Source organism: Anopheles merus, chromosome 2L, assembly GCF_017562075.2.
Source record: "Anopheles merus strain MAF chromosome 2L, AmerM5.1, whole genome shotgun sequence".
In the NCBI taxonomy this organism is placed as follows: domain Eukaryota; kingdom Metazoa; phylum Arthropoda; class Insecta; order Diptera; family Culicidae; genus Anopheles; species Anopheles merus.
The window spans coordinates 33,577,217-33,825,489 of NC_054083.1; the positions used below are offsets into that span (position 1 = coordinate 33,577,217).

A 248,273-nucleotide genomic window follows, 5' to 3' on the forward strand; every position below is an offset into this window, starting at 1 on the left:
GCCTGCTAGGGTGTGGAGTTTGCATTCGATCCTTCACCCTTATTATTATCCTTCCGCTACTGCCTTTTGTGTGTGTGTGTGTGTCTGTGTGTTTGTTTGTGTGAATGTGCTCACGTAGAAAGGTGTGATTTCTTTTTGGGCGAAACACGAGAGCGAGCAAATTTGTGTCGGTTCGAGTGGGTGCTTGGTGTTTTCTTTTCGCCATTGAAAACTGCTGTAGCATGCTATTGTGAACAGCATCGTTCTCCGGCAAACACCGTTAACTCCCGAATGACACTCAATTGAACGGTGCGGATGGGGTGAAATGCATCTTAAGAGATGATGAAAGAGCAGACGGGGGGGGGGGGGAGATAATTTACCTTAGATCATCTTCAAAAGGGTATAGATGTTTTGTGCGTTGCAGGAGAGTAATATGATATTGGTTTTTCTTGTTTTTTTCACTTTTGGAACGTTTTTGGTTTTTTGTAACAAGTTTTAATGTCTCAAAAGTAGGTTTAAAAAAAGTGTACCCACACTTTTGCAGTAAAGCATGTTCTGATTGGTTAGCAATTGTGAACAATGGTTGTTAGCTGTGTAAGTTACGTACATAAGCGCTATGGAACATAACACATGTGTAAGAAAGTTGTACATATCTATTATTGAGAAAAGAAAGGATTATAACCTTTTACATCCATGTTTTTTTTGCTACGAATAATTTAAGACCTGAGAAACTATCTGGAATAAGTTTGACATTATTTTTCTTATTTGACGCCACACCCATTATCAAGCCATGATTGACTTAGCCTCGTCTTAGCTGAGCAGGTTAGATCCAACCAGCAGACGCGACTATAACGATTACTCATTGGCTCTTTAATAGTATCTAATGTGCGTGATAACGCTGATAAACGTAATAATCGAATAAATAAATAAATAATGCTGGTAATCATTGTTCTGATCATCTGATCATCTGATCATCATCGAAGTATCGAGCAAGCTTCGTTTTATTTACGACCTTTTCGCCTAACGGTCTTAAATGATACCAATTGAAGAGGTAAGAGAAACCTTTTACCGGTGTTGGTCACTGCATGATACGAAACAGAGCCAAATTTAAAGAAAGTGCAATCCAAATACCTCTAAAGTGCAGCCAGTATGACTATCAAACCATTCAACTAAATTTTTCTACCATTTAAAAAGACGAAAACGACTTCACATAATTTCACTAAAAATCCAACGAAAACACTATAAACAAATTTTATGCGGGTTTTCCTTCGGTAGTAACACGGTACCTTTAATCGCTGGGAAACGAAGAGCTTTCGCGCCAAAGCGCCCAGTAACCCAGGATCAAAAGTACTCCGCACAGAGACACCTTCAGCCGTTTTCTTCGAAATCTCTTTCCCTTTCTCCCTCTATCTCTCTCTCTCTACCTCTGGTGTCTCTTCTCTTAGCCCCTACACACCCACACACGTCCTACGAAATGTTCCACCACACTGCAAGGTGGAATTCGCCCCCGTTTTTAGAGGGAAAGTTTCCATCGGAACAAAAATATGTCTACTATGTCGAGATCGCCCGATGCTTCTCGGCGCGTTTCTACTTCGCTGGTGGCCGTAACGTGCCGCATTACACTGGCGCGCTGGTACTGGCCCCGCGCCGTACGGTGCGGTACGCTCTATCCGGCCGGAAATGCGGGACATTGCACGGCTTTCAGGGGAAGAACGGTTCGGCATTTTGGCGGATCGGCCGAGACGGTGCGGGCAGGCATTATGTAAGTAAGTGGAGTACAAAGATTTGAAGTTTTTTGGACGGGGGAGAGCCGAGACTGGTTAAAATTGAAGGTCATTAAGGTGCGTTGCATAATGCGAAAGGGGCGTGAGATGATGCATGTATTAGATTTGAAGCTGACGCTGAAGATTTTGTAAGTGTATTTTTTCTTATAAAACTATAGAAATAATAGTGAGTTTAAAAAAGTCTTTGTTTTTAAATATTACCATAAATTTATCATTATTTTCCAACTCTAAACAAATTACTAATAGGAATTGCTTCATTTTCAATTACTAACAGGAAAAACTGTATGAAGTACCAGGCGTCCGCTTTGCTTCTTTCTCCACGTGTTTTAGCGCGTAAGACCCTTTGCTTGGCTTTGTAAAAACAAGCTCATTAAAGCACACCGAAAAACACGACCGTTCAATGGCAAATTATGATCAAAAGCTACTCCTCCATCGGTACACCACTCCAACCCAGCCACGGGTACCGTTTGTGCGAGCCGAACGCATTGCGCAGTGTACGCGCGTACGAGATTGAGCAAGCATCTGGACAGTAACGGGCAACAACAAAAAATGCAATGACATTTAAAAAACAAAAAAACGAACACACAACCCATCAGCCGCACCCGTCGAATAACCTACATAGCAGCGCAGTATTAGGTAGCAGATGATCGAGCCGCGGAAAGAGGATCTCCCACGGTGGCCGATTTTTCCCTAGTATCCGATTTCAGTTATTACATCGTTATAAAAGAAGACCCAAAACCGAGGAGAGCGTTCGCTTCGGTTGTTCCGGTCTCTTTCAACAGCTCGGAGAGTATCGGAAATAGATACACAAAGAGAGTGGAGAGTGAGAGAGAGTGAAGAGCGAAGACAGTTCGGGAAATTGGGACGTGTTTTTAGGGTTGCACATCAACGGGATGGAGTTTGAATGAAAATAAAAAAAAATGCTAGTGATAATAGAAAACCCATCAATGCAATGGGGATGCGTGAGCGAAGTGTTGCTCTCAGCGAGAAAGAAGTACTCTCTCTCCTCGCTCTCTCTATCTCTGCTTCGCGGCATCGCGTTGTCTGTTCGTTTGCGTCCAAAGACCGAAGGAGGGAAGTTTTGGGGACCGAATCGAGCCGCGATTACGCCAAGCAGTCATCGTCCGCTCGGTCGGTGTCGGTTTGCGAGCGTCAAACTAAATAAATAAAACTATTTATACTCTCACCGTGGACGCGGACGCACCCAAAAATCGGCCGCAGTCAGCCAGAGTACAGCCGGACCACTACGACAGGCAGGCAGGGCAGTGGCAATCAGCAGCTCGACGCTGACGCACAGTGGTGGTGACACTTCGGTGGTGTGTACTTCCCATTCTCATTACAACAGTGTCTTTTTGGTTTTTGTTGTTGTTGTTGCTGCAGTGTGAGGGTTGGGCGGGTATTCCGTGGGACCCAATGTAGGCGTGCGTGTGCGTGTGGACCTGTGTGTCAATCCGTGTCAAAACAGAAGGGCTTAAAGTAGGCGGTGTACTCCGCTCATCTGTCACGCCGTTGTTGCGCATCGAGTATCCTGCACGGAGTGGTGTCAACGTGTGTGTGTGTGTTTTGATTTTGTGCGTGAAATACGCATCGAGCTAGCATTAGGAACCGATTCGTTTGGTGCTGTAATTGTTTGGCAATTGGTATTCGACAGAGATTTGGGCCCTGGTGAGCGTGAGCGCAGAGATGCGCCTTCCGCTGTACTTCCGGTGTACGGTGACCCGCCCAAATCTGTGAAGTTGTGGCGCAGTGTGTAAGGACCGTTTGGTAGCGTAACAGAGTTTTTGACACAAAAAAGATGAGATTATTTCGACTCGATTGCACCCAAAGAGTTGGTTTGATGAAGCGGTCAACTCCAGCTGTTGACAACTGAGACGTCATTAGAACCGTGGCCTCATCCTAGTGGGCGGTGGCTATTGTGTCAGTTTTTAGAGAGGTCTTTTTGTTGCTTGTATGATATTTTTGTTTGTAAAGGATCCATTTTAATTTGAATATTACACAGCTCTAGGGAACTATAAGGAAAATGCTTTTGAAAATCAACGTTTAAAGTGTTTAAAGTGTTCTAGGATCTAAAAGGAACTCTCGAACACTTTTTTATTCATTGATATCCAAAAAGAATTAGATCACCTAGTCTCACTTCAATTGATTCTATATTACAGTAGCGAAGTAAACTTGCGATTTTCCGGTAAATTGTGACCCAAAACCCAAGACCTTTTTTTGCTATTGGACAATTTCCAACCGTATTCCAACGGGGCGTGCGACCCTTTGGCGTTCACACGGAAGCTGTACGGTGCTGATGGACCAGACCCGCACACAGGCACACTAAGCGAAGCGGTGTTTCGGTTGTTTTTGTACCGCCCAGGTTGCCCAGGTGCAAAACGCCAAACGGAGAGGAAAACATGCGAACGCCCTGCCACGCCAAAACGTACGGTACGGTACGGTTACGTACGTGCGTGAGAGAGCGGCTGTATGCGTGTACTGGTGGGGTAAGACCAGGGCACCGAGATCAGCGCGAAATGCGTTTGACACGATTTTCGGTGATGGCGGTAGCTGGCGGGCTAAAGGTACTGGCGTGCGTGGACTCGCTTTGGGGACGACCAGCGCGACCAGCCACACAGCACAGCATCACGACCGCTGATGACGACACGGGGAGGAACATTCGCATGCTCACCATCGAGAAGGGAAACAGTCTGTGCGCGTTTGTGTGTGTGTCTGTGGGTGAGAGAAAGGGAGAGCGCGAAAGTACGAGAGTCAGAGAGCCCGAGCGCGCGTGTGTGGGAGCGGCGCTGGAGAATTATGGAGGAAATAGGGAGTGAGCAAAGGAGAAGGAGGCGTCAAGGGGAGTGAAGATGAAGCGGAAGGTTTGGTGGTTTTGGGAGGAGATGAGAAAATTACATAATATTTTCGTCCTAATTGACAATTGTAATAAATTATACAGTGGCACACTGTTTTATTGCACTGAGCCTGCGGAAATCGACCACCGGCACAGCCGGCTTAGGGAGTGCTTTTACAAAACTTGCGGAGTGGAGTTGATGACGCGAAGATTGGTGAACGAGGCAACAGAGTAGGAGGGCAGAGGTGTATGCAAACAGGTGGGGCAACGGCATATTTTGGCAGTGCCAAAAAAAACAAAGCTCACCGTTGCGATAGCGTTTGACGGGCGTCAAGCGAACAGCCATTGGGTGCATCAAAGTACACACTGACTGTTACAGCACAAGCCACAGGGATACGCGATACAGTGCAGTGTGAGTGTGTGTGGTTTCCAGTTCTTTGGTGGTTTAAAAGTTTAAAACTAATTATTTTACTATTATTTTCCATCCGATTTAAACATTTCCAACCAGGCAGCAATTCGTGTCGCTGTGGATAAGCGTGTGAATATGTAGAGTGTTTGTGATTCTGTGTGTATGAATGTGTGCGTATGTGTGTGTGCGTATGTGTGTGTGTAAATCGTAGTTAAAACGAATCAAATCACGGCTTGCAAATCGTTGGAAGCTGCCCAGTGTATTAGCGAAGGTAAAAATCAACAATTCTGCTCGGTACTACGGTGCCAGTTGTGTCCAGTGCGAAGAACACGCAAACCGAGCAGAGAAGGAAATCAAACGCTGCAAACGCACCGGTCAAGCAAAAGGCCCCCGCAAAAAGCCTTTTCCCTGTCCTTTTGTGTGTCCGTGTGCATGAGCGTGTGTGTGTGTGACAGTGTGTATCTATTACTGAGGTTGATAGTATCATCGGCTATTCGCCCCGGGGAAGGGCATTTGACATCGGGCAATAAGGCAATCGGCCAATAATCCAATTAACATACCCCGGTCGCTAATATCGAATATTGCTCCGAGTCCGAGGCAGACGGAGAGGCCGAAAGAAAAAAAAATCCCTCTTCGCGAAACAACCACCGCACGTCGTCGTGTGTCACACCGGTCCCATCCGGTACGATCAACTCGGATTCGATTTACACTCGGTAACGGACGGGAACCGTAGAGGTAGGTGGCGTCATCCGGTCTCGGTTGCTACGTACGTGGCATGATACACCTCATGTTCTAGCCGAAGCCTTTTTCTGTTTTTAGTGTTTTTTTTTGTTGTGGTTTTTGTCCTTTTCCTCTCATTCCGTGCTGGATGGTTATTTGTTACTTTGCAGCGGAATGTGGGTTTTATGGGAATGGGCCAACGATTAGGACTGCATTAGGATTCGATACGTCGGCCCACAACCGCTAGCCACTGGGCTGGGGGCCCCGGGGAGCGACAGGTCAACATCCTGCCCGAAGGTGACGTCATGTGGCAGTGAGCAGACGGGAAGAGTAGCAGAGCTTTCTCTCTCACTCGTTCTCTCTCTCTCTCTTTCTCTTTCTCTTTATCGTTTGTGTGCCACTCCTTGTGTACTGTCCGACATCGTGTAATAAGATGAAGTAGGCGAGAAATCGTAACGCATTAGCATTCAGGATGTCGTTCGAGTTCTAGCACCGAGTGACACTGCCACCCCGCGCCTCCCCTGCTGGCCGCTGGATCCGTGTGTACATTAAACTTTATTGCCCATTTCGGTCCATTCGGTAGGGGTGTGATGCGGGTTGTTGCGACTGCATAATCAAGCAGAGGCAAGGGGACAGAAAACCCTCCGAAAGTCCGGAAGCGGCAAGCGACTATTCAGCTGAGGTGGAGGGTTCGGTTTGCCTAAGAGGAAGGGAAAGCTGTAGCTGTGTTCCTTCCGAAAGCGAATCGAATTTGGAAATCAAAGATTCTCGTTTGGCAAATCAATGGAAACGGTGAAAGGGAGGGCAGAATGGAGCATGTTTATTGTGAAATGGTGGTGTGCAACGTTTGTCTTTTAAGCGGAATTGCATCTATAATGCATTGCAAGTGCAAAAAAACAGCATTGCATTAGGTTTGGCAGCAGATTACGTAAGCTGCCCTTTATACCTAGTATAAAAGTATTAAAATGCATGAGCTTAACGTGAACATTAAGCTGTTCTGGGCTACTATGACGTCTATGCATGATGGATTAACACGCCTTTGTTGACTGATTGTCGTGCTAGGAGTCAATTAAGACCTCTGTTGTGGGTAGAGCGACTATATAGGTCGGTATCGAAAATCTTCTTGAGGTGAGAATGAAAAAAGGCCTTAATCTTTACGTTCCACCTGCTACATAGTTCATTATTACGGGGAAACTTATTTTGCAAACAAATGACAGCAGCATATGAATATTAGGCCGTTGTTTGTTAGTGTACAGTGCATCTTCAATGCTTTTGAACCTATTAAGCAGAAATACATTAACACTTATAACTTGTTGATATCAATGAATTAAAAACATACTTCAATATCTTTTTGTTTTGCTATAAAAATAATAGATTATTCGAGAGGATATTTTGTTTTGAAGCAATTCTCTTTGGAAGCATTCATATCCATGGAAATATGAAGTTCCTGGAGCTGCCACATCATCGATACAATCGTCATTTATGATCCATATTTTTGTGTCCATACAAATGAAAATAACACGCGTATGCGACACAAACATAATAAGGACCGAAAAGGGTCGGAAAATACGCCAAAAAAGCCCATTTTTTGCTCAAATTACTCTAATGGTTTGCAGCCAAAATATCACTTATATTCGTGTGATTTTGCTTCACGTGATAGGTTTTAGCTAATAAATTAAATATTTGATATTATTCCGACTGTATATTACAATTTTGAACCTTCTTGAATCAGTACAATTTGTTCAAAGAATTGTCAAAATTAGAAAACCGCGTAGTTCCGAATCCACGTATAAGAGGTACCGTGTACCTCGGGTACTACCTGTATTTAAATTATACAGATTAGTTGGTGTTGTTTTTATATTAAACATGGGTTGCACATATAAATAACCCACACAACAACATGCAATGCGGAGAGATGACGACTGACCACCTCTCGGTGCGTCCTCAGGATGAGGCAGCGGTCTGTACATAACACATCCATATGATCAATTCCACACTGAGAGTTACTATGCTAAGATCATTTAACTGCATTCCTAAGCTACTGCATTCTGAAACCAGAGGTAGCTAAAATCATTCATTTATAATATGTCAAATGGCTAACGCTGTGTACGAGGTCACTGAGTCCCTTGAGATTTAATTACTAGAAAAGGTGTTTTCCTCGCCCGTGATGTTAACGAGTGTATCACACAGCTAAACAAAGACGCCTTAGCCTTGGGCTTAGGAACATTTTCATGATTATCTGGACTACTTACAAAAAGTGTAGCTCTCCAGGATCAATAAGTATACAGGATAAAGGAAGGTTATTGGTCAAGAAGCTATCTTTCATGTGTTGAACGCACACAACGTACATATTTGAATGTCTGGTTCCACTCCATGAGCTTCACGTTAGTAAATTAAAACCATATCCATCATATGATTGAAATAATTGTTGTATACATAACGAAACATAAGATCTCACTTTGTCTCATTCAAACCATTTCTGATTAAAAGATTCATATTCAGGATTGCCAGTATAGAGATTCCAGTTCAAATTATCTTTGATCTTTAATGAATGAAAGTCCTACCAAAAAGAACCCCTTAAGCAACAACGGCAAAATCACAATAGAACATAATATTCGTTGAATGTACACATTTGGAATGGATTGGATTGGAAACAGAGAGTCCTCATATTACAAAAAAGAAGGCTCCTCATCAACCTCATGTCTAGGCAACTCCATGATGCTCAATCATTAGTTTCAGAGTTTTTCAAAGAATATTTTTCCAATCAGCACTACTAATGCAACCTGATGCTGAAAATCCACAAAGGGTAATTTCACTTTTCTCCCCCATCCTTCGCTCTCTCGTATACTCAAAAACACAGCTTATCAACTACAATGGTCTCCGGTTGGCCGAGGATGCAACGAGCCCTCACTCATCATAAACGCAGCGAGTCCATCAAATGGACAGATACGCACTCGGGCCACGCGGGCCCAGTCGACCTACTGAGTTTGTCAAACGCTGGTGTGTTGTGATGTCTCCGATGATACGGCATTCCAGTTTTTGTGCTCATGCGAGCGCTGGTTCAGCTAATTAGAATGCTCGTGCTGCCGCCGTGCAAGTGTATCGCCACCGAGCTGCAACGTTGCTCATGGCAGCAGCACAATGAACTGCGAACTCCCCCGATGGCTCCGGGCGGGCGGGCAAACCTATTTCCCATTCCCGGGCCATAGTGGTTGTACCGAAACGCGTCCAACCCCGGATGCATTCATTTGTCAGCGCCAACCGTGCACATGTCACCGTACTGTCCCTGTGTTGCACAGTGCCCGGTGAAGCTGGTATGAGAGAAAGAGAGAGAGAGAGAGAGAGAGAGAGAGAAAGAGAGGGAAAAGAGAGAGAGATAGGGTGGGCGTCGGTGTTTGAAACATTAAAGCGCTCCAGCCTAGAGCGCTCAGTTCCGTGTGACTTCTTCCGTGACTGTATGGGGCGCGGTTCATAGCACTTTGGAACACGCAACCCTCTCTCCCTTTCCTTTTTATCTCTCTCTCTCTCTTGCGCTCTTATTTTCGTGTTTCTCTCTCTTTCTCTCATACAAACACACATTCGACTGTAGATATAAGAGGGAGAGAGGAGTGAGTGTGTGTCTGAGTGTGTACAGCGGAAATAAAAACAGCAGAAAAAGGACATCGTGATGGACGCCACACCCTACCTGCTCCATCGTCCTCCCTGTTGTTCCCATCAACGTGTGGAGGGGGTGGTAGATTGATTCGCGAACCGGTTTCTTATCCCTTTCGCGTTTCCGTACGACCGAGACGACAATGAGGACGACGACGACAAGTCAATTGTGTCGAGAGGTTAATGGGAAGCTCGTGTTGTAGCGCCGTTGCCGATGTTGCATGTTTCAAACTGCACTGTGTGCGCTTTTTTTTGTCACAGATCACCCCACCCGGCTTGCTGCCGTTCCTGCGCTTTCAAAATTGGATCCTTCATTGGAATTATGTTCAATGGGCCGTACCACCACCACCACCACCACCACCAACACCAACAACAGCAGCCGTACAAAGCGGTGAAGCAAATGAAGGGAAGAAACTCGTCACTCGCGCCCTCGCAGACGTTTTGAATCCTGAGCAAACGGGCCCCATCACGTCACGTCATGCCGGTGTTTCATCGTGGTGGCTTCGATTCGCACCAAAAAGAAAAAAAAATGGAAAACCTCCCCCACCCGGATGTGCCGGCATCTGCAGCGTGTGCTGAGCGCGGGTGGATGTCATCAGCCTATTTCAATTATACTCAAGGTCGGGACGGGACCTGGTAAGGTCGGAACGATGCACATCCTCATACACACACATACACACACACATACACAGATCTAGGTCGTGGTGGGATGGTGTCGGGAGCCGGGAACGCATCGCTTATGCAATAATGTGCATGTGCATGCTAAAGTGGCCCGAGTGAAGTGGATTTTGTGGCAGCACGATCTGGAGGACGATTGCACAAATCATGCCGCCTCCGCTACCCGGGCTCTGCCGGGTGGGTGGGGATGGTGGTAGTAGTGTGCGCGCACGGTACGCTCGTTAGCAGCAGTAATCGCATCTTCCCTGTACGCCGCCCCACCCGGGATGGCGGTGCAATAAAAAAAAATGAAAAAAAAATCAGGAGGAGCAGCAGGACACGAGACCCGCCTCGGTACTCTACCGCCAGCATGCAGTTGCGACGGATTTTATCTCGTTTTCTCACTGAAATGGGCAGATAAGGCAGCGTTTGATCTCGTTTACGCTACATTAGGCTCACTTGTACGGGCAAAGGAGAGGAATGAAAAAAGTGGATGTCAGAAGAAGGAGAGTGGGCAGTGAGCGATATCGGAGAGCGGATCCCTCACACGGGAAGGGGGAGCAACGGGATTGTTTATGGGGTGAAGGAAAAGGGGTAACATTTTATCGTTTATTTATTCGATTAGGCTTGGGATGGAGCCCCCGCAATCGCATACTGTTACGTAGCTGCTACGGAATTGGAATGTTGCTTAGTCGCTAATCGTGTGTTTATGTTGTTTCTTTTTTCTCTTCTTCTTCTTCTTCTTCTTCTTCTTCTTCTTTTCCAACCATTTCAGTACCACCCGCCAATTCATGAGATGCTGTTGCAGTAATAGATCGTCATGCTCTATTTTGTTCAACTCCTGTATACACCTTGAACCAGTAAGTCAAAGCGTCCATCGTCCAGCGCATCTAGAGGCGTAATAATCAAGCAGCGAGTTTTTGTGCCAACATCTTTTTGCTAAGCTCTCGTGTTGCTGTTGCAGTTGCTTATGTGTATACTAATTAAATGTGTATCATTGTTGCTTATTTGTTAGTTTGATTTATTCAAAATCATCAATTTTTAAAGCCCGTTGCGCAAGCCGTTTTGGCAAAGAGCGAATTTGTTGAGGTTTTGTTGTGACGTCTTTATATGTTTCTATATACAAACATTGCATTTCCTGTTGCATTCGATGTTGAATGTCCCGTTGATCTGTTTTTTTCTTCTTTTCTCCATTCTTTTCTTTCCTGTTTGTCTCATTTTTTTCTGCTGCTGATACTACTACTTCCAATTGTACTACTACTTCTACTACTACTACTACTACTACTACTACTGCTACTGCGATGGTTATCATCATCATCATCACCATCACCATCATCACAACTTGCGTACTACTACTGCTGCTGGCTCTTCACTTATGTGCCACATAATGTCACATTGGCCACTGCTGCCACTATTGATTGCTGTGCGTTGTGCTGCTCGGCTGTGTGTATGTGTTTTTTGGTTGTTGCTGTATGCGTGTGACTGTGCGTGTGACCAACATCGACATCCCATCAACTCATCAACCATATCCTGCCTTCATGAATCGTACCATCATTAACCTTTCATCGCCGGCGGTTGACCGCTCGCCACCCCACGCACACGCATGCACGCTAGAAACGCCTTCACTCGACTGCATCGACAACCAAAGTAGCGCCCATCGTCGTCTGTTAGTGAATGTACATGTTTTAAACGTTCGTTCTTCACCGTCTTTCGTTTCTCTCGCTCTTTTGCTGGACGTTTTGTCGACAGGTGTGTGAGTGTGTGTGTGCGTTTGCAATTGTGTGTGACTTTAGTGCGTCAGAGAGTTTGCTACCAGCTAATCATGATTTAATCAGGAGAGGATAATTTTTGCTTGGGAAAAGAATCAGAACTGTAATTATCATTTCAAAGGTCTGCCAAAAGAAACAGAAGAAGTTTATGTTTTGCTAAATTATTGTCTGTATGTGAGTATCTGGAAGTTGTGTTTGTTTTATGCAGATTCTATTTCATCTGTCGACTCTGGTGAAACTTGCTTCCAGCGTCTGGTCCATGTTGTTTTAAAACAGCGTTTGCATTCATTTAACGATTTTTTCTATGGCCTCGAGAGAAAGCCACAGTTTTTGTTAAATTACAGAGTCATTTGATGCTTACTTACATACTAATTCTATGGATACTTTAATGATTGAGATTTACACTTGACTCCTTTTCATTGATCTGATTCATTACATGATTTAATTTTGCTAGACAAATTTGCAGCAGAGCTGTTTTTTTCAATGTAGTTTTGACATTCAGCAGTGGTAATAATAATATATTTTTTGTTTAAATTAACATAAAAAGACTTCAATCAAAATAAACGTTAACGTTGAAATATGAAATTAAACATTAAATAACACTCGTTCTTGAGGCAAGCGTTGAAATTTGATTTGAGGATGATCAAATTTGTTTGGCAAAAAAACATCTTCAGTTTTATTTTGAATGAACTCCATCCCAAGCCCACCACCATCATCTGCAAGTACATCATCACCATCATCATACTACTACTACTTACTGCATCTGTATCTAGCCGCATCAGTACCATCCATGTTGTATGTCGTGAGAATGTGTTCCGAGTAAACGTAGCGTAATGAAAGTGCATAGTGTTCGTGCGTTTGTGTACAAAGTTGTTTGTTGAGTTTGATTGGACGTGAATGATATTTTATTTTTTCAGAAGCGTAACGATTGGATTTCCGACGCATTTGGTAGAGTGTGTTAGTTAGTGCCAAAATTAATCACACAAAAAAGATGAAGCAGACAATGTGCTGTTCAATTCAGAGTTGTAGCGTTTTGAATGGCACGTACGGTGCATACTGAAAATGGAACTGAATAAGGGAAAAATAATGCTAAAATGAAAATGGATTTGAATACAGCCAACAATAGGTCACACACACACACACACACACACACACACACACACACACACACACACACACACACACACACACACACACACACACACCACATTCTATTTCTAAAACTCGGTTTGGAAAATATGTCTTTAAAGAACGCCATAGGAAAGCTCTCACATCATATCGTACACAACGCTGCTCGAATAGAGATATTTGTAAGCATAGTTCAATTCATCGGCGTAGTTTTCCATTCAAGCTCGCACCGTGTTACTCCTCCAAGCAATAGGCTCTTGAGCAGGGACTGCAGCCTAAAGCTCGCAGCCCCGAGCACCCTCAGCTTTGAAGAAGGCGCTCAAGCGGAAGGACAGCCTTGCCTGGCCGAAGTAGCCTCGTCAGCTCGAGGCAAACTGAAGAAGCACGGCGTCATCGCGTTTGAAGAGCGGCAGAAGAGATTTGGTCAAGATCGCCGACCAACAATGCGTTTCAGCAAAGCTTGCCCATCCCGCGAAACATAATATTAATAATCAAACCGGATAAGGCCGTGCGAAACATAACCACTAAGCTTTTGCGCACCGCACCCACCATAAAATCGTGCCGTCCGGACAAGCACACGTGATTAACTGTGACGTTTTGACGTTACAGTGCCACTTTGGTCGCTGAAGATTGGTCTAGCATTTAGTTTTTTGCCGATTAAACACTGCTCAAATCAAGACAGAGAAGCTAAAAGTAATCCCGCTAATCTAAACACGTCAGGGAACCTTCCCATGTCGGCTCCACAATCCGGTCGTGCACTCGCGCCTCGGATGGGTGATGTTGTTTTGTTTTAGTGTTGTTTAATGTACTTACATTTACACAACCACCCGATCGCCGCCACACCACGGCGCTACTTACGATGCAATAAAAGCGACGTAAAACGCCCCAAAAGTCGGGAGTCACTGTAATAGAGTTGTTTTTGATTTACCGCCCTTCATCAGCCCGCGGTCGCAAGGGGGTAGAGGATGGCTACCTCGTGGTGGAAATATTTTCGTTCGGTCTGGTCGGTGATGGGCCACGCAACGAGGACGCACCGGGGACAAATGATTTTATCGCTTTATGGTGCGGTGGCATCGCTGGCAGTACTGGCTCGCCACACGCAACGCACAATGTTGAGGGACGATGTATTGCGATGTAAATGAAAATGAATTCGTTCGTTAGTGATAGGTGTAGCAGGCACGATATATGAAGCATCATAAAAATAAAGGACAGATCAAGGCAGTCGGGTTGGCAGTAATGCAAGGACAACAGTGACAACAGTGACGCGGGGTGCTAAATTGGATTTAGATTCACAAACACCCGCAGAAAAGTCACACACCACACGAGTAAAGTTTGTATTCTTGGAGAAGCATTGTTCAGCTAAAGAAAGCATAATTACTTCTGTGTAGTTTGGAGATGCTGGGATAGTTTCTTCTAGGATCTAGTCGGTATCACCACAACCAGACCACAGACACATTGTGAAGCTTAAAAACTTTGTTCAGAAAGTAAGCTAGAGATGCTAATTGTTAATACCTCAGTCAAACTAGGTCATAGAGCATGGTGCTAATAAAAGTTACTCATAGTCGGAATTGCTCTTATAAGTCAATGATGTATAAGATTGCTTTTTCTGGGTTCAATTTCCATTATTTGGGCCCTTTCCGTTTTAAGTTGGAAGGCTGAAATTTCAGCCTGTCAGCTGTTTGCATTGTGTAGCAGTTTTCGAGCAGCTATCTAAGTGAGTATAATATACAGGTGGGCTTATCCCAAGGTGTATGAATTTAGAAGGCTGATTTTTATCGTTTCTGCTTGTGAATGAAGATTTTAAGAGTGTTTTGAGTATTCGTCAAGCCTCCAGAAAGCTCGTTGGAGCAAAAGTTTTCCCACATCCTGCCAAAAAGTGATGTTCCAATTTGGTTATTAAAATCATGCTATGAGACCACCTGGACTACATACACTTTGATTCTATATTCCATCACCTGATCTCTTTAAGCACCTTGGGATAAATGTAAACACTACCTTGTTTTTCGAGCAGGTACTCGAATCTTGGCTTTCTGTAGTCGGTTGCTTCATGGGACTGGGTGACTGGCCCCGCACCCACGTGACCGTTTTGTTTAGCGTCGGGTTGCCCCCCCGACGTTCAGGCAACCGGTTTCCCGGGATACCCACCCCCCTCCTGGTTCGCCATATGCCACCATCCGCCCAAGGGGTTGGGTCAAGCCCGTGTACCCAAGCTTGGATATGTGGTGACACATGTTACCACTCTACCACTCGAATCTAATTCTAGCTTTGAGGCTTGAATAATCTAGACTGAAAATTGCAGGCTAGTTGTATGTGTGGTTTTGTATGGCGTGTTTACATGATTTCAGCCTCCAACTGTCAAACTCCATACAAAATGCTGACTAGAATAGTGAAGGGCCCCATTGTTGATACAAAAACAGTTGTTTTATAGCTTAAACTAACTCAATTCTTGAATAATGCTGTTTTCCTTCTTCATAAGCCTATTTTGTGATAGAAACACTCCCAAGAAGTGTTAAATGGCAAACCATTTCTATGAAAGCTATACAATTGAGACAACCTTTCGGGGAAGAAGAAATTATATATTAATCTGAGATTACTTCTTATTTGAAGCAGTATGCAACAAATTCAACATCATGAAACATATAAAACATAATATCTTTATTGAATTGCAACACAGGATTGCTGCAAAACAAAGCAACCCCAACAATGAAGCAGCTTCAGCAAATTGAAGTGTACGCGCAAACAGCAAACAACCAATCAGACTAGATCAAACATTCAAACGTTAGCTTCCGCCAGCGACAGCCATGTGGTACGTTGCGCGACTGGTATGTGGTTCCGTCGCAGCATAAAGCAGCTCGTTTCATCCATCCATCCATCCGTCCATCGGAATCGTCATCGGTGGGGCGAATTCGTGAATGAAATTTTTGTTTACTGCAGGATACAAAATAGATGAGAAACCGTTGCTGCTGCTGCTGCAAGAACGCGATAGAACGATAGTGACTGATAGTAACGCTGGACCAATTTTGCTGCGAGAGAGCATCAACGAGAAAAAGGGAGATATGCTGAAAATTGAGGAAAAAAAAAGCTAGAGCGAGATAGATACAACGGGAAATGTAGCAGAATTTCGGTTCTGACCGTCCACTTCTCGAAAGCTCGCGAAGTTGCCAAACGAAAGGATCGAATGCAATGTGCTAGAAGGAATGCATAGCTTGACAGTCCTTCTCATTTCCTCCCACCTCTCAGTCGGAGAGCATCCTCACGGCACCATAGCAACCCTTGGCCTGCGCGGTACGTGCTCTTTCGGCAAGGGTGGTGTCAGCACACTCTCTTAGACACATCTCTTGCTCTCGTAGCTCTCTCTCTCTCTCCCGTCGCCACGTGTGCGTGTGTGCGTAAGCGTGTGCAGTCGCCGAGCGCAGCATCCGGACGGGATTTTCCACCAGTGGTTTTGTGTCGGTGTTGGGAAATCTCTGCTCCTGCGAGCAACATTTTCCTCTGTCGCGCTCTCCCGAGCGATGGGCGAACCTGTGCGCGTGTACGTGTGGTGAGCGTCTGTTGGTAGTGGTAAGGCACTGTGCCACCGAGGTAGGGACAAAAAAGTAGGGCTTTCCCCCGAAAGACTCGCAGCAGCTCGCAGGAAACGGAGGAGTTTTTTTCGTCGGACAGAGCGCCCTGCACGGTGAAGCATTGGTCTCGACCGTCGTCCGGGTGGAAAATAGTTTATCAAGACACGGTACTTAGCGTTTGAGTACACATACACAGTGTAGGATCAGTGTAGTGTTGTAGCCCATCGATATAAAATTTGGTTTTGCAGCAGCAGAAACTGAGATTGCGTGGGGTAAGTGAGTGGACCGTTATGTTCGTTTCGACGCTGACGGAAATTAGGTTATGACAGTTTGGTGCTGTCTTCCCTCCCTGCGTTTTTGGGAGCAGCAGTGAGCAGTCGGAGTCAGTCGCTCGTGAGTCGTTTATTGGGACACGCACGTCTCGCTGGGTTTCGGAAGCTGGTACGGCCACAGTCACAGCCATCCCGTGCCGTGAACAAGCGCACGCTTTAGGCGGTATTGTGCAGTGCAGGTTCGTGGCGTGTAGCTTGTCGAGAGGGAAATAATTCTTCTAGCGAAACTACAGATCAAAGCAGAAGCGACAACAGGATCCGCGTTCCGACACCGTTTCGTCACAGCATCCCTTCGTGAGTGGCTTCGGTGAGCGGTGAGCTGTCTCCAGTGCCTTCTCACGATGAACTATAGGGGTGGCTAGCGTGAGATGAACAACCTGCTTGGTGAGCGTACGGTGTGTCGGTGACCGTGTCAGTGAAAGGGATGCTGGCTCGCTTCTCATCCGCTCACCGGATCGATTGAAGGGTGGTCGAGCGAGAGCTGCCAAATGCGTGCGCGTGTGTTTGTGTGCTTCGGCGTACGGTTGTGCTCGTATGTAGTGTCCGTGGTTTTCTTTTTTGGCTGTGCAAGCTCTGTAAAGCAGGATCAGGCAAACGTGTGTGTGTGTGTGTATGTATGTATATGTGTGGGGCTATTGTCGACCGTTTTCACATGCGGTTTTCATCGTGCAAAGCGTGTGCGTGAAAAGTTGCCCGATTTTCGTGTGGTCGGCGGATGCGGATGCCTTATCCGTTCGGTGACGTATTTGGGGTGTTGGTTTGTTCTCGACTCACCGTAACAGGGGGTGAAATTTCTTCCTTTTTTGTTGCCAATTCTGAGGTAAATCGTGTGGGCCGGAGCGAGGGAGTGGGTGACAGTGGTCGAGCAAGGGAAAGCGAAGTGGATTTAAAACTCTGCCACTAACGAAACAGTAAGAAACGGTGGGAAAGTGTAGTTTTGCTTCAATAGCAGATACTGTTGGCGTTTGGCAAAAAAAGAATTTGTTGACAGGGCTTGCCTCGTCCCTCCCGTAGCATGTGCAGCTCCTTGCCCATGGGTGCATTTTGCACAATTTATAGTTTTCTTTAAGATGGGTGTGTTTGACGCATCGCTTTCTTCCTCTTAATTTTTCGTTTGTTTTCCTTTGCCTAATTGACAACACAGTTCCCTGACACAGTTGAGATAGAGCGAGCGAGAGCGATCGAAAATAGTGTACGTGTGTCTGTGTGTGTGTGTGCGAGTGTGTATGTGTACGTTCGAATTCGAAGGAAGCTGCCCGAACGAGACACAAACAGCCAGGAGAGCAGGAATGAAACACAAGTGAGCGAGAGCAAGAGAGAACGAATGGAGAGAAAAGTGTGATTGAAAAGTGCTAAAATTTTACTACATCTATAAGCGAAACCCAAAAAAAAAATAACACCTCGTATTTCATACCCGCCACCTGCTGTACATACAAAAAAAAAAAACACCGAAAATAGTGAACATTTTTATAGCTCAACAACAACCCCAAAGTTGATGTCATTTGCTAGAAAGCAAGCAATCGAACCCAAACGACAACAATTTTCCTTCTCCTCATTCAAACGTTAGCGTAATATAATACAGTGAAAATCTCCCCTCCCCTAACAGTCAGTCAAAAAAAGGCATCCCATTTTGAGAACACAAAACACGAAAGCTTCGAAAGAACGTTGAAAGACGTTTTGTGGTAAAACTAAAAGGGTTGGCAGAAAGTAAAACGGGGGCCAAAACGGTGCCAGCAGGCAAAAACCCCGGCTAGAGAGCGGCCACGGTGCGAAAAAGACACACTCACGCGTAAGACAAAATGGGAGCTAAGGGTAGCGTAGAGGCTGCCAAGATGAACGCCGATGGCTGGGGCCACTTCGAGGTATGTTTTTCCACCACGGATCCACCTTTTCTTTTTCTTTTATGCTTTTGTTTTGTTTTTCGTTCGGTTTTACTTTATCCAAGACCGCACACACGTAGCATTTTTTTAAAAATAATAAGCCTTTCGTTTCTCTTTATTTTCCTTCTCCTTATTCTGATTTTTGTTTGCTCTTAAAACACTTCTTTCTACTTTCCTTACCACTTTTAACTTACCACACACTCCCGTTTACGTTCTCTGTTCTGTGAAGTCTAAAATAAATACAAAATTATAAAACCTAAACGCTAAAATTGGTACTACGCGTGTGTTAGACCTGCATATGCTGTAGGGGCCCGGACAACATACGCCAGTGTGTAAACGCTTGCTTAAGGGGCTAGTTTGTAAAAAGTGGGAAATAAAAAAAAAAGAGTAAACAATTTATTTAAATACACAAACATCGATCCCGCTAAACGGTAACTACGACCATCTACTGGCAAAAACGTGAAAAAACGTGCGAACAGCAATAACGAACAAAACAAAGAAAAAGAACTACGCTACAATTTATGAGAATGATGCGAACCAATCACTGTGTGCGAATGAGCTTTGGTAAATAGTGTGCAGCCTGCAAACACAAGCGCTAGCCCGTATTGCGACAGGTTCTTGCAGCTTTTTTGTCTCCCCTTAAAAAATTGTCTTGAGATTTCGTTCCACTTCGCGTTTTCGTTTCACCGCTCCCGCATTCTCGTTTTTCTGACCTTAGTGTACAAACGTTGAAAAGCCGCTGTTTGTGTGTGTTTGTTTGGTTTTTGTTTTTCTTTTCATTTTGTCTTCTTTTTATGTTTGCGTAGGAGCTGCTGCTGCTGCTGCTACTGTGCTGTAGCTGTAGAAGAATTTTTCATTTTTTAAATTAAATATTGGCATTACATAGTATTTTTAAAACAGATTATGCTAACACTATTAGCGTAATCTTACTTTATTGTGTGTGCTACTATTAGCTACTATTATTCTTGATTTTAACAAATATGCATCGCAAAAGATTAACATTTCCTAATTTTGCTGTATCCAAACGCGATTTTAAATTCTCTTTTCGTAATCAAGTTGTGTAATATTTATATCTATGTGTGTGTTTTCAATCCAGACAGTAGTATACAGCGTACGATGTGCGTTTTTCTCGTGCTGGTTTACAATTGGTTTTGAAGCATTCGAAGCGTATTATTTTTGGTAGTTTGGCTAGCGCGTTCATATCATATCGTTCTCCGATGTGTAAATAGCTCGAAAACGATATCGATCAGTATAGAGGTAATGGAGTATCGTTCATGAAGACACATAAATCATTGCTTTCAATAATCAAAAAACAAAAACCATCATTCTCATACTTGATTGTACAGCATTTGTACTATTGTTCATCGTAGTTTTGTAAAGTCTGCGTAGCCAACAGTATAGCCTCATTTACTCTAACACTAGCTCATGATAAACAAACAAGTTCGTGTTAAAAAAAAAAAAACAAATTCTTCGTTACATAAATAAAAATTGATCATCCGTCCCTTAAATCTAATCCTTTACTTTGAGCCTTAGTCCTAAGCATGCACTTCATTAGATTTCGAAAGGATCAAAAACCTCAATTATTATTCCGAACCACCACCAAATGCCAATCTCCATATCCTAAGCTCCTACCACCCATCTCAAAAAAAAGGAGAGAACGCCCCGTTCTTCACGTTCAATTCGTGCGCCAAAGTACTTGAGCACTCAATGTCAATTACGAAACATCCGGCATGCATAGTGAGACTGCACCAGCGCTCAGTGAGCGAGGGTGAGCAGCAAAGGCGCCGCCACCGCCACCGCTGTCGGCAGCGAGCCGACTTCGTTCTAATCTCATCGCCGTGATTCTGCTTCCTGTCGATGACTGCTCAATGCCAGTGTGGCGGGGGAGTTGTATTAAATATAAATTTAGGTCAACTCGGAACTCGCCCCCGGACTGTCCCTGGACGGATCGCAGTAGAGAGAAAAAGAGAGAACGAGAGCGTGCCAGGGAGTAGTGAGTGCAGGCCCTTTTCTCGCAAGCAAACCCATCTCGAGATTGCACTTTGCAAAGCTGCACCAAACGCAATTCCCATTGTAAGCAGTCCACGTGTGTGTGTGTGTGTGGGTATGGGCGGTTATAGAGTTTTAAACTTTTAAACCCATACACAATGCCCCCGATGAAGAATGTATTTGCTAGTGCCATGAATTGAACGTACGAACGCGGTGCTACTACCCCTGCCTCATTCGGTACGGTGCGCCGAACACGCCCTTAAGGTGCCAACTCACCCGCCCGCAATAATGCACCGACCGTGGATCCCAGAACTTCTGTGCACACATCCTTTCACTCGATGCCGAAAGCCGTCGAATGCCCGCGCCCTGCTAGCCGTACTAATACACTTCGTTGCGTTTCTCTTCCCCCTCCCCCGACACTGGCGTCTTGTAGCGTGGCAGCCGTCACTACAGCCACAGACATAATCAGCGGTCCCAGTCGTTGAACCGAGGCCAAGCTCTTTCACGAGCCGATGTCAGTGGGATGTGGTGACAGCAAGGAACCTCAGGTAACAAAACGATCCCCAAACCATCCCGCCCCCCCGAACCAGTTGGCGCAGATGGCGCTGCGAAGGCGAAAGGGCAAAGCCCGTATTCCCAGCGGTCCACTGCGTCTTCGTAATCCTTCGCAGCGCCACTAAATTCCAACGCTCACGTAACCCTCGGGTCCCCCCTTATGCCCGATGCCGCGAACTCGCTCACAATCTCTACAATGTCTCTTTCGCACATCTGCTTTCCGGAAAACGACAGGAGGACAGGCTGGGTGCCCAAGTTGCGCTATGGGTAATAAACTAAGCTGCTCGTGTGCGCCGCTTATGCGGAAGGCATATCGTTATGAAGATTCTCCTTGGCAAGCATCCCGTAGGCGGGACGGCCATCTCCTGAGGTAAGGTTTACGTTTGTGTTTGTGTGTTAGTCATTGGAGGTGGTGCCATAGTAGTTCCACTGTTGTTTTTTTTTTCGTGTGTGAGATTAGAAGGATTTCGAGAAAGCCGAAAAAACGATTTTCCGCTCAATATTCCTTCCCCGTTCTTCGGGAGAATACGACGGAAATGGGCTCGTAGAGTGGGGCGCCGTTCTTTCTATCATTGGAAAAGGCCGTTAATCTAGCTGATCCGGGTTTTTTTGTTACTTGTGCGAACCATCATTACAGGTTGTGGGCAGAAGTGTTCCACGTATCGGCTAGCGGTGCCGGCACCGTAAAATGGCAGCAGGTGTCGGAGGATTTGGTACCGGTGAACATCACCTGCATTCAGGACTCGCCCGAGTGCGTATTCCACATCACCGCATACAACAGCCAGGTCGATAAGATCCTTGACGTACGACTAGTGCAACCGGGTAAGAACGAAACAATCGCTCCGACCAGCGTGCGTCCAGTCAAACTGACACCCAGTTGCTTCTCGTTTTAGGCACACGCATTGGGCAGGCCTCAGAATGCTTCATCTACTGGAAGGACCCGATGACGAACGATACCTGGGGCCTGAACTTTACATCCCCGATCGATGCGAAACAGTTCCGTGAATGTTGTGTAAGTATAGCTAACGATCTTTCATCCAGTGTGGTACTGCTACTTCTACTGCTGTTTTGCTACTACTGCTACTACTGCTACTACTACTACTACTACTACTACTACTACTACTTCTACTACTTCTTCTACTACTGCTACTTCAACCGATCTGTGTTTCTATGAGTGTATGCCAAGTGTGTACGCGTGAGGTAACCCTCACGAAACTCTCTCTAAGCTCTCTTGCTGTCTGGCTATCTCTCTGCCCACCATTCTACACTGCCTGATTGTTTACGTGTGTGTATGTGTGTGTGTCTGTATGTCTGTATCCGTATGTATGTGTGTATGAGTATATCGTGAGTCTGAGTCAACACTGATTGAGCCGCACGATCGCACGATCCGATCGTTTCGCACCCACAAACAACACAAACGTCTTCACTCAACAGACGCACACACACACTCACGAACCACCTACCGCATCCAAGCGGCTGCTCTGCGGCTGTAGCTGTGTTTTTACCTTTCACTCCATTCTACTTATCGCTATCACACCTGTTCTATCTCTAAACTATGCCGCTAATAAAATGTTGCACTATTATTTGTGAGTAAATGAGCATCCTCCAACTCCAACCACCCCCGGGCGACACCGTCCAACTAAACTCCAAACTCAACAACTCCTGCGCCACTCGCGTTCGAATCTGAATCCAAGAAAGTACGAGTGCGGAAACGCACCCAGATGGCGCCTGCGATCAAGCGCAAGCGATAAACTAGAACCCGCCGGGTACCTTTCACAATCACTCCCCCATTCCAACTCCTGTCATGCAGCTCCCGCCCCCACCTCCACCTTTCAAACACACACCTTCACCACCAGTGTTCCAGTCCAGTTGCGCGCCGTCTTCCCTGCCATAGCCATTCATCACCCTAATAATAGTGCGACGTTTTACAGTCGCCTTCTTTCAAATTTTCACGAAAGGCCTCCTCAAGCTATTCACTAAAACTTGATCCACCTGGGAAGGGCAAGGTTAAGACGAAGAGGAAACCGCTCAGCACGCCGGCGAGCCCGTCGCGCGCCCGGGAACCCCAGTGCACCTGCATGACCGCCGAACAGTATGCTAGGATTCGGGCCCAGGATCCACGGTATCGTGGTAAGTTTTGCGCCGAATTTAACATCGAGATGAGCGTCTTGTTATTTCACTAATACATGATGGCACACCTTTGTAGGATCATCCACCCTTCCGAGGGCTACCAACCGGGCTACGGAGACGGAGACGCTGCGTAGTGAAAAGATTGCGACGGCCACCTCCAGCACCTCACTGTACGACAATGTTGGAGCAAACAATACTCAGGGAAATACGATCAACAGTCAAGGTATGGGCATGGTAGAAAAGAGTGTCATTAACGTTTTGTGAATGCAAGAAGAATGCAAATATTAGTTTCTTTTGAGTTTTTGCGAACTAAAATTAGTCTTTTTTGGACAATTCAACCAAGAGATGTTAAGATCTTCAGAGTAGTCAATGCGTTAACATCTTTCTTGTTGCTGTATGTTCTATCGTAGAAGCTGGCCACAGACAGACAAAGTCCCAAGAAACAAGTACAATGACTAACGTTGGAACCGTCACCGGAACAGCCGTCACGCAGAATCATGTCGGGTCGCAGATTGGGCAGGATGAATCAGGTTCCGCCATGGGTAATCAACGTCCCGAGGAAACATCCAAATCAGAGGGCACCCAGGCCGGCGGTACATTGCAGCAGCCGGAACGCTCAACCAAGACCACGTCCACCGGTACCGGCACCAGAACGAAGGACTTCAATGAAGAGATGGTAGATGTTGCTACACTGTTCGCTTTGTCAGGCTCTTCTAACCCGCTCGTCTTCTGCTCTGCTTCTTTTAGCCCCGCGATCAACACGACATGCATCACAACATCATCAACAACAACACGGCTAGACGTAACAAGTCCAAGAGCACAGAGGATATGAATGTTGGTTAGTGTTTCCAGCTGCTGGAAGTTACTTGCAAACGGTCGATGTAGAACGCTGCCTAATTAACAATCTTGCATTACTTCGCCCCCAGATTCATCTACCATGAAGCGCATGCTGAAGCCAATGCCAAGTGCCGAAAGTCCCGTGACATCGCCGGAGATGGGCAGACGCCGTTACAATTACTATAACTCTGCAACCAACACTCCTCATACGCATCAGCACACTATTCACAATGCACATATGTTAAACAATAACGGCACCATTTCACGTAACGCTAGTCAGAGCTCCCGTTTCTCTGGCTCAAGGTGTGTATCCTTCTTCATCATTAAGAAAATCAACTACAGGTTAATGTTAATGTCACTACCATCCTTTATCAACAGATCATCGCACGAAATAGGCAGAGGCCATCAACACGGTGGACGCGGGCTGTATCTGGAGCTCGAGCGTGAGCGAAGCTGCGTGGAGGGCTCACCACCATCGGATAACGTGATGTTCGACAATCAGTGCTACGCCACCACGCCCAGCTCAAGCAACGGCAACTCGGATCAGGATCAGCCGCCGTACGGACGGCAGAGTGGACGACATTCGCATCACCATCAGGTAGGATTGGCGGGACCGATTGCACCTCAATGGTGGCGTGGTGTACCTAATCCGAATAACCAAATATGCTTATACTCCTCTCTTTTAGAACCCTCCCAACGTTACTCCTACGCCGGGTTCACCAACGTCGCGGTTGCTGCTGGAGTACGAGATGCATCTGCGCAACACGCTGGCGAAGGGCATGGACGCAGAGTCGTACAGTTTGCATACGTTTGAGGCGCTGCTGTCGCAGAGTATGGAAAACTTGGAGTTGGCTGAAAGCTTGCCCGGCTCCAACCAACGCAGTCCGTATCCAATTAGAAGAAGTAAGTATATGGGAATAGTTAAACGAGTGGTAGTACATTCGGAATTTAAAATTATACAGCATTGAAGTCACAAGGATTTATCAAAAGTTTTTGAAAGATATCCTTGCCAAGGTAGTAGGACCTTTATGATGTGTTACATCGAACAAAGTATTTTGCGATTGAAACAAAATTATCCGGATCATCATGAATCTTTGTATTCATCATAACCAGAATATTATTATTATCGATAATTAAATCTTGAATCAATAAGAAAGGTGCAAAATCTAATCCATAATTCAAATATTCCAAAACAAGCAACAACTAATGTAATAAGCACCAAGTATTCATGAAACCACGAAAAAAACATGGAATCCTTTGGCAAATATTTTTGTGAACTGCCACCCAAAAATTCAACTGAGAGAATTTCGGCTGCCAAATCGCGTATGTAGGTAGGAGAATATACGCCTTAGGGAGATATTCATCTTGAAGAGACATAAAATGAATGGAATATGACGGGATCGTCTAAATATTCATCTTAAAAAAATAATTTCTCCTGAAGAGACTTCAACTTAGAGAGATTCCACTGTAGCTTCTTGTTTGATTGTTGTTATATGAATTTTCCTACCTCCTTTCTTGGTCTAAACACCTTGGATTTTCAATGAGAGACTTTTTGAATAAAAATGTTCGATCAGATTGGGACGTAGATAATCAATACACTAGGAGAATGTGCTGCATATCTCTATTGCTTATACACGCACCTAACAGTAAATTGACAGAATTGTGCAAGGTGGTATAATATAGGTGGTAGCGTTTTGGAGTGCAGCTGGGATTATCAACACATATCCTTTGAGATAAAGTGACTTTTCGGAACACCGCGATGGCCATTTCGTAATATGTTGATTATTACAGTTTTTATATTTCTATCTCTCTTTACTTTTCTTTTCTAACCGAATGTAATTTGAAGATAGCGAACAAAAAGTAATTGATTTTTAAAGCTACTTCCCATCCCGATAGGGGAATCTTATCAACAGTTTGAATAATATCACTACTTTTTGTAAGCTATGTATCCTAGCATCAAATGTTAATGTACCTTTTCAAATTGTATGAAACGTTGAATTATGCGGCATCTCTAGAGATGATTAAAGCCAGTTAGTCTAAAGACTCTATAAAATCAATGAAACGCCACACCTCCACATCGACTGCCACCTCGGCATCGACTCTATTGTAAATTGTAGCAGTATCGATTACCTCAAAGAGTAATAAAGTAATAAATAACGATATAATAATTTACAATAATTGTTATATCATCCCTTGAAATAGCTGATAGACATAAAATTTAAGGTTTTTGCAGTTCATTGCGTCTATGCTCTATACATCCCAGTGTAATCCCAGAAAGCAACCTGCAGACTCTAGTCTCGTAATCATGAATTCATAGAAAACCTGTCAACTTTTGTGTGTCTGTTATACGTATCTGTCTATTAAACCGTATGACAAATCAACATTCTCGTGTATTACTTTAGAGTACTAGTAAATATTGAAAAAAAAAAAACATTTATATGAGCACAGGTGATTCCCCACAGTTCTGCTCCTGATAAAAGCATAACGATCAGGCACGATGGCAAGAAAACTAACTGTACGTTACATGCCCTAGTTTCTGCAAGCGAAATTTACATCTGACAATAATACTGTAGTTTATCCTCGTACGCATGTGTACATGTTTTAAAGTTTTTATTATCTTTCTATTACATATAGAAGAGTTATACAATTAGATGCATTCGCATCACGATGGGAAAAAACTTCTATTTTCGCGATACAGTTTATCCTCGCAATCATAATATGTCTTATTCTGTTAATCAAAGAGATAGTTGTGTATTTTAGTCATATGAGCTAAGTTACTGTAAATAGTCTTTCCATAACTTTCAACTATCTACCATATAATATGCAAATGTTCATTGCTGGTGGGATACTTTCACGGCCAATCAAGTGTGTAAAATGTTACATGCAACTTTTCTTGGGAAAGTTTTTGCCAAAAATAAGTTGTTGCAAAGCTCGTTTTTTCATATTACATCTTTTTCAAGCCATCATCGTCATTGGTGGAACCATCGATAAACTGATTAAAAATTAACCCTTTCGGTCACCTTTTTGATCCGCTTTTGGGTTCTCGAAGAAAATGGAATTTGTATGCGGCAGGTACAAAAATGGCACCAAAGTAAGCACACAGCCTTGTTTACTGTTCTGATGTGCAAACCCCTGGAAATAGAATTTCGTGTGAGGCACGAGCGTTTAATTACGGACCATCAAAGGATTAGCGGTCCTCTAACGGCGACAGAGCCTAGAACGACACAATTTAATAACATCAACAGCAACACCAACAACACACATACATTCCTTTTCCTATCGCACGTGCAGCGCTCGGAACCCTTCGAAAAGGGCACCTGTTACCCGTCAGCCGTCGCACGCCTCCGCTCCAATTTGTAGCAAATGGAGTTGAAAATTTTGAATAATTGATTAAATTTGATTTGAACGGAACGTCAGACAAGGACGCTCTCTTCGGTTCGTGGTTGACATTTTGTTGCCAGCAATGTGAGGTGCATAGAAGGTGGGACGTATGAGGAGAGCATTCTGCTGTCGAAAGGTAATTTGCCAGATGCCTTTCATCCATCGGCATCCCAGCACAGAAAGCGAAGGATTAGTTCGTGGAATTTTCCCTATCGTTTTTGGGAACAAATCCCTTTCGGATCTTTCTTGGGGAAATTAATTTTGACAAAGCAGAAGCACCAATTGGTGTTTTTGGGTGTTTGTACCACATACACAGTTAGCCAACATGATAAGATTTCAGCCATTCATTTCTCATGTTTTTCTTTCATTACCATTACAGGCAGTGCTAAATCGTCAACACTTCCGTTACCACACCGTCTCGGTGGCAACGAGCGGCCGGTGACGGTACGGGAGCGTGATCGAGACCGCGACGGATACTACAGCGATCGCAATGAATTGATACGTGAGCGTGAGCGTGACCGTGACCGGGACCGAGGTTATCTCAGTGACCATAACTCCAAGTAAGTGTAGCTCTACATGGTCACCTTTTTCTCTATTGCATTTCAATACTAATTTTCGATTCTTCTCGTCGCAGCAGCTACTCGACGACGACTCGCTGTGCCTCGTGCATTGGAGAGTCGGCCCGGGCACAGTGGTTCCGCCACTCGGACGGTTGGCGCTCGGGCAGCTCCACCTTTGGGTCCGGCTCCGGACCTGGTTTGGTTTCGTCACAGAGCAACGCCGGGGGTGGCCACAAACGGTCCCCATGGGACTCATTGCCCTCGCTACGCCAAGACTCGAGCCTGAACGACTCCGGCTACAAGAGCAATCGAGCGGACTCATTCGAGCAACGGTAAGATTTATTACACATATTATTAGATGAAGAACAAACAACAATGAATTCATTTTGTGTATACTGAGCTTTAATTTATGCAGCTTCTCAACTTAATTTGGTGTAAAACAAGTTTACCAAATGTTGAGTAAATTTAATTTGAAAAAAAGAAAGCAAAAAGTGTATTAAATAATCGATCGATTTCACCCATGTTTTTTACATACCAATCTATCTTCATGTTTCGTCTCAAGGGTGTAATCCGACTCTAAGAATTGTTGAACTTGCTTGATTACTGCTGATTGCTTTTTGTTGTCTAGCATAGACGATTTATTATTTGATGTGCCAATTCTTGCTACAGAAGGGTAGATAGATACAGATGTCTCATGAGGGCTATTCTTACCAATATATAATTATGGACAGCATTTTGGTCCTGGTTTGAAACCAGTGGGCTTAGGTCATAACCGTAAACATAAATCGAAACAAGGGTAGATGAAAGTTGTCAATGGAATAAGATATATTTTGCTCCTTTCACTTGGTTTGAGCAACTTTTGCGCTATAAGGCTTGGCTGATGAGTGTTGATGAGTGTGATTCTAATGAGTAAAATGTAGCATTGATAAACATATCCTTAATCCAGAGAGAGTAGTTTATTGAATCCATTTATTTTAGGGCACAGCTATGAGATGACAAAGTGATATCATTTCGTAATCTTCCTCACTTCCTGTGATATTTTAAGTAAGCTTCGGTTAAAGTTGTAAGATATTAAGTAATCATTTTGACCTTCCAAGATAGTCCTGCATCGAGGAAATCTAGCAAGGTTCCTAATGCACTTCGCACTAATGACTTCAGAATATATTTCATTAAATCAAATAAAAAACAGCAAATAGATATACTGCTAACATACATCTTCTTCCTTCTTGCAGAGGCGTCTTCGACAGACAAGACAGCTTGCGCTCGGACTACATGAGCGACCGGGAGCCACGCTACGGAATTGTGCAGCAAGCATCGATCGACAGCACCGACTCGCGCCTGTGCTACCTGACATCATCCGAGGTAAGTGGTACACATTCTTCAGCTCTCTCTCATTACATTCCAAAATTAAACTTGCTGTTCGAAACCATCCGAAAAGTGTCCTACGTCGTCCGACGGTGTGATTTGACCTTCACATGCTTTACCACAAAACATTTTACCGTATTACACACACAATTGTTTCCTGCAAACAAAGTTATGAAACGCTCCCGTGCGCTAAATCAAAGCCCTATTCTGTCAAAACACAAATGAATTTCGCATCTGGCAATGTAGGTTTAAATTACCCATCGCCGAGCTGATACATTCCAGTGAACCATTTCCACTTCACCACACTGGAACAGAGCAATGCAATTTCGTCCCCTATTGAAAGCCAGTTTTACTTCTCCCAGCTAAACCCACCTCCCTCCCGTTCACGGATCGAATCAAGTTTGCATTCATTCTCGAGCGTACCTTTCCAGCACCTTCGCTCCACTTAATCTCGTTCGCCTTGCATCGATATATCGGGAGCGTTGTGCCTGTTCCCCTTCCAGAAATATCCCCCCAGAGAACATCGATGGCCCGATTGCACCTTTCACAACTTTCCCGGGCCCTTTGAAAAGGAGGAGAAGGAGCTTCGCTTCTGCATTCGGTGGAAAGTTACATCCACAAAATGGCGAGGAATTTGTTGCAAGCCGTTTCGCGCACCGGTCCCATACCCGGGGTGTGCCTTGTATGATTAACTTGGAAACATTCGAAGCAAACGGCACAAGAATCCGTACACATTCCGATGGTGATAAAGGCGCTGGCCCGATTCGCTATTCGTCCGACCGATGGGTACCCGCCGTGCACGTGCAAAGCCCGTGCCCTCGTACCCCCGCACTCACCAGCCAGCCCGGCTTAGCGACTGAATAGCTGTTCGTTAAACTATTTTGCAACAGCCACCCGGCCACCGGAGCATCGGGATGGCTTCGATTGGGTCGACAAAATGCGCTCGCTGTTGATTGCTCTGGTGATTTTCCGCCCCAGATCCCACCTCCTGAGGGATGCCTTTGCGGGGCCGTGCGGGTACAGGATTGCCAACCGTAATGTTGCTCGCCCTAGACCGCCGGGCTCACTAGCCCTCCGGTGTCTTGAGTGGTGTAAGCCGAAAGGGTGGTGCTATTGATCAGAGGATTTGCGATTAATAATCCTATCAGGAGATTAGTAAGGGGATTCAAAAGGGGAACTCTTCATACCTTTGCAAACCACCGGTGTGTGCTTTGAAGCAACATTCACAGGAAGAGAGGAGGCGGGGTCGATGAATAGAACCGACCATACCAGCAAACTATATTTTGTGCTAAAATGTTACAAAATTTGCCCCAACAACAAACTTGCTGCTCGACGCCGCAAACCCATTTGAACGGTAGCTTTTGATGAGCTCCAAATACCAGCTCGCAAGCTCGATGCTATCGAGCTTTTTTGCACATTAATCAAATTTGGATCGAGGGGTGAAACGTTACAAGTTAGCAATAACCGCAAAGCGCTTCCCACCGCCCCGCCATCGCCGTACCGTGGCGTATTTATTAAAACTATAAAGCTTCATTACGTGACGCATATTGATGTAATTTAGCGCCCGTTGCACGATTGAGTGATTATGTTTCACTTTGCCCGGTAGTTTCGGGGTAGTTTTCGGTCGGCAAATAGTTTCACCGAAAAACTTTACCCACGGGACACGGTCGACGTCTGCAATGGGTGACGGAAAAGTTGGCTGCTCCTAACACTCGGCTTCACCGTTCCCCGGATCTGGCACCCTTCGCCTGGGGTGGTTGGATTTATGCGAAACGCTTCACCCGAATGGGAGGCACTGAGCAGCCCCACCGGTTTGTAAAGAGTAATCTAATTACAATAATTTCCATGAAATGTAACATAATTAATGAGCAAAAAAACAAGAAAAAGAAAACTTTCACCTTGTACCGCATTCGAGCACCCGATTGCAGCACTGCGAGACAATTTGGTGCGAAGCAGCAGTAGGGACGAAAAAGGACGAACCATAAAGCTAGTTGCGAATGTGAGACGGGTGAGGGAGCAAGCTGGGTGCAGAAAACTTTGTGCCGCAATGTGTCGAATGCCGCCGTAGTAATGTAACACACGGACTGAAGTGTTGCGTAAAAAAGGGGCACAAAAATGCTACTCCAGCTCGAGTGTTGAATGTATAGAGTTGAGTTGTATTGCCTCTTTATGTCACACTGCTCACACCAAATGGAGGTTCCGTGTACAGCGTATTGCATAACCCGGGTAAGGAAAGTTCCAATTAAAGTGTTGCTAGTTTATGTGTGTTTGTTAGTGATGATGATTAAAGATAAAGACATTAAAGAGCTAATAGATCTGTATCGTATCCATCCTGTTAAAGAAGAATGAAAAAATCCAATGACACAATGACAATGCACGAATTGATGGTACAGTTACATTAGTTTTGAGATACATTAGCATAGTGAGATTACTCGAACGGTCCATAAAGTATTACTTATATGTCTTGTCTTTTGAAATATCATTATGTTTGGAATTCCTTTTGTTAGTTGAAATAAAGATAAATATGATGTATCCCAAACATTTTTTGAACTTAAAGTTGACCATTGGTATGATTCCGGAAGAAAGTAAGATAATGAAGAGTTTAACACATTATATGCTTAAACTTAAAATTGGATTTATGAATTTGTATTAAATTCTAAATCTTCATGTTCGTCGATCTGTCATCACGTTGCTACTAACCATTTCATTATCTTCAATCACGGATCATTCATCATGTTCGAAGAAATGATGCCTCAAATAGCATCAACACTTTAGTCTCGCTTGGGAACTGTTAAAAAAAAAAGCAAATTGGTTGAATGTACCATAAATTTTGTAACATATACACATGTTAAGCATTTCGTTAAGTCTATTCTTTACCACTTTTAACTATTTAAATGCAATATATCCATGCTGAACGGAAAAAAATAGGAGCAGCAGCTACATTCCTTAGAACGTCGATTGAAACGATTTGAGAGACAATGTGCGCTATACTTCCGAGGCCACAACAAAAGACTGTGTCGCGACCACTAAGTATTTCAGAATTTCCACAAAAGTCTACATGACTGCAAAGTGTAGCCACCAACCAGAGGCAACGTTGTAACAGCAGGCACAGACCGCACGCACGGTACATCGCCTCCGAGCCAAAGTTGAGTGAAGCCTTGTCACATCAATGCCTTACCGATCAATCCTGCTGCCTCCGCTAGCCAATGTAGTGCACAAAGCACCAGCTGCTGCTGGGGAACTCCTACATCTAACAAAAGGGGATACGGTTGGCAAGAAAAAGAAAAGAACGACCGAAAAGCCACAGAGAGCCGGCCGGTCGCGCCGGATGAAGCTACAAATCTATGACAACTTGGAGATTTTGGATTTTCTACTCCTTTTATCTTGCGTCTCGCTGTTATCCTTCATTTTTTGTTGCCTCACGAGGATGCTTCTTCTTCGGTTGTGGTACACTCGAGCCTGCCTGAGTCCTGCGGTTGGGCGTTGAAAAGTTTTGAATGATTTTCCTCCGCTCGTCACCGGGTGTGTCTACCCGTGGCCACAAAAACAAGGAACGCCGATCCGGTACGGCGGATTGGATCGGGCAAAGCAAGCCGACCCGTTGCTGTCATGCCACATCCGCTGGTGTCCCGCATATGTCGTCCCGGATGGGTTTGTTCTTTGTTTGAAGATACACACACGTGAGTGTGCTTGTGATCGTGTGTATACGTGTGTGTATATATGTGCGTGTGTGTGTGTGTGTGTGTGTGTGTGTGTGTGTGTGTGTGTGTGTTTAAACCATCGAGGGACCAAAGCAAAACCACATCCAATGGCGACGGTTGCATTGAAACACAGCACAGGAAAAAGCCCGTTCTATTGACGTACCTTGTAAAGCTGACTTTATTCCTTCAACAACTTCCCCTATTGCTTCAGCCAGCAAGAAACCGGAAAGAATAAGAACTCATGTGTGTGAGTGTGCAAAGGGTTTAGAATTGGAAGAAATTCCCTCAGCATCCGTTCGCTCCTACGAGAGAATAGTCAAGTATAATAGTATCTTCAGTTTTTTTTCCCTGTTCAAGTGATTTCGGAACGATGTAAGAAAGAGCCAGAAAGCCAGAAAGAGAAACATAAATAGAGAGAGAGAGAAAGAGAGAGCGTGAGGATGCTGCCAGTGCCGGCCGAAATGAAAAGGTGTACCAAAATGTAAGTGGCAGCTGCCATCGGATGGAGCTGCCATTGAGCGAATTTGTCGTGCGACGGCTTGAAAATGCGAACCACCGGAACACTCCAGAGTGTTCGAAAAGGGTGTCGAACCGATGGCATTCGAACGGTGCTGAACCGAACGCACGCGTGCTTTAGTCGCTCAAAGTGCAGGCAAATAACGCTGGAGTTGTTGGGAAAGGTTAAAAGTCAAAATCTTGTACCCTTCCAGAAAGTCTAAAAATAACGCACTTGAGAGTGTTGATATAGGAATGGTACTGGAGCTCGTTGATCCCTAGCTGTGCTGAAGCGCGAATGGATAGCAAAGTGACAGTCTACCGCTATTGAAGTTATTTTTATTATTCTATCCACTAAATTTGAAGTCACTCTATGACATGATTTAGAGATCACAATACAAAGCGTCAATATCATCCAAGACATCGATTTCACCGACGGGTTCTTATGAGCTTTTTTTGATTTTTAATTGCGCTTCAGATCAACCTGGGAACCTTCTTAGTAACAGTCAGTACCAGATTTTCGGGAAGATAGATAGCACCACAAACAGACTGAAGGGTGGTTTATTTCGAATCTCATTTTTAAGTGGACAAACTCGCATTGGACAACTTCATTCAATGGAGCACACACAAAAAACCCTTTCAGATGGTAAAGCTCTTACCCAACAAACGATCCATCTTGAAACACGTCTGCAAAAGCCTGTGTGGAACACTTTCTCCACAACTTCTCGAACATGTCAAACCCATTCCGGAAGAAGCCGAATTGGTTGCAGATCCAGATCCAGCCAATGCCAAATGCCACCCTCCTGGCCCGACAGCCCGTTTGCAGCTGCGGTAGCCGGATGCCAATTGTCCGAAGAGGAAAACTTTCACCCATTCTTGCCATTACTTTGCCCTGTCGTATATTGTTTCACCACCACACAAATCGGTGGCCAAGCTCAAAGTTTAGTGCACCATCGTGCCAACCACGCGCTGGATCCCTATTTACTTTCCCATCTTGGGAAATGGACGATTCATTTCTAATTTCTTCGCGCTGATTGATGGTCTGGGGTCCGGTTCATGGGGGCCACTCGGAAATACACTGCCGAGAGCAGTTGTCGAGCACACACAACTCGAGAGTTCGTGTTCCAGCTCGAGGCGCTTGCAGTGCAGCTGGCAGAATGGCTGGCAGTGGGATTGATTCGGGCCTCGGGAATAGGTGGCATGGCAATATCACCACCACTAGCGTGGATAAAAGTATCGAGAAGTGTCATGAGAAACACCGACCCGCGAGAGCGAGCGAGGGAGCAAAAAGGAGAGCGCCAAGGCCAAAGTGCAGCCGCGTAATTGAGTTTGGACTTTTTGATGTGTTTACAACTGCCAGTGTTAAAGTTATAATTGCTTCCCATCCAATCCATCATCGATGTTTTTTTTTGTTCCTCCTTCTTTCTCTAATGTGAACACTCTGTGGCAGTGCCACGATACGCTTTTATGAAAGGAGCCAAAACAAGCGAAACAAAAGCGGCACCAGCACATCCGATTGTCTTTCGCTAAATGCGAACTGGCAGACTTATTGCTCCGGTTCGATATTTAGTTCCCGGTAGCGTCCTGGCCGCAGTGGGTTGGGTACGCGATTTTACCAGGCCAACACCCTCAGATGGAGCATTATATCGTTCCGACCAATGAAAAAAAAAAAACAACAAAATCCTATCTTTAGGTGGACATCAAATGAAAAGCCGTCAAAGCTTTTCTTTTCTCTCTTCTGTTTTCTGGAAAGTGTGCGTTACAAAAACCAGAAAAAGAACAAACCACTATAAGTGGTGCGTTAGAGGAAGTCTCAAACGATTTCGTAATACAGCCGTCGTACAATAAAACAAAACGATCTTGCCCCGATGCGTGAAGCTTGAAAAATGGCCACAGACGATGGTAGACCAAACCCCCTGTGGGACTAATGGTGTAGTGTTTAAATGGGAATTGCTTCGTTGCTTTCGTTCATTTTCTTTTGCTTCCCGCTTTTCTCAGCGGTTTTTAAGGGGGTGGCTGCTTTTGGTACCAACGAAACAACAACGGCAACAACAGGGAGATGTTCCTTTCCGCACAATCGTTGCGTAATAATTTGTCGCGTAACGGTGCCACGATAATTTGTCCTTTTTTCGACCGGCGCTTGCTGGTTTGCGATGTGTCTTCATTTTATACCGTTCATCCGGGCGGTCCAAGTACCAGAAAAAGAAGAAAAAAGTATACCAAAGGTAAATAATACAGTACGAATGGAAAACAAGCACCACACACAACGCCCACGGTTCGATTCACGCGTGACAAATGTGATCGAGTGGAAGGGAAAATAATAATAACAAAAATGCAAAAAAAAAGAACAGTGAGCGATACCAGTAGCAGAAAAATTGTAAAAGACAAAAATGAACTGAAACACACTTTCACTTGGATGCAAATTAGTGTGGCGAAAGTTTGTGGCTGTTTTAATTATTTTATAGCCCCAAAGCTCGGTTGATTAATGAGGCTGCTTGTGCACGGTGTACTGGGGCCACTGGTGCCACCGACTGTACACCCAAACACCGGAAGCTTGCCCTGCGTATTGTGGGGCGGAAATTGTGTTAAAATAATTTATGATTATGGTTGGCACAAGGACCGCGCCGGGGACAATTCCTTCCTGCACGGTTACGATGGGACGGCAATGTTGACGCGAAAAAAAATGCATTAAAATAACATGCATCGTAAATTGCAAAACCGGCCCGTGATATGTGTGTGCGTCGTGTGCCGTGCGCTTTCCTTCGTTCGTTAACTGTTTGCGATAAATAAAATTGACCAGATAAAACATAATTAATGTTATTGTGCGTGAAATAATGTGTCCTTGATGAAGTGCGACCGCATTGGCATCGCATCGAGCGGGCAGAACAACTGGCACCATTGTACAGAATGGAACGCAGAAAAGCATTAAATTGCACTGCTGCTTGATAACGAGTGAGATAGTTCACAGAAAAGCATTATGCTTTTCTTTATTAACAATTTTTTTTCTATTCAATGTAATCTAGCTCAAAGTTGCTCGGGGTACTCAATTGAACATTTCGGTGAAACTGTTGATTGCAGCACCAGTAAAATATGAACTCCCCGAGGTTTGGATGATTTTTGGGATTGTGGAACTAAATTTGCCTCACAATTCATATCTGGGACTAGAACCTCTTACATACAGCCCTTATGTATTATTCTCATGAAACGAGACGCTCAAATATTTTATTACTTATCCTATAATTTTATTTTGCTTCAGTGGCGTGAATCTTTTGAGGGCTTATTAAATAGATTGTTTAGAAAAAAAATAGCTCTCTTCAATATTATTGCTTGCTGGAACACATTTTAATTTAATCACATTTGCAATTCAGTAACTTTTATTGGCTTTCTTGCTGAATTGAATTAAATATTCTTTCCTTTGGTGTGCGATAAGCCAAATTCTGATAAAAAAATAATTGAAATATAGCAGAAAACCCCAAGATTTAATTCCAGTTTCTCTGGGCTCTAAAGGCCACTTAAGATTGAAGCGGTCACAATTCGTGAGTGCGAGAAATTTTAAATTAAACAAATTAAAAATAAAAATAAAACCTTATGATTCTTTTTTTGCCCACTGTACGTGGTTAATGTTTCCATAGCCAGAATGTATTTCATCCTATTTAAGCTGAGAGGAAAAACTGATGCTGTGGGAAGGAAAACCAACCATCGTTAAAAAAAACACCCAGCCATACATTCGTAGAAAGCTACCGAAACAGCTACCCGAACGAGCATCAAACAAGCAACAAGACGCGGTCCAATCTCAATGCGGCCATACCATTAATCAACGTGCTCGCAACCTTTAGCCCGAATGAAGATAGATATTCCGCTGATTGAATATCAATGAAAATGAGCATTCTCGGGGCTTGCGTGCTGAACCATAAATTGCTCATCCCAAGCGGGACGCTTTCGCCCGTTTTCCATTACTTTCTGCTGCTGCTTTCCGCGAGCGATACAACAACCACAGCTTCCGCTACATCCAAGTGGTGTGGGAGACTCGGTCCGCAGGGTGGGGCGGCGGAGGAAGCGGACTTTTTACACGGACATTGGTTTTAATTTATTGCTAATTTTGAAATTTAATTTGAAAAAAGGGCAGCCGGCTGATCGCGGACGCTCCCAAAATCAATCGATGTCGGGCGGGGAGGGACGTAGCATCGAGTCCAGCTACCTTTCCGCTCCCCGCTTTGTGCGATTTTTAATCTAGTTTTCATTAAGAAAAAAGGTGGAAACGCAAATCATTTTCCCTTCGGGCGCGTTGCGTTCGGATCACGCTTTCCGTGGTTTTCACCATTTTTCCGTGGACGCGCATTCGCGTGTATCGACTGTGTTGTAGTAAGCACAGCAAATAAGCATTACCGGTGTCGGGGCAACACTCAAACTGTGCACACAGCGCGCTGCTATAACTTAATCATCGAGAAGAGCGGGGGCGAGATGAAATTCAAAATAAATTCTCAGCACTGTCGGCGTCGTCTCGTGGCCCAGACACCGAAATGGCATTTATGTCGTTTTCCTCGAGCTCGAGGTTGCGGATGATGCTGTAACGTTCTACCGCACCCGGGCGGCAGATAATTACAGCGTGTGCTCTTGAGAGCTTTATAAAAATATGACGTAATGCTTATCCAGCTGTCACCGATACGGACGAGAGCCGCAAAGGGCACGGAAAAGAAGCACCGCATACCTTTGCGCTTCAATGCCGCCCCATTGTTCGGGAGGTGGGAACGGTACGTCAAAGGAAGAGGGGGGGGAAGTGTACGAAATGACGTACGACCAGATGGAAAAGTGCTTCAACTGTTGGATGAATTGAAAAAAAAATCGCATCCCTTCCTCCCGTCCCTCTGAAGTGCTTTTCCTCCTCAGCGTGCTGCGCAAAGTGGAAGTGACTGCGTCGGTGATGGTCTCGTGTTTTCCTTTTCCTTTGCACTCGTTGCTCCCAAGCGTTGGATAATTAAAATTGACTTGTTGTGTTAGCGCGCACGCCGGGTCGGGCACGGCACCAGGCGCAGCGCTCGGCTCCTGTTGCTTTGGCGCCCCGCGAATCTCGGAGAGAGGGGGTAAATATCTATTACGGATAACAACACCCCATGTGCGGCTCCAGTGTGCGAAGCGCGACCGTAGATTACGATTTATAAAGCGCGCACAAACACACACACACACACCGCGCTGTGTGGAGTGGATTCGTCGTTCTGTTTTTTAATGCTTTTATTATGCAATTTGGTCACTCACTTCTGACTTCCCAATTACGAGAGTGGTCGGGACGTTGTGCTGTGCCGGTTCCATCAACATCATCGCTCAGCTCAGTCGTCTGATATTTCAATTTTCAGCCAGCGGCTTTAGACAAAGCGGCCTGGAAACTGTGGGGGAAATGCGTTCCGGCCAGGGACTGAGTGAGTGAGAGAGAGAGAGAAAGAGAGAGAGAGAGAGAGAGGGAGAGAGAGAGACAGAGAGATTAAAGTTAGTGACATTTTCGTCACTAATGAAGATTTCTTTCTTTTGCTCGCCCGTGCCTGTGATGAAGTGGGTGTGTAATTGTTAGCGAATAAAAGCAGGAAACGGCGGAGAGTGATAACAAAGAGCATGAAAGGAGAAGTTTAAAACGGTTTCCTAATTTGAACGCGCTAAGGGTTTGGTTGTTTTTTTTTTTTTTCTTCGGTACATGGTGTCAAAGGAAAAGGATGTTAAATATCCCAAAGCAAATATACTGCAGAAGTTGTTTTGTACGTGGTTTTTGTTGTTGTTTTCAAATAAATATAATTATTCCAACAACTTTACCTAGCATTTCAAAATTATTTACACAATCTAGATAAAGCACTTTATGGTTCTATCCTAAATTCTTATTTGATTTTAATAAGCTTTGTAATTCTCTGTTATCAAATCATAATGGGATGCACCGTCATAGCGATCCAGAAACAATTTGGTTTTTTTTATATAAGACTGACAGAACTGGCTTCAAAGTTCCATTTACTTCGATCAAACTTACAAAATCTAATGTTTATGCACATGGTGGAGGTGGTTTTCAAAGATTAAATTAAAAGGTTTGAAAATTATCGTATGAAGAGGAAGTACTTTCTGAATCCTGTGTGGCATTAAGGCCGGGCTACATTGATCGTACTCCGTAGTGTAATTTTTATTTTCACCAGCGCATCTGCCGACGACCAGCGCAAGCTAGATGTCGGTATAATTTAAGTGCCAAAATTATTCATACTTGGTGTCTCATCAAGTTTCGAGCAGGCTACTTCTATGCCGTATGAAATGTTTATAAACGTCCATAAATTGCAACAAAATAGGCCGTTAATTGTTGTTGGTGGATAAATCGTCATTCATACAAAGCGCTAGGCAACATTTTTCCCCATCTTTCAACATTTTTCCCCATCTTCCAACATTTTTCCATCATTGGGTAAAATTATAGCCTCCTCGACCCAAAACAGTTTTTGACAGATAAATTATACCAGCCTCTAGCTTCGACCCGCCACCGCTAGATGGCGTACGCGTTCACAAAAATTACACTCAGGAGTACGATCAATGTAGCCCGGCCTTTAGGTAACACGTTCATGCCTTGATAGTGATAGTGTTTAGTGAACCAACATATTATCACAAGGAATCAAACGATTCAAAGGTCAAATAGTGTTTCATACTCTGAAAAAAAGGAATACTCTGTTTATTTCAAAACTGAAATTAGATTCAATCATCGAACCGGTTGTTTCTTCCAAGCCTGTTATGACAGTTATGACATACCGCCATATTGGGTATCGACAAACATAGTTGCAAAAGTAAAGCAATGTTTTAATCGAGTATGAACCTTTTCATAAAATACTTGTGCTGCATTCGGTAAGAAACATATAATCCTGATAAAAACTGATGAAACTTGTTTTATTTTATCAACTTTTGTATATCCTTAGTCCATGTACACCGATAACAATTGCAATGTATTCGTTCCCACGACATTTACTGAAAAACAATTTCACAACGAATCGTGCCACATTTGCCGCACTCGCCCACTGTAATAATAGCAAATGGCTCACGGAAAGATAAATTGAATTGCTGATGAGACTTGTTCCAGCAACCAGCGGGAAGGCAAACCGGTACAAAATGCCTAAAATGTAGGCCGCAAACCGCACACGCGCCTCATTGGCATAGAGCGGATCAACAGCAAGGTGACGCGTTCGCGCACAGCCAGACAGACGGCTGGGTTCGGATTGAGGAGTAGCGCACGGCGAGAGAAGAGACAAACATTCCCACACAAAAATGATTTTTTTTTTGATTACACGGCATGTCGGTCTAATGGAGCTGTAATGAAGGTGGTGGAGCAAGTCTGGCAGGTGCTAAAAAGTGGGTGCTTTTTACGGGTTTCGTTAACGCATCGGGACGGAAGCCCACTGGCACCAAGCGCTAGATCGATGCTTAGCCAAAATAACGAACGCAACGCAGTAACGAGGACATCCGTCCGTTTCAATTCGTTAACCCCCGAACTTGTCTCTGTACTTGGGTGGGGTAAAGTAAAATAATACGTACAAAAACACCTTCTTCTTCCCCATTTCCATGGAAAGGAAAATTTTAGTTCATCGTACCCACACGCACACACAAACGACGGTTACCCGGTACAGAGGTGGCTGAAGAACAGAAGGAAGAGGATAACCATTTACGATTTCAATTGGTATCACCGAGCGCGAGACGATGAGAGAGAGAGAGAGAGAGAGGGAGCTTGGACGGAGCGTGGGAAAGATGGCAGATTTAGGGGCACAGTAAAAAGACGAAATCCCAATACCAACACACACAAAAAAAGCTGGGAAAAAGGGGGAACTAAAACACATAGCACCAACCGTCCTTTTATGGGGCACAGTTCAACTTGGGGTTATCGAGTGAAAATATTTACTTTGCCACCTGACCTGCGGAGCTCATCCGTTTGCTATTGAGGGGTGGGACGAGAATTGTCCGTAAAATGGGGGATGATGATTCCACACGATACCAAAGCTTCTCCACGCCCCACACCAGAAGATGTGGAGATCAAATTAAGTTTTATAACTAAACTTACGTCATCTAGTGTGGAGCGAAGCACAAGGGTGTGCGTGCGAGCGCGTGTCTATTTGCTTAAGCATGTTTTGTTCCCAAAACCTTATTTTTCCAACCGGATGAGCTTTGGGCGGCTGCCGGATAGAGCGCGTACATTCGTTTTTCCGATCACGCCCCTTCACGGGTGGGGAAGAAGAAGCGAAGAGAAGCGAGGGAGCTAAGAGAGCTAGTCAGTTATCCCAGAACGTGTTTTTTTGTTGTTGCTTTTGCTCGGAACCATAGCACACCCCGGGCCAAAGATGAGCGGGAAATATTTATCCTTTTTATTTGTTTCCCTCTAACCATTCCCTTCGTTTGCCACTGCCCTCCCATGGCTACAGCGCTCCATACGGCAGGCTCCAAACTCTTCTCTCGTGAGCGCCTTTTTTTTGTCCTCGCCTGTACAGGACCCGGGCAAAGCGGGTCAAAGTTCGGGGAAAAAGTTTGGTCGATTTTATCGCCCGTTGCCGGATCGTGTATTTCGATCTTCCGGCATCGGACGTTGAATCCTAATTGATTTAATGAACTACACAGCACAGTGTCCGAGGGTCGCCTGGTCGCTTCCCGCCGAACGGCTCTCTTCATTTTCACTTCCGTTATTGTAGTCGTCCTTTTTTTTGTGTGGATGGGAGCGGTGGCATTTGGGATCACAAAGAGTGTCCTTTGGATGTACGCATGTATATGTGGCCTATTTTTTGCCCCGTTAACACACACTTACACACTCAAAATGGATGGCATTTGGTGGAAGGATTTATTAGTGAAGGTTTTTTTCTGAATTCTTATACCCTATTGTTCTGTATATTTTTTTTATAAAAGGAGAGAAAGTTTGTAGGTTTAAGGGTAGGCCAGTTCTGCTTTTGGAAGGATTACATCAGACATAAATGAGAGATAAAGCCAGTCTACTGACACCCCGCTACAAGAGCGACAAAAATATCCGACAAATTGATCGAATGGAGAGCATTTTGACGCTACAGAAGAGCTTGAAGCAATGCAGAAACATCATAGTTTCATTATGAAAAAAAGAACTAATTAATTTTTGAAACGAAAAAAAGAACTAAGAATAATGAAAAAAAAACTAATAATGGAATCTGCTTGGCTATTATTTAAAGAATAAATGTTTAAAACTGGAGCATCACAAAATAATGAAGTGGTAATGAAGTGGTAATGAATATTTTACAAGCCACACAACACTTTCTAACGCCACCAGCATTTTAACGACTTCTAAACTATGCGTTCTAGAGTTCTAGTTCTCCCTTTAAAAACTTTCTCAATATTGTTAGCACATCATCGTCAGCTTCGTCTGATCTATCTTCTAGGATCCATGTGGTCATTGGTCATAGCTTGAACTTTTCACTTACCAAATGGCCTAGCCCGAGGGTTTGCAACAGTTTGCATTTGTTTAGAAAAAATCCTTCTGTAGGAACTGCACAACAACGATGAAAGAATGAGTAATGGTTTTATTCATTAATGGTTGGTAGTTTATTTATTTTAACTCATGTGACTAACAGGCTATAACTTTTTGTACAGTAAAAATGGAATTCAATCTTTTGCCTGCCAGTGACGAGTTGTTGTTAGTGATAATTAAAGGTAACATGAATAGAAGCAAAATGCTTAAAGCATGTAGACATTCGTAATTCTATGGATGTGCTGGATTTTTGTTACTTTTGACATCACTAATTTTGTTGAACACATTTCCCTGGCAAGCGCCACAATAAGAATTGTGTACAAACGTCTTTTTGAAATACAGTATTCCTTGAATAACTATCACTGAACGAACCAGAGATAATCTGTTCGTTAATAAAATGAAGTTAGCCCCACTCAAACCACAAGTTTTCAGGTTTAAAAACTTTCCCGATTGCAAGTGTGATGCGTGGAAATAATGCAAAATTTGTATGCACATTATCAATAAACATTCTTCTTCTACTTTTCTTCACTGCCTCTCATGAGCAGCACTAGCTATCGTTATAAAAATCGCCATATTACCCAATTCGTTTACATGCCTTCTTCCACCAAACGTTTATTAACATTCGCCCGCGTAATGGCAGCTAATGGCACGCAAAATCGCTTCCACCGATGTAAACGGCCACTTTTTTCTTTCACTACCCCCTCTCATCCTTTCGAGCATCATCGATCCGTTCGCCCTTTCCCCAACGGCTACCACCACACGCCACAGTAAAAGCAGTAATGCACGGAAATCAGGACAGCAAAGTTTCACCTTCCACCTATCCGTACCGTATGGAGATAGTGGGCGGATGGAAGCAAGAATAAACAGCAATAACCGAACAAGAAACAACACACACATCCACAAACACATACTAAATGAAACGTTCGCGGTTGGGCCGGGACGGGGCCCGGAACCGTGCACGAGCCGTGAATACAGGGAAACGCAAAACTTGGTGCAACTAACGAACTGGAATGCAGAAAACAATCATTTCCTTTTGTGTCAAAATTTTCTTCAACCATTTATGGCGCTCCTTCTGGGTGGGTGGGTACGGCTTTTCCTGAATCTTTTTTTTACCTTTTTTTTTTACTTTCGTGTGTTTTGTTTCGGTGCGAGGGCGTGTGCTTCATTGGGTGATTTGCGTGTTTTTCTTCTACCAAACTCGCCTTCCCACCCCGATTACTCTGCTATTTACGGTGTGTGTGTGTGTGTGTGTGTGTGTGTGTGTGTGTGTGTGTGTGTGTGTGTGTGTGTGTGTGTGTGTGTGTGTGTGTGTGTGTGTGTGTGTTTGTGTGTGTGTGTGTGTGTGTGTGTGTGTGTGTGTGTGTGTGTGTGTGTGTGTGTGTGTGTGTGTGTGTGTGTGTGTGTATGTGTGTGTGTGTGTGTGTGTTTGCGTATTTTTCTGATTGCTCGATACCCGTGGCAAGTCACGTGCTTGTCGTGATCTTGGTGTATTTTTCTGACGTGGATTTCCATTTTTCGTTCCTTTCTTTTTGTTTTTTGCTTACTGCCAAACTCTTAGTTTTACTTTGGGCTTGGTCGTGGCTTCCGGTTGGTTGGTGGCATTGCTATTTTTAGGTGTGCTTTTAGGCTATCCTGAAGGTATGACGGCATAAAACCGTGACAGTGCCAACGTGGAGCGACCCAAGAACAACATTAATCATGTTTGCAATAACAGACTTTGTCCAAAACTCCCAGCCAGAAAAAAATCCCTAATTCAAGGGACATGTATTTTGAATCAATCGAAAAAAAAGAAAACAAAATCCACACACACTTTCCAGCAGACCTAATCATTTGACTCGCACTGTGTTTCCGCGGAATCGCTGTCTCTCCATCCGCTTTAATCGTTCGGAGCACACAAACGCTGCTACTTAGTAGTAGCTTTTAGTCGGGCACGATTGCCCCCGAAACGAATGCGGCAACAAATTAGGCCTGCAAGTAGCTTTTTGTTTGAGTACGTGGTGCCGTGGTTTTGCCGTGGGAAGAAGGAGAGGATGCCAATGAGCATCAGTGACACGAAGCGCGTGCGGAGCGGCTGGTCGCGAGGGGCAGAAGATTGATGCGAAACCGAATCTTGACGGCCCAGCAACTTGACTAAGTACCGGGAATGTGCACATCCGCTTATGAGGCATTAAGTGTATGAAGTGGCGGTAGACGGGGCAGAGACGCATTGAGCTAGCAAAAGTAACGATGTTTAAGTAAGAGGCGTAGAATAAGAGTGTACGTGTGTGCCTGTGTGTGGAAATCAGAGAAGTGAAAGCCTCCAAGTGTATGTTTTGGAGGGGTTTTAGTTTCGAAAGCACTCGACGAAAATTGAGGGCCAATCACTAGAAGTAGCTTTTTTTTGCCGAGCGTACCAATGATACACAAAATGAAGAACAAACGAAGAGTGTGCGGGAAACCAAACGCATGCACCGTTGCGGCAGGATAGCTTGCAGTACTAAATGCTTCCCATTCCCCCCACCAAAAGGGCAGCGCGAAGCTAATAAAGATAAAGTAATTCTTGAGCCTGCGGAATAACTTCTGAAAGCATGCTCGCACTCTCTGACTCTGTTTGATAATATTGACTTTGTAAAATGCAATTTGGTTGCACGCGAGAGCTCCATTAAAATAAGCTCAGCCACCTTGTGACCTTTTATCTTCCCTCAAATGCTATTTTGGTTCTTTTTTATTTGGCCAAAAAGTCCGAAGAATACCCCAGAATTTCTACCAAAAGCAAACTCAACTTCCGCCTCCCCAACAATGGAAGGATAATTCTGAACCATCAATCTGCATGTCGAACATCGGATTCGAGGCGTAGTAATGTTTATTTATCCGGCCGATGCTGATCGTTCCGCAGCCGCTGTGCCGAAGCCTCCGCGTGCAGTGGAAACTCCCAAGTACATTAATATTCTTCCGTGCTTGTTTCCGATGCTGCTCCGTTCACCATCCCCCGCCCGGGAGTCCCAGGAGCAGGAAACAGTCGTTCTCCAAAATAAAGCCCGAAAAAAAGACATAACACCCTCGACACGACCCCCTCTCGGAGCCTCACCGAGAGCGACACCAGTCAACGTCAAGCCGAGCGTATCATCGAACTTGTACCGCACCGAACTTCCGACCGCGCGGAGATGAAATCCACTTTGACAAATGTCAACACTACTCCCCCTGTCCCTTGTACCCGCGGAAATCGTTTTCCCACCGCTGCTCGGGTGCAGCATCGCGATCGAGAGCTTCCTCCCCGAATATCTCGGGTGTGTTCAGCAGCAGCAGCAGCAGCCGCCAAATCGGGCTTTACTGCGGCTTACTCACTCACACCCATGAACAAATTCGCCCTGCTATATAAATCTACATCTATTTATTGTTCGGGCCTCTAAGGTAAGGGTAAGCATTTGGTGGCAAAATTGGGTGACGGACAAATAATAGTTCGCGGAGGCAGGCGCGATCGTGAGCGGGATAACGCTACCGCTGCTGCTGTTGTGACTTTTTCGAGCGCAAAATAAATATGTACATAAATCAGCCCTCGACAACAACATCGGTGCTGCAGCGGGAGGTAGCGAGGCAGTAGAAACGTAGGGAGCTGAAATCGACATGCTATGGCGATGGCGATATTTCTTTTGTAACACACCTCTTTTTTCCGGTCGCTTGTTAGTGCACCGGTGAGCCGCTAAAATGGAAAAGTTGCAAACAATGCACGATCATAAATATTAGACGGGGCCGAACGTAGTGCTTAATGATTTTCATACATTTGGAAAACCACTAAGCAAACTTGAGATACTTTGGTGAAATACTTTGGTACGAACATAAGTGCTATGCGTGGTTTGTGAATATGGTGCTGGTTTAGAGGATCTGTTGTAGGCTTGGGTTTTGGATAATCCAAGCCATTTGGACCCTTATGAGGTCACTGAAACTGGGGCCCTTTCCGTTTTAAGTTCGTAGGCTGAAATTTCAGCCTGTCAGCTGTTTGCTTTGTATAGCAGTTTCTGAGCAGCTATCTAAGTGGATATAATATACAGGTGGGTTTATCCCAAGGTGCATTAATTTAGAAGGCTGATTTTTATCGCTTCCGTTTCTGAATGAATATTTTAAGAGTGTTTCGTGTATTCGTCAAGCCTCCAGAAAGTATGTTTGAGCAAAAGTGTTTACCCTTCCTGTCAAAAAATGATGTTCAAAATTCGTCATGAAAAAGGCTATGAGACCACCTGGACTACATACACTTTGATTCTAGATTCCAAGAACAGATATCTTTAAGCACCTTAGGATAAATGTGAACATCACCTTTTTGCCATTTTTCGAGCAGGTACTCGAATCTAATTCTAGGTTTGAAGCTTGAATAATCTAGATTGAAAATTGCAGGCTAGTTTTGTGTGTGGTTTTGTATGAAGTATTTACATGATTTCAGCCTCCAACTGTCAAACTCCATACAAAAAGCTGACTAGAATCGTGAAGGGCCCCACTATCGGATGAAGAATTTTAATCAAACGAATGCTTTATGAACTCATTTGAAACATTGAAAGTGAATGATGTAATCCAAATAGGAAGCATTTTAAATTAGCTAAACAATATGATTGGGCCGGTCTGGTGGTACAGTCGTCAACTCGTACGACGTAACAACATGCCCGTCATGGGTTCAAGTCCCGAATAGACCGTGCCCCCATACGTAGGACTGACTATCCTACTATGGTAACAATAAGTCACTGAAAACCAAGCTCTCTTCACTAGTGGGTACTTGGCAGGCCTTGACCGACAGGCCTTGTTGTGCCAAAGAAGAAGAAGAAGAAACAATATGATTATATTCACTATAGAAATACTCAAGCCCAAGATCAGAAACCATTAACTTGATTTTTATTTTTTCTGAATACATAAGTATCATCTTGATTTTATTTCATTAAAATGGTTAAAAGATTGGTTTGATTGTGTAAAAAATACAGATTTTTTTCTCCCAACAATCATTAATGATGTGCTGTCAGTAGTATTGGACAAACATACCTTCTAACACCAATTCCCGCTCAAAAAAGGCTGGCAAAATGTAGCAAACTACCACTACCACCGCTTTGTTTAACCTAAAAAAATTATCAGACTAAAACTGTTACTATTCAATCCAACATGACATTCATGCATAAATGGTAAACTATCGCTTTTTTACATAGTTTATATCTTAAGGTCAACAAAACAATACGAAGAGCCCTAAAAAACTCATTATGTCATACAATATTGCTTTGCCAGGTATTTCTCCAGATTTAACAAACTTCATTCAATTTGAAACATGGCATACATTAAAGCTTTTAGTAAGTATAACAGTTCAAGAAAGTAATGAATTGTAAAACATTAATTCTGTTGTTTTATTATCGTTTTTTACATATTGAAGTAGTTCTTGATAAATGTGATACCCTGTAAAGTGCAATTTCTATACAAAAACAAAAGCAACTGGCCTCAATTTGTGTGCCTTTACTGCGAACAGGTAGTAAACGATTTAATCGTTACTCTGCATTCACCCAAACTCTTGAATCGAGCAATCATTTTTCATCCTCCTCCTCCTCCCCATACCAACCCAAACTCGCACAGCCACCCCAGCTGGTTACGTTTCCGGCTACAATATCCGTCCCAACGGGTGACAACGTTTCGCAAACGCGGGGCAGGGCAACGGAACCGCCCCGGCACCGCATTGTCCCGGCCCGGTTGTAGATAGAGTTATCGATTCGGCTCTCGCCCGATCGGGGATTGCGTAATCGCGGCACACAAAACAACCACTGACGGTTTGCTCCAGCCCCAAGCAGGCAGTGTCACAGGCGGGTTCCCCAAAAATGATGCCTCGCAGAATGGCGCTCGGAAGCTGGTTGGTTCAATGGGGGAAAACAAGGAAAAGCTAGTAAAACCAAGTGATGGGGCATCGAACGGATCGACGGAAGTGAAACCGGGGCAACCCGGGGAGGAGGGTGTACAAGTTGGTGGTTCGCGCGGTTGCTTGAATGTTGATTTTAAGATAATTAATTTATAATCCTTTCCGGAGGGGAAGAGAGGGTTGATGGCTTTCTCTATTTTCGCTCCGGCCCGAGGTGAGAGGACGACGGGTAAGCTGGTTAAGTTTTCGCCAAACCAAAGCCCCCAAAACAGCGCGTCGTGCAGGTGGAGCGTGGTGGTGGCTGCCAAACAACAACACATAATTGACCGCAGTTTCAAATTGCTTTCGACATAAACCTCCAACCCTCCAGGGTGGTGGGATGAAATTGGCTGTGGCAGTGAGTGGAATGAAACAAAAAACCGGGATGGGGAGTAAAATCCTGCGTTGATTGTCTGTGAGTGCGTACCTTTAAGCAAGAAGACCACTCTGCTGCATTGAAACCGATGCTGCACTCGACATTGGTCCGCTCGCATACATATTGGGTCAAATTTATTTTATAACCACTCCACAATACTCCGTTGCGTTCGGTTGCATTGTTGCACCCCTATTGCAATCTTCAATATTTGCCCACTTTCACCATTCAAATGCATTCCACACACTCGCCAACATAGATGCATAGTGCCAATCAACAGAGTGGTAGTTTCAGTTTCAGTCCACCCCCAGCAATCATTCCGCAACCGTTGGCTCTTATTCCACATTCGATAGAGTGCATTGGATTAACTATTCCATGATAATATTTTCAAAAAAATCAACACTGCACAGAATTTTTAACCACTTCAAATCAAAGTGCTGCCTAAAAGTTCGCATCAGCCACTGTGGCGGCACGAGGTGTGCGAGAAATTAGAAACGCACAGCAAAGCAATTGCACCCCAGCAAAGGCCAATCACAGCCGACAACAGCATGCAATAATAAAAATTCGGCCCGCAAACGCATAGGCACACACGCTGCACCCGACAGCGGTGCACTTTTATTGATGGTAATATTTCACCGAGCTAAAATAGGTCCGCCATTTTTTACTGCTCTCTGTGGGGCGCTTTGTTTTTTGTTTTTATTTTTGTTTGGCGCTTTGGTGGTGAACGAACGCGCTGCAATATTGTTCCATTGTTATTGCACAATCATGTTTGTTTTGAAATTGGTTTCACTTGTTTGCGTTTTTTTTCTGCTTGTGTGTGTGTTTGCTATCTCTACGCACTTTGCACTCGACAATTGCAATCGCCCTGCGAGCTTGTGTAGTAAAAGTTGATTTAAAAGCTGCAACCAGCAGCTGGCCGATAGCCCCCTATGAAAGCTGTGCATAAATCCGCATGTGGTTTTGTTTGCCTGCTGTAACCGAATGTTTTTATATTGTCATTGTACGTGTGTGATTGGTTTTGTGACTCTTGGGTGATATAAATGGCACCACACCGGTTTGATGAACTGGTGTGGGCACGATGCGTGACAGCTTTGTTTGGATGTTGGGGGTATTGCTTTGCTTGCGTGGGACAAAAGCGGCGCCTCCCATGCCGCAGGGCAGTCAATTGGGACTGAATTTTGCAACGCTGAACACCATGCCAGGATAATAATCAATCATTCGCATTGTGCTGGTTAGAAGCTTCCAGCTGAAATTGATGACCGCCGCTTACTGCACGCTTTACTGGTTTAAGGCGAAACAATACTATGCTTGTCAATCGTATCGTATTAACCCTTCAGCCATAAGCTCAATCAACTCAAATGTACTTGGGTGCGAAGTTTAGCCTTAATTTTAGTGACATGAGCTAAGTGACACAGGGTTCATTTTGTTTTTTGACACAGCAAAAAAGTTTTGGAAAATTGTGGCAATAAACTCTAGCTCGATTGCAGTGGCAATAGGTTTGTTTTTTAAACTCATTCACTAGGTTTTGTTTAATAAAGTGTAATGAAAATCGGTCTGAGCATATAACTGGCTACGAGAGTTTCCTTAAATTTGGACCAACGCCATCTCACTGACATATGTATACAATAAAGGTACGATACAGTGCAAGCCTCGTTTGTAACGATATATTCTTTGAAGTGATTTGCTTCCTCAGGCTACATAATGATCGATTGACGGGCCACAGTATCCTTGCGTGCTATTTATCTTCGAAGCTGCTGTCAATGTTGACCTTTGACCAGAGATAGGTGGCATTTTATGTGACTCATAGCTCTTGAAAAGTCGCCTCTAGTTAGCCCTAGATATATTAGCACGGCCGACTGCCGGTTCCATCAGTCAGTTTAATTTTTGTATCGTTTATCTTCAATCCGTACCTCTCTGCAGCCTGATCGATCCATCGGTATGCTTCAGCTGCATAGAAGAGTTAACCAATGATATTTATATCATCAGCGTTTGCCAGGATCCAGGGTTGACTTGTAGAAGATGATTCCAGAAGTCTTCACTAGGTTGTTGGATTAGAAAACAGTTACAGGGTTTTGCAGAAGTTCTCATAGCTGTGGGACACTTTATTGATTCTTTCTTACGTGAAATGAACGTAATGTAATGGGAATCGGACTCTATAGCATCCTTGCTGGACAAATCCAATAGGAATTTACAAGCAACATATACAAAAAGGGTGCCATGGAATCCAGCTTCCATCATATGAAATTCACTTCCCATTATAAAGAGTCAAGGAAGTGTTGCACAACTATAAGAACCTTGGAAAACCCTGTATTCCGATCCAGTTGGCGCCCATTTGACCATTTGATGAATAGATGCTATGTCTGAATTCAAGCAAGTGTTATGTCTGAATTCCGATATCTTCTCTAATAAGCTGTAAGGAATTAATCCTGAAGGATCTCATAGCTAAGCATCAATGCAATGCATTTAGTTTCGCAGTAATACACCTTTCAATACAGTAACTGTACCATAATTACTTTTGCTATGAGTTCAACGGATGGTTTAGTGGTATGGATAGAATCAAGGAGCTACTACAATGATAAGCAATCATGATTTATTCCCGAACTAAAACCTGGGCGCGACGGTGTGATGCAATGACCACATTAAACTTCACGTTCCCATTTGCGCTCCATTCAAAATCAATTGCTTACTTTGCACAGCACGCAAATCATTTACAGTGAATAATTCTTCACCACAAAAACGTCCCCCTGTGTCCCCCTTCTCTTGTGCATAACCGACCAAGCAAGGGCTGATTATTACTTTCACCCTGCACACTGAAGCCATTCGAAAGCAATCAATCATCTGATTGCTAACCCCCCGTCCCAGCTCGAAGGTCCCGGGTAAAATCTGCAAAACACGTGAACGATAGCCCGGCCCGATCCATCATGCTGAGCGCTTCCTTCCCATACCGCCGGCCGTTTCGTAACTGATGAAGAGCAGGAAGTAATGAGAGAAAAATGTACACCCACCATCCACCGCACCGAGCTCCCGTTCGAATCCTTGCACCCTTTTGCGTTCCCTTCCGCAGCAAGGATGATCGGTGTCGATTTACGAAACGGGAGCTAAATATAGTGCAGCTGGCATTGTGCTGGCTGATGATGCAACAGCCGATGCCGTTCCCCCTCTCCCTCCCTCCCCCATCATAGCAACGTGGGCCGAGAGCGGCTCTTCTCGCGAGAACAATTTCAGGCGCTCCGGTTCTCGGGGTTCAGCTTTGGTGGCCTTGTGGCAACGAATGCATCCGAAGCTTCTTTCAATGGGCGCATTCGAATGACAGCAGTGACAGCTCGTTACCGTCGAACCACCGCACAAGAACGTGCAGCCCGCCTTCCTAATACCAGACCCGTGGTGGGGGTAGTTTTGAGCATGCGAGAGCCGTTTCCTAGCAACGTTGCACTGGGCATCCCGATCAAGAGAGAGAAAGAGAAAATGCGAGCGAGTACGGTTGGGCCACTTTCGTCCTGCACCTGCAGTGTTTATGAGCGCACAGGCTCTCCGGTTGCATTGTTGCATGCACACAATAACCATCCCGCCCCTGGCCGCGCTTCCCACGCACTCGCCTTAACGCGGAGCAGTAACGCAAAAGTAGGCCAACCGTCCCAGCGAGCGCAGGATAGTGTTTGTACTGGCAACACTGGACGACGCTTCCTTTGCTTTTTTATTTATGGCGAGCGGGAAAACTGTTACCCAAGCCACTGCTGTCAGACGCTTTGTGTGGAGCTAATTGTGCGGGAAAAATGTAGTAATGGTGGAAGAAATTCAAAATAATACTATCTGACATTTGTAAACCCCCACCCCCTTCCTTTTTTGTGCCAGGAGGCAAAATTGTGCATAATGTGAATCTGAAAATACTATTTATGGAGAAAAGCTAATTATGAACAACATTGTTGGTTCATTTCTTTAAATAGTTAAATAGTCAATTTTTCTAGTAAATCAATGAATAATCAATGAATATCTTGGATTAACAAATGAGGTAGTGAAGGATAACTTTTACTACAAATTCATTAAGAATAAGTAAGAAAATAAATAAAGAAACAAAATAAAGTTTAATACACTGCTTTCTCAGGCTCTTTCGCACATTTTAAGAATATTATTTAGCGCTCACGAGATCATCTTCAACAGCTGTCCTAATTTTTTTAACTATTGTGATGTTGAAAATCTGCTCACGAGCGTTGAATAATGTTATAAACATTTCAGACTGACGCAGAATACGATGATTTTTACTTAAATTAAATGGGAAAGTTTCAAGACAGACAATGGGACCCTAGAAACCTAGAAAATATCAAAACTATCTGTTTTACAAAATAGATCCATTTTTGACGGGTGTATGCATACATAAAAAAGATTGGAAAGAAGCGAAAAAGTAAACAAATTGAAAGAGCCAATCGATTGAATTTCGAATTAAAAAGCCCGGTTTGATGAGCTGCTGAGAAAAAACAAAAAGTATGTCGATTATTTCAAGTGGGAGTTTGGAAAATTAAACAATTTCAAACCTTCACGTGTGTCTGTGGAATCTACGTTTTCTGTTAATACAGGATGAGCTGCTGATAGCAAACACACACACACACACACACACACACACACACACACACACACACACACACACACACACACACACACACACACACACACACACACACACACACACACCACACACACACACACACACACACACACACACACACACACAACACACACACACACACACACACACACACACACACACACACACACACCACACACACACACACACACACACACACACACCACACACACACACACACACACACACACACACACACCACACACACACACACACACACACACACACACACACACACACACACACACACACACACACACACACACACACACACACACACACACACACACACACATCGCAACTCTGGGATACGGACACACACACCAACAGAGTAAAAGCTATTTTAAAAGCACAGAGAGCATGTCACTCGTGTCGTACGGGTTTAAATTTAGAACGCCAATGACATGTCCTGTCCCTCGCCACTGCTGGACTGTCAGAATGGTATACCGCCGGCGGTAGCACTAGTGTTGGTCGTTCGCCCTTTGTTGTCCACTGCTGCCAGGGTTGCGAAAAAGGGGCCCTGTGAGCCTATAAATACACACGGGCAGAAACCCCCGACCGTCCCTTAAACCGGACTGGAAAGCAATCGGAACCGCCGCGCGCCATTGATCAGGGGGGGGGGGGGGGGGGGGGGCGAGAAAAAAGCGCTCGGAAAGAGCCGTGCGGTCGACACAACCAGACCGGCGGAATGCTGAAACAGAATCGAAACGTTGCCAGAACCGGTAGGCTCGCCAGCCAGCCAATCATAAATCATCGCTCGCAGCGGAAACAATTCAATTAGAGCGCCAGCGCTCTGTTCCAGCGGGACTCATCACTATCCACCTTGGCCGTAGAACACCATCTTGATCGTGCGTTAATATAGGTCGCCATAGTTTTGGGTGCGTGTATCGATTTGATGCGAAATAATAAAACCAAAAAAAAAGTGTCACTAGTGTAGGCGCAAGCTCATTACAATAGATTTGCTCTGTGTGTGTGTGTTGCTTTTTTTCGTCTTCTGCTGTGATACAAACCCATTTCCCTGTTCGGTCACAGCAAAGCACAGAAACCACAACATTGATTGCGATGAGCTGGACAACAACCTTCCCTTCCCCGGGGTACTAGTGCTTTCCCGCCGTTCGACACTATTGGAGCATCACTTATCGCTGTGTGCGTGTTGGGATCGATTCAAAAGGCGACAACTCACTGTCTGTGTGTGTTGTCTGTATGAAAATGGCAGTGTGTGAGAAGCGGCAACCTATACCGCTGTAGCACCAAAGCGGACCAAAGCGCGCTGCTCGTGTCTGTGTGGGCGTTTGAGACTGTGTGGGTGTGTGCATGTGTGTGTGTGTGTTTATGTATATACGGTTGCACACGAGAGCGGCCTGAGCAAGAGCACGACGGCTTTCGGCGGCCGTTCGGTGTTGGTGAAAGCCGTTTTTTCTTTGTCGGTGTTCCTTGTTTTTTTTTTATTCGTGTGTGTGTGTGTGCGCCGTGGTGTGCTTTCAACCATCGGAGGAAGCCATACCAGTGACACGAAAACGCATTTCCGCTCCGGTCCGCTTCCGCTTTACGCTCCCTCTGCGTGGTGCGTGAATGGTGCGTGTGCTGTGCTGTGTGTGTGTGGGCTCCGTGTTGCCCAAAACGGTAGCATTCTTTCGTACCCGTCCGGCGGCAGGGCACACACTCGCTGTGTCACAAACGCTGCTGCTGGTGTAGCGTGTGCAAAGTGCTTTAACGTTTAAGGAAACGGGCGCTTCCTGCATCCGTGATCGAAGCAGTTTCCGAAGCTGTTTTACTGTCAATTTATTGTGCTCCCAGTGCGTTGGCCGTGCGTGACGGACAAGTGTTAGCAAGTGCGGCCGAAGAAAAAAAAATAGTTCCTGCTCGTGTGCGCACAGTGCGGTTTGAACAGTGACGATGAAAAAGTGCTTCGGAAAGTTCGCCAGCTTTTCCCGCTCGAGGCAACGGTCGTAGCGTTGAGGGTACGCACAGTTCAGTGACCACCGTCGATCCCGGGAGCGACCGCCGCCGTAGCCGTTCCGTGCCAGCAGGAAGCCGCATAAAAGTAAATCAATTTTTTTCCTTCCCTCCATCCGCACCGCCATTATGACCCACATCGCTCGGGTAAAATGTGTGTGTGTGTGTGTGTGGAAACGGGTTTTTTTGCTTTATTTTATTCATTCCCGCCATCCTCGTACACGCTTCGTGCGTGAGTTTAATCAGTTGATAAAAATGCGCAGCATGTCGGCACTGGTCGCCTGTCGTCTGTGACATCACACTTTCGTTAGCATCTTGCGTTAACCCGCACTAATAAGGTCTTTAAACTCTCCGCACACGTTTCCTGGAGGCTTGCTTGGGTCATTACTCAAACGGTGTACGCGCAAAGCGTACATTTACTCCAGGTCCGTTCGATACACCAACACAAACTCAGTCAGAGATGCTGATATGCTTCACACGGTATCTCATCCCCCCCCCCCCCCACACACACACACACAATGTTTGTAGCACGACATCTCCACACACTGCCATATAAACCACGTGATTTTTCCGACTCAGAAAATCGTCCAGCGAGCAGGAGCGTGTTGCATCTGCCACTATGTACGTTAGTGTTGGTACCATGCTTCTGGCCGAGCGCTTTGTTTGTGGCCAAGTTTCTGTAGATAGGTTGCGTGACGGTGGTTGTGGTGGTAGCTGGTAGCACTGCACCGTACAGCACAGCCGTAACGCACACCTGCACAGGCACGTGAGCGAATTCGAGATGAATCTCGGTACTTTGCGAAACCCTCTCTCGTGCTTTGCGCCCGGCCGTGCTCTCGTTTGACCCAAGCACCACATGCTCTATCAAAACAGTGCCCACGCCGCATACGCTGGCAAACGGTGCAAACGGTGTGCTGGGTCCGCCACCATCGACATTGTCCCGGGTGGTGTGTTATTTTACGCTGGATGTGACACATTTTACGATGCAGCGAATCCCTTTGTTCAGTTGTTAAAACCATGCTGCTCGGTTGGTGTTTTCTGCTAAAGTAAAGGGGATATTTTTGTGCACTGTTTTTATTGCTCTTTTATAGTGCGGAAAGTTTCCCTCGAAGGTGGATACGCTCGGAAAGAACACATACTAAGGACAGAAAGTTCATGTTAGGATAGCTCAATATTGAGCAATTAACACAGAATTTTCCATCATAGTATTGCGTGCTCTGTAGTATTTTTTTTTAATAATAAAATAAATCAATTGTACTATGGAGACGCCTGGTGTTTCAAAAACAAACACAAACAAAATTAAGGAATTCTTGTTCGTTAAGGTTTACGTTAAGGCTTGTAGGTTAAGGTTTTAAGATAAAATTCACTTATTGATCAAATAATTTAACAAGTGCAAATATTGCTCTTGAAACCACCACGAGCAGTAATGTCCTTAACAATTTGTAATGGAGACGCATGGTAGATTATAAAAGTTTATTGATATTAAATATTTGTGTTGATTGCACTAAATGCAGTTGTTCATCATCAGTTGATTTAATAATATCTTTTCATCAACTTTTGAATAACTCAAACATTATTAAAATCAACTAGTTTATGCATTTATCACCATTCTAATCGTTTACGATGGAGACGCATGGTCTTTCATTCCATCCGAAATAAGAAACCGTTACAACATCCATCTATTTGAAATTTTGAAAAAAAATGGAATCAATTGAATGGCCCTAATAGATTTCTCCATCAAAATAAAATAAGGAACATTTGAAAAACAGCTCAACTATTTCATAACGTTGCCCCATTCGGTCATGAAAACAAAAGCAACAAACAAAATCTATTACAATAATACACCACCGCCGGGCGCCAAACTTGGCAGGAAAGGTCGGTGTATCCCAAACCGTTTGAATCCATACACCCTTCCAGCTGGAAGCTGGCAGCATCTAACCGACTGCTGCTCTGGCAGTATGCACCTTTCGCTTACCTTTTCCCCGTTCGCTCCATGGGCAAATGCAGCAGCATTTGAAACGCTCAGCGTAAGCACCAGTGGCATGCACCAACACATCGACGCTGTGGGCTAGGCAAGAAGCTGGTGCTATTTTGCGAGGGAAAAAGAAAGCAACCAACAACAGCTAGCTGAGCTTTTGCGCAGTAGCGAGCTGCCGTTTGCAATGAACGGGCTTTTTTCCTCCCGTTGGAAAATTATTTTCCATCCGATGCAAACCGGGATCGGAACGCAACGGTTCGGATGAAATCGATTGCTTAAACCTGGGTTTTCCAAATGAAGTCCTCATGTTTTTCCAAGCTAAACGTATACCTCAATCCTACATCAACCAGTCATGAAAACACAGCAAAATAAAAACGATTCCAATCGTCCCAGCAGTGAACAGTGCTGACCCCACTATCCTGTCATTGATCTCCTGAACTGTTCGTGTGCGTACGCTTGCCTGTCTGTATGTGTGTGAGTGTGTTTGTGACTCCACAGACGACCCGAGATAAGATCGAACGTTTTGCAATATGTTTCTATCAAAAGTTGGCCGCTCGCTCGCTGCCGAAACGGCTTCATCTCTGTCCCGCTCGCAGCGCCATGCCACCGTCCATCGTGCACTCTCCCGCAGGCTCTTGCGCTGCTAATGTGCACAAAACCCGTCAATAATCTCGCTCAAAACGCCTCGCTCCCGCTCGCTGAACCGTTCAAGGCGCGCTAGAGTTGGAGATCCAATTTTCTGGGATAAAAATTCGCAAGCTTCTCGCAGCCATCAACTCGACCGACAGGCGGGCACAAACGTCATCAGCACGTCGATGCCGTCCCGAAGTAACCTTGGTCGGAAATGCTGCGAGCGAATGGGCCGAACCAAAGAGAGTACATATAGGGGGAGAGAGAGAACGAGAGCACAAAAAGCTCACCCGAGTGCAAGGACACTTCGCGAAGGATACGCAGCGAATGAGCGAGAGAGTGAGCAAAGGAAGGAAAATCTTATAGTACGAATGAAAAGGGTAGATGCTTTGCACGTTACTGTGCGGACACTGGATGACACTTTCCGCACCCCTTCGCGAGAGAGAAAAAGAGAAAGAGGAAAAGAGATAGAGCAAGCAAGTGAGAGCGACAAAAGCTTTTCCAGAGAGTAGGCGCTGTCGCTGTCGCACTCGCACTACCTGGCTGCTGGTTCGACCGCGAGCTGCGAGCGGGTTTTTTGGGGCAAATCTCGCACGCCAAGATGCTCACCGTGAGCGGAACCTGTTTTTCCAGCGAATAAGGGCGTCATGTCATCATAACCGTGAATCTGCTGCTCCAAAAACCACCTTTTTCAAGCGTTTAGTTTTATAGCGGTCCTCCTGCAGTAGCCTATACGAGCCCGTACGCACGGTTCGCTAGTCCGTTTCTCGGTTCTGTAACAGGCCAAAAATACAGACACACACACGTACACAAACACACACACACAACCATAGCAAAGCTACACGTATACACGCTTTAACTGCTGACGGTGACAGCAAAAAGGCCTGAGTGACTCGTGCCCGTGGCGAATTCCTTCCCATCCGGTCCGGTTTTTCGGTGCGTGGCGTTCGATTTCCCCCCTCGTGCGTGTACGGAGTCGTGTGCTCCGCAATTGGAAAGAACGCTGCCCTCGCCCTGCGGGAAGTGGGCAAGCATCGCTTTTCTGTGGTGCGGCCAGTGGATACGTTTTCCGCGTGACGTCGTGTGCAGTGCGCGTTACGGCAGCAGCTGAGGGTGGCAGCAGCAGCCCAAGCCCTCGTCGAAACGCACGGATGCTGCAAAACAACCGCAAACTGCCCCGAAGGCCACCGCAAAAAAGTGTGATGGAATAAACGGCACAAACACTCGCACGCACACACACACACACACACACACGCACACACGCACAGACACTGATTTGCGTCCGCGTTTTGGCTGCGTGATTCCGCGTGTGGTAGTGAAGGGGCGATACAACAACAACAACAGCAAAACGAGCAAAACGGAAAAACAAAAACCAAAAAACAGTGTGCAAAGATATGGGGCGGATCAACCTTTTACCGTGATCTGGCTGTGTGCTGTGTGCAGGCTTTATCAAGTGCGACCGGAGAGGTGTTTCGCGCTGGTGGCCCCATTCGATTGGCGGACGATTGAAAGGAAGTCCTGAGTTTTGTCCGCAATCACGCGGCGGGGATAGACGCGTCCGCAACCTTGAGCGTGATTTGCGCTGAGCTGGCACCTCGCAGAGTGGGAAGTGTGTGTGCTGTTAAGGGGAGAGCGCAGCGTGGCAGTTCAAGATCCGCGCCTGCTATTGACATTGGGGCGTCAGTGTACACAAGGGGCGTACCGTCGCTCGATGACGTGCTGTGGGTGCGTCCGCGTGCGTCTTACACCACACACACACACATATACACACACAAAACTCATACACAACAGACACATGCACACACACACACGCATACACGCGCCATCACAAACAGTGACACCAGCTCGACAACAAACCACACCTAGACGCGCGGCACGGTTCGCACCTCTCGGCAATCTCCTTACTGCACTGTGCCGTAATCAGTTTACATAATTGTGCCCGGAATTGTGCACGGCGAGTGCATTGCGGTATTGCCACTCCAGTAGCAGCAGCTGCTGCGGCTGGCATCAACGCCCGTACCTACGCTGCAGCAATACGAGTACAGAAATGGCGGAAAGATCCTTCCGACAATTCGGTGAAACTAAGTGACAGGGAGAGTTCCTGCCTGAAGGACCTCCAAAGTGTCTTTGTGAGGTGTTTGTGGTGCTTAACATAACAGGCGTAGCACAGATCAGAGATACCGAATACATGCAAATCTGGCGCTTATTAATCCAATAATAGATCATGAAATAGATTGCATGGAGCTTTGTATCTTGAGTGATGCTATTGGAAAACAGTGTCCAACAGATCTTGCCCGTTGCTCAAAGTGTTTGTGAAATTGTTGTACCCTAGGTCGTACTTAGCGCGGGAAGATCCAATCTGTTACGGCAACATCTACCACAAGTTTGAGTAAATTTGAAGCCATCAAGCATTAGGAACAGGATCTCCGAACCAAGGTGTCCAAGGCGTACTCTACAGAGATCATTCGCTCAAGACAACGAAACGCATCGGCAAAAAACCGACAACTGTAGCGAGTGATTTTTGTCCGAAGAAAGGAATCGCGTGTTTAGTGTTTGTGTTTTTCGCTTCTCTCCTGGTGCGCCTGTTTGCCTAGGTCCATTCGTATATTTCCCCAGAAAAGGCGTTCCCCCACGCTATCAGGGTGGTTGTTAAAGTTGAAGAAACGGATACGGTTGTTAGTGACAGTGCCCCGCCAGGTTTGCGATGCCCCCGGTACGTGCCCGTGCTTCGTGTGCGATGTCCGTTCGGTGTGCCTGCTCAAGCGCTCTCTGGTACTGCCGGTTGGCGTGAGTGCATTGTGTAAACCAACGCCAACACTGCTTCACCACGAACACGGTTGTTTCTCCGTGTGTGTGTTTGCGTCGTTGTTGTGCTGTAGCCAAGGTTCTCGGCCCCAGGGTCGTCGATATTTGGCACGCCCCCGGCAGACTCCAGCACCTTTCCCAACCTCCCCCACCCTCCCCCTGGTTCGTAGTGTGTGGTGCGATTGTGCAAAAACCAGTTAACAAAGCGTGCTATGACATGAGCAGCAGTGGCAGGGACGAGCCCCACGCACCCAACGGCACACCGCACCCGCACGTACAGCTGCATCGCCCCGCAGGCAGCACAGGAGCAGGACGTCCCCGGCACCACGGGACCACCGGAGGCCGCCGCCACTATTACGGCCCATCGTTTAGCGCCACTACTACACCGCCTTACGCACCGCACCGTTGCTCATTCTGGCAGCGTTACAGCAATACACCACCGCCACTGATCAGCAGCAGCAGCAGCAGCAGCCAAACCATCGGGCCCCGGATACGGCCACCACTGCCTGTAACGGGTCGGCGGGCGAGAACGGACGGGCGGGCTACGTCGAGCAGCACCAGCAGCAGCAGCAGCCGCCGCCGCAGGGAAAGTCGCCCAACACCCTTCTGCTACACTGTTGCTGCGTGATCGTGCAAATCACACCCGTAGCGCCCGGCCGGAGCCACGTGACAACGACGGCGTCCGCCAAAAAGCCCACCATAGGTGACGATGGTGGAGGAGGCGCCGGAGGAGGAGGAGGAGGAGGAGGAGGAGGAGGGGCGAGCGGCCGGACGCCCGTCTGTCGCTGCAACGCGCAGTACAAGCTGCAGGACCTGAAGGCGCTTGCCACCTCCCAGCAGAAGCAGCAGAAGCTGGCCGCCGCCCAGTCCGCCTCCACCAGCGCGATCAACGCGATCGGAACGGGGGGAGGAGTGGGAGGAGCGTCCGCGCCGGTCCCACCGCTGCAGGGCATACTGGCCCAATCGTCCACCACCACGTCGGGCCATCACGCGCACCGGGCGCACCAGCCGCTGCAGCAGCAGCACTCCTCCCAATCGCTCGCCTACTCGACGGGTCCGCCCCAGCCGCCGCCCCGCCAAAGCCAGGAGCTGAGCAACGAGGAGCTGATCAAGTTCCTGCAGCAGATCAACGCCGACATCAAGTGGATCGAGCAGCTGCAGCAGTACAAGTACGAGATCGAAAAGTCCACCTCGACCGACAAGACGAACGCGCGCAACATTAACAAACCGACCGGGCAGCAGCAGCAGCAGCACCAGCAATCGGTCCCACCCCTTGCCAATGGGCACCTGGGGAAGCCGAAATCGGAACCACTGCTGCCGACGGTGGCCGCACCCGCCCCCGGCACCGGCGCCATCTCCAAGACGGAGTTTTTCGACCGCAACCTAAAGCAGCGCCATTCGTCCCGCTCGGTCGACGCCAGCACGGCGCGCCGGGATGAGGAAGCGCACGGGAAGGAGGGTGGCCATCAGCGGCACTCGTCCGGCCCGAGCGATCTGCAGCTGCTCAAGTCGGACATCTCGGAGTGGCTGCTCAATCTGCCGCTCAAGAAGAGCGTGGAGATACTGCAGAAGGCGAAGAGCGCCCAGCTGCAGTACGAGAAGGAGCAGGAGCTACAGCTGCAGCTGCAGCAGCTGGCGGCGAAGAAGCCGCTGCAGCGCCAAACGTCCTCCGGCACGGCTGAGCGGGGTGGGACGGGGCAGCAGCCGGGGGAGATTGCGCTCACCCGGGACGACATACTGGAGTGGCTTAAGAAGCAGCAGATCTTCAGCAAGGTGAACGAGGAAACGGGCGCCACGAAGAAGTGCAAGGACAAGGAGGAGCTCACGCTGCACCACTACGATCCATCGAGGGCGCCGCGCGGACCGGCGCCGTCCGCCTCCAGTACGGCCAAACTGCTGAAGCGCCACTCGCTCGGCCCGAACGAAGACTTCTTCCAGAAGCAGCCGACGACGACCGACTGGATCCAGTATCCGCTGCGGCAGCTGAAAAAGCACACGTTCGATCCGGCCACCCAGTCGAGCTGTACGGATGTGCGACGGAAGGAGGCACGGGCCGAGCATGGGCACAGCCACCGGGAGCGCAAGCTGCGCCACTCGGCCAGCGAGGTGGTCACCTCGTCCCAGTCGGACCTGCCGGTTCACTCGCAGTCCCAGTCGCGCATTGCACCGGCAAAGCCCGAGCGCACGTTCCGCTACCATTCGCGCGAGCGAGCGCCCTCCGCCCACTCGGCCGCCCCTGCTGCCACGCACCGGCAACACTCGATGCCGCAGATACCGCTGCACCAGCAGCAGCAGCAGCAGCAGCAACCGTTACACTTCCAGTACCCGCCGGCACTGCAGCCGCAACCGTCGACATCGACCTTCGTGCCTCCGGCGGCCGGCCACCGGTCGGCGAAGAAGGAGCGGTCCCGGCGGCACCGGACCCAGCGGTCCGCCACCGTCGGCGACATCAACCAGTTCAACAAGCCGTCCGCCCAGCCCCCGGTGGGCGGCTACCTCCACCACCCGAAGGCGGGCTCGCATGCCCGGGCCACCGCCACCGCCGCCGCCGAACGAAGTGCCTCGTTGACGCGCTGTGCCGATCCGAGCTGCTCGGTGATGTCACTGTGTGACGATCCGACCTGCTACCTGTTCGGGTCCGGGGAGGACGGCGCGCTGGCCCCCGTGGTCGGCTCCGCCAACGCCACCACCAGCTACTACGATACGCCCCGGTGTGCCTCGTTGCCGCGCGTACTGCCCAAGAGCGCACCCAAGTGCGGGCCGCTCTGCTACGAGTGCAACAACAAGTGCAACTCGCTGCCCCGCTGCACCGACTCCCGGTGCCAGATGGGGGGTGGTGTTAGTGGTAGTGGAGGTCTCCCCACCGCCAAGGCGAAAAGCAACTCACTGCCACGGAATGCCGCGGTACACCACTACCCCGCTGCTGCTGTGTATCCGGCTGTGCCGCAGCATCAAGCGCCGGCGGCGCCACCACCCTGCCAGCCAGCCCTGCGCGGGGCCGGCCGGTTGTCGCGCGAGGAAAGCCGCTGCTCACTGCCCCGCTCGTCCTTCAAGTCGTCGAAGAAGCGGTCCGCGTCCGCGTCCGGGTCCGGCTCGAACGGCTCCAAGCTGACCAAATCGCTGTCGGCTGCATCGCTGAATTCGCGCCGCCGCCGCCACAAAACCGTACACTTCGGGGAGAATCTGTTGCGCGAGGTGTGCCAAAACCGGAAGCTGATACAGCCGCTGCAGGAGACGCCGTCCGGGTCGGCCCCGCTCCAGCCGAACATACAGATGCTGTACAACTTCGTAGAGGGCGTGCTCAGCGCGTGGGTCGACGATGAGGACGATCCGAACAAGTCGGGGCCGGAGTCGGAGCCGGAGCGCGGGGCCGTGCTGAAACCGATGCACCGCTGCAACCGGGCCCGGTTCCAGACGATACGGCGCGTGGTGAACGAGGCGGCCGAGCTGAAGGGTTCGTCCAGGCTGGGCAACTCGCGGTATCGGCATCGGCACTGGCGCGGCACGGCCAAGGACTGCAACGAGCGGTTTCTGCGCAAGGTAGTGTTGAGTTGTTTTGTATGTGCGAAGGTCGGTGGGAGGGTTTTTTCCTTTTACAGACTTGCATGATTTACTCAGGGGAAGTGTATCAATACTGGGCAAGGAGAACAGATTTGTAACCAATTGGACCGTAAAGAAATCAAAGTTATTGCATATTTTGACTGTTTGTTTGGAAAACCTTTGACGTGCATTGTATACACGCACACAAATTAATCTTAGTCAACTGCTCGACCAGTAGCATTATGGGGATATGGCTCATACAGGCTCATCAAGAATTGAACAAGAATCGAGAGCTGAAGGGAATATAATTAAAATACAACTGTGAATTAAAGCCTGATTTGACGTGCACTTGATCGTAACAGCTTAGTGTAGAGATTACTACCAACAACTGCTCGATTCGTACGTCTAGATTAACATGATGGACATTAATTGTGTTTTTATGACGAAAAAGAAGATTAAAACTTTACAGCTGTACACTCCAATTTAAAATCTAGATCGATTTCGATGGATTGAATTGTTGAGCTATTGAGAATGAAGATGTAGGGTAACTGTACAAGTATTCGGCAGTGTACCTGTTTTCGGTTGAGCAACTAAAAACGTGTAATTAGGAAAAAACGTGTTGAAAATAGTCTCCACACATATTTTTTAAATAGAGATATACTCATTTGTTCTTCATATACGAAGTATCATATCATTTCTTTGCATATTTTTCAAAATATCAAACAAAATGTGCGGAGTTCACAATTTTTCGGCAGATTTGCTGTCAGCCAATAGGTCGGCAGGTTTCATTATTAAGAGAACCAGAGCACTAACACAATTAAAGTGTGGTTTTTATGAAACATTCTATGCCTGCAGCAATTATTCTAGCCCGCTTGGAATGTTAAAATCACGAAAAACAAGTTATTTTTCTCTTTAAATGCCGCCCAAAAAAGGTACACGGTAAATGTTGATTTTTGACAGATCAATGCTTTGGGCTACTGCCGAAACTTGAAACAATAGCACACTTTTGATTTGACTGAATTTTCATTTATACCTTGATCAGCACACTACAACGCGTATGTCGACACATAAAACCACATAGTATATCAAATTTCACCAATTTCACTATAAATAATCCAATAAATTGAGAGACAAATAATAATTTGTGAGCCAGTCGGAGCCGTATTCTACAGCCGTCAGGCAGTCTCATTTCTCCAATGCCTACTTTGTTTGTAACTCAAATCAAAAGGATTGTAAAAATTGCCAGCAAAATGCCCAAAATGGGCAACATAAAATTAATAATTTAAGTACTTTTCAACACCAATCTTAAGAAAGTGAGAGTGTAAAACTGTTTTAAACATTTTTGTCTACCTTTTGCCATTAATTAAAACATTTACCGACCCGTATTCGCGTCGCCGAAAATAGAAGCCATCTTCCAACCCATTTTCAAGCCATTCTCCCCAACATTAATGCACATAATTCAAGGAACAAATTTAAACAAATATCAGCAAAGTGTTTGAAACAACCAACAAACGAACTGTTTTATTTCTCAGACGAAAAAAAAAACTATTGCTAATATTTATTTTCTTATGAACATTTGACATAATTTCTGCTGGCAAATGTCAAACTCCCTGTTATAAAACTAGCTGATAACACACAGAGAGAAAAAAGACCTTTCCCCTACTAGTGTTGTTGCTCCAAATTTGCGATACCATCGATTGCCCAAGGACCGTACAAAAATTCTTGGAACGAATTCTTGCAAAAATGACGCCCCGTGCTCGGGTATGCAAATGGGGCATCGGTTCTGTTTGGTGGAAATCCAATCCGAGATTCCATTCCGGGAAGAATCCTGGGGGGGGGGGGGGGGGAGACGGGCAAAAACTGGGCCAGCACCGTAGATGCAATCGAACGGAAAGATATGTTATATTTTTATGCCAGCCCAGGCTGTGCCCAGCTGCCCAGGAAGGCAGCCAATGTTTGTCGTGCCGTTTCCGATCGCTTGCGGCCCATCAGCATCATCATCATCATCATCAGGCCCGATGCCAGCGCAGAGAAACGGTTACGGATGTACATCGGCCCGATTGCAACGGAACCGTCTGCCAGGAGCGCATTGTTAATGTGCTTTGAAAATACCACTTGAAGTATCACTCGGGCACTGCTTTCCTAGAACGGCTTGTAAAAACGAGAGGCATAATTTGGCCGACTGCTTTGGTATAGGGATCCAATCTTCCAAGCGGCTTGCAGTTTGCCACAGCGTACAGCGTACGGTTTAAAAATAGTTTAATTCACCCTAATCGGTAGCCCTAAAATTGCCACCAGCATCCCTCGCCTTAGCATTGGCCTTATCCTTCGAGCGTGACCTTGGAACGGCGCTTCTGGCACACCACACCGTACGTCGGGCTCGACTCGTCGAAGCTCGCCTTTCATTAACTTTGCCGGAAGCTAATTAAGCTTCGGCGAGCTGGAAAAAAAACCTTGACTGGCTGTGACGACGACGGCATAGGTCGGGCCCCCTGGTTGGTCCTGGTCCTGGGCTGCTGCTGTGTAGCTATTGCTTTCCGACCGAAAAGAGGGCGACTGTTCGGGATGGTGGGATGCGCAGGAAACCATGCCATGTGCCCTGCGGGTGTTCCATCATGCTGTTTTGTGTGTAGTAGGGAAAAGCCCGGGCGCTTCTGCGACGGATGTAATGGGAGACAGATTCTCGAAACGAAACATCTTCGTATCCTGTTCTAATCATGGAAGCTAGTGGCAGCTTCCGTTCTGTTTTTTTTGCTATTTTTTTGTTTTGCTCTCACTCCCTCCATCTCGTCCCCCACATCCATCTTCATCGAGTCGGAATTGTGTCAGGCTGCGTGGAAAACGGTTCAAACTCTCGGAGGCTCGTTATTTTTGTCTATGTGTGTCTGGTGCTTTCTGCCAGCGACGACGACGCCGCCAACGTGAAATCGTTTACCGTGCAGGAAATCGTTGATTCATGGTACCCTCGAGGTCGATAATTTGGCGAACGAGTACCGCACACACACACACACAAACTCAGACAAACACACCTTAAATCACGTTCGAAATTGTGCTATCCTGTGCGTGCTCGATATGCAACTCCCCCTGTTGCCCAAGAGGCTCCCGGTGGCGGTGAACCCGTTCCAACGCTCAGTTCAAACCGAGCGGCAAGCTACGTCATACTCGCTGCCGCGGTTGTGTACGATACGGCGCATGCACTCGGCGGCGCAGCAGCTGATGACGTAGATTCCCGCAACGTTGCCAGCGAACAAACCCCCGGGGTCGGCTGGGTTGGTCGGGAATCTGGTCTACCATCAGCTAGCCCGCAACGGCCCTATCGCAGCCTCAACGTTGGCTATCTCGGTTTCTTTGGTTGCACTGCGCGAGGGGGGCGGGTAAAGTGTACGCGGGCAGCCTAGCCCGCTGCTGGCTTGGCTAAAGTGTTGCATCACACCGCTGCCAGTAAAAGTCGGGGAGTGGCGGGTATACATTGTGCCCGAGAACAAGCTAGCAGCGCAAGGCGTGTTCGCATAATGTACACATTTATCTCGACACCAGCAACCGTGACACCGAACCGTACCGACCCCACGCGCGTGTGTGTGTGTGTGTGTGTGTGTGTGAGCGGAAGTACGGACAACATACACGTCTGGTGTACGATGCGTTTTGCTGACTTTTCCGGTGGTCCATGTCCGGACAGAGCTTGCCAGCTTTTTCGGTTGCTTGCTGTACCTTGCTTGCCTCGTTGGTCACTGCTACGTGCCGTGGTACACAGATACACAGTGGGAAAATAGGGAACAAACTGCAGCGTTCTAAATTTTAAAATATGTGTACAAAGCAGAGTTGAATTAGAGCAGATGATATTTGATGTAAATTGCCAGAATTTTAATTTTGTTCGCAATATTTTTCTGACATTAAAATTGCACGTAAAGAAAATCATTTTGGAGTGACCTCATTCGTTAAATTTCTTTTAGGTTGTTATTGTTTTCTATCTCTCATGAAAACGGTAGTTTTGAGATAAATTTATCACCTACAATAATTTAACCATAAAAAGTTGTTCTTTATTTCTGTACCTACATTCCTTTATTTCATATTCGTGTATTTCTTCATTGTTGTTTGCTCACAGGCTTTTCCCTTTTTATACTTACCTTTCTTGTTGTTGATCAAAATTTCAACTTCACATCACTTCACAAAATTCATTAATTCAATTGAAGAAACCTAACAATCGATTTAAAAAATCAAAAATTATTTTTTTTGTGGGGGGTTACTATAAATATTTTGCAATATCTTGTAAATGATTGTAATATATACCTTATTTTTAATTAATCCACACACATTTGCTTCCTGAAACAATTTAAAAACAATGTCATAATTTTTGGCAACATAATAATGCAATAATAATAATGGCAATAATGCATTTAATATTCATTTGTAAAGCTACAGTGGCAAAGCTGTTCCTGGAAAAAAATGATCTAAAGTGTTATGTCTTTAAATATACAAATTACAAAGTTTAATTCGTGAACATATGTCACCACGTTTTCCCACCGTCCATTACACAGATTTTTAACAGCCCAGCGATGGTTTTCCCTAATTTCACTATCACATTTCCTGTTGGTCAGTTTGTTGCAACAGTTGCATCATTTGCATGCGTTTCACTTCCAAGTTGCAAGCTGCACGTCTGCCAACAATTTCCAACCATCCATCGACCCCACGGTGCTAAAGTTCCCCCTTGTTGCTGAACGCTGCTGACTTTTTCTCTCTCGCCAGAACGGACTTACACCGATTTACCACGCCTGGTCCCGGCGTACGGTTGGTTTGCTTTCGCTTCGTAGCAGTGTTTCCTAAGTGTTCGTGCTGCTTTTGGATCGCTTGCGATTCGGTCCTGTGTTTCCTGGCGTGTCCCGGTTGTGTTGTTTCGCTGGAGCGAGCAGCGTGGAGCTGGAGCGAGCAGCGTGTCTAATTGTAATTCGGAATTCCAAATGAGTTCCAGCACGCGCAGCTGGCCTGGGCCGCCCAGCTCAGCTACCGAGGATGCTGACTGTTGTCTAACACTCAAAACCGTCGCTACCTTCCACTGGTGCGCTCGGCTTACATCACCCTGACCCAGCTGAAGCGAGCAATGGTAGTGTTTGGTGAAACTTTGCGGTGGTTTTAGCTTTTGTTCTAACACCAGAGGATGGTGCGGGAGAGAAGGCAGCAGTGGAAGAATGGAAATTAGAAGTCGTTCTGGAAACGACTGCTGATTACATTTCCGATTGGAATTTTACGCTCTCCCAGCAGATCAAACAGCTGTCGGAGCGTGTTGGAATAATGTCTAATGAGCATCGCGGGAAGACAGGACGTGGCGATGGGGCTCTGCCTACTCTCCCAAGCGTAGCCCAAACGATGGCACGTTGCGTGCCCAATGCCATTCAGTCCGTGCTTTGTTATTTCCGTCCATTTTGTAATCACTTAGCCTTCTTGCCCCCTCTGTGAGCGAGATGTGGCGTGCAGCAATGATGAAAAATTGTACCCACAATCGAACGGGAATTCGTCGGCAGCTAGCACAGCTTGCCCTACAAACTGACCAAGCCAGAACGATCTTATGCCGTAGCCGAGCGCGTATGCTCATTTGATTAAGGTTGGATGGGTCCGAACAGAATCACTGACCCGACACTTCCATTTGGAATGCTATTTTTACGCTTTCAAACTTCAATCGAACAGCAACATATCTTGAAGACAACACAAATTATCGTTCGCGCGAGCGCGACTATCTGCCATTTGCTAATTATATATTTTCTCTTCTTCTCTTCCTGTTCTCTCTCTCTCTCTATCTCTTTCTCTCTCTCTCTTTGCAGGTATGTGACCGATACTCGATAGCATTTCGACCTTGGTCGAGATTCGCACTTGATAATTAGATTTAAAGATTCGATCAGGTAACGTAGCCTCCCGGCACACTCTCGCCCGGTGTGCCGGTCCCACTCGCCTAATGCAATTACGGGCGAAAATTGGGCAGCCCAGCCAGCCCATCATCGCCTGTAGCCATATCACCGCCCACCATCACTACCACCAATCCCACCCACTGCTGACCTCTCGCGACCTCGGCTGATGATGCTGATAAATCCGGACTCTTGGATTCGATTCGAGCGAGCGCGGATGTGATGTGCGATTTCTGGAGTGGGTGTGGGAAACTGGGAAAAGGGACAGGCCGCTTCCAGCTAACTATCTGCACGATTGGCGAATTGAATCATATTGACGATCGAAATTTGATTCCCACATCGTAATAATCGACCCCGGGGAGAGCGTGTTTTGCGTGCCTCGGTTCAGGTGGTTTTTCCACCGAACCGGTCCCATCTTCCCCAACGCAGTTGTTTTCCTTCAGCTGTGGGTTTTTGCGTTTTTTTTTTTGCCCTTGGAGATGTTGTATTGTACCGGCGACGAGCGAGCCAAAGCCAAAAAGACGCACATCCGCTCGTCCGCAAAGTTTCTGCGCCCGGTCGTCCCCGGGAAACCCTTGTCAGCAGCGCCCGACATGGTTTTGGGTGGCTTGGTTAAGCGAAAATCCAATCCATCTTTTCCACCCGTCGACTTCGGCGATGCTTTCGGTGATATTTATGGGCGATCTCGCGCCCCCCGCTCATCCTACTGCTGGATGGTGCTTGTTCGACAGCTTCAAACGCTACCGGAAGGCACGGCCGGAAAGCTACCGGGCGAGGTGCACGCAATCGTTTCCGTCCTTCCGACGACTTTGAGTGACACGGGTCGATTCCCCGTTCACATTCGGGCTGTGTGTGGTGGGTTTCTTCCACTCATTCACTCCCTCCCTCCCCCAGCTTTGCACGGTAGCTCCATTCCTGGAAGGTAGGGACAGCAGGCGACGAACCAGGAGAGTGTGGCCATATCGTATTAAAGCTTCTTAATCGCATTTCTTCGCTATCGCTCCCTACCAGTTTTGCGAAAGAAACTTTCGACCGTTCCTTACAATGCTAAGTGATACATCACAAGCACTACCAGCACACACACAAACACACACACATACATACAGACGTTTACATGAAAAAGAACCCTTCCTTTTTGCCTTTTCCAAGATAAAATTGGCCAATCGGCCTAAACAACAACAACAAAAAAGTGGGGAGAAAGGAAGGATAGATGTCACTAACACATTTTACCCTACCTCACGAAAGCTCACTTCGATGTTGCTTCGACGACTTTTCGAAACTTCGTCACTTTTCACCCAACAGATGGTTTTACGGGGCGAGTTTTTGTGCTTGCTTTGAACACAGAACCCTCGTTTGGTGAGCGCCCGAATACAACACGAAAGCCCAACCCCATCAACGGAAGGTGACAGCATTCGCAACAGATTTCGATTTGCATTTGCGATCCTCCTTTGAAGAGGTCGGTTTTAGGAGCATGTGCGTGTGTGAGTGTGTATGTGTGTGTGTGTGTGTGTGTGTGTGTGTGTGTGTGTGTGTGTGTGTGTGTGTGTGTGTGTGTGTGTGTGTGTATGGGAGAGTGTAAACAACCACACTGTACGAGGCAAAACACGATGCTGATTGTGGATGGTTATCGTGTTTGATTTGATTTTAAATTCAAAAGCCTCAGTTTGATGTGTCCTTTTCCCACACCATTGGGTTGTCACTATTGGGTGGAGTTTTTTATTCTTCTTCTTGTTGTTGTAATCTGAAAATCTGTAATCTTGTCCAGATAAATACATTCGTTATATCCACTTCTCAAAGATATATTCCTCCCCTGGCACGGTGAGATGCTGTCCATAGCATCAGGGGTTTTATTGTAGGTTGCATTTGTTAACTGGATATAAGAAACAGAACTCAAAATACTAAGAGCATGAAGAAAAAAACACGGATTTGACATTAATGATTATCTTTATCGCCACTCTTGACAGCTTAATACAAATGATAAATGATCTTTTAATAGAAAAAAAAAGAAAAACATTGTCTAGTTATCAATGTCACATCAGAATTTACATAGAACTCTTTGTATTCGGGATTCGGAAGTATGTATAATCGGGAAGTAAGCACCTAAATACTTAGCCAAACCACTGTTTACTTCAAAATGTACAATAATATATCAACATAGAATCATATCTGCTCTGTACTGCTCTGTACTCATCCCCAAGGACTTATCCAGTTAATAATTTCAACGATAAGTCAATATAAAATACTACGCAACACCTTAAAAGTCACGAATCGGAAGTAAGAGCACTAAGCCATTCAATTTGTCTGAAGTATTTAACAACTCTTATGCTTCAGTCTGTGGAATGTTACCACCAGCAGATGCTTTTATTCAACATAATTTTAATTGTTGAATTTTAGCACTGGATTTTATCCCCTTAGAAACAACAAAAAACTTTGAGGTGCGGTACATACTGGAAGTCAAGTACGTTATCAACAATGTAGGATCCAACCTAAATTTCCATGTTTTTGTAGTTCATTAGAAAATTGATTGCAAAGTATGAACGAAACTCGAAAAAACGTGAAACTCCGACTACCATCAGTTCCTTCCAAACGAAAAGCGCTCTTTCTAATTTTGCGCAAAATTTTGCTCCAATACAGCAACCGCATGATTGCGCCGGACCGAATCAAACACCAACCCAACATAAAAACAAAGCTCCACCCCATCTGCAGTCAGTCTTAAAAGCTTTCTTTTCTAAAAACCAACGCCCATTATACTGTCGAGCGGAGGGCAGCCCGACCAAAAGGCGTATAACCTTTGGCACCGCCGCAGTGGTCGAGATTGTTATCATTTCCCGGGCATTGATATCGCTCGCCCAAGCAAAACCCGATGGTTCTCCCACCGTGGCCCCTCATTTACTTGGCAGCGACTAGGCCGCTCGGGCAAGCGTTTTGCTCTTGCCGGTTTGCCCGATACCATCGCACCATTAAAGTGTGCTATTTTTCTATCACAAAAACACACACACACACACACACACAGACTCATACAATGGGTGTACCTTTCGGATCCGGAAGAGCAAACTGTTTCGCTATAATTAAACACTACGAAGAAAGGAACAAAAAAGCACACACACACAAACCCGAGTGTAACTGAATCCGGTAAGCCACAATAACAACACCGACGACCACTGGGCCCTGCGGCATTGGTGCCTTGCCTCCCAGCGGGTCATACTTTCGGGGAAGAGGTGGCAAGAAATTTGAGAACCATTCGAACCAGTTAGTGCTCTAGTCTCGCAACGTCTGCATGAAAGAGTCACCCCGCTGTGAGCATCACGAGCAAATGAAGACATCGGGCACCGAACGCCAGCGGGAAATAGATCCTCCCGGAAGATGGGCCCCGTTTGTGGCAAGTTTGCGCTATTTTTGGGGGAGTTTAGAGTGTCCCCACGGCTGGCGTCAGTAGCAACTTGTTTTGTTTCTTTCCATTTTCGAAAAAAGGAGAAAAAAAAACCAACTGAAAGCGAATGAAAATGTGTACATTTGCCTTTCCGCGTGCGTGCTGCACACTTTCTCACCCAGATAAAAACGCCCAGACGGCCTCCGGTCCACGAGATCGTTGCCATCGTTCGCTAGATCCGGTGACCTTTGGGTCGTGTTCATCAGCTTAGCGCTGGAGAAGTGAAAACAAATAGCGAAGAAGATCATACACACAGCGAGTGAAATTCATGCTCCAAGGAACGGCACAAGAAAGGAAAAAGTTTTAATTTGGGAATGTTTTTTTCTTTCATGTTTTTGCTCCCGCCTAAGCCTGTCTGTCGAATGCTTATCAATTCCGTTACAGGCGCTGTTTCATGTTTGCGTTTGCTGGCTGTTATTTTGGCAAGCAAGCGCCCGTTTCCCTCGGTGGAAGAAGAAAAATTGAAAACATTCGGGTTTTTTTTGGCTTGCTAAAACTTGTCCCAAAAATGCAAAGCCTCACCAAAGCCGGCGAGCAAATGGATTCGTGCGAATTGTGAATTGAATGTGAATCGTTTGCGAGAAAAGTTTTCTCTTACAACGCCGGAAAAGGAAAAACCACCCCAAATAAGCACACACAGACGCACGTGGCGGCACATATGGTCCGATGAGCAGCACTCGTCTTATTCGAGCACTCGAATCACTCAAATTAAATTGTTACCCTACACTGACAGCTTTTATGTTTGCAAAATCATTTTATTGTTTTATATGTGCTGGCTGGCGGGGGGCCGTGCGGCAAGCAACACACACCATACACCACCATACAATACATATATCTCCCTCCAGGCCCCCCTCCCTCTGTTAAACACTCATTTGAGCATTATTGCTTTCGGAAAAGCCAACCCGACACCCTGCTCGAGCCGAAACGTTATAAAGCTTTATGATGCTTCACACACATTAAATCCAATAATGGAGGCCGCCGGCACCAGCACCCGGATACAGCCAAGTAAAATTGGTTTGCACACACACGCACGTGTGTAGTACACCCGCACATACACACGCTGCGACGTCTTTGAGTGCTATTTTTGATTTTACGCATCGTTAAAACTTTGCGCGAAATCATTTCCCAAAAGCGCCCTTTAAAAACCGCCACACTCATTTGCCAAGTCTTCCGCCCTGAAAGCTTGAAGCAGCAAGGAAGGAGGAGACAGGCAAAGGGTGAAAGGTGAAAGCCACTCTTCCTGAAGACACACTCGCAGAACAAGGCAAGCCCTCTCCCACCATCCCCAGCGCAGGAACACACAGCGCAATGGGGGAAGCAAATTTGCGATTTACAGCGCACACACACGCACACACGCTTACACGGACAAAGTCTGCCAACCACCAATTCCACGTGGTGTTGGTAATGGTGGTGGTTTAGCTTCAAGCTTTCCTTCCCAAAATCTGCCAAAGTTGCTGATTGTTGCTAAAATTCCCACCACATACTGAGGCTGACGCGCCAGCATTGAAATGTTCGAATGAAAGCGCGCTGCGCTCCCAAAACCTTCGTGCGTGTGATCCGTGCGTGACGATGAGTTTCGCCTATCGCCACCACCGGTCGTGCGAATTTTGGCGGTGCCTCGTTTTTTAGGCTCCAAAATCTCACTTCCTCGAATCTGCCAGCTGCGGGTGTTTCTCAAACAAAAAAAAAACCCTTCTGGAGAATGAGTCTGCTTCAAGTGGCTTGCTGCCGGGAGATGAACCCAGTCCTTTGCCCCAGCCACGGAGAAACGGTGCTCGATTGCTTAAGCTATATTGCCTACCTTCAGGCGTTTTGGGGCTCCATTTTCTCGCACGCCTGCAATTGCTCCGTCAAACGGAAAGGGCGCGTGTGATAGTGAACTACGGGGAAAAGGGACAAAAAGACGGAGAGCGGAAGCGGCCGGGAGCGTGTTAAGGCAGCGCGACACCCCGAGACGACGACGAGGACGATGGGGCTAACTCTATTTCGTACACCGTTCCGCTTTCAAATATCAATTTATTTCGATTTGCAACGAAGCACTTGTGCCGACGCCGCCGCCGCCGTTCGTGTGCGCCTTTCGCTATTTTGTGCCGCGACATCCGCCTTTAACGCCAACGCGCTTTTCTTCCTCCCCTTCTTTGACCTTTACCCCTCTGCCCTTTGTTAGGCCGAATTGGAGGGGTTTTGTTCGTGTGTTCCTTTCCTCGGGCCCACGCTTACGCAGCTTCTCATTTGCTTACTCGTAGCGGGGAGTGTCTAACACCGGAGAAGCCACTTGATCTCTTTTATGTGTACCCTGTGCCCGAGGTTTGGCATTTAGTGTTGGTCGGATTCCTATTTTCGCGTATCCGGTTCTTCCATTTTTGTATTTGCTGTCCATGTGTGTGTGTGTCACGCCATACAAGCAATAAAGAATGATGTACGCTGGGGAAGCTTTTTTTTCCTTTCTCCTTCATGATTTTCCATTTACTCGAGAAGCGCTAAATTTTTTCACCAAATACACCTCACGCTGTCCTCCTGTCGTGTATGCCTTGTTGTCGATTTTGTCGTCCTTTCATTGTTGGGTATTGTTGGATGCAAATTGAAATTTTTTAACCAACCGAAAGTGTGTTGGCAACATTGGGTGAAGAGGCAAAATCCTCCGACACGATAACGTCACTGGCCGTTGTGACGTGATCGCTGGTATGGGAACATCAAGTAGTTTAACTACACAAAGAAATTTAATTGTAAAAAAAATAAGTAAAACAAGAATTATATTGAACGAGGTTACTACTTTGAAAGTGATAATTGTGCCTGGCAATGATGACAAGCAAAGCTCAATCAGCAGAAAGCATTTAGCTTTTTTTTACAAATTTAATTATTTCTGTCGATAAACGGCGCAGTTAACACTCACAACAGATGTGCTGCAAAAAGAGTAAATATGACTTACTTTGAAAATAATATTCCATTCAATTCCTAACATTTTAACCTTCTAAATTGCATTTGTTCGGGAGCTTGACCCTATTTTGCCCTTTACTGTCGGTATGCTCCTTGTTTCCCAGTTGCGTTCTATTTGGGGTATGAGAGAGGCAACATGGAATAGACGGGAAACCCGCCAACCTTTCCGCGATAACATACACCCTCCTCGGGACGGGTAATTTATAAATTTCTTTTCAATTTTTATCTACACTTTTGCCTTTCATCTTTTGCCACGTGCACAAGTGCCTTTTGAAAGCAAAAAGGACGACGATGGCGGACGAGTCACAAAAAAGCAAAACAAAAAAGTGTGCAACAAACTCACCACAAACACAACGCACACAATTCAATGCGAAAGCGCGTGCGGCGAGCGTCGCTCAACATTATTAAACACAATTTTCATCGCTCAAAAACCTTGCCCCCTTTTGGTAGCTCCACCGCCGAAACCCTTTGCTTTGGTGCTCCCTCGTTGCCATACCAAAACGTGGAAGCGCCGTCCAGCATTTGTACCACCTGGATGGATCGCTACGCTCTCCCATTAAGCGCCCATTGCGCTCTCTGCATACAAATGCGATATCGTGAGAAAGCAGCGTTTATCCCTTCCCCAAAGGCCACGCTTATCCGTGGCGCGGCGCTGCTGGTGAGCTCGCTCGACCGCAAAATGTGCTTAGGTGGTGGACTTGCTCGCCGACTTCTTCACCCCTTGCTGGTGCTCTTTTACAGCGGGCGGGAACAAACGAATCGAAATTATTTATGGAATCGGCTTACGAGCGAGGCAAGCATCGGAGGCAAAGCAACCGAGGCAGGCAAACCCCGGACCCTTATAAACGGGGCACTCTGCTTTTGCAAAAAAAAAAACCGGAAACCACTTTGATACTGCTTTTAACATACCCCGTGTCTTGGATTTCTCAGAAACTTGGACACACACACACACAGTGAAACGACTGTGGGGAAAAACATTGTCTCCAAAGCAACCTCCAGAGATAAGCCTAATCGGTGTACCTTTTATTGACCATTTTGAATCGGTCGTTAGGGTTGGGTCGGTGGGCGGAGCGCGCTGGAAGGGGGCGAGAAAAAGGCGCAGAGCTGGGGGGGAAACATTTATTGTGCTGATTATTTGATGAGAAACACAAAAGCTGAAACGAACGCTCCTTTCTTGTAGCGGGGAAGATGGTGTGCTCCTTCGCTTTTGAAAGTAAATCACAAAACATCCGTCCCATGACCGCTTCCCCTCCGGGGACATCCGCCGGTAGGCTCGGGCTGGCCATGCAACAGCTGAACCGCACCAGGTTAATGGATTGATTATTTGTGTTTCATGTTTCCCAGCGTTGTTTCCACGGGACAGCTCTTCGTTGCCATCGGAACAGAAAGGAGGGGAAACCTCTTCAAATCGGACGACGGTATCAAACGGTACCGCACCGCATATCCTTAACGCCCTGATTATTGCCACGCTTGGAATTATCGACTCGTTGGCCCGGTATCGTTGTTGTCCGGGCCGTCCGAGATACAGCCCAGTTTGTGCGGCAAGGCACGACGAGATTAATTACCCGAGACGCTTCGCTAAAACAGCACCACCGTACACGATTCGATCAGCGGCCGAGTGGTTTGTGTGCTTAGGCCTGTTCGATCAATCGATGATTTGCCATTCTAATCAACGAACGCCAATCATCGAACGGTGCCTTTCGGTGGACGATCCGAAGACACGGCACCGTCACCGATAGCCATGGTGAAGCACCGAACGGTACGAGCCTGTCGGAACATCAAAGTCCCCGACCGGCCGGTGGCGCTGCAACTGAACCGTGCGATCTACTTCAGTAAAATGTTGTTCCGTCCCTTTGCTGCAATGACAAACAGTACGCTGGAAAAACACCCTCCCTCCCCACCGCTGTTTCTAGAGGCCGTCCGGGTACTGTTCGTCCCTTCTTTCCACCCTGCGAACGTACCTTTGGTAGTGCACTACAACCGCTCCGGTACCCTCGATTGGCCTCGAGGAGGTAGCACTCGATGGGAAGAAGCGCAACGTGCCAGCTGCAGCTTTGATTCCGTAATGATACCTTTGACATTTGCCAACCGTTTCAAGCGTGACGCCGGTGTTTGCGCCATTTGTCCCGACACCGAGATGGACCCTAATTGAGTTGAAAGTTCCGGCCTAGCGTGCGCTAGCCCATTCACTGCTCTCCACCTTACTCTGCCATCGCTCAATTGATTGGGCACATTGTTCTAATGCCCGCTGGTGGGTGATTTTTGAACAGGGCATTTAATTATTATTTGCTTGCCTGTTTCGTCCTCATTCCCTTTCCAGCGCCACTTGTAAAAGACAAGCGGTTAAGAGGTTGAGCATAGTAATTAGTGGCCGGTACGCATCCTGCTTCGACGGGGGCCCAAAACTAATGAAGCGACAAAATATGACCGTAGGCTAGGGTTGAGCAATCGAACCCGTTGCAATGGTGGTGCGGCACAGCCGGTAAGGCAGTGCTTTGCAAGGGATCATAATTCTGCCATGTGTCAACATGGCACGCACAAGCTAACTATGTAGCCAGCAGCAACGCCTGACTTGTATGTGTTCTTAATACGCAGTCTAAATTAAATTGAAAATACTATTCAGCTCAACTTGTTCTGGTATTTGTGAATGACTTATTGAGTACATGACCGCCCCGAGGTCGTTAAGCCAAAGAGACAGTATTGAGTTGTTAAACTATGAGGTTAAGAGCAAGTCAATTAGAGATAGCAGCCATGACTTTGAATAGCTTCCAAAAATTGTTACTCCAGCACAAATTCTGATAAAATCATCCTCACAGTTCCTCCCGGAGTCAGCTGGAGCCGTCAAAACCGTTCACTAATGGAAAAATGTTCGAGAACTTGCTAGTTCTTTGGCATTTGGCAAACATTTGGCTACATAAACGAATGAACGAACGAGCGGACAGAGATTTACAAACGAGAACGCAAGAACGAGCAGATATCGTTGACAGCTATCAAAACAGTGTAGTAAAGAATAAACGAAGAATTTAAATTCTTCAAAACTGAAAAATTTTTGCAACTCAAAGTTCATAAAGCCGTTTTGTCCGACACTGTATAAGTTAAACCTGTTTCCATGTACCAAGTTAGATATTATTCTTGAATATTGGAAATATTATTGAAATTAAGTTTTTTTTCGTTCGTGATAGCTTATTGCAGTGACGAGTTGCTTGATACATTGTTATTGAAAATCATACAAAAATAATGTTCCCCCCATTTCGGTGATACTGCTCAGCTATCCAACACAGTATCCCCATTTCCTTGCACAGTTATTCCGTACCTATTGAACCGACACTGCTCATTTCCGGAATTCCGTCCCCATCCACCATCCATTAAGTAGTGGATGCGCCGCCGTCCGGAAAGATGTAGCGGCGAGAGGGGCGAGCCCTTTTTCACTAATCAGTCGACATTAATTGAGTTATAATTATTCGCCCAACCCCTCTGCCCCAGTGATCTCGCTAGTGTGCTGCTCCTCCTCGCCAACCCGTGCTAAATTGGAAATAGTTATGTTCCCTTGAGCGGCGGTTTCGAAGAAATTGTGCACGCTTCACCGCTTTCACAGCTTTAAGCCAGCTCGAAGATGAAAGGATGAGCTTTAAAAGATTGTGCCTTAAGCGCGGCACACCTGCTTTACGCTTACGGCGCTACATATTTTATCACGTCGGACCGCTTCAGCATTCCCAAGCGGGGCAGGTATCACTGACCGCAGCACCAGACACGCTTAATGTTTTAGATCAAATATTGATACACGCGGCCGTGCAAAGCCCAGTTTTCCGTTTGGGTGGTATTAAAAATGAATTTCCATTCACACTTTTGTGCCTCAAGCGGGAGCCGTACCTTGTGGAGGGAACGGAGACGGCAAAGACGCGATATGCAAATGAGGTTATTGTTTAGAAACCGTGTGTGGGTGTGTGGATGCGTTTTCTTTGTTGTGCTGATGCTGAGTAGCAACCAAAAACAAGAGAGAGAGAGAGAGAGAGAGAAAAAAGCCACCCCGCCAGGAGATTAGTTCCTTTCGCATGATGAAATTGTAATTTAATTTCATTCCAATAATCAGCTACAGCTCCCGGTCCGGAGCTCTTATCTGGATTTCGATGATTTATAGCGAGCGAAAGGAGCGAAGCGTTACCATTCCATGAAAATGGGCTTTACCGCGGCGATAGAAGCGTTATAAGTAACGACCTGATTGTTTTCGCCTCCTTCACCTCTCACGCAACTCTAATCAGGCATAATAATCTTTCAAATACGTGCTTAATATATCCGTCCGCCGGGCCTGGCTCATCTCGTATGGAGAGCGTCGGATCGCCATCGGGTAAAGGAGCAGATAACGGCATACACCCAACCTCCCCACCCGACTTCGAGATATATCGTTATGATTGCAAATTATGAAGCCTTGTGATGGTTTGGCCAAAAAAAAAAGAACCCAAACAAAGAGCCACCCACTACGCGAAAAAGGGGTTTACATTGTCCCACACGAACAAGCGCTCAATCAGGCTTGGGAAAAGCCTTTAGGGAGTGTCTATGTTTCATTTTTCGGGACAAGAAACAAAAACAAAAACTTCGCTCTAGCTGCAAGAGGGCTTTGAGGGTGAACATTTTGGCCCACACTAGGACCACACCCCACTTCGTCTGGATCGCTCCTCCACCCGGTTGTAGCTGTGTGAGACGTGCGTCGACTAGCGCCAGCACTACATTCCACTCATTTTTTTTGTCCTATTCGTACCACTCTCAAACGACAGGTCCCACCCATTACCTTTTGTTGAGCCAGTGTTGTATGACCTCCTGCGAGACCTTCTGTTTGTAAATGGAGCACGGTAAAAGCATACAGCAACGAGGAGAAGACGAAAAAAAATCGGAATTAAAATTCCGCTCACGGTAATGATGATTATGGAGCTCTGCCCTGGATACTAGAGAGGGCCTCGTGCCCTGTGCACTGTGCGGATTGAAATGGGGAAACCCGCACACAGGAAGCAAACAATATCATTATACACCGGAAACCGGCTGTCCGGGGCCCTTCGCTTTCTCTCGAGCTCTCGGGTTGCTTGCTCGGTCGGTCGGTCCCGCCAGGACAGCAAGCGAAGGGCAGCAAGCAACAAATCCTGGTGTGAAATTGTCGCACAAGAAACTGAAGCAACGGCGAACGGCACATAGACACAGCAACAACTACGGAAAAAAACGCACCGAGAAAGACGGTGCAAATAATCGAGAAACAAGAGCAAGTACTCTTTTAAAGCACACTTATCAAACGGTATGAAGGATACGCTGCGCTGCGACCGGCCTGCGAGTGCCGGCTGAGAGGTCCGGGGAGAGAAATTACCATCCTTATACCAGCAGCTGCTGCTACTGCTTGCAACCACCACCCCATCGGCACCACATACATGCATATGCTCCCGTCAGTACAGCCAGGGCCACACTGTTTGCCAATACAAGCTGGGCCTTCGGTTGGCTTTTCTGGAGGGATCGCTTTCCCCTCGACGTGGTGCAGTGGGGGATTTCCCTTACTTTCCCCACAATGCTTCCATTTGCCCCCCCATAACGCGAATGTACGGTTTGAAGTTGTTCACTTTGGTCGTGGCACGGACGCTGTATTTTTTGCTTCTTCTTGCGTGTGTTCCATTTACTACCACAATGCCTGCTCGCACAAAAAAAATCCCCGCCAGATCGCTTCATTTCATTTTTTGTTCCATTATTTTTCACCTTTCGCTTTGTTCACCGTGTCCCTTTTTTGTTTTTTTTTGTCCTTCTTCTTGTTGGTGGTGGCGCTCCGGGCGTAAAGTTTGTCACAAGATTCCCACGCCCTTTGGCCTTTTTTTGTTGTTGTTGTAGAACGGTACACGGGAAGACGATGGAGACGCCGAATGTCATTTGCCTAGCTGCCGTTTTCGCTTCGAAACCCCCGTTCATCCTCGTCTTCGTTGCCCGTACACATCGAGCCCGGTGGCTGCTCTTGGTGAGCAATAAGAAATAATACAATTTGCCAACCACCAACCTGGTCTGCTGGGAGGCCAGGCAATGAGCAAAGGGTTCTTGTCGTCTACGGGTCGGTATGTATGTGTGTGAGAGTGGCTGCTCCAGCGAAAGAGAAGAGCAATCGAAAGCTGGCACAGCCTTTACCTTGAGGTTGGGAAGGAGAAGTAGAGGAAGAAAAAAAGAATCGACCAACCGATACCTCGGTGAAGGTATCTTCTAAAGCAAACACCAAACCAAGATAACTTTCCCGTGTGGTCGGGCAGCGCACAACACACAAAAAGTAGCGAAACCAAGAGGAGCGAAAACACAAAAAATTTCTTTTTTAGTACGCTTTTCGACCGCAAAGTTTCACTAACTCGCAAATGCTGCGACCCAAGATGGCGGATCGCATCGGATTTCAATCCCTTACACCTCCTTCATCTTCGGTCTCGCCAGTCGCTAGTCTATGTTGTTTTATTTCTTTGTCATCTTATTCCAATTGCTAGCGGCTAGCTTCCAACATGGATCGGCAAAACGATACACTGGAGGCAATAAGTATAAACCCATCAATGATCATGTCGTGTATAGCATTCTTTTATTGAAGTATATTCATTCCTATTCCTGCCGGTCTCGTAGTACAATCGTCAACTCGTACGACTTAACAACATGCCCTTCATGCGTTCAAGCCCCAAATGGACCGTGCCGCCAGACGTAGGACTAACTATCCTGCAATGGGGGGAAATCAATTAGTCACTGAAAGCCAAGCCCACAAGTGGTACAGGCAGGCCTTGACCGACAACGGGTTGTTGAGCCAAACAAGAAGAAGAAGATTCATTCATTGTGGCATTGTATTGTATAATGAAGAAAATTTCAAAAGTATTTCGTTAGTACTTTTATGTGGTTTATTTTTATCAATAACTTTTTGACCGAGCACTTTAAATTTCAAGCTCCTTTAAGTACAAACACAATCATCGAAAGTATATTGATGAGCACAAACAACTGGACTGGACTGGAGCCCATAGTCAAGGGCTTTGTTTCTTTCTATTAAGTAGCTCAGTAGCCTATATTCGACCAAATCTAAGTACTCCCAATATCTCCAAAAATGGCAATTTCCACAACAAAGTCCTTTGACAAACTTATTACTGTAAATTTGTTTGTTTATAAACATCAACCATATAGGACGTATGAAGGAACGACAGTAAGCTGGGGGTTTTTTCTGAAGCATCTTTAATTCCCAATGTTAATGTTTTGACGTATTATTATCAAAAATTGTTTTTCACTCTGACCTCCATGGATGTCTTTTAAAAGCTGTTTGATAAGATACCAAACCACTTGCTGTAACTGGCTACTGTGCTGTGCGAAAAAAAAATTACAAACATTCAAAGTCAACAAACTAACCTTACACATATCCCCAGCAGTGTTTTCGGTCTCCGCAAACATGTCACACCGATGTAGGATGGTGATTTTGTGTACCCCTTGGAAGCTTTTCGATTTGCTTCCGCTACCAGTACACTAACGAGAAGCGCAAATAAATTCCTCTTCATTTCAGTTTACCTTCACAACCATCACCCCCCTCGTCCACCCCATTGTCCCCACCAAGCTCCGTAGCCAAACAGCTCCCTTGCAAGCAACGGACCGTGTGAGAATTGAAGCTAGAGAGCTGCTGCAAATATTGGACCACCCCGGGAAGAAAACTCGACCCTTCCGAAAACCTTTCCCTCCCTTCTTTTTTTTGGTCGACGCCGTCAACGAAAGCAATCCTACATAAGCGGATAAATATTCATGAAATATTATATTAGCGTTAAAATCAGCTCGTTTGAGTTATTTTGCTCATCCTGCCTCCCGAGTTAAATTATCATCCCTCTCTATTATCCGGCCGAGGGCGGGACAGCCCCCCCCCCTCTCCCCCCACGGAACGGTCCCGATGGAGGGTTAGGGGGAGGTAAATATCCTTTCGGCAAATGTTGCACATCTCTTACGGCCCCGCTCGCTGCTCGGTTGCTGCTGCTTAGGCTCGGTACCAGTGGAACGGCATGAAAAAACTTGCAAACGCAGCTGGTTGGGAAGATTTTCTAACACGACGCAAAAGTTGCCCCCCCCACCGTCAAAACGGTCGACAAACGAAGCCGACTTCTTCGGTTTTCCCTTACAAGGCAAGAAGAGAGAAAAACTCGAGACGATTTATCCTAAAGCCAACGTGATTGTCGGACGTGTTGTTGTGCTTGTTGTTGTGGTGAAGGTGATGGGAAGAACGAAGCGTGTCAGCACACCGGGCCGACCCACCGTGCTTCTTCACTGTTGCCCCGTTTTGCTTCTTTCCCATTTCCGTTCAACCATTTCGCCTCTGCTGCACCATATCATTACAGAGAACAAGGGCTCAACCTTTCCCTTTTTTGTTGCTGCTGTTGCTTTTGGTGTGAAAGTCCTCTCAGAGCCTTTCCCTCTCTCTCTATCTCTCTGTCTCGCTCTCTCTCCACTGCGTACAGTAGTACGGACAAACAGCACATACATGCAGCAACAAAAAAAAAAGACAAACGAACGCAGGATCCGTCCGTGCGAGCGTTAAGCCTGACTGCACGGAAAATTGTAACACTATACGGTTGAACACCCGAAAGAAAAGCTTCACCGGTCGGCGCCAGCCAGGAAAATCGTGCCCTACCTTTCCGGGGGTGTAATTAAATCATCGGTACACCGTGGGCCAGCGGTACAGGCCTCTTACCTTCTGACTAAGTAATTAGAACGAGCGCAAAAAGATTAGAGTGCGGCTGTAAGGGCCTTCGGTAAGGTATGAAGCGTGCTAAAGCGGAAAGCGTGGAAGGATGGGCGGTGGGATCCAAAGCGGAACCGAGAACAAGCTGACCCCGAAAGGCAAGCAAAAAAAAAACCGAAACGAACGCAGCGTGCGCAATGGTTTGGCCTGCGCTTGGCTTCTTGTCTCTCGGCCCGGCTCGAGGCGGAAAGCTGCAAAGAGCTTGGATGGGAAGTGTTTTCTTTTTTCTCCCTTTTTGTAAGGTGTAAATGTTTGGGACTTTTTGCCACATGGACTTTTTCTCCTGCCAACATGTGTGTGTGTGTGTGAAAGCAATTCTTCACCCACAGCGTAAAGTGAGCCGTCTTAATCCGGATGATAAACCTACGCACTGTGGGGGACACGATGACCATATGTTGCCATAGATGTACTGTAAGTCGTTTGGTCATTTTGTTGTGCTTACAATACTGTTGAAAAAGGGATTTTGTATAACAAAATGTTAAGATGATTTAAATTTGTATATCCTTATTTCAAGGATAATCAAAGATCATAATTATTATTCCCTCTCTTTGCTGTCTGTTATATAAAGATACATTTAAATCTGGTGCAAAATCGCATCTTTGAAAATATAATAAATGTTGAATAAAGTTGTAATGTTTACAATATATTTACAAAATAAAGAAAAAGATAAATGGTTAAAACCTTTGGCCAAACTTCCCCATCAAAAGCTTACAAAATTCGCCTCAAAACACTCCCATTGTGCCACTGCGTCAGTCTACTGCGACGAGGTCGCCAAGCGGAGGTCGAGGCAAGCTGAAACCGAGGTGAAGAAAATCCGCATCTCCAGCGCCCATCGCATCCCCCGCTCGGGAAACACCTCATTTGACCCCCCAACCCAAAAAGCGTACGGATAAAGAGGGTGTGTGTGTGTGTGTGTGTGTTTACTTTTACCCCAGCACCATTTCCCACCACGGCTTGTCGTCGGCTTCGGGCTTTCGGGCAGGCCAAGCCAAGGAAGCGTTTGAAATATTTTCACCCGCAAACCCGCTGCCGGCTGGAAATGCCACACATGGGTCAAATGCCACCGTATTAAATACCCATTCGCCCCATAATAGATATTTAATGATAATTATCTAACACGAGCTGCTACCGTCCGCATCCGACGGTTTTCTCGCTCAGTGGTCCACTAGAAAGTGCTGAATGAGAAAAAGGAGGGTTTCCGATTTTTGTTTTTGTTCGGCTTCTTCCTGATCCTCCCTAGCAAAAGTTAACACTCGGACCCAAACTTTGCCGGGTGAAAATCGTAACTAATGTGATTCACACATGCCACCTGAGCTTTGTGCTACATCATTACGGCACGGGCGGCATCCGATCTGATCGATCGATCGACGCCCCCGGCCCTCCCCCATTCTAAGAAGCACCCCGGGAGGCGGTAAAATCGAATGATTTACGGTGGCAAAAGTTCTGCTGCTCAAGGCGCGGCGCCGGTGCTAATGAAAGTTACCTCGGCCATGGATAGGTTGCAGCAGGTAATAAACTGCGCTCCCACTGTGGCGCGGCAAGGGCAAGGGCTGTCCAAAACTTTTACTTCATTGCCTTTCGGGGCAGCGCAGCGGAATTGAAACAGTCCCACTAGCTACCGGACCACCGCAGCATCATGCTTGTTCCGTGCACATTGGGTGAAAGTTTGCGCACACAAAGCGAATTATTATTCCGATTCGATGAATCGTCAGGCGAAAAGCACACTGTTCACACGGATCGTACACGGCAGCAGATATCGGTGCCCGGGTAGTAAGCGTGAGTTTAAGGAGTGCTCATTCTATCCAGCGTGCCACTTTGGGTCACGCCAAAGTTCGAACCCCTCCCCAGAACGGAAAGTTCAAACACATTCAATCATTTTACCACCCGGATACAGCGTCAGTTCACCGTGTACGTTTCCTAAAAACCTGACAAGTGGATTATGTGCAGATTAAATTGCTTCCGGGTGCTAAAGTTCGCTGTTGATGGTCGGTTGGTAGTGAGTGTAAAACACACGGAAGTTTTTCTCGCTCCGTGTGACAAAGGATAGATTTAATCGGTCGTAAAGTACGGATTGCCCAAAGGCACACCACCACATTGTTAACTTTCACACTTTTCATCGTAAAAACACATTTTTTTCTATCGGTTTAGCATCATACAATCGATATTTAACCTACATCCTACAACGCATTGGTGGATGTAATGGGGTTGTGCTTTTGTTTTGCTTGGTGACGTTTTATTTCTGCTGTACAATCAATGAATTGTATACAATGTTTTGAATCATTATCTTAATTATACCATCATTAAGAGTATTTTTGCTGTGGTCATACAGCTGCACATTATTGGTGTGTGGGATAAACACGCACTCATTATGAATCAGCCTATTACCGTTGCTGAAGCATGTTGTACAATTCTACAGTATACACAGTGATTTATTAGAGCTTTTTGGTTGAGAATTGTGTGCAGATGTGACTTTAAGTAGTTTACAAAAATGCTTTGATTATGTGAATGTTAAACAATTTCTGCAGTGAGTTTTGCTAGCACTGTTCTAACTATGTACCTTTCCAATTTGCTGCTAGTTTAGAGAAACTGAACTGAACTAAACTGAAAGATAACTTTCCATTGCATTACTGGTACTAGAGAGCTCGAAACTGCATTCCAACCGAAGTGTTTTATGCGGAAAACATTTATGCTTTTCACTAAAACAATATCTACAGCAAAACGGTCTCAGTTTTCGTTGGAAATTCCTACTTTTGGTTAGTTAGTTTTTTCATCCTACACAAATAAGCTTCACAGCACAGCACGGAACGTTCCTAATGGGGCAATTTGATAACAAAACAAAAAAAAACATACAACTTCTCCAAATTGAAAATTTAATTTACTGCAAAGACCGGCCAACCAACGTGCTGAAACTGGTCCTGCTTCATTCCATTCCACCAGTAGGTAATGTAATTTCCAACAGTTTTCCACCCAGGCTGAGCGCTTCCCCGCGATCTATGTGGCTTCGGCCCAAAGTTCCCCCCCGCCCCCCCCCCAGAAGAGCCCCATTGCCATTGTACGCGTAAAGCTGACAAGAGAGAGTGAGACAAAAAAAGTCCGGCATTGCACAGTAACGATCAAATATTTTACTCACATGTTGTTTTGCTAAGCGGGTGGTGAAGGTGGTGCCTAGACTGAGGGTGTGTGTGTGTTTGGGCATCCGGTTTTTATCCATTTCCTGTGCCATCCCAACGTTGCAACTTTCCCAGAGCAACTAGCAGAGCAACTAGCACACCTACCCGGCCGTAACCAGTGCTCTCGACGGATGCACCGTGCCGCACCGCCTCTAAGCCTCCATTTCGTCGTGTCCGGTCCAAGTCATTCCAATGCCGTTTGTTTGTTATTGGATGGGCGAAGGTGGGACGGGCCGTCGTCACACAAACATGAGGCTATCTGACATTTATGAAAAATCCTGTTAAAAGATCTGTTTACATACACACACACACACACACACCGGTCGGAAACAGGTCGGGGAACCGTATCAGTCAGTCAGTCAGTGCTCAGTGTCAGTCCCGGCAGTCCCTGACGTAATGTGACACCTTGTATCCCTGTATCATTCCTGCTCGCCCAGGCCACGAACGTCGGTGGTTGACGGTGCCCTTGTTTGTGCGCCAGGATGGTATCTGTTCGGATGTGTTTTCACAAAACGCAACGATAGAGACAAGTGTTCTTGTTCCCTCCCGAAAAAGGAAGAAAAGAAAAAACAAACCAACAACAGCCCAGCCTTCAACCTAACAATGTAAAAGTAAGAAATGCACCGGGACGGCAACGCTTCGTTAGAAGTTGAAGATCTTGGTGTGTGCTGGTGAGTGCCGTCTGTACCGTCTTTGCTTGCTTCCCCTTTTGCCACTGTGCGTCCAACGCAGCGCTGTACCTGAAACGTGTCTTTCTTTAATTTTTGCCAGGGCCACTCCCGGTGCACGATGCTGCAGGAAAAGGGGTTTGCTTGTTTTTTTATTTATTTATTTTTTTTTTTGTTGGTGGATACTGGGCAGATGGATGCTCAGCGTGGTACAGTGCCACGCAAGTTTAGAGTAAATGTCTGCCACTGTCGGTGGTTCGGTTCATGGGCCGCTCTCGGTAGTCGTTCGCTGAATATCTTATCTCGGTGGTGCATGGTCCGAGTAAAAGAGAGACAGCGAGGCGCGGTGGTGAAGCCATGAAAATTTTCCATTCCGGTATATATTTGCATACATGGTTGCGAAGGGTTCTTGGTCGCCCAACGCGAATGCCAGCCTACGCAAAACCCGGGGCCAAGAACATGCCCCGGTACAAACATCATATTATATTCAATTCCTTGCTCAAGTGATCCCTGCGTCGGCCGAACCGTGTACTCTCGGGCTATAAATATTTGTCTTACTTGACATGCATCGCTCTCCCTGGCCGCAACCGCTACACCGTTCCCCCTTATGGGTAGCAAAATGGGGAGATTTTTTTTTCCCCCATTCCTGTGCCATTATCCTGACGCAAGACCCTTGACGTTTCTGTGCCCGCGTTCCCCGCCCGTTGGAACGTTGCTTTGCTGCCCTCTTCGTCCAGCGAATGCTCTCCGTACCCGACGCCGAGGTCGCCGTACGGCGATAAATGGGGGGAGTCACCACTTTGCAGCCAGGAAGTAGGACCACATCATGCCTGGTGCCGCTCGTCGCCGTGGTGCACTCGTCGTGGTTGCGATGCTGCGGCCATACCATGTGCAGGTGATGGTGATGATGATGATGGAAGGCTCGCTCATTTTGCGAGACGGCAATTTTACGTTTCCGGTCGCTGGTGCGGAAACGGTTTCTAGTACTCTCGCTTTCGCTACTTTCGCTGCCACGTGCTACCTTCGCACCGGCCCGCACCTGCCACATTCAATCTACGGATTTGGTCTCATTTGAATACGAGAAAAAAAAGAGGTGAGCCTCGCCGCCCGTCCGCCCGCAACAACCGAAACGGGTGTACCTTTGATGTTTTAATAATGAACAGTTGGCGCGTTCACACTCACACACACACAAGCACACACACACACACACATGCATGCATGGTATTAGAAACGTTCGGCGTACTGGACACATGCGAACAACCTTTTTACTTCTTTTTGGCTGCCCATTTTCGTTCCCTGCATCCACCAACTCGCGTCTGTAAGCTGCGCTGTTTGAGCTGTTTGTATTTGTTGCGCTCCCAATCGTGTTGGGATGGCAAAAAAGGGCGGCGGGTTTCGTACCTATTTTCATAGATTTTTCTTCCATTTTCTACCAACCCTATCTAAGCACCGCCGGACGGGGTGGGAGGCGATGGTACGCATTTTACGGTTAGATGCAATTTTCATTTAAGCGAAACAGTAACTACGGTGCTTTGTACAGGGGGAGGGAGGCAGCGTTTAGTGACCTTTTGCTTTGCTGGCCTTTTCTAAGGATGGTGCACGTACTGTGTGATTGGTTTTTGGGAAACAAGACAGCTTTCTGTTCCGGAATTTTATGCAACAGCTGAGAATTGGGTTTCTAAATAACAGCTGGGCTGGAAATCGTTTGGCCTCTGATAATTAAATAAAATTGTTTGGCTAAATTATTAAAATGGCTAATGGCAAATTATTTTATTCAACATACATCCTTTGCAGAGTGATACACTAATCTTCCACTTTTTTGATGCCATATTTGAAGAACAATTTTTTTTTTGACTCCAAATAGGCCTCAATATCGACTTTGGCTTTGCGGAGATTTTATCCCTGATACGCTCCAATAACTGAATATAATACTTACTTACTTACTTACTTACTTACTTACTTACTTACCTACTTACTTATCCGGCGCTACAACCGCTTTGCGGTCTTGGTCTCTGTCGTACAAAGGCAGACCCCTCTATCCTTGTGGACGGCTCAAAAAGACTTTACTGCTGATGGCTAAGTCGTCTGGTTCCATGCTTACAACATGGCAAGACAACCGGAGCCTGGCGAGTTTGCTACGCTGCACGACAGTGAGATCGCCGTACTTCTCGTATATCTCGTCGTTATAACGACTCCCCCATTGCCCTTCCACACCTACGGGGCCAAGAATCCTTCCGAGCATCTTCCTCTTGATCGCGACTAAGAGGGTTTCGTCAGATTTGGACAGTGTCTCGTAGAACTGATGCGATGTAATGCGTACTCGATCTAATAGTCGCTGTTAATTGTCTTTTCTTTCTCAAGAGAGTCGATGAAGATTATTCCTTGCGAGTTCCAAACAAAGAAACTTACGCCATAAACCTGCCAGCTGATCGTTACGTTTTTTTCGCTTATTGGAGTAGGTCCATCGCGTCCAGTCCACTAGGCCAATTGACTATTGGACTCCGTAGTGTATCGGTGAAGCCAGGTCTCAGCCAGGTCTCATTCGCTTAAACAGCTCCAAACACTGCTGCCAATCATGAACTCGTAATTGTTTTTGATCAAATGTGAGCTCGCGCGGCAGCCTTTTTGCATAGAGCATTCCCATATAAAACGGGCGTGTGCAAAACGTTCCTTTGATATCTTTAGGGTGTCAGCTTTCAGAAACAACTTCACTTTACGGTTGTTTTTAATGATTTTTTTTTCAGTTTTTCATGCATTATGTTTTTGTCGGTAGCTACCTACATTGGGAGTTCTCTGAGTTCACCGTCCTCAGTTCACGGCATTTTAACTTACTTTATCAATGCTTTAATGTTTAAGGCATTTTGGTTAGGCAGTGTTCAAAAACTCTTCGTCTAGCCGATTGTAGTTTTTCGCTTCAAAAAGCAATTATTTATCAACGTGTTAGATTTGCTATAACACACGAAGTAATTGTCCGGTTGTTATCAACTTTCGAAACACATCGTTTCAAGAATGGTACAAAATAAAAAATAATATATATTTAATTCTACTAGTACTATCTATCCCAATAAACATTTCCCATACCTTTTACACTAAAACTTTTCTTAAAGCATTCTTAATTATGAGATCTTTAAGCCATATAGTTTAAACATATCTTTTAAAAATGCTTAACAGTCTTTAAAGTTGCTAATCCTTTAAAAAGTTCTGAAGACGCTTATAAGACTATCTGTTAAAACTAAAATTGGAGTTTTGATAACTAGCTTTAATCAACCTATAAATATATTCTTAAGCACGTTTAAAGGCTTGTTATTTGAGACTAAGACGCTTATAAGATTGTCTGTTAAAACTAGAATTGGAGTGTTGATGGCTGCCTTTAATCAACCTGTAAACGTATCTTAAGCACGTTTAAAGACTTGTTATTTGAGACTAGGGCATCAGGATCAATTGATCTTATTAAATGCATGTTAAGTCTTGGATGAAGGGAACTTGGAACAGACTATACGGGTTGTTCCTGAAATACGCTATTAACGCAAAACGTGAATAAACCGAGAATCTCTAACTGCTGCGTGAGTTGTATGTTACGGGTTTGAACCATTATATACTTTTTTCCTGTTGCTTGCAGTGGGTGGTTTTATTCCCTTGTAAAGATTATTAGTTATTTGTCTAATTCTAATAATATATGCAGGGGATAAAACTGAGAAAACCGCGATAATGTATATATGCGTATCTCTGACACTGCCTGTGCGCGGAGAGTCTCAAAACTTGTTAGTCTGCACAAGCGCGTCCTAAAGCTATATGCTGTTTAAATCGATCTTAGCCACACATATTGCATTACAAATTGTCTGAACTTGTGATCATGAAAGTCCTTCTGATCTTAATTTAATGGAATCCATTTTTAATATTATTATCGTTGATTTGTGTGTTAGCCATGTTGATATTTTGATAAACAAATTCATAGTTTACATGACAAAGAGAAAAATGGCAATTTTTAGAACGCTATTCACGTCATGTTTATTTTGACAAAGCTGTTGGTGCAAATTGTGGGCGTTATAAACAAATTTTTATTTTTAAAATAATGTATTTTTAACTAAAAAAGATGCATATTATTAAAGCGCTTTGATATTTTTCAAATTATTATAATGTATTTCAACAGTGAAATTTTCTTGGCATGGATTTCTGCTCATACGCGAGCGAATTCATCAAGAAAAATATCAAGCCAACATAATAATGCTCAAATAATTCTCAACCATTATTATGACTTCATATTCGATGCTTCATTGCCGTCTCAAGAACGTATCCATAACAATTTGCTGTACTTTTGATAGTTTATTTGCGCCTCACATCTTAAAGGTCTAGAAATGGTTTTAACAAGTAATCTTAACAGAGTTCTGTAGATGGGCCCTTTCAGTCTTAAATGAGTTTTGTCATAGTCTTATTAGGTCATACACGACATTCAAGTGAAAAAGGAAGACTTAATGTAATAACCTTAGCAACATCGTTAAAACTATGATAAGATTTAAAATGTTCTTTGGGATGTGTAAGGTTTAAAAAATCAGTCCACCTGTTACGCTTTAGCATAGTGCATAGTGAACCAATGAATTGGAAATCGTCTTTTAAACTTTATTATGTACTATGTTTGACAGATAACATTTATCAAATAAATATATAACATAGAAAAATAAAGATAGCAAGAGAGTTAAGGAGAGAGGGAGGGAGAGAGAGAGAAAAAAAAGAGGAATGATTAGAGAAATTACTTAAACTGACGCATGAACGTCAAAGATGATCTATCAAAACATTTTAATCTACAACAATTAACAACAACAGCCGCTGTTCTACTACGCAGTTGATGAAACTGAGTACTTTTTTCGTATATTGTATGCTCTTGTTGAAATTCACGACTATTCATAAAGCAAATGTCGTGACTATTGCGCAAATTCACGCAAAACAAACACTTTCTTCAGCAAAACTGTTTAAACCAATGATCTGTGTCTGTATTTTTCGTCCCTCGAATTACTCCTATACAATAGCAATAGCACGATCAAATGCTTAAATTGTTGAAAAAAAGTATGCTTGTAGCTTACCTTTTTAATGCTTATTTAACTCAAACTATAATTGTTTCCCGTGACATGTACTAGATACGATACAGCAATTATTTCGGACATGTAGTTTCGTTCCCCTAACGATTTAGCATTGTTATCAAAGCTCAATGGCAAGCTCAAAGTTATGGGCTAATTTTAACCCACTTGAATCAACAGCGCCCCGAGCGCAGCTAAGGCTGCCATTTCCGGTTGCTGTCAGGACCGAGCCGCTTGGGCCAGCAGCACAATTTACAATCATCGAGATAGATAAAATGGGAATGGAAAAAAAAACTCAAACGCGTGGAATTAATTCGCCTCCTTCATTCTTCTTCCCGTTCCAACGGTCATTGATTGTTGGATGGACTCGAATCCCCTTACCTATATTGCTCAACGGCGATAAGCACCCGCCGTAACTGGGTGCAGTATGTTACCGTCATCTTTCACATTTCCTTTGGCAGGTCATGCACAACTACACTCACACACACACATGCAGGAACATGCTCATCGATTCTGTTCCATACCGTTGCCATTGGTTGCAATTTTGTCCAATGAATTTTCCAGATCCTTGCCGGGTGGTCGGTCCGTGTCTTGTTTCCATTCTTTTTACCCCATTGCTTCGATTCACCGCACGCCAAAAGAATACCTAGTCCGGAAATGGATGACAACAGGCAAACACAACGGACGACTCACACCCGGGTGCAGTGAAGCAAGAAAAAAAATGGGGACGAAAAAGGCTCTTCCAGTGTATGCGTGTGTGTGTGTGTGTGAGAGAGAGAGAGAGAGAGAGAGAGAGAGAGAGATATCCTTTTTTTTTTTTGTTCCAACTAGCGCACTAGTGGCACTAAATCAAACCCGCAAAAGGGGAGAAATCAGATAGATGACACCTGGGATATATGTGAGGGGAAGTGGTTGGGCTGCTGGGAAAGGATGGCAGAGGCAGGAACGTTGAATGGAAACTCGTGGCAACAGCGTGCAAAATGGCATGAGCTACAGTGTTCAGGGATGCGAAGGATGCAGCACAAACAAACAGGACGAACCTGGACAAAGAAGTCTTCGTTGCTGGTGAAAGATGTCACTTGTTGGGGTGCAACTGTGGTGCCATATTTTCTGCTAGAATTACACACAGCGCGGGAGTACATTTTGTGCTATTTGCTGGAATAGAGGTTTTGTTGGATTTTCACATATATATTGTGTCGCACATTTTTTACTGTTTTAGGTTTGTTTTTCTATTATGAATATTTATTTTATTTATTTATAATCCTATTTCAGTTTGGTAATATAATTTTCAATTACTTTAATATTCATTATGCATAAGCGTATCATATAATGTTTTTAACTTTTGAAAGAAGATTTTTTTTATTTTTTAGTTTAGTTAGAAGATTTTTTATAGTTTTGTTTAGTTAGTTAAACAACTAAATACAAAGCAAACCCAAACCATGCTCTGAAGCAATCTGAGCAAAACATCATTGGATTTGGGTAAATGAAGGAATGGAAGGTCCAAATCATTCATTCTACGAGGAGGCGTATATAGCCATCGATTTCACTTCAGCAGGATCGTCCCCTGGGTTATGGCCTCTTGTCGCATCAACTAACCGTACCATACATCGTCGAGCAATAAGTAACGATGTTCACTTTCGCAAACGTCCATAAAAGGATGCCCTTCTTCCTACTATCATACCATCAACCAAAAAAAAAAAAAAAAATGACGTTCAACAGTAATAAAAAATCGAACACTATAGCCAGGTGGGCAGAGTGGTGCTGCCTCATCTTGACGCTGTAACGATTCGAAACACACAAAAAAAAGAACAAGATCGCTGCAGTCAAGATTGAAACGGAATTGCATCGATTCGGTTCGATTCTATGGCTCTGCGTTTGTGGCGGGAGGAAATTCGGAAGGGGGCATAGGATAGAAATTATCGAAAAATTCCAACTACCATTCCGCATACGTACCTCGGTTCGTGTCCATGGTGAAGTGCTCGACTTGAATTGGGTGAAATATGGCAGCCTAGCTTACTACCCATCCAGGCACCAGGTGTGGCGTGTTGGGAATATGCACACACACACACACACACACACACACACACACACTCACACACACTCGCACTGCTTCCAGTCGTACCGTTCAATCAAACTCAAATCAAGAATAAATCATGCCCTATCCACATTAAACACACATACATACACATACAGACTAAATGGCAGCCCATCGTAGCAAGACGAAAAAACGAATTCGGAACGCAGAAACAGGGAATACAGCGTACAAGAAATGGGAATTTATAATGATAAAAATCGATCCAAACGGTGTAGATTTGAAGCTTTCACACTGGCATTCCCTGGAATATTTAAAAAAAAAACTTGCTCACCCTCTCTGACACACAGACACACCATTTTTCAGACACGTAAAATATAGATTGATGGTTACACCTGTTCTAGCCAGATGGTGAAAAATTGGAAGTACGACCGTCTATTTGCGCTTCCTAATGATCACCTTTGACTGTGATTGTGAGTGTGTGGCTGTATTGGCTGATGTGGAAATTTTCACCGGAATAACTGTCAATTTAGCAACATTCCAATTTGTTCTTTGCATTGCGGTGTTAAATTTCGCACTCAGGTAACATTGTGTAACGGTTTAAATTTATATGAATAAGTTCTTGAATTTGTGCTGCCCTGACGCCTTGGGCAAAAACGACAGCTTCTTTACATGCATCCACTTTGCTTGTTTTAAGATCCATGCTGCAATCCAATTTCCAGTGTTTTCATATGCATTAGAACTTGGAAAGCGTTATTTGACGGGAGAAGAGAAACGCATTCGTCCACTCAGGTACGGTTAATGCACAGCCCGAACAGCTTTCGAATCTGAAGCTACCGGCCTTGAGTGCCACTAGAACGGCATCGAACGCCGGCCGTTGCAAGCGAATGAATGTGCAAAACAGCGACAGCCGCAGCCTTATGCTTGATCCCAATCTCAATTTCAAACCAGTGTGCTTCACGCACCAAGCTTACAAGCTTCCGGTCCCGTACGCGCTATGGCGCCGCCATTGGTCGTCAACGAGCTCCACATCTGTGATGGAAAGGATGGAAGCAGCCTCTTTTTCTTTTGCCAGATTGGGCCAGAAAAGAGAAATAGGTCCTCAATACACGCACTTCTTGGGAAAAGCGTAGGTCACAGGCTGTCTTCATCACAATTCCGTGCCGTTTGGTTGAAGCTTTTACTGAAATCGATTGTGTGGCGTTGCGTTCGAAGTCACTGCACTTACGGGGATGGAAACAAATTTCCATGATTAGCGAGGTTAATATTTTTCCTCTTCAATCGTGACTTGTTTTGTAAGAATGTTTTTCCATTTTATCGGGAAAGTTCTTTCTTAGTAAATTCCAGTGTAGTCGCTACGATACCATTGTTTGTAACAAACGATCCTAAGCCCAGAATGTCTCTTAAACCTTCTCAGATTTAGGGTGTTATGTTTCATCCAAGAATTCATGTTTATCATTTTCGCTACACTCAAATGCATACGAGGCACATTATCCTGCATAGTAAAGAAAAAGGATATCTGTTCCCACATATAACGCAACCTAGTTAGCTCCAAACAGAGACCATTCCAATTTAAGCCTTTATCCAAGCACCATCACAATTGCAGCCACTATAGTGCTTACTAAACACTACACCAGTATCATACCGAAATGACATTCCACAATTACCCATTCTCGTGTTTGCCCGACAAAAACATCGTCAGCTCATCTTCCCGCAAAATGCTTCACTCTTCCGTAAATGCTCCATGTTATTGTTTGATTCATTCTTAAAACATCATCCATAACACACCGAACCGCCCTGGTGGAAAACCGTGTCGAGAGATGCATTTTCCCGATAAGGTGAACGATTTGGAGGCGGGGGGAGCGGTATGCTTATTTGTGGAGCCGTGAGACAACCGGGGGCGAGCGTAAGATTTGTTGCATAACATAAATAAAACATGACGCTCACTTTTCCATGTTAAGTGGAATAGAAATGCAAGTCCGCACGCGCGGAGGGGAGAACGTGCCAGCAGATGCGCCGCCCCGCAATCTGCATCTGCACACAGCAAATATTATCTATCATTGTGTTTCATCGTCAGCATCAGCAGCCCTGTGCACACGTTGATGCTTCCCACAAACAGTGGCCGCTCTTTCGCACCCGATATGCTAATGCTTATCGGAAGTGACCCGTTGCGGGTGTCGGAAGAGCAGCACCGAGCAACCAAGGCAACCAGAGCAAAATTAGAACAGTAGGCCGGTGGTTGTAGCAGCTACCAGCAGCAGCAGCAGCAGCACACAAAAGCCTGGCAAACGTTTGCTGTTGCATCCGTTCTGTAAATACGTAACGCAGGCCTACGGCAGGGTGGAACGGTGGCGAGTGACACGCGGGAACGGGGCATAATGCCTGCAACAATGCGAAGCACGGACAGGGAGAGAAAAACATTGCAGCACAGTACTACAGTGCTAATTAAAGTAGCATATCTTGGACGGGTCGGAGAGAGGTTGGGAGCTCCAAGAATGCTTCTACGGTAGCGGATGTAGAGTGCTTCTTTTCTACCGAGTGTGTTCTTTACTCGTGTCGGCTCGTCTCCTCGCCGTAGCGGAAGAGGGCTGTTTTTGCATTCTTCTATCTGTTTCCGCTGCCTGCACTTCTTGCGTGAACAGGACTGGGCTCAACAGTAGCACGCTGGCAGGAGATTTCTTCATCAGCCGCTGCTTCCAGTGCGACGGCACCGACTCAATGGCAGGATCTCGTTTTCCCAGCGAGCGCATGGGTGAAGTTTTGACAAAACACCAGCGCCCGCACCCCAGCAGCAGCTGCAACGGATGGGCTGCCGCCTAGCAGCAGGTGCATCACAAAACTACACACACCACCATGCAGGCTGCAGGCACATTGTTGCTCACCTCGAACGACCGACCGACCCCGAAGAGGCGGCCCAATTTTCGGCAGAACCAAAGTTTCCGGGTGGCATATACACTAAGAATAACATACCCCACCGGACCACCGGCTTTTGCTGACAGCCACCTTCTCTTTGGTGGTTTCGTTTCCCTATAGCCCTCCCAATTCCTAGCAACGCTCCAAACGTTCGGAAAGTGATGACGTACGCAAGCGAAACTTTGCACCTTTGCCGTACCGGACTACCTACTACTGCTGGTCGCCAACTGGGCGCCAGCGTCCTACTGCACGCTACTGGGAGCTTTTCCCTTTTTGCACAGCGGGGTGAAAATTAATGGCGGACAATTTTCTGCTGCTTGCATAACGGCCACCGGCAAACTTCGCGAATGGGTGGATGGTGTGTGTGTGTGTGTGTGCTGCATGTGTTTTTGTGTGCAATTTTTCATCCCAAACGTTCCGCTGCTCGGCGATGCCAACGGTGTACGGCCAGTGCTGTCAAACTCGATTTCGTTGTACAGGTTGAAGAGAGTAATAGAAAATTATTATTTAAAGATGAGTTTTCAATATTTTTTTTTATAATAACACGTTACAAAGCTACTATGTTACATATTGTGTCACCTTTCTCATTGAATCAGTTAATCTATCAGGCTAACACTATAAGGCAAGGCTATAAAATTTCACTTTCGGAAAAAATTCAAAGCATTTAAAAGATTTTCGAATGTGTTTTGAAAGTTTTTTTTTCATTCGGGAAGAATTTCGAAAGTCTTATAAAGGATCAAAAATACCAACCAACCGCAACTACAGTCCGAATTTTGGAACATGCATCTTTTGATCATCCAGGTAAAAAACCTCTTAATTTTTACGTTTCCTATGGTACAGTCATCAACTCGCAAGAATGTAAAAATGTTCAACGAGTAGTTTACTCAAAGTAAAGTACTCGCTACACTGAAATGAAAAAGCGTATAAAAATAACTTCCGCACTAGCATGTATCTGAGCTCAACAAGTTCCAAGAACTCCAATGGACAAGAATATTGCAATATTTTTTCCAATAGACAAGAAAATTGCATTTCTTTCTGAAGAGTTCTTCCATACTGTTACCAGCAAGAAACTTCAAACCTTTTACTCCCCCTAAACTGAAAGTATTTTGACAACCCTGAAAGTTTCCTCAATTTTGATGAAAACTACAGCGCGACACGGTGCATTGCTTAAAACCTTGCGACGACGGCATGATTTGAGCCGGGTTGAGTGCGCGGAATATTGTTTTTCTTTCGCAACCCCACCCCGATGCTGCCTACCCAAACGAGCAGTTTGTCAACAACGAATCCATCCATCCCGTCGACAGCGAGCGAAGCAGCAGCAACAGCAAGGAAAAAATCGCCCGAGATTGTACATAAATGACGGCAGCGATCTCGGGCAGCGAGCAGATGAAGAAGGATTGTTGTCAACGTCGTCAACATGATTTCTGTTGTTTCTGGCCCGGCGTACCGGGATCGCAACTTCACCAACGACGACGGAGCCCGGCGACGACGACGGCAACTACGACGACCGGGCAAAAAGATAGTGGACTATTATCTTGTTTACACAGCTTTGCTCATACCCACATGAGGTAGCTTTTTCCGTCCCAACACGCCTGTCCCCTATCGTACATCGGACCACAATGGCACGGCGCTCAGTGCTGGCATCTCACCCGAACCCGGTCCAGAGACAGGCCCTCCCCATCGTCGAGAGGGGGTCGTTTACTGTGGCAGGTGCAGGTGCGGGATGTTGCAACGTGCGCACATTATGCCCGCTGCTACTCTTGCCAACCGAGAACCAGAACCATAAATCACGTGCCAGCAGATGCAACCGTGAACGGTAGCGGTATTTACTCACCGTTCGTCGTGCGCGGCTTCCACGGCCCGAAACAAATAAATCCTTCATCCTGCAACGGTCGGCTGCGACAGTAAGAAGCGACAAAGCGTGTGCGTATGAGTTTCCACTCCTAATCGCACAATATTGCGCACCTTGTGCAATCCACTTGAAGCTCCACTCGAATCATACCGTGCCGAACCCGATTTCCTCTTGATGTTGTAGTGGAAGGATATGGAAATATGATGAGAGAGATTTATGAGTTTTTTTTTTCTTCAACCTTACTTACCGTTTGGTTCCTTCCAGCTGTCACCTTTTTGGACTGTCGCTTCGCAGGTTACAGCATTTCCCTTGTGAGATCTGTTCGGCCCATTCCGGTTACATTTTCAACGTGCTTGACCTTTTCGGCGCACTACTTAAAGCGCTGTTGACATTTTGAAGGAGTAATCATATCTTCCCGTTTTTTTGTTTTTTTTTTTTGCGGAACTGATCCTGAAATGTAGGACAAAAATTTACATTTTGCCGCAGCTTTGTTATCCTGCGGGGAGCGGAATGACAAAAGAAATTTTCTTTCCATAACCGTGCCATTGTTTCGAGTTTGTGCCCCGTGAAAGGAGGCACTGTTTATTGCAGCGTAGTAGGTTTCTTGGGCTTGCAACTCGACTGCATTGTTGGTTTAATGGATCCGTTCATTCTGTCTGTTTATTTATTCATGATTTTGTTCTCATTTTCATAACCAATCAAACAGACGACGAGATGATTTATCGATATAAAAATATTGCTGCTTCACGTTGTTTTTTTTTGTTTGTTTTGCAATGAATAATTGTATCCTGCACATTTAGCAGTAGTTTATGAATCATTCGATTGGAAACTACCTCGTATCGAAATTAAATTTAGCATCAAATTAAAACCCAACACATTTGCAGCTGAACTCAGTGCACACTGCTACTTTTAATTAAACGATATCAAACTCCCTCCTGCTGCCGTCCTTTACTTCAATCCCTTCAATCAACCTCTAAAACTTGCTCCAGCTTCCAGTTCAATCCCCCCCAAGTCATGGTGCATGCTCTACGTGCTTAATCAACCAGCAAAACTGGCAAAACTATCATTTTCTACCACATTTTCTAATCGCATACCGATCGCGCACCGCGCTGCAACCGGTTGAATGCGTGATGCTTTGTGCCGTGCCGCTGGCAGTCACTGGCGGGCATCATTATTATTTCCGCGGAACAGAGCGTCACGTGCGTCTTCTCCGCCTTCCATCTCCGCTATCGATAGCCGCCCCAACGGGGCACGGGCACAAATTTACACAATGCACTTTACACACTTTGTTGCACGCCAGCTGTGGATTCGCTAGCGTACGCGCGCCTGTCCCTAATCAATCATTCCCCATCCCCGCCCCGAAAGGCAAAATCCGCCCTATAATGCAAATGTATGCTCACGCTTCGGATCACACGGATTTTGCTTGCCGTGCGCTGATCCACGGTGACAAATTACAATGAATTGTTGGCTCAGCCGTGTCTCGTTCTCGCCTCGTTCGGTTTCGTTTCCCGGCCTTTGCTGCATAAATAATGCGCCACCGTACTATTGCTGGATGGCCCCGCAGGCGTGAGGGAATTACTTACGACAGGATTACACGCCAGCCGTTCAAAAAGGCCTCTGGCTTGTTTGCCTCCTCTGCTTATCCGCTCTACATTTGCATTCTCCAATTTTCCTCCCTTCCAGATATCGGACGATGATCGCATGAGCCTTACGACAGCCGTTTCGGATGAGGACGACGGAGAAAGCGTGATGGCCTCACCGTACAAAGCGAAGGCGACCGGTACGGCGGCCGCCTCCTTCAACTGTACTGGCGCTGTGCGAAAGGCGGGGTAAGTATCGCTGGGCAAAACGGTCCCCTTGTGGCCATGTACCTGACCATCTCGCGACCCTTTCGCTTTGCCTCACCTGCAGCTTCCTGTCGGTCAAGAAGTGGCTGCTGCGCAAGAAGCACCAGATCGAGCTGGCCCGCAAGCGCGGCTGGAAGGGCTACTGGGTGTGCCTGAAGGGTACGACCCTGCTGTTCTATCCGTGCGATTCGCGCGAGGGCCGCTCGGTCGAGGCCGCCCCGAAGCATCTGATCATCGTCGACGGTGCGATCATGCAGCCGATACCGGAGCATCCGAAGCGGGACTACATCTTCTGCCTCAGCACGGCCTTCGGCGACGCGTACCTGTTCCAGGCGCCCTGCCAGGTTGAGCTGGAGAACTGGGTCAACAGTATACACAGTGCCTGCGCGGCCGCGTTCGCTCGACACCGCGGCAAGACGGGTACGCTGCATCTGCTCCAGGAGGAAATCTTCCGCCTCGAAAAAGCAATAGAATCGGTAAGTGATCACGCGGACAACATACCTGTATGGACGTTTTGTGCTGTTAAATGTATAACTTGGGGCGTTTGCTCGACAAATCACATACGTTTAGGCGGACTTGTCGAAGTCATAATATAACAAAAATGATATTAGTACCATGTAGTATCTAAAGGCACTCTGCAATTCATTGCAGTCGTATGATTAAGAGGCGAATAATGCCAATTGACTCAAAGTCTCTATATATATATATATATATATATATATATATATATATATATATATATATATATATATATATATATATATATATATATATATATATATATATATATATATTTTTGAATCGTGTGACAAAATGCCTAAACTTATAATGATATTACTATTCCAAACACAATTCTTTAGAGCACAATGCTCTACATATCACATACTTTAAGGCGGATTTGTCACTCAAGCTAATCGTGAAACCGCCAAAATTAGTACTATAACTTGAACTAAACCAAACATATTAATACTAATAAGTAACTTTATTCAGTTGCATTGCTGTACAAATTGCATACCTTGATGGAGATTTGACCCTCTCCAAAGTACTGCTCTAGCACTTTTTAGGACGATTTACAATATATATTGCATACTTTTAGGCGAATTAATTATTATTATATTTTCAGTAATGAACCTCCTAAATCTATAACAAAAAACATTCTCAATACCTTAATAACTTCATTGAACTAATAACTTCTTATGGCCGCATTCCCTACCCCCACCTTGCCTCCCCCCCCCTCCCTTCCCGCAGGATCACAAGCTGAAGCACATGGCGGACCTGCAGCAGAGCGTCGTCACCGATGCGGACACGCGCCACCAGATCCAGCAGCAGATACTGCAGTGGGAGGAAAACCTCGAGCGGCTGCACTGCGAACAGTTCCGCCTGCGCTGCTACATGGCGTCGCTCCAGAACGGCGAGCTGCCGAACCCGAAGTCACTGCTGACGCACGTGTCGCGCCCCACCAAGAACACGCTCAACAAGCTCGGCGTCTTTACGGTGTCGTCGTTCCACGCGTTCATCTGCGCCCGGTCGCCCTCGCTGCTGAACAATCTGCTGGCGGGCCGGGGTGCGACCAAGCGGCGCCCCCCGATCCTGTCGCGGTCGAACAGCGGCTCCAGCCGGCGCTCGATGCAGATCAACTCGCGCGACGAGCCGGAAAAGAGCTACAAGGTGGCGCTGCCGGAGAACACCTTCGCCACGGTGTACCTGCGCGAGGGCATGTCGGTGGAGGAGTTCCTCGCGAGCGCCTGCAGCCGCAAGAACCTGAACCCGATGGAGCACTTCGTGCGGGTGAAGAAGCGCCGGGATATGGAAGATCACAACTACTTTGTTCCTCACAGAAACGATTTGATTGAAACATATGTAAGTGTTTGGAACGGGGCAGGAGCGGGACCGAGTGGCGACATCTTCTAATCCTCATTTCCAATATATCTACTCATCCCTCAGCTACACACCCATGAGGTAGTGGAAGTGTGCGCGAAAATTTTATATCAAGTAGAACTACAACGAACAACGCTCGAGCAGATGTGGGGCTTCTCGGTGGAGGCGGAGCTGATCGAAAATGCGGACCGGCAGGACGAGCTCTGCTGCTACGTGAGCCGCGTCGAGGACAAGAGTGTTGCCATGCAGAACGGTACGTCAGTGCAGAGGAGCGGTAATGCTCAATCCTACCGTGTCTTATCTATTCTTCTCCCCTCTCCAATCGCTCCCACACCAGGTGTCATTAAAGGTGATGAAATAATTGTGATAAACGGTGCAATCGTTTCCGACCTGGACATGATGTACTTGGAAAGTGTGCTTCAGGAAGAACAAGCCTTATGCATGATGATGAGGTAGGTTCGAAGTGCTTTCAACGCACCACCGCTTTAAACTGAAATGCATTGTCCGCCCTCTCATGGACAGATCTTCCCGCACGGAACCACCGGATCTCGTCGGCATCATGCGCTCGACCGACGACATCATCGAGTCGCTGGTGTGTCCACCGCCACCATCGGATCCACCCGTCATTAGCGAGGAGATGATATCAGGCCTAATTGTTCCCGCTCCCGGCTGGCGTAAGTATCCATTCCTTGAAGCATTCCTTGTCTCTCTCTCTCTCTGTCTCCTTCTCTCTGTGCGTACAAGTTGCCTATGGCCGACAATGATCAAAACCGCAAAAAAATCACACACTCCTACCTTGTGCTCTTCTGCCGCTTCTGACGTTCAAAGGACGTTCGTGTATTGCAGGCAAGGAGGTGTACTCGCCGGAGGTCGAAAGCTCACCCGCACCTTCCTCGAACGATCCGCACCTGCTATCGATGGACCGTTCCAAGCCGTCGTCACGCACCAGCAGCTTCGAGATCGAGAATCTGCTCAAGTCGGCCGAACAGGTGACCGGGTTCTGTCGCTCGCCGCAGGAGACGCGCAAATCCAGCCCCACCGGTTCGGTGGCATCGTCCGTGTCGAACGTCATGCTCACACCGTCGCGCCAGCTGACCGATGCGGAGAAGCTGCGCAAGGTCATCCTCGAGCTGGTGGACACGGAGAAATCGTACGTTAAGGTAGGTTAGGGGCGGTGAACAACAACAACGGGTGTTTGATTGTACGGTGAACTTGAACCATTTCAAACTGATTCCCACGGATGCAGCATCTGAACAATCTGCTCGAGTACTATCTGGAGCCGCTGAAGCGTGAAACATTCCTGTCTAATGCCGAGATTACGGCACTGTTCGGCAACATTCAAGAGATCGTCACATTCCAGCGCCAGTTCCTGAACAACCTCGAGGAAGCGCTGGATCTCGAGCCCGATTTCCATCAGCTGGAGCATCCGAGCCAGTTTAAGGTAGGGACATTGCAGTGCCGATGATTTGTTCCGGTGTGCTTTTTATAAACATTTCTGTTTTCTAAACTTAACATTTACACCTCAGAACGTACTGTTTGCCATTGGATCCGCATTTTTGTACTACGTCAACCACTTCAAGCTGTACTCGTCCTTCTGTGCCAGCCACAGCAAGGCCCAGAAAGTGCTGCATCCGAGTAAGACTCTGCTTACGGACCATATCTTCGTGTCTCAAGCACATTCTAACGCTCCGCTTTCTGTCACCTTCAACCTTCAGATGAAGGCAATCAGGCACTGCAGGAGTTCCTGGCCGCTAGAAATCCCAAGCAGCAGCACAGCAGCACCCTCGAGTCGTTCCTGATCAAACCGATACAGCGCATCCTGAAGTACCCGCTGCTGCTGCAGCAGCTGCGCAACCTGACCGATCCGAACGCGGCCGAGCATCTGCACCTGGTCGAGGCACTGAAGGGCATGGAGAAGGTGGCCGAGCACATCAACGAGATGCAGCGCATCCACGAGGAGTACGGTGCCATCTTTGACCATCTGTTCCGGCAGCACCAGAAGTCCTGCAAGCAGCCGATCGATCTCAGCCCTGGTAGTATGGACACAAACCGTCCCCTCAGGCTTTTGACTGTCCCGCGCTCCTACTTCCCGGTTGTCCTGTTTTGGTTTCTGCTTTCGTTTCATTCCACCACCGCCATCTTTCCACTCGTTTTGACCCTCTTTGAGTTTGCCAATAAAAACTACAACAGATCTACAATCTTGCCCATTCTCTTACCCACCAAACGACCTAGGCGATCTGCTCTACTACGGTGGCGTCGAGTGGCTCAACATCAGCGACTTTCTCGGCAAGATCAAGAAGGGGCTGGAGCTGCACGCGATGTGCTTTGTCTTCAAGTCGGCGGTCGTCTTCCTGTGCAAGGAGCGCTTGCGGCAGAAGAAAAAGCTCATGGTAAGCGGTAGCGGTAGTGGTGGCAGCACAGCAAAGGAGTGGAGTTTACTTAACATACTTTGGTGTTTTTTTTTTTTTGCTACACCCATAAAAAATAAACAGGGCGTCTCGAGCAAGAACGCCACGAACGAGGTGGAGATCATCCGCTACCAGGTACTGATACCGGTCACCGAGGTACAGGTAAGGGCTTCCTCCGCCAAGGACATGGATTCGCACTTCCTCTGGGAGCTGATACACCTCCGGTCCCAGCTGCAGCGCCGTTCCGAGAAAGTCTACGTACTGTCGAACAGGTAAGCGCTAATCCACTAAACTAGATTTGGCAAGTTGCTCATTCGATGGATGGAAAGTTTCAATTGAAGCACACACACACACACACACACACACACATAAATACATAGTAGAGACAAGAGTGCCGGGGTTGAAAGAAAGGCAAAAAAAAAAACAATTTCAACGTCTCGGTTGAAAGCAGGGATTTACCGAAGACAAACAAAGCGCACATATGCTGCTGCAGCAGCGCTGTAAGCTGCTACACCGTGTAGAAAGTGCACGGAATAACAGAAATCTATTAATTTAAATCGGATTACGATGCAGCTCGATGCCTGCCCTGAAAGGGCATTACACACGCAAGAAGGTGGTGGGTCGTTGCCCGTCCGGACGCTCCAGGCGCCGTTTTCTGCCAAGGGAAAACTTTCCAATCCAAAACTGGAGCATGTTTTTCTCCTTCGCTGTGGCGAGCTTCCTTTACAAGAAACTGTCGGGTGGGATGGAAGAAAGCGCCAATCCAATTCACTGCCGGCCAAGAGACGAGTACCGCGCCACTCTGTGCAATTTTTGCGGATTAGCAGAGGGAAGCCAGCGTAATAGCTCCCGCATTGAACGATGATTGAAGAAAACAAACTCCCAGCGCCTCAGTTGCTCTCAACAATCTCAATCTCAAACCGGTCGCAAACATCCGCTTCTGTCCGCGAGTACACGACACACGCCAGGGAAGCAAATCACTGGAACGAACACTCTTCTCTGTGAGTGATTTTGTATCTTTCTGCCTTCGCCATCGTTGGGCGAAGGAGTTGTTTTTGCACGCCGGAAGATGCTGCAAGTGTACGGAAATACTTTGAGCAGCGAACGGCACCATTTTACCCCCCAAAACATTCGTTTCCCATCGACATGAGCGCTTGTTACATTACGCCGTGTTTGCCCTCCGAGCGTAATGCGTCTCATCCGGGGCATGTGTTTGTACAAATCTCTCCTTCCTGTTACAGCACCGCCGAGTTCCGTAACGCGTTCCTCAAGACGATCCGGCAGATTATAAGGGAAAGCGTCCGCAACATGTCGATACCGTCGCTGAAGAGTATGGGCGGCAGCACCAACTCGATGACGGGCGTCGGCAACTCTTCTTCCGGCAATTCGCAAACCCTCGAGCGACCAAAGCAGCAGGTTAGTGTTTTGCTGTTTTTTGGGCGGTTGCAAAAACCAGCAAAACCAGTATGGGGCAAAGTTTTAACTCCTGTATTTCCCTCCCAGCCCCAGATCATGCAAGGTTCGCAGACGCTCGGTAAGCCGAAGAAATCCAAGATCAATCAGCGCCACTCGTCCGGAAACATCGACTACGATAACACGACCTCGGGCAGCCAGGAGGCGGACGACCCGCCGGTACCGCAGTACAGTGGACAGTTCCGCATGCGCAGCAAGACGGTGGGCGATGTTGGAGGTAAGAGAGGGAACCATCGGACCTTTTTGCGTACATTTTAAACACGTGATTTGTTCTCCCTTTGTTCTTCCATGTGGAATTTCTAGAGCAAGTGGCCGCCTGCCGACGGAACATGAACGAGCGTGAGCAGGAAAAACCGGACCCCGGTACCAAATCGGAGGGCGAGGACGATTCCCAGCAGGGCACGGTGAAGCCGAAATCTTCCCTGGGCAAAACACCGAACCATCTGACGCTGAGGTATGATGACGAACCCCCCTTTTTTGGAAAGGTTCGTCGCTTGCTAACTTTTGTCCGCCTCTTCCACCTTCTCCCGTTCACAGCACCACCTCGACGCTGTCCGTGGGCAGCACCGGCAGCCAGGCGCGCCTGATACAGTCGTCCCATCCGCCGGCCACCTACCATCCGGTGCTGATGAAGGATCTAGGTAAGCGACTTTCTCCCAGTAGCGATAAGAGTGTAGTAGAGATGTTTGACCCGACCAAGGGTGCGGCCGGCGCGACCACCGCCGAGCGGCCGAAACCGACCCAAACCGACCACCAGGTGGACAGTGCGATGGATAAGCATCTCAAGAACCTCAATCTCGACAGTCTGATACAGACGGACATAGTAGAGTACATGGAGAATCTGAAGGAGCAGCACTACGAACGCGAACAGACCGGGCTGCCGACCACCGGCAGCCTGGCGCCGTCCCAGCCCGGCAGCGTTACGCCGGCCGTCGGTGCCTCCCCACTGCCGACACGGGCACGGTCGCCGGCGACCCCACACGACACTGCCCACACCACCACACACCAGACGCAACCGACCGCGACCGCCTCCCATCCAACGTCCCCTCCCCAGGTCGCACACTCCTCCACCACTCCCAAAGCCCAAGCTGAAGAGCCGACCCAGTGTGCGTTGAAATCGTCCACCGATTCCAGTGACTCCGCCGTAGCGCCACCGCCCGAGATGTCGTCCAGTTCCGGGTCGGGCAAGAGCGATGACAGCTGCTCGGAGCGGGCGGGCGAGAAAGCGTCCGGCAAGGAGCGGCTCAGCTCGTCCGAGGGTGACGGGGGCTCACAGGGCGACCAGCGCTACCACACGCTCAGCGCATCGTCGGCCAACTCGTCGCCCGACGGTACGCTCAGCCCGAAGCCGGAGAAGACAAAGTCACCGAAGCGCATGAAGTCGGTCGAGCGTGAAAAGAGCCCGATTCGCATCATCAAGATCAAGTCGCCGCGGAACAGCATCGACATCGAGCGGCACGTGCGCATCGAGAAGAGCCCCGACCGGGCCCGGCGTGCATCGAGCCCGAGTGGTGCGACTGCTGGTGCTGGTGCGACCGCTACAACCTCCAACAAAAAGCCCCCCGAAGGTGGCATTCTGAAGAAGAAGCAACCGAACGGGGGCGGTGTCGTGGGCGGCATTCTGAAGCGCTCCGTGAGCCCCTCCGTCGGGAGCAAACCGTCCGAAAGTTCGGACAGCACGGCGTCCAAAACGGACGCCAATCTGTCGTCCGACTACGAGCAGTATCAGACGGCCGCGGGCAATCGGTGCTATCTATCGCTGTCGAGCGAGTATCTGGGCGTGGAGAAGGACTACCCACATATCTACCAGAATGCGACCCGCGACGAGAAGGTACGGCGGGCGAAGCGGAGCGCCTCGGTCGGTAGCACCGAGCGGATGCGCTCGGTCGAAGGGTACGAGTCGTCCTGCGGCTACTCCCCGAACACCAGCTTCGATGCGTCCTCGGTCGAGGGCAGCAAAAAGCGGTACAGCATCTCGTCCGAGCGGTCCACCGGGGAGTACCGCAAGCAGGGCTCGTACAGCCGCTCCAGCTCCCCTCTCAACGTGTACAGTCGCGATGTGTCCCCGAACCGTTGCTACGCGCGTGGCCTTTCCCCACAAACTTCCCTGACGCGCGGTCTATCCCTTTCGCCCCAGTCCTCGTTCAAAGGCATCTCGCCGCAGAGTTCGTTCAGTCGTGGTCCCTCCCCGCAGCGCGGCTACAACAGTCGGGGCCCTTCGCCCCAACGCTCCTCGGGACACGCCAGCCGCGGTGCTTCTCCGATGCGTGTCGGTGCGTACTACCGCGGCAGTACCTCCCCCCACAGCTACGGAAGAGGTCTATCCCCGCAGCAAAGCTACAGTAGCCGTGGACCGTCCCCAACGCGCAACAACTACCCGCGGGGGCTATCCCCACAACGACGCGGTAGTCGCCACTACTCACCCCCGAAAGAGCACCACTCCTCGCGTGGCCCAGTGTCGCCGCAGCGCTTCTACAGCCGGGTACCGTCGCCCGAGCGGCACTACGAGCGAGCCCGTGGCCCACTGCCCCTTCCGAAGAGCCACAGTCGCGGTGCATCGCCCCAGCGCACGTACCGCCTTACCTCGTCCCGGTCGATCGACAGCTCCTCGTTTCTGGATTACGATCAAAATCCGAACCTGCACTACGCCCGCATCGAGCACGATCGGCGCGCCTACCAGCAGCAGCACCAGCAGCAGCTCCAGCAGCAACACCAGCACCATCTGCAGCAGCAGCAATACGCTTCCCAGTCGACGCACGCTTCTTGTATGGAGTGCATCATGCAGGACAACATGAAGCCTCCATAGCAAAAAGCCCGCGCACGGCAGAGCCGTGCGCGGAAGAAGTCGTCCCGGGCCCGGCTGTACCATCAGGCCAGCTTCGACAAGTCACCGTCGTTCGATCACGACGAGATACACGTTTAAGCTTGCATTCGTTTTATTTTACATTCGTTTTTGCTTTCAAACAAACACTCTGCACGAAGAGCATGAGTCTGCAAGAGAGTATGATGGCTCTTCCCAAATTACCAGATACAACCAAAGGAAATATAGACCCGGAATACTACAATGCACAGCAACAGCTGGTTTTTCACCACACATCCAAGCATAATCGTACCCCTTTCCTCCGTCAGATGGCTTTGTAGCAGTAAAATCAAAACTAAACTTAATCAAAAATAGTAAATCAAACCGCACGAATAAGTACGAAAGAGAGAGAGAGAACAGTGCAGCAGCGCTTCGGCGCGCCACCTAGCGTCAAATCAAACAACAACAGATGGAAATAGTTAGTGTACGCGCAGTAAGCCCAATATAATATACTCATCCTACAACCGTGCGGACAAAGGAAGACAGGCGTTGGACAGGGTGCTAACGTCCGTACGGTGTCATCAACACGACACCTAGACAGCTTGGTGTGTAAACAACTTATAATCCAAGCAGCATTTCACCCCAAACCGCTGTCGCAACGAAATCAAATCATCCCCCACCTCACCACCACCAACATCGCAAAAGACCTGCTGGATCTGCACTGGAATCGGTGTCATTTCAACGCGCCTATCACGCTTCAGTGTTTGGGTTCGGTTCACGATACGGTTTGTTTTGTTTGGGGACACATCCGGATCCGAGGACCGGAGCGGAAGCATTGAGTCATTCAAATTTGTTTCAAAAGTGACACTAATTTCGACACTAACGTTCCAGCGCCGTGCAGTTTCAATCTGGACAGAGGTTTGACCCTTTCCAAGGGTTGTGTGTACTAGTCACGGTTGGGGTTGCGAAGCTAGATCTCCCCCTCGATTGGGTTAAATATTCAAATTTGCAACAAGTAAACCAGCGCCGCGCGTACTAGCGTGACGGTGGACAATCTGGTTTTGCCTCCTTCCTACCTCCATCCTTCGCACTAAACTAACGTCTCAGGCACAACGGGCACAACAGCGAACGATTCACGGTACACGCCCTAGCTCCGTCCTGCGCTATGCAGGACCTCATCTTCCTCTCCTTCGGAGTGGGTAATATGGTTGCGAAATTAAATTACCGACCAAACCGCACAGTTTGCCCTTCAGCCAGAGCTGCTTGCCTCCTAAGTGTGGATGGTGGTGACGTGAGAAAATTGAATGACCACGGAAACGAAACTTTGCAACCCGCCCCCATTCCCACCCCCCTGGTAACTGGCTCAGGAATTCAATTACGAAACTGCAACGCAAACCGCAGTCGCCCCAATCGACCGACGTGTCAACGTGGATTGGCTCTTGGCTTCTGCTCGCCTCGCGGTGTGGTCCCCCATTCATTTCCCTGCCCTTGCTCTCCCTTTCTTGTACCTTGTCCACAAACTCCCGGGACGACCCTCACCACACTTAACTGTTCGGTTCGAGATGATCCAGTAGGGCGTTCCTAATGTGTTCCCATGCATACCGTACCAAACAAACAAACACATACAATGACGCATAGGTGAAGGTAGTAGCATTGCTGCAGGTTACAAATCAAACAGCTATACGTATACCCCGTACAATAGAAATATTCAAACAATATCTCTATACATATATTACACTATATAATCGCAACAACAAAAACAGCCAAACGACAGCCAAAATAAATACAATGGCGTAGCCCGTGTTAATCAAACAAGAAAAGCAAAACAGCAACCGAATATACTAATAATCCAGTACTACACAGCTACATACACAGCACTCATATATACTCGTATATACACATATAAAGCAATTATACACCAAACATCCTTACCGTAGCGGGACAGTTCCCTAACTTTCTACTGAGATGGATTAGAGCAATAGTGGTATGGTACCCGTACCCCGTACCGCGTGTCTGTTAGAGCCAAACTGTTAGCAAAACCAAAAACAATATTCGTACTAATATATACATATATACATACCATATATACCAAAGTAACAATTGTAATACAGGTGAGTTTATACAACAAACAACAGATAGTCAAAGTCGCCGCGTACGCGACGCAACTATAGCCCCCCCCCTCCAACTAGCATGTTAACGATGTAGCGAAGCGAAACTCGTAGCCCTTCGAGCAGATAGAACTACCAACTACAAGAAAAAACCTACAACAATAATAATAGTAAGTGCAGTTGTGTTGCACCAGAAGCAAATAGAGCAAATACAGCCCTGCCCCGTTTTCAACGACGAACCGTTCAAGTAACCGAAAGGGAATTGAATTGCACACGCAAGTTACCTCTCGTTTTGCTGAAGCGAGCTGAGATGACAATTCAGCTACTACCTACTACCACTTTTCAGTTACACACACACACACACACACACACACACACACACACACACAAACACACACAAGGCACACGGCCCACGGGGTTCCTAAGTTTCCCCCCTTGCGGGACCGAGTTGATCGAGCTCGATCGATGAAACAGGCTGTAGCGGACAGAAACCAAAGCAACAAACCGCTACCAACGCTACTCTGACGGTGTGCAGTGTGCATACACATACACATTATACTAACCAGCAATGGGGAGCGGGAAAAATGTTGTGATTTTGTGCCAATTATATTGTAAGACCTTTCCGATTTCGGATTGATTACCGGTATTTAATATGATAAAAAAAAAGAAAGAAAGAAGCGTAACACGATTTTAACACTAGCGAAAAGGTACGACTTAGTTTAGACGAATTTTTCCACTCCTCACCAGATGTGGCGCGACAGTTTTCGTTAGCAGAACGTTAGTAAAAAGTAAAAAAGCGAGCGCCAACCTAACAGCGTTTACAGCGAGTCGGGTTGACGTAACGAACGCGCGAACCGCACGGTAGGGAATCGGAATGGTTGTAGCAAAGGATTTGCCAAATGTAACACTTTATCGACAATCGGGTGGGTTGAGAATGCACGACTGTATCGTCTTAGTGTGCTTTTGCGTTGCTCGGTGTTGTTCGACTGTTCAAGTGCCACAGAAGCGTAATCTCGACAAAGCGTTACGGCTGTTACCTTCGGTTGTGGTAACGCACTGCGCTTGACACGTAACATGTATTTTTATTATTACAATAATGTTTGTGTTTTCGGTTCGTGCCAAAGCGTATTAAGTACATCTCTTCCATCCATTCCGCTGCGTTCGATGTTTTGTTTTTAGCGTCTAATTCTATCTCTATTTAAGGCGTAAGAGTCACAGAACACAGTGGTAAGGATCGATCGGTAACGTTTAAATGATAGTATACATAGGTAAGAGCAGCGAATCAACGTTTTATAACAACAAGAACAAAAAAAAACATTAAACCTTTTTACAAGCATTAAGAATTTGTAGCGTAATTTATAGATAGAGACACATTCCGGTTCGTTCGTTCAATGCGTTTTACTTACACGATTTTGAACATGGAAAAGAACAGTAAGAAAATCGATTCTTCGATCAGCTTCCTTATGCACAACCGCTATCGTCCCGCCACAAGGAACGGCAATTGTGGACATTTTACTCCAAAAATCAAAACCAAAAACCAAAAAGTAAAGCAACCCGTTTCAGCACTGATCTTGTAACTTTCAACTCAAATGCTACCACTGTACATTGCACTCTTTAATGGATTATGAAAAACAAAACAAAAATCGAAAAAAAAGCAGCAGCAAAGAACTCTTTAAAACAATTTAACTAATCTCACGAGGAATTCTATTTTTCTACAATGCATCTTTTTATCGCTTGCACGGTTTAGGGGAGGAGACGCGGACTAGATAGAGCCGGTAGGAGGGGAAAGCTAGCTAGAGTTTTAATCGAATGGAACTATTACCCTTTAGCATTTGTTACGATTTCGATGTGTTGATGGCATGAATGGACGCCGCCACAGCGGGAGACACTAGAGCAGCTCACTAGGTTGAGCGGAAAGCGGGATTTAGTTAGGACAACGAGAGATTTTTCATATTATGCTGTTACACTGTTTTCGGCGCCTTTTTGGTCAACTATAACTGCACACTGCAACTATTCACTAAGTCACGGCGAATGCGTTGTTTAGCGAATTTCTCCTTTCCCTCGGCAGCAGCAGCAGGAGAAGAGATACGGATGAGAGTCTTTTAACGGTAGTGTAAGCATGTACGAGGTGACGCCATTTTAACACTAACTCGATTTAGAACAACACAGAAACGCCACACAACACACTGTACACGACGCTAGCGACATGACATGGGACTGAACTGTACGCGAACGACACAAGCCCTTAGACAAAACCACTGTAATTGCTACTGTAGCTACTTGTGACTATGCATGCACTGTAGCGTGTCCCCACGGACGCCCCAACCCTTGTAGAACCATTACAAAAAGCAGAGGAAATAGATAAAGGCGGGAGTAATCGCAGGTGTACAACAATGATGCCGAAACCTAATGCCCAACAGCCTTACATGCGTGCTGCCTCTGAAACCGAACGACTGTTATTGGCCGACACGTAGCAACACCGACACCCAGCCCTCCCCCCACCGTAGGCCGTAGTAGTGCGTAGTAGCGCGAATGCGTAACCCCTCCCCAGCCCTGGTGGTAATGTTGTTCAAAACCTTCCACTAACCACCAACGATGCATATTCGTCAAGGGGCTAAAGGGTATAAATAAACTGAACTTTACGCGCGACTAATTGCACGCGCTCTCAAGCAAAGTAAACGAGAAATGTAGCAATGTTATAGGAGTAGAATTGCGAAGTAAAATTGTCCTGCTACCACAGAAAAGTACGGCGGGCACTTGCACGAAAGTGTCCCGATGGTTAACACACCTACTTTAGCTTCCCTGCCCGGTCCCGCTCCAATCGAATTGACTGTCCTGCCCCTGCATCCTGAATGTATATTCGAACGATCGGAAAGCTTTCCTGTTATTTCCTCCAGAAACTCATTTCGGTTGCTAGTCTAGTGCAATTAGTTTATGATTTTTGTTATTTTTCTTTATTTTCATTTTTCTGGTTGTGGCATATTATTGTTTTATTGATGAACTTCTTGTCCTACTTACCGTTTATGTATCTGTGTGTACGTTGTTACCTCAAGCTTTTAAGACTAGTTGTGTACGTTCTGTACGTTCCTATTATACCAACGGCATAGAGACTGATGAGTCGCGCGACTGTACTTGCCTTAAAGTTCACTAAAATAAACAAGAAAAATAAGCCAACAACATAGTTAGCCCAAACCTTTAGCGTATCTTATATGTATATTAGTATTGTTAGCTAAAAACACTAACAACAAACTAGTAGTCCCGTCCCACCCTCTCGTGTAGAGAATCGTTAGCGTTAGCAGTACAACAGTACGTTTGATAAAGATTTGATGCAGTAAAAACAGTACTTCTTTTGCGATTATTTCACATTAAACCTGTATAGCAGTATAGATCACCAAACTCAAAACTTCCCCCATTCATCATGCGTGTGCGTGTGTACAAATACTCACCCACTGCGCTTAGCAAGCCACCAGCCAAGCCAAACCAAGCATACGAGCTGAAGGTGAGCAATGGTTACTTCCCACTTGGCTTAGGCTCTTAGATCCTCGATCCTGTAGATTGTAGACCACGTCACTATCATGTCCTTTCCTTGCTGTTTATTTGCGCTAGCTGCGTACGCGAACAGATACTTTCCACGGTTACAAGTATGCTTTCACTGTTTGTTTGTTGTACGTTTGGTTTCGATTTGCGTGTTCTACTAGCCACGTTTACTATATTTTTTAATTATACCCAAAATTTACATCTCATTTATTCCTCTCTTCTCGACCGTGTTCTGTTCTTATGCACCATTCTCTTCCCTTTGCTTTCCAACAGTTTTAACGGCCTCTCATGAATCCTCCTTCTTAACATTCATCCTGTTCCTAATGTTTCCCCCCCTTTTAGGTCTTAAGTTAAGTTAGCAAAAATTGGATGCATTTAAATTAACCAACAACATAAAAAAATCTATATACTAAATTATACCAACACACAAACACCAAAAAATACACACAGAAAAAAAACGAAGCGAAAGCTACACCAAATTGATAATGATACTTAAACAATCAAACCATTTCCAAAAAAGAACAAAAAAAAAATACAACCAATACTACAAACCAAAATCCAAACCAAAACCAACCCCTCTTACTTATAAAACACCAACCATTCGAACAATGTCATTAAATCTGGCCATTTGTTTTTCTTTTTTAATTGTAGGATCCCCGGTGTGGAAGCCTAGAGACATGATTAGTTTAAGTGACGCCCCGTCGACATCACGTAAAGATGAAAGTAAATAAGCTCGTTTTCTCGTTACACTCATCCTCGATCTTTTTGAAGCAAAGCAAAGAGCAAAAGGGAGGAAGTTACAAAAAAGTACATACACACGCCACACTCTCACACACACGCAAACGCAAAAACCAAACCAAAATCCCCCTAAATTACCGATACCTCCCGTGACCCGAAATTCATTGGAATCACATCCCGTTCACAAGGCTTTTGGGGCGGTTGGTAGTTGGGTTGGGCTAAAAGACGGCGAGACGAACACTGATACTCATGTTTCCGTAGCGGCACACAGCAACGAAGCAGCTCATGAGTCCGTGCGGGAATTGTAGTGGGAGCGATAAAGAGGAAGTAAATATAGGTGTCCCACAATATGAAGGCAAATAATTGTAATGTAATCGGTACACGGGCCGGTTAGAGCGAACATTATTCGAGCAGTTGATTCGAGAAAATAGCGCAATAGCTGTGAAAGGGGCTAGGGCGTAGCGGATGAAACCATCAGAGCGCAGAAGGTATTACCATGTGTCTAGCGCGTTGTGTGCACGTAGCCAATTTTCACGTTCAAGAACACACTCACGTACAAATGCACCCGTGTGTTGCAAAGGGCAGGATGCAGTAACTCGTAGACCATTAGGGTTGGATGGTTATGGGCATTACAGGTAGACCCGTACCCTGAAATGGGCAGCAAACAACGAGGCAAGCAGCTTGTCTTTGTGTTCCCGATTCGGAAGTATCTGGCTGAAGCTGCACCGACGAGAAGCCCCTGGTGTCGTCCCGAGATGCTCATTTTTCCTCCCTCTCCAGTGCACGGTATCTCTTATAGATATGACCGTTCTCATCGTAATCGAAATCATTTATACCCTGCCATATTAGACAGATAAAGACACACACACACATCAGCTCGTGTGATTGTATCGTAAATGTCACAGGGTCGACTTACGCAGGCTGACATCCTGACCCTAAGCAGACTACTACCCACATGGCTACAGGTGTAGGAGGCAATACTTCCCTTGAAACCGAACAGGAAAGCTCCAAGGAAAGCTCCCAGGAGGGAGTAATGAATGAAAGCGTGACACAATGTCGGCAGCCATTTGTTGGTTGATCACACGTAAGCAAACCGATATATAGTGAGAGCGAGTAGGTTCAGCAGCAGTAGAAACGGGAGTAAAGTTTAAACGAAACCAACCAACAAAAAATAAAGAGAAACACAACCCGTAAAAGCATGTTTGTATTAGCGATAAAGGAAACGATAATGATCAACACGTTGATCGTAGATACATAGTGAATGAGAATTATCTTGCAAATTGCGATAGAAAAGTATTACTGTTTTCATTAACTCACGGCACGGACGACCGGAACGACCGGAGACAAGGAAGGAAGGAAACGGGCTGAAACAAGCCGAACGTAACCATTTAACACCGGACGGGAAGAGACGTACAGAAGCATACTTTAACGCGATCGATCGCGGTGAGCTTTTCTCGGAAAGCTAGACCTAGACCTACGGACGGACGTGCGACACACGGTGAAAGGTTAATGGGTTTAGAAAGGGAAGACATCCTTTCGTGCGACAGACAGACACTCATAATGGCGCAGACACATGCAGTTGATAGTGCATGTGCTGTGCCTGGCGCGATCTTACAAGAGGCGGAAGAGAGAACGGAGAGACGGAGGGTAAAGATGTTTAGAGAGTTTGTTTTACATTTTTGATCATTTTTATCCTATAAAACCAATAGAATTTAAATATTAAATCTATATAATCGAGTGAAAGAAGATCGACTTTGACATTGCGTATTGAGAGGCTAGTACGGGCGGAAAGGTGGCTAGCAACGAAGGAAGAGCAAGAAAAAGGAGGCAAAGTAGTAACTAAGCGAAAGAAGGACACCCCCTCCCACTATTTGCACACTCTTTCTTCCTTCTGCAGAAAATTGCAAACTCATCATCATCCCCCTGTTCCCTCCCCACTAGTAGGAAGTAAAGCAAATCAATCAATCTTAAAAGCAAACACTTATACTAACTGCTCCGTTTCGTGTGCGTGAGACAAAACCCAGTAGCGAGATGTGTTTTACCCTAGCGTGTGTGTGTTTACATTTTCCGTTTTCCTGGATCGGAATCGCAAACGAGCAGCGGGATCCTACCTCCATCAGTTCGGATGGACCGTCAGCCCTCCTGCCCCCCCGTCGTTTCAGTACAGCTGCTCGGTTTTATCTGCCGATCTGCATCGGTCGATCGGTCAGAGACACTTACACTAACGAACTGATCGTACTATACCTTAAAAATAGAAATGAAAAAAATATGAAACAAGAGAAAGCTGAAACCAAACAGCAGCTCACGGCACGGTCACTAACGATGCGAGATCGTGTGAGCGACACTCGGAGCAGAGCAGTGAAGACGTAGCGTATGAGTGGGCATAAAAAAGGATATAAAAGCCTTGTGCACTCATACAACACACTCAGACACTCATACATGCATTAACAAAAACAACAACAACCTACATTTACGATGGAAAAGGGAATTGAATTTTATAACAAACAAAAAGAAATAAAAAAAAAGTAAGCCAAATTAACAGATAGCAAAGAATTATATCCACTCACCGCACACAGACAGACAGACAGAACACATACACTTAATACAAGCGAACTAGGAAGCCAGCTCGTACGAAATTCAAAACGGCCAGCAGATCGATCCGATGCGCAAAGCAAAAACAAACACTCAATTAACCATTGCACAATAAATTAAAGAGCAAAAAACGGCAAAAAGCAACAACACAATACAAAACAATATAGCAAGGAAAATCTATACAAAACTACTAAAACACTATTAAAACTACTAAATACTAATGATTATTATGATTACCACACAAGCCCAAAATCACGAAAGCGCGTCACACACACATGAACACGCAGAGAGAGAGGGAGAGGAAAAAAACACACACGCTCACACACTCAAAGTGTAGAATCAAACACGGTAACGAAACAAACACGCTGATAAATAGCGCAATGCAATTTGGCTACTTTGATTTAAAATTATTCAATGTATCAATTTTACTTGTTATCGTCTGAATTACTCTTACCTGTTTTAACCTTTTCTTTGATTTCGTTTCCTTTTCTTCTCGTATTTTCTTTACTTTGCTTCATAATCTATACTTTATTGTTTATTAAACGTTTTAAAATATAAAAAAACTGCTTTATTTTGTCTCTCTCTTGCTTAAAGAATAAAGTATTGTTTATTCCTTTTCATTGCACCACAAGTAATCGAATAATGCAAATAAAAAAAAAAGATACAAAACACAAACAAAAACACACTCTACAATTAAGATATTTGCAAAACTACACATACTTAGAACAATGCAACACAAAACGTTGACAGTTTATAGAAATATATTAGTTAAATAAACAGGAGAAGCCAGACCAGGCAGTCAGTGCAGACGGAAACAAAAAAGCCCCCAAATATGCAAGCTACCCAGCAAACAGTCGGTTCGTTGTTGTGCATTCCAAGCAAAAGTATGCCAGATATCCGCACTACTTGGCATTAGGATTTTAATACTACACACACTCACACACGACGTTTCGTATCGATCATCATCTGTATCTGCGCGAGAAAGATAGAGAGAGAGAGAGAGCAAAGGCACGAAGCGTTGAAGCAGCACATCGGTAATCGATTTGGTTTGTTGTTCAAGGTGTGTTCATTTTGATAGAGTTTGTATTGATTGTGTTGGGAACCTTATAACGAGAGAATGATCGATCAAACACACAGCGATCAATGGACTGCCTCACGGCAGCTTAGTGAGCACCCAGGGGCAGAGAAAATCATTGAACTGGAGTAAAGTAAATAAGCACTTCCACGTTCTGTTCCAAAGCAGGAACGAGTGCGAGCTGCCAATTTATTCTTTTCTATCGTCTGTATCGGTTATCTCCTACTCATTACTACACACACACAAAATTAACAGAACGACACAGTGGCAACCACTCCAAACAAACGAACCACAGATCTTACCACTTAAAACCTTGTGCCAATTATTAATAAGATTTACTAGCGATTGATACACGGAATGTACGAAGCTGGTGGTACATTCCCCCTCCCGTCGTGCATGATGGCAAACCCCCCGTTTTTTGCTAAACAGGGCCAATGGGTGCAGACTAAAAAAAGTAGAAATCAACACACACACACACCAAACAATACACATACACCTTCACATGCAAAACGAATTTCTTACAAAGGCAGAATCGAACAGCTGAGATTGAGAGAAATGCGAATACCAAAACAAGTGAGTGAAAATCCGCAAAACGTTCTTTGTATACTTCCCATTTTTCTGTCCGTACTTTTGTTGACGACATAAGCGTTGATATACTAGAGGGAAAGCAAAACAAAAAACAAAAAGAATACATTCACACTCACACGCACCCAAACAAACAAAAACACACAACTAACTAAATACTCATTTTACCCGCAAAACTAACTTTAAGCGCCGGACTACCGGCACCCTAGCAAACACAATCCTCGAAACGCAATGCGAGAAATGCAAAGATGCAAACGAGGAAATGGTATGCGAGAAAAAAAAAGCAAGAAAGCAGAGAATAAAGTCTAGAGTAGTCAGAGCTGAAACAAGCGGAAGCCAGAGGTGTAGGAAAAACTCAAAATGAAAGGAAAAGAGATAAAACACAAGTGTCGAAAGCTAGCAATGAGAAGGTAAATCCCACAATACAGTGAAAAGCTAAAACGGTAAAACGGCGAAGAAAGAGCGAAAGAGGGAGAGAACGTAAGAGCGAGAAAAAGCATAAAGGTAGGAAACGTAGCATTGTAAAAGCACCATCAATGGTTGCGCTCACGTGAACGAGTTTCCTGACTTTCTTGAGTTGGATTTTGTACTCCTTTGGAAATGTCTAAGTATTCAATAAAGATAATGTAAACACACACACACACACATACACAAACGTACACAACCACACAGTTACACGTTAGAACATCACAAATTGATACACAAATACAAACAGAAATAATGATACACACACACACTTACACAATAACTACACCCATGAATGAAAATGGCAAAAGCTGCCAATGCAAAATGGGTTAAACGAAATAGATAACAAAGAAGTAAGCAAAACAGACAAACAAACAAGCAAACAAACAAGGATGCAAACCAAACATGCAGCATTATGGAAAACATACACTCCCTCACACACACTCAAAACAAAAACCAACAACAACAAAAACCAATGTTCTGAAGTCGTTAAGAATACGTGTGATGTTGGTGTGTTATTTGTTTTGGAAAGAAAATAACTCGGTTAAAAAGGTAAGTGCAAGTAGTGTTGGTTCTCTTTCGGTTTTTCTTCTATGCAAGCGTTACCATGCGTTACTATGTAAGTTCAACCTCGTTGAGTCACCGGTAAGCAGGTCGTTATGGAGTTTGTTTTCTTGTTCGACTCTACGAGCAACACGTTACAATTATGAGGTCGTACTCAGCCGACGACAATCTAATAATTGACGACTATCATTTTGTACGTGAGGTTCCCACACATTGCTTTGTATGAAACTACCGTGCGCCAGACTTCAACAGTGTCACGCGCCTGTCGGCCGTTGCAGCGAGTAAGACCATACGAGCGAGCAACAAGCGCAAACTATGCGCATTGGCTTTGGTTTGTTGTTGCTATGGTAGCTTTTCTGTTTACAATAACAATCCCTTGTAAGTAGGGTCGCAATTTTAAAACATAACGACTTTTGTTTTTAAACAACAGCTTATATATACAGTAAAGTCTCACTCGAGCATCTCGGAATGCACTCGCTGAACCTCGAGCAAACCTAAAGCTTAGAGTGACCTCGAGCTTAGACGCTAAACCAGCACTCTTATAATTACAAGGCAATCTACAATTAATAACATATTCGTTCGTTTGGCACTATGTGTGAGAAAATGGTACAACCTATTTCCACAGCTTTTGTGCCTTGCCTACTCTCTGACTAACACACCGAATGTACCGTTAGTCATGCCATTTCAGTGACTGGCGTATATAAAAGACGCATTGTGTGCTTGCGATCGTAGCTATTTTGTTTAGCTTTCTTTTAGTATTCAAATCCAAATGAAATCTGTACCAGCCCTTTTACTACTCACCCTGCTGGCGGTAGCAGTGATGGGTGACGACGATCCCGGTAAGTTTATTAAAACTCATAAAACTCATTTGAATGTGCAGGCTAATCATTGCTACGGCATATCCGCTGTTTAACAGATACGCAGTGCGGGGAAAATGAGGTGTGGGACGATTGCGCAAGCTCTTGTCAGGATATATGTTTCGAGCCGCCGGCCGAACGTTGTGATAAGAAGTGCAATATTGGTTGTTTCCGTTAAGGATACGTTCGGGAATATTTGGATGGCGGTAAATGCGTTCGCCCTGACACCTGTGAGTCTAGGTTAACTGTAAGAAGCAGTTTTCCCAGCTAAAATGGTTTAAGCCAATGAATGTACTTAAATGATGTCTCTTGAAAGCTTTTGCAAGGCAGCCAAAGGTGAATACACCAATCGTGAATGATCACAAATCATTGAAAAACAATAAAATACAGCTTATATCATTAATGTTTCACCAACCAGTCCACTAGTTCATGCCAGGGTGGTGAAATTCATAATTCAATACGGTATTGAGCATTTCTATTGATTATGCTCAAGAGTACATTCTATGTATGGTAATTGCTTTTATTTTTTTTAATTTCAAATTTATAATTCACAAATCCAATCGACGTTGATCGCATTGGCAGTAATCTAAACTAAATATTACACAACGATTCATGGCTCCTTGTGTGTAAAAAATATGGCTTATTTATATCCAGTTCCACTTAAATCACCGCTTATCAGCTTCTGATACGTATAAAAATCACAAAATGTGTTACGTTTCTAGCTATTGAGTTGTGACTTGCTTTACACTATCAAATCCAAATGAAATCTATCTCAGCCCTTTTACTACTTACCTTTTTGGCGGTAGCAGTGATGGCGGACGATGCCGGTAAGTGTGTCTAAGAAGGTAATTAACACAAGCTTTTCTTTTGACTTCGCTGCTGCGCTATGTTCCCTATTTAACAGATCAAAAGTGCGGTACCAATGAGGTGTGGCAGGAATGCGGACCCAGATGTCCGCGGTACTGTTTTGAACTAGACGATCAAGCGTGTAATTCCGCTTGCAAGGCTGGTTGTTTCTGTAATGAAGGATATGTTCGTTTGAATAAGGATGGTGGGGACTGCGTTCGTACTGAGTTGTGTGCATTTAGCTGCAGGGACGATCCTCCCGTCGTTTAACTTAAAGTGCAGACGACAGTGCAGACATTGATTTACGATCAACCTCCAATTATAATTGATGCTCCTGTACGGTAGTATTCAGTAATGCTATTTAGTAAAGATGACATAAACTCTCAACAAAGATGAAGCATTGAACTCATCTTCTCTTGTGGTGTAACTACTATTTACGCCATCACTGTGGTCTGTAAAAGCTTCCTGATTTCATTAGATATTACCCATCCAGAAAGTCAGATTCTGCAAACGACCACATCCGTCTTTTGCGGGCCCAATGCAACTATATTATAAACCAGCGATAAGCAAAACCTAGGTTAAACTATTTCCAGTTTTGTTATGTTTATTCTCGTTGCTCACACTCACACGTTGCTATAAATGTCCGTGTTAAATGGACGCTATTTAAAACTGGGAATTGATCATGACTGTTTTCTCTTATTTTAATTCTAATAATCACTGGCTAGCCCGGTTAACCTGTTTTAATGGGGCACGAGTGATGGTATCCCAATAAACGCTGGGGCGATTGTGCCTATTCATGTCAACCTTATTGCTTCGAGCCAATGTTCTCACTTTGTACTTTGTAGATTTCCGTATTAATTGCACCTGCAGAGAAGAATACGATCGTGAATATAAAGATGATGAAAAATGCATTCCACCTGAACACTGTCTATATTTACCTTCAAATCCAAAATCGGAAATCTCCTCGCTTGATTGCCTTATTATAAAACACAAGAACCAAAAACGGAAATAAATTGTTACAAAAAAAAACGAAAACTTTTTGCAGTCTCGTTGAGTTTAATTTTCAATAATGTTCTTCATTCATTAATTCGCTTTTTACTTACCAGCGATGATGATACACTAAGAAAAGAACAAAATTTATTTCGCTGATAATGCATTACATGTTTCTATTTTATTACAATTGCTGTAAATGAAATGAAGATTAAATCATCCTCGACATGTTTATTTTTTCCGAATTTTAAATGAGTTTCACACAAGATGTATGTGTTTGTCCGAAGAAGTTGAAAAGAAAGTTAATATGGGAACATACACAAATGATCACCACTTACGTACGATTACCATTCGAAATGCTGCGATTGTTGATTACATTGGATTTATTGTTAAATATTTGCTTGTGTATTAAATTGTCCATCCGATTGATTACACGCAGTTTCCATCGTAATCCACCCTATCAACGATTGAACGGTATATAAATCTCTCGCATTTTAATCCATCCACCTTACTGTGTACTATTTGTTCAGTATGATTAACAAGCTCTCGATGAAGTGTAGTGTGCTAGTAACATTACTCCTCGGTCTACTGGTGGTCGTAGATGCTGCCAACAATACGGAAGGTACGTTTTTAGCACATATTCCCGTTGATGTTTCCACACTCACCACCACTCTTCACCCTTGTAACCGTTTTGTAACCCTTGTAAACAGCTACGGATTGTGGACCCCATGGAAGATGGTCAGACTGTGCTGCACTGTGTCAGCCTTACTGCTTTTCACCACCTCGACCGTCGCCCTGTACATTGCCGTGCCAGGCAGGATGCGAATGTGACGAAGGATACGTTCGTAAACAAAACTTTTATGGACCATGCATTACCGAAGACGAGTGTCTTTATGCGCCTTAATCTGCGCTGCACTCTGAATGTTTTTGGAGTAGTGCAATAAATAAGAAAAAGCATGAATGAAAATATACAAATCATGAGTTTTCATCATCAATCATGGAGAATTATAGTTCCGATGGAAAGGCTCATACATTTTACTACCAGATATGCACAACTGTTTAACAGACAAACACACAACGATCATCGTACAAACAGGAATGTCTATTTACATGTTTAATTTCGGTTCAGTTCTGTGATCGATAATCGCCGCTAGAACTGATTTTTTTTAACTTTGTTACAGAAAGTTGAAAAAATGTGACCAGACCCTGGACCGGCGCCTTGTAATTGACCGTGCATTATCGGATAGTATCTTGAATACCTCACCACTGCTGGTACTGCACATAGTCATGATTACAGCAACAGAATCATAAAAAAACCAAGAATTCAGTGATTTTAGAGGATGCTTCTGCAAGCTTCAATCCGTACTGAACTCTAACAAGCACACGTGCTGATCGAAATGTCAGTGTCCCTGACAAGTTCATCGATTCGAAAGGAGTAATTCATCATCCCAATCCAGTCCATTCGTTGCCTTCAAAATACGGCAAACATAGCCAATCGTATCGGACTCGGTGGTACAGCGATTCGTCGCTATAAAAGTACAATTTCACGGCGCAAGGTGCACACACTGTTCACTCTTATGCTATGACTCAAGCACACATGCTCCCAATGCAGGTGACGCAAGTTCTTTTGCTCTGGCAGTCAGCGTTGTGGCCGATAATGAAGGTAGACTTGCTTTTTTTTTTTTTTTTTTTTTTGAGCATAAACAAGCTCTTGGATGTCCACGGTTTTGCTTTGGGGCACTAGAGCCGTGCAACGTGCGATGTGCACCAAAATGCGAGTGTGCACCGGGAACGGTACGTAAGTGCTTGGAAGGAGGAGAATGTATCCCGTATGAGGACTGTCTTGCAGCTCGGGAGGAATTTTTGTGAGCGCAATTTGTTTCTTTTGCCCGTAAAATTTGAACATAACATACAATAATTTTCTAACCTTGCGATGGTATACATGAGTGTGGATTGCTATGAATGTTAAACAAGAAAGAAGATATTATTAGGGAGCAATTGCTTGCCAATTAAAAATCATCTTTAGATGCTATAAAATTATTGTAGCTGGTTGTTAAACATCCGAACCTTTTTTTTTACTTTAAAGAACTGCTTTTAACACGCATTCGTGTATAGTCAGACGCTTGCTATCGGAGAGAACTATCCAGATAACATTCAACCGACTGGATTGTAACAGAAAAATATTTGAGGATATTCAGGACATTATGGCACATAAGGACAAAAGAGCGTACATAGATACAAACCTATTATTAATGAAATGCCTATACCTGCACAAAATCTATCACGGAGTACAATAGCAATGAAAATCAATTTAAAAAATTGTAAAGAAAAACGCAAAACAGTATCATGCCTTTCGTCACACTTCTCGAAACTGTAATGGCAAATCGAATGTTGTATAAACTGCCGCTCGTCTATATAAAAATCCGATTCACGTTGCTATAAGGCACAGTACAGTAAATGCTTCTAAATACCAACGTGCATCTTCCCGATGAAGTCCGTACAGCTTTGTTTGCTTGTCACTCTATTGGTGGTGGTTGCAGTGATGGCCGACGATGAGGGTAAGTAGTTCCCGTACATTTTCTACGCCACATTACAAATTGTCGTCCCGTGTAACAGATTTTGGCTGTTCTGCCAACGAATATTGGCATGAGTGCGGTGTCGGATGTCAGCCGCACTGTTATGGCCCACTGCTTCCTCCGTGCGATGAACCGTGCAAAGCCGGATGCATCTGCAAACCCTGGCACGTTCGAGAAAGCAAAGAGGGCGGAGAGTGCATCAAACATGAGGATTGTAAAGAAGAAGGCTTTCTGTTCAACAACTAATACCTCAATGCAATCGTACTGATTGTAAGTGATTTAGAGTTTCTAGATGTTATTGATGGATTGTGTCACACTTGCTATGCGAGGTTCTGCTTCTGACGCGTTCTATAATTAGATAATTACTTAAACACTTGTTGAACAAATGTTATTATCTATTAAAAGTCTTCTTTAGAGTTGTGTCTGTATTTCACGTCGGTATTTCTTTACAGTTTAATAATACAAAATTATACCGGTAGACATCATCAAGACGTAAAAATCATTGTTAACACATAATTAAGTTGCCGTATATAGAGGTTGAAGATAAGATAGACGATAACACATAATAAGCAAACGTCTAACAACTGTTTTTAGATGCCCAAGATGGCATAATAAACAGCGAAGCAGGAGGACAACAATGTTAAAACAAATTAAACTTAAAGTTAGGGGTAAAGATCCCATCAGATAGAGCAAAAGTATGCAACATAATAATCCGACATCATACCACGGTTATGATCTAATAAATAAATCACCGAAGTCGTTGTAACAAAATATACTAACATTCTTGCACCTGTAATAGTGTGACTCAACGGCAAACGCTAACAATGGTTACACATGAGTTGAGCTTTACAAAGTATAGAGCCCACGCATAAAGGCATACCAGTACATTATCTCATCATATACTGCCATACTTTCACGCACCTCGTGATGATCTTCTCGTGCTGATCATATCATTGTTTACAACAACTATAAAACTACTGGTTTCTTGTTCCAGATGATCATTCTACATTGAACATCTAATTAAAACGCAAGTGTAACACTTATTGCAACTAACAAGATGAAACCAGTGGCGATGTTCGCGTGCCTGATCGTGCTGATCTTCACCCTGCAGAACGCACATTGTGGTAAGCTATTCGACCTTGAACACATACTTGAACCATATGATCATCATATAAATCTCTTATTTGTACTCTCTACAGCTTGTCCTTATGCTCATCCCTACCCATACGACCTGTGTGGACCTAATGAAGAGTTCCAGGAGTGTGGTACCGCTTGCCCCAAGACGTGTGCCGATCTTAACGATCCTCCCAAAGCCTGTACACTGCAGTGTGTACAGGGATGCTTCTGCAAGCCTGGATTCGTCCGAGAGTCTCTACATGGCAAATGCGTTCCGGAATGTGAGTGTCCCTGCTACTAAAATGTAAAAAGAAGAACTGCACCAGCAATTTTTGTTTGTATCATGCGCTTTTAATAAATGTGATATACTACATTAAAGTATTCACTATTGTTGTTCTAGTGAGTTATTCGAGCAGTACATTAATTGAATTTCATAATATTCATACTTTTACTTAGTTTCTTCCATTTTTGAATGTATTAGTAGTATTAGTAGAATGTAGTGGTAAACTGGCGCCCTTGACAGAAACATAATCATGCGCCCTGTAAAAGGCTTTTACCAACCAATCATGTTATGAAGACTATCAATTTGGCGCCTTCAAGGCCCGACGCCCTTGGCGGCCGCCAACCTCGCCAATACCACGCTACGGGACAGATTACAGGTCGTGTAAAGAATGGTCACGCTTCGACGATTCGTCTCTGTGTAAATGATGATTACACCTTTGTAGCTTACAGCAATAGGCATATTTTTGAAGCGAATATCAGTTTCATGTATTCCAGATAAATTCTATACAAGTATCTTGAGTAATATTCAGTCTTGATGCAATAAGTGGTTCATAATCATTTCTTAATAAATGATTAAACATTTTCAGCTTTGCATCTAGCAGTAAGTTAGTTTTAGAGTTTTAATTCAGTCAATATAGATCGTTTCACAATTGTTCAATGGGCCACATACACTACACTTCAGAATGGAAGCCACATGTATACCCATTGATAAAGCATTAGTATTGCTATTATCACAACACTATGCTAAAAATTATCACCACAACTAAATCCAAACATGGCCAGCTTAAGCAAAATAAACGCTTGTTTCTATGGAGGCTATAATCGTAGAATAAGCGATCGTTTTCGCAACAGCCGACCGGATATTGGAATGCATTTGTGACACCTTTTCGAGTCGCTTATTTTGGCGATCGCGGAAATTGGGCGGCCGGTATAAGCTATGACCTTCAAATAAAAACACATTTTTTTGTTTGCCCCACTTCGGTAATTGGTTTGGGTTTCTGTCGAAGGTTTCTGTTACGGGTTTTAGCCGGGCTCACGCGTTTCCGCCATTTTTCTCATGCACTTGCTGTTTCAAGTTTCACAGACCACAACTTCTCTTGACATACATTCCTTTATGCCATTGAGCTGGAACACAGATGCACATGGTGTTCAATAACACCAACTTTACATTTGAGAGTTATTAACGATGCTACATTTATTCGAATACCCACACCAAAAGTTCGGTAACAACTGTCGACCAGCTCTTCCGGCTCATATATGCTCTCACTCTCTGCTATTTCTTTTGCGCTCCATATATTAACACCAATAGACGATTATGAATCACACTTTTTGTTCGTCCAAATAAGCAACATCACTCCGAATCACAAACGAAATGTAACAATTATCGCTCGATTCACGAACATCGTGCGTAGCGAATTGTGAGTTTTAGCCCAACACTCATTACCAGGCTGTTTCATATAAAAGAACTAGTCATTTTCTACAGTACTACGAGTCTATCCGGGGAGCCATTACACGAGAATCAACGCTGAAACGATGAAGGCTGCAACTGTGCTGTTGGCATTCGCCATGCTTATCCTTCCCGCGATGAGTGTTCACGCTGGTAAGATCATATTGATCCTAACAATTCTTCTCTCGATCTAATTTCGTTGCCCTTTGATTTATCTTTGCATGCACAGCAGAGAAATGTGGTGGTGACAACGAGCACTACCTCACGTGTGGTCCAGTGCAACAACCGACCTGCGACAATCCGTCGGTAGAGAACGATCTCATTGGCTGTGCACAAGGGTGCTTCTGTAAGCCGGACTACATTCGACATGCAGAAGGCGGAATATGCGTAGACATTAATGCCTGCCCATATTAGTGTAACAACTATCCATACTAGTGTAATGTCCGGCAACGTATTCCATCGTAAGCAATCGAAAACCCGCGATGAACAAGTCGATAAAAAAGCCTTTTTTGGCGATAAACGTGGTGGACTATTCGAAATGTAGGAGAAACCACTATTCGAATTGAATTTGTACAGTAAATAAAACAAGCAAAGAGAGGCTGACTACAATCAGTACGTAAAGTCAAACATTTACAATTGTGTGTGGTGAGGGAGCGAACAGGAGGTTCGTTATTTCCTTCATCACGATCGTGATTGATTCGTCCCAACGTGCCTTTGAGTTCGCAAGTAGTCGTATGCTCCATTAAGCCAAGCGTTTAGAGCGTTTCCCTTGTGCATGTATATGACTCATCATCAGACACCCTGTAAGGCATCTCATGTATGAAGAAATGCCTCCTTACAAACTGTCCCTTGATTATGTGTCATTGTACCACGTGCTGACATAGCCAATGAATGATCGTTTATTCTAGATCGACTCATTGTTTGCACTGGTTTAAATCTGCCTGTTCTTGTGCCAGATGATCATTCTACATTGAACATCCAATTAACACACAACTGTAACTTATTGTATCTAACAAGATGAAACCAGTGGCGATGTTCGCGTGCCTGATCGTGCTGATCTTCACCCTGCAGAACGCACATTGTGGTAAGCTATTCGATATTCGTCACATATCTACCATATGATCATCACATAAATCACCTATTTGTATTATCCACAGCTTGTCCTTATGCTCATCCCTACCCGTACGACCTGTGTGGACCGAACGAAGAGTTCCAGGAGTGTGGTACCGCTTGCCCCAAGACGTGTGCAGATCTTAACGATCCTCCCAAAGCCTGTACGCTGCAGTGTGTACAGGGATGCTTCTGCAAACCTGGATTCGTCCGAGAGTCTCTACATGGCCAATGCATTCCGGAATGTGAGTGTCCCTGCAATTGATGTATCGAAAAAAGAAAAGTACCAGCAATTATTTCTACCTCGCGCTTGCAATAAATGTGAGCAACTGCCTTAAGGAACGCATTTTAAGGGCAATTGGTGTATTTAATTAAACTGTTTGAGAAATACAATAATAGGATTTTGTTTTCTGTTAATTCATTCCTTGCACCGAATACCGATTCCGTCATGCCTCGGCAATTCGTCTCTGTATAAAAGTCGCTTTCAGCTTTGTAGCTCGTAACAAAAGGCATGTGTTTGAAGTGCCTGCTAATCGCATACGTTCCAGATGAAATCTACCCAAGCTCTGGTGCTTTTGGCGGCCCTGCTGGTTAGCGTTGTTATCGCTGATGGCGGTAAGTTTCTGATGAATTGCATTCGTAGGCCATTCCCGTTCTAATCCATTCCTCAACTGTTTACAGACGATGAATGCCCTCCCAATGAGGAGTGGGATTGGTGTGGAATAACTTGCGAGGAGCACTGCAACAGACCACCAATCATCGTGTGTCCCTCGTTGGAATGCATTGAGGGATGCTTTTGTAAGGAAGGATTTCTGCGTAAAACCAACGATGGGGGGAACTGCGTTCGGCGAAGAGATTGCCCACTCCCTGGTGAGACCATCAAACAGTAGATTTAGTGGACGCAGATTGAGAGTTAAATATGTTGGATATGCAGATATCTCCACCTCTGGATCAATTTCACCAATAAATAAGATCTTTATGCATGTTCGTTTTACTACCTTTTCAACAAGTTTTATTAGCTCCGGTTCTTGCATCATTCAACTTACTCAAAGACATAATTAAATTCTAATAGAATAATCCCCACAACAATGACCAATGAACAGTGACAACAATGTTTAACAAGTTGATCCTTTCTAACACTTGTGATCAGTAATAGGAGTAAATGTATAGATTATAGGATCAGTAATATCGAAATTCTAAGACGATTGCACAACACACATCTGGCACCAAGTGCACAACATATAGAACAACAGAAAATTATAGTAACCGTTTCATGTGTGTCCGACTAGCAACATCATCACTCATAACAACAAACGAGCTTGGCATCAGCGTTACAAGTTTTTTTTTTTTCTCAATTTTATAAACACCGCGCTGTAGCGAATCACACTTATAACCAGCTGTACCCTATAAATAAACCCGTTTTCGGTAACAACGCCATGAGTCTTTACGCGGGCATTAAACGTAAACCAACTGTTAACAATGAAGTCTGTAACTGTACTGTTCGCTTTCACCATGCTCATTCTCGTTGTGACGAATGTAATTGCTGAAGGTAAGATCATGTCGATCAAAAACGCTTCTATCCTTGATCTAATGACATTTTTCTTTTTATTTGTCTCCCTTACGTATAAGATACGTGTGAGGATGCGAATGAACAGTTTCTCGAGTGTGGCCCTGTGTACCAACTGACTTGCGACTCACTCTATGAGAAGGACACTGCTAACTGCACTCAAGGGTGCTTCTGTAAACCGAACTACATTCGAAGTTCGGAAGGCGGACCATGCATCCCTACAAACAACTGCCCGTAATAGGTAGTAGAATGTCTGTATTGCAACAGTGTGTTGTATTAGTGCAGATAATAAATAAGAAGAAAAAATCCCGTTTAAACCAGTGTTAACAGTGAAGCAAATATGTTTTTTTTTACACCTAAGGAGCTTTATTGTCACCTTGATCGCGCATCTTGCGCATAAAGAAATACCAATTATCTCTTTATTAACTATCACTGTACCATGTGCTGACATAGCTAATGTATGAGCTGTTACTCTCGATCAACTCATTGTTTGTACTTGTATAAATATGCCTGTCCTTGTATCAGATGATCATTCTACATTAAACATTCAATTACAATACTGCTGTACATTATTCTAACAACATGAAACCAGTGGCGATGTTCACGTGCCTGATCGTGCTGATCTTCACCCTGCAGAACGCACATTGCGGTAAGCTATTCGACCTTCTTCACATGTATGTCATAAGATCATCACATAAATCACCTATTTGTACTATCTACAGCTTGTCGTTATGCTCATCCCTACCCATACGACCTGTGTGGACCGAACGAAGAGTTCCAAGAGTGTGGTACCGCTTGCCCCAAGACGTGTGCCGATTTGAACGATCCTCCCAAAGCCTGTACGCTGCAGTGTGTACAGGGATGCTTCTGCAAACCTGGATTCGTTCGAGAGTCTCTACATGGCAAATGCATTCCGGAATGTGAATGTCCCTGCTACTGAAGTGTCGAAAGAAGAAAAGGATCAGCCATTGTTTCAACTATACGTTTATAATAAATGTGAGCGACTGCCTTAAGGAACGCATTCTTATTGCAATATATTATTGTTGTTCAAATGAATCGTTTAAGAAATGCATTCATTGGATTTCATTATATTTCTGTTTTCAAATAATTGATTCCTTGTACCGAATACCGATTCCGTCACGCCTGTCAAGGCGATTCGTCTCTGTAGAAAAGTCGGTTTCACCTTTGTAGCTTATACCTTTTTTGAAGTAGCTGCTGATGGTTTTGGCCCTGCTAATTAACACCATTATCGCTGATGGCGGTAGGCATGAAACCAAATGGAATTGCATGGCAAGGCCATTTTCGTTGTAATTCACTCTTTGTAATTGTAACTATTTACAGACGATGGATGAGGAGTGCGATAGAAGTGAAATAATCTGCGTGGAGCACTGCACCAGACTACCATACCTTGAATGCCTTGAAGAATGCTTTTGTGGAAGGACAGATATGTGGAGTCTGTCAGTAGTCTCCGGTGTTTCCTGTCTACTATTTCCTACTTCCTGCATTAGGATCCAGTTGATAAAACTATAGCCTATTTATGCAAATTCCTCAATCATTTAATTACACTCAAGATATGAAAAAAATCCAACGCTCTAATCTGTATCAAGCTCCACATCAATGCCACAACAGTTCAACAGTGCGACCATTTGTAACCCTTATGAGCAGTAATTTAAGATATCGGGGAAAAGATATTACATTGAGTACATATACAACTGTGAATTATAATTTCATGGCAGCTATGAAGGCAGCGATGGTTAATGATGCTGACAAGATTGCACACCACATATAATTTGCAATACGGTTATCGAAAATGTTAATTGTTCCCCCGACTAACAACATCATCACTTACAATAACAAACGAACGAGCTTTACAACTTATGGCTAAACCCGCGTACATCGTGCGTAGCGAATTGTAGCTTCACATTTGCTGGTAACGCTCTATATTCCCTATAAATGAACTCGTTGTCGGTAGCAGCGATACGAATCTTTACGAGGGCATTAAACGTAAACCTACTTTTAACGATGAAGTCTACAACTGTGCTGTTGGCATTCGCCCTGCTTATCCTCGGTGTGGCGATAGTAAATGCTATAGGTAAGAACTTGTTGATTAAAAACGTTCTATCCTCATTACAATAATATTTTCTTCTTATTTGTCTCCCTAACGTAAAAGATACGTGTAACGATGCGAATGAGCGCTTTCTCGAGTGTGGTCCTGTGTATCAATTGGCCTGCGACTCACGGTATGAAAGGGACACCTATAACTGCACTGAAGGGTGTTTCTGTAAACCGAGCTACATTCGACGTTCGGATGGCGGACCATGCATCCCTACAAACAAATGCCCGTAATAGGTAGTTGAATGTCTATATTGCAACAATGTGTTGTATTAGTACAGACAATAAAACGTAAAAAATGCTCATTTAAAACAGTTTTTACGGTCAAACAAATACAATTTTACGATACGGCATGGGCTAGTGGGGCTATGTTCCATTTAACGGTGACCCAGTGTTTAAATCTCCCATATGGATGTATAGTATATGACTAATCATCATACTCGCTATAACACATCTTACTATGTACTTATCACTACTAACTGTAAACCTTGCACATAAAGATATGCCAATAATCCCTCTACTATGCGCCACTGTACTACGTGCTTACACAACCAATGCATGAACTCTTATTCTCGATGAACGCATTGTTTGTACAGGTATAAATATGCTTGTGCTTGTATCAGATAATCATTCTACATCGAACATTCTGTTACAACAGCAGTGCAACACTTATTCCAATCTAACAACATGAAACCAGTGGCGATGTTCGCGTGCCTGATCGTACTGATCTTTACTCTGCAGAACGCACATTGTGGTAAGCTATTCGAACTTCATCACATGTCTACCATATGATCATCACTCAAATTACTTGTTTGTACTATCTACAGCCTGTCCTTATGCGCATCCCTACCCGTACGACGTGTGTGGACCGAACGAAGAGTTCCAAACGTGTGGTACTGCTTGTCCTAATACTTGTGCCGATCTGAGCGAGCAACAGAAACCGTGCACCAAGCAATGTGTTCAGGGATGCTTCTGCAAGCCAGGGTTTGTACGAGAGTCTAAGGAAGGCAAATGTATTCCGAAATGTGAGTGTCCCTGCCATTAGAATGACAGAGTTTGCTTTGGCGCTGCTCTAAGCTTCAACAAACAGCGTTATTGTTTGAATAAAATTTGAGCAATAATAGCACCAGTTAACTATCACCATGGGCGGGAAAGAAGCGTTAAAACAAAAGCGCTTTCGTTGAAGAAGTAAGAGTCGGGATAACCACTAAACTAGCGTGCCTATGTAAACACTCGATAGCGTTTCAGACGCGTCGTGTGAGCAGCAATGCATTAGCAAAGTAACTCACGCATTCACATTTCATCAAACAATAATAAAACACTTCAGAAATATCACACCAACTAAACTGCTTGTTGAATCTTTCGTATTGACCAACTTTACCAGACTCTTTTGCAATCAATCGAAATAAACAACTCATGCTTTTGGGCTCCAATGAAAACATGCCCTTATCAAAAACAAGTACAGTCAGACTGTTCGTTTGATTGGTTACACCTTGTTTGTATTTACGTGTTAACATTGGCTCGAATCCAGTAAACCACATCATGGATCGAATGGAGAACTTCCGATATAAAATTGCTGCCTTCGGATACATTCGAGTTGTGAGCTGAGTGAGTACATAAAGAGAGAGAGGCCCTATCGCGTGAAGAGGGGCATCAAAGTCAAAGGAGGAAAGAAGCCAGTTTAAATATTCGTTGGACATCATCCTAATTTCCCTTACACGCAGGAGAATTTTGCAAAATGGAACAAACCCAGCAACAATTCAAGGACTCCAGACGCAGAGGATTGATATTGATATTGTAGATGGATCATCTACAGCCAGCAGCCAGCTTATAAAGCTCCCAACCAACAAAACGATTAGACAGATACTGAAGACCAAGTCCAAGTTTTGGAAGGACAACAGCAAATCAAGAGGATCTTTATCCAACGCTTATTCGTGCGACCGCCACTCTACGTCTAACCTCCATCAAGATCAAACGTTCAAACTTACCAAAGCAAATTAACAAACCATCAGCGGTGAAACTTATTGATCAACTCGCAACCATTGTTCTTTGTACTAATTAGATATAAGCTTCAATTATGAGGTCCCTATGGCGGCAAACAATCTAAAATATATAACAACAATATAACAACAAATTAGCCACGCTGCGGCACACTCATTACCAGACTGTTTCATATAAAAGAACCAGTCGTTTTCAATAGGGCTACGAGACTTTTTGGGGTGAGCCATTACACTTGAACCAACGCTGAACGATGAAGTCTACAACGGTGCTGTTCGCATTCGGCATGCTTATCCTTGCCACGATGAGTGTGCACGCTAACGGTAAGATCACGGTGATCCTAATCGTACTATTCTCGATCTAATTTCCTTATACGTTGATGTATTTCGTCTGTGTGCGAAAGCACAGAAGAGACATGTGAAGGCGAAAACGAACAATACGAAAAATGTATCCCCAAGGACCCGATGACCTGCGCTAATCAAGTCGAGATAATGCTTGGATGTAAACCAGGGTGCACCTGCAAACCATTATACATTCGAGATAGCTGGCCAGGCGGAAAATGCATTCCGCTGGAGGACTGTCCGAAGTAGGTTGGTTCACGTAAAATGCACAATATGTAATTAACCATCTTTCAAATAAATCTATCTGTGCACTGTTTGGCCCCCACCCAGCGATTTTGCTTTGGGTTAAAGCCAGCTACACCTGCACGCTTCGATCGCATCCATCGTAAAATTCAATTACAAATTTATTCAATTCACGCTTTGAGGAAAATTACCACGGTTGTCAACCATTGCATTGACCCAAAGATCTGTCGGGAATAATAGGAGAATAATCCGTAGAGCAACATAATGGTGTACCACGTGTATATGAACCTTTCTTTTAAAAATTGTCTCTATTTCTGTACGATAATAAACCGCAAACGTACAAACAAAAACTGCTCATCCAAACCAGTGCGCCGCCATACAGTCACGCGTCCACGGGGTTTGGCACACCCAGCACCACTCGAACCCGCAGCCGGACCGGGTGCAAACCATATGCATGCAGCCACCGTCGCGCTCGGTTGCGGTGCGGCACTGGGGGCACGGTTTCGTCGTCACCTTGATCGCGATCTTGGTCGCCTCGTCCCAGCGCGCTTCCGACGCGCGCAGCGGATCGATCGCGTACCCCTGCTCGTTGCCGGGCGTGCTGGGGGTGGGCGTTTCGAAGCACTCCCCTATATGGTAGCCCTGCAGGCAGCTTCGACAGAACACGTACTGCAAAAAACGGAGAGGGGGGATGCGATAGGAATTAGTACGCAGGGCGAGCAAACAATCGGAGTCAATATACGTTAGCTACATACACCACAACCATTCTGGCACTGAATCCGTCGACACTCGGGATCGACCAGCAGTCCCATTCCGCAGCCCGGCTGGGGACAGAGCACACCGCCGTTCTTTAGCACAAACTCTTCCGTCGCGAACCGCTGGTACCGCTCGTACTGCTCCTTGTTCAGCAGCTTAAAGTGGTGCACATCCTCGATGAAGGAATTGTCGCATCCGGCAGGACATTGCAGTGTGTAGCCGCCGGTGGGATGCTCCACAAACTGGCGCTCCAGCAGCCGGGTAACACAGTACTGGCGGAAGCAATCCAAACAGGAGACATGGCCGGCAACACACGGGAACACGAGAATTGTTTCACTGGAGCGAGTAAGATAGGAGTGGTTTGTTTGAGAAAGGAACACAGCAGTGACATTAAACACTTACCTCGTGTCGGTGCAAGCAATACAGGGGATATTTTTGTGGTTCGTCTTGATCAGGCTCAGAGGAGCAGCAAAGTCTTTCTCACCACCGGACGAGTGTTCGGAGCACTTGAAGTAAAACTCCGTAAACGGTGGTTCTCCTTCGTCATTTTCCTAAAACGATTTAAGAGTAATCAACCCGAGCCACACGACTTTGCCACTGTGCCACACTTACCACACAAGGAACCTCATAATTTTCACAGTGCCCCGTAATGCGCTTCCGCTTCAGCACATCGTCCCAGCAGGTCGGATCTCGATGAACGGTGAACGCTCCACTGCCACAGATGCCGCACCGTACACGCAGCTTTCCGGTGCAAACCTTTTCGCACTGTGAGCAGTACACGAAAAAGTGTGCTTTTGTGCGGCCGATCGGGATGGACTGGTCACCATTCCGTTCGTCCAACACCGTCAGCTCGGACATCGTCTCCGAGAGGGGTTTGTTGTGCTGCTGTTGCTGCTGCTGTTCCTCCGGCGACGGTTCCTCCGAGATGGTTGCATTCAGTGCCGGTTTTGCCTGTCTCTTCTGCGGTGTCTTGATAGCGGTCGGTCTACTTTTTACGACGTGTATTATTGACTGCTGCCCTAGGTCACATTCCTACAATGTCAAAAAAGCCCGCATGATGTAACTAAGCAAAAAAAAGGACGAAAGCTCGCCACCACCACCACCACTCACACTGATCGTCGTCGTATCGGACAGCTCTCGGCCAGCGAATATGATCTTCAGCTCCTGCGGTTCCAGCCCCAGCCGGGGCGCGACCATCTCCTTCACGTCTTTTATGTCCATGTGCGGCTCGAGGTCCACCGCCAGCGTATTGCCCGTGTTGGTCTTCACGTACACGCTCAGCGAGTTGGAGAGCTTCTTTTTGCCGAAGGAAAATATCGCCAACATGCTGCCGATCAATTGTCTAATAAACCCGAACAAATCGAACATCACCGCCGGTGGTCGTTTACGCGGGCGAATTACGGAGCAACTGTGTGCATTTAAAGCGATCCACCTTGCTGTTCGTTTGCTCGTTCACTTTCGTTATGTTCTGCGCAAAAAAAGTTGCATTGTTTTGATTTTGTGTCCGGAATGCTACACCGCCTTTGTCAAAAACAGCTGATCGAAAAGGCTTTTCAACGCGTGAAAGTTGTTTCACCGCGCGAAAAGGCCTTTTCAATGAAATTTGAAGCGAACTATTTGAATGGAAACGACTTAGCGTAGTGAAAGAGTGATTTAAATTTTGGTTATATTTTTTTAATGCTCTTTGCAACTCGCTTTCGAAGCTATTGTTTCTGCTGTCTCGAAACTAATAGAAAATCAATCTTAATCTTTATCTTAGTGATCTCAATTGATCTTAATAAAAAAATATAAAAAAAACAATACTTGCTTCATAAATTTGACAAATACTATGCATAGATTCTACATTATTTTAGCTAATTTTAGCAATTTTTGAAAAATGTGCTTTATATATTTATTTCAATTTGGGCTTACTTTTCTTGTTAATTTATTACTTTTACCATTTTTTGTCCCTTTGGTACCGATAGTTTGTTTTTTTCTTTTAGTGTTGTTACTGACTACCGGAAATATTTATAAAATAATTATGTATAAAAAAATCTACTGCACACTGAACACAAGTCGCATGCTGATCTATGCATACGTCTTCATTTATTCTTCTTCTTCTATTTGGCGTAACGTCCTACGCGGACATGCCGGCCTATACAGACTTTCGAGATTTAATTCATTACCACGCAGCCGGATAGTCAATCCTTGCTACGGGGGGACGGTCCATTCTAGGATTGAACCCATGATGGGCATGTTATTAAGTCGTTCGAGTTGACGACTGTACCACGGTACCGCCGTCTTTATTTATTAGCATGGCGAAATACGACCTAAATTGAAATCTTCAGTGATGTAAAGTACACAACAATTGTCATCTTCTTCATTCAGACGATTCATGAAAACAATTTCCGGAAATCATTTATAGTTCATTTCTGTTAACATAAACGATCGTTAAAACAATTATGTTCGATATCACATATAAGTAAACACAGGGGGGGGGGGGAATCGAGCAGTATGATTAGACGACTGGCATAGGACTAATCGTTAAAATTAACAAATGTACTCAATGCGTTCGCGATGACAATTCCGAGCCATTTGTAACGAATAAAAGGTAACTTTTAACCATTTCCATTTCGATGCCAGCTATTTTGTTTTAATAACTGTAAGCGTAATCTACAGTACTAAATCGCCCATTGAACCTAATTTCTCAATTTAAGTAGTAAATCTAAACTGCTCACGAAAGAAAACTCTCAGAAAAACGGGATGCAAAACACGTAGATTAATAATTTTGCTATTTATTAAAGCCGATGGTTTTAAATTCCGTACAATGTACAGTATAAGAATAATTTATTGTAAAGCAAGAGCTTCTGTTTTTGAAGACGTAAACTTTCCCGCCACTGAGCCAATACGATACAAAGTACAAACTAAACAGACTAACAGAAATCGATAGCATCACTCTGCTACTGCTTTTTCTTCCCTGTGAAAGGAACATTTCTCTCAATTCCTCTCTCTCTTTCTTTCCAGGCCTGAAAGCATATACGCGGAGCACACAAAGCAGGCAAAAGTACAAGCCATGCCCAGAGAGTGCTCAAATGGTCGGTTCTCGACACCTGATTTACGCTCACAAACACCAACCACCCCGCATGCACGCGCGTTGCTTTATTTACACCTCTACCGCTGTTTCCTCTCTGCATAATAACCGACCGTTTCAAACCGGGAGAGAAATAGCAATGCCATGCGGCTTCCAAAAACGCTTCCACTTCACCTGTATGCATCAGGAGCGGATGGAAACTGCGTACGCCACGGGACTCTATCGGACGAAATGTGCCCACCCTTTTGTGTTGGGAATAGTGACAGAACGATCGATGATACGTTCGCTTTGCGAGGTGGAATGTATGCTGCAAGCGAAACGGTCATAAAATGTGTACACACGACACGATAGACAGCTTCCATTTGTGTCCGAGTCATGTTATCATGACACCTCGAGCAGCGTTTGGGTGCAAATATATGCCCAGCTGTAGCGGCTCGTGGAATTGAAAATCACAGATGTAAAAAACATATACGTATCTTACACACGCACGCCATAAACACACGCTCGTCTAGATACAGTTGTTGCCCGTTCACAAGCCGCCCGTAATTCACCATCGATCGAAAAAGCAATCGCGAGTGATAATCGAGCGGTAAAAGATCTTGTTCCCAATTACTGGGAGACTGTTGCTGATATGGCGAGTTCCGAAAACAAAGGCCCAACATATGACCCATAGTTGTGCCCGCGTCCATGGGCACTGTTTCATTAGAAATGAGAAAATTTGGGCAAAAATCGCCTCAATACTTTTGACTTTCAAATATTTAAGAAAAATGGTACGATCATTTCAAGAAAAAGCCACATCGGTTTCACTGAAATAGATCATCAACAACTAGTAAAACTGAACGTTCATCACGAGGATCATGCCAGCTTCAAGTGGGGAGCCAACACTCTCCACGGCGGTAACTCAATCGGTATTGACACAACAATTCACTTCGGCCTCTCCTCCTCCTCACAATTATTCATCGTAATCACAACCATAGCGGTGTAGAATGTTATCGCTTCGAGCGCAATTTTTCGCTCCGAAAGGCGCCACAGCCAAACCAAAAAGACATAGGGACAGGAAACCAAATCCCAACCCGAAGTCATTGGGAGTAAAAAAATAATCCAACAACACACATACACTGACTACCGAACAGTGCACAGGAAAGCGAAATATTATCGACCATCAGAATCTAGCACTGCCCGCCCAAAAACTGATGGTTGTCCCCGATGGCAAACATACACGAGTAACGCCATAACGCACCGCTTGCACAGACGCGAACATTGAACTAGTGTTGGGGAATTCAGGATTCTGAAGATTCGAAGTTTCAATATCTAGCAAGATTCGATCGGATCGGTTCGGATCCCGTTTTTAGGATTTGAATCCCTAAAAGATTCCATTGCGATTTTATTGGGTACGGGATTTGTTTGCGATTTGATTGGGATTCTGATTGCAATTGCGATTAAGATTGGGATTCTGCGTTTAATGAGAATTTATACAGCCACTTTCCCAAACTCGATGGAAGAGGAACGATAGTTTCCAGTTCAATAGATACAACGGTTACTTTAATTTTTTTCATGAGTATCTTGGATATGGCAATATGGCAAAATGTTGAAAAAAAATCCAATTAAAACACCATTTTATGTTATTTTAACCATCACTTCGATCGTTCCCGAATTCGATCGAGTTTGGGAAAGTGACCGATAGTCACTAACTAAATTATTTGATTTGATATTGAATATAGGTCTGCGTATCTCAGGGACCAACTGTACTAATTATGATGTAAGAACTGAAATGTTAAATTATTAAGAGTAAAACAGAATGACCTCTTATTCCTGCTGTAACTCAATCAGGATTGGGATTCGAACATTCGAATCCCTTCAGAGAATCATTTTACCCATCACTACATTGAACACGCCGGCCCCAGTTTCTTTTGCTCATTTGTCCTTGCTCGCGCACAGCTCGCTGTGTTGGCTCGTTTGCTGCTACCGACGAACTTCCAACGGCTACCCACATCATACAGGGCGATCCGGCTGGGATGCCGGCTTCCGGTAGCTTCGATCATATCACGCGACTACTGACAAGGGAAGAGAAGGGAATAGCCGCTCCTGAGGCATCATTTCGCCGACCGTGTGTCCGTTGTTGGTTGGTTGGAAAGGACATTGATTAATTTACTGCCATCGCGCCGGTATGAGGGGTATGAGTTGATTGGAATCTGATTTCCGCTTCACACTCCGCCAGTATACTCCCCGCCTTCAGCTGGGTATACGAATGTATACACACACATGGATTGTAGAAATCAGTTCGCACAGATTTGACCACACACACACACACACACACACACACACACACACACACACACACACACACACACACACACACACACACACACACACACACACACACACGGCGGTTGCTGTGCTATCCTTTCACATGTCTTTTTTTCGTTCCTTTTCCGTTGCGGCATGGTCAGCGCTGTGCGGTTGGAGCGCGACAGAGCTTTGGAAAACAAAAACACAAAAATCCCCGAGAAACCGTACAACCGTGCCTCGAGACTCGTGGGTGCTGACAGATTGCCATTTTCCGCTGGATGACGCTGTAATGGGGAGGTTGGGTAGGTGGCAATGCTTTCTTACCCGCGGGGAAGGAAACATAACGCATAATGTGCACAAACACGTATGCCGTGTAGGGTTCTCAGCAAAGGGCGTGCAGCGTTTGTGATGCATGATGAGATGCTTGGTTGTAAATAAATCAATAAAAATATAGCATCATAGCAATTTCAGATTCTGTTACAAACATCAACGCACAATCAAAACTACGGGTTCTAAAATTGACGCGGCAGCTTCCAAACTTACATGGGTACACATGCAAGTAACGCCTGGTTTGTCTCGTTGGTTCGTTTTTTTTTCTGAACGTGGACGGCGAAAACCCGCGTTTGGACGTTTTTTGAGCATTTGAGCAGCTTACACCCTTTCTCTCTTTATCACCAGTCATCAACAACACAGCTGAAGAGCCCTGTCTCACACGCTCCGCTCTTAAAATAACGCACTCGCTCTCTTTATAACTGCAGCTCGCTCTGGTTTCGCGCGCTTGCACATCGGATACGGATTTAGTTCGTATGGCGCTGTGCCACAGACCACACGTAGCTTGAGAAGCGCTCGCCGCCACGATACGTCACCATTTCCGGTGGGCACCCGCGTGCCAGGATGAGCAAAAAAACGCACGAATCTCGCTGCGTTTGAGTCGCACGCAGGAAGTAAAGATATTATACAGTGGTAGTGTGCCCGGAGCTCTGTTTTTTGTGTGTTTTCTAGCATTGTAACAACGTTTTGAATGGTAATGGGAAGTGCGTTTGGGACTCGTGGTCAGTTGTCAGCAACAGTGGAGCAAAATGTGCCGAATTGTCCAAGAACAGGTTGTGTATGTGTGTCCATCAAACAAGAAACACCATCGAAGCTGCGTTTGCTGCATATGTGTGCGTGCGTGAGTGCAAGCTCGCGCGTATGTGTATGTGTTTGCGTGGGGAGTATCCTCTGGGGCGGGAAGAAAATTTATTTTCCATCTTATCGGAGTGTCGTCCCGCAGCACCATCGTGCTCTCTCTCTCTCTCTCTCTCTTCAGTCTGATAAGCTTTGAGCTCAGCTCACACCCACACACACACACACACGCAGCAGTTCGTGGTTCGTTTCTCCTTCCGTGCCTTGGTGTGCTTTAGCAATGTTGCTGCAGTGTTTTGTGCATCCAGTTTGGGTGTGATAAAGGAATTAATTATTTCGTGATAAAGGAAAAAAGAATCCCGACAGATCAGTTAATAAATAAGACAACTCTGCGCGCCACTACCCAAGTCGATTCGTGCCAACTAGCCGCGATGTAGTGACGTTTCTTCGATCCGACTACGCGCGACCCACCCCCGGGGTGTGGGGAAGCGGAGTGCATCACAAATTTGCACAAAAGCGGAGCGAAAGAGCTGGAAGGAACAGCACACAATTATGAATGAAAAAAGTACACCCGCCCCGTTCCCTTTTCACCCTTCGGCACTTGTGACGCCTTTTCGCAATCGATAACCTTCCAATGGGGCCGGTCGCGGAGGAAAAGGTTCCCGTTTTCCGTCCTGTGCACAAGTGTGAGTAACCTAACCGGGTAGCGCGTAGCTTCAGTGAGAGAGAAAGAGAGAGAGAGAGAAAGAACGGTGATGGGTTAGTGTCTGTGTAAGTGTGTGTATGTGTTTGCTTGAAAAACTGTACTATTCCCCAGTTTTCCAGCACCGCAACTAGGCGTCTCCGTCACTGATGAGAAGGTCAGTACGTGGTTTGGAAATCATTCATAAACCCGCTCGCTTAGTACGGGTAGCTTCGGCAGGCGTCCCTGCGGTGGTGCGCGAATGAGTACGATAATCGTTAATGATTTACTCATTGTTGTGTTTGTAAGTGTGTGTGTGTGTGTGTGTATGTGTGTGTGTGTGTTCTTGTGTTCTAAGTTTAGCCAGCGCCATATGTGCGCTGTGTCATGTGCGACTTTAATGGCTGCAAAAGCAACTACCAACTGCAATGATAAGAAGTGGAAACCATGCATGGATCGAGAGTGGAAACAAATCTGCAAAACGTGGTGTCACTATCACCAGGAGGCAAGGTGTGTTGCCCTTTAAACATACAATTGACCAGAACGGGTGTACTCATCAACCTACGTCACCGGACAGTGGATGACTGCTAGAACATGTGCATGGGGGATTTATTTTGCATCTTTTGTGTCCGTGTATGCATGTGCGAAAAGGGAGTGTGGGTTAGAAAGTGACAGAAAAAAACCCTCCCGAAGCATTAAACACAAATTGACCCAAACTGATCGGTGACCCTTGTGAAGTAATTTGAAGTTTTGTTTCCCATTCCAGCTAAGGTGAAAGTGTATTTAGTATATCCAGCATAAAACGACACACAAGAAAAAAACGATACCATGTGCTACGATAAATTGCTGGACAAGTGTTGAGCCCGAGTGTGGTACCCGTTCCCCCCCCCCCCCCCCGCCCCCCCCGAGCCGCGGTGTGGTTAGAATCAAGCCGTGATTATAAACATGTAACAACCTTCCCGTGTGTGTCTGTGTGTGTTGTCTCCCGTCTGAGCTAAAAGACAACCGAAACCGAGCAGCACAGGCCACGCACACCCGATTCATGCTTCCCGGATGCGCCGCCAAGGCGCCACCACACCCTTCGCACACCGCACACGCACGCAAAGCCGCCAAACCCTCGCTCCCCTTTCCCGCTCCTCATGAGCGGCCGATGCAAGGAAAAGCTCCCGAACCCTGGTTCACGCGGTGGTTAGCAAGCGCCACCGTTTGCCTATAAATAGTGGCATAATTGGTTTAGTGTGTGGGTGTGTATGGGGAAGCGATTGGGCTCAAAATAGGCCCCAGGAGTCGCGGGTCGCGCCAGCAGGGAAAGGAAGAAAAGGGAAGAAAAACAAAAAAGAAAACAACATTCCCGCTCACTCCCGGAGGAGCGGGATGGATTGTTGCAGCAGCACTACTACTGCCAGCTACGCAGACTACAGGCAGCACGCGATGAACGGCAACTTCTGCTACCCGTACGCGCCCAGCATGCTGCGCAGTGCGTCACCGTACCCGTTGGCCGGCGGCGGCGGCGGCGGCGGTGGTGGAGGCGCCCGGTACGGCACTAGCTATCGATCTTCCCCGCTGCCGGGCGGCGGCTACCATGGGGCCGCCTCGCCGCACGCCCCGTACGATGGGTACGATAAGTACTACGGCGGCGGCTACGGGCATCACGGACCGTCGGGCTACGGCAGCGGTTACTATGGCAACTACCACCCGTCGGCCTACCGGGACTATGGTCCGGGGCACTACAACGGCCACTACTACCACCAATCACAGTCACCGTACGCTCGGGCAGGTGGTGGTGCGGCCTCGCCCATGTACGGTGGCTACCTGTACCCATCGGCGGCGGCGGCGGCGGGCCGCCATTATGGGGCCACTTCCAGCCTCCAGCAGCAGCATCATCCGTTCGGTGGTTCCCGCGACCCGTACCCCTATCACGGGCAGCGGGAACAACAACACCAGCAACAGTATTCGAGCTTCGCCAACTACACTCACCTGCCACCGTACCGGAACGGCGCGCATCCTGATCATCCTGCTGGGGGGAAATCACACCATCAGCACCCACAGCAGCAGCAGCAACAGCAGTTTCCAGCGCACCAAAGCTTCCCAGGAAGTCACAACGAACGGGGGATGACGACGGGTGGTGGAGGAGGCGGCAGCAGCAGCAGCAGTAACAGCCACACCAGCAACGGCGGCAGCAGTATGGTCGGTGATGGTCCACCGTCGAACACCACCACCAATACTGCTTCGTCCGGGTATGGGTCACCGGGCACCGATTACACGCTGCCCGGTTCCTCCTACAGCTCGGGGGATAGTCCACCCCACCAGCATCCACCAGCGGGCGGGGACGAGCGGGAGTCGAGCGGCGGTGCTACCTCCCGCACACCCACCGCAACACCCACACCAGCAGCGGCACTCGCTCTCGGTGCAGCAACAGGTATGTACACGCGCGCTCGCCAACAATCGCGAATCTGGTTTACCCACACAACCGCACACCGCAGCGGTGTGTGAGTTTGAGCGAGAGGGCAGCCATTTTGCTGCTGCTACCGAGTGCTACCACACCGCTTATACCTTATCGCCCGCGTTTTCTCCCCCTCTCCGTGATGTGATAATTCGCATTTCCTTTTGCTCTTTATTTTTCTCTTACACACAACACACCATGTAAAACATGCACACACACACAGAAACACTCCGTTAGCATGGCAACCAGTAGTCGCTTTTCAGATAGTGCTGTGTGTGTGTTGGAAAGCATGACAAGGGAAATGAGAGCGATAAAAAAACGAAAACAATGCGCCTCCATCGTCACATGTCACTCTCTCTCCGTGGGTTTTATAGGAAGAGTTTTCCACCCAAATCCCACCGATGGGTTCTGCTTTTGCAGTGCGGTGGTATTGGTGAGACCGCGTAGCAGCATTGAATCCTGTCACAACCGATCGATAGCATTCACCTAGCTCTCTCTCGTTATCTTTCTCTCGCTCGTTCTGCCTTTCTCCTGCTGTAATGGTGCTGTACTAAATTTCGCACCCTTAGTAAATAAGCGCCAGAGTCCACCACACTCACCCCACGCGCCCTCAGTTAATCAGAGGCTTGGCACATGCTACACACCACACATTGCGCGCGTGTGAAGCTTTGCGCGGTGGCGGACTGGAGCCTGTTTTTGTTTTGCATCTGAGTGCGACCAGACCAGCAAACGGCTACGGCTGCTGCTGCTACTGCTGCTGCTTCTACTGGACAAGCGAGCGACCGCGCAACCCGGGAACTTTCGATACGGAGAGATAGAGAGAGAGAGAAACATGGGACAAAAATCAATAGAAGCACGCCAACACTCGGCAGTGGCAGCAGCAGGCGAGAATTTGACGGTTTATGCTTTGAGCAAGGGGGTGTTGTTTGTGCTTCTGTGCGTTTGCTTTCCACCTTTCTTTCGCACATTCTGCGTCACCCCGAAACGAGTCGAAACTTGTGCCAATGTGTCGTTTAGAGGGCGAGAAGAAAAAGCCGAAGCCCTACAACACTGGCGTGCACTAGCGCCAAAAACGGGACAATGTTGCGGTGGTCTGCAATTCGATTATCATGTCCCGACCGGTCAAGCGGATTGCGGATTTGACTGGCCCGGACAATGGCATTCCCAAAGATGCGCGTTGAAGGGGCTCCACGATGAGATGAAGATTATCGAGAATATCATAAATAGTGCTGCCAGCTGTATTTTAAATTTGTTAACAAAACATGCGACAGGTGACGAATTGAGGCACTTTGTAGGACGTTTGAGGCACGTTGTAGTTGGTCGTGGAACTTCACACACCCCTGTAGGGCATTAAACAGTAAATGTTCCTGCTCCAAGACAAGACAATTCAAAAAATTGACGACAAGCGCCTTTCTGGACTTTGTGGTGGTACTAGTCGTGTGCTCTCTGAAGCGCACCCACGACTACGACTCCGACTATTGTTAGTCCGATTCCGACTTTGGCATAATCGGGACCACTATTTCCACCCAGAGTCGGTGTTGTCCGGAGTCGTCCGGCGTTGTCCCGAGTCGACCAAAGTCATTTGAAGACTTCCGGAGCCGGCCGGAGTCTTTCGGAATCAAAGTCAGAGTCGTTCGGAGTCGTCTGGAGTCATCCGGAGTCGGAGTCATTTCATTTCTTAGTGTTTTTTCCCCTCTTCACTCTGCTCGTGCGCTTCTTACACAAAGTTTTCTTTCTGAGAATAACGGTCAGCAGGAGTCGGAGTTGGGTATGAAATGACTAACCATAGAAACAATGCATCGACTGACTCCGGAAGACTTTGAATGACTCCGAGGGACGCCTCTGGATGCCTACGGACGACTTCGAACGACTCCGACTACAGCCGACACCGCTCCGGACGATAAAGGGCGCCTCCGGTTCACCCCGGACGACTTCGAACGACTCTGACTACGGACGACTTCCTCTCCAGACGACTCTGAACGACTCCGGACGAGTCTGAACAACTCTGGACGACTCTGGACGACTCCAGACGAATCCGGATGATTCCGGACGACTCCGGATAATGCTAGACGGATCTACTTTCCGAAGTCGGTGCCGAAACTTTCGGAGTCTGCGAATTTTTGCAAACTTCACCCATCACTTGCTGGTACAGCTGCATTGCTGCAAAGCGCTATCAACCCGGGCGAGTCTAGGTTATTCCAAGAGCACATATTCTTTTTCCAGCTCCAAAAAAACTCCCCATTACACACGAATCGATTCACACTGTATGCCCAGCCTCTTCGGCGAACCGGGCTTGCTTTCTTCTATCGGTGACATCCCGTCCCCATCATCGCCACATTCTGTTATGTACAGCGCTGGTGAGCATCATCTTATATTCCCAAAGCCCACATACATCCTCCACATGGCAAAAGGTATCCCCCACAACCACCCAACCCCCGTGCGAAGAGGTGGGCGGGGATGGTGGTGGTATAAAAACCTGATACCACCGCCCACGGTGCACGGTTCCGAAAAAGCCACGGAGGTGAAGGTTGCCCGTCCTATATACTGCGTCGTCAGGCAGCAACGTCCCACGTTACCCTAGCACCCATTCCATCAAACGGTGCGAACCCTTTCACACTAACACACAAACACACACACGGCACACCGTCATGGGGACGAGACGAATTTTCACCATCACCGCACTCACTCCCCACGGTCGCCCAAACGGAAATGTCGAAACACTCCTCGCTTTTCTTCGCCGGGGCTCTTTGCGTACACACTTTCATGGAAGCAGTTATGTTTGATTTTTTTCTCCTACTAACATTCTTTTCTTTTGTATCTACTCTGCTACTTGCATCACCATCATCACCATCAACCCCATCGGTGTGTGTTTGTATGGACGCCCAGCAGCAGCAGCAGCAGCAGCCGAGTTCCCGCTCAGCACAAAGGACACCCGTATGCGAAAGCCCAAGGAGCGCAAGCTGCAGCGTGCCGCCAATGGAAACGGCGGTGGAGCTGGTGGTGACAGTGGCCATGGCAGCCGGTCCGGCAGCCCATCGGCAACCGTGAACGGGTTAAGCAGCGGGAGCAACGGTGCGACAAGGATGAAATCGCTGGATGCACTTACAGTAAGTATATGGCACTAGAGGGTTGTGGGCAGGGGCGAGTTTTGCCTGCTATATGCACCGTGCGATGCAGATTGTTTCGTAGCGTGGCGTCGTGAGTGCGCTCCGCTTTGTGTTTGCAGTTTTATTTTCTACCTCCGGGACAACTTTTTTTGTTGTTGCTCCCCACTTTGCTTTGCTTTGCTTTTCCGCCTGGGCACTGTTTATCCCCCCCCCCCCCCCCCCGGAGGATGGTGAACACGGCAAAGAGTGGTGTGGCTTTATGCCTCGCCCGGAACTACTTCCACACCAAAACGGCGGACGACGAGCGAACGTTGTCAAATATTGATTTATTTTCAACAAGTCTGCACAGCGCGCCATTTCGTGGTCCTTTCCCGTCCCGTGGTCGCACGTCGCTGCCTGTCCAAGGGTGTAGCGAGTGTTGCATGTACCGGATGGGAATACATTGCGCTTAGGGAGTTTCTCTAGGTGTGTGTGTGTGTTAGTGTTTGTGTATACACATGTTTTACCACGTACTACATACAACTTGATTTTTATTTTAGAAACTTTCTCTGCAAAATACCGCATTTACATAATGCATTTTTAAACATTCAAGCATGTTCCATTTTCATACTTTATTTCATGCCAGACATTTTGATCGATTGTTCGCTCAAAGATTTGATTTGTTATTTAAATGACAACCAAGTCTATCGGAGCAGATCGATCGAGCAGACGAGCATTTGAAATAAAATTACACAACAAATCAACGGACCAACCTACGGAGGACGAATTCAAAATATACTAACGGTATGATAAAAACGTAAGAGTGTCACTTCAAAATCACCTAAAATCGTTTACGTCATGTTAACAGAACGATTTGTTTTAGGAAAATTTCGATAGGTTCACTGAGCTTGACGAGAAACTATAAGTCGCTTAGCGAAGCGGGTTATTTCAATAGTAAACCGTTTTGCCCGAACAATTACCAACGCGCACAGTCAACATACTTCGATTTCAAAAATCGAAAAGACCTGATCTCACTTGCTGCAAAAGAGACCGTTCAGTGCCACAATTTATCGCTTTATCAGTGGCGGCAAGAGCAAGGGCTGAGGTCATACTCGGTCTCACACGCATGTAAGTCACGACAAGGGAAATTTGAGGAAAGGTTGGATTGAAATACTGTTAACCACATGAAGATTGAAAAGAATCTTATCGGCCGCCTCTAGCGATCTTGACCCACGCAGCCACTTAGTTTTGGGTAGTGACTAATCCGGATCAAGCGGATTGTGGTGGTATTTCGTGTTTATTTTTTAGGTTTTCTACCTGCAATTTTCTCTAGACAATCTTCCCAAAATTGAAAATAATCGCAATCGCTCGAATCTTTTAGTAACATTTTGTGTTGCATTTAAAGAATCACGTTAAATCTATGTTTGTGTCATGAACGAACGAATCAGTTGCTGGCCTATTGCTGTATAATTAGTCGTTGCCGTTAAATTATTCCAGGCACCAATTTATTTATTAATTTTTGCCTTTTTTTAACGCACCTTTTTGGCTGCAAACCAATTGTTTTAACCTAAACTAGAAAGCGTGCATTACAGCATTTCAATGTATATGCTTTTGTTTAAAAAAACTAGCATTTTAATTAATATCATAATAACATAGTTTGTTATTTTAGTTCAATACTCCAACATTTGAATAATAATCTAATTTTTCCTATATAATTTTTTTTTTTTGATTATAACGAACTCTCGTTTTACTTATCATTTAAATTAATTTCAAACATTCAATTTTACTCAAAAATTTTGAAGCAGAGTTTACCACAAAATACTGTGCCAAACATATCCTTTTCACTGCATGCGCTACAGAACTCGCGCGTTGATAATTGAGCTGGAATCCACCCGCTCCGCCATCCCTTAGCTCCTCGAGCGTTGATTAAAATATTACGGTTGATTTGCCCGAAACCAGCACACCTTCAACACACACACACACAAACAGTTGCAACACTGTGTTCGCGTGATGCCCAGTGACTACTGGCGACGCGTCCGTGTTTGCCCCATTCCCCAATTGCCGCTGATCGATATTCGAACAAACGGCACATGATCGATTAAACGCCACGAGCACAATTCCTCGCCGGGTCGGTCGGGTTGGGAGCGCCAAACAAATGAAGTGTGCTTCATCGAATGGGGCTTTAACTCGTTCCCGGGAAAGAGGGATTCTTTTTTTGTAACGCATCGGGAGCTTCTTACAATTCCGGACAGGGCACTAGAGGCTGCACACCACCGATGGAAGCGTTATTTCCCACTGCAAATGTAAACCTGCGTATGGAACGGGGGAGAAAAAGTGCACACATTATGCACAATGTATATGTACAGGTATGTGCAACGTGCTGGCAACGGGAGTGTCGTCCCTGCGCCTTCCCTCCCAAACAACCGGAAGTGCATTGCTTATGTACAACGACGCAGCTTCGCGCGGTATTTTGTATTCGAAGCGCTAAAAGCAAAGAAAACACGGGTGGAAGAAGGTACAACCGGCAAAGCTTCCATGGCAACGGGACACACACACCATCGCACCGGGACGACACTCACACACACACATACCCGCAGGAGTGCTCTCATGCTCTTGCTCTTTCTCTCCAATTTCTACTGAGATTCCGATGGGTGAAAGCGGGAAAATCCTTGTTATCGCCTGCCCGGCGTCCACGCGTTTCGCCCTTATCTGTCCACAGTTCCTGCACCGATCGATCCTGTTTCCTTTCTTCACAAACACACACACACAGCATATCGCTCATGCCACTTGCACACAGCCCTGCTGTTTCCTGCTGTGAATGTTGTCCTCCTTGCCGCCTGTCGTCTTCGTGGTCGTCGTCGTCGGATCGGTTCGGCGAATCATTATCGATCCTGCGCAGTAAAAATGGGCCAAACCAGTTTGCTTCCAGTTTGCAGCCGTCGCCGCCGGTACACGCAGCGGTAGGCCCCACCATCCCCGGAATGATGGGGTAAGGGGTGGGGGGAGGGGGGGTATGTCGCGAAATGTTGTCCTTTTTTGCCTCCCAGCGACACCCCCGGGGGCGGGCGTGTTTTGGTGGTGTTGGTACAGCGTGCTGGCTTTTCCGCAGTACGGTTTTGGGTTTCCAGCCGTTTCCAGCCAAATGCTCCCGGGCTGCCGAGGCTGCTCGTGCAGTAATCGCCTTCCAATTCCATGACCAGCGAGCGCCACCACCACCACCAAACCGGACGGAACGGATCGATCCATCGCGCGCCAACGCAACCGACCACGGTGGGCGACTTCTCGCTTGCAAGGTTTTTTTTTTTCTCCCGTGCCAGATCGATCGAGCCAACGCAGTCCAAGTCACTGCGTTGCCCGGGGGGGCTGGTTGAGGAGAGATAATGACGGGGTGTGGTGTGTTCGTGCGTAGGTTTTTGGCGTTCTGCCGTCTCTGCCCACACACACACACACATTGCGGCCTAGCCTAGGCCTTTGTACCGCACACGCGTTGTGTATCCCCGCGCTCCATTGGATCGCCCTTTTGGTTAAGTTTTACATGCAATTCCTCACCGTCGGGATGGACGGCAGCGTATCCTTGACGTTTGCCGCTGCCTCCCAGTGTCGGAACCGAACAGAGGGAAAGAAAGCATTGACTCGATCGATTCGAGCGCGCCAAGAAAGGCGCCACTTTTGGGGGCGAAAATGTGTGCTGTTACTCAGAAAAGGGGTAAATTCTGGGCGCCTGTAATCGACCCAACACTCCCGCCGTTTGCGTGGTAGGATAATTTCATCGATCGTCTAAGCCTCAAGCAGCACGAGTCGTCTAGGTGTGTGCATGGCAGCAAAAAGATTGTCGAATGTATTGCGCTGTTATTTTAACACAGTTTAACATAGTAAGAGAATTAAACTGTTTGCAATTGCTTTTATGTTTTATGTTTTAAACATAAAACGAAAATAATCAATGCAAATTAAACACCTCTTCGACTGAAGCAACATCTTAGCTGAATATGAAATTGATTGAACACTCTATTGAAGTGTATTGTATTTATTGTAGGTTTTATAGTACACGAACACTCGAAACAAAAAACCAGCAGATATCTTCCTCTTAAAAGTCAAACCAATAGATCAGGCTAACCAAAATACCCAACAGGAACATGTGCAACCAACCGAAAACCCCTGCAACAAAGCGAAAACGAATACGTTTCGGGGTAACCGACTGTTCGAACGCTGTTCGGGAAAAGCCGAAAAAACGCGCGCCACCAGTGCACAACTATGTTAAGGGAAAACTTACGAGAGAGAGAGAGAGAGAGAGAGAGAGAGAGAGAGAGAGAGAGAAGCACCAGCGCCGCTGAGAGCATTTCTAAAACAAACAAACTCCAGTAGCTGAATGAGAACGCTCACACTGCTCCCGGGTTTCTATGTGGTGCATTGCCGCTTATGTATCATCCCTTCAGGTGCTACATATCTTGTTTGTATACAAAAATGGAACGACACTTGTTGCTTCTACAATTGCGCGGCACATGCCTAGAGAGCAAAACACTCCAAGAGAGAACGGAGAGAGTCCCGTTCTCTCAAACAAATGCATCGAAACGATGCCACTTACATACCGCGTGCTTTATGACGAGAAAGAAAGGCAATATTTACATACTAATCAGCTTGTGTAGTGTGGAATTGCTTAATCTAATCCCGCACCCATTCTCTGCTTTGCGGTTTGCTTGCCGCTTTACATGCGAAACGGAGCTTTATACTTATGCTGTTTTTTTATGTTCTTTTAGAATTTGTGCTGGCCCGAAGAGGATCAATTTCCTGGACGAATGCGAAAATACTCAACCGCCAATGGATTGAAAGGCAGAGATGGAAACAACAGTAGAAAGGTATTCATTGTCACCAGGGACAAACTTGCATGATTTACTGTGTTTTGATTCGGAAGAAATAATTAGACAAAATATAATTTAACTAATGGACATTACAAGAAATTGTATCTAACAAACATTAGTAATAGTGTATTGCCTGATTGCACAATGGTATGATCCCTTCCGAACACAAACAACAGCAAAAAGGTAGACACTTTGGCAACAACAAAACACGTGCCAAGAATTGGAAATATACATGTTTTTACTAAAATTCATCGAACACACTTACCACGCTACTCTCTATTAGATACGTATTACTTCAACTCAAACTTTTTAGTTACTTATTACTTCAAACAGGGTTGTTTTCCAAGTCAGTTTCGAATGCAAACATTGTTATTGGCCGCATGCAAAATGCTGTTCCACATCAATTTGACATTTCATTTCCAACATAATAATTTTCTACAGCATGATTTTCAACACGACTCAAGCTGGATTTTGTTTGACATTTTTTTGTTATGTGTTAAAAAATCATGGATTGAAACTAAAATTTCATTTTGAAATAAAAAAAAATTAACAGCTGTTGAAAAACATCTTGCGTGTGTTCTTGTTCACTTCTCGCCATACCACATGCGGACATAACTGTTTTTAAATAAATATATTTTAATATGAACCAAATCAACCAATATTCAACATTTAGCATGCACGATATGGAGCATACTTGACTATTAGATGATAACAGCAATTATATTGAACTGCATAAGGGGCGAACGAAACCCGACCGAAGGCCTGTATAATACAACAACAACATCAACAACAACATATTGTACCACATAAAACTAACAAATTAGAGAATCATCTACAGACTTAATAATGTAGATTGAAAATTTTATATATTTTCTCATAAACATATCAATCATAACGTTATAACCATAACAGTATCTATGGACAGATTGCTTTTGCTTGAAGGACTCAAAACAACGAACCTGAAATTTGAAATGAAATGACATCATCGAATTCGAATTCGAATGCTTTTGGCAATATCTGCAATCTAATCGGAAATCAATTTGTTCTCTCTAAAAATCCTAAATTTAAAAAAAAATGCTCCATGCCTACATGTTGCCCACACACTCACTGAAAATAATTTCACTTCCTGCCGCAGGAAACCAACGAATTGGAAGGTGGCACCGCGGCGTCCCCCAGCCGAACTGCCGGCCCAACGAGACGCACGAAAAAGCAGACCAGCAAGCAGTCGAAGGAAACGAAATCAACGTCCGCCGAAAGTAGGGAAAAGCAAACGAACAACAGTGCCACCACGGTGACGCCACCGGTAGAAATCAAGGTACGACCGTGGGTTGGGTGAATGGCGCGCTGCGTTACTTTTTGTAACCGTAAATCGATTTTAATTCTCAGCCATTCCCCCCTGCACCTGAAAACCCAAAATACTTTCAGTAACTGAAGTGGTTTCATGGCCCATGACACTAATTACTCCGTTTTTTTCGATCGTTTTTAGCACGTAACTCCGCTGCCGGGCTTCCAGCAAGCGTTCGGTTCCACCGAGATCGGTAAGTTCTCGGAGGTGTTCTTCAACAGCAGTCCAACGTCAGCGAACCACAGTCCACCGACGCCACCGGCTCATCACCATCCGCTCCAGCTGCAACAAGAACAACATCACCAGTCCGGCCAACATCAGCAGCAGCAGCAACAGCAGGGGCACCAGCAGTCGGGTGTGGCTCATCAATCACAGCACGGCACAACCACCATGCAGCAACTCGTCATGGAATCGCTCAATGCGTACGAATCCGACGTGGATACGCTAAGCCCACAGCCCTGGGAGGCGCACGGAGCGGCTCCACCGGTGGACGCGTACGACAGCACACCGGGCACCACCGGGTACGGTCTGCCGATCAGTGCCAGCCACTTTCATCCGTCGTACTACGAATCGTCATCCTACTCCGACCATGCCGTCGACTCGCCGCTGGGAAACTATTTCAGCGAAATGACATGCAACGAGTTTGTGAACTAAACTCTAGTTGGCGAAGCTAGATGATTGGGACCTCGAGCTCAGCATAACGGAACGTCCAACGGAACTATTTGAGGAAAGCTGGAAATACTCCCACAAACCTTGTAGCTGTAATCCAAACAGTTGTTTTAATGCCAAAGGCAAAACGAAGCTCGCCAAGAGGCGAAAATGCAAAACAAAATGATATTCTGCAACGGTAGCAATGGAGCCGCGGGCAGAGCAGAAGTGTCATGTAAAATAGATCTCAAATTGATTCATGTTGGAGGCGCTAGGGTAAACGTGTCAATAGTGGTTGTGGTGAACCCAGTATGCAGTGTTCTCTGACCTTCCTTAAGGTGTCGATTACATCAATTTACGGTCAAAAGTATCCAAAAAAGGCTGAAAAGATTACTTATTTACAAAAATGTAACACTATCATTCCAGCTTGCTTTTCGTTTCATGTAAGCAAAGTCTTATTTTTGACACTACTTCTTCAATTTTATTGAAAAAGAAAACGAGAACATGTCCATATTGGTTGGTTTCTTACTGTATCAGTATATGTCGGTGCAATAGTATTGATTGTTAGCAGAAAAAAGGCACCTAAATTGATTTCTTGTTACTGAATCAGAAAAAGTTCGATTTTAATCACTTGATCCAATTTTTCTCATCGATAGTGGATAATTGAACCGTGTTTTGCATTTCATGGTTTGACTATCATATGTGAAGGAGAATAATTCAAACCTACAAGAAACTGGTGTAAGATAGGTAGCGACCTCTGCAACTCTTACAATTAGATCAGCAAAAAATGAAGCTAAACATTTATCAACAATACTACGACAACTTTAATGTACTCAGCGTAAACAGAAGCACATGTTTGGCATTATAGCTCGAAAATAATACTTTTTTCTTCTACTTGGTGTTACGTTCTACGCAAACATGGCGGCCAGGTTTTAGAGAATAATACACATTGCATACTTACATTTGAGCTAACTTATCGAAAAGCACCTCTATTTGTATCCTATCCAACTATTTCTTACGTATGCAATATGGTGTCAAGTCTATTTAGAATGTATCTCCAAGGGACATACAGTTTAGAAAGACATTGTATAAGTTCTTTTTTTTTTAAAGCGTCTTTACTTCTTGTCGTACTTATATTTAGACAAATATATATGGAAAACGACGAAAATGTTCAACAATCCATCGCGTTGAAGCTGTATTGGAGATCAACTTCACTTTATTCGACAATTGGTAGAAAGTCTTGACACCATTCTGGCTGATGATTTATTGAGGATAATTTAAAAATGAAACTTTAACACAAAACAGTACTGTAATTGATGCTCTAAAAGCATGATGAACTATGCGAAAAAACGATGCTTCACTGAAAAAATCGCACACGAATTGGATATGATGTAAACAGTGACGCTTTGTGAATAGTTAGCTCAAATAGTAAGTATGCAATTACCTATGAAGTATTGCTTATTATACTCGAACTACGATGCCCAGTAAAAGTCTGCGATAGCGCTGAGTACGTTAAGCTTTCCGTAGCTATCTTTAAAAATGTTAAATCTTTTATTTTTTCTACTAAAGTAGCAAACGTTCTATTGCTAGTTCCATTTTCCTGATAATTTGTACAACGTTTCCCAAATCCTTCCTTTCGTGAAGCAAACTTTCATGGTGCAATTTTGCACTAACGATTAGAAAAGTGTCATCATGTGGTTCTTCTAAAACTCATCTAAAACATGTTTTAGATATATGCTACTCTATGTATATAGTTTTATTACTCTTTTTAAAATAATTATATACTTGTTTAAACAACGATAAACTACACCACCGTTGGCATATTTACCCCGTTAGCCTAGATCGATTTAAAACAAGATGGAAAAAGGAAACTGCAGAGTGAAATGATGCAAAGCCAAAGTTAGTTAAAGTTCATGCATTAGACATATTACCTATATACCTATGTAAGAGCGATGTTCAACCTACTAGCATCAACATCGTTACGTGTTTTGTACATAACATGCGTTAGAGCACATCCGTCACAAACCCGACACATTCCAACGCGCGCTATGCTTAGCCAACTTCACCGTGCAAGTGTGGTCCGTAAGCAACAGGTGCATGTAGCGCATACGGTGCCATTAAACCGCTCCCACTTTTTTCTGACTAGCCAATTCGGATCAGGTGTTCCAGTCAGGAGTAAAGCGTGCACATTTCTCTCTCTCTCTCTCTCTCTCTCTCTCTCTCCCTATCTCTTGTTTGTGCGATAACGAGGCTCCGATTGCACAACAATTATAATCAACCAACCAATCCGTGTAGTAAAGGCGAAACAAAAATGGAGAAGCTCCAAAGCTGCATTGAAAACTAGACATCCACAACATTCCATTTAGCGGTCCCAAAGAAAGGGCTTAACTCGAGAACGTCCGGAAAAACGATAGCATTTTAACACAAATGAAAAACATACACATACACACCCAACACCATGCTTCGTTACGTGGAGTTTACAGAAACTTAAACTGTTTTAGAGATTTCTTCCACCGGTCTACATCTACTTCCCTACGGTTGGCTTCCCTTGCCACATTCAGATTGAAGTAGAATATCAGTGAGGCTCGCGTATCATTTCCTTTAGAGCCGCGGGAACCGTTTTGCAGAACCCTGTGTGTGCTCTGAACATACACACACATACACACATACTCAAAAATATCCCAAAATTAAAGACAAACAAAGAATCTAACGGTGCCTTACTGAAAAGTCAACTTACGTCTTTATACAAAAGCAGCATGTAGTGCGCGCAAATGCGGCCTCTAGTTTTGGGTTTAGGGTTTTCGATATTTTTACGTTTACTTTTATGGTTTGTTACATTCCCTTACCACCTTATCTCCCACCCAACGAAAGCAAAGGAAAGCTTGCAACACAAAAAAGCAAAAACAAAAAAACAAAGCCCTCCGGTTTCGGGTTCTTGGAACTTCGTGAATTTTCCACTCCATTTTATTTAGAAAAGCGACACATACACATGATACCAAAGGCAAATTTGTATACATTAGAAGATTTTTTGAATGTTTTTAAACAGAAGCGCGATAGTTTGGTGGAGTTTGGTAACCACACCCACACACACTCTACACACAGGGGAAGATAATCAGCACGAACGAATCTGGTAAAAGCTAAAAACAAAACCAAATCTCATATGTCTAAGAAGGTTATAGATTTAATTGCAACGTTACGTCTGACGTGGTTTGGGTACGATTTACCTTAGGGCAGTGAATTTCATAAAATCTAACAAAAAAAACCAGAAACGTTCAATAAAAAGAGCTTTTTGTATTGTGTTGTTTTTTATTTCATTTTTTTTTAAAGAGCTCCCTAAACTATGGGTCGTGAGGGAGGTTAAATCAAAAACTGAATGTTCTCGAAATGTGTGTGCATTTGTAAGTAAAGAAAACAAAACAAACAGGTATAAAATATTAATACAGTTTTTGAACATTAACATATAAAATTATGCGTGTGAAAGGAACATAAGGCCAAGAAGAATTTACTCACGACAATGGTAACACAAATTAAAACGTAATTGCGGATGTGCGCCAAACACTAACACAACAACAACAAAATTAAAGTTCTTATACCAAGCTGCTCCCATGCCCGTTCCCTTGATGGAACACCTCCTTAACTAACTCCTCTTAAAGAGTAGGATAAATATATTAGTAAAAAGGATGATCGCGAGAAAGATGCCAAAACTGGGAGGGGGAAAAGCTGGCAGCATTGAAAAAGCACACATAATCCCCGGGGGGAGAAAGCATTTATTATGTTGTGTTTTAATGAAGAAGAACAAAAATCGAGCCGCACCGTAACGCTCGAGGGGGCGGGTGGTTTTTAAAATTAAACTTTAAGTGGGTAGGTAGGTACTGTTTCCCGCCTTCCCGGATCTGCGGGCCGGTTAGCGAAGGGGGACACACACGCGCAACCATAATTATTATTATTGATGTGAAAGCGCGCAAGGGTGCGCCTGGTGTTAGACAAACAAACAAGTTCAAAGCTAACCAATTTCATGAAAAGCAGCGTAGGTATGGCACCATGAAACAGGGGTAAAAAAAGAGAGAGAGAGGGAGACAGAGAGAGAGAGAGAGAGAGAGAGAGAGAGAGAGAGCGATAACGAACAAAACAGCATGGAAAATCGCCACAACAACAAAATATATTAAACAAAACCATTCAATCAAAATCTAGTTAATTGACGAGTTTAATAAATATTTTTTGTGCAACACTGAGTTCTTGTTGAACTTTTGTTTGTCCTTTTTTTCCACTTATTTTTGCAGCACCAGCGAAGTTCTTATCAAAAGGTGTTAATCATAAACGTCAACATAAAAAATCTAATTTTGAATTTCGCGCATTGTTTAAGCTGTCAGCGCCGTTTTTCCGTTCATGTCATATGAGGTTGACCCCTGGTTGACGTAGAATAATGAAAACAAATCAATCCCTATTAAAAACGTGTTTTTCGCATTTCCACCTTGTGTTTTCCAAACATACCACCTTAAACTAATTTCGCAGTGTTTGCGAGAGTCTTCATCGAGAAGAGTGTTTCCATTTGCATAATCTAGAAGAAAAATGGGACAAGTGCAGTCTAAGTTTGCTAAGCGTCAGGAGCTTCCAAAATCTGTGGTCAATGTCGTGGGGTAAGTGTGTTGATGTAAATTTACCTTGATAGCATTTTTATTATATCAAGAGCCTTTGTTGTGCAGTTTTAATCCATCTGGAAATGATCGCACGGTATCGAACGCGTTTCTTGCCGAGTCGTATGCGCCGCCGACGCAGCTGCTGACGAAGCATGCGCTTTCCTTTTATGTGGATGTTCCTCTCGAGGTGGAGGAACTTTTGTGGGGCACACGGCGAGATATCATCTTCCAGCGGATGGTAACTGTTGGGGGTAGGACGAATACCATCCACCAAATGATATCGATTGAATTCACACCCCACATGCGCGATGGCCAAATGATCTTCCTGGAGGAAATGGGTCATCAAGTGGATGCGCAGCGGGGTGACGTGTGGGTGGTGCTTCGGCAAAACGTGCATCCGGTGTTCAGAGCTCTGGGTGATAATCTCATCAGCTCCTGTGCTTTGCCACTGTCTGTGGCCCTGCTGGGCGGCACGGTGGAAGTGACGGGCATGGATGGTATCAAACTCTACGTTAACGTGAACGAACCCTATCCGTTTAACTTGCCGCTGGTGAAGACGATCGATGGGCAAGGTTTGAGGACGCCCAACGGCCGTGGCAGGCTGGTGATAATGTTTTATGGTAAGCTTCTCGTGTGTAAGTTTTCCTCTTGATAAAGTGTTTTTTTTTCCTTTGTTTTGCAGTTATTGTTCCACGTGTACCGACTAGTCTGCGGGACGCAACCACCAACATGATCCGTCAGATAGAGAACGCACCAGAGCAGAACGAAGATGCGTAAAAAATCCAGACCATTATTCATCCCACACCCAGAGGCTAGGGGCCCTAAGCAGAGGATAGAATTGGGGCCCCTAGCTTCCTTAAAAGTCCTGAAATTTTATCGCATTTTTATGAATATCTTTTTACGAATACCAAAAAAACGGTATTCGTATTAATCCTATCCTTCTTCTTCTTTTGGCTCAACAACCGTTGTCGGTCAAGGCCTGCCTGTACCACTACTTGTGGCCTTGGTTTTCAGTTACTTATGAGTTAACCCCCCCCCCCCCCCCCCCATTAAAGGACAGTCAGTCCTACGTATAGCGGTCGATTTGGGGCTTGAGCCCATGACGGGCATGTTGTTAAGTCTTACGAATTGACGACCCACACCCGTCCTGCATTGTCTTGCAAATACACATTCTCATTCTATTTTATTTTCCTTAATTTCCACTATTACATTTGGCGTAACGTCCCGCGTGTCAGTCCTTGCTACGGTGTGACGGAGGGACCATTATATGTTTGACCGCATGACGAAATAAAAATAAGCTTTTACACTCACTCACCCCCTCGTCTTACGATTAATTCATGCTCATCCATTCATGATGAATACTTTACTCACACATACTTTCTCACATATACATTCTCACATTCAATTTCGCTCTAGAAAAAGCGACACAGACCATTTCCTTATGGTTCGAGCACCCACCGCTAGAGTAGCCAGCGATCCTTGTGTTACCTAGCGTTACGCAGCGCTACGTATCGTTACGTATAAGCACAAACATGAACCAAACGGCAATGATTGCACAATTATTGATCTTATTGCACTTCACTCTTGATTAATCGAGGCAAAATAAACGCACAGCACCAATCGAACCGTAACACAAACAACGCAAATTGGGTTGCCAGAACACGGCACGCAGGGAACGCATTTCTTTACGTTGGACACCGACCGAGCCCAGTCACGCACGCAGATTGCGCAGAAGTGTGGAAAGTCGCACGATAATTAAGCGGAGGTGGATTTTACGTGAATAGTATTTTTAGACCTACAGTGACACGAAAATAGATTAATCAGCGGTCTGCTTCATTGTTCTTCGTTTGTTGAGTGGTGGCCAATGACTATCAGAAATTTTATTTCATTCGAGTTGAGCACGCCAGGGCAACGAAATCGCACGTATTCAAAGGCAAACTGATAAGAGTGCTGTAATATTGTGAGAATTCGCCATCCTAGGCTTTACTTACTTACTTATCCGCCGGTACAACCATTTTGCGATCTTGGCCTCCCTCAGGAGTGTCCGAAACCGCTCGCGATCTCGCGCCTTCGTCTGCCAGTCCGTTATCCCGGCCTTAATGGCAGACGCCTGCACGCCATCTTGCCACCTCAATTTGGGCTTACCATCTTCTGTCCTTGTGGACGGACTAAAAAGACTTTACGCGCTGGGTCGTCCGTTTCCATGCTTACAGCATGGCCAGTCCACCGGAGCCCGGCGAGCTTGATACGCTGCACGACAGTGAGGTCGCCGTACATCTCGTATATCTCGTCATTATAGCGGCTCCTCCATTGTCCTTACACACATACGGGGCCAAGTATCCTTCTGAGCATCTTCCTCTCGAACGCGGCTAAGAGGGTTTTGTCAGATTTGGACAGTGCCCATGTCTCAGAGGTGTATGTGAGTACCGGTACTATATAGGTACTATATAGTCCCAGCTTCGTCGGTCGCGACAGGTTCTTTGAGATGAACTGATTTTTCAGGCTGTAGAAAGACCGGTTGGGCCGGTTTGATGGTACAGTCGTCAAGTCGTACGACGTAACAACATGCCCGTCATGGGTTCAAGTCCCGAATAGACCGTGCCCCCATACACAGGACTGACTATCCTGCTATCGGTAATCAATAAGTCACTGAAAGCCAATACTGGCTGAGAACGACTTATTGTGCCAAAGAAGAAGAGGAAGATACTGATTAACGGACTTAGCTTGGTTCGAGGAATTGTAGAAGGTTTTCCAGATGCCTTTGAAACCAAATTTGTTCATGTTCTTATGTACTATCTGGTCGCGTACTTCAACCAACGTTTCGGCGTAATTGACGGCTTGTACCGTTTGTCATATTAAAGCGTTTAAGAAAATGTTAAAGGGTTTGTGGCTCTAAATCCAACGGCAAATCAGGTGATTCGCTGAGTTTTTAGTTCTAGATAAGTATGGTAAGCTTATTATCCTATGTAATACTTGTTGTTCCAAAGGCTCTGCTGATATGTGTTTGGCTGCCTCGAACATCCGAAATGTGAATCGGAAATAAGTTTACATGTAATCTCGTTTTTCACGGATACATTAAGATAGCTTTCCGTTCATTTTCGAAGCATTCGAGCATCTTGTATAACGGCTTAGCACTGTTCGCGACATGCAGTCTAGCGAGAAATCACGCCAAAAGGAAAAAGTTCGTTAAAAGCATTCGATATTCAAAGAATTGTAACCCAAAAAGCGATCCGACTCTCGAACTTGCGGTTCCATTAGCACTGTACGAACTGTACAACCATGTTGCTAAAGGGCAACCCCAAGTAATAGACAATCTTCATAGCTGTATTACGAAACTTTCGAGTTACAGTTATGGTCCAAGCTAGTACCCTTCTCCTGCTGGCTAAGAAATGATCGAGCAGAGCCCAGAAGGAACACTTTGTCTCAAGTAGGATGCCTAGATTTTTGCCGCACCGCACCGCATGAAGCTTTTGAAGCTGATCAGTACACTGCAAAAACAATCCGTTGTGAAAATCATAGACCGCTGAATGTGGGTGAAAGCCATAGCGATACGCTTATTGTCCAGCGAATAGTCACGATGTGTCAAAAGCGACTCAAAATGTACAGGATCCAGAGCAACGTGTAGATCCTGGACAGGATGCGCGAAGCTCTGATGAAGCGGTTCTATTGCCTAGACTATAACAAGCAATGACAATGAATTAAAAACAAGCGATATTGAAACGAGTAACATATCTTAACATTAGAATCAACATTATTCATAGTGATTCTGTAATCCATTCCATGTGAGTTCCATCCACGAACACGTGAACGTAATCGCAATACGCAAAGGCAACAGCGTTACGATGCTAGGATTGTACTGCAGTGTGGGTCGTGTGAAGGTAGCCGACAGGTGGTTGTAGGTAGCAACCAAAGAGTAAAAATACGCTCTCTCGTTTCTCTGACTAGCCAATGCGGAAGTCAGGTGTGCAGAGCAGGTGCACTGCGTAGGTTTTGCTTTCTTTCTTCTTTGTTGAACGGACCAATCGAAGCACAGCGAACAGAAACGATGACGAATTGCCAAAGACGAAACAAAAGAGAAAAGGGAATATCCGCTATAAACACTCATCTTTGTCTTTTCCACTTCGATCGTCCGATACCTGGAATCAAATTGCATTCATAGTCCAAATCAACGATGACTAGTGTGGACGGTGTGATCACAGCTATCCGAAAACGAAGCTAAAACGTGGCCATTTCAAGCTGGAAAATGCCTTACACCATGGGACGCTCATTTCCACTCATACTATAGCCAGCTTGGATCAAAAGGTTGAAAATCCTGAAGTCGCTACTGTTTAATTCCTGTCAGATGAAACCGGCAACCATATCCCTCAGATAAAATACAAACGCTTAGAAATGCAATTATTCCAGACATTGCAGAAAAAGTTTCAAAAATACAATCGAAAGTGTAGATCACGCAAATGTAAAATCAGCCGACGAAGAATCAGATTAAAAATTCCGTAGAAACGGACGTACAATCAGACCCGTTAAATAAACGGCTACCTGTTACTGTTGAGCCATTATTGATTGTTTTTAGGGGGGAGATGTGGCACAGTAACATGACTAAGTAACAATTACAATTTAACAAAACCATCGAGCCCATTAAAAACTACCTATTTGCGCGCACAACTTACCTCTTTTTAGTGCCTTTTTGTTCGTTCCATCCGGGTAGCAGCCCATTGATGGACCAATTGCCGTTTCACAGAATTACAACAACACACTGGTTGGAACGTATCGTTTACATTTTAATGTCGCGGATCACTAATTGCAATGCAAGTTGAATGGTTGGGTAACTGGCTCAAACATGATTTTTTACATCACTTTCATTCTTCCTACACACTGCACGCACACACCAAAAGCATTGTACAAATCATTCCCTTTTCGATCCTTTGGCTTCTGACACTCAATCAAAGCAAACAGAAGAACTGGACTTGCGAAAACCACGGATAATCGGATAATCAAATATCAAACGCATCATCCACACCGCAGCCAACCCGGCTCAATCATCAATCATCACTTTCGACTGCACATTCGGGAAATTGATTTCTAACCGTACCGGTTCAAAACATACCATTCCGGTGACAGAGCAATCAGCAGAAAGAAAACAGCGCTTGAAAATTAACACAAAACCGGAACAAAACGAGCGACAGTAAAGTTAAAACCCAAACCGACTTCACATTCTATCGCGCATTGTTTACCTTGATGAAGCAGCTTTGCACAGTGTTGCCAACCTGACAGATGCGTGTAGGATCAATGACGTGAATTTATCCACTACTGTCATCCAAACGACGCTTCTAGAAAGAGCATTTGGCACATTATCCTCATCCACGCCGGTTCTGTTTTCTGCGCTAGTGCTACCAAATTACCATCGCACCTGTTTGCGGCTCTGCTATCATTTTTAACATTTTCAGGCCGTCATAATTTGTGAGAGAAATGGAAGAAGAGAAAAATTTGTACGTCGTATTGGGAGTGGCACGTGAGGCTTCCCTGGAGGAAATCCTCGCTGCGTAAGTGTGTGTGTGTGTGTGTGTGGTGGTTTTGGTTCGGAGATAGGTGTCTTCTATGGGGAATTTTAGTGAATTATTCTACGTTAATTAATTCACTAATTAATGACGTTAATTCTTTCTTCGCAGCTATCAACGGCTAGCACCAATGTGTCGGGAAGATTCGGAAAACTATGATCCGACGGATTTCCCGATCCAGGGTCTGGAGCAGCAAGAGTATTGGGAGCTGCTGAACCACGCATACCGCACGCTGAGTGAGTCAAGCGCGACAGGATTGGCAACCAGTCTCTATAGACAGTTTGAATCCTTGTATCTTTCCCCCACCTCGCTGCCTCTAATTCTCTTCTTTCCTTTCTTCGCGAGCAGTCATTCCGGAGATGCGTGCCCGGTACGATGCTGGCTACCCTAGCGAGGAACTGCCTGCCCCGGTACGCTCCCGCGCTGAATCATTGGCCCTGGGCAGGTAAGACATGGGCAGGCGTTGTGCATACGTTAGCACCGAAAACGAAACGATAACTTAAACACTGTCATTGCCCACCACAGTTCGGCTGCCATCCAGCCACCCCCTTTGATCGTGCCCGCGTCGGAGCAGGTACGGCCACACTCCATCGTGCTACAATGTCCGGTCCAGCTGGAAGAGCTGTTCTACGGGACGCGGAAGGATGTCAGCTATCAACGGCTGGTAAACATTGCCGGCCAGTCGGAGCTCATCTATCAGACGACGTCGGTCAATATCACACCGTACATGCGCGATGGCGAACAGATCATACTGCGTGGGCTCGGCAACCAGATTGGAGCGGCGCAGGGTGACCTGCTGGTTGTGCTGCGCCAATTCGTACACCCGTCGTTCAGCGCCAAGGGCAACGATCTTGTCTGCAACTGTCACATACCGCTATCGGTTGCTGTGCTGGGCGGCATAGTCGTCTTCAGGGGCATCGACAACAAGACATTTCGGCTGATGTTGGACGAACCGTACCCGCTGCTTCCGCCACTAGTGAAGGTGATCGAGGGGGAGGGTATGAAGACGCGCCACGGGCGTGGAAAGCTGGTGGTGAAGTTTTACGGTAAGTCTTTGGGAGGGATGTTTCGCAATGCCAAGCGTGTGCGGGTGCTATATTCCTCTCAGCAAAGGAAGCACTGTTCAGGCTGTTGGGAAGGTAAAAGTCCGCAACCAATGATCGTTGATATTTCAAATGACTCAGTTATCTCAATTTAGTCATCAAATGAAAGTAAACTTATAGTTTTTTTTTATGTTTTCAACATTTTGTTTTGTTTTCCAAAAGCGAAAATATCGTAGTAGTAGTGTAATAGTGTCGTCAAATATAAATAACGGAATTGAACATTTATTGAAAAAAAAAAACAATGACAACAGAAAATGATAAGCAAATATGATATATGCAATATTTTATTCTACACAGCAGTGTTGATAGTTGCAGTGTTGTAGTATTTCATTAAATAATTTATAAAACAGCCATTAGGGCTTACTACTTATTTTACAATAAAATTATAATAATAGCAATACTTAATTGCTTATCCGGCGCTACAACCGCTTTGCGATCTTGGCCTGCCTCAGGAGTGTCCGAAACCGCAATAGCAATACTAATAATAATAAAAATAAAAATAATCATAATTAATATCATTATATTAATAATTAAAACAATAATAGTAACAATCCGAAGGATAAGCTGTTGTTACAAAGATAATAACTATTGATGGGTGCCGTGGGTGCGTAACGCCCATCACTGGTAATAACATCACCAAAGTAAAAGTTGGTTTTCATCACCAAGAAAATAATTAGGATTGTCAGATGTCACGGAAAAGCAATACTTTATCTTCCCTTTCAACCGAACAACAAATAAACCATGTGTTACATTGTATAATTGATAATTTGTTATTGATAAACAATTTTATGTCTCACATTTTAAACATTTTTTTTTCTTCCTCTTTTGCAGTCCAGTTTCTACCAGTGCCAACCCGTCTGCGGGATGAAACCGCCAACCTGCTGCGTCAGATCGAGGGCGCATTCAAGCGCGCAGAGGACGCCTATAACTAGGACGCTCGCACATACGCATCCAAAAACCGCACCCGTCCGTGCTGTACGCTAAACAACTGCCATACACTGTAGTTGTACCTCGTGCTCGTAGCGTAGATGACGACATTCATTCATAAAAACACACTCGCTCTCTCAACCGCTCAATCGCTCGTTCGCTCTCTCGTCGCACACACGTCGAACTACGCTCTGCCTTGCGCTTCGTGGCCTTCTGCCACTCCCCTCCAAATACCTGTTCTGCACGGCGTTTGCGTCATTGCCGTTTGGTTGTGTAGGGTAGTCGCGCGCAGTGTCCGTGTTATCGGTGGCGTAGTGTAATCGGACTAGGCCTTCGAATCGTCTTTACCTGTCCGCGAGCACAATTGGTATTGGTGCAATTCCGCAAAAAAAAAAAAACAGTCCAGTGTCTGTGTGTAGTCTGACGAGATTACGACAGGTGATAGTGGCAAGCGTCCAGCACTGGCACAAAACTACAGTTCCTTAAGATAGACAAAATTTGTGAATTTATTGTCCCTTTAGAAAGCAAGCAAGAACAAATTCCAGTCCAGGGGGTAGGCAAGGAAGGCACAATTATTGATTTATTTTACACTCGCAACTCAATCACATCGAACGCCACAGCACCCAGCACATAAACAAAACCACACCAACGGCACTCAACCAAGCAGAGGGAGCGCGTTATTCTTACTTAGAGCAGGGGCAGGGGGTCTCGCAAAAACAACAAAACCACAATTTGGCCGACCAGAAAGGGCGGAGAGAGCTGTCACAACGCGGGGGGATTAAACGTGAAGCTTTTATTTTTAGACCCTGCCACTGTACAGATTCCGTTGAGCAGAGGGACAAGGTTAAACCTTTGCGAATGGACGGCAACGGCAAGTTCATTGTACAGCCCGCCACGATCGGGTTCTTCACGGGTTGAACGCACCCCTCCGGTTTTCGCACTCAGTTGCTCGCGGAACACTGGCCAGAACGCGCGTCGGAACAACCAGACCGATCGGTTACAGGCTGTACACGAGCGACCGGGTACGGGTTAAGATTACAATTAGCAGTGTGTGTGTGTGTGTTGTACATTAGCGGGTGTTGTGTTGCGATCAGCAGGGCGCAGGGTGATAACAGCTTGTAAGTGTGTGGCGTTCGCGCGTGCGTTTAGTTGAACTGAGCTGGTTGCAAAATATTTAAGCAACATATTTAATTTCTTCTAAAAGACACCTTATTTCTTAGTTTGAGGCAGTATAGAAACGCTTGTTAAACTCGTTTAAACTTTTGTTTACTTTTGCATATTGAAGAAATTTTGAATTATAAACCAATAAATCCATTCAAAGCGAATTTAAATGTTCAGCGGAACATATACAATATGCCATCTAAAATATGTTTCTCCTAATACAACTTGAAGCACATTGATTACAGGTCACATTGAAACTAACACAAAACATTGTAATTTTCAAACAATTTTGAAAGTTTAACAATTTGCATTTACATCAAAACGGGGTGTGTTTGTGTTTTTAAAATCAGTTGATGAAATCATCGGAATGTGAACCAGTTTTTTCGCCCTAACATTTAGAATTTAGAAAAATACCACAAGAAATCTGTGCCCTAATATCGAAGTATGTATTTAAAAAATACAAACGATATGAATTAAAACATTTAAAATTGGAAAGAGAATTGAATAGAGTTTCCAACATTATTGCAACATTAAAAATAAAGAAACGAATTATACCATCGGCCCTTAAATTTGTTTTCATAAAGGTAAATTATTATTGAAATTAATGCTGCCCTTTCGTCACTTCAGCAAACCCCCTCAAATGATTAAAGCTACCCTTTCGTCACTCCAACCACTGCTTCCTTCAACGGTGTCCACCTGAATCGGTTCTATTTGTTTACCCTCTGCGCAACCAACTACTCTAACGTCGTTCACTTAAATTTTCTCTCTTCCCCAGCTCGATCTAACCGCCAACCCCGTGCATCGACAATAGAAAACGATGCACTCGCCCTCCGTCTCCTCCGTCCGCTTCGTTGGTGTGCACTTTAAAGGGCTACTGGCACGGACAGCACTACCACAGTCAGCATCATCCCATCAACAACGCGGGTACTGCACAGGCTCCAGCCCGGTTGCGCAAACATCATCTCGATGGGCGACAATGATGGCAACGGCGACGGTACGGCGGTTGGGCATAAATGCACCGGCCATTGTTGTCGTTCGGCAACTGAGTGGCACCGCTCGCAGCAGCAGCAGTACACTATCGTCCACCGGTGGAGGAGCAGGTCAGAGAAGTGAAATAAGCAGCTGGAACAAACGGAAGCCACAGTGTCGAGAACATCATCAGCTTATCTGCGGGCAGGAACAGCAAGGTGAGGTTCAATACCAATGATCGAGATGTACTTAGGATTTTATAGAGCGATCTTCGGGACGATCTACAAAGAAATTGGAGGTTTCGTTTGCTAAAAGATATACACATTAAGAATTGAACAATATTAGAAATTATACAATATTTGATAAGATTATGTCCACTTACTTATGGCTCTAATCTTTTGTTAGTAAACATGTATCATCTCCGCACTCGTAGTGGAACTTCAACAGAGCTAACATTGCAATAGAGATAGCGATAGCCACTTTTCCTTCTCTGAGATCCGTGATAAACGTGTACCAATGTGACACAAATCAAACACCGTCTGCGCCGGCCATTCCGCCCTGATACACACACGATACTGTGCTCTTATCGGGTAGAATTGCCCTGGTAACACACCCATACGCTTAATTTGGACGACCTAATTTTAACGCCACTTTGGTGGTGTGTTTGGTGGCCCTAAACTTGCTCCGTTTGAGATACAGATCCCGACTCTTGTCTGGAGCAGTCGATACTTTCCTCTGTAAGAATCGCCGTTCCCACCTTTTTCCAATAAGATTGTTTTAAAGTGTTTTTTTCGTACTGTATTCCTGTTATTTTACAGCACACTCACCGTTTTTCCACGTGCAACATCAACAGCAGCGCAGCATGAGCACTACCGGAGCAGCCAAGAAAGGGTTGGTGGCCGTTGAGGAAGCTCGCCGCTTCATGGTGGACTGCCTGGTAAAGTCCAACACTCCGCCGGCCCACGCGAAACAGCAGGCCGATCTGCTGGTGGAAGCGGACTACCGTGGCCACTTCAGCCACGGCATGAACCGGCTCGAGATGTACATTAACGATCTGCACAAGAACGCGTGCAACGGGGCGGCCGTACCGGCCGTGCTGAACGAAACGCCGGCCACGGCTTGGGTCGACGGGAACAACGGGCTCGGTGCGGTCGTCGGCAACTTCTGCATGGATTTAGCGATCCGCAAGGCGAAGGAGGTCGGCGTTGGATGGGTTTGTGCGAAGCGTAAGTGTTGTTGTTAGTGTTGCTGTACGTATTACGCGTTGTTCTGGAACCAGTATTCCTCTAATTTTAGGATCGAATCATTACGGCATTGCGGGATGGTACACGCTGCGTGCGATGAACGCCGGCTGCATTGGCATGTCGATGACGAACACTTCACCGCTGGCCAGCCCAACCCGCAGTAAAGAGGCCGCCCTCGGAACGAACCCCATTTCGGTGGGAGCGCCCGGGAAGGATGGCGATGGGTTCGTGCTCGATATGGCCACCACGGCCGTCGCTGTCGGAAAGGTTGCTGGGGATAGTTTTAAGCACTGTAAGAATGTCCGTTTAACGAACTTTCTTCTCATTACCTTTAGATTGAAATGCAGCGCCGTAAGAACGAACCCATCCCGGTCGGCTGGGCCCAGGGTCCCGATGGACATCCGACGACGGACGCAAGCGTGGCGTTCGACACCGCTTGCCTCATGCCGCTCGGCGGCACCGAACTAACGTCCGGCTACAAGGGTTACGGGCTCGGTGCGATGGTGGAAGTGTTTTGCGGCGTGCTGGCCGGTGCGAACTACGCCACGAAGATCCGCAAGTGGACCCACGCCGGTGCCGATTCGGAGGCGGATCTGGGCCAGTGCTTCGTGGCGATCAATCCTGCCTGCTTTGCACCGGGCTTCGAAGGCCGGCTGTCCGATCTGACCGGCATTCTGCGCAACATGCCAATGGTTTGTGAAAGTTGCATTTATTTGCTCTCTTTTTCGTTACTCATGTACGTTTACCTGCTTACAGACTGATCCCAATCATCCCGTCCTGGTGGCAGGAGATCCGGAACTGCACCACATGGCAATGGTGGACAAGGAAGGTGGTCTTGCGTACCACGTAAACCAAATCAAGACTTGCACCGAGCTGTCGGAACGGTTGGGTGTGAAGCCAATTGAAGTGATTTAAAGTAAGAAAGCCGCGACACACAGCAGGTTTCAGAGTAACACATATCAATGTTCTTATGTGCTTTGTCCTTTTTGTTGCATTATTGACATTTAGTGCATTTTTTTCAAAGATTCCAACCAAAGGAAACCTTTCAATAAAGTATTAACTTGATAAGCAATAACTAAAATATCGTTTTCTTTGTCCTAAGTAAACCATAAGACAGTGAAATAGAAATTACGATAATTTTTTACAACTTTCCTCCAAATTCTGCGCACTTTTGCGTTGGTTGCGAAATTGTAAACAAAACTGTGACATTCCTACCCCCCGGAAACGAAACAACACCAAAGTGACATTTCGCTTTGCAAACTGACAGCTTGCCCCATGCGGCGGATCAATACATAAACAAAATTTTCTGCGGCACAACGAAACGGACGCAAAACGTGCTCGAAAATGAAACTATTAACGTACAACTTTCTGACCTCCAAGTGCATTCGCGGCGTGAAAGTGGGATATCCTCTAAAGTTGAATGTAAGTACCGATTTGCTTGTGGTTTCCATGCCGTTCAGCAACGTTATTAATGCACTTTTGCTCTGTTCCTTTCTGCGCTCCTATGCACACACGTACAGATCGTCGAAAAGAAGGAAGTGAATGCGGATTTCAACTCGGAATTCATTACCCGCATGCTGCCAAGGCTAGAATGGAGCGCCATTAGTGCGGCGGCAACGAATGTAAGCCCACAAACGAGGCGCACATGAGGCGTAACTGTAACCTCGATCGTTTCCGCTCCCGTTACAGATCGGTTCCGACATTCCCAGTGCCATGCCGGCCGACATCCAGAACGATATGGAAACGCTGCAGAAGCTGCACCACATCCTGCTCGAGGTGGACGTGGTCGAGGGTACGCTGGAGTGTCCGGAAACGGGGCGCATTTTCCCGATCAACAACGGCATCCCGAACATGCTGCTGAACGAGGATGAAGTTTAGTGTGGGTGCGTGGGTGCAGATGTGCCCGCATTTTGAAGGCATTTTATTGAAACACTCGTCTTTGTTATGTGGTATTGTGTAAGTTAAAGTAATAATATAAAGCATATAATAATCAACCTTCAAAACACTTCCCATCGTATTGTTCGCAAACCGTTTATTGTTCATTATCGTATGAAGTCTGAGTGTGTATGTATCGTCGAACAGCATTTCTGCCTGTTCGACAAACATCCAAACGCTTTGGAAGAAAGGTGTAATATTAATGGTTTTTTTTCTCCTATGATTACAAATATGGTAATGCTAATTAACACGCTCATGCAGTGGATGCGTAGAAAAGGACGAATTGGTTTTGCAGTTACATTGTTTGCAGTAAGGTACACAGGGGTTTTGTTTTTACACCACCAATTTGTTCGTATCTCAAATACCAAACTAAACAAAACCAAAAATAAGTGAAATCGTTACAGAATCTACAGAAATCTATTGAAGGTCCATTTAAAACTCTTTCCCCGTTAAACAAAAATCAACAAACATGTATAATTATCGATAAACTTAAAAACTAGATAAAATATGGTATAAAAACTTAAATTCTAAGGAAAAACATAGATTCTTGCTCTGATCTTTGGTGGAATTTACGGCACTGTCGTCCAAAATATCAAAAGTACATAATTGTTACGTTAACCTAAACGGCATAATAAGAAACCCGCAAACTTTTAATTTACACTGATTAACCCAACGCAAGATGTGTTGGCATTTTCGGGGCTAATTAGAGCATTCTACCATTTTACACTGGATCTATCATGTATCGCATACATATGTAGGCACAAAGTAACGTGCTATCTTGAAAAGTGAGATTGCCTCATTCCTCATTACTACGCCTTCCCTTCGGTACTTGTCTTCGGAAACGTGCGGGGAATTTAGTCTATGCAAACAACAACTTCATTAATCCATTAACAAACACATACCGACACATCCGGCCTCGCACCCTTCCGAATCGAACTACACGCATCTGAGAATATATTCGAACTCTAGCGGCTTTTTTTTTTTGCTATGTTTTATCATAAACGGTAATTCATCTTGCTGTTGCTCTATGTGGCTCTTGCTTTAGAATGAGTGTGTGTATGTGTTTTTCAAACTGTTGCTAGAAAAATATCATTGCGTCTAACTTATTCCACTCCAGTTGCGCTATATATGTGATTAGTCATGTACGTTTTGCAAGTAACAAATGTGCGAGTCCCCAGTTCGGTAAGAAGTCAACCCCTCTATTAAGTAGTGCATATCGTTTTGTAGCAGTAGTAGTGAGATGAATTTCAAACGATCATTTGTCATGCTTTCCGCAAATATTGGCCGTTGTAAGTGTAATGTGTTTACTATAAATACTTCTACCGTTCATCAACACTATACCTGTTTCTTTAGCGTCTTTGGAATGATTTAGGCTGCTCTCTCAATCTGGCGGTTTAGAGATTGTACCGAGAATTTTGGCTTGCAAGCGCTCAGCGCACTATTTCCGACTCTTTGTCACATGAAGTCGATTGCACGTTGGAAATGTGCGAGCTGCTGTTTCAAGCCAGAAACCCTGTAACAATTCAAACACGTGGTATGCTATTTCTATGGCAACGTAAAGGTAGTTTGGGCTTTTTTTCCTGGTTTGGTAAATTCATGATCATGTTTTTTTTTATGATCTACATGTGCGCCAATGGTGCCATCGTGTTTAGTACACGATCATTGATGAAGTGTACGATAAGGAATATTGTAAACTGGGTAATGTTTTAAGTCACTCATATAAAAATAGGCCCGTTTTTGGTTAATTCATCTAACCTTGGTATCTGGTTATTGGAATATAGGGGTTGAAATGTAAATTGATTAAAAAAATGGATAATAGACGATTAATCTTGTGGCTGACAAACTAAAACCCGCAACCAATGGCCACCTACAATTCGCTTCTACACGGCTTCCAATTCTACGCCCTCCCGTCCCCCTTTTACAGTCCTAAGTATTATCAATGTTTCATCCAAAACCGGTGTGGTCACAACTCTTACGAATCAGAATTTCTCCAACAACACTAAACATGCCAAAGAAAAACGTGCTGGACGAGCCAATTACATCGATTTTACATCTATCAAAACATCACACGGTGAATTTTCTGGATGGATTTGGAAATCGCACGAAACACAGTACCACCATCAGCGCGGACGTTTCTCCCCACCCGCGGGAGTAACGTCTTACGCCGTCTACGACTAGTTACACTTGACATCCTTCATCAGCTGCGTGTACATGCTGCCCTTGGCGAGCGACCCAACCGGCCCTTTGCACAGTTCGGCGTTGGGTCCGTGCGGTTTGTACGTTCGCTCAGTGCGTATCGCACGATCCGGTCCGGTCGACTTCTTTTGGCTGCCCTTGGCCAGATCGGGATTGGCACCGTTCCAGGTGACGTAATCGGTACTGTGAAGAGAGCAACAGAAATAGAAAAGAAAACAATCATTTATTCAAAAAAACAGTGGAGTTATAACAATTGGGGCACGAGAACTTACAGCAGCAAATCATCGTTCGGACCCTTGAACAGCTTCATGTTCGGTCCCTTGGTGGGGATGCGGGACGCTAGCTGCGGTGACTTGCCGTCCAGCTTGCCGTCGGTGCCCATCTGCTGCTGCTGCAGCTCGCTGGATTCGTCTTCCGAGGAGGATGTTCTAAAAATAGAATACCTAAACATTACACCGCATGGGACGAACACCAGAAAATGTAATGCCAAGGACAGTGGGAGCAAAGAGAAACAGAGAACGTGATAGAGATAGCGAAGAGACAGAGCAAAAGGGAGAGAGGGAGAGACAGACAGAGATAGACAGATAGACAGAGAGCCCACACAAATATGGAGCGAAAGGATGGAAAAGGGTAAGTGGCGATAGAGAAGTAGAATGCATGACAGATGATCGTGGTGTCACGGTGATGCTAGTAGACCGATTAGGGGTTTGTCGTTTCTGTACTAGTTAGTAGTCTCACACGTTGTACTAAATTTCGCATGCGTCTATGGAACTACTAATAGTACGTATACTTGTTTTAATGATATTAGAACTCAAACCTACTCTTTGAACTAATTCCTAGGTTAACTCCTAGACTAAACAAACAAATTAAAAACAAACCAATGCGTGATGAAGAACTGTACAGTGCAATGTATTTTAGTAAATGGTGAACGTTCAAATCATATTTCACACTTCTGATAGAGAGGTGCGGGTGAATGGGAATGCTATCTACTAATACTCACATACAAGAGCGGTTTACATCAGTGAAGATAACGTGCATTACGAACGTACACGGATAAGGGATATTTTGGGGGGTGATTGAATGGTAAAGATTTGATAACAGCTTTAAACTATGTGTGCGATAATAAAGGGTGTTCCGTTCAAAGAGTTGGTCGCCTCATTCACTCACTAAAATCTTTAATATGTTTCATTCTGAGGAGATTTTTTATTGGTTTAATTAAGGATATACCATTAGAATGTACTAAAAGAAGCTTTTTTTGTTATTTAATTACTAAAACTAACAAAATGAGCAAAAAAGACTTTTGAGTCAGGAGTTTAGTACATACATTAGAGCATTAGTACATTACAGGATTAAGTACCTACTTAATGTTATGCCTATTCACTAACACGACCAAGCTTGAAACGGAACATCCTTCAACGCAAAACCTGTGCCGATGGTGAAATCGAACGAATTGAATTAAGAAAACCACACCGAATGTTCTTCGACACTCAACAACCGGATGAACGGACTTGTTAGAACCATTGCATTGCAACCTTAAAAGATCACGACGATCTCTTGCCGTGTCGATGCACTTCTGGTGCACAGGGTTCTTTTTGTTTAGTACAATTAACAACAAATTTAATAGTAACCAAATAGCATACCAAATATAGAAACGCACACACACACAAAGAGTAAATTTCATAGGAAAAAAACACACACGCACACACGGAAGAAAAATAGAGTAAGAAAAGGGGAAAGTAAAACAAACAACGGTAGCGTGTGGCGGGCCACACTATCGAAAGGTATCAAAAGGGCATACTTTGCGTGATCGGTTTTGGCTTTCGGGCGGTTCTGCTTGCCAACGCTTCGGACACCGTCGCCGTCTCGCAGCTTGGTCGCCGGTGACGAGTCCGGGGACGACGAGTCATCCGGTGTAGTGTCGCTGCTGGACGATTCCGTCGTACTAGCACCGGGCGAGTGGTCCGCATCCAGGCTCGCTGCGATGGTTGTTGAAGCTTCTGCTGCCGCACCTTCCTGCTGCTGCTGCTGTTCGGTCGCTTTGACAGTGCCGTCCACCGTCGTCTTGCCTGGGTCCTGGGAAGGGACTACAGCCACGCCGCTACCATCGTGGGCCCGTTTAGCCAGCAGCGGTGTGCGAGGCTGCGACGAAGCGGTGCTATTGCTTCGACTGCAACAAGCAACAATAGCGGCCACACATACACACCACAATAGAAGACACAAATACAAGTAAAACGCACACACACACACGCACGAACGCACGTGAAACAAACATGAACGTGATGATGATGATGATCGTACGTGGTGGTGGTGATAATTTCACACACGTGGTGGTTGGGTGCCGCCGGAAAACACACAAACACACACACACACACGCACGATAAACGCAGGCGAAAGTGCACCGGTTCCGATGGGCATCATCAATTGGTGACGATACACGATAATTAATAGCAATTGTTTTTTGTTTCGTTTTTAGAACATTCAGGATGGTCGCGCATTTCAAAGATTGTTGTTGATGGTGGTTGTTTCCAGTTTGTTTTTGATTAATTTTGTTGTGTTTGAAAATCAAACAATTTGCATTATTTTGCGTAGATTTTTTTAAATGGGCCGAGAGGGGTGGTGTGATGTTTGAAATGTTGGATGAAAAGAAAAGAAAACACGAGAACGAGAATGAAGATAGAGAGAAACTCGGAGAAAAGGAGAGAGCGAGAGAAATAGTGAAGGAGAGTGAAAGGTTGAGCGGCTACAGGATGCGTTTATGCGCGAAGTGAAGCATTGTAGCACATTTGTAAACAGAGAGATAAGAGAGATCCGAAGCACACTAGCAAACTAGTTGTTCTAAAAATCCTTCACTTATAGGTTTTGTACTCTGACACGCAACTATGGTGGTACTGCAGCATCACTAAAGTAAAGCGCGCACTAGAGACGCATGCAGATGAACGAGCTTAGGGTATTAATAGGGGCCAGAATGCTTGCATACGACAAACTAACGATATGTACACCGAACACAGGGCGACACACACGGCGTCATAGGGTGCTCGGGTGCAGAACAAAAGCGGCCTATTGATGATACTCTGCTTTCCTCTTCCCTCGCGACAGTTTAGTTGCATTGGCCGCCGCCGTTTTCAAACAAGCTTTTCAAAGGAAAGAGTTCTAGCGGACGATCGATACGCGATCGCTTGGGTTGTACTAAAAACAAACTAACGAAGCACTTCGCAGCACTAGTGCATCAGCGGCAGCGTTCTTTTCGCGAGGGGTTTTCCTGTTTTCATCCACCCAATTCGAACCTACCTTGGCCCAGCACTGGCGCGTGCATTCTCCTTATCCTCCTCCGCCTTGTGGGGTGCCTCGATCTTGACGCTCTTCTTCTTGTCCCTGTCCTCCTGGATGACAATGTTCAGTATCTTTTTGGCGCGCTCCTCCGAGTAGTCCACGCTTTCCAGCGCCATCAGTATGATCTTCTCCGGCGTATCCTTGTACTTGGTCTGCAGGCGTGCTTTTACTAAAACAGAGGAAAAGCGAACGTGCCATTACTTACTGCATTGTTCCGCCCATTGTTACAGGGGCGCATTACTTTTCTTCTTTTCCTCCGGCGACTTTAGCTTCGGTGTCGGTGTTTTCAGCTCCTCCTTTTTGTCGTCCTCGGTCGCTTGGGACGTGCCGGTACCCTTGCGGGAGGCGGAACTGCGCTGCGGTACGGGCTGCTCGCGCTTGTCGTAGCCCATCTTGAGCAGCTGCTGGGAAGCGGTCTGCACGTTGTTGTCCGCATTGGCCAGCACGTCCAGGATGAGCGTTTCTTCCGCCTTCGGGAAGATGCTCTTCATGTACCTGCGCGCGGTGAGAGGTGAAATGTTCACATTAGTCGCCAAATTAAAAACAGAGAGATGTTTTAAGGCATTCTAAAGTAACGAGGAATAAACTTTCAAGCTAATCAGTAATTAAAATAAAGGCTCATTTAGGATAAAACATAATCAGCATGCAGTTTGGAGCGAAATAGGACAAACCAATATAAACCTGGAATAAAAAATAATATAACTGTAAAAGTGACGACACTTCAAATAAGACAAGCACAGCTACAAAATTGTAAAACAAGCGTGTGTCGTAACGGAAAACAAAAAAAAAACTCAATGGCGAAAAGCATACACACAGGCAGGCACACACACACACACATAGAGATAAAAAGTTAAAGTGCAAGTGGATGCGTTTGAAGTGTGCGTCCAAAGATTCGGAAACCTCAGCTTCATCTTCGGCGACGAGTGGGGCTTCGGCGAGCTGCGATACCCGTCCGCCGGTCCGTTCCGGGGCGATCCGTATCCGCCGGCGTAGCTACCGCTGGCACCGCTGGCCGGGCGCGGTACCGGGCTGCCGGTGCGCGAGCTGGACATCTCACTGCGCCCGCCGAGCACGGGCGTCATCTGGAACGCGGACACGACGCCCATCGCCGTGTTGTGGAAGGGCCGGTGGCCGAGCGGTGGCGTCGAGTACGGGCCGGGCGTCGTTAGCGGATGCTTCTCCACCTGCAGGGCGCTTATTACGACCGCCTCGCGGTTGTAGTACCTTTGTTGTACGGGCGCACAGCAGCAGCAGCAGCAGCAGCATATAGGCGGCGGCGCAAACGAACATACGGTGGCAAAGGTACGTGTGGAAAGCGGAGATAGGGCGGTTGGTGTTTTTTTTTTTTGGGTTTTTGTTTTTCAATTCAGTGTTTTAGAGCGGGTTTGGGGCGGTATGTTGGATAGGATAGAGAATCGTTCGATACGAGATACATATGAAAGAAGAACAAACGTTAGCGTGCGATTAAGATCAAGAGTGAAAACAGGACAGAGATCGTGTCAAGTGTAAAAAACGGAAAAGCGAACGGTGTGCGAACGGCAGAAAAGCGAAGAAAGTGACAGAATGTGTGTGTGTGTGGACAGAAGCTCGTTTTTTCCACGTAATTCTACTTAAATTGTAGTTAAATTTTCCACAAACGTATTGCTATCTTGCTCGATCGATATTATGCGAACCATTGTGCTTCTTCCCTGCAAACCCCTTCCCAAAGCCACCAAGCACCAAGATCAAACGGCTTTCTCTCTTGCTTTGCAATGAATGGGTGCCCCGAGGCCACACACAACCAAAGATCAATGGAGCTGGAGCTGGGAGCGAGAGTTCGTGGTACACAAACCACGGCAAGGCAAAAAGATAGTAAACAGAAAGAAAAAGGATACAACAATCTGCCGTGAGCTAAATACACATCGAGAAAAGCGGAGAAAAAAAGCTTAGCTATCAAGAAAAAAAAGGACAGAAGAGTGGCAGAGCTTGCGTGGCACACAGACAGACACACACACACATAGTTACAGTTAGATAAAGAGCGCGGTGAGCAGGGAAAAGATAGACAGTAATGAAAAAAGCAAGGATGTGCTTTGATGTGACCAAAAGCAACGGAAAGCATTGCACGCACAGCGCAAAGCACAAACACACACAGCGCGCCAAAAAAGCTGTGATTTGTGATGTTATATGTTTAAAGGTTCCCCGGTTCTGTTTTTATCTATTCAATTGCTTGTTTAGTCTTAGCTTCCATATTTTTTCCACATATTAATTATTGTAGATATTATTACATTATTTCATTATATTAATTTATATTAAGATTTTCTTAAAGTATGTTAATAACATTTACAATGTTAATTCTCTTATTTAGCAACAACAGCTACTAAAGTATGCAATCTAATTGGCAAATGCAAAAAAAAGCTGACGCAATTAGATTCAGCTCCGCGTAAGTTCCCATTCGAACCGGTTCTGTTACAACCCTTGCGACAAGTTTTTAATGTTATTACAAACTGATGACGAACCTAACGTGCTCTTTAGTGATGGGAAAAATGAAGTTTTTGTTGGAATCGATTCCGGATAGTAGGTCCGGAATCAGTTTCCGGAATCGATACCGGGATCGGCTCCAGCATCGGAATTTTCTTCGGAATTGGTTCCTGGATCGGCTCCGGAATTGACTCCGGAATCATAATCGACTCCGGAATCGGAATTGGCTCCAAAATCAGAATCAGCTTCGAAATCGAAGTCCGTTCTGGCACCTCCATAAGAAGAGACGTTTGAATCCAATGATGCTACGTATTTATAGGCGCAAAGAATCCGAATTTACTTGTAAACGAGCCATTCTAATGGAGATTACCGGATTGATTTCGCTTCCGAAGCTTTTTATTTTAATTCAAGAACTGATTCTCATTCCGGAGCTAATTCCAATTCTGGAGTCAATTCTGTTTCTGTTACCGAAACAAATTGCGATTCCCAGGTCGATTCCGAATCCGGAGCTGATTCTGGTTCCGGAACCTATTCCCATTCAACTCCAGGATCGGCCCCAGAATCGGCTCCAGAATCGGCACCTGAATCGAAATCGTCGATGCCTAGGCTCGGGTCCGCTGCGGATCAAATTGCGATGCCAAGGTCGACTCCTAGGCTGATTCCAGAACCTATTCCCATTCCGGAATCAATTCCGGATTCACTCCGGAACTCCGAAATTGGCCCCGGAATCGGCTCCGAAGTCAACTCCGTAATTGGCTCCGGAATCGGTTCCGGCATTGATTCCGAATACGGAATCGGAATCGGCTCGGTCCGATTCCGGGCTCCCACCACTAAGTGCTCTTAACGACGTGTACTTATCAGTGTATTGTGTTTGTGTTTTTGTATGGATGTAGCGGCGATGGTGGTGGTAATGGAGGGACCCCCTACTGCCTCACCCCAAATACTCACTTCTTCAGCAGCATCCGGATGTGGGTTTCCGGCACGGTGGGAAACATGGAGTTAATTTTGGCGACCGTGAGATCGGTTTCGGCCGCCGTCACGTTCGTGGTGAACGTCGTCTCGACCATGCCCTGGCGTCCGAGCCCCATCCGTGGGCTGGACCGTACCATCGGTGACATTTCCTGTGTGGTTGTGGTACGGTAGTCGAAAGGAAGGGAAAGAAAAAGGATAATTAAATTACTGTGTGACCAGTGCTGGGCACAGGTGGTGTTGTGTATTGGTTTTGCCGGATGCTTTTTAGCACCAGGATATGCGTAATTGATTAGCCTACAGGACAGCGACTGGAAGCGTACGAGGCAATGGGAAAGGCAAGAGGATACTTACGATGTGTTGCTGCTGCTGCTGTTGCAATCTTTGGGCAAGGTTGGGGCTAGCATTAAGGCTCGGCACACCGGAGGGCGGATTCTGGAAGGCGGCCTGGGCTGGATAGAACGAGTTACTGGCGGGGTACACATGATAGGGAGAACCATGCACTGGCTACGGTTTTACGATGATGGTGGCAGCATGAGTGTATACGATGTTATTTTTTCCGGTGGTAGGAAGGATACAACAGTTTACAGAATGTACACAGACGGGCGGGATGATACGGACGGGACAATCAAATACAGACAGGATACACAGGATACACAAGATAGCGCATAAAACGAGAGAGAGAAAGAGATAGAGGCAAATGACGATTTGAAAGTATAGTTAGGACAGTTGTACATCAGATCCTTACACCAAACCGATGGACTAGCCACTAAGAAAGGATGATTAATGTTGCAACAAGATACATTTACACGAGGATACATGTATGTTTGCACGACTCTGTCTCTGTCTTTCGTTCTTTCCCCGACCTACTTCTCATTAACTAATTCCTATAGCTTCATTTCCCCCCATCCCTAACAACGAATGCCCACTTGAGGCATGGCTCTTGTCGCGAGCACGCCCTCCAGCCTGCTTGGATTCGTACATTCATTGCTTGGGCTTCAGTTGTTTCGCCAAGGATCGTCGTTGACGCACGCACACGGGAAGCATGGTGACACACATTCGCCCCCTCGTCTCCTCGCCACACACACACACATACCCATACACCCTTACACTTACCTGCATGGAAATGCTATCGTTCGAGATGTGAAGTGGTGCTCCAGTTTGCAGCTGACGGATCCTGGCCCGCGGATCCTCCCATTGCGTCGTTTTGGTGAACAGGTTCACGTAGTAGCTGCACGAAATGACACAGTTAAGCACAGTGGAGGGTGTGTGGTATATTAGTTAAGTTATGCAACCAAACGCACTCCCACACACAGACACACACACACACACACACACGGTCCAGGATGGTTTCCTTATCGCCATGTTGGATTTTCCCTGGCACAATTTTTCCAACGCGCGTCCCCGGTGGCGGGCACACACGTGCGTTGGCAGGCGATTTAATTAAAGGAAAACCATCCCAAAGGCAAAACGGGGTTTACTTACTAGCGACCTGTTCTGGAATCGTATTTACAATCCCAACCGGGCGGTAGCCCTACTTGCTCCATTTGCTCGGACATGCTTTTCACTGCACGCTTCTGCTCAGATTAATGCCTTCAAACGCTGTTATGCTGCTGCGACGTGCTGCTGGAGCTGACGAGGGAATGTTCTGTCTGCGACTGCGCGGCAGTTTGGTGCTTCTTCTGCTCCACTGGCGAAGGCGCGGGAATTTATGCTAGCGGAGCGTCACACATCACGACCGTCTTTTGTTGCTTTTTTGGAGAACAATAATTTTGTAAACGATTATTAAGCTTCTGAAAGTTAGTTCATCGATCGGATCACGATATTTGCTGCAGATTTTAGGAGGAAGCCGTACGCACCCAAAACCGTACACAGAACAGCACTGGTTTGTTTATAAATAATGGTGACGTCATGGATGGACCCTGCTTCAAACATCAAAAAGCTTCGTTGAGTTTGAATTAGGCGAATTTTACTTTTCCTATATTTTTTATATTTTTGAGTGTTTAAAACAAATAAAAAAAATGTGCAAAAATATCGCAGTCATAACAATCCTCACAAAACAGTCTTTCATTTCATTTACACAAATATTTTACTGCTTTCGTGAAATTTTGCTTCCCCAAATGTCAATTTGCTGTCCAAAATAGACATGTGGAGCCTCCCACTGTGTTGACGAAACGACGACGAAAAAAAAAAAACAACACGCACAGGAATTCCAAGCAAGTGAGCCAAAAACGTACGAATATGTGCTACTAAACGCTGAAAAACGACCGAAAACTATCGGTAAACGCGCTGTAAGACTGTAAAGTTGCCCCACACACCGTTTTTCGTACGTTTCAAGCGACGGCAAGGGCGAAAAACCGCATCCGAACAAAGCTGACCCCGTTGTGTGCGTGTGGGAGTTCCCTGAAAAGCAACCATCTGCTGCTGCCTTTCCCTGTCGAAGCAGGAAAACTCGAAAAATGGAGGATATTTTCCACTGGTGCCGCGAGGGAAACTCGATCCAGGTGCGGCTCTGGCTGGACGATACCGAGCATGATATGAATTTGGGGTAAGTTTTCCCGATGTTTTGCAGTGCCAGAGCTGTCACTGCAGGGGAGCGAGGCGCGTGTGTGTGTGTGCGTGTGAGATTTACCCATAAACGGAAGAAAATTTGCAACAGGTTGATGAGCAATATTTAAAGCATTTTAGAACATTTTCTTCTTAATTTGCAAGCAAAAGATTGTTCATGAAACCAGTGAAAAGACAGTTCAATTGATTCAATAATAGTTTGAAGTTTATAAGCATGACGTCATGTCGTGTTTACGAAGGGTGGAAGAAGCATAAAGAAGAAAAGAAGCAGGTGGAAGTCGCGGAGGGGAATGGTTCATTCGCCCAATAGCAGCAGTAGGCGGGGGAGGCGAGTATGAATGAAATGAACCTACGCGCACGTTTGTTTGTGTTCATTTTTGAGGGACGGGCACCGTCTGTGGACGCGAAGAGAAACGTTTGAATATTTTTAGCCATCATGACTAACGTCCTGTTCTGTATTTTTGGCTTCATCTTTTGCAGGGATGATCATGGCTTTAGCCCACTTCATTGGTGCGCGAAGGAAGGCCATAGCAAGCTGGTGGAGATGTTGCTGCATCGTGGCGCACGGGTAAACGCGACCAACATGGGCGACGATATACCGCTTCATCTAGCCTCTGCCCACGGCCACTACGATATCGTGCAGATGGTAGGGGAATAGCGAGCCAAAACGTAGCAGAGAAGCGCTTTTTGTTACATCTGTTTTGTTCCATTATTGCAGCTTATACGCCACCGCTCGGATGTGAATGCGGCGAACGAGCATGGCAATACGCCGCTGCACTACGCTTGCTTCTGGGGCTACCAGGCCATCGCGGAGGAGCTGGTCAATAATGGTGCACTGATTTCGCTAGCCAACAAGGACGGTGACACGCCGTTGGATAAGGCGAAAGCGTTGCTCGCTACACGGTAAGTAGCGGCTGTCTCGTATGATAAACTTTGCTTAGCAATTTAATTAAAATCTCTCTCCTCGCTCGCTTCAGCTTACACAATCTGGCGGTGGAAAGTGGACAGGAGCTGAAGAAGATCAGCTTCAAGGATCAGAGCTGGTCGGGAATGAAGACCCGGTCGCGCGATGCCACGCTGTCCCGGTTCAAGGGCATCAACATCCAGGAGCTGACGCTCCACAACAAGGTGGCGATAACGCCCGGCGGCGAGACGTGGCGTGGCCGCTGGCAGAACAACGAAATCATTGCGAAGATACTGGCGATCCGCGAGTGTACCGCGCGGGTGGCGCGCGATTTCAACGAAGAGTTCCCGAAGCTGCGCATCTTCTCCCATCCGAACATTCTGCCCGTGCTGGGCGCGTGCAACGCACCGTCCAACCTGATCGTCATCAGTCAGTACATGCCGCGCGGCTCGCTGTACGATCTGCTGCACGGTACGGCCGGCATTGTGGTCGATACGGCGCAGGCCGTGCGGTTCGCGCTCGACATTGCGCGCGGCATGGCGTACCTGCACTCGCTCGAGCGCATCATCCCGGAGTATCATCTCAACAGCTTCCACGTGATGGTATGTATGTGTGTGTGTGTTTGGTTTGAGCGGGAAGAAAGCTCTTTTAAGAGTTGATTTTAATTTTTCCCACTTTTTTGTTGTAGATCGACGATGACCTGACCGCCCGTATCAATATGGCGGACGCTAAGTTTTCGTTCCAGGAGCGCGGCCGCGTCTACCAGCCCGCCTGGATGAGCCCGGAAATGCTGCAGAAGAAGCGCACCGAGCGGAACTGGGAGGCGTGCGACATGTGGAGCTTCGCGATCTGCATCTGGGAGCTGGCGACGCGCGAAATCCCGTTCGCTGACCTGACGCCGATGGAGGCGGGCATGCGGATCGCGACCGAGGGCCTGCGGGTTACGATCCCGCCCGGCACCTCGCCTCATCTGGCGAAGCTGATCAAAATCTGCATGAACGAGGATCCGGGCAAGCGCCCGACGTTCGACATGATCATACCGATTCTCGACAAGATGAAGCGCTAAGCCGGGGGGTGTGTGTGTGGTGCCTTTCAATCTTCTGTGTATGTGTGTGCCTTCTCGAAGAAGTGCCTTGCTAACGGCACGCAAGAAGAAGAACCCGGTGGGAGTATTTATTTTTTCACCTTACGCGGTTCACTAACTGTTCAGTCCCGAAATGCCAAAATGCGAGCGAAGGAAGGTTTTGCAAAAGCCTTACCGTTCGTTCGGCCTTTTGTTCTGGTAAATTTTGTAACACTTCCAGTTTACTCAGTGTCCGATTCATCTTTGCAGCTCTCCAAAACGGTGCCTTAACGATTAATCTAGCAGCAAACGAGTAGCAAAGGGAGTGAAAGTATTAGCTCGGAGTGTGTAGCCGAACGGTTTTTTGTCTCTGTTTTTGACCATCGTAAACGTTTAACCTTCTGACCCCAACCCCATGCAAAAACAAAAAAAAACAGCACCGAAAGCACAAAACGGGTTTTTTGAGCGCAATTTCAAAAACAAAACTGTGTTCTTTTTGGCATTAGTGTCTGTTTCTGTTTTTAAATGTTACTACTCGTTGTGTCGTCTGTCTGTGCGACGCGAAATAACTCTCCAACTAAACACTCTTAACTGTATGCGTTGTAGTTACTTAGCATATTAATGGATGTATTTTTATACCAGTAATAAAAGAAGAAAAAACACATTTTAACCAACGTCATGGGTTTTTGCCAGAGTTCTTTAAAGAGCTTTTTTATACCTTATCACAAATTATACCCAAACAATATTCTCTTACTAAAGATACATAGAGTTCAAAGTAGTAAAATACAGTATTTTACCTTAGTTTAGTCCTTACACATTAAAAAAAAAACATTTATTTCGACCATTTCTCCAAATGCAACACCTTTTCCCCCAAAAATGCAGTGCTCAAAATTGTGCAGTCAAAGCGCTCTTGCTCTCTCAGTCCCTCTAAATCTCTCTGTCTCCCTCTTTACGGCAATTGTGCACAAAGTAAGGCAGTGTGTCCATGACCTGCAGTAACATTTCGCTTGGTACACATCCTGCTTGCTTTGGCACTAAAAATTGATCAAAGTGGGCACTGTTGATGCTCGCTGTCTCTCTCTCTTTCCTCTCATCTGTGCATGTGTTTGTATTGGGCTCTCTGTGTGGAGCCCTTTAGCGCGAGAGCAACTCCGAGAGGATACGTGCACAGAGCGCGATGTCTCCCCAAAGGACGAAACGACGAACTGCGAAAGAGCGAAGCGAAACTCCACAAAAACAGCAAATAAACGGGAACAACGTGGGCGTGTGTAAATGCAGCACCAGTGCAGCGCGCTGCTTGCCGTACTTCACGCAGCAGTAGGCTTTGGAACGGTGCAATGGCCGTGCCAACCCGTGTGCTGCCCCAAAGGTACCGACAGTGGAAAGTGCAGTTTCCAGTGCACCGGTAAGAAAATCCGGTCGTTCCCTTCCCGGGAGGTCCAAGTGTCCTGCCCTGTGTGCTGCTGTGTGTTGGTGAGCACCGCGACCCACTAAGTAGCGCAAACCCACTCGAAAGGAACGCGGAAAAGGATGTCAAGTGTTTTGGCTGCGACGACAGGCCCATTTCGTCGTGTCCCGGCCGCCTGCTGTGACGTGTGTGTTGGTGTGTCGCTCGCCGTCGCTCCGGTGTGATTTACTTCTGCTCTTTCGGGCGGGATTGGGATTGGGTGCGTAGCGTGTTTTTGTGTGCTGCAGAGTTGCACCAGTGACAACCACCAGTGAACAAGTAATGCAGCGGGTGCAGTGTGCCCTGTGTGATTAGATAATAAAAACTGTTTCCCCTTGGTGCAAGCAGGTGCAACCACACCCGGAAGTGTATCGAAATGTGAGCTTTTTTGGTCGAGCCACCAGCACGAAAATGTTTCCCGGGAGCTGCCGGGACGCGGACCAGATGGAACAGCATTCGCCGTTCTCCAGCAGCAACTCCAACCACTCCGAAAGGTACGGTGTGCGAAGGTGTTCTTTCTTGACAGAGTAGCGCGCCCAGGCCTGCATTCTCACCGGGGCTGACCCCCTTTTTTGTATTGCTTCTGTTTTTCGTTCATTCCTCGCTCTCCTGCTAAAAGTCATTTCCCGTTTTGCACTGGTTTGATCAGCTGAAAATAGGTCAACGATTTCTTTGTTTCTGCTGTGCCGTGCGGCGGACGTACCCCAGCAGCGCTTCGAGCGGCCACGGGGTCAGTCCGATTAAGAAGGCAATGGGAGAGCAAGGGTGTGACATTTTATGCTTTTCGACTGCCGGTCCTGGTGTATGTGTGTGTGTATTTCTGTTTCTGCATCCTTCATTTTTCCCCGGTTTTTCTTATTGCATTTCCAATCGGTGGCGCTAATTTTAATCTCCGGTTTTGTCTCTCGCTCTCTTTCTCTCTCACTGTGGTCAGCTCACCGATTGCATCCTCGACTACTACGACGCTCCTGGCCGGCACTGCAAGTCCGGCGCAGCTGGTGTCACAGACCATCAGTACGGCAGGTGGCAGCAGCAGCAGTAACGTCAATGTAGGCGAGGTTTCCTCGACGTGCAGTGTCGGATCGCCGTACGATACGGTGTCGTCCTCGCCGGGATACATCAACACCGAGTCGTCCGTGTCTAGTTTGGACGATCTGAAATCATCGGAAGGTAGGTGGGGAAAGTTGATGGGAGAAATTGTTTAAGTAAATGACCTGTCGTAAGCAAATTGCTCTGATTTTCGCAACTCTGCAGCGTTTGTCTGACTTTTTATAAGTGAGGGGCGCCTATCAACACATTACTGGGCAAACATTAAAATATATCAAAGGACTTAAACTTGTTATGTCCTCATGTATTTATGTATGTTCTACTCTGGCACATAGAATCGTGGTCTGTCGATGTCTACGCCCAAACTATTAATGAACTGTGACTAACTATGACTGATTAGTGTGTCCATAACAGGATAGTTAATGCTGCGTGCTGTCTAATACAGAGAAACGAGCTCTGCTTTCTTCTTCTTGGGTAATTTTAGGTAAATTGAAGGAACAAGTTTGGTTTGTCAATATCAATTTGTTTGACTCTTTTTGAAAATGAATTCTGTACCATAATCGACTTTTGTAATTCTCCGTTTATAATTGTTGTTAAGCTATTCTCGTGGAATTTCTGAAAACTACAATTACTCTCTTTTTTATGAGAATATGTTGATGCATTGTTATGGTTTGAAATATAGATAAGATGTTTGGTGAACTAGATTCTGTTTTAAATTGTTCTATATTTCATTGGCTCATTGTGGAATGAAATTATAACCGTTAGTTCCTGGACCGGAACTTTGTATGGTTTACGATCCATTCCATGACTGAGACTGAGCTGCAGGTACATTTTATCCAAGAACATTATGAGTTTAGGATCTCCTTTAGAACAAATGTCGATTCAGGATAAGTTCTAGAACCGATGTTGGTTCGGGATAAGCTTCAAGACCGTTAGGAATAAAGGATCAATTCCAGACACTAATTTCAGCAAATTCAGGATCACTTCTAGGATCGGTGTGCGTTTGGAATCAGTTCCAAGAATGCCATGGGCTTGAGATCAGTTTCCAGGACCGATATGAATTCAGGATTTATCATTTATTTATCTCGTTGCATTTCTAGAGACTTTCACCTTAATGAGTTCAAGATCAATTCTAGGCACTCAATTAATTTAGGATCAGTTCCAGGACCTGTACGGGATCCAAGAATGGAGTTAGGTTCAGAATATGATGGGTTTAGGACTATTATGGATTCAGGACCTACAAAATGCAGAAGCTGTATGATTTTAAAATCGGTTAAATGACCACGAAGAGTTCGGCATTATTTCCTAAAGTGGTCTTGGGTTAGGAGTCGTCTTTTGCTAGTCGTAGCTCAGTGACAGATCAAATCAACTAGTAATGTTCAAAATTTAGTATCAAGCACACGACATTTTTCGGTTGATATTGGAGATAAATTGCATCCAGGCAGATGATTAAGAATATATGGGATCTAGAAATGTTACAAATGATTGTCCTTTATGCATAAATATCATCTGTTTTGTTTTGTTTAAAACCAGAACGAAGATAATTATTAATTTAAGAAGAAAAATATGTTCCATAGTTTTTCTACTTCCACTACGACAAAGAAATGTCAACCACTTCCTAGAAATAATTAAAAAAAAAACGCTCATTCCATTACATTGACTCTTGCCAATTAGCTAATCGTGGCAAACGAAATGAGCATAAAAATAGGATCACATAATTGCGACCTCTTATCCGCTACGCCATGCCACCACTTTACTATGCCACGCACGTTGCTTTCGCATCGGTTTCTCCTTCTCTTCCCTTCCCATGCATGTGACCTGAAGCATAATTCCATCGGCCGCTCGGGTGCGGACGTACGCTATGCTGTACCAGAACCATTAACACCCACTGCGAACTGTTTCTGTTCGCTCGCCGTGTTGTGTACACACAACCTCCAACCGAAAGCTTTCTCAATCCCGGAGCATATCGATCGATTCGTACCGCCGCGACCCACCCCTTATTCCACATTCTTATCAAGATGTCAAATAGCGGTTGCGTTAGCCGTTGCTTTAAATTTTAATTGTCCCTTCCGCGGGCGGTGTGCCAATGATGGGTGAGAGCACGAGGAAGAGCCAAAACTAAAGCAAAACAGCGATAACAATAACACGAAAAGAACAGGACAGAAAAGACCAAAGAACGAAATGTTTTGCTCGCGTGCAGGAGAAAGGTGCAAAGAAGCGATTAAACGGTGAAGAGTCCAATAAAAGGAGGAATAAACAGAAGAGACCAACCGAAAGAACCGGTGACTTTGAATGCGAACACGAGAACCAGCAGCAGCCGCACGAAGAATCGTCCCAAATGTAATAAACTAAAAAAAAAAGCAAACACACACCGAAGCAGAATAATACGGAATACGGAAGAGGAGACCGCGAAAGAAAGCACCGAAAAGGAAGAAAGGGCGATGACGACGGACGGCCGCGACGACGATGGGCCCCAAAGTTCGTTCACCTTTGGGGCGAGCTCGAACGCGCGCGCGCGCGCCCGCGTTAAGCCTCATTACGCACGGGCACACGATCGCAAACGGCACGATGGGCCGATGGGTGATCGTTACCACCAGCCTTCTCCCATCCGTACCCGTACCGTACTCAAATCGATTCTGACCCCTTACCACCCCCATGCACGCAAACCCTTTCCAACGCTGTTAACCAGAGACGCGCGTTCGCATGTACTTACGCATGAACCCGGTGCGCATTCTGGCTGGCGGAGGCCCGGTTCTGGCCAACGGGTTCAATGGCCGACGGTCGATTTTCCCACGAGTTTTGCACGAATTTGATATGCGCATTCTTATCATCTCACCTCACACTGGATGGGTGCAGCATTAACTTGAGTAGTTTTGTGATTTATTAGTCTGTCTAAGCAACACATCGCTTTGGAGCAACACGAAGAATCCTCTCAAACAACTCTTTGTAGTCTGTCTCGACTTAATGGTACACCGTTTTAGGTACACCATCTCGAGGTGGAATGGATCCAGAAGAACAGAAAGGAGGTTAAAGAGCGTATGAAATGGATTACATGGCGTTCAATGTTTTTGGAGAGCCCAAGACAATCCAAGTGGTCAACCAGAGCCTGATGTTTGAGCCTGATCTTCTATGATGTATGGAGATAGCCCGTTTTTGTCTAAACTTTAATACATCTCGGACGACCCGCTAGAATGAGGATGACAAGCCGAAACTGTTTCTTTGGTCGGTTTTTTCTATCTCTCTCCTCGGTTCGGTTCTAGTCCGAATAGATTATGACGTCTTTTCGGTCAGGAGCCTACAGCATCGCCCGTCCGATGGGCGATTGAAGGTGATATGCAAAACGAAGGAGTAGATGACACGTTGCTGTGCCTGTATGTACATTGGTGCCCGGGTAGATCTTGCCAGAACGATTGTCCGCAAAAAGCTTTCAGAGAGAAGATCGGACCAGTGCTCGGATAATCTTGTGCAATAAAATGATGATGCGAGGATGATGATGATGGTGATGCTGCTGCCTGATAGGCGTACTTTTCGTACCTTCTCTTGCTGTTTGTAGATTGGCTTACTTTTATGGGAGCATCAAACCCTGGAACGCGTTTTATATTTATCACTTTTACGATCATCCTGGGAGGTTCGGAGGGAATTCGCCGTGTAGCGCTTGGTACTAGGGCCATACGCTAAGCTTTCCATTTTTGGAAAGGAAAAATCGATTCTATTGGAGTTGGATGAAGACCACAACAAACGGCAACATTCGTCACACTGATGCAGCGAAATTGTACTGCAATGCTTTGGAACTAATCGTTCAGCTAGAAACTAATCGAACTTTTTCCATGTTGGTTGCTGTAAATTTACTACTCCTAGGGAATGTACTATAATCCAGTACTATAAAACCAAATCAATGAAGTTTTACAATACCGCGTACACTTTATGAGCCTCCAATAAGCTTCCAAGGCGCGGGCGCGCGTTTACACCTTCTCTGCAATCTTGATCGCCGTGCGGCATCCCGATTTGATGAGGCTCGTGAGGGCACGGTAAAATGGGGCCTGCTCTGCACCGTGCTCCAGCCCGGTATCGTGATGCTCCTGCTCCTCGTCCCGTATGCGCCGGATCGTTTCCAGCAGCACCTTATCGGTGCAGCGCGGCGGCACATCGCACATCAGCGCGCGCAGCTGATCGTTGTAGTGCTCGACAATTACCGACTCGACCGCTACCGTGCACGCCATTGCCGCCCTTTCGCCCAGCAGTGCGGTACCGAGACCGAGGGCAAAGCCAGCCACCCGCCAGACCGGCTGCAGGGCCGACGGTCGGACGCGGTACTCGTTGACGAGCCGATCGAAGGCGGCCTTGTGCGCCCGCTCCTGTTCCCACATGTGCCGGATCGTTTTACCCGTCTTGGTGTGACCTGACGGGGGAGGAAGTTTGAGCACAGTTCGATCGACCAGTTGCAATCGTTTGGGGTAACTACACCGGGGGTTATGCACTTACCGAGAATCACCAGCTGACCGCGATAGATTTGGTTCGCTCCCAGCTCGCCGGCCTGATCCACCCTGATAATCCTGTCCACCAGTTTGGAGCAGCGCTGCTTTAGAAGCTTAGCATCCGTGTGGATGCTCCGTGTGGTAAGCTGCAGCATGTAAGGCGAGCTAAAAACAAGGAGGCAGCCGTACGGATTATGCAAAGCGAAGCCAAGAGCCATCGATATTTCGTTGACTTACAACTACAACTTACCGTTGGGTTTTCGCCTGAATCACAGTATGTTGAGGTATAAAATCCACAAAGACAGACTCTTGATCAATGATTTCAATATCCTGCTGGTGCCAGCGGGTTCATCACGATTTCATTATGCACAGCGGTTTGATGTTAAGAACGTTAATTGCAACACAAACCAAAACGAATTGCTTCTGCTGCTGCTGTTTGTGGCCTGCTATGTTTTTGGATAAACGTAGCTATTTGTTGTTAATTTGGGCCCTTGTCTTCCAGTTTTTTTTAAAGGCAATTCACGCTTCCTTTTGAATCCAAGGTGCACATCAAGAGAAACTAATTACAGAACTCATATCGATCCTTGAATTGAACCCGAATCCATACAGGCCTTAGAATTGCCCCTGAACCTACATCGGTTCTGGAACTGATCACAAACCCATATCAGTTCTGAATAAACCCATAACGGTCATGGGACTGATCTTAATGCTAAACTAGTCTTGGAACTGATTTTCAACCTATACCAGTGCTGGAATAGATCCTGAATCCGTGCAGTTTCTGGAACACATCCTGAACCAATACAGAATATGGAACTCATGCTCAACGCATGCCAGCCTTACCAATGTACCTGAACCAATACCAGTCTTGGAACTGTTTCAGGTATTGGTCCAGTGATTGATTCTAGACCCATACCAGTCCTGCAACTGATTCTAAATCCTAAATATGATAATGAAACTATCCCGGTTTTGGAACGGATCCCAAATCCTTACCGTTTCTCAAAAAGATCCTGAACCCATAATGATCCTAGAGTTGATCCATGTCCTAATACAATCTTGGAATTAATCTTGAACTCATACCAGTCCTGTAATAGATTCTGACCCCTTTTCGATCGTAGAACTGATCCGTAACCCATACAGGCTCTGAAACTTATACCGAACTCATGTCGATTCTGGAATTGTTCCTGATCCCATAGTGATGCAAGAATTGATTCTGAACTCGTACTGGTCATGGCGCTGATTCCGAACCCACCTCATTTCTGAAACTGATACCCAACTCCATAACTGTCCTGGAACGGTCCTAGACAGGTCGAGGACTCATACTGACGACGGAGCTGTTCGTGAACCCATACCGGTCCTGGAACACTTCCCAATTTTGTTCCGATTGAAGAACTGTAGAGTTTTATTTTTCAAGCAATGAATTACGAACTACGAAGTACCTGTAACTGACTTTCCTACCATATTGATCAATGCACCATGCTTGGCTTCGCAGTTTTTTTAAATTTAGCATATACATTTAGTAAGGAATTCGCAATAATGCGTTACTCCAAAACTACTCGTAATAAGAAGTGTGTATGCAACAGCAAAAGTGTCAATGGTTCCCTTTATCACCCCACCAGGGTGAAAAAACGGAAAAATCGAATCCCATCCCTCAAAAGCTCTCCCGCTCGGGTCAGTGACCGATCTTCGGGAGTCTGTGAATCTGTGTGTATGTGTGTCTGTGTTTTATTTCTTTCTCTCCCACTGTTGACTCTTTCGCTCCGGCTTTCGCTCGGCCAAGCGAACTTGCGACAGGAACGATCAGTGTGTGTTCTTGCACTCACACCGCGCAGTAGAATGCGTGTTATGTTTTTTTTTCATCGTCATCATCATATTCTTCTTCGCTCTGTAACGTTTGTTTGTGTACCCATTTATAAGCATCGTTTATGCTGTTTGTTTCCTCATGCTTCCCCATTCCTAGAGGTTCACCATCGCATTGCTTGCCTTTCGGTCGGGGTTTTGTCATCATCCCATCGTTCCTTCATTCCCCATTTCCTCTACAGCAAACGCTCGCCGGCCTGGAGCTTTCAGCCGACCGTGCACACGCGCCCATTTTTATCAGCCGCGCGCATAAAGAGCGAATAAGGGTGCAATGATTCGATCGCGGTATGTGTGTGTACGGTTGTGTTTTCACGCAAAAACAGAAAATCGGTTGATGCGCGCCTTATTTTATGCTCACAGCGAAGCAACCCATTCGGCGCATTGGTAACGAGATGTGCATCTATCTTGGCCTGGCACTCATGAGACGCACGCACGAGGGAGGAGGAGGTGTTGATTCCGATTCCTTCCGCCCTATCCCACCTGGAACGAACTGTTCGTTCGCGCAGCTCGCGTTCGATGACCGCCGGCTCGAGCAGGCAACCGCGGCGCAACATTAAGGCACGGTCATTCGCGTGCACCAAACGTGAGTGCACTTTTCGGTGCGCTTTCCTCCTCCTCCTCCCGCTCTTGGTCCGAAGGGTGGGCTGGGCTGGTGCGTTCGTTCTTGGGGCGATTTATGTGTGTGCGCTCTTGGGTTGGTGGGACACTCCTTTGCTGGATGCGTCCCGCTGTTCGTTGGTGCAACATTGAACTTGAACGGTTGAAGAAAAGAGTCATCGCCGTGAAGCGAGAGAGGTCAAATATACCTGCTCTCGTGCGTTATTTTGGGGGAAACTTGAGAGAATAAGCGTTATTATTATTTTGTTGGAGGAAATTTTGGGCAGGTGAGTGGACAGTAGAGCGTTGGTAATCTACTTAGCGCGTTCGTGGTTGAAGGGTTGAAAGAGCGTTGAATGTTTGGTTTAATTAAATTTAAAGTTTTAAGTGTGTTTAGTTTAATGAACAACTTTATATGTTATACATAAAACATAAAATTCATAAAACTCACAAAAATCTATTATGCATTGTTTATTATTTCTTTTGGTTTCCGATTTTTAATTAGGTAATCAATGATTTATATCTTAAAATTTATATTATTTTAAAAAGTTATTTTTATCATTATTCACCTATTTTCCAAACATTTTATATGTGGAATAGAATCTTCAACATTTATACATACATTATGCTTAGATAATTAGAACCATTTTGACTTTTATTCCGAATACAGAGAATTTTTAAAGAAACTTGCTTTCTTGTCCATGTAAGATTTAGTTTTTTTTAATTATCATTTGTTATTGTTATTTTTTTATCTGTACATGTCTTTTGTTTTTATCATTGAAACTCTAACATATGTTGTGATAAAAATTTATTATATAATTTGTTTGTGCTAATTACAATGTAATTTCTTATGTTTGAATTGCTTTATTTTGTTGTCTTTTTAATAACTGCGCTGATATTCTTTTCATGGCTTACATTGAACCCATACCACCTCAAACATTCCGCTTAAAATGTTCCGATACGATCACTACGATTAATTCTAGTTCCTTAATCAGTAACGGTTATAATTAAGCTACAAAACGAATGTCTTCCTGATAACTGAACAAGTTCATCGATTAACGAAAAATCAATTTAAATTTATCTTCTCGAGCCGATACGATACCCGAAACTCCCAATCGTTAGGCTACTCCATTACAACGCGCAGCCCGCTACCACCAGTAATAGTCGACAATTTTGCATATCCCAAAAACCAACCCTGGACAACGCACCCGAAACTCGAGTGGAGCAGCATTTCTCGCTCTCTTTTCGTGTCTACTTTCTTTCTGCGGCATGCTGGATGCTGGAGAACACTCTCCCGCGTGATCGCGATCGCTCCACACCGGACGCGACCGGGGGCAGCACATCATATGCTGCTCTTTAATTCTGAGCCAACGGGTTGAGTTTTCCAACGGTTCGCATCCAGCGTTCGCGAGCGGCCGAACGCACACTCTCCCGCGGAAGGTTCTTGGTCTGCAAAGGCTCGGCAACCCGGGCCGGGAACAGGTCGGCTGTTGTTTACCTTCCGTCAGCCGCTGCCAGTATGCGTTAACGTTCTCACCAGAATGGATACGCGCAGCGGCGACGATCGTACCGCAGTGTAGCGCGTGTTCTGGGCGAGCTCTCTCGGTTGCGGTTCGCGGTGTCTGCTTTCACGGGTGAGCCCCGTTGTCGTTGGGTGTACTGTTGTTTTGGTGATTAAAATTAAGTTTCGGGCGCGCCCATACTTAATGCGTGATCAGTGAACCTCTGCACGATACGATTCGGTAACTGTGAAGCAATGTGAGTGTGTGTGTGTCACGAGAAAGCCCGTGGCGTGCCAGTTTTTTTTCCTCGCGTAACCCAAGTGCCATGTTTCCCAGTGCCCCAAGTTTACTACGTACGAGATTAGCTTATTGCACGCCGCGATCCTGCCATCGCACGGGATGGTGTGCCAGTGAAGGGAGGGTGTCGGTGTCGCGTTCCGCTGCTGTCTGAGCATGGATATCTATTCGCTCGATCCGTCCGGCACGGGGCTTAGCCCGAGCCTGGCCAAGATCGACGAGGACCTGGCGGAGGTACACTTCGACACCGGGTCGGAGTTCAATTTGCACTTTTTCGATACGCCCGAAGACTCGAACACGCAGAGTGGCTTCAGCGATCATGAGTCGAGTGAGTCGGCGGCCCGGGACACACCGCCGAGCCCGGTGTGCAGTACGGCGACGAGGGGTGGACTCAGGCAGCAGCACCACACCAATAGCGGCAGCAGTAATGCCGGTGGCGGTGGGCTCGTGTCTGCGATCGGGTCCGGTAACTGTGTGATGATCTCTTCAACGGCGCACGCCGCCATGGAAAGGACCAAAGTGTCCTCATCGAGCTATGATGCAGGTGGCCAGAGGGCTTGTGCTGGAGTGCGGGCAGGTAAGATGATGCGAGAGTGCTAAGAGAGTTCAACTGAGTAAATTAAGGGCATTCTCCAGGAATTCATTAATATCCAGTGAAAATCAACAGCCAGTTTTCTATGACGATAAAAAAGCCACGCCATGATGCATAAATTGCTTAGAACTTGCACACCAATAAACGTTTTACTGTGACAATCCATAGGCGTAAACATCTCAGAATCTGGAACTATGTTTAGCCCTATCGTGTGGTTGATTCGTCATCAGGAAGTCTATGATTGGACTATAGTTTAAGTTCCTGTTGATATATAGACTTCGCAGTAAGCCTTTCAAGGTTTATGGTTCGTTGGACACATTCGTGACTATTTTCTGTTATTGTGTTCGATTGATCACATGTTTTTTGTATTAGTGATTACAATACTGCTCTTTGCATTGGACTAAGATCGTTCTAAACTGGAGTCTCCGAAGATGATTTAGCTGTATGCCAAGTTAACGTTTCAGTGGCCTGTTATTCAGCGTTCAACATCAAAATCTGCGGAATTAATGTGCTAAAAATTTTAAAGTGTGTTTGAACTGTTCGAACTTTAGCATCGAACGCCTCGAACTCGCTGTCAAAATGGTATGAAGCTATTCGCTAAGCTCGATGAGTTCATTCAATAAGTTTGTTATCACGGGCGGAATAAAGTTCAGGAAAAAAAATTTATACCGCTTGGAGACTTTCACGTCCGTGAAATCTTGTTATACAAATATGGTCAACCTGTGATATGTTTAAGCCATGTCTCGTGGTACAGTCGTCAACTCTTACGACGTCACAACATGACCGTCATGGATTCAGGCCCTGAATGGACCGTGCCCCTATGCATTATGGTACTAAATATTTTATCTTTCTATGGGTAAAGCAAGAAGTCACTGAAAGCCAAGCCTATCAGAGGCTCAGGCAGGCCTGGTTGTTGTTGTTAAAAGAAGAAGAAGTTATTTGTTTATTATGTTTATGATCTCACAACTAACAAAACACTGAAGATGGTCTTGAAGTAGTATCTTTGAAAATACTGTTCTGTTTAATTCTTTTGGTTTAATTGGTGTTCATTGATAACCACGCCATGGGACTTATTAGAGATGTCAATTGGGTTTAAACATGATTAACTTCGTCTAACCAATAAAAAAAATTGAAACAACTAGAACCGGCATAAACTAATTTTAAGGAATTTAGCATATATATTTCGGCACTGACTTAAAAGTTATCTAAAATCTAAAAATGAAGAATTTACAATTCAGTGGTCGTACTGTCGTGAATTATTTTAATTTTGGGTAAAAATTCCATTATGTCATTATCATTCCAATTTTCACATCCTAATATCTCAACAAGAAGTAAAATAAATTGTGCATTGTATCAGGACTGGAGCACTTCGTCTTCTGAAACCGTTCCTTCTCATGATTAATCTGTTAAACTATAAATCGCCTCCAAGTGATCTCGATCCTACCCTCAGGTCAACAAAAGACGCAAAAAGACGCGAACTCTTGAACTTCATTCCAAATCCCGTGTCTGCTCCCGCACTTCCGCTGATGCATACATATAAATTGGCGGGAATTCGAGCGTAGAACTGGGAAGAAGTCGCTAAAGAGTTCCTCAATATTGTTTTCCGTTTGGATTCGCTGACTACGCACTTAAAATGCGCACTTTGCGCGCACTTCCCACACGGATGGTGTCAATGTATGCACATTGCTAATTCACGGAAGGGGCGATTTACACTGGCACGAAAATAGGGCCATTCCAGCTCCTTTTTGGGCAGAGATGGTTGCAGACAAGGGGGAAATAAACTGCATAAAATGGCTACGAAAGCAGCGCCGATTTGCACAATTTGGTTTAGGAAGAGGCATGAAAGCTCGACCGGCAGATGTGCCACAAGGGTTTTTTGACATCCGTTACTTCACCGCGGTTAAAAGGGGAGGAGTAAAGTTTCGTGTGTGTGTGTGTCTGTGTTGCCCGTGCCAATGTCAGACCTGAATGGAGTGGATGCTAATTCACGTGCAGCGCGTTGTGGTGCTGCATACGAAATTTAGCGGTCAGAGTCGCGAAAAACCGTTTTCCTCCCACTGATTGGAATAGGAATTCATGTGTGTGTACATTCATCTTCCCGGGTCCCCTGGACAATTCCGTACCAATTCCGACGCCTAATGAAACGCCCGGAATTCATTAGCCCATTAGGCAATCTGGGTTGCTCCGAAATAGCACGGAGCACTGATGTGGCCAACATGCGCTTTAACGGACGGCCGAAGCTTTACGTCAGCCGAGGAGGCTGCTATGTTAGGGTTGGAAAGGCGGGATGATGATGCCTGTAAGCGCAAAATGACAAAAAAGAGAAAGAAATGCGCACGGGATGTGAGGGCAGAACGAACAACACATAAAATCAAAAACAACACAGACGACGAACCCCTAGCGTGGGGATGCTCGAAAGGAAATGGGCCGCGGGGGCACCGGCTACTCCCGCTGTCAGAATTCGTACCTAAGCATAGCTCATTAATTATGACTTGTGCTGATTGGATCACGGTGATACTGCGCGAATGGGGAACCTCCAAGGCACACACCGGAGAATGCTTCACACACTGATCGATTCCTGCCTGGATCGAACGCTTAACGGGACACAGCGATGGGGTGTGCTGGGCATAGCATTAGACAGCCAGCGAAATACACATCATTCGATGAAACGAACTGGTTCTCGTGCCAATCTTTCGCGCGCACGCTCTCGTACAATGCCCTAAAAGCTGTGTACACCTTTCGAAACTAATGCGCGCGAGAGGACGCGTGAAGGTGGATTTTTTTGTTTTGTTATTTTACTATTGTTGGAGCTGTTTTTTGTAGTTCCTTTCCCACTTTGCTTGGTACGTTTCGATGGTGCGTTTGTCTGTTTGTACATCGCAATCAAACACACAATGCAAATTGAGGATGGTAAGAAAAGGAAGTGTGGCGACAAGTGATAGAAATAGCGGGAGAACAACAAAAAAATAGGCACGATGACTCCAAAGTTCGCTTGCCGTGGTGGCTGTGACTGTTGGCCAACTTTAACAGCGAACACTGGCGAGGGAAATAAAATAGGGCTAAAAGCTTTATGCTGTACTCTTGTGCGCGAGATTCTACTTCTATCGAAGTAGGAAGCGATCGTTCGCGAGAAGTTACGATCTCATGCCTTGGAGGGCGCATCAAAAGAAAACACCCCACCCCAGTGTGTGGTTGAGCGATCGAATGGACGGGGGATTGTGTCGTTTTAGAGTTGTCTAGAGGCAAAGGGAGAAGGTTATGCTCGGTTCGCTGGAAGCCGAACCGAAGACACCGTTTTGTGATTGAAAAGGTACATGCCATGTTTGATGTCTATCCTCTCCATCTAACCTCATTCTCAATCACAGCTCCCATGCGTGGAGGAGGACGCGTGTGACTTGAGTGCGTGTATGTGGACATAGCACCAATCTTACACCGGAGCGGACGGTTGTGGCCGAACGGGTGCTGTTGATGTTGATGGATATCGTCAGGCACCGTGTGTGTACATGTCCCGGGGTGGAGAAAGAACGTTGGCAAATTTTTCTTTACAGATTTTTATTTTGTTTTGTTCGCTCTCCCTATCTTATTTTGCTTGCCCACTTTTTCGTGCTGCACGTTCCCTTTACTGCCTCTTTGCGTATATTGTTACATTTAGGAGCGCGCAATGGTGTACCGTTATACATTTATGAGTTTATTAATAAGTATAATTCCCTTCGGCTCTCGTGATCGCGAGCCGGTGCTCGGGGGAGGGAGACGCAAGCCTCCCTTTTTCGCTCGTTTTGTTGCCGTAGGTCGAATCTCGTGTCTTTTCGCCTCTTCGGGTGTGATGGGGTGGTTGGGGGAGGGATAAGAATAAGGTGGATTTTTTAAAGAACAGATTAAATGCAACTAATCAACTGGAGTTCGATAAAAAGTCCAATTTAAAACCACTTGATATTTGTTTGACAAGCATTGAATGACGTAATTTCATGGATAGTTTAAAAATAAAATAGATTTTAAAGTATTATTCGTACACACATAAGTTATGCAATCTTGGTGAAAAACAGTTGGTGAAGAAACAAATAGTGGGCAAATATTTAGCGGTCAAAAATCACATTGCAATATCAGGAAGAAGATGCAAAAAACAATTCTTGAAAAAATCAACAAAGTCAAATAGTTCAATAGTATTTCAAATAAATTATTAGTAAAAACTAGAAAATCCCATGGAAAACATTAACAACATATGATTTAGAATAAAAACAAAACAAATGGAAAGGCAACATACTTAACACATTTATTTTAAAATGTGTAATCTATAACTTAACGCTAATTTTACTTTATAAAATACTCTAAAAGCTAAATGATCATAAATAATTTTATTTTCTTATAATTTTTTGTAAACTTACAATTTTGGTTAAAATGTGTAATATTTTTGCATCAATAAAGGACTGTACAACGAGCATATAAAGGCTAGAGCTAATGCAAATCGTTTTTACTAACCATTTTATCGTTTTTTTAATTGATAGGAATCTTATTTTTTGTAATAATAATGAGACCAGTTCCTGTCATTTTTCATGACCCTCGAGCATTGTCTTATTTCCCGAGCTTAAACCTTGAGTTTCAAATAATTTGTGCTATATTTGGGAATGCGAAATGTAGTCCTTAATATTATTGTAATTTTAAACAAAGCAATACTATAAAGCTTAATTGAAAAAAGAGAAAAAAAGAATAATTGATATTCTTCTCACTGAACTACGAGAACATCTTCAAAACATACCAATGCCCACTCGTTGCTGGCCCTGGTTTACTTTCCTTTCCCAAGTGCAGTAAGGTTTATTACACAACGACACCATGGCTGTCAACTTTGCCTTCCGCGTGCCTGCCAAACGGCGGCTCGGTTGCGTATTCCCACCGGAAAACCAGTGCACGAAGAAACCAGAACGATCGTCCTGCTTTTCCCCCAGCCGAAGGGTTTGCAGTGCTTCCGAAGCTGCGGTTTCGGACGTTACAGTTACACGAAGCATTTGCTCGAGAGCGTGAATCCACACCGAGAACCAGAACGGAACCCGGAGGGGGTGGTAAGGTACGAAAAAACGACGCCAACAACCTCCTATGCTCAGCCTTTGTCCGCGAGCGAGATCATCGCGGCGACTGGTTCGGTATGTACTAAGGCATGCTCCAAACACGACCACAAAACTGCAAGAACTTTTAACGCTCCTTCGAATGTATGTGTGTCCTATGCTCCGTGTATGCTTTTTTTGTGTGTGCGACGTTTCTTTCGCACTTCTCTCGCACATTTCTTCGCTCCACATTACCAGCCAACGAACCGGGGAGCAAAACAAAAACGGCACTACCAGGTTCAACGAACTGCCTGGACGTACCGGCGGAGTGTTTCGTTCCCTGGACGGCGGACGGTAGTTTCTTGGGGGGCATTGTAGGATGGGTTATCGTGTGTCGTTTTGGGACCGTTTATGGTGCTCGAATTCGCCAAACGAACCACTACCAGCAACTGCAGGCAGGGAACCCTCGGCAGGTCGGACGAGCATCAGCATATAGCTGGCTGGTGGTTGCGCCCGCCCCAAACGTACGTCATGGCACGACCGGTATCGTGTGTTGATCAATGGATTTTAAATTGAAATATTTGCAATTGTAATGCAACCGGGGAACGAACTGGTGGTACAATGGGGTAGCTGGGGGCAGTGTCTCGGAAAGGAGGCACTCTGCCAATGGTCGCATAAACAGTGCAACATGCGTTAGGAATGCCCCCCTCCCCACTGCCGCCGAGGTGTGTGTTATGCTCGCACATAGTATTTGTGCGATGCGCGAAAACGGTTAACCATTGGAGTAGTGGTAGTGTGGAAAATGGTAATTCTTTAAAGGGCAAGCTACAAGCAGAAAGCTTTACAAAAGTCACTTAATCGAAGAACAATTTTAAAAGATTAGGACAAGTTAATTACTTAAATTCTTGGCGTAAAATTAAGCACAACCTCATATTTATCTTACCTTCCCGATAAATGGCAATGACGAACGGCGTACCTAGTATTGAACTTGGTTGGTGACCTTTTCCTGCTTCCCAACCGCCATTTATGACATTCAGCAAAACGACACTAGAACTAGAGCTCCCCCTCTCCGTGCCGCGTTCAGTTGATTCTAGCAAAACATCTTTAAAATACAATCAAGTAAACATTCGAACACTATTATACATGCAACCTATCGAGAGGGAATACATTTGACCACCACCCGGTCAGCGATTGGACGTGCAGACCACATCTCCCAACAATCCGACTCGGAAACGGTTGAACGATCGTGATCATCAAGAGTCGTTCAAAAAAGTCGGTAGAGGATGGGAAAAGCGATGCCTTCTATGCTAATTGCGTTCGCGTAACATTGACCTATGTGACGGTGGCAGTTTGTTGCAGTCCAGCGCAAATGTATGCAGCGCAGCTATCCCTAACCTATCCCTCTGGGACGAGTGCCTGCTGTACGCTAGAGATCACATTACGCACTGTTCAGGACAGTGGGAAAACAATGTTGAAAGATTCTTTTTGTCTCCGGGGCAACTGCTTGGGACAAGCCGGGTCCCGAAGGAGTCCCGATCATCGAACGAAACGGTCGCGCATTAAACTTTCATGCAGTTGAATATGGAGATGCGCAATTGCATTCTAATCGTACAGAAATTCTAAATAGTGGAGTCAGGAGGAGAAAAGAGTGTACTACGATAAAGCAAGAATTAAATGGCCCCCTTTGGGAGTGGTTGGATTACACTCAGGGGAGGTTATTTACTATGAATAATTTCTTTGACCTTTGACCTTTGGAGATAATGTGGAATTAATGTCCGTCAAGTAGAACTTCTACAGGTTAGCGTTACCTAAGCGACATATGTCATCTGACACGACTCAGATCATATAGTCACATAGGTTACACTACAATCATTTATTTAATAAAACGTGAGTAACACTCCAACAAAGTTGATAAGCATCATGACAAGAGTGCCAAATGTAGTATTATTTATGACTCCTCTGACTAAATTACCACAACCTAATCTTCCACTTCCACCTTCTCTTTGCAGACCCGCCGTGCAGCGACGCCAGCTCAACGACGACCGCGAAAACGTTCGTCGCCTGCAAGGTGTGCGGTGACAAAGCGTCCGGCTACCATTACGGCGTTACGTCGTGCGAGGGCTGCAAGGGATTCTTCCGGCGCAGCATACAGAAGCAGATCGAGTATCGGTGCCTGCGGGATGGCAAGTGTTTGGTGATACGGCTTAACCGCAACCGGTGCCAGTACTGCCGCTTCAAGAAGTGTCTCTCGGTTGGCATGAGCCGTGACTGTAAGTACCTTGCCTGGGGGAGACGTATTTGGGTCGGTATTTGTGAAGAACCTAGGTGGGAAATTAGGCACTTTGGGCGTACATTATAAAAATCGGATGGAATTCTTCTATTTTGATAGAACTTCAACAATAACTATTGGTAAAACCAATTAATTCAGTATGGATGATGCAGACCGATTTATTAATAATCTAAGAACATAAAAACTCTACAAAGTTTGAAGTTACTCTAGATGTACTAAAGGTCTATCAGCAAGAAATTCAATTGAATTTCCTTGGCATAATGCATTTTATTAGTCTAGGGCTACAAGCAGGTCTATCGAAACTGTACAAGCAATACATTGAGTTGTTGTACTTTAACCCTAAAATTCTAACCTAGGCAATCTACAACCTTCATTAAAGCTATGATGCTTCAAATTTACTTTTCAGAGAACGCAAATTGAGCTGTTGTGTCCTTTTTTTGCATAGAACTGCGATCGGATACAACGATGGACTTGTCCAGTACAAGCTGATATACCTTATGATTGGAAACTAAATAACTGGATTAATGGTTTAAAATAGATATATCTAAATGAAATCTACTAGAAAAAGTTGAGATTTATTGGTAGATTCTCTCATGTACCAATTGGGTATATTTGATGCTTGTAGTGGTATTTTAAGGATTATTATCAATGAAAGCCATGATGTTGAGCTGTCATGATGGTGGCTGTTGACCCATATTTTACTATCTTCAACTCAAAACATGGATTGTCTTTTGATCAATCGCTAGAAATCGAAATGAAGTATTGAATATTGAACATAAATATGGAAACGTCGTTATTTTGTTTAATTACTTCGATTTAAATATTAATGATATAATGCATGATATGTTGAAATGTTCACTGTTTAGCTAAGCTCATGAAAAAAAATAATTATAAAAAAATATAAAGTAATTCCACTCTATTGCTGTTATTGCAAGTTTCCGATTCATCGTTACTCCCTCACCAGCTAACACGTTTTGTCTTGATAGTGAGAGTCGCGCCCCGATGTGTGATGATGCAACTCGGCTAGATCCGCAAACTTCTTGTTCCGGTGAGTGGGAGGAAAACTGGGAAAGCTTGCTCCGAAACTTGAAAAACTTGAAATTCCACCTTTTTCAGCCAGACAAGACGCCACTTGGCTGCGTGCAAACGTGGATTAAACTTTCAATTTTTCCACCCGCCCTAGCCACCCTGTCGGGGGAAACATTTAAAGGGGACATTTGTACGGTTAAGCTTTTCCTACCTTTCAACTTCGAAAAACACTACATCTCTGACTAGTGAAATTGTGTTAAACAATCGTAGTTGTTTAATTTCTTTTTTCGAGAATACTTTCTCCTTACACCCTTTAAGCTTTATGATGTGATAATGAGTATGGTTTTTGTTTCCCCGTTTAAGACGCAAGTAAATCTTGTTGAAAGTTTGGTGTAGTAGCCGACCCGAAATGTTGAAAGGTGTTGCCGAGGGGCGCACCACCAGACAAAACAGTCGTCCGCTCGGGTTAATCGTTTCGGGGTGCCCTTTTTGCACAACACACTTTGTGCTACCGGCAAAGGCGAATGCACTCTCGCGCACGATAGGAGCCACCAGATAATCCCAGCTTCTGCTGCACCGCCAACCACCACCGAACGGTGCAATTGCACACCGGTTTTTGGGGAGGACCGGTGTGCTGTTCCGTGTGTTTTTGTTTCTCTTTTGCATCCCATTTTCCTCTTCGCCCTTTTCGCCTGGTGGCTATTTTCTCAGCATAATTTCCACCCAGCTTTTCGGCCCACCGTCCATAATGAAGGGCGGTCATTTAGTGCGGGAAGGCTGGCTGGGTTTCTTTTCCCGGGAGCCTCTGCAGGTTCATCTTCTCGAAACAAAGCGTTGCCATTATTGATTTGCACGCAGCCACGATGTGAACCAGTTTGCATGGGAATGATTATTGACCGTTGGCTCGTTTTGTCGTTTCGTTTGTTTCGGCTTTCGGGAAACCGTACCGTGGCCGTGTCCTGTCTGGGGCCTGGGCTGGCCAGAAACGTTCGGCAGGAGAAACGTGGGCAGTGAGTGTTTAATTTGAAACACGGTAATTGGGTTGCAAACGGGCAGAAAAGGGGCCAGCAGCCGTTACAGAAGCCGATTCGTGCACCACGGATGGAGCATTGGCAAGGATTGGGGTGTGTCGGCTGTCGGAGCATTTCCTTCTAACGGTATTCACGGTGCATCTGTACCGTTATGGGAAGGATTAAAATAGAACCTGAGCAGGGTTGGGTTTGCAACGGGAGGAAGGTTTTTTAGGGGTTTGGTAGGGGGTTAAAGAACATGAGAATCCATTATTGAGTTTGTTTTAAAATTGAGCTGAGATGTTTTGCTGAAACGATCGAATTAGTTTCTGTTGTGCTGGGGGCAGTAATGGTTGTTCATGTTTAAGACATGCTGCCAGCGGGAGTGGAAGAACAGGACCACAGTGCGCAATTATCATTTGAGATTAGATTTTAACAAAAGTCAGAATAGGTTTATGTTTATGCATAGATCTAGCCTGGAGAGACATTAGTTAGCGCCATCAAATCAAGCATAAATTGCTATTTTCTAGTTATGTAGCATAAATCTTAACAGCGTCCACAAGAAGTGTCACGTTCGTTCCCAATTTTAGGGCCTGAAAGTTTAGCAAGAGGTTTTAATACACGAACGGTGTGCGTTCAAACTTGGTAAATTCAGAAACTGTCGGAACACATCTTAATGTCTGGTCATTTGGATGTATGGAAAAACACAGACAAGGACTTTAAGAAAAACTACAAATCAATTTTAACGATTTGATGATGTTTAGTAATGGTTCATATGATTTATTGATACCTTTCTATGAGATTTTACCGAAAAGATTCATAACATCTGCATCTCGAAAAATTAGTTTGTAGTTGCTTTACTTAACGTCAATTGTAATACGATTGTTTTAGACAAAGCTTCGATAGTTTGGCGTTTTTAACGATTATTGATTCATAAAGTCTAGTCATCTGGGGTTATACCGTTCGAATCCTTTCTGACTATAAAAGCCTTTTTCTGGATGTTAATTCTTGTTCATAATTGGAACAAAAATACGGGAGATACGCCATCAGAAATTAATCCAAAAAAATTTGATCTAACATTTCGTTTTACATCTCAAAACCATCGACGAAAATGTGTTACGCATTTCTTGTGCACTTGTGCAATAGCAATTCCGAGAAAATAGGAAACTACAACTTTCTTCTGTATTGAACAATCGTGCGATTTCGGCTAAACTTGCTTAAGAATCTGTATCTGTTTTCTCAAACCTATTGTAAATTATTATTTACAATTTTATTATTCTTGAGAATTTTTCAAGAATTCATTTTTCCAATTTCCATTTTCCAATTTTTCATTTTTCAAAATGAGTTGAGGATCTTGATCAATTTTGTAATCATGTTGCTAAAGGAAATCAAAGTATCTGAAATCGAATGCTCGTTTTGAACATAATGCACATTTTAAGTTTTTCTTGTATAACTCAAACAATGTCTTGCAATTTTGTACCATTTTTTGGCACAGAGAATTGACACAGAATGTAGGAGAAAACACCGACAAGGTTTTATGATGGTGGATGGTTCGACAATTTGTAGTGAGGTTCCTGAAGTTAAAGTAAGGATAAGTCTTGCCAAGTAAAACTATTGGCAAGTAACACTGTAAACAGTCTTAAGTTTTATGACCAGTGGCCATAATCTAAGAAGGAAGAAGAAATTTGTAGATTTTTGTTTATTTTTATCTTTTCATTTGTTTTACAAAAGCTTACAAACAAACAAAACTGTCAAACGACACTCAATCAACAATTGATAGCCTCCCCTTTCACGGCTTTACTAAATGTGTTTGTCCCCAGTCCTTCCAAAGAAATCGGCAAACTGAAAGCAACACCATCACCGCACCCTCCGAAGGTCAAGGGAAATGGATGTGGAAGAAAGGGCAAGCAGTGGATAGTGCAAAAGGCAACTAGCAACAGAAGAAAACAAGACCGACACCAAAACAAACCATCAAACAACTCATTACAACCTCTAAACTGCCGGTTTTACACTTCCGCTGCAGAGAGGCAAATTCACGAACCAGCAGGAAGCAAGAAACAAAAAAATGCAACCACGAACCCGAGCTGCTCAATGCACTTTTGGCCGGTGGAGAGGGTGCTTTTTCCTCCCTTTGCAGAAGCCACTGTTGCTATTTTCATTTCACTTCACACGTTGTTTCCATTTGTTTTGGTTTGGGAGAGGGAGAGAAAAAGAGAAAGAAAGAGGAAGCCCACAATGCAATACGCTCGTGGGGCCTTTCGCGCAATACGTAGAGGGAAAGATTGTGCATTTCCTCGTCCAGAAGAAGGGCTCACGATGCAGGAGAGTAAGAGAGAGAGACAGGCTTTTCTTTGCTTTCGCACAGCACCGTACTCTGCTTTTGCTATCTCGTTCGCTGGTACGTTTTTTTTTTTGTTAACTCTTTTCTCTTCCCTCTACTTCTTTGTTTAACGGTTTATCTTTCAATTGAAGGGATGAATGGGAGGGTGAGAGATGAAAGGCCAGATCATGCAGCAGAAACAAACAAACAAAAAAGTTGGTTCAGCGCTCGCTAAAGAGATTTAGCATTTTGTCTGCAGCCGAAACTCGCGCTGTGTGTCTGTGCATTGCGCTTGTGTGCACTTTTCCTTGCACTCTTTTGTGCTGCGAGATGGCGGTGGGATTTTCTTGCCCACCGAGCACGGCCAAGGGGATGTAAAAAAAAATGCAACAGGGACGGGGGTTAGTATCGGCTGCATCTGAAGTGCATTTTCTGTCTGCTTCAAGCTGGGAACCGGTGCACCGGCGGGACAGTAATGGCAAGTCGATTTCGAGCCGTCCATGTATTTCCGTAATCGGAGGGAGAGAAAGTTTTTCTCTTCCGCCTCCCGATCCCCAGCACCACCCAGCGGCACACCGCCACCTTCCGTGCCACCGTGTTGCAAGAGTGCAAGTGCAGTGCGTACTCCGAGCACTCGATTGCGCATTGTCGTTGTGTTAATATCGATGCACTCGCCAACAGTTACCGTTTAGCCGCTCCGTAAGTTGGTTTTGCTGGTTGCTGTGGGGAAGCTGTGGTTCCCAATTGAGTCTTGCACACACACACACACACACGCACACCCCAATCGAGCATGTGTCGCTCTTAACACAGGCAATCCGTAGTTCCGTTTAGTGAACCGAACCGACCGAACCGACCCGACGGACTATATAAGTTGTGTCCGGAAGCGAAAACCCTTGCCGAGCGCTTCCACGTGTTCGGTTGATGGCTCCGTGCATACAGCTCCAAGGGAGAACCACGGTAGCGGTGTTTTGCAGAAGTGCATACATGCCAAGCTCTCCATGCACCACCACCTATACGCCGCAAAAAGGCGGAAGGAAAGTGATAGTGTGTAGTTGTGCTGTGGTTCACGGGGTCTGTCTATGTGTGCAACTGCACGCCGCTGCAGCACCGCTTTTCCGGATTTTGCAGTGCATTTGCTTACCTTTCGCTTTTATTTTTCCAACCCCGCCCCCGCTCCCATCTTACTTTTCGGCGTGCCGTCTGCTCGCGAGGAGGGGGGGGGGTGTCTCTTATCGCCCGTTTTGTAAGCGAGCGGGCGCAGTGTTTCGGATCTCTACCCCTCTTTCCGCACGCCCAGTTTGGCTGTTTGGGAGCTGGTTTTGGAGTGGAAGGGTTCACGCTCTGCACGGTTTGTTTGTAGCCCTTTTGCCCGGGATAGTGGCGAGTGGCTGCAGTTGCACCGAACCACACACGTGCGCCTGGTTCAGTGCAGCGGGCGACGGACGATCGGTTGGTTCGGTTTTGGGAAGTTTTTGGTTCGGTTGGCAACAGTGATCAGCAATAACGGATGTTGGTGATTTTGGAAGCGATTTGTGTGCGTGTGTGATATTTAAAAAAAGATTAACGTATGTGATAATAAAGTATTGCATTGCTGCGACTACAGTTTACCTGTGATGATGGATTTGTGATAATTGTTTGCCGGTGAAAGTGTTCTGAAAGTTTGTTATACTTCTACTACATATCAATATCAACTGGCTGCCGCAGTGTTATTATGCGAACAGGATGCAGTGTGATTTTCAACAAAGTCTAGCGAGTAAATATGATGTTTTTTGTGTGTTTTGTTCTTATCTTTAAATAAATTAATCGTGTTGTGGCATTGTTATCGTTGGGTTTAACTTACTTTATGAGTTGTTTGCACAATACAGTGCACAAATAACAATTGTTGGTGTTTGATGTTGTATGATTTATGTTTTAACGGTGTGTCTTTGTAATTTGATTCTGTGGTTTGCGTTAGTGGTGGTTACAAAATGCATGAAATATTGGGTGTCCTTCGTGCAGAACATCAAACATTCTGTGACACTGTGGGACAACAAGTTTGCTACTGTGGATACGATGCATAGAATCTATGAGTATCTTTAGTGACTACTTTTATAGCACTTCTTCTCCGATATGGTTGCTTATCATTGTTTGGTTTATTAAAGTGTGGTTTCATCTCTCAAAATAGTGCCAAATAAAAGCCAAGCTAGAGTAATTTTTCCATTCAATTCTACACTTAGGACATATCTCATGTGTATTTAAATGTTATAGCGGTAATGCCAATAAGTTGGATAGAATGTTCGCATGGGACAGGTGACCAAACAGTTAAATTGTGACTCGCGGTAACGATGGCGGTTTGAAAAATGGTTCTGGAAATGTCAGCATGGTTCTATTGTGTAACACTTTTTTATAGAAACTTTGAGTCTTTTGGCCTCATTCGCCTGACATTAAAATCACTCTCAAAAGTTGGCCAACACAGCCTTTATTTGGCTAGATTCCAATGACTTATTGCTTAAATTATAGCGGAACAGTCAAATACTGTGCTTCTGCCAAATTGATCTCAATGAACTTTCAACCCGAGACATATTTTGGGCCAATGTCCTCCACGTGACCAAGCGCTTTATTTGTTATTGTTTTTCATAGACGGAACAAACGTATTAATAAGCTAATTTGGGTACTGAGTGGTACCACCCATATAGTAGAATAATGAGTGGTGTGTGTTTGGTGGGCTCTCTTCATACAGGAATATGAACCATTGACGGGTCTAATGGATCTAATGACTTGACGAATGTACCGAAGGACTTCCCTTCAGACTATATTTAATCTATATGTATATTACTTTCAATCTCTCTACGTTGAAAGGAAAACATGTTGAATTTTGCGATGGCACTTTAAATAGTTTTATCAACTGTTGTTGTTCTTGTGACAATTAAAACACATTTCGAGGAATGTTTACTTTTACTTTTTAACTTTTTTAAATCAGGGGTTAGGCTTGTGAAAAGATGTGTCGAGACAGTATTACTGGGTTTTTTCGGGTCAATTTCCAATGTCTAGACCATTTTTCATTGTTTGTGAGATGTTTTCCAACAGCTGTCAAATGTTTTATTTGCATTACAATAATGTTTCAGTTCTTCCACATGATTTTCAACACGTCTCAAGGCTGGATTTAATTTGACAGCTCTTTGTGATGGATTGAAAATCATGTGTAAATCATGGAAGTGAGTTGAAAAACCCCGTATATCATTTAAATGCTGCTGACATACAGAGGTTTTCAGTAGTTCTTGGAATGTTGCGACACTTTTACGATCTTCTTATGACAAATGAGCATTTTATGACAAAAGGTTGACTCTAGGGTACCTTTTTTGGATATAGGAATATATAATATAGGAATTTCAAATGTGACTGTCCGAAAAAGGTGCTATTGGAATTGAACTATCCCAACACATAAAGTTGATTTTCCTACAGTAAGAGATAAGAAAATGTCTCAAAATTATGAGAACCCCTAAAAACTCCTCTTAGCTTCTGCACCTCTTCTGTTTTGATCTGAATGTGTGAGTTAGTCGTAAACAATACCAGAACATCAATGACCATTTCTTAGCTTATTTTAGGGAGTAAAACGCCGCTACTTTATTTCCTCCCTCACTACACCAGAGTGCCTAATTAGCCCCATTTATAATCTAGCCATTTTGCAACGCTTTGTTGGTCGTTTCGTGACGAGAAAAAATGCTCAAACAGGCAACAGATTTAGTTTAATTTATCACACACTCCAAATCGTAACAAAACCGTCACGCTCAATGCTCTACCAGCGATAGAATCTCGACTAAATGTTTCCCTCTCGCCTCCTTTTATCCCTTTCCCTCTTGCCTGAACACGGTGGGCAAATTAATCAGCCATGCATTAGCCATCCCTTAACCGGTAACAGTACCTTTGGTCAATGATTCACGATACGGGGCAACGAAAGGTGACGATTGCGGCCCGAGCTCAATGGTAGTGAAATGTACACCAAAATTGCAACAAAAAAGCTTTCCACCCTTTTACTAAGGAGTGGGGGTTGCTGTGTGCAGCAGCACCGTGTTAGCGATATATTAACACGGCTTGCGTGTCACCCGGACCATTAGTCAACCCCGATTAAAAGACGCCGAAAGAGTGCACCCAGGAAGTAGGAAACTAACCGCGTGCAGCAGTCATATCATGCCCGCACACCGTCCGCATAGTTTAGCGGTTTGCCGCGCGATAGAAGACGGAAGGGTAGGGGGGGGGGGAAGGCGCTTATCGTAGCATAATTTTCATAACGCTTCACAAAGCTGCACGCGCGCGGTTGTTGTTATGCTTACCCTTTTGCGGGTGAGTGGGTGCGAACTGGCTCTACCGGTGTGTAATGCGAACGGGTGTGTGTGTGTGCCGTACCGGTGAAGTAATGCATGCTTACACGCCGTGGTGCTACTTTTCTCTGTGTGTCTGTGTCCCGGTGTGGGTTGGCGTACCCCGATGGGGGCACGTACCACCACCCCGGCACTGTTGCAATTTCTTTCCGCAATTTATGATCCCGCCGGCGGCCATTCCCAGGTTTGTTTTTGTAGTTGTTGTTGTTGCGGAAAACTGTGGCGCTAGCTAGAGAGTTCTTTGAACTCTGTGCTTCCTCCCCCCGCCTACTCACCTACCCGGTCGCGTTGATATCGTGACACATTTCTTTCTTTCGCCTTTCTTTGCTGCACGCTTCACCGCGGAAGAGACATGCGGTACAGTGCGCTGCACTGTTGAACTATCGTGCATGGGGTCAGTTGCAAAAACGGGGCGTGTGTGTGTAAAGTTGAATGTTTCTTACTTTGTGCTTTTGCACCTTTTGTGCGTTTGAATGTGGGCTATAATTTAGAAACATTTATCATATACATAGTTCGTTTAATAATCACCATTATCGGGTCAGAAAGCATAAAGTATAGGTGAGGAGGGTGTCTTTTTTTGCAAGCATATGTAATAGTATATACTACTATTGTATCAGGCATACATACATCAACACTAGGAATAGAATAAAAAGCTTTTAAAACGTATTTCGTGTGTAAACTCAAATAAAATAAACAAAATGTCCCCTCGACTAACAAAAGCACTAAGGGTCCAGATTTTCAGACAGTAAGAAAATCTGCAACATTACTGATAGAAAAAAAAGCCATAGCATTACAAATTGTATAATTTAAGAACGAGAAAAAACTCGATTGATATGCGAATTGAACTCACGACGGATGTGTTACCAAGAAAGTCACTTCTTGACTGAACCATCGGGAGCAATGTCTATGTTTGCAGCAAATGTTCAATATAAATTAAAAACTACCCAGAATCATGTGAAGATGGTTAGATAACTTTTTGGCATTTGTTTAAGTTATTCTCTAGTAAAAGGGACTTTGTTATCAAAGAACGCCTTTAAATATTGATTTAAATAAGTATTTTTCATTCAGAGTGTATTGAGTTTGCTTGTACATGTTTTTTACTCACACGGCTCTAAGCATGTCAGGTAAACATATTATGCTCGCAAATAGAAAAAAAGTATATTTCAAAAGATTATTAAACTCTATAGAGTATTAGTATGTTTATATTTTTGGCAATTCCTTGAACTGTCTTGGGAAGTTGGTCTTAAAACGTGTGACCAAAGCGGTAAATAAAACATCCAAAAAAGTATAAACAATGATTTGCCATCTTAACAATTTACGTACTAGCCTTTCGCATGCTGTCTTCAAATCCCAAAAAAAAAAGAAAAAAAGTCTGCTCCCAAAACTGCTTTATTTCCACGCGGATGACTCAATAGTAAATGTGTGGCACACCTTTCCGGGCGAGCGCGCCATCGCCATATTTAGCGCAAACAGTGCACCATTAGACGGCGACGAACGCGCACTGTTGCAGTGTTGCCCTTTAAACCAAAGCTCCCTTTCTCTTTGCAAATGCACCCGTCCGCCCACCCTCCTGTGCATCCTGTGTGCACTGGGACGGGGATGTTTCGCCCCCCACACCCCTGTGAAAGGAAAAGTTCAAACAACGAACCAAATCTGTCGTGTGGCGTCGTGCCGCAAGAGAGTTGCGGAAGTAAAAATTTGCATCATACCGCCATCATCAGTTTGTTTGGCGCCCTTTCTTTTCCACCCCCTCCCTTTGCCCTTTTACTATTGGCATTTTGTTTCGATTTATTTACCATTTTCTTCTGCACTTCTTGAGGGCTCCTCTGCCATTCGCGGCACATAATCGATTCGTTTTAGAGTGTAGGTGCTATGCAATTATTGGTCGCACTTTCTGTTTGCGATGCATGTTGTTGGGTTGGGGAGTAAAAGTAGCAAATGAAGCCGATTACTATCTCCAATTTTGCAAGCGGGATGCAAATGAAAAAAATAAACCTAGCTTCAACATTCGCCACTAACACACACTCAGTCTTACCAAAAGTGTTCATGCAATATTTTAATTCGAAAACATTTGCTCCTCTTGCTCCTTTCACAGCCGTGCGGTATGGCCGCGTGCCGAAAAAGTCACGCGAGGCGGGCAGCTGCAGCGAGGAGAACATGAGCATCTGCGTCAACTCGACGACACCCGCCGCCGGTCCGCAGCACGGCAACGGATCGCTCGGAACGAGTCACAGTGCGAACGGCACCATGCCCACTACCACTACCAGCACGCTCGGCAGCGGCAACAACGCAGGCAATAACGCTAACGCCACCATCGGCCACAGTAACGGCACGCCGTCATCGAACGCCAGCATGGCCGCGAACAGCTGTGCCGAGATCAGCACGTCCACCGGGACGATCCTGCCCGACTCGCTGACATTTACGCCGCCGGAGCTGTCCGTGTACGATATCATCCAGTGCATTGCGCAGGCCCACCGGGGCCACTGTACCTACACGAGCGAGCAGGTGAAGGAGCAGAGCCGAGTGTCGCTGCTCAACTACAGCGAGAAGCACAACGTAAGGGAATGAGAGTTTGGTGGTTGTAAATAGTGTTTTATTAACGTTTTTTGTTTCACTTCTGCAGCCCCTGGAATCGCTCGAGGATCAGCGGATCTGGCTCTGGCAGCAGTACGCGATGCGCATGACGCCGGCCGTCCAGAGGATTGTGGAGTTTGCGAAGCGCGTCCCCGGATTCGGAGAGTTCCTGCAGGACGATCAGCTGATTCTGATTAAGCTAGGGTTCTTCGAGGTGTGGCTAACGCACGTGGCACGCGCCACCAACGACAGTACGATCACGTTCGACGACGGTGTGTACATCACCCGCCAGCAGCTGGAAGTGATCTACGATGTAAGTCGGTGGCTTAAAAAAGTAGTGATTGTTAAAGTTGGCAAAAATCTGGAGTCGACTCCGATCCGACTCCGATAAATGCTGAATCTGGAGTCGCCCGGAGTCATCCGGAGTCGGAGACGTCCGTTGTCGTCCGGAGTCGATCGGAGTCGGAGTTGTTCGGAGTCGTTCAAGACGTCCGACTTCGAAATCGGCTGGAGTCAAAGTCGTCCGGAGTCGGCCGAAGTCGGCCTTCGAAACAAAAGCCGGTACACTGAGAGCACGCGCAGAGTGAGAGACAAAAACACAACGAAATAAAATGTCTGATCACAAGCATATTAAACCATACGGCTCCTGTTGACTCCGACCAATTCCGATTCTGGTCGACTCCGATCGACTCTAGACTTCTTCGAATGACTCAGACACCGATCGGCTCCGGAAGACTCTGATCGACTCCGAACGACTCCGAACGACTCTGACTCCAGATGACTCCGAACGACTCCGAACGACTGTGACTCGGGACGACTCCGAACGACTCCGGACGACGCCGGACAACTTCGGATGACTTAGAACGACTTAGAACGACTTCGAACGACTCCAAACGACTCCGAACGACTCCGAATGACTCCGGACGACTCCGGACGACTCCGGGCGACTACGGGTGACTAAGACTCCGGGCGGATCTAGTGGTTCCATTTTGCCGGAGTCGGAGTTGGACTAACAGTAGCCGGAGTCGGATCGGAGTCTTGGGTGCGCTCCAGAGAGCAAATCACTATAAAAGACAGAGAGAAAGAAGAACCATTTTTGATTAATAATATTTCCCTTCGTTTTAGCCCGAGTATGCCAACGCACTGTTTAACTTTACCAGCGGGCTAAACAGCTGCTGCCTGAGCGACACCGAGATCGGCCTGTACTCGGCCCTCATCCTGCTGTCCGACCGGCCCGGTCTCGTCGAGACGAAGCTGATCCTGAAGACGCGCGAATGCATCGCGGAAGCGCTGCGAGTACAAATCACCCGATCGCGGGCAAATAACGGCATGGGGGCGCTGCAGATTATGCCCGCACTAGAGGCGCGCGTCCACGAGCTGCGCATGCTGGGCGAAAAGCACTCCGCCCATCTGGAGTGGTTCCGGACGAACTGGAGCACGATCCGGCTGCCGCCCCTGTTTGCGGAAATATTCGACGTGCCCAAGTGTGAGGAGGACTTGCAGTAGTGGCGATGAAAGGAGGAGAAACAATGCCGTGAAAAAAGAATGCCCCTTAAATCTCGTAAGGCCACAAAGAGGCAATACCATGATGAGAACCAGTGACATCCGTTACACACATCAGCATATAGGCAAGCGATATTACCAGATGCATAAACATACTATTGAAACACATATCATGCATATTGATGTGAATTGTTCATCCCCACTACACTACTATACCCCCATATTTCCCGACCAGTTCGTACGACCAGATAAGACCTGTGTTAGATTAGAGGGCCCGCAGCGATGGCAGATAAAGCAATAAGGCGCAGAGAGCGGTAGTCGGTGCGGTCTGATAAGCGCAAAACCAGTGCAACCGCAGACAATGTTCGGTTTGTTGGTGTACGATGATGTTACATGATAGCATGATAGGAATTTTAAGCTAAACGGGTGGTACAGGATACAGACCGACAAAACGGGGAGGGTAGAACAATACAGTGGCCATTAGATGTAGTTCTATTCGTTTGTGTGCTCTCCCCTCACACTCCCTTGAAGTGAATCTCCCTCTCTCTCTCTCGATGTGTGCTATCTATCTACCACCTGTTTCCGGTTGTTTTTACCCCATTGACCGCGAAGCAGGCAAGATGTACTCGAGCAATATCATAGTAGCAATAGGCAGAACAAGTTACTAGGCACGTAGCACTAGCGAATGTAGCGTATCATGTTTTACAAGTACAGGGCTGAGAAGGGAGGGTTAATACAAGAGAGAGAGAGACAGATAGAGAAAGTATAGCTAAACAACAATCATCATCACAACGTTCCCTTCAACCTCTGGAGATCTCCAGAGGAGGTTGCCTGTTATTAGTAGAACAAATTGAGACTTTTTAACGGTTAAGTAAAACAAAAAAACTGGTGCTGTAATTTAAAAAAAAACCCGATACTAATTTTAAGCGAGATGTCCCGTGACTATATCCCTTATACTACTACTACTACTAGTACATCTCGGTAGATACATTAGAGGAACATCTTTCCCCAACTTTTCGCTGACGGCACTTTACGGCAATCAATCAATCCCTTCGATTCGTCCATCGCCATCATCGTCGAAATGAGTTCGATTGTACCACTGACGGGGTGACGCGATTTGCCCAGCTTTTTCTGCGATATAATAATGGGTTGTTAACACAATAACGATATGTTAGTGAAATCGGAGAGAAAGAGTTATTTTTTGCTCTAAATCCTATACAAGCGCGCGCGCGCGTTACACTGTCTGCATGTGTGTGTGTGAATCATTTTAAAGAGGCATTTGCTGAATTAGTAAAGCAGTAAAAACCACACACCACGTGGCATTCGTACTCTATTTATCGATTTATGCTACTGGGTCGTAAGGAAAAGGAAACCACACTTTTAAACTGCACAGTGAAGTGGTAGTAGCAGTCAAGCAGAGACAAGACTCTCCCTGTGGGATGACGACGATAGACAATGTGAGAGACTACCGATTTAGCTATATTTGAAACTTAAAAAGTAATGTGAAGATAACGTATACATCTATACAACGTATACATATTTTGTTACGCATATTGTTGCCTTTTTTATGATTAGCGTTAGTTGAAATGCTGTTTAGCCGAATTTATGAACCCCTTTCTCCCCCGTTTATTCCTTATATTAATCTCGCATCTCTTAAGGTAGAAAATGGAAATGGAAAAGGATTAGCGAAAGGAGTGGACACTTTTAGGCTTTCTTTTGGATAGATTTCGCGACGGGAATCGTTGTGTTTTGTTAAGTTGTTTCTCTATCCGTGCGCAAACGTGTGTCATTCGTGTTATAGTTTTGCAAATCAAAACGTTTTGTGCATCTTTTCAGTGCAGAATATTATTTTCAAAAAAGGAACCTGGAAAGTTAAGATTTAAAAAAAGACAAAACAAAACGGCCATTCGTTGGAGGTAAGCGTGTAGGGAAAAATGGAGAAAAGATGGAGAAAAAAGAGATGAAACGCATATGCATAAAAGATGCTGCTACTTAAGAAGTAAACGATGAATAAAGTGGACATGTTTTAGAGTTACTACAAGCAGGTTCATATCCGCTCCGGCAGGTAGAAGAAACATTTGGCCTCTTTAGCAACAACATTTATTTAACAGCAAACACGTGGTTCGCTTGGGTAACGATATTGCACATCTAGTTGGCTGCGATAGTGTTGCCACTGGTAAGTACAGTAACCAGTAAACATGGCATTCGATTCGTGGAGGAAGATCTGCTCCTATTCCATTAATCTCTCGGCTCGGGATAGTACTGTGTCAGCGTCTGTACCACCTTATCGGCAAGTTCCTGCGTGCTAGCGCACAGTACCCGCCGGGACATCAGATCCAGTGGACCACCGGCCGGATCCAGACAGACACCGCCCGCTTCCCGCACGAGCAAATCCCCGGCCGCAATGTCCCACGCGTGAATGCCAAACTCGTAGTTAAAGTCTGCCCCGCCGAGCGCCACCATTGCCATGTTGAGCGCCGCAGAACCAAGACTGCGTAGTCTGGCGAACGGGACAGTGAAAAAAAGAGTGAAATTAGAGTTCATTCGCAAGTCACACACACACACATCCAACCGCTTACCCATGAATCTGTCGCACCAGCTTGCCGATGTTCTCGAGCACGACGCGCGTCTTGTCCTCCTCCCGGGACGTGCCGAACTCGGTCGTCGCCAGGGCACGCTCGAACGCCGTCTCACCAGACACGCGTATCGGGGTGCCGTTCAGAAAGGCGCCCTTGCCCCGCTGCGCGGTAAACTTCTGCCCCACGATCGGGTTGTAGATGATGGCAATTTCCGTCACCTTGCCGACGAGCAGTGCGATCGAAATGCAGGAGTGCGGGAAGCTGTGCACGAAGTTCATCGTACCATCGACCGGGTCGATAATCCAGGTAGGCGCGTCGGTCAGCTCGGCCTTCTTCCCTTCGCTTGTTTCCTCCTCACCGATAAACCTTTCAAAAGGGGACGGTAATCTTTTCAAAATTAAAACACTCGGAAGCATTTCCCCCCTTTCCCCTTCCACTTACTTGTGGTCCGGATATTTGGCCGTAATTCCTTCCATCAGCATGCGCTCCACTTGTTGGTCGGTTTCGGTCAGCAGATCGATATTGCTCGATTTTTCGACCACGCGCTTCCGCTGGGAGTTGCGGGAAGCGATTAGCTAACCAGGGAGAGGGGAAAATCAATTAAGCTAAACCTTAGTTTTTCATCGCAACAGAACGAAACTCTACTTACACTTCCAGCAGTTTCCACCAGCCCGAGAACATGCTCGTAACATTCGTCCAGGTTGAGAGCCATCGTGGTTAGGTGGAGGAAGCTCTATGATATCTTTCTTTCACACCAAAACACACCAATCAATTAGAAGGTCTGTCCCTCTCGTCCACTGCCTATTGTTTACTCTTCGCGAGCTTTACACGGACTGAGCCAATTTCCATACGCCAACAGTGCAGGAAAGAAGTGGACGTGATGTAGGAGCACACTCGGGACGGTTCGGAAATTTGTTCGGGTGGTTTCTTCCACTTATTCTTCTGCTCTATTTTGTGGTTTGTTTTTTTCGCTATGTTTTCTATGCTTCCATATGCAAACGTTGCTTCTAATTCGTTATCACAAATGGTGTGGTTTGTTGGTAAACAAACACGTCAAAGTGACAACTGCAAACTGGAAGCCAGGGGTGTAGAATTTATTTGGACTGTTATACAGTTTGTGGAAAAAAATAATAATTAATATTAAAAAATACTATCAGTTTCAAATAATAATGTACATTTTATGTTTTGAGGTAGAGAACAATGCAATCAAAATGTACACACTTTTGTAAAACACTTTGAAAGGGCGAGAGTAGTTTGACACACCTGCAATTCGTACAGAAAGCGCCAAGTGCAAACTGTTATACAAATGCATGCATGCAATGTGTAAATTTGAAACAAGGTTTCTTACATGAATCACAAAAATCATAAAAATACATTTTTGTTATTCACCTTACCTTCTTCAAGACGCTCGGTGCTTTAGTTTACCCTCAGTAAAAAAAAAAACCTTTCTTCGAAGGGACAATCGACCTGGACGGGAGAATCGAACCGCTAACCGCTCTTGTAGGAGCCAGCTTGTCCATACACAGACAGCTGATAGCAAATTAATTCAAAATACACGGTTTTATGGAACTAAAGCTTGCGTTACAAATAATGCACTTGTAAAACCACTGCATGGCTATATTCACGTGGTACAGTGCTGGTTGCATTTTAGCGATAGCGCATACAAACCACCGTTGACAAACAAAACTAGATAAGGAGTTGTTGGTTATGGTATCACATTGCGGTTTGGTTAACATCGACAAGCACTACTTATCAAGCCATTTAGATTACAACAACTATTAAACCAACTTTCAAAATTTAATCTACAAGCAGGCCAATAAAAACGAAAAAAACATGAAAAGCTACACCCAATTATCTTTTTTTTTGTTTTTGCATAACATTGATATGTTTTCGCCATATATATATGTAGGTATATTTATTCCAGTATCGAGTTTTCCGTCCATCAGTACAGTGAGTTGATATTTTTTTGGTTTAGTTTCTTTCAATTATTTGTGTTATTTTTGTTTTTTTTTTTTGTCTAGTTTTATCTGGAATGAGCACTAATTTCTGCAAGTTGTACCAACTTACGAGTATGAACAACACAATGCAGCAAAATGTCCTTAAATGCCTACGATCGGCACGTTACAATGTTTCACAATTACTCCTCCCCAAACCCAACAGTGGCGCTCTTGTCGTATTGCGCGACTTTCAAAAGTATACACGATTAAAAAATGGTCACCGCCAAAAAATGGGACGAGATTTGAGCTGGCGAGCAGTGGCCACGCTTTCTCTCCCTCTAAAGGATCGGTTTGATGGTGTAGGCACGCTACATGATATGTATCGTTTTGTGTGTGTGTTTTTTTTTTTGGGCGATGATATGAATTGGCTCTCGAAAAGGGACAATCCCTCCTCACCAATTCGATGGCGACCGGGTCGAGAAGAAACCTTAAGTTTTTATCCCCACAAAAGTCTAAACAACGGATAATAGGGCGCACCCCGTAAGCTGTGCCCCATCCAGAGAACAAGTAGTCGCTACACAGTTTTTAACAGTTGATAAACTTCTAATACATTGTATAATGAGTGGGTAAGAGCATATAGATTATGATTACATACTTCAAATGGTTGTTTTTTTAGTTTTCCTTCACCAAAAAGGGAAAGCTTCCCGCATTGGAGGAGGAAAATGATATGTGTTGATTTAACTTTTTTTTTTGCTGGTATCAGAGGCCAACCTTGAACCCTTTGGAACACCTTTCTTGCATCTCTCTAACCGCTCAAAGGATTCATCATCGTGTGGCGCGTAAGTGGGGTAAGGTAACGGATGTGTAAAATGTGATGTTCACCGGATGGATGGATGGTTTCGGTATGCAAAGTGTTAGCGGGTAGTAGCGTGCCTTCTAGTAGACAAGCGTTGTGAGTGTTTATTTGTGATAAAACTTAAAATTAAAAACGGGGGAAATAAACACAAATTAGCAGCAGTAAAATGGAAATAAAAATGATTAACTCAACATCGCCATGGTGTTTTTTCTTCTCCTAAGTGGGGTTTGCCGTGTGCGCTAATCGCTAACCACAGATCCACACACACCCACAGAGAAACTGGGAAAGTGAAACAGAGAAACTGCTACCATCTAATGATAACGCTGTGTGCGCTCTATGAGTTTGAAGGGAAAGGGTTTGAAGCTATTTGTCTACCTTTGTATGTGTATGATTGTGACTCTGTGTGGTATGTGTATGTGTAATTTCGTTGACTTCTTCCCTACATCAGATTAATGCTTCGCATTCTAATCCCCCAACTAACTGACCTACTTTCGGTAGGTCCACCTTTCTTTAGCTGCGTCCACCAACACGTGTTCATCGCTCAGCGACATCCCTAACAACCCTTACTCCCTAACCTTTATGTGTTTATCTTCTGATAACAACTGTTACTTTTCTTCATTCAGATTCTCTTTTCTCGTTCATTGTTAAATAGTGCTTTTAATGCATTAGTATGTTTTTTTGCCTTTCCTTTTATCCTGACTTTAAATTTGAAGCAAACTTATTTTACGTTGCATCTTTTTTTTTTCAAGCGATTTCTGAGATTGCGTAACAAACGATAAGCGGGGATGGCAAGCCTTTGCCAAAATGAGCTCACAACCCACTGCTCCGTACCACCGTCCCTAGTAGCAACATTTAATACTAAACAAATTAAGCCTTAAACTGGTTAAGAATGGCAATAACAGCTACTTAAATCTTATCTGTAGGTGTATGAGTTTTTCACCGTCCAAATCAGCTTAACAACCTATCCATACAACTAGGCGATTCTTCCAGCATGTTATGCAAATTCGAGCTGCCTGATGATACGCCAATAGTGATGACGGCGACGACGCGCCTTAGGTCCTGGGTCACTGGCGGCCGTCCTGGGCGTCTTCTTGCAACTCGCTAAGCATATAATGCCCTGTTGTTGACCCTCTGCGGCCCATTCACATTTTGTTCCCCGATGTCCAGCATTAGATTGTGTGTGTGTGTGTTTTTTTTTCGATTGTATACCGGGTGCATTTAACCGGGTTGTACATCCCTCTCTTTAACGCGCCTATTAGTTGATGTATGTACGCGCGGGACGAACAGGCAAAACAAGAGACAAAGGCCCGAAAGCGTGAAAAAAGCTATCCTTTTCGCCCAATGATATACCCCCATAACACCTCCGTTTTGAAAACCGTTTTTCCTCCTCCCTAATCGCACTCGCACACACTTTGCTAAGCTCTGTCGCGATTGAACGATTTGTGTGTGGTTGCTCGTTGATTGCGACGCGGAACGACAACCACGGCACTACTCAAACTGGCTAAACTGGGGGTACGGTTGCGATTTGTGGGCTTTAGTGGGCCGGCCGGTTCGCAAACAGCTGCTCGATGATGGCCTCGTCCGCCAGCGTGGACGTATCGCCCACATCCCGATCGTTGACGGCCACCTTGCGCAGCACTCGTCGCATAATCTTGCCCGAGCGCGTTTTCGGCAGCCCGGGCGCATGCTGGATCACGTCCGGCTGCGCGAACGGACCGATGCGCTCCCGCACCAGCACCTTCAGCTCGCTGATGAGCGTTTTGTCGAACGCTTCGTTCTGGTTGGGCGTGATGAAGCAGTACAAACATTCGCCCTTGACCGGGTGAGGTCGGGATACGACGGCCGCTTCCGAGACGCGCGGATGCTCGGTCAGCACCGACTCGACCTCCGACGTGGACATCAGATGGCCCGACACGTTCAGCATGTCGTCAACGCGCCCCGTCACCCAGAAGTAGCCGTCCGCATCGCGACGTGCGCCTTTACGCCGAGAGAGGAAGAAAAGGTTTAATTAATTACGTGTTTCACGAGCCTAAGAAATTGCTTCAAAACTCACCATCACCCGTACAGTAGTATCCATTGAACTTGGAAAAGTACGTCGATTCGTAGCGCGGATGGTTGTTGAAGAGCGTGCGCATCATGCCCGGCCAGGGCTGGGAAAAGACGAGATAGCCTTCACCTTCGCCCGTAATTTCCGTACCGCTTTCGTCCAGCAGCGTCGGTTTCACGCCAAAGAACGGGAATGACTGCAATGCGATTCAGAGTGTTATCTACACCGTTTCCAACCCTACCCAAAACCTCATACATACTGCAGAGCCAGGCTTCATCGGTGTAGCGCCCGGCAGCGGTGTAATCACGTGTCCGCCCGTCTCCGTCTGCCAGAAGGTGTCCACGATCGAGCAGCGCTCCTTGCCGATCACGCGATAGTACCAAAGCCACGCTTCCGGATTGATCGGCTCACCGACACTTCCGAGAACTCTGCATTAAGGAAAGCAAATAGAGCCGTTTTTTACTACTATCTATGAGTCATCAAAATCCCAATTTGTTTTACCTAAGACTCGATAGATCATGCTTCAGCACCGGCTCGTCGCCAAACTTCATCAGCGACCGGATCGCGGTCGGTGCGGTATAAAACTGCGACACCTTGTACTTGTCGATGATCTCCCAGTACCGGTCCGTGTCCGGGAAGAACGGCGTGCCCTCGAACATGACCGAGGTGGCACCGTTAGCGAGCGGACCGTACAGCACGTACGTGTGCCCCGTAATCCAACCAATGTCGGCCGTGCACCAGTAGATATCGTTCGGCTTGTAGTCGAACACGATCTTGAAGGTCGTGGCCGCGTACAGCAGGTAGCCGGCGGTCGTATGCAGCACACCCTTCGGTTTACCGGTCGAGCCGCTAGTGTACAGCATAAACAGTGGGTCCTCGGCCGACATCCACTCCGGGTAGCAGGCCGGTTCGGCGTCCTCCATCTCCTGGTGCCACCAAAAGTCGCGTCCATCTCTCCATGGGGTCTACAACGACACACAAAACAATGGAGTTACAGATAGCTGGCATAGGCGCGCTCAAAAAAAAACTTACATCGAACGAACCGTCCCAGTCCTCCTTGCCCGGCGTGACCCGGTTAATGTGCGACACGACAATGCACGTCTGCACGTGGTGGCCGAGCTCTTCCGCCTTGTCCATCGCGGTATCACAGATGTCCTTCAGGTGCAGGATCTTCTCGCCCCGCCAGGCGCCGTCGGCCGTGATCAGCACCTTCGCCTGGCAGTCGTGCATGCGCTCGGCGAGCGAATCGGACGAGAAACCGGCAAACTTCAGTCGAGGCAAAATTTGGAAAGGGAAATTGGAACAGATTGTAGTTCAAGTTTGCCATGCTTTGGTTTGGTTTGGTTTCCCTTTCTTACCACAATCGAGTGAACGGCACCGATGCGTGCACAGGCCAGCATTGCAACCGGCAGCTCCATGGTCATGGGCATGTAGATTGACACCCGGTCACCCTTCTGGACGCCGTGGCTCTTTAGCACGTTCGCAAACCGGCATACCTCCTCGAGCAGCTTCCTGTACGTCAGCCGGCTGTAGTCATCGGGATGATTGCCTTCCCTAAGAAGATGGAGATAGAGAGAGAGAGAGTTAAAAGAGACGTATATGCAGAACAGCTGGTGGTCATGTGGTATGATAAGAAAGGTTCGTTCCGGCTCTGACTGGTCACGATGTCGTTGGGGAGGGAAACTCCCTCACTGCACCGGAGAGGTCACTTCAGCTCAGATCAGGAATGATAATTCTCCCACTTTTGAGGCCGGTTTCATGTCCCGTCGACCTTCCCGCCAGTGAACGTCGGCTGGATTGGACATTCACTCTGTTTGACAAGCGAATAGTGGCGTCAATCGTCAACCGTACTGTTTCCTCCACGTTTGTTTAGCTTCGCCTCCCGTAAGGTGAAGTGGTTCTGTTAGGTTCTGCCTACTGCCTTACCTAGGTCATTTATGCAAAACAAGAACGGCGTGAACGGCGCGCTGTTTGACGTCAACGACACCTTTTGCCCAAAAGGGGCCCATTCGTCGTACTTGGGAATCGTACATTGAACGTGGTTGGAGCAATTTGATTTCAAAGAAACACAACAAACGTACTGTTATGTCTAATCATTGCAAAACTCCCTCTTTCCCATACCTTAGACACGGCTCTAACTTCCATACAAACGTGATCATGCGTTTATTGGAGGTCATAAAAGAAAGTCAAAGCTACCTCACTACCGTTTTGATTGTGCCGCTGCTCCTCTTCATCGACCGCTCCCTGTTACGGGTGTAATCTCAGGTCAGCCAAGGTTGACGGCGAAGGCAATTGGTAACAGTGTATGAGCAACAAAAAAAAAGTAGGCGCTCGCTACTTCCCGAACTGCATGTCGTATGATTTAACAATTAATAGATAATGGACAGATAACGCATTTTTTGCTTTTTTTGGATTGTGGTGACGGGGCAGGGGGAAATCGCACAAATTGGCCACTATCACGTAAGCCCAACACGTTCCCGGTGTGCATGCTAGGCGGGCTTTGGCCCGCTCGATTACATCCACCGACAAGCGCTATTAAATAAATCACAACATCTGCGCTTTACAACACACAAAACGTGTCTGGAAGTGATGAATTGTTCATACTAACAAACCCCTTCGCTTAACAATACCTAAATAGCACGTGTTTCTTTAATGAGCTTCCATGATGCAAAAATCTAATATCCTTACACATCTTACTTACAAAACAGAACCACCCAAACTGGGGCGTTTTGTTAGAAGGCAGTCAACAAACAGCGGTTGGCGGTGGTAGCCCAGAAACCACTCGTGTACTTGCATTACAGAAGTAAGGGCATGCACTTGATTTGGACATGCCTGAGTGGGCACTTGGGCGCATTATCATTCTTCTAACATTTTCCCTTTGTCACGTGCTTGATTCGCTGTTCGCGTGCTTTTGCTCTTCCTGCGGGACAAAAAGGAGAGGAGAGAAGGCTTCCGGCCCCAAACGTTGCTGCTGCTGCTGCTTGATGTTTTGCCGATGGCGTTACAGGCGCGCGCGTGCTCTCCTTCGTTTGTCCCTGTGACGCGCACTTTGCAGCATGACCTTGTGCTGCCTGTAGGTTCTCTTTTTGCTTGTAGAATTCTTTTTGCACGCTTTGAAATTAGAAGAAGCGAAGAAAAAACTCCCCTATAACCAACACACCGTCAGTGAAGATGCTGAAAGCTTGGCAAGCATTCAAGCGTGAAGCGTTCAATTAACTCCACACGATCAACAAATAGTAAAGCTCACACTACGAATGACGCAAAAACGTCGCCAAATCCACTACCAATGTTGACAGGGGGTTGTGCGTCGTTTTTTCTGATTTTAGCGTTGCAAAATTTGAAGCTTTACGTAACTCGCTGGATATGACAAGTTCCCCGGATGGTCCGCGGACTGTACGCGCGTCAATAGCTCATAAAATCTTCAAACCGCACACTCGACCGGCGTCGTGGCCGTCGTCACTCAACGTCAGCGACAGTCGGCTCATAATCGGCATGTTAACAAATTGAGCCCGCCTTTCCCTGCCTCATGGGTAATGGATGAGGCTGTGGCTGACTTCAATCGATCGTGTCGAGCCTTTGGATGGTGTTATGTACTTTGACAATCAGCTAGAGCAGCAGCAGCGGGAGTAGACAGCGTGCGGACGTGCGCATTGGGAGCAGACACTCTTTTTGTGGCGTTCTTGATAAAGTGGAATGACTCAACAGACAGCGAGGAATAGGAACGGAAGAGAGATTTTGGATTTAAGTGCGTGTCCATAGATCACGAGGGACAAGTGGGGCAGGTTCTATGTTTAATGTTCGTTCCCTTCACCTGTTGATTGTATCTTGTAGGCTAGTAGGCAACCTCTCCCTTCCGATCGTGTCCCTTTCGATGGTCACTGAATGGCTCTCAACTGTGTTCAACATGTTTGTTTCTTTTTTTCCCCCTTCTTCCATCTCTAGAATGCAGCTGCAACCGGATGCAATGCAGCTAAGAATCGTGCCGAATGCATTGCGTTGCATCGAGTGTTTCGAGGCCGTCTCTCGGAGCGATTGTTCTTGCCAGATGTTCTAGATTTTTTCTTCTGAAGGATGCAATTCGACCGGTTAAGGAGGTAGTGTCCAAATCTCTAGCAGGCCTCAACGAGCTGAAAGTTCTGTTGAAAACATTCTGCGAAATGTAAAACACTGGTAAAGGTGCTATTTTTAAATCCGCTTGTCCTTCAATATTCTAGCCCCGTGTCTGGATAGGTACTGGGGCACTATTTTTATCTCGTTCCCTACTCGTGCCATTGAGATCGGGCGGAGATTTTGGACAAGAATTGTAAAGTACTACAACACGCAGCAGTGGCGGGGAACCTTGCTTCTAGAATGTCCGGAAGCTTTCAAACCTACATTTGGATTGGATGTGGAGCACACAGTTCATGTCATTACTACCACCACACATCACCACCACCACCTTGCTTGTATGCTGATATAGTGACAGTAGTAATAGTAGTAGTGGTAGAAGTACCTGAAGAAGTACACTTTTCCCGGCACGTTTGGAGGAGGTGTCTTTGACTTGAACTTTTGCTTCCTCCTCCCCATCGCTCTCCTGCAGGTGGTGCGAAGCAGTTCAAACGACTACCGTTCGGGGTTTTTAACTGTTGGGGGGCCTGGGCTCTATTACACAGGCAGAACACCACAGGCAGAGCTCACACGCTTAACCTCGCGGTGCGGAGGAGAAGCGAATTAAATCGACCTGAATTAACACTCGCCGTTCCTTCCATTATTCATCGTTCCCGTGGACCCGTGCGGTCAAACCGCACCTCGATACTGAGCGGCACTCGGTTCGATAACTTCACCGCGCGACCACTTTCGAGAAGTGCTGTGTCCGGAGCGGGTGCAAAGACGTGCATCGAAGATATCTCCCCAACATTCTACGTCAATATCTAGAGCTTCTTGGGACGATCCAGAGTACGGCCAGGTCGGTCGATTGCACCTAGAATGGTCAAACAAACGTGCTAATACGTAATTCGTAATTCCACGAAAAAAAACCCCAAAAGAGCCTACGCAAAGTGGAGAAACACACACAGAGATACGACAAATGGTATGAAAAAATCGATGAATCAAATTGACGTAAGCCCTCTCTGCGTACTGCTGCAGGTGTTGTTCTCTTTCGTCCTGCACCGTAGGGGCGCCTGGTTCTTTTCCTGCGGTTTTTGCTTCCCAGTCCACCCAGTTCCGACCTTCGATTCTTTCTCCCCCGTCCCACGTGCTGGTGACCTTCTTCTTCGATTCGAGTGTGTTGTGTGCCCACAACATTCGCGCTCCTGCTCCATAACACCCTCTGCGCACATCCTTTGCGTACACTGCGGGAGGGAGGGATTGGAAGGACTCCCTAACAAAGCACCTCTCTCCCATTGGCCATTCCTTTATCTATTGCCATCTCATTCGTTCGTTGCTGGTTTCTGGAGCAGCGTTGCATCTCACTCGTCAAAACTGCATGTAAACTCCCCGCCCTCTACCCCCCTCTCATCTGGCTGCAGGATTACACCAAAGGTTACATAACGTCACGAGGATAGCTTCCCACGGCAGAGCCTACTTCCTTACCAGTAGTAAGCGACGGTATCGCCGAGCCCGTTCTTCACGTTGCGATCCAGCAAGTTGTAGCAAATGTTGGTCGAAGCACCCTCCATCCACTTCACGTAGATGGGGCCCTTCGAGATGTCGAAGTTGTACGAGAAGAAGTTCTTCGGATCGTACGGCGTCTCCCAGTGGAACTGCTTGGCCACATTGGCCCAGAACTGGCCCGGATTCTCCAGCGACTGCTGGTAAAACTCGCGGTACTGCTGCATACTGTTGATGTACGCCTTGCTGGCGACATCCGGATGGGGGTTGAAAATCTTCTCCGGTTCCGACGGCATGGTGTGGTGGCTTTGTTTTTGTTGCACTGGGTCACAAATTCACACTACAGAATACTCCACTTCAAAATCCACTCTGATGGGTCTGTTTTTTTACGGTTTCTTTTATTTTTTATCCACACAGCAATGAACGGACACGGGACACGACCGTTCACACGACGTCACGCGCGTGTTTGCTGGGTTTCCTTTCACTAACCGAACCAAACGACTAGCTGCTACTGCTGAACCGTTCGTTAGCGTTGTTGCAAAAATTCGTTCCACACGGAGAGAGAATTTTCCACTTTTCCACTCACACACTCACACTCCGAAGCACTGAAGAGTAGTAGGCCGTGGTTGGGAGTTGGACCAGAGGGGATGGGGTGTACAACACACGAGCGCAGTGTTATTCGGTCTCAGACAGCGCGCATATGATTTCTGTCACTTGGATGAGGATGGGGTATGCTAGGGGGGGGGGTCAATTTTTGGCGAGTTTTGTTTTCCCGTTTTTCACTTTTCTCTCGCTCTCACAAAAATGCGTGCGTACTATTTTCACCCAAAGAGCGAGATAGGGAGAGGGGATCCCTTTTCCACTGGTTTATCACTGGTACTTTGCCTCCCGTTGGCCCGTACAAAGGCAGGAACAATCGCACCACACACACGCGCGCACACTGGTACACACCACACGATTTCCGGCGGGCGACTTCCACGAAACGAACGGTTCGAGCGGCTTGGAATGAATGAGCGTTACCATGCCGCGCACCGAGAGCGTTATACAGGGAATTCGCACACGGTAACGCATACACTTGCACACAGCCACACAGCACAGGCGGCACATCGCGCGACTCGCGATTGCGTGCGTTCTCGCGAGAATCGCCCGCTCACTCTCTCGCTCTTTCGCATGCGCTCTATCGCTGTTTGGTGCTCTCGCGCCGATGGTGCGCGCTATCTCCTTCACTCTCCCACTCGAATGTGGTGTGTTTTGTTTATCGTTTAGCACACGCTGCCGCTACCGCGTTGTCAATTGTGTGGCCGCGCGTGTGCGTGTGTGTGTGGCTGTTTCTGCTAATTTCCAACGAAGCGATATTTTGACAGAAGAAGCAAGCTGTCGGATGATGTTGTTGATCGTTTCTTTTTTCTTCTCGCACGCGCTGTTCCCTTATTCACTCTCTCTCTCTCGCTCTTGCTTTGGATAACAATAGGAAACGCATTTCCAACGATGCAACAGGTACATGTTGTAAAATGCGAAAAGGGCATGCGTAATACCAATGGCATTATTGCGCGTTGATTTCCAACCAGGCGATTAATCAGTTTCGTTGGTGGCCATCTATCGCAATCGAATGTTTTTGAGGGCGACGATTGTGTGTTTTTGCCTCATTTTCTGCAGAAGCAATCGTACACGGAGATAACACAATTTTGTCGTTTATCTGTTGTTGTGTTGTTGTTTCTTTTTCTCCTTCTTCGTTTGCGAAGTAATTGTCATTGTGTTTCCGTTTGCGTTGCTAATATCGCTCCACCTTCGTTTTTGTGACCGGCTTTCCCTATCCATTACTCACCGCTGCCTGTCATGTGTGATTTCACAGTCTCAAAGGCAGGGAGCGAGGGGGGGGGAACGCGTGACCTTACCGCGGTAGGGCAACGACCAACATTTATGCGCAAACGTACGCAACTTCACGCGCGGCTCGGTGTACTGGATTTCGTCCAAATTCGGTCAAGTTGCATGGTAGCAAAGTCAGCCCTTTTTGATGAAAGTGTGCCACCGGCACCGGCCTGAGTGGGAGGGTGTGTGGGGTAATTTGTCATGTGCCAATTTTGTGATAAGGTGTGCTATCATCCCCCTTATGCCCATCTGCTTGTTCAATCGTTGTCGTACATAATGCACACAGCTTTTCCGGGCTCAGATGTGTTGCTATTTTGGGCGTTTTTTTTTCTCTTTCTCTAGAAATGAGTGTATCGGCTGTGGGGATATCTTTGCGCTTGATAAGCTTCATATATTTAGCAATGATGCACAGTAATTTCGTCATTTTCAAGGTAATTGTTTGGTGTGACCTTTGGAAGGCGGTTGATTAAGTGTGTTCTAAATTAGAAAACAAAAGTCTGCACGTACACGTTTTCTTCCTTCTTCGTAGTGATTATGATTCAGTAGGTTTGTTAGTATCACAATTAAATTATATCCAAAGACAGAAGCTGCTATAGATTTTTTTAAGTAATAATGAATTAAAAATCAGTTAAAAAAATGTAATTGATCTGGGTCTATATTAGAATTGAACCCAAGACGGCCACGACGTTGAGCACGTCCATAAGACAGCTGTGCCATGGAAATGATGCAACATATTTCTATCTTCAATCTCCTCGTGCTTGGTTCAAATCCCGAAGTAACCAGGTCTATCAAATGATGCATAAATCATCAAATTCTTCTTGCTCTACTGATTCCTATCTGTTTTTAACAGAATTGGAATATAAATAATTAGTGTAAAACCACAAAAGAGACTTTGCAACAACAGAGCAGACACCATCAATCACCAAACTACTTGATTAGGTCCCACAAGTGACGAGATCATCTCCGCATTTGCCTTTCTCTTTCCCTACTTCATACACCCTGGCCATGCTATCCTCAACCGACGGCAGAACGCTCTCGCGATCATGCTCCAAGCATACCGGCGTTTCGCACAAACAAAAGACGAGAATTCCCCCGTCGCATGCATAACTCCGTCGGCATCAATTGTGGTCCTGTGTGTGCCGGGTGTACGCGGCGTGATTGCGCATCGTTCGATTGCGCTTGCAGCCAATGGGAGAGCAGGGCGTGCGCGCTAGCGTCTGGGGCTACGGGCTCGTACTCGCCATCATTCCGCTTCCCCCAGCCGGTTCTAACGCGCGCCCCAGTAGACGGATAATTGTGAATCCGTAACGTCACAATGTGACGTCATGGAAAAGAAGCGCGCTTCTTCCGCGTGGCGCGCCGCTACTGTAGCGTTCCCCCGTTCCTGCTTGTAACGCACGACCGGCTGCGCTGATTGCGCACACACCTATCGCGCACGAAAACTCATGTGCTATCGCGCCGACCATGCACGCCTGGCGAGGTATTGCTGCCCCCTGCGCGTGCTAATCTTTTGGAGGTCAGCCCGCTCGCTGACTCCGGAATGCTCGTGGTTGTTGTGTGTGTGTGTGCGCGAGAGGAGGCAGGAAGGAAGTGGATTGTGGAAGCAATGCAGCTGGCAGCCCGCTGCTACTGTGGCTGATCGGTCGACGGTGTGAGAGGTGTGTCCTTTGCATGCACGTCGTGCCTGATTTCTTATGCCGTTCGGTAGGGATTTGCACTGAGAATGTCCGAGTGTGTCATGTTACTACTGAGTGAAGTGGTATAAAAATGTATAAAATTATACACTCTACTTATAACCGCAGGTGTGCGAATAGGCGAACAAGCAAGGCCAGTTGCCTATCGACGGGAGGCACAGCAAAAAACAGAACTATGAAACAATTTGTAGCCCCACACAGAGAATATCAAATCAAATATTTCCGTTCGACTTCCCTTTTTTGCTTGGAGCGCTTCTACCGCTGACCTTGCGTTTCCACATGGCGCGTGGTAGTTGATTTTAATTATCATGTTTAAGGAGCGGAGAACAAAATCAAGAACAAGACATGTTGTTGCCAGGGGTCCAGGGCGTAGGTTAGTGAAATCGTACCAATGAGAAAATACGATGGAGCGCGCAACTTTTATACTGTTCAACGTCGGCTGAGATGATAGAAACAGTTAACCATCGCTAAAAGCGAAACGGAGCATAATTTGAATATGTAACATCAAATTTCTATCACAAGTGGGTAGTCTGCAAGCTTCTACGGGGTAAAGGTCAAAGAAGTTACCTGACACAACTTCCTTTTCATCACAGACAACTTGTAATGAGTTAATCGAATTAAAAAGTTTTTACAGATCCTATATAACACAGAAATCTATCAACTTTACTTACAAAACAATGGCATAAGAAAAAAAATTACCGAGAAGTTTGCCCTTTGACTACCTTTTTTTAAATCCAATATAATGCTGTGTTTCTGAACCAAACAAGCCTCACTACACGGATAATAAATAATTGAAGATTCAAATAATGTGGCAATAAAGAACAGAATTAAGCATCGCTAAAGGCAAAACAAAGACCACATTGAATATATCGAGAAACTTCTTCAACATAAGGAGGATAGTCTGGAAACTTCTACGGGTTAAAAGGTCTTGAAAGTTACCTCACACAACTTTAATCGCGCAAAATAATACACATGCCTTCAATTTCTTCACTATATGAAAGAAGAGTCGGTCTCATGGTACAGTCGTCAACTCGTACGACTTAACAACATGCCCGTCATGGGTTCAAGCCCCAAATAGACCGTGCCGCCATACGTAGGACTGACTATCCTACTATGGGGGGAAATCAATAAGTCACTGAAAGCCAACCCCACAAGTGGGTTGGCAGGCCTTGACCGGCATCGGTTGTTGAGCCAAAGAAGAAAAAATGAAAGAAGAGTTTATGAAGCAAATCCGGTCGCGTAGAGTAATGTATATAATTAGCGCAAATTCCACATATAAAAATGATGTGTTGATGTGTTGCAAAATTGTTAGCGCCGTACAACACCACTAAACCTGAATCACAAAAAATTACCGAGAAGTTGATTTGACTATCCCTTTTTTACGACGATGTACACGATGGGGTGATGATGAAGCGAGTTAACCATCACTATTATCGGAACAGAGCTTATATTGAATATATAATATGAAATTTCCTCGTTTGATTAAAGATATTTTTAACTGAATTCACAGTCATTGAACATCCATCAATGTAAATTGACAATAAATAGGATATCAATAACAGAATAAGTATAACAAGCAAAAAGGAGAACAATATATTACCAAGAAGATGAATTTTGTTGACCTACTATTTTTTTACAAGCTGTTAAAACGACTGCTGCTCCACAAAACAAGGATCCTACAAAAGAGACGTGATTAAAACTTGGACGATGTAATAATGATGAAGGAGAGTGAAACATAACTAAAAGCAGAACAAAGCTTACATTGGATATCTAGAGTGAATGTTACCACCATCTTGGCGGTTAGGCTGTAAACTTCTACGGGATAAAGGTCGTGAAAGTTACCTCCCACAGCCTCTCATCATATAGGGGATCATAACATCGGTCTCATTAGTCTCCATTGGACACACAAGTTAATATAAATATGTTATGTTTGTTCTAAAAATGTATATGCATATGTATTACACGCTGGCTTAACATATACAAAAAAAAATACCGAGAAGTTTATGTGACTGACTAAGTCAATCTTTTTTGTTACTGTAGAAGTATTCTTTTGCTAACAAACTTAAATGTTTTCTATAACTTGAACTTCACAAAAACATGAGGAATCGTGCTGACACGATGTATCAGCTCCACCACTCTTATTAAGCCAATAGAACGTAGAAAGCATGAGCCTGAAGAACTGTGTTCGAGATTCCGGACATTCGGTGGACAGATCGAACTGGACAGCGCAGGAAACAGATACACAGGAAGTGAAACATAAAACCATGCCAGTTTTCGTAGGTTTCCGTCTAGTGCGAACTAAAATTCCCCATTCATGTCTCACATGGAACAAAATGACAAAAACATCATCCTCGTTTATTGTTCCATGTAGCGTATAGGAGATGAATAGCAAATTTCAACGAAATGAAGAAATATAAGTGCCTATACTGTTTCTATCTCTTTGCATACGTTGGTTGGTGTTGCCAAGGGAGTTATAAATCGCTAGAAGCAGAACAAAACTTTGATCGAATATAAAGTGACGATTGCCAAATTAACGAGGGTAGTCTGAAACTTCTAGGGGACACAGGTCGTTTTGAAAGTTACCTTACACAACTTGTAGTACAACAGTCAATCATGTTTAGATTGTTACTTCATATTCGCTGCTTTTCGCGTTCAGTTTCATCTCTACCGCCATACGAAAGAGATGGAAAAGATACATGGAACCAACTGTTTTTATAAAAGTAATACATCTCGAGGCATATTGCCACTCACGATGAATACAATTTTAAAAACATCTCAAAAAATTACCAAGAAGTTGATTTCGACTACTTTTTTTCCTTCCTGACTTTCAATTTAACGGTTGATCGGACTAAACTAGTGGATCACTTCATTCAATTGATAAGGGTTTACTCATTTGTAGTTATATGAAACATATAAAACATGCTGCCCTCCTCCACGTCCTTTCCTCGTGTTCCATAAGAATTCTTGAGATGTTTTACTACGCTGCTTGCAGATGTAGAGATCGTTTTGCATCAACCACAAAACTACGAAGCAGTTAGCAGGCATGGTTGAAAGAAAACGTTACATTCGGTTCAATGCTGTTAAGAAGAAAAAAAGAAGAAGAATTTAAAAAAAAATCAAAATTGGAAAATTAATTGGGATTTGAGCGCAGGATCTACACATCGCTAACTCACAAGGAATCGATGTGAGTGTGCCTTGACTAAAATACATCATCAGCAAAAAGTGCTACAGGTTCTCGATGGATTCAGAGCGTCTAGCAGAATTTGCACACGCTGGGATGTTGGCAGCGTTAGATACAACGGCATGCTGCTAACATGCTGTCTAAACAATCACTAGAACCTAGACAAAACACGTTCACAGGTTATATAGTAACAATATGCCCTAACTAATCGGGTAGTCTGAAATCTTCTACGGGGCATAGGTCAATCATGGAGTTACCTTACACAACTTCATTGTTGGAGATTCGATGAGATGGAATGGGTTGGATTTTGTATGCAGAAACTAAGAAACTATAAGGAATGCATCGAGAAAACACTTACCGAGAGGTTGATTTGACTACTTTTTTCATTTAGAATGTTATAGCCGTTACTATGGTGGAAACAGCTTTTTATTGATTTTTTTTTTCGTTGATGAACCTCAGAGGTATTGGCAGTCGTTATAGCATTATTCTCCATAGTATGATCATTATGCAATGACAATGTGTTTTATAAAACTCAACATCACACTGCAACATATTAACCCTGCATAAGTTAATTTGTTACACAAAACCTGTTGTATAAAGTAACCAAGAACACGTGTCCGTTACAAACCGGCCGAGCACTTAATGTTTTGCGTCGACGTACGTGATGATCAACGGCGTAGCGCGTAGGAAGCGATAGTATCGCATGCGTCGAACCCGTATAAAAGCATGAATCCCAATCTACATCGGCACTCATTCAAGGGGGTAAAGGTTTTGGGAGAATTATTCATCGAAACCATTGGATATGAAGATGAAGTTCTTCTGGCTGATCACAATCGCTGTGGTAGCGCTCGCACAGATGGCGCTAGGTGAGGAGAGAGATAATTTAGAAACATTAAACTAGATCACACCAACTAAATCGCATTGATCGTACAGGCTACCAAAATTACGGACAGTCCCTGGAACCGGCCGAGGAACAGTTCTGTCTGTCGGAGCAATGCGATACGCCAACAAAGTGTCCGCCAGGCTCAAGCTGGAACGGTAAAGAATGCAGCCCCGACTGTCAGTGTGGGATGGATCATTGATGAATTATGTGGAGTTATTTCTGATTGATGTGACAAAAGTTGAATAAAAAGGAAACATACGGACGTAATAATATGTTCAACGAGGTTACTATACACAATTGGACTTTGATTGTGGCAGCTGTGGTGTAAACACGCGCACTGTTTGTTTGTAAATATTGCACGTTTGGTAGGGTAATTTTAAGCTTCTCAATGAAATACCATAGCTGTTGGGAGAGGAACATTAGCGTATGTCTCTCCACTATATAAATGGATGTAACACATTGAACATGTAGCACATCGTTTCTGGCACATACTGCAACTCTTATTTAAAAAGGAACAAGTTTTGTCATACTACAATGAAGACGCGCTCGTACGTGCTGCTAATTGCACTCCTGCTGATAGCTGTACACGTTTCCATAGGTAAATGCCTAACGATTTCAGTGCACAATGAGTACAACCAATAACCAAGATTTTCCATTGCAAAGGCTTTCCCACCACCGATCATCATTCGTCATTGTGCTGCAAACAGTGTCTCGTTTGTGAGACCACTTGCAAGCTGGTCGACTGTCCGATGGAACCCGACACGGAATGCAATTGCCCGGATGGGTTCACCTTCAATGGGAAGGCGTGCATGCAGGACTACTCGAGCAAAATTTGTGTGCAGCCCCTTTGCTGTTGCGAGTGTAGGAAACATTGTTAGTAATGTTCGTTTGCCTGGTGTCGTGTTTTATTGTGTTGAAACATTCCTTTCCTGAATCATACGGTTGTCAGTGTATAAATTTGTTGCCGGAAATAAATAATCACATGACATAGTGACAATACAGTGTGCATGGTTGCAAACGAATGTTGTCTTTAAAATGCTTAACTCCTACAAGCTACCTCAAACATTGTTCCGCGAAAACTGTTTCAAAAATACGGCTACGGGCACGTGCAGGTACCATCGATATGCCCACTTGCACTGCGCAGTGCAGTGTAATAATCGGACTGTTTAGCAAAATACTTTGTTGTACTGCTGGAGCAGTTAAAGACATCTCGTTCATACATTACCAACATAAAAGCGTATACTTATCCACACAAACATATTATCATATTTCCTCTGTAGTCGAACAACGACGGGCGCTATAAAAGGGTGTGCTTTCACTTACACGTTCCTGTAAGTAACGCTAGACAGGGGTCGTTCAACATGAATAACTTGCATGTAGTTTTTCTGCTGGTCGTGTTAGTTATGGGACCACAGCTCTCCTCAGGTTAGTGATGCACAGAGCGCGTTGATTTTGTGTGTCAGTGTTGCGGTTTTTTAGGAACTAATTTCTCTTTCTTGCCATCTAGGAGGTTGCTTCCCGTCGGCCAAGCTTAGTCGAAACAGTTTACTGCAGCTACTGGTGTATCGGGAGCATTATGCAACAGCGATTAAACGTAGTGCTGGTGAGAGGTGTTGTCCTGCTGGATACAGATACGATGGATGTCGATGTGTAAAATCAAGCGTACACGTTAATCCTTCCTCTCTCACTGGAATTAAAGCAAGTCTATGAAAAACGGGTTCGTGTTGCTTATTTTTAAGATCGTTTTTCATTTGATACATGAAGTTCGATGCATGTGATATCTATATAAATTAATTAATTAAAATTAAACAGAATATAGTATGTTCAGTGGCTCGTTTTTAAAATTTATGACAAAAAGTCATAAATGATTGTTTATTTCATGTTCGATATCGCACATCTTCCCTTCAGTGGTACGTATTGCATGGTACGTGCTGCTGGGTGAAAAGTCTCGGACTGCATCGCGGACACTTGCAATCTCCGTATCCATGGTTTCCAGCACATCGATACGGGTAGGGGTAGTTGTAGACCACCTCCTCCAGATAGCCCGATGGATGCTCCTCGGTGTAGAAGACGTTTCCTTCACACGATGGATATGAGACTGGATGACAGAAAAATAAGATTAATACATGTTTAAAGGATCGAGAGAAAATCCTGAGACTGTGAATAGTAACTCACAACAATGGATGTGTGCAACGCAGGCGATGAACAGAGCGAACGCTACAATCGTCTTCATGATGAGGCTAGAATGTCCGTTTACAATGGTCCGATGCTTTATCAACAATACAAAAAATTGAACTGACTGATACCAGTTTCTGTTGGCAGTATTTATATGAAGAGCATGAACTCAGCATCCATTGTTAGAACCTAAGCCTACTGGAAAAAACTAAGAAGGTCACGTCTAATTGATAAGGATTGTAACAGGTGAAGACAGAATAACAGAAAGTAATACAATAGTAAGTTAAAAGTAATGTCGAAAACATGTTTACAATGTTATACAACTTGATCATTATTTAATATCTAGGACCCTATTCTGAGCACTGAAGCGAAATCAAGTAATTTTGTCACAGCTATCTCAACAGACTGTTGCTATTCCCTGCATATCCAAGGTGTTTTCGAGATCAGTGCATTGATCGAGATGGTTGAACATAACTGTTTGGAAGTTAGCTTTAGGGTTTCTTTTTTTAGTTGTGCTCAAAGTTAGCTCGATCAGAATTTCCAAAAAAAAAAACCAAGGTGTCGAACATCTATATCTTTATGTTGATCGTTATCACTAATGTTGTATGTATAAACTGGGTGACATTTTAGTGCGATCTATATTTCGATTCATGTTGATTCCATGCGGAATAGGGCCCCATATCTACCAGAGTAACACTTGTAAATATGCATAATAAGTATAAATAAATTGCCCAAATTCTAGGCAGTTGAATATGGCAAGATGGTCAACACAATTAAAGAATGGGTGATTCCGATGGCGGTCTACGTCTGTCAGGTCTATCATTTGCACCTATTCATAAGATTATTAAGATTATTAGTATTAAATAGAAAATGTAACTCATTACTAATTTCTATACTGTCTGCTTTTGAGTATTTACACAGGTTCATAATGAATATTGAACTGAATGCAATAGATAAATTTCTATTTTTTATGAATAAAACAAATACAAGTTAATATTTCAAAAACGCATTCGCTCCCTTTTTATACAACATTTTTGATTCGCAAAACGTGCACAGTGTTCTCTGAACTGTTTGCAAAACATGCGTGTACACGTGCTAACGCAGAAAAACCCAAACAAGCCTCGTGGTAATCACTGACTGCTTCATACAAAGCCACGAGCTATGAGCACTTGCTTTTTTCGTTCTCCAAGTTTTTCAACAATCTAACAAGCATCTTCAAAACGTTTATGTTTGATCTATATCAGGATTCTAAACATACTCTCCAAATCGTTGCACAAAGAACTGTTTCGTCATATAAAACGATGCATCTGTTCCTTGCACAATTATACAACCATCTGCATCAGCTCAGTGTCATTGTCAACTCAACATCCAACAGCAATCAACATGAAGTACTTCCTCGCCGCATTTCTACTGGTTGTGGCCGTTGCTCAGCTTTCTTCGGGTTAGTATACAGAGCATGGTGAATCTGGTAGGATTATAATTTCGGTTCTTTGGCAATTACAGGAGCTTGCTGCCCAACGACAACGATGTGCAAGACCTGTTTCAAGCCGATACTGGAATATCGTGAGCATTATGTAGATCCAATCCAGCGTTGTTCGTGTGAGAAGTGCTGTCCCACGGGATACAACTACGATGGATGTCGATGCGTCAAAACGAGCACGTGTCTGAAATTGGTTCCCAGCCATTACTGAGTGTGCGACAGTGTGGGATAAGTGTTTCATAGTTTGTTTCGATGATAAACTATAGCCATCAAGAGTAAAATTACAATAAACACATTCTCGAACAGAACAAAACTGTATTGTGAAAGTTATGATAGTTTTGGAAGTATTTCGTTAAATACTCTAGTTTATTTCATGCTTCAGATCTCCATACATTTGAAGATGGGTTGAGGTCGATCACACATCTTCCGTTCAATGGTACGTATTGCATGGCACGTGCTGCTGGGTGAACAGTCTCGGACTGCATCGCGGACACTTGCAATCTCCGTATCCGTGGTTTACTCCAGCACATCGATACGAGTAGGGGTAGTTGTAGACCACCTCCTCCAGATAGCCCGATGGATGCTCCTCGGTGTAGAAGACGTTTCCTCCGCACGACGGATATGAGACTAGATGATGGAAAGATGCGATTAATACATTTTTAAAGGATCGAGAGAAAGTCCTGAGACTGTGAATAGTTACTCACAACAATGGATGTGTGCAACACAGGCGATGAACAGAGCAATCGCAACAATCGTCTTCATGGTGAGACTGCTGGACTCGTTTGGATTAGAACGATGTTTTATCAACTGTTTATTGAATTGAACTGTTTGTCGCTAGTTCTGTTGGCAGTATTTATATGAAGCGGTGGGTCTCAGCATCCATTGTCAGAACTGAAGTCCACGGAACAAACTGAGAAGGTCACGCGTGGGTGATAAGAGTTGTTACCACCTGTTAATCTGGGCAGAAGAACAATAGAGTAATAAAAGAGTAAGTTAAAAGTAATGTCGTAGAAATCATTATATTGAAACAATTATATTCATAGTCATGATCAAATCAATTGGAATAACATACATGGTTATTAAAAGGCCTTACGTAAGAACAGTTTGTATTTTCTTGTGTTAAGTAGCGCCTCGTGCCTGATTAAGGGTTGCTGTTGAACTCCTTTAGAATATGACATGAATTTGTCATGCATCTCCAGCATAAATAAGAATGGCCCGGATGGCTAAGCCGGTAGAGCCTGATACTTTGATTCCAATGTAGCAAAGATTGGCTGGGTAATGCGTCGCTCATATACGCCGAGATTATTTGTATCCACCGTGATGATGGGTCAAGATTCATTTTCAATTAGGCATTTGAACATGAGTCTTTGACCATCAATCCATTTCACCAATCCAGTCGATAATTATTATTTTCTAGTCGCAATGCAAAGCAATGTCAAAAAGTGG

General features: G+C 45.4%; 19 protein-coding genes and 2 long non-coding RNA genes across 54 annotated transcripts; 14 read left to right on the plus strand and 7 right to left on the minus strand.

Annotated features, from left to right (window-relative positions):
• The first annotated feature begins 10,807 nt into the window (after positions 1 to 10,807).
• Positions 10,808 to 21,223, plus strand: LOC121593878. 12 transcript variants are annotated; one of them, XM_041916627.1, is made up of 3 exons: positions 10,808 to 10,890; positions 17,967 to 18,684; positions 21,125 to 21,223. In XM_041916627.1, the coding sequence occupies exons 2-3, from the start codon at positions 18,622 to 18,624 to the stop codon at positions 21,221 to 21,223; spliced, it is 162 nt and encodes a 53-aa protein (XP_041772561.1). In that variant the 5' UTR covers positions 10,808 to 10,890; positions 17,967 to 18,621. The 12 variants fall into 12 exon arrangements, with proteins under 12 accessions (XP_041772561.1, XP_041772568.1, XP_041772562.1 ...); XM_041916634.1 differs by lacking the exon at positions 10,808 to 10,890 and adding an exon at positions 11,761 to 11,779; XM_041916628.1 differs by lacking the exon at positions 10,808 to 10,890 and adding an exon at positions 16,497 to 16,657.
• Positions 21,224 to 21,509: 286 nt separating this feature from the next.
• Positions 21,510 to 123,734, plus strand: LOC121593877. 2 transcript variants are annotated; one of them, XM_041916625.1, is made up of 30 exons: positions 21,510 to 21,616; positions 21,884 to 22,068; positions 22,140 to 22,258; positions 23,178 to 23,376; positions 23,453 to 23,599; positions 23,787 to 24,052; positions 24,124 to 24,214; positions 24,303 to 24,516; positions 24,592 to 24,811; positions 24,900 to 25,116; positions 27,974 to 28,154; positions 28,232 to 28,486; positions 29,387 to 29,516; positions 103,414 to 103,559; positions 103,642 to 104,053; positions 104,826 to 105,437; positions 105,522 to 105,708; positions 105,793 to 105,907; positions 105,978 to 106,129; positions 106,302 to 106,615; positions 106,702 to 106,896; positions 106,982 to 107,090; positions 107,171 to 107,488; positions 107,688 to 107,845; positions 107,948 to 108,135; positions 109,105 to 109,279; positions 109,367 to 109,553; positions 109,640 to 109,790; positions 109,874 to 109,977; positions 118,433 to 123,734. In XM_041916625.1, the coding sequence occupies exons 1-30, from the start codon at positions 21,510 to 21,512 to the stop codon at positions 118,510 to 118,512; spliced, it is 5,934 nt and encodes a 1,977-aa protein (XP_041772559.1). In that variant the 3' UTR covers positions 118,513 to 123,734. The 2 variants fall into 2 exon arrangements, with proteins under 2 accessions (XP_041772559.1, XP_041772560.1); XM_041916626.1 differs by having other exon boundaries at positions 23,205 to 23,376.
• On the minus strand, positions 101,124 to 102,166 carry LOC121593880. The gene is made up of 3 exons (XR_006004858.1): positions 101,978 to 102,166; positions 101,713 to 101,900; positions 101,124 to 101,632 (listed from the first exon to the last, which is right to left on the minus strand). It is a non-coding gene; the product is annotated as an uncharacterized LOC121593880 (long non-coding RNA).
• Positions 123,735 to 124,290: 556 nt separating the features above from the next.
• Positions 124,291 to 125,067, plus strand: LOC121594484 (chymotrypsin-elastase inhibitor ixodidin-like). Its single transcript, XM_041917769.1, has 2 exons — positions 124,291 to 124,639; positions 124,717 to 125,067. The coding sequence occupies exons 1-2, from the start codon at positions 124,570 to 124,572 to the stop codon at positions 124,833 to 124,835; spliced, it is 189 nt and encodes a 62-aa protein (XP_041773703.1). The 5' UTR covers positions 124,291 to 124,569; the 3' UTR covers positions 124,836 to 125,067.
• A 3,861-nt stretch (positions 125,068 to 128,928) lies between these two features.
• On the plus strand, positions 128,929 to 138,029 carry LOC121592318 (zonadhesin-like). The gene is made up of 14 exons (XM_041913718.1): positions 128,929 to 129,051; positions 129,110 to 129,339; positions 130,064 to 130,193; positions 130,269 to 130,478; positions 132,144 to 132,301; positions 132,932 to 132,998; positions 133,072 to 133,284; positions 134,463 to 134,573; positions 134,654 to 134,826; positions 135,159 to 135,240; positions 135,314 to 135,523; positions 136,564 to 136,683; positions 137,329 to 137,457; positions 137,531 to 138,029. The coding sequence occupies exons 3-14, from the start codon at positions 130,127 to 130,129 to the stop codon at positions 137,746 to 137,748; spliced, it is 1,758 nt and encodes a 585-aa protein (XP_041769652.1). The 5' UTR covers positions 128,929 to 129,051; positions 129,110 to 129,339; positions 130,064 to 130,126; the 3' UTR covers positions 137,749 to 138,029.
• On the plus strand, positions 131,941 to 132,523 carry LOC121594092 (chymotrypsin inhibitor-like). Of its 2 annotated transcripts, none has more exons than XM_041917038.1 (2): positions 131,941 to 132,067; positions 132,147 to 132,523. In XM_041917038.1, exons 1-2 carry the CDS (start codon positions 132,001 to 132,003, stop codon positions 132,326 to 132,328), a joined length of 249 nt encoding a protein of 82 aa, XP_041772972.1. In that variant the 5' UTR covers positions 131,941 to 132,000; the 3' UTR covers positions 132,329 to 132,523. The 2 variants fall into 2 exon arrangements, with proteins under 2 accessions (XP_041772972.1, XP_041772971.1); XM_041917037.1 differs by having other exon boundaries at positions 131,942 to 132,067; positions 132,144 to 132,523.
• On the plus strand, positions 133,548 to 134,018 carry LOC121594090 (chymotrypsin-elastase inhibitor ixodidin-like). Its single transcript, XM_041917035.1, has 2 exons — positions 133,548 to 133,639; positions 133,706 to 134,018. Exons 1-2 carry the CDS (start codon positions 133,573 to 133,575, stop codon positions 133,912 to 133,914), a joined length of 276 nt encoding a protein of 91 aa, XP_041772969.1. The 5' UTR covers positions 133,548 to 133,572; the 3' UTR covers positions 133,915 to 134,018.
• Positions 138,030 to 138,311: 282 nt separating the features above from the next.
• Positions 138,312 to 139,438, plus strand: LOC121594091 (venom peptide SjAPI-like). The gene is made up of 2 exons (XM_041917036.1): positions 138,312 to 139,024; positions 139,110 to 139,438. The coding sequence occupies exons 1-2, from the start codon at positions 138,955 to 138,957 to the stop codon at positions 139,289 to 139,291; spliced, it is 252 nt and encodes an 83-aa protein (XP_041772970.1). The 5' UTR covers positions 138,312 to 138,954; the 3' UTR covers positions 139,292 to 139,438.
• Positions 139,439 to 139,568: 130 nt separating this feature from the next.
• LOC121594088 (E3 ubiquitin-protein ligase parkin) lies at positions 139,569 to 141,571 on the minus strand. Its single transcript, XM_041917033.1, has 5 exons — positions 141,152 to 141,571; positions 140,654 to 141,073; positions 140,444 to 140,592; positions 140,041 to 140,377; positions 139,569 to 139,954 (listed from the first exon to the last, which is right to left on the minus strand). Exons 1-5 carry the CDS (start codon positions 141,407 to 141,409, stop codon positions 139,640 to 139,642), a joined length of 1,479 nt encoding a protein of 492 aa, XP_041772967.1. The 5' UTR covers positions 141,410 to 141,571; the 3' UTR covers positions 139,569 to 139,639.
• A 4,605-nt stretch (positions 141,572 to 146,176) lies between these two features.
• LOC121594085 (hornerin-like) lies at positions 146,177 to 163,699 on the plus strand. Of its 7 annotated transcripts, none has more exons than XM_041917013.1 (6): positions 146,177 to 146,503; positions 147,974 to 149,626; positions 152,537 to 152,757; positions 157,491 to 157,589; positions 158,728 to 158,907; positions 159,079 to 163,699. In XM_041917013.1, exons 2-6 carry the CDS (start codon positions 148,582 to 148,584, stop codon positions 159,589 to 159,591), a joined length of 2,058 nt encoding a protein of 685 aa, XP_041772947.1. In that variant the 5' UTR covers positions 146,177 to 146,503; positions 147,974 to 148,581; the 3' UTR covers positions 159,592 to 163,699. The 7 variants fall into 7 exon arrangements, with proteins under 7 accessions (XP_041772947.1, XP_041772951.1, XP_041772952.1 ...); XM_041917017.1 differs by having other exon boundaries at positions 152,540 to 152,757; XM_041917018.1 differs by having other exon boundaries at positions 152,546 to 152,757.
• Positions 163,700 to 164,154: 455 nt separating this feature from the next.
• Positions 164,155 to 164,999, plus strand: LOC121592320 (chaperone protein DnaJ 2-like). Its single transcript, XM_041913719.1, has 3 exons — positions 164,155 to 164,222; positions 164,289 to 164,794; positions 164,905 to 164,999. Exons 1-3 carry the CDS (start codon positions 164,155 to 164,157, stop codon positions 164,997 to 164,999), a joined length of 669 nt encoding a protein of 222 aa, XP_041769653.1.
• Positions 165,000 to 169,688: 4,689 nt separating this feature from the next.
• On the plus strand, positions 169,689 to 171,812 carry LOC121592321 (chaperone protein DnaJ 2-like). The gene is made up of 5 exons (XM_041913720.1): positions 169,689 to 169,762; positions 169,889 to 170,013; positions 170,126 to 170,222; positions 170,303 to 170,823; positions 171,712 to 171,812. Exons 1-5 carry the CDS (start codon positions 169,689 to 169,691, stop codon positions 171,810 to 171,812), a joined length of 918 nt encoding a protein of 305 aa, XP_041769654.1.
• On the plus strand, positions 171,808 to 176,256 carry LOC121594087 (uncharacterized oxidoreductase YjmC). 5 transcript variants are annotated; one of them, XM_041917030.1, is made up of 6 exons: positions 171,808 to 172,360; positions 173,744 to 174,155; positions 174,756 to 175,163; positions 175,234 to 175,448; positions 175,517 to 175,873; positions 175,938 to 176,256. In XM_041917030.1, the coding sequence occupies exons 2-6, from the start codon at positions 173,786 to 173,788 to the stop codon at positions 176,094 to 176,096; spliced, it is 1,509 nt and encodes a 502-aa protein (XP_041772964.1). In that variant the 5' UTR covers positions 171,808 to 172,360; positions 173,744 to 173,785; the 3' UTR covers positions 176,097 to 176,256. The 5 variants fall into 5 exon arrangements, with proteins under 5 accessions (XP_041772964.1, XP_041772965.1, XP_041772961.1 ...); XM_041917031.1 differs by having other exon boundaries at positions 171,808 to 172,245; XM_041917027.1 differs by lacking the exon at positions 171,808 to 172,360 and adding an exon at positions 172,367 to 172,925.
• LOC121594094 lies at positions 173,851 to 174,454 on the minus strand. Its single transcript, XR_006004896.1, has 2 exons — positions 174,320 to 174,454; positions 173,851 to 174,245 (listed from the first exon to the last, which is right to left on the minus strand). It is a non-coding gene; the product is annotated as an uncharacterized LOC121594094 (long non-coding RNA).
• A 200-nt stretch (positions 176,257 to 176,456) lies between the features above and the next one.
• On the plus strand, positions 176,457 to 178,005 carry LOC121594089 (multifunctional methyltransferase subunit TRM112-like protein). The gene is made up of 3 exons (XM_041917034.1): positions 176,457 to 176,603; positions 176,702 to 176,803; positions 176,871 to 178,005. Exons 1-3 carry the CDS (start codon positions 176,526 to 176,528, stop codon positions 177,057 to 177,059), a joined length of 369 nt encoding a protein of 122 aa, XP_041772968.1. The 5' UTR covers positions 176,457 to 176,525; the 3' UTR covers positions 177,060 to 178,005.
• A 726-nt stretch (positions 178,006 to 178,731) lies between these two features.
• LOC121594086 (muscle M-line assembly protein unc-89) lies at positions 178,732 to 187,971 on the minus strand. Of its 6 annotated transcripts, XM_041917022.1 has the most exons (11): positions 187,928 to 187,944; positions 187,554 to 187,819; positions 187,185 to 187,299; positions 186,423 to 186,575; positions 186,048 to 186,220; positions 183,543 to 183,866; positions 182,884 to 183,137; positions 182,601 to 182,811; positions 181,111 to 181,479; positions 179,585 to 179,755; positions 178,732 to 179,495 (listed from the first exon to the last, which is right to left on the minus strand). In XM_041917022.1, the coding sequence occupies exons 2-11, from the start codon at positions 187,625 to 187,627 to the stop codon at positions 179,291 to 179,293; spliced, it is 2,049 nt and encodes a 682-aa protein (XP_041772956.1). In that variant the 5' UTR covers positions 187,628 to 187,819; positions 187,928 to 187,944; the 3' UTR covers positions 178,732 to 179,290. The 6 variants fall into 6 exon arrangements, with proteins under 6 accessions (XP_041772956.1, XP_041772957.1, XP_041772955.1 ...); XM_041917023.1 differs by having other exon boundaries at positions 179,585 to 179,740; positions 187,554 to 187,971; XM_041917021.1 differs by having other exon boundaries at positions 187,554 to 187,971.
• Positions 187,972 to 188,232: 261 nt separating this feature from the next.
• On the plus strand, positions 188,233 to 191,273 carry LOC121593631 (integrin-linked protein kinase). Its single transcript, XM_041916186.1, has 5 exons — positions 188,233 to 188,616; positions 189,117 to 189,282; positions 189,355 to 189,539; positions 189,614 to 190,142; positions 190,229 to 191,273. The coding sequence occupies exons 1-5, from the start codon at positions 188,528 to 188,530 to the stop codon at positions 190,604 to 190,606; spliced, it is 1,347 nt and encodes a 448-aa protein (XP_041772120.1). The 5' UTR covers positions 188,233 to 188,527; the 3' UTR covers positions 190,607 to 191,273.
• A 423-nt stretch (positions 191,274 to 191,696) lies between these two features.
• On the plus strand, positions 191,697 to 224,600 carry LOC121593166 (ecdysone-induced protein 78C). 4 transcript variants are annotated; one of them, XM_041915302.1, is made up of 7 exons: positions 191,697 to 192,329; positions 192,399 to 192,544; positions 192,985 to 193,220; positions 209,463 to 209,723; positions 220,556 to 221,016; positions 221,084 to 221,347; positions 222,160 to 224,600. In XM_041915302.1, exons 2-7 carry the CDS (start codon positions 192,462 to 192,464, stop codon positions 222,538 to 222,540), a joined length of 1,686 nt encoding a protein of 561 aa, XP_041771236.1. In that variant the 5' UTR covers positions 191,697 to 192,329; positions 192,399 to 192,461; the 3' UTR covers positions 222,541 to 224,600. The 4 variants fall into 4 exon arrangements, with proteins under 4 accessions (XP_041771236.1, XP_041771237.1, XP_041771235.1 ...); XM_041915303.1 differs by having other exon boundaries at positions 191,697 to 192,270; XM_041915301.1 differs by having other exon boundaries at positions 191,697 to 192,544.
• On the minus strand, positions 196,918 to 198,012 carry LOC121593168 (5-demethoxyubiquinone hydroxylase, mitochondrial-like). Of its 3 annotated transcripts, none has more exons than XM_041915307.1 (3): positions 197,823 to 198,012; positions 197,580 to 197,737; positions 196,918 to 197,496 (listed from the first exon to the last, which is right to left on the minus strand). In XM_041915307.1, the coding sequence occupies exons 2-3, from the start codon at positions 197,725 to 197,727 to the stop codon at positions 197,060 to 197,062; spliced, it is 585 nt and encodes a 194-aa protein (XP_041771241.1). In that variant the 5' UTR covers positions 197,728 to 197,737; positions 197,823 to 198,012; the 3' UTR covers positions 196,918 to 197,059. The 3 variants fall into 3 exon arrangements, with proteins under 3 accessions (XP_041771241.1, XP_041771240.1, XP_041771242.1); XM_041915306.1 differs by having other exon boundaries at positions 197,810 to 198,012; XM_041915308.1 differs by having other exon boundaries at positions 197,580 to 197,755; positions 197,810 to 198,012.
• A 20-nt stretch (positions 224,601 to 224,620) lies between the features above and the next one.
• On the minus strand, positions 224,621 to 226,161 carry LOC121593167 (inositol monophosphatase 1). Its single transcript, XM_041915305.1, has 4 exons — positions 225,766 to 226,161; positions 225,558 to 225,691; positions 225,117 to 225,482; positions 224,621 to 225,037 (listed from the first exon to the last, which is right to left on the minus strand). The coding sequence occupies exons 1-4, from the start codon at positions 225,826 to 225,828 to the stop codon at positions 224,776 to 224,778; spliced, it is 825 nt and encodes a 274-aa protein (XP_041771239.1). The 5' UTR covers positions 225,829 to 226,161; the 3' UTR covers positions 224,621 to 224,775.
• An 842-nt stretch (positions 226,162 to 227,003) lies between these two features.
• On the minus strand, positions 227,004 to 236,581 carry LOC121592408 (acetyl-coenzyme A synthetase). Its single transcript, XM_041913824.1, has 7 exons — positions 235,528 to 236,581; positions 231,315 to 231,510; positions 230,989 to 231,222; positions 230,458 to 230,921; positions 230,216 to 230,384; positions 229,963 to 230,152; positions 227,004 to 229,886 (listed from the first exon to the last, which is right to left on the minus strand). Exons 1-7 carry the CDS (start codon positions 235,839 to 235,841, stop codon positions 229,444 to 229,446), a joined length of 2,010 nt encoding a protein of 669 aa, XP_041769758.1. The 5' UTR covers positions 235,842 to 236,581; the 3' UTR covers positions 227,004 to 229,443.
• Positions 236,582 to 248,273: the final 11,692 nt, after the last annotated feature.

Coding starts and splice junctions, on each gene's coding strand:
- LOC121594484 (XM_041917769.1), top strand. CDS start 124,570: ATGAAATCTGTACCAGCCCTTTTACTACTCACCCTGCTGGCGGTAGCA. Junction 124,640..124,716: donor GATGGGTGACGACGATCCCG/GTAAGTTTATTA, acceptor GCTGTTTAACAG/ATACGCAGTGCGGGGAAAAT.
- LOC121593168 (XM_041915307.1), bottom strand. CDS start 197,727: ATGCTGCAGCTTACCACACGGAGCATCCACACGGATGCTAAGCTTCTA. Junction 197,497..197,579: donor CGGTCAGCTGGTGATTCTCG/GTAAGTGCATAA, acceptor CTCCCCCGTCAG/GTCACACCAAGACGGGTAAA.
- LOC121593877 (XM_041916625.1), top strand. CDS start 21,510: ATGGGTAATAAACTAAGCTGCTCGTGTGCGCCGCTTATGCGGAAGGCA. Junction 24,517..24,591: donor TCCCGTTTCTCTGGCTCAAG/GTGTGTATCCTT, acceptor CTTTATCAACAG/ATCATCGCACGAAATAGGCA. Junction 28,487..29,386: donor GCGGACTCATTCGAGCAACG/GTAAGATTTATT, acceptor TCCTTCTTGCAG/AGGCGTCTTCGACAGACAAG.
- LOC121594089 (XM_041917034.1), top strand. CDS start 176,526: ATGAAACTATTAACGTACAACTTTCTGACCTCCAAGTGCATTCGCGGC. Junction 176,604..176,701: donor GATATCCTCTAAAGTTGAAT/GTAAGTACCGAT, acceptor ACACACGTACAG/ATCGTCGAAAAGAAGGAAGT. Junction 176,804..176,870: donor TTAGTGCGGCGGCAACGAAT/GTAAGCCCACAA, acceptor CTCCCGTTACAG/ATCGGTTCCGACATTCCCAG.
- LOC121594087 (XM_041917030.1), top strand. CDS start 173,786: ATGCACTCGCCCTCCGTCTCCTCCGTCCGCTTCGTTGGTGTGCACTTT. Junction 175,164..175,233: donor TGGATGGGTTTGTGCGAAGC/GTAAGTGTTGTT, acceptor CTCTAATTTTAG/GATCGAATCATTACGGCATT. Junction 175,874..175,937: donor TTCTGCGCAACATGCCAATG/GTTTGTGAAAGT, acceptor ACCTGCTTACAG/ACTGATCCCAATCATCCCGT.
- LOC121593631 (XM_041916186.1), top strand. CDS start 188,528: ATGGAGGATATTTTCCACTGGTGCCGCGAGGGAAACTCGATCCAGGTG. Junction 188,617..189,116: donor GAGCATGATATGAATTTGGG/GTAAGTTTTCCC, acceptor CATCTTTTGCAG/GGATGATCATGGCTTTAGCC. Junction 190,143..190,228: donor TCAACAGCTTCCACGTGATG/GTATGTATGTGT, acceptor TTTTTGTTGTAG/ATCGACGATGACCTGACCGC.
- LOC121593166 (XM_041915300.1), top strand. CDS start 201,982: ATGGATATCTATTCGCTCGATCCGTCCGGCACGGGGCTTAGCCCGAGC. Junction 209,724..220,555: donor GGTTGGCATGAGCCGTGACT/GTAAGTACCTTG, acceptor CTCCTTTCACAG/CCGTGCGGTATGGCCGCGTG. Junction 221,017..221,083: donor ACTACAGCGAGAAGCACAAC/GTAAGGGAATGA, acceptor TCACTTCTGCAG/CCCCTGGAATCGCTCGAGGA.
- LOC121594090 (XM_041917035.1), top strand. CDS start 133,573: ATGAAATCTACCCAAGCTCTGGTGCTTTTGGCGGCCCTGCTGGTTAGC. Junction 133,640..133,705: donor CGTTGTTATCGCTGATGGCG/GTAAGTTTCTGA, acceptor AACTGTTTACAG/ACGATGAATGCCCTCCCAAT.
- LOC121593878 (XM_041916627.1), top strand. CDS start 18,622: ATGGGAGCTAAGGGTAGCGTAGAGGCTGCCAAGATGAACGCCGATGGC. Junction 18,685..21,124: donor ATGGCTGGGGCCACTTCGAG/GTATGTTTTTCC, acceptor GGCGTCTTGTAG/CGTGGCAGCCGTCACTACAG.
- LOC121594091 (XM_041917036.1), top strand. CDS start 138,955: ATGAAGTCTACAACGGTGCTGTTCGCATTCGGCATGCTTATCCTTGCC. Junction 139,025..139,109: donor GATGAGTGTGCACGCTAACG/GTAAGATCACGG, acceptor GCGAAAGCACAG/AAGAGACATGTGAAGGCGAA.
- LOC121592321 (XM_041913720.1), top strand. CDS start 169,689: ATGGAAGAAGAGAAAAATTTGTACGTCGTATTGGGAGTGGCACGTGAG. Junction 170,014..170,125: donor CCACGCATACCGCACGCTGA/GTGAGTCAAGCG, acceptor CTTCGCGAGCAG/TCATTCCGGAGATGCGTGCC. Junction 170,824..171,711: donor GCTGGTGGTGAAGTTTTACG/GTAAGTCTTTGG, acceptor CCTCTTTTGCAG/TCCAGTTTCTACCAGTGCCA.
- LOC121594088 (XM_041917033.1), bottom strand. CDS start 141,409: ATGTTCGATTTGTTCGGGTTTATTAGACAATTGATCGGCAGCATGTTG. Junction 140,378..140,443: donor ATTGCTTGCACCGACACGAG/GTAAGTGTTTAA, acceptor TACTCGCTCCAG/TGAAACAATTCTCGTGTTCC. Junction 139,955..140,040: donor AGTGCCAGAATGGTTGTGGT/GTATGTAGCTAA, acceptor CGTTTTTTGCAG/TACGTGTTCTGTCGAAGCTG.
- LOC121592408 (XM_041913824.1), bottom strand. CDS start 235,841: ATGCCGTCGGAACCGGAGAAGATTTTCAACCCCCATCCGGATGTCGCC. Junction 230,922..230,988: donor ACTGGGACGGTTCGTTCGAT/GTAAGTTTTTTT, acceptor GTGTCGTTGTAG/ACCCCATGGAGAGATGGACG. Junction 230,153..230,215: donor CGATGAAGCCTGGCTCTGCA/GTATGTATGAGG, acceptor ATCGCATTGCAG/TCATTCCCGTTCTTTGGCGT.
- LOC121592318 (XM_041913718.1), top strand. CDS start 130,127: ATGAAACCAGTGGCGATGTTCGCGTGCCTGATCGTGCTGATCTTCACC. Junction 130,479..132,143: donor TCCGGAATGTGAGTGTCCCT/GCTACTAAAATG, acceptor TTGCATGCACAG/CAGAGAAATGTGGTGGTGAC. Junction 137,458..137,530: donor TCTGCAGAACGCACATTGTG/GTAAGCTATTCG, acceptor TACTATCTACAG/CCTGTCCTTATGCGCATCCC.
- LOC121594092 (XM_041917037.1), top strand. CDS start 132,001: ATGAAGGCTGCAACTGTGCTGTTGGCATTCGCCATGCTTATCCTTCCC. Junction 132,068..132,143: donor CGCGATGAGTGTTCACGCTG/GTAAGATCATAT, acceptor TTGCATGCACAG/CAGAGAAATGTGGTGGTGAC.
- LOC121592320 (XM_041913719.1), top strand. CDS start 164,155: ATGGGACAAGTGCAGTCTAAGTTTGCTAAGCGTCAGGAGCTTCCAAAA. Junction 164,223..164,288: donor TCTGTGGTCAATGTCGTGGG/GTAAGTGTGTTG, acceptor TTTGTTGTGCAG/TTTTAATCCATCTGGAAATG. Junction 164,795..164,904: donor GAAGACGATCGATGGGCAAG/GTTTGAGGACGC, acceptor TTTGTTTTGCAG/TTATTGTTCCACGTGTACCG.
- LOC121594086 (XM_041917021.1), bottom strand. CDS start 187,627: ATGTCCGAGCAAATGGAGCAAGTAGGGCTACCGCCCGGTTGGGATTGT. Junction 182,812..182,883: donor GCCGGAGGAAAAGAAGAAAA/GTAATGCGCCCC, acceptor CCTCTGTTTTAG/TAAAAGCACGCCTGCAGACC. Junction 181,480..182,600: donor CGCGCCAGTGCTGGGCCAAG/GTAGGTTCGAAT, acceptor TGCTTGTTGCAG/TCGAAGCAATAGCACCGCTT.
- LOC121594085 (XM_041917013.1), top strand. CDS start 148,582: ATGGATTGTTGCAGCAGCACTACTACTGCCAGCTACGCAGACTACAGG. Junction 149,627..152,536: donor CGCTCTCGGTGCAGCAACAG/GTATGTACACGC, acceptor ATGGACGCCCAG/CAGCAGCAGCAGCAGCAGCC. Junction 152,758..157,490: donor AATCGCTGGATGCACTTACA/GTAAGTATATGG, acceptor ATGTTCTTTTAG/AATTTGTGCTGGCCCGAAGA.
- LOC121593167 (XM_041915305.1), bottom strand. CDS start 225,828: ATGGCTCTCAACCTGGACGAATGTTACGAGCATGTTCTCGGGCTGGTG. Junction 225,692..225,765: donor TGGTGGAAACTGCTGGAAGT/GTAAGTAGAGTT, acceptor CTCCCTGGTTAG/CTAATCGCTTCCCGCAACTC. Junction 225,483..225,557: donor GCCAAATATCCGGACCACAA/GTAAGTGGAAGG, acceptor CCCTTTTGAAAG/GTTTATCGGTGAGGAGGAAA.